The 288,358-nt window shown below is 40.9% G+C and overlaps 7 protein-coding genes and 1 long non-coding RNA gene across 14 annotated transcripts in view; 2 read left to right on the top strand and 6 right to left on the bottom strand.

Moving 5' to 3' along the window:
- Positions 1 to 95,039, bottom strand: part of OLA1 (Obg like ATPase 1) — a 103,635-nt gene extending 8,596 nt beyond the window's left edge. Inside the window, exons 1-7 of one of the 2 annotated variants that reach the window (XM_056349018.1) lie at positions 94,903 to 95,039; positions 94,525 to 94,625; positions 92,590 to 92,733; positions 82,724 to 82,851; positions 45,652 to 45,827; positions 32,520 to 32,600; positions 32,155 to 32,252 (exon numbers count right to left, since the gene is read on the bottom strand). In XM_056349018.1, the coding sequence (XP_056204993.1) occupies positions 32,155 to 32,252; positions 32,520 to 32,600; positions 45,652 to 45,827; positions 82,724 to 82,851; positions 92,590 to 92,733; positions 94,525 to 94,625 (728 nt within the window). In that variant the 5' untranslated portion in view covers positions 94,903 to 95,039. Of the gene's footprint in view, positions 1 to 32,154; positions 32,253 to 32,519; positions 32,601 to 45,651; positions 45,828 to 82,723; positions 82,852 to 92,589; positions 92,734 to 94,524; positions 94,626 to 94,902 lie in introns of those variants that run through there. The other variant, XM_056349019.1, reaches the window with a different exon arrangement.
- A 6,293-nt stretch (positions 95,040 to 101,332) lies between these two features.
- On the bottom strand, positions 101,333 to 107,923 carry LOC130154037 (uncharacterized). Its single transcript, XR_008823588.1, has 3 exons — positions 107,758 to 107,923; positions 102,401 to 102,847; positions 101,333 to 102,039 (listed from the first exon to the last, which is right to left on the bottom strand). It is a non-coding gene; the product is annotated as an uncharacterized LOC130154037 (long non-coding RNA).
- A 16,818-nt stretch (positions 107,924 to 124,741) lies between these two features.
- On the top strand, positions 124,742 to 126,884 carry SP9 (Sp9 transcription factor). Its single transcript, XM_056349943.1, has 2 exons — positions 124,742 to 124,762; positions 125,532 to 126,884. The coding sequence occupies exons 1-2, from the start codon at positions 124,742 to 124,744 to the stop codon at positions 126,882 to 126,884; spliced, it is 1,374 nt and encodes a 457-aa protein (XP_056205918.1).
- A 6,274-nt stretch (positions 126,885 to 133,158) lies between these two features.
- Positions 133,159 to 156,783, bottom strand: CIR1 (corepressor interacting with RBPJ, CIR1). 2 transcript variants are annotated; one of them, XM_056350043.1, is made up of 10 exons: positions 156,618 to 156,783; positions 155,664 to 155,758; positions 155,031 to 155,104; positions 153,864 to 153,877; positions 153,718 to 153,773; positions 153,309 to 153,357; positions 152,984 to 153,101; positions 138,056 to 138,162; positions 136,496 to 136,581; positions 133,159 to 134,733 (listed from the first exon to the last, which is right to left on the bottom strand). In XM_056350043.1, exons 1-10 carry the CDS (start codon positions 156,687 to 156,689, stop codon positions 134,004 to 134,006), a joined length of 1,401 nt encoding a protein of 466 aa, XP_056206018.1. In that variant the 5' UTR covers positions 156,690 to 156,783; the 3' UTR covers positions 133,159 to 134,003. The 2 variants fall into 2 exon arrangements, with proteins under 2 accessions (XP_056206018.1, XP_056206019.1); XM_056350044.1 differs by having other exon boundaries at positions 153,864 to 153,881; positions 155,034 to 155,104; positions 156,618 to 156,661.
- A 39-nt stretch (positions 156,784 to 156,822) lies between these two features.
- Positions 156,823 to 164,204, top strand: SCRN3 (secernin 3). Its single transcript, XM_056350042.1, has 7 exons — positions 156,823 to 157,042; positions 157,201 to 157,382; positions 158,174 to 158,373; positions 159,056 to 159,268; positions 161,827 to 161,989; positions 162,352 to 162,532; positions 163,314 to 164,204. Exons 1-7 carry the CDS (start codon positions 156,875 to 156,877, stop codon positions 163,467 to 163,469), a joined length of 1,263 nt encoding a protein of 420 aa, XP_056206017.1. The 5' UTR covers positions 156,823 to 156,874; the 3' UTR covers positions 163,470 to 164,204.
- Positions 164,205 to 167,062: 2,858 nt separating this feature from the next.
- GPR155 (G protein-coupled receptor 155) lies at positions 167,063 to 197,346 on the bottom strand. Of its 5 annotated transcripts, XM_056350039.1 has the most exons (18): positions 196,767 to 197,340; positions 195,440 to 195,550; positions 191,517 to 193,511; positions 190,212 to 190,717; positions 185,142 to 185,541; positions 183,667 to 183,832; positions 182,272 to 182,427; positions 181,664 to 181,747; positions 180,259 to 180,379; positions 178,866 to 178,950; positions 178,694 to 178,784; positions 177,315 to 177,573; positions 176,569 to 176,670; positions 174,714 to 174,847; positions 173,106 to 173,201; positions 172,084 to 172,148; positions 171,243 to 171,380; positions 167,063 to 169,083 (listed from the first exon to the last, which is right to left on the bottom strand). In XM_056350039.1, exons 4-18 carry the CDS (start codon positions 190,702 to 190,704, stop codon positions 168,861 to 168,863), a joined length of 2,613 nt encoding a protein of 870 aa, XP_056206014.1. In that variant the 5' UTR covers positions 190,705 to 190,717; positions 191,517 to 193,511; positions 195,440 to 195,550; positions 196,767 to 197,340; the 3' UTR covers positions 167,063 to 168,860. The 5 variants fall into 5 exon arrangements, with proteins under 5 accessions (XP_056206014.1, XP_056206013.1, XP_056206011.1 ...); XM_056350038.1 differs by lacking the exon at positions 191,517 to 193,511; XM_056350036.1 differs by lacking the exons at positions 191,517 to 193,511; positions 195,440 to 195,550 and having other exon boundaries at positions 196,767 to 197,338.
- Positions 197,347 to 209,686: 12,340 nt separating this feature from the next.
- WIPF1 (WAS/WASL interacting protein family member 1) lies at positions 209,687 to 264,433 on the bottom strand. Its single transcript, XM_056348514.1, is given in 9 exon segments — positions 209,687 to 214,641; positions 215,959 to 216,072; positions 217,766 to 217,978; positions 220,482 to 220,572; positions 220,574 to 221,247; positions 222,486 to 222,656; positions 224,952 to 225,081; positions 226,635 to 226,723; positions 264,273 to 264,433. Coding segments are annotated over 9 exon segments (1,548 nt in total). The 5' UTR covers positions 264,283 to 264,433; the 3' UTR covers positions 209,687 to 214,585.
- An 8,482-nt stretch (positions 264,434 to 272,915) lies between these two features.
- CHRNA1 (cholinergic receptor nicotinic alpha 1 subunit) lies at positions 272,916 to 283,724 on the bottom strand. The gene is made up of 10 exons (XM_056350407.1): positions 283,523 to 283,724; positions 283,074 to 283,249; positions 280,360 to 280,505; positions 280,171 to 280,215; positions 279,626 to 279,735; positions 279,253 to 279,448; positions 278,367 to 278,604; positions 277,008 to 277,231; positions 275,479 to 275,718; positions 272,916 to 273,524 (listed from the first exon to the last, which is right to left on the bottom strand). The coding sequence occupies exons 2-10, from the start codon at positions 283,111 to 283,113 to the stop codon at positions 273,393 to 273,395; spliced, it is 1,371 nt and encodes a 456-aa protein (XP_056206382.1). The 5' UTR covers positions 283,114 to 283,249; positions 283,523 to 283,724; the 3' UTR covers positions 272,916 to 273,392.
- Positions 283,725 to 288,358: the final 4,634 nt, after the last annotated feature.

The raw sequence follows: 288,358 nt of genomic DNA, 5'->3' as shown, positions 1-288,358 counted from the left end.
ATTATTTATAGGGCACTCTTTCTGAACAGGTATGAATGGTAAGAACGACAACTCTGTACACTCAGCAAGAAAACAAAAGAGGCATGGGAATACTTCCTGTATACTAAGAATCAAAGTACAAAATACAGTACGTTGGGTGCTGGATGTTTCAGACCTGAAGCACCCACCATACAGCACAGGGTTTTATGCTTGCTGAGTTCTTTTTCTTAGTCCTGCTAATCTCCAAGATTTAGACTAAGGTTTTAACTGCTATTATACTAAAGTGCTTTGAAACTGTGGCCTGCAAATCTTTAAATAATCAATGCAAATGTCACTTCAGAAAAAAATGAACTGAACCACAAGTTCATCAACACACATTTGTCAAAGAAAATAGCAGGGGATCAGAGCTATTATGAGATTAAGTGCATGGCCCACTGAGTAGGGTTTTAGATGGGACAAAGAATATAAAAGTTCACTCAACAGTTTTCACACGTTTGTTATATAAGGCTGGTCTTCTGTCATTTACTTATGTAAATACCCCATCAGTGGTTTTCAATCTTCATTATACTAATCTTTTTTTCCTTCAGCTATCCAATGAAAGTATAGTCTGGTATCCAGGACTGATATTGAAACAGTATTGCCTTCAGAAACATCTGAACTGAAAATCACAATTAAGGTGCATTTCTGAATATGACATGTGACATTTAACACCACTTCTAAAACTGACATTTGTAGTTAACTAATTTATTTTGGCTAACAAACTGGATATCGAAGTTCAGAGATTATAAATGCCAAACTTTTACAGAAAACATATCTAGAAATGGAATTGCTATTCGTAAGTGTACTTCCAACATCTGTGCATACATCTTTTTTATATTTTTTTAAAGAAAGTATCTAACACTGGTCTCTAGACTAATTAAATAACGTACCAGTGAAAGACAGAATGAAGCATGCAAACTTGAAAAAGTGAAACAAGCTAACGTCAAAAACTGGATTCAAATTCTGTTTGTAAATATGGTCATCATAACTAATAAACTAAGAACTATTGTGGAACAACAAGATAAGAAATAATTACTTTGGCTAAAACACCAATTCAGAATAATAATAGTCTTAGACTGTCATTTTAACAGCTTTTCTATTGAGTCCTTAGAGGGATTATTTGCATTCCTCAGGTATTCTATTGTACAATTCAGATGAATAAAGACTTACAAATCATTCCTCTACCGCCAGTGTGAGACTTTGATCCAGTGAATACACCATTGTACCTTAACTATAATTGGCAAAAAACCTGACAGTGTAGAGCATCACAAGCTTAATAACAAAGGAGAATATCTCAAAGTGTTGACAGATGATCTTCATAATGCAGGCGCAGAGCTGGTACATTTTAGCAATAAATGAGCACTGAGGTCTAAAGGTCTCTGAAGTGACTGACATCAGACCTGCTGCAGCCTCACTAAAAGAATAAGGTACTGCATCCCACTCTGTACAGACAGTCGGGTTCTCTGCCCGAGTCTTTCACTTTTGCGACTTTCAATGTCACAGGAATTACTAAAAAGTACCAAGGAATTCCCCTAATGTTGATCAAAATAGGGAAAACAAACAAAAAAAAGTAAATACTCTAATATAAATACTGATATATTTCTAAATGAAATTTTCCCCAAAGGAAAAATGCTTGACTAATAATAAAGTAATAGTTCAAGTCTGCTTTCCTGTTAGGGGTAACCAAGCATGCTAAACGGAACAAAATTCTCTTAACAAATGGCAACAATTAACACCAAAGTCTGGTTGATTTGAGCACATAATTTTTCCATGGAAATGTTGTACGTCTGTAAAAGGACAGCATTAGCACACTCATTTGGGCCTTTGTTAAGATAAGCAAATCCTGGAGTATGTCTCCATTATTTCATACTATACTTGGTGATGAATGATGAAGGGCATTGGGTGTTAGGCTGAGAGAAACAACTATTAATACTTAAGATGATCTCAATTAAAAAAACCCAACACACTAAAATGTAACAAAATTAAAAGTGAAAAAATCCCCAGTATTAGAACTGGAAGAACCAATGACCTTGATTAACAGCTGAAACTACTTTAAGAAACAAGAAAGTGCTCAAGATGAAAATCCTTCTTGACAATGTAAACTGGAAACTGTGTGAAAACAGTGTACACATTAAAAGCAATTCAAAATATCCTCCTTCCTAATCAGGTTTCTAAAAATGCCGTTATTAGTAGAATTAAAACTAAAAGCTGATTATAAAATGTAAAGCAGAAAGAAGACAGGTTTATTTTAGTACTGCTCAGTAATAACAGCGAGGGATGTCTCAGAGCACTTCTGGACATCCAACAGCCTTTTCCTATTGAGGTGGCTTGATTCTTCCCCCTGTGGAGAGGGGGGTGCCAACAGCAACTACAGAGGGTTCCTGAGCCGAAATTTGATTCTATTCGTCACAAATGGACAAAATATCCTTACTGGCAAAAAACGTAGACCCAAAGGACAGGAAGACAACTACTCATTCTGTGATGGCAAAAAGAAAATCTTAAGTAAAAACTGAATCAAAAACTCAATTAAAAAGTCAACTATGTAAAAACCTGACACAAGCCCAAACTCAAGACAAGAACAAAACCAGATCTGAACAATTTGTAAGTGAAGGCAGCACTCAAAAATCTGACCAGGGAAAACGGCCAAGAGGAATTAAGATGCTCACTTCCATCTAACACTTACTGTTGGCTTATAAGGAGATAATGAAGAACAACAGCATGTCAGCATATTTGCTACTAACTCCGAAAAAACCAAGATGTTTCCTTGCCATTAGCAGATTCCAAAATTTGACAAAGGTGTCATTTAAGAGCATTACAGTCTTTAACTCTGCATCAGCCTGGCAAGGAAAAAGTAAATGAAAGAAGCCAATGACTTCAAGTGCAGAAAGATCAGGACAACTCCTGATACTAAATCAGGATGCAGAACAGATCTTGGAGAAAGGTTTAAAAATGATGGCACTCACTGAGAAGGCCAACAAGCAAAGCGCACCAGAAAGGGGAGTTGTGCAGAAGGTACTGCCTTCACTTTGAAATGCTGATGTTTCCTGAGGCAGAAGAAACCAAAGCCTGCAGACAATCCAATAAAGAAGTACAAAAGCTGCAAAATGTACATTAACTACAAATCAATATTTGACAGTGTTTTACATGACAGATCCAGCTGGGAACAGAGAGAGTTCAGATGGAAATCACAAGTAGTGATGGAAGAGAGAAGCTGCAGAGAGAACTTAGGCTCCGTGAACAACTGCAAGGCAAGATGATCTTTAAAACTGACCCCTGAGAAGGAAAGGTGATTAGTGAAAGTATGCTTTTGTACAAGCAATACAAAAAAAAACCCAAACCATCTAACTCACGGAAAGGCAACAATTGTTTTTCTGTTCTACACCTGAAATACGAGTAGAAATCAGCAGAAACAGAACAGGATGGCAAAGCAGAAGAAAACACCAGGCAGCACCGCAAGAAGTAACAAATGTAGATGATCAAGCTAAGTGATCAAAACATACAAAATTCTGAAAAAAAATATCTACAGATAAGAGTGAGAACAAGAAGATCTAGCACTTCCAACAGGCTTTTCCTGTTGGCAGTTTTGAGCAATCCCAGGATTTTTAAAAACTTCCCTAAAACCAAACTTTGTTCCCAACTGTTGAAAAGTTTTTGGTATGTGTAGCCTAAGCCACTTTTATTTCAGTTTAAATGCATTAGTTTAACTGAGCCTATACGGACTGGGAATACACACTGCCTATTTGTTCACACTTAAAACCTGAGGTCTGTCTTTTTATTTTGAGTTTTCCTTGTAAGCCACATATTACTTCTAACTTTGAACCTTCTTCTGGACTATAACTGGTCTAAAAGTTCCTGGAAGCACACAGTACCTAATGCACTCCACGGAGCTTTCAATAATAATAATGTCTTATAAGCATTAAAAACAACTAGAGGATTAACTTACATATTTTTCAGATGATTCTCCTATTTATAAAACCCAGTATAGCATTTGCTTTTTGTGACAGCACTGCAACATTATCTCACGCTCAGTTTATAGCTTATTGTATGATCCTGCTTGACTAGCTATTCTTAATACTATATTTGCCTAGTGGATTATTTCTGCATAAAATCCTTCTCAGAAGTTGCACCCTAGCTCTTTTTTTCTTAATGATTTCTTCTATTTATTGAGATGCTCCTAAATTCTAATTTTGTTCTATATATACCTGGTCACTCCTAGTTTGGGGTCATCTAAAGATTTAACAAAAATGTTCATCATCCTGCTCATTAATGGAAATATTTAACAGTATTCAACCAGCAGCCGCTTCTGCAGATCTCATAATGAGATATTCTTCCAATCAGAAAGTGAACCACTGATAACTATGCTCTGTGTATTATCTTCCAACCAGTCTTGCACACTCAACTTCCAGTAGTTTCCATCTAGCTAATATTTCCTATCTCATTTATGAGAATGTTGAAAGGCATTGAAACCTCTAAAGGCTTAATAAAAGTCCCAATATGTAGTAAAGTATATTTTTCTACTATATGCAAGACCATTACATTTATCACAAAAAAAAATATTAATCTGACAACTTAGACAAGTAATAAATAGCTAACACGTATTTATGAAGACAACTGGGCTGCTTCTAGGTGATTAAAAACAATTGAATCTTTCCAACATTTTTCTTGAAATTAAAGGAAAATTCATTGACTTAAAAATTTTTTCTTCTTTATGGCTTCCTTTTGTCTTTTGAAGCATCACCCATTATCCACAAATTATCTAAAATGATGATGTTAGGCAACCTTTTTTTTTTTTTTTTTTTTTTAATTTTTTTTGGGCCAGGTCCCAAAACATTCTAAGAGTACCACTAGGTTTAGTTGATTTGATGGGATGGGAGACGAAAATCTAATTTACCTAAGCACCAGCACTATGTGACACAGTTCACAGGTGACGTCCTTCCTTCCCTGCTGTTCTGTTAGCATGCACAGACTCCACAAAGATCAGGTACCACTGTTCTCAGTGTGGCACATATATATAGATGAATATGAATATGTAATCTTATATAAATAAGAAACATTCACAGCCTCAGTAAGCTATCATTCCAGATTTATACAATTGACAAAGAATGGAATGGTGAAAATGATGAAACCAATGTATATAATAATTTTCTATCAAAAACCACATCTATGGAAGAAGTTAAGAATGGGAAGCAGAAAGCACAGGTACTCTGCTGTAACAGATTAACATGCTGTAACTCTTACTGCTACCTGCCTTTCTTAGGGTACCTCTTTCTTCTTGCGCTACATAAAGAGAAAGGAAGACTAAACAGGAAAACATTAAGGAATAAAGAGGTATTTTCTTCCCCACCATGACAGTTTGCATTTTATGAAGTCAGTAAATCTACAGAAGGTTTGGAACTACCTGTTACTGACCTAGTCAATCCAGTTTTAAATTGTCTGTGACATTTATGAATTGATTTCTTTATTCTCTGGTCCTGGATGGCCAGGAATAACACAGCGATCCTTAGATTTCAAAAAGCCCTCTCCCACCCCCTACCCCTCACCCCTCACCTGCAAGCACTTTCTAGTAACACTTCAGAACAAAAACACTCCCTCCACATGCTGGGCTGCTCCCTGGCCAGTAGCCTCCTCTCAGCCCCTCAGGAACTCAGAACTCCATTTATCCTGCGCATCCTGAATAAGTTCCTCGACAACCTTCCAATGTCCATATCCCCTCCAGTATTTAGTCACTGCATCCAGATGAAATCTTACAAGAGACCAACATGGAGAACCTATCTCACACATTAGATGTCACTCATCTCCCAACACAGATAGACTTGAGCCTTGAAACACACAGTGCAATAGTCCTCAACATTTTTTACCACAGTATTTTCAGGGGTTTGCAACATCTCAGGAATCTTATGACAAAATAAGTATATAAAGCATTTCACTCTACCAGATTTGGATTTCACACTTTTTAACTTCATTGTAAATTCAACTGATACTGTATCAAGAATAATAGAAGTTCCTGATCAACACTGTCATTTGCCATTTATTACAGATGAGTTTATAACTTTCCTCAACATTGTCCTTTGAAACGTAAGTAATCCCAGGCTCTCTGCCTTATGTGTGTCAAAACAAATTTTTGCAGGGCCTTGATCTTTACCACAGCCATCATCTTACATCCCCTATAATTCTGCAAAATCATCTACTAGATGGGGTGACCAGCATTGCACCTACTATTTTAGTTTACGTTGCCTCCCATATTCTAAAGGAACATTTTCATAATCTGGATGCGAGCTTCTCATCCCACTCCTCCATCTAGATGTTATGCTTGCTTTTCTGCTACCAGCTGCACATGGAGCAGGGACCCTTCCCACACCCCCCGCAGGCATTCTCAAGCTGTTCACCAACAAAAATAACCTGGCAAGAAAGCAGTTTTCAGAAGGAGGAAGTATTTTATTTCTTTCTTACCCTGCCTCCCCACCCCTTTTAAGCTGGACCAATTCACTTTTCTATGTATCCTTAAAACCACTTGTGCCACTATAACTGAAGGGTGGTGCAGGAACAGTTAAGACTGGTCAAGCCAGGAGTGCCTTAAGTTAGCCTCCCACCCAAACAAGAGCAATGCCATGAAGCCAAGTTCAATCAAGAATTTTGGTGTTTATCATTGGAGAATACTTCTATATGGCATGACTCCTGAGTAAAGATTATCCCATATGAGATCAGTTAAAAATAGATTCTTCAAGGTAGAAAACAGTATTAGTTGACGGGAGGGGAAAAGTCAAAGCAATATTCTGGAAATTCATAAGACTGCACTTATTATGCCCTCAAGACATAATTCTGTTAACAAATTGTCTAGCATAATATGGAAGTAGTATACAGTTCTCAGTTTATCTGGTCTAGAAAGCGAACGGCAGATATTTGTTGTTTAATGATATGTTAAAAATGTGTAAGGACATAACACTTCAATTACAACTTTATACTACTGACAATTTTTGAACATATTTCAAATAAAGGTTTGTCTTAACTGAAATGAAACTTGTTTAGCTGTTTTGGGTTTGCAAGATGTCAGAACTGTGAAAGAAATACTACTGGATAACATGATATTACCTGTAAATCAAGTACAGACAGTTAGTAGTTAATGGACAAAATACTTCCATAACTAGGAGAAATAAAGCATGCAAATAGAAAAATCAAGATGATGACCTACAACCAAGTTTGAATTAAAGAATATCAAGATGGTAGAAAGACAGAGAGAAAGAGGTAAAATAATCCAGAATTACATTTTCTGCTAATGTATACAGAGCTCTTAGTAAGAAAAGACTTTTTCAGTACCTCATACAGCAAATTCCATCCAACAAAAGGTCAGTCAAGGTAACCCTATTTTAAACATTTCTAAGAAGCATCATTCATGAAGAATAAAGATCTTAAAAATTGATTTCTACAATATTCATTTCTGATATAATTTTCAAGACTTCAGTAATATCTCTACGCAAATCATGGTCCCCCCATTAAAGTGGTCAAAACCAATTATGACTTAAAACAATAATGAAAATGGTACTACACTGCTGCTTGTAGCACCTGCGGGTATGTGAAAGGCTTACAGTTTCTAGTTCTCCTTGGTCTGCCAATTCTAAAAATTAATTCTGTCTTAACTAACAAAAAACCAAAAAATCAACCCCCCAAAAAAAACAAACCAAAAAAGACATGGCTGTTGCTGTCAGCAGGGATCAAGCACAGTCAAGACCAAAATACTGATGAAACTGCATAACAATGCAGACTGCAACAAATCATGGACATTACATTTCACAGTTACAGGCATAACAGGCTCCACTGGCAGCACATATACTTTGGACAGAAAAGATGCCTTCAGGAAGTCGTATCTTTTTTGGTCTTTCTGCTATCATTTATAAAATGTGGAGTTTTGAAAGGTTATCTTGAAAACTGTAACAAAATAATTTAGCAAATACTGGCTCATAAATTATAGCAGGAGCAAATCTCAGTCACAAGACTTGGGTACAAAATGATGATGACTGAGAGACTACTACAGATCAGTGGAAAGAATTCCTATGCCATAGTCAGGTTTACATTACGGCATGATAGTTTTGACTTTTGTCTCTTGACAGGGCTTCTTATGCCACATTGAAAACTTAAGGGTTCTGTACCAAAAAAAAGTAGGACAATTCATATTAACACTATTTAGCAAAGTCTCACATATGTAATCCCATAAAAAAGTATAAACCATGCATAACAGAATATGTCATTAAAAAAACGTGATGCCTTAACAAGAGAAACTTTACATGAAGTGTGTGACAGGCAAAAACCATTTTAAATTTCTATTCTTTGATTCTTCCATGTACTGTGTGCACACAAGCAAACACAAGGCCATACTTACCCCCCAAAAATATGATCTACATAAAACTCCTGTGTAATGAAGTAAAACACATCCTAACAACACTTGAAATAAGACACTATAAAAAGTAATAGGGAATATACTCCACTAGTACTAATTAAAAATCCTGCAATGAGTAACAGAAATGCAGACTACAACATGTGTTAGTTTAGGCTTTTGCTAATGTCATACTACTGAATGAAACCTAAACAAACTGGGTCAGAATATTCCACACACCCCCCGTTCTCTTAATGAAATATCCTCTCCGACTCACACATGACAGAGCGAGATGCTTTCCTCGCTCCTCCAGAATTAGCCTGTGTGATCTTAATCGCAGAGCCTCTCTAGACCACAGAATTCACATGAATGCTCTCTTCCTCCCTACATCAGTTGTTAAAAACTACGTTAAGTATTAAAATTGCAAGAGTCAAATATTACTACAAGGGCACTAGATTTAAAATAATAAACCCTGTTTATTCTCCCCACTCCCTTGGACCATTACCAAGTGCGAAGTGTTATGTGATCACATGACACTACAAGCAACATTTTAAGAAACAATTTTAATGAGACTAGCAATAAGAATCGTAGAAGCTGGTGACACTGCACTATGTTGGTGGGGGGGAGGGCTGTTGATGAAGAAAAGATCAAACTTGTTATTAGGCTGGAATATGCTACTCAATAAATCAGAAATTAACTTTGATGTTCATCCAGAGAAAGAACATCATCTAAGCTCTCAGTATAACAATGAAAGAGTTATTTAGCTGAATGGTTAATATTCAGACTATAGCATCTCAAAGAACGCAAGGCTTAATTTCAGATACCTGATATAGATACCTAATCTCACTCTGCTCCCTATATAGTTAATAAAGGAAGAGGCTTTTCTGAAGGCAATTCAGAGCACTTAAATTAGGGCTTCTGTTCTCACTTTTTTCTTAAAGCACCGTACCATAGGCTGCTTTAGAAACTAACCCTGACCTTAAGTGCCTAAGATGCTTACGTAAAATTATGTGGTGTGCCTCAGTCTTACCTCCTGCTGATACATTTCCCCAAAATAGTGTCTAATAAATACAACAGCATACACTGTACTGTCATATGAATGTGTTCATGTCCAAGTAAAGCACTAAATGAGTCACAGATCTTCACAGTGTGCAGAGATGCCTTGTATGAAACACACTTCACTAATTTGAAAAGCTGTCACAAAAACGTTCAATTCTACAGACACAGTCTGTTTACCTGTCTAAACTATGGTGAAATGAAAAAAATTAATATCTGAATCACCTACTAAAGCATATTTCTCCTAGGGGAACACTAACTTTGATTTATATTTTTTTTTCAGAAGCAGGTATAAGTATCTGGATCAGTGTCTGAAATTACGCTCCATTTATCTGATGGACTGTGAAGGATCTGTTAGACATGAAGATTTTGATGGCTGAAAATGGAATGACAGAAGTAAATTTCTGTCAGAAATAAATACTCGCATTCTGTGGGTGGGTGTGTACAAAACAGTTTTATTTGCAAACACAAAACTAAAATTTGATTTATTATAAAACTACTAGTTTACCTATCTTCATCTTCTTATGGATTATGGAATTAGGATGCACTCAATGCACCCAGCAATTTTAACAACAAAAAATTATTTGACTGAAAAGAAGTTCCACCTTGAAGTTACAGTGCTCTGTGCTTCATTTTACCCTTACAAACACTAGCACTAACAGCAATAGGATAAAAAAGCCAAACCTGAAATGCAAGCTACTGTAATTTCTATGACTTGGCCCAGAAACCATTTTTCAATAAAGTCGGAACATAAGCCCCAAAATATACTAATTCTTGTTCAGCCTCTTCTGAGTAAAGAAGAGGCTCCATGTGTGGTGGCATACCTGATAGTTGTCAACATAAATGAAAATGTTCATGAATAAAAAACAGGCTGTATAAAGAGCTAATTATAATATTACTATCAATTGCTAGCTTGCGCTTGCAAATCTTTCATATCATATAAATGCATTGTTTTTGACATTTCTCTGTAGCTAAACATCACATCATTTCACTTTTTTGAAGTAGTTCAAATATGCACAGGATATACTGTAAGGAATGTGGTCTGATCTACAGTTACGCTGAAAAAGGAAAAGCCTATGTCATAAACATGCATTGTCATTAAAAATTAATTTGAAACATTAATCAGCTCCCAAGTACAAAAAAACCCAAAACTAGACCTCTAACAGCCTCTATAAAATTATTTCTACTTTCTCTATATTCATCTGCACCATCCAAAGCCACAGTTGAACACGCTTCACCCAATCAAGCAAACGAAGACTAAAACAATACATATACCCAAAGCAAAGTGAAGTTGTGAATTACTCAACTTGCACCCAGATGCTTTCTCATCATTAGAAACACTGTTTATTTGCTTAACGCAATCACGCTCCTTTAGCACATGAGTTGTAAGAGACGTTTCAGTAACAAATTAAAAGCACCATTCCTATTTTAATGCTCAAAGGGATTCTTCACCTGTTTTAGACATGCCATAGAATTTAAGTTTGGAAAAGGCTGGCTCAACAGGCAAGAGCTCTAGTAAGTAATATATGGTTAAAAGCAGGCCTAACCAAAGGAAAAATACGAAAAAAATCATGTTATTCTGGGACATGACAGTCTATCCATGATTCCACCGAAAAGTCTCTTAATCAACACTTACAATGCTACTTTAGACTTAAGTTCGGTTGAGCAATGGCACCGTCAAAGAAATGATCACAGAAAATATCCTTGATAAACACAAACAATTTTGTTTAAAGGAAAACAATAAAGCATGCCCTGATAAATTTATTCTTTCATTGATACGACATAGGATTTTCTATGCAGGAGAAATACATCTATAAAGTGTTTGATAGTGTGCCGTGAAGACTGCTTGTTCAGCTGGAGAAGAGGGGGAAGTGGATTCATACAGACCATGTACTAAGTAATGCACTAGATCTGTTAACATGAGAATAAATTGATTTTTAAGGATATTGTTAATCAATTTTCATAAGAATCAAACATAGGACTGATCTTGTTTAAATACATTAATGACCTTGACATAAACATTGGTTGAACATAAAGTTTACATTCGATACAAGAGCAGGAGATGTTTTCCTCAAGGAAAGTCATCATCATCATCAATTGGATATGACACAGAAGGGGGGATGACGATTAGTCTTCTTGAAAGCAACCCTAAGCCACCAAGAAAATGCAACAGGGAAAAGGCAAATGTAGCCCACAGATGCTACTGGAAACGCTTTGCTTGTTTTAACAGGATGCACTACGTCTGCATATGTGGTGTTCATGAAAGCATGTGCAGTACTATGTGCAGCTCCGGTCAGCTAAATTCAGAACAGGTCTAAGATTACCAGAGGAATGGGAGCCTCATGTAAATGACCGAGACAGAGAGAAAATTGATAATGTCTGCTTTAAATAAGTACTAGAGGTAAACACCAATTAGATAAGATACTATATAATCTACAGGACAAAGCTGCAAGAAGCACCTGTGAAATAAATCAGACATGGAAAAATGTAGGCTGGGAAGTAGCAGAACATTTTCAACCCAAGGCAGCAGTGAGGGTCTGCGAACAGGCTCCCAATACCAAGCACAAAACAATCAGCTATGTTAAAAAAAAAAACACAACAAAATTAGTTTATGAAAGTCATTATACTATGTAGCTACCAATAACTGGTTCTGTACTGAACGCAGAGGAGGGATTAGAGTAATTTAGGGATTACCATATAGTTAACAAGGAAGCACTACATTTTGTGAATTCAGAAGTACATAAAGGCTATGCAGAAATGCAAAAGCAGGGCAAAAAGGTCTCAGTCTCATACAAATCAAGTCCCCACACATTTTGTAAAAACCCATGCCTCCACTGGGGAAAAGGCACAAAGTACTCAACCACCACATATTCGATTTGGCTGGAGCTAGCCAGCTGACCAGCAGAGGTAGGCTGGCAGGCTGATCACCATGCAAAAATTCCTCTTGTGCCACATAATATGATGCTGCCTGCTGTTCAGTGTACCATGTCACTGCTTTTTAAAGAATGAGCATAAATTAGGAATTGCTGTTGAAAGGAAACAAGAATCAAACTCTTGGAAAACTGACTTCATGAGTTCTGTTCTTCCAAAATGAAACGTAATAAAGTCAAAAGCAGCCCATAAATACCACACATGGTTAACAGCACCGTTCATGAAGACAGCACAGGCGAGGCAGAAGAGGTGGCTGCAGTACTTGCATCACAGCTTGGCAGCAAGTAATTTCAAAATTTGGGAAAGGTACACATTTTTAAAATAGCACTAATAAGAACCCTGGGCTTCATTATCCTAATGAAGATGTCAAATGAAGAAAATCAAGAACATGGTTATTCAAAAACATGTGAAGATTTTAATGGGATTTTCTTACTTGGCAACACAAACAGAAATCAAAGAGAGAAGTAAGATCCAGTCCTCCATCACCAAATCTCCAGGCATGTAAAATGCCTTTAAGATAAAGCCATCCCTTGACATCTTCCAGTTTGATATCAGTATCAAGTTTTGCTTCAGAGGATGGGAATCCCATCATCAGAAGTCTCCTGTCCTACCCAACCCAACCGCATCCTCAAGAGCAAGCTTGTCCTTTGCATGGAGCAAGACAAGCCTGACTGTAAAGGAAAGGGAGCCGTTTGGTGCAGCCATGAGCAGACCACCTTTCGGGGCAGGACACGGATTCTGAAATGCATTGGTAAGCTTCATTCCAACATTTTATGACTTCAAAGTGTTTCCCATTACAACATTAAGACACTTAACATAGCTGTACATGATTTCAATTTCTAAAAAGGCAACCAATAAACATTTTAAATTCTAAACTGAATGTACCTGTTACAAACCCATTACACAAACCAATCTTCGAGCTAATGGAGCTACAGTGAGTATTTGCCCCTCAACAGACTAGAAGCTAGGAAGCAGTAAGGCGTTCTGCTGTGAGAGCTCACAGACACTTGCCAAGAGCAGAGAAACAAAACCACACAGTACCTCTGAATCTCATGCTGTGCTTTGTAAGGAGAAAAATCTACCGAGTGCAGTCTCTACTGATCCTTCCTCCTAAAATATGGCCACTTTCCCCATCCCATCGGACAGTTCTTTGCATGCTGTTGCTCAGTCTGGTTTCTTTTCCCAGCGTCATCCTCCAGTCTTCAAAGCTTTCCATCCTGGTCCAAACAGCTCTTCAGTAAGAAGCTTCCAAATGCGACTCCCTCTTACCTTAAGAGAATTTATCACCTCTTCATTCAATCTGCACCACCCTTTCACCCTGGCTTTTGGTCACTCCCACACTCCTACTTCCTTTTATCTTATTTGTGGGTTTAACAGTTCTGGTCCTGGCCAGGGACCCACCTCCTACTTAGTCTTTGTTTTTCAACATACAGAGGTACATTTGGATCAGAGGCACTTCCAAACTCCTGTTAGGTCTGCTCAATTCTTCAGTTTAGTAAAACAGCTATTTCAAAGAAAGATCCTTAGCCGCTGTGTATCTCTCAGTATTTAGCATTAAGTATTTACCACTGTAATTTCTTACATTCTTTTTAAAAAATAAATCATACAAATACTGAAATTTTAAAATTTTTTCTGCATAAATCCAATGCCTTTTTAATGATTTTTCTCACCAGAGGACAAAGTAATGACATAATAGGCTGAAATAAACTAGACTCAGGAACAAAATACTAATTTAAAAAAAGAAAGAAACAAACCAACCCTAATCCACTTTATAGTTACTTGAGTGCCAGATACGCAAAACCAATTCAATAAAGGTATCGTACCTTACCAGATACATACAGTAATATTTTTTTAAAAGAAATATTCAATAAAAGTTCTTCGGTAGAGTCTAGAAAAGCACAGAACATACAGTTGTACTTCTAGTGCCTCCGCTTATCAGATGAAATCTCTTTACCCAGCCAAAGGACAAAAAATGGGAACTTAAACAGAGCAGACTGAAACATGGCAAAGCTAACAAACATTGCGTCTTTCCTAGAAAGAGAACTTTCTCTTAGAAAAAGAGTTACTGTGTATATGCTGTACTTTTGGTACTTATCTGTGGGGCACGTGGCAAGAAATGCCAAGAGCGCAGGGGGCTTAATATTACTTAATATTCTAGTCGTAGCTGCACATGTCCTCAATTTTGCTATTTACCACAAACAAACCACAACTATACATCACATATCAATCAGAAAAAGGATACCTTTTTTTAATGTTTTAATGAAAATAATCCAAAGTATGGAACTTGACAGTGATGAGATGCCTAAAACAGAAGTATTTCTCCAGCTCTGCAGCAGTTATAAAATACTATGTAATAGTCCTTTACAGAGAAAGCATTTACTGAATTTCTGCACAACTTATATGCTGCAATTTTCAGAAAAGCACCACACTACAAACGCATTCCATTCATTCAGAAGCAACCCAGACTCAGTACTATAGAAGCTGAAGGTACTGCTCAATGCAATGATTCATAGTTTCCCTAATAGAAAGATTCAGCAGTTTTCAGTCGAGACCTTTATTCCCTCTCTGAATAAATGATGCCTGAAATTTTTATTCTTGTTCTAATGGAATTTCAATGGCCTTCACTGCAAATCTACTGGAAATTTTCGCATATTAAGTGGAAAAAATTAAATGATGTTAACCACATTTTAATGTGATTAAGGCTGACAGGGTCATTATTTCTGCTAATCACTCAGTTTAAAAAGCTCAAACAAAACTTTGTAACAGCCAGCGTTTTTTCTGTTTTCCATACATCTACTGTAGTTGAGAATTAAAGCCACTACAGACTAGGAAGCACAGTATATATCATAAAAAGGGTATCTCAAGTGTTTTCGGCAATTTGTACATGGATTTAACTATAATTAATCTCAAGATTAAAAAAAGTGGGGGAAATCAATCTTAAATACATACCCCTTTACTTCTTTTGTCTTCCTCAATCAAAAGACAAAATAGAACAAGAGGACATGTATCTCTTTCTTTGTAGCTCCTCTTTGCTAGAGAAAAAGAGAAAATATTTCTGCATGTCTGTACCATGAACCAAAAGGTATGTGTAATCACTGAAAATAATTTCTTAGGAAGGACACGTTGGGCTCTGCAATACGGAGTTCTGCTTGTTACCATTTAGGTTGGCATAAGCTGGAAAACAGGCACAAAAAAGTGAAACAGAGGCAAGTAGCAATGATGAAGAGCAAACAGTACATCATCTTCAGTGCCTTGTGGTTTCCTCTCATGGAAGATCAATGATAAAACAGAAAATTACGGAGACTGCTGCTATGGTCACTGGCTCAGCTTGAGAGCACAGCCTTACAGCCAGCTCTGCCCGCTCTTGCTCAAAAGGTTTGCCACCACCAGCAGCACCGAAACCCAACGGAGCAACTCCCCAAGATCAGTAACAGAACACAGAAGCCTTGATGATCGAAGAGGGTGGAAGGACTGAAATTTTAAAAATAGACCTAAGTTTGTCTCATTTGCCCTACCAGAGGAAGGAAGATGTTGTTTCTGGGATTTATTTTTTTGTTTCTTTCTGGGTGGGAGGAGACTGCTCAGTTTTTATTTGGCTTCGATTTTAGGCTTTTTGCAGGATTAGCATTTTCTGTAAAGACCACTACTGTAATGCTTATTGCCTGCTTAATAATTAATAACACTCTCTGTGGATCCTAATTTTTGGAGGAGCTGTACCTCTCACACAATGTTACCTCCCCCTCCTCACAAACCCAAATCTTATAGATGATTAAAAACAAGAAGGGGGGAGGGGAAGTATTTCAGCATCCAAATTCATTTTTCTATGCAAGTAACTGTGTTTATACTTAAGTTACTTTAGAAGAGAATGAAAGTGCAGACAGACTGATTCACATTGATCATTCCCATCTGGTTTAACAGATACATTTCAACCTTACTGAATCACTAAAAATAAAAACTGTATTATAGCAGCCTCTTGAATTACAAAAAACATTTTAAAAAATAGTAAACTAGATCATGAACTTCTTAACCTTACGGTACACGAAATTTATCCAAAAAATATTTTACTTCCTTCCCATTTCTTGGCAAAGTATCCGACCACATACACAGAGATTTTTATATCTGCTTCATGATTACAACAAAAAATGCTGAGAAAAAGATGGTAATTAATCATACACAAGTCTTTTCATATAAGACTTGACTTCGACCTTCATATCTAGTATGTACTGCTAACTCTGTACTTCTACGGCCAGCAGCCTTTTTCCTAAAGAACATTTACTTCCCGCCTGAATACTTTCCTTAACAAGAAAAAAAAAGTTCAATGATATTACATCATTTACTATCAAGGAACAAAGTATGTTAACATCAATATCATATTACAGCTGCAGTTTGTGATGTTCTCAAAAAGAAACATTATTGGTATTGTTGGACTTTCTAGTTTTAGTGTGAAGCCATGCACTAGTGCATCAGCTAACAACCTCACTGAATTCTTGTGCTCATCTAAGAAGGGACCCTGCTGAATGTCCTAATGCATCTTATTGTGAATCTTCAGCAAATAAAACTTCATGTATGAGCTCATGATGTGCTTTGCTGCTGGAAAGTCACAGGCTCTGTGGGAAGCTTTTTATCTTCCCAGCAGTCAGTTCTCTGAGAACATCAGTGCAGCTACTGTAGTTACCTGTAGATTACTTGTATTTTCTCACATCTGTGTCCAGCAATCTAAACCATGATGATAAAGGGTCATTAGGTTTTGAGTGAGGAAGGGGATGGACTAGACAATTTGCTCTGATAAGCTCCTTGTTGTGAGCGCTGGTTTAGAATGTGAAATGCGAGGTTATGCACATTCTCAACCAAAAAACCAGTGCTCTCAGAGCACCAATTAAAAATCATACTCAGCCCATCTTAAACTACATGAACACGTCTTACCTGAAATTTTTACAATTAATAATATTGCAATAAAATAATTCTGTCATGGTAAGAAGGACATCAACTGTCTATTAGCTACAAAAGAATTCAGCTACAATTACTAAGATAACTGCTGTTTGGAGCACAGCAAAGCAATTTCCCACAGTGGGACTTACAGTTCAATTTACCAGTTGGGCAAATATTTTGTGCTCTGCAGTGGTCTACAGAGTTAACAGTTACCTGTAACATTTGAGCAGTGTTACACTTGGGAGAAAACTTTCTTCAACCTAAACAGGTGTTTCAGCTTTATGTATTCCCATGAATACACATTTTTTCCAACCCTGTTTGAAGAACTATTTTAGGGCTTTCCAATTAACATTAAATGCAAATTTATGAAAGAGCCAATGGCTCTATTTTCCCATTCCAAGCCATTCACAATGAGGTCTCATAAGTTATAGCCTACTTGGAAGAAGGATGAGAATAAGCACAATGTCACCTATAAAATCGTGTTAGTCCTTAAGTAACTTGATGAGGTGGTAACAGGCTATTTTTCCTTACAGGGTATTCTTAATCCAGTAAAATAATAAAAAAAGATCACATGAGTTAGACAATACTGACACAAATGGAGAGACATGTACCCACAATTGGAAGAAGGCTGCATTTTCATATGTAGCAAAACCAGATTATATCATGAATACAGTACAAACCAAGAATGTTCCACTGGCAAGGTCAGTGATAGAGCTGTAAAAATCCTTTAAAATATTTATAGTGAAATTTTGTATCAAACTCCAGAGAGTACCATGGTATTATGTTAGGCAATGGACAAATACATGGAAAGACAACGGAGCCACTGAATATTTCTTGGTCAACATACAAATTGTCACAAGAAATTTAGAGACTTAAAGAGTACAAGGAATGTAACTACTACACTTCCCTCTTCTCAAAATTAAAGATTAGAATAATTACATTCAAACACTAACTCATCAACTTAAGATAGTTGAAAATGGTTTTTCTCCATTGCCCTTGCAGAGATGATGATATCCTGCTATGTTGCTTTTGAGTCTTAATTTTAAGTCAGTGAACAAAAACAGAAGACTGGTATTTTACACAAAAATTAGGTCTATTTCCAAAGTAGAAAAATAGTTACAACGCGTGCTCATTATGGCTTTTCCACCAAGATTTAAAGACAGCATTTGAAAAAGAGCTTTTTCATTTTGTCAGTTACTTTTATTTTATACATACCCATCTCCTGGTTCTGACCTCTGCAAGAGGACTAGCTATATACACCACACTTGTATATATATATTTTTTTTTATTACTACATAGCCTTTAATGAAAATGCAACATTTTGAGAACTAACATTAACAGTCTGCATCATCAGAGAAAATGAATCCTTAATAATTATTCATACACCAAGTAACTGTAAACCTAAATCATTTCAGAAGACCTGAATGTGTCAAGAACTTTGACAATTATGACTGGAGCCAGGAAACTGTAGCACTGCAGAATTTCTTATGAATTTTTCTAGTTACTTTTTATAAATGCTGTCCCAGATGACAGCTTAATGTGTACCACATGCAATATTTATTCTTCTTCAGTGTCAGACTGTCTAGCCATCCAAGGGAATACAAAGAATGTCACTTATTAGGATAAAAGCACAAGGAAGGTAATCAAGGACATATGTAACATCAGCCAATCATGCCCTATTTCAACATCCTATTCCATTCATAACAGTTCAACAATTATTTGCTTACTGATCACTTGCTTTCAGGCTGTTTGTGTTCCCCGTAATGGTGGTTTGCATTTATTTTGCTCTTTAGAATTGGACACTTGCTGTGCCATGCATGTTTGTCAAAACTTTGTATCTTCTGTCAGAAACAGCTTTAGCGTATCTGTTTGTCAGAAATCACTAATAGAACAATCTAGTTACGTTCTATGTCAATACGATACTAATATAACTAGAAATCAGAAACAAAAGGCTATCACACAACCACACAATACTGCAAGACAGGCAACTAAAACCATGTTTCTGTTTAATATACTTCAAGCACGCTGCTGTATCTTTATGGAAAACCTCACACAGAAAACAGCCTTTGACCAGAATGGAAAAATATACTGTCTAAGCACAAAGTCATTAACCTTGTCTTTTAAGCTTGAATAACTGAATTCCTTACTAGTTCTCCATGTCTCTTCACCACATTTTTATTTATTTATTTACTTGCAGACATCTTATCTGCTGATTCCAACCTATCTGATGGACCAAGTTATAAAAAAGCATTAATTCATAAAGACAAGTAGAGACAGGCAGATAGAGGGAGCCAAAGACAAACATTTAGCCTCCATAAAGTTATTTTTAAATAATAATATTTTTTTAAATACTATGGGAAACTGAACATGCATGCACACATACGCACACTTCATTAATTTGAGTATCCCGGGACATAAAGATTTTATTAAATAAAAATAGGTATGGATTTAATGAGCCTCTGAAATAAAACAAGCTGGAAGAACCATCACATGTTTTAGATAGACCACATTGTGCAGGTTCTCGATGTATTAGGTGTAAGTTTTTTTTTTTTAAATAAAAACCATTTGTTTAGATTTAAATATATTTTCACTTCAGAAGTGTAATACTGTGCCAGTGCATGAGAAAAAGAGTGAAACTGATATACAGTGAAACTGATAAACGCATTTTCATTGTTCAATTCCATGAAGTACAAAACTAGCACATGTAATTACTCACTTTCAAATATTTATCTTCTAAACATCTCTTCAGGCTTTAGAAACTATTGCCAGAGCACCGGAAATCCAAAACATTATTTTACTTAACTTCTCCCCAAATTAACAATAATTAAAGTCAAACATTGTAATAAAGGATAATAAGATACCCATACCAAATGTCTTGTTTGACAGTTCTTCCATGAAACATACATAACCTATGAACTTTCCTCTGCAATTTAAACATGAAGAAGCATCTATTCCTTCTTTCAAAACAAAGACACATAGTTCTATTAATTGTAAAACTACTGACTATCAGCATTTGAACATCTGGCATTAATATTAGTCATTAGAAGAAACTCAAGTTGAAAAATAAAACACTCTGCCAAAACTTGAGAAGGTGAGTAATCTTTCTTGGGAAAAACAAGCAGTTAAATGAAAATAGATTTCCATATACTCAATACTTAAAATTGAGCTGTAAATAACCATAACATTAAAATAAATAAAATGCAACAGATTTTCAATATAATTATCAATGAAAAATTTGTCTGTAAATTGTGAAACAAAGAATTTACCTCAAAGCAAAAGTAAACTTGAAAAATGCCTGCCAAAGTCACACAATATTTCCAATTGTATAAAGGAATCTTAATTCTTAAACATCATTTTCCTATTTATAATAAATTATTTTTCATTGGCTGATATTCCCATTTAGCCCCTATTTGTAGGAAACGGAACAGTCCATACAATATTCCCTCAGAGAACACATGCTGCAGGACTATTCATGAAGAACAATTTTAAGATGAGTATTGTTCCCAGACTCCATAAATATCCCAAATATCAACTGCAGTGAAATAAAGAATAGTAGGTGAAATAAAATTAACTTCAACTACGAGAACTTAGATTAACAGAACTCTGTAGCATGTGATAGCAAGAAATGATTCAAGACATGGTCCGGACAGAGAAATTCAGTAAGTAGAACTTTAGAGGTAAGTACATGTACTTTTTTGTGAATCAGATTCCTTTCATAATCTGCCAGTCAGTATTAGCGTAAGTTACTTATTAATTTGGACATTGTTTAAGAGATACTATTATAGTGATACTGATTTCAATGCTCCATCAAAATTTCCCCATACAGATGTTTTTGAAAAAGTAACACAAGTAATTGTCTTGTATTTTCAGAAAATGAAGACAGATTTTTAGAAGGTTTTTTGGCTTAAAAAAAATTCTAAAATGAAAGCTCACCTGCCAGTTATTACAACTGTTGATGTGTCTACCATCAGAACAAAAACCTGTTTTTCCTCTCAAAAACCACAGGTTACATGCAGCAAGGAGGTACTAGATCCTAACACAGAGAAGGAGCTACCTGCAGCTCCCACCACACTAAGTGAGATCACAGCCACCCATCTCTACTGCCATTCAACAGCCTTCCTCTCCATCTTCCAGATTCTCAATAGGACCCACATAGTAACAGCTGCTGATTTTTAAACACCATGTCAGATACAATAATAATGACCCAACACACACTAAAAGCCGGGGACTCTACCCATAGCATCTATTTTCCCCTCGTTTTGAAAGAGTAATTTATTTGCTTTATGAACTATGCACTACTTCTGTTTCTGTGTTGTCTAGTTGACAAAGATAGGCTAACAATGCTCATTCATTCTGAAAGTCACAGGGCTCAACACATTAATAATAATAATTAATAACAACTAAATTAATATACAATAATTAAGACTAAACAACAAGAATCAAGAATAATAACCTCTTGCATAATTCTCTATTAGCTGATTTTAAAGCAAATAAGGGCAAAACCCTTCTTTATTTAAAAAAATATAAATCCTGCCTTCTAGGATAAAACCTGCTTGTTAATGGGAAATATTCAAGTTATTCTTTGAGCTCATTAACTAAACCATGGCATATGTAGAGCACTCTCTACCTGTCTTTCCCTGTCAAAATTCTTGTGAAGTTCAAGTAAGTAGAAAAAGTTAACTTGATTCAGCTACAGCATATTAGCAGATAGCATTTTAACTGCAACAAAAGAAGTGTAACTGGGCTTTTGTAACTTGCATCACAAAGGAGACATAAAATATTTTTATAAGTCAACAATAAACAGAAAAATGCAGCAGAACCAAGCTCATCTTCTCCAAGTAGGTTTGGACACTCACTTTCAATCAAAGAATAATCTTTACCCCTGAGAAATTTGAGTAGACTGTTTTACCTTCCTTCTCCTTCTCTCATCAATATTGCTACATGCAAAAATCACTGCAGCAAAGGTGGCTGTGCTTGTATGTGCATGACACAAAAGAATATGGAAACAAGAAGTGTTTTACTTCTACCTCAGTAATGATGTTTCTCATCAGGAACATGAAATGTGAAAGGGATTTTGACACAAACATCTACAGGCATATATGCACAGCCAAACTGCTTTACTCTAAAATTAGTAAGAGTGAAATCACTACCGAACTATTTACCATTGGAAGTCGGACTGCATCTGAGGTAACGATATTATTGAGAGATGACAGCACTGATAGAGTGGTTAGTACCCTGGTTGTCTCAAAAATCCTTGAAGACCTGTTGATGGGTTGCATTGAGGACGTGCAGACTAACAACCCTGGCCTGGAAGACACTGTAAATTACAGAATCTGGTCCTCAATATAAAAGCTGGGTTCTTAGGCTGCTTACCCTTCCCCTTTCTTCCATTCTGGTACAAAGGCAAGTGAGAAAAATACTGTTTCTCCTTTGCTTTTTCCATTTCAGCGTTTTAAGATTCCACTGGCTTGGAGTACTATGGAAGACAGATGTCTGTTCTCCTAAATAAAAGCTAGACTGAATCTAAAAACATTAGCCACAAAAAGCCAGATGAGACACTCTGAAGCTAAAAATCTCTCTTTAGAGTATCAAAAAAAGATATCAAGCTACTGAAAATTCCCAAACTCATTTAGCTGCCAGTAAAACTAATATTTTACACATTCTCAAAAGCTGTGCTCTAACCTACAATAAATAACAGGGAAGCGTTCTAAAGAAGAATTGATTCAAAAACCTAAAAATCTGCATTCAGGCAAGCAAGCAGGACATTGCTTACCCAGCTAAGTCTGTGACAGTAGCAGGCAGTGAAGGACCACAACTACATACAGTATACACATACATCACTCCAAGCACATTTGGAAAGCCTTTGAAAAAAAGGACTGACAGAACACATTATTTCTTTGCAGACATCATTCACGAGATAACCACTGATACAATTCCAGAAAAACATACAACTGCTAGACAGTATCAACATTTTTATTGGGTAACTTGATTTTAAAGTAGAGAATATTTCCCAAAAACATTTTGTCTATGATTTCACTAGCACCAACATTTTTAGGGAAGCGGTAAGGAAAACTGAAGCATAAAGCAAGCTTCCCAAACAGTGGAAACTAACTAGCAGAAAACTGGAGTAAGCTTTTACACACATACTGGAAACAAAGAGCAGTTAATTTATTAGTCTCTGCTCTTTCCATATCAACTCCACAGTAGCAAAATCTATTCTCAGACATATCACTGCATCTCAGGTTTGTTTCTGGGCAGTTTAAGCATTCTTCAGTTTTGAACAGACTGAAGTTGCATCCAGAGTCAGGAACATGTCACATTGCAATGATTTTGCAACAAAGTTTACATCACTGTCTTCGACAACATTTTTCTGTGCAAGTCCCTCTCTTCACTGCTTATGTTATTTATACACTGAATTAAGCAAAATAATAAATTTACTTGAAAACTAGTGCCCCATTATTTTCTCTCCGAGTCCTATCTTAAACAGCACGTGTTAATAAATGTAACAAAATCATTTTTTGAAAAGTCCCACTTCCAATGAAGATCAGGAAGAAACAGTTTCTAAAGTGTTCATACAGTATATCCTGAATAAAGAAACCCCTTCTTACCCTGCACAAGTTTGGATAACTTTCTAAGTTGTTAAGTTTTTGCTTGTTGAAAGCTAGCATCTATTGCTTCAGATTTTTGCCTATGAAAATCCAAGTGTTTGAATAAAATATCACACAAATTACTTGATTCTCCAAACTGTCACGGCAGATTTTTAAAAAAGTATTGTTAGCAGGTAGCAATTCCTAAGATTACACAACCCGACTACAAAATCAGTGAAGCATCCAAACTCAAAGCTGCGGTTGTTCAACATTTAACTGCACCCACAAAACTGTGTACAAACAGCTCAGAAATTATGGTGATGATGGGGGAAAAACAACAACAAACAAACCAAAAAACCAACACTCAGAAGAGCATCTGGAGAGAGAAGAAAAGAATGAACAGAAGACGGGAAGCAAAGCTGAATTGTTCAAAAGGAGGTTTGGTATGACATGCAGCTGGTAAGACAGGGATCATACACACAGCAATGAAGTTGAAAAGTTACCTATAGCTGCTTTCACTTAGCACAGCCTTAGTGATATGAAGCCTTAAAACACATAGCTCCTTGGCATTACTCTGATAGTATAATCAGCTTGATGCACACGGATGCTTTCAGAAAATACAAGAGGCTCACTGGAGTACAGCTGTGTTGGGCTGGTGTTTGGGTGTTGTGTGCTGGGCCATCATCATGTATCACTTATAACACTGCAGAAATTGGTCTGCATTACCCTGGTTACCCTGTTCTCTAAGCCTGCAGCCTTTCAGGAGTTGCAAGAACAGCTTGAAGCTACCTTTATCTGCCCAGGACAGGTTTCCCAACAACCAAGAGGTTGCCCTCCATCACCACCTCCTCTTATTACCAGTTTCAAGGCTCAATATAGCCTAAGTAAATTACTGAGGCTTTATTTCCTGACTTGGCAACCTACACTTTAGCTATAAGTGCCATGTTGTAACCAGGTGGACTGAAATTTTTTAAAATAGCTTCACCATACAGCATTGCTGTTGTGGCTCAACCCCAGCCAGCAACCAAGTACCATGCAGCCGCTCACTTACTCCCCCAGGCTCCCCCCAAGGGATAGGGAAGAGATTCGGGAAAAAGGTAAAACTCATGGGTTGAGGTAAGAACTTAATAATTAAAATAAAATATAATCTTGTATGATAACAGTAATAACAACAACAACAATTGTAATGAGAAGAAGAGAGAGAGGAATAAAATCTAAAGGAAAAAAGAAAAAACACCAAGTGATGCACAATACAATTGTTCACCACCTGCTGACCGATGCCCAGCCAGTCCCTGAGCAGGGATCAGCCGGCCCTGGCTGAACCCCCCACCCCTGTTTCTATCCTCAGCATCTCATTCCATGGTATGGAATATCACTTTGGCCAGTTCAGGTCACCTGTCCTGGTTGTGTCCCCTCCCAATTTCTTGTGCCACTCCAGCCCTCTTGCTGGCAGGGCCTGACAAACTGAAAGGTGCTTGATTTAGTATAAACACTATTTAGCAACAACTGAAAACATCAGTGTGTTACCAACATCATTCTCATGCTAAATCCAAAACACAGCACTGCACCAGCTACTAAGAAGAAAATCAACTCTATCCCAGCCGAGACCAGGACAACTGCTCATTTTTAAATCATCCCAGAAACATTTTATTTGAAGTTTTACTGTCCTAACGCTTAGGAGCCAAGAGTTTACGTTTGGCACAGAGCAAACTCGGTATCAGAGATAAACCATCGCACTTGTACGAAAGTACGTCTAAATCAGAAATTCATGTCCTCTGTAGAAAAACTGCTCAAATTTAACACTGAAGAGTCTCCGTGATTTAATCTCCTTCTATAATCCACAGCACCTGCATGTAGGCAGAGCACTGGAATGAAGCTAGACTTTTCCTGGAAGGTGTTTGTGTGTCTGGGGTGAGGTTACACACTGGAGCTGAGAGCAGGGACCCATCTTCCCCATGCTTAAGAGACATGTCCCTAACACCTGCTGTTACCCAGCATTCACATTCAAACAGACTGGGGACTCCAGAGGGGGAGGTAAAGGAAAGCAAAGCAAAGCAGGAAGTCTGATGAAAGAAATCATCCAGGCCAAAGGACTGGACTGGAACTAAGCCAGCAAGAATGGGATGAAATCAGGCAAGAGGGAGAGGCAACCTGGCAAAGCCCTATGGAGAATACATCAGCTAGGAAAAGGGTGAGTAAAAAAAGTTTGGGATAGAACAACTGAATGAAAAGTCACTGGAATTGGTAATCCAGAAGACTACAAGAAGTCAACTAGCAATGTCAGGCAAATGAGCTGGGAAGAAAAAAGACTGCCATTAGGTTGATGGGTGATAAATTAATTTGTATTCATTAATTTGTATAAGACGTAATAAAGAATAACTGTTTATTAAGCAAACAGCACTATCCCTTAATACAGTATGTAAGTGTTCTATGGAAAACATGCCATCCTCTAGTTAAAACGACCTGAGCTGTGAGGTACTCTCTCTCTCAAACAGGCAGTAAAGGTGCAATAGGAAGCACAAATTCTGGATCTTGTTACCTGTGAGTATCAAAGTTGAGCTGTATTCACAACTTGTGTATGCAAATCTCCATTTACACACAGAACATACAAATACTCTGTAATACTTTTTAAAAGCATTTCAGTTGTAAGGCAGGGATAAGAAGTGCAACATATTTTAAAATGTAATTTTGCAAATCTGTCAGCATAGAAAACAGCCTTAAAAATCATTGAGCAGCTATGTCAAGAAAACATCTCAACACCATGATGGCATTACAACTTACAATTATGACTGAAAGAATTCTATATCAAATACATTCTCAAATATATTTACAAGAATAAAATTCATCTGCCTAAACATTCATGACTGTATGACCTATAATGTATTTATTTGCTTAATGTAATTCAGAAAATAAATATCGTTCAGAAGCTGAAGATAGTGAAAACTGCATTCTGCTCTCACTCTGGTATCTTGCTATATGACTAATATCCTGGTATTTGCAAATAACTGTTTGCTTTAAGTGATGTAATTCTGTTTGCCTCTGCACTGCAGAGGTTCATTAACAGCAGCATCCCTCCTTTTGGAAGACAAACGACTTTTAGGTATTTGGTCCAAATGGGGTAATTTTTTTTTGGTTTTCAGCAAAATTTGTGAAGTTCACCTATTTCAGACAGCACTTGAAAATGGTTGGAAACTTGGGACAGTGAAAAGAGATGGTGTTTCTGTGGGATGCTACAGTTCCATTGAGTCACCATATTTCTAGCTGTAAGAGATGGAGCTGGCCCACAGCTGTTCTTTCACTTAACTTTACATCCTGTGCATTTATTTACTAAGATTCTTATATATAACTTTACACTACTTGTTAAATCACATTTTGCTTCAAGGTGTGTTACATTAATATTACCATTTCCATTAATCTTTGCTTCTTTTGGTTTTTAAGATGTCATTTTGAAAAATCTCAAAACCAAAATGCACGTAAAATGCCAAGGACGATCTTTCACTCTTTTTTTTTTTTTAACATAGAGATCAAATATTTATTACTAACCAATTTAAGAAGAGCCTGTACAAAAACAGTATCTCCAGGACTTCCCTAAAATCAGACATTATTTTATGGGTGGCAGGGGAGGTTTGGGAGTATAGGGGTTTTTTTGCTGTTGAGTTTCTTTTAAGTTTTGCTTTCTTTTCTTGATTTTAACAGATGTACTGAAGCCATGAAAACCTTCTGGATAGCATTTCTTCTGTCACCATCTTCTTGCTCTACCAGCACATGACACCACCTTGTTCTTTCGCTAAGAAAGTGAACACTTAACTTACTAGATCTATTCTGCCACTGGGCATGTACCCACAGAAATACAACCAAGAACATCAAGTCTCCTTTTCCAACCAGATAATAACTTTCTTTCCTAACTAGTATAAAGTGAAGACTGAGAGAATCAGATTAATTCATACTCAAGTCTATTGATTCTTCCTCGTACTTTACCCCAATATTTCTTTCTTCATGTCAGATTTCTCCACCCCTCTCCCTTTTTTTTTTTAAAAAAAAAAAATATTTGGAACATCTGAAACAATATGGAAAAGATGAATAGAAAAGGATTACTCACTCCCATACTACAAGACCTAAGGAGCATCAAATGAAATTACGACGTGGCAGATCCAAAACAAGCATAAGGAAGTATTTCTCCATATAGCACATAGTTAAACTGTGGAAGTCCCTGCTCCAGGATATTGGGATGCCAAAAGTATATATAGGTTCAAAAGGTCAATGGCTAAATTCACAGCATAAAAATCAGTCAAAAATTATTAACCACAAGTATATCATATCTGGCTTAGTCAGTTCTACAATAATAGATTGCAAGAAGCTGGACGCATACACTTTGTTCACTTAATGTGGTCCTGTAATCTTCCCTGGACATGTTAGTGGCCTGTCAGAAACATGATGCCAGAAAAGACAGACCTTTCATCTGACCTAATTATGCTTCTTCTAGCTTAAGAACATGAAAAATGCTAGAAAAACTAATGGGGAAAAGGTTATTTTTATGGCATATATGCCACCTTTCTAAATACACAGGAGTAAGATCAGTCAAGAGAGGTATCCTATCCAGGAACACCCAACTTATTTTTGTTAACAGAATATCTACCATAACATTTTGAGAGACAGCCCCTTGAAAATAACATTAACACACATTTGGACGCTCAACAAGTCTGGATTATATTAGAGAAAATGTTCAAATATCCCTATCAAGTCTCAGATGACTTAGTTATGATGCTATAGATAACAGAATTGTCAGCAGCGTAATCAACTCCTTAAATTAGTCTATGCACAGGATGAAAAATCACTTGGTTTAGACCTGAGAAGTCAAGTCAAAAGATCAGTCTACGCAGCTTTGACACATGAGTATTCCTGGTGCTCACTGCAAAGAGTTAAGTCCAAAATACTGAACTGTACAATATGATAAACATGGTCCACTACATCTGCTCATTAATTAGCTCAATATATTTCATAATTGGAATCCATATTATGACCCGCTAAATGCATCCTCTTTAGCAAGACTAAAATGTAAACCTTTAATTAGGTGAAGGGCTGATAAATCTCGTGTCCTGGATTTATGTGACATCCTGGGACTCAGAAAGCAGTTTTAACAGAAAATTATTAGGCTTATTTAGAATACTTTCACGATAAAACTTGAATACATGTATACCATGTTAAGGTACTACAGCCATGTAAAAACCATTAGGAATTATTAAAAGAAGGGCTTAAGTATTCATTTAGAGAACAGCAATATGTAGAGTAAGAATGGTTGCAGTGGATTCCCCCATACAGCATCATGATTACTGTCATCTGATCATAACACAAGTGCGACTAGCACAGCTGCCATGTCAGCTTCTCTTCAGGGGCTAGGTCTTAATCATAAATCAGCTGAATGACTAATTCAACATTGTTAAAACCAGCAAGTAACTGCTTGGAGCCATTCCAGTTTTTACATCTTTCAAAAGGTCAATACACCTACTCAAACACACAATAGTCCTATCTTTCACAGTGTTTTCTTCTTTTCTTGGATTGAAAAATAACATGTTAGCACTTAAATGTAAGTGTGTTTTAACTAACAATTAAAATGTTCATTAATTCTGAAAGAGTGACCCAGTAAAACAAAGACAATTTTAGTTTTCCTCTCTACCCACAATCAAAAAGCCTCTCCACTCCTTTGCTGTTTTAAACACTTTTATAGTTGCAAAAGTCTTATGAAAACATTTTACTGCTGAGCGTTTCCTGCATTAACCTTACTTTTGTTACAGTATTATTATGAATTAAGCTCAGAAATAAACTTTTTCAAGTTGAACGACTAGTCTAAATGTGGCTTGCATTTCAAATATGAACCTCTACCCCTCAAAATAATAACAAAAAAATTACAAAGTAAGTGGCATCTAACAGTAAAATATATTATAATCATTTACATCTGTTTACACTACATAAATGACAAAAGCCTACCGTTAGCATCCTTCATAGAAAACATTTATTCTGCTCTTAAATATAAAAGCTATGTCGCATAAACAGAGGATTTAAAGCTGTGGCAGAGTGTCTGAATGAAAGAAAATGGCAATCTTTCTGGTTCTACTAGATGCCTTTCCCTATCACACAATGTTTCCCACTCATAAATACATGACAAATACTTCCTCAATCATTTTTTACGAGCAGGGATGCACAGGGGGTAGTCAATGGCTAGCTTGAGGGAAAATAGGAACAGCAGGAGGCAGAAACTGTACTGAAAATGGCTATGTGGTAAATTCTCTTCTGGAACATCACTCAGCTACCCAGGCTTTGATCTTTCAGCTACAATTACACTCACATCCATGAGATCTGGATATAGTTTTTAAAAACTAAATCATTAATAGTAATAGAAACAGTTAAACCATTTCATTATATGACTCCTCAACTCAAACATCTGATTTTTTACAAATTAAAAATTGCAATTTATACAAAGATTTGCTTTCAATTGGGTTTAACTATGTCATCATCACAACTAGTCTCACAAAAAACATGGGGTGACTGGCGACAGCTAAATCACAGACTGGCGTCTCCTAAATAGTCTGCCTACCATTAGGGTCTGGGAAATGGTATTTACTGTACAATTAGAGCCAGTGAGCTCTACCTGTAATCATACAGGTGCGAGGATCCTTTTTTGGACAGGGCAACCAACTCATCCATTTTCACAAACTTCTATGCCTATACTATAAGGTTATAGCAAACCTCAGGAAACCCAAACATTTGTACTTAAAAGAAATAATCACCTGACAATAGCATAGCAAATACTACTATCCTGATTTTAAAGACTTCCTTGGGTAGAATCACTTTTAATATTTAAATTGTCATACCCAAAAAAACATTCAAAGAAGGAACAAATTAATTCACAGTCATAAAATCTGGCAAACATGAAAAGCTTACATTATTACACCGGTTATCAAGTTTATTCCAAAGTCTGTGTTTTTGGCCAAGAGGGTTTGCTATTAAACAGGTTAAATTTTATTCTTTAACATTAACACAAAATGTCTTGGACTATCAAAAGGACAGTTTTAGCTGCTGTAATTTCACAGAATTTATTCTAATGATTTATTGGAGTTAACCATCTGACATTAATTATTGTTTTGGCTTCCAGTCTATGAATGTTTATTTTTCAGTTTAAAGCCTTCTCACTCTTTGATATCATATGGAAATGAGAATTTTTAATGGAAAATTGAAACCATGTGCATCTAAGTACTTAATGAAGTACAGGGAGAAACAGAGGGTGTACTTTAGGAGAATTCAGATATTCCGCTTTAGATACTTTTGATTTGTTTGGTTGAGTTACATGTGTGTATTTGTTCACAAACATACATTTATAAATTTTCAAAGTATCTCACAAGTACAGTGTTTAAAGATCTGAATACTGAGAAAAGGTTTGTTGTTTGGTGGTTTGTGTTTTTTTTAAACTAAATATACTGCTATAAACTTTTCTTCATCATACACTACTTAATCTGTTGCCTCCTCCTCAAACCAAATATTTACCCCATCTAGAGCTTCCAATGACATGCTAAAAGCTGTACTTCTCAACAGCGGATTCCCGCCATATGTCTGCCATGTTAGGACTGGATCTTAATCCAGTTCATTGAATGCCTGATAGATTGATTTTGTAACCATCATGCACTTAAGTCGTAATATTGATGTCAGGAATACTTGACTAAAACCTGTGCTGTTCATGGCATTAAAACCCATCAAAACAGGCCTGTAAACCATAAGCATAGGGCAAGCAGCAGCGAGGAAGCCAGGCACCCAACTGCAAACAGAAAAGTAGTGTTAAAATGTGCAATTCTGTCACAGTTTGAAAGATTTCCGTGCAACTCGCATAGCTTTAGCCCTCTGGCATTCAATTCATTCCTTTGGAATGAAAAAGATCTTGTTCAATCAGCATTATGTAACATGATAAAATATATGTTTATTTAAATCAGTGCTTCTAAATCAAATCTATTTTGTTCACAGTTAATGGATTCATGTAAAAATGTAAGGAAGGAAAGCACAGTCTTTTCTGTTCTGCAGTTTCATTCAGGCTTTCGCCATATGTATTGCACTCAAGCAGCGTATCAATGCGGGCATAACAAGTAACAAAGTGCAACATTAGTTTTTGTTTCTACTTTAACTAATATCCTTGGTGATCTTAATGCACAAGGAATTATTCACCACTGAAAAATGTGAAATAGAAACATAAATCTAGATATTTAACCTGAAAACACTTACCACTTGTTTTTCTTTCTAATGTAGTCTTTTTCAGAGAGGTTAACCAAGTAGATCATCGGTTTTGAAGTAAAAAACAAATGTTTGTTCAAAACATCAATCTAGAAATGAAAATACAGGAGGAGAATTTTAAAAACAAGTTATACCAACTTGAGTTAATTCTATGACCATTCTCCTGATGGCATGTCTGAGAAGGCAACAGAATTAAAGTGTAATATATAGATCACTGATAAACACAGAATTAGCTGATAAATTTAACATTCAATACACTATGAATATGAAATCTTACAAAAAAACACCTTTAAAAAAAGACAGTAACAGGTAGCAAAATTAGGAGTCAATTCATGGGATAATAATTTATAGCCTACCTCTTTATCATTCCAATCATGATAGAAGCGGACAGCTTTCTTTTCATCTATTACCCATGTCTTGATTTTGCACATTACGTCCTACACAAGGATCAGGAAAAAACAAAGTCAAAAACTCAGCTGGATATCAGATCATTCTCTTCCATAAACAAGGCATGTATATATTAAGATTCAAAACATACAAACAAAAATTATATAATACCTTTTTTAAAAAAATTTTTACTCTCCCAGAAAAAGAAATTGCTTCCTTAAAAGTCACTAAGGAGCAATACTGATTATCAAAACAAAGCAAATCCCGTAATTAGGAAGTTAAATACACAATACTCAAGTATCATCTCTTGCCACCATGAAAATTAGCAGAGCTCATAAAATATATCTTAAGATCAGCACATTTTAGATTGCTTTTCAAACTCAGTAAGACACGACATTTCAGCATCCAGCAGGAGAGACCACGTACAATATAAACATGCCATTAAGAAAAGGGAATGGGTGGGAAAAAACACAGCAAATATCTTTTTTTTTTTTTAAATTGTGAGCAAAAGAAATTGAGCCTATTATTGATGATCCACCCTTCAAGAAATTAATTCAAATGGCCAAAGCCCTTTTTATTCCACATTAATTTTTCGCCAACACCTTCTCCCTCCCCCCCAAAATGAAACCTGCCAAAGCCTCCATTACACAATGGCAAGAGCCTTGCACTGGTGACCTCCAACCAGCTGCATTCACTTTCAGAACATCTCTCTCGGCAGGAAATCTAAAGGCCTTTTAGTTAGCAAGCTAGTGTGCATTCAGAAGGAGTAACTGCAGGAAGAGCCCAATGTGCTTTGTTTCTCTGGCCTTTCTTCACAGAAAGATTAATCATCTGTGAAATGGAAACGGCAAACAGCAAGTGACACAAACTGAACCCTTCAAGCCTTTCCTCATCAGTTTTGTGGTCGTGAATCCGAAAGCTGCGTGTGGCACGGTTCTCCTTACAGGCAGGTGTTAATAAAAGGCTCTTGGGTCTGAAAGGTCAAACTCTGCTCTTCTAGGAGTAGTACATTTTAGAGTCGCCTATTTTTTGTTGTAGATAATTTATCATCATGCTTTAAATAATGCATTTTTAGGCTATAATTGACACCACTGAGAATTAAGATCTTTAAAATACAAGGAAACATTCTGTAAACCGTCAAGCACACAACATTTTTTGCTCTTAATGCTATGCAGTTGAAGTACATTTATAAACAACCATAAATAACATCAGTATTTACTACAGCCTTTTCTAGTCTTGCAGTTGCTTTAGTGAAGAAAAAAAAAAAAAAAAAGAAAAAGCTCTTCTAAATCTTCAGATCCTGATTTGAAACCCTCCAGGAACAGGACTCCCCACAGATTTTAACAAGGAAGGGGCAAGCTAAAACTTTTAATGAAATCTAACATGTTCTGCCTAAGAATAATCACTTTTACTCTCCTCTAACTGAATTTCACTCATAAATGTTTAAAAGTGGCTAATATAACACCATTTCCTACAAGGAGAAGATCAAAGTGCTATATTACAAATGCATTATGATTAAAAAAGCACTGTGCAGCTTTGCTATTAACTGTTCTTTAAACCCTAAAAGGCTTCCCATAGATCTCACTTGGCACTGCATATACAACCTTTGACAAGTAATGTAGACCATTTTTATTCATTGCCTAAAATTGTAGGCAATTATGTGCGTCACACTGGCCACCTGCAAATTCTGAATGCCTGCTCCAGTTGTCAGAGCAAAAAACTAATGTCGGAGGGGATTAATCTAGGGGGAGAGAGTCCTCTTTAATGGCTCCAGCAGGTGAAATGGCCCAGCTGGTTACTATGATGAGTGGCCAGAACAGCTTATGTAGAGACATGCAACAAGATTACACATAAAGAAGAAAACAGTGGTACCATCTTATCTTTAACCCCATGTGCTTTTTATTTTTTAATTAAACAGTATAAACAAGATAAGGGAAGCAATTCTACCAATAGGTACTTTTCATTTAAGATCTTTATCCTCAGCTTTTGTTTAAATAGATATTTAAAAATCAACACAAACTCCCAAGATTCCTGTTCAGCAGTGAAGGAATTCCGATTACACACTATTTGGGGGTTTAAAATAATTCCATAGGCACCTCCCACATGGCTTTTGACATGACAGTTCCCCCTAACAGCAATGTGTTATTGCATATAAATTGGAGTCGATAAAAACCTGACAGAGAAAACATTATAGCACAAGTTATCAAAGCCAATCTTTTAGGCTTAAGCAGCAATGAAATGTTTTTTAATCACACTGTAAGGGTAGCTACATAATGCAGAACCTCCAGAAAATTTCAAGTATCAACACAGCAAATAAACTCTGTTCTTTCTAAAGCCCATCTAAGCACATAGTTGCCAATCAGAACTTCTCTTCCACATTCATCTGCTACCTACAGTGACACACCTAAACTCGTTTCGGCACAGACCTAATTTTTCAGAGTTCTCATTTAGGCACCTGATGATGCTGTTTGCAACTGTTGTTCTAAAAGAGTAATTACGTGGCTAACTTCCGCAGGGAAGGCTGACCAACAACTGAACATGCTGGCGAGAACTGACAGCTGTATACTTGCAATTTTATTTTGGTTTTACAGAGAAGCTGGCAAAGTATTGGAAAACTTTCTTTAGAAAGAAGGATGGAAACTTACAAGCAAATACAGCAATTATACCTGAAGCTGGTGAGGCAGTAAGACAAAGAATTTCTCTGAAGGACTATCTGGGCAGACACAGCACACAGAATGTAAGGCAGACAGTCCAGAAACAAAAACAAACAAAAAGATAGATGAACTCCTACTCCCCTGCATCAAGATGTTGTCCCATTTAAATGAGATTTAATATGACCCCCTCAAAAGAAATTATACTAATGACAATATGAAGAAAAGCAACTATTTCTGCATATTTCTTTTACACTCAGCTGCCCCAATACTCTAAGTACACACACAAAAAGCAAAAAGCACGTTTTTATGTTATATCTCATGTAGCACTGTTTTTAGTTTTATTAATCACTTCTGTTTAGGCCTGGTGAAAGAGTATGAACTGACCTTTTTATCTTCACTATCACTGTAACAGTCATTTAAACACATTTAATCACTCTTCGAGTTAACTGAGAGATGCTTAATAACAAAATACAGAGCAATGATCCACTTTACTTCATTAGATCTGGCCTCCCCAGTTGCACACTTCCAGGTCAATCTGTCACCTGCAGAATGATCCACTTCTCCTTGTTTGATGAAAGGGGTATTCCTGTTCTGTTTTTAAGCTAGCAACATTACAGCAAGCACCATTTAAAAAGCCGCCAAAACCCCCTCCAAAATCCAATTTACTTACAGTTGTCAAGGCATATGAAATACAGCAAACTTCATGAATATCAAATACTGCTGTTTTAAACATCAGTTAATTTCTGACTATATCCTTGGCAACGTATTTAGTGCATGTGAATACTTAGTATATTTAGCCATATGCAATACCTTTATTTTAATTTATGTCCTGCTCTCGTTTTCCAAAGGTGGCAAGTAGTCAACCCACAAAGGCTAAGCAGGACTTTTAACGGTAAGTCCCAACAGTATAAAACACTATAAAGGAATACATTTAAATCGCATTTAGGAGATTTATCATGACATGCTCATGAGACACTACTGTGTAGAAAAATGTGCATACATTAATAAACTCTCTGGATGGATGATAGTAATAATGTGTGCCAATGCCAAATTCTTCTTACAGCATGAGGGACTAAACTAAAGCTTGGAAAACTCACTTGCCTACTTGGCATCAGAGAATTGTGATTTTTTTGTTGTAAATTAGCAGGGCACGTAATTAACTTCCGCAAATTTAATAAAGAAGTAAGCAGTTGTAAGGATTATCACTTCACACTTCAAAGTGCAAGTGAATTCTCCGTGATCCTGCAGGCAGTGCAAAAGTCTTTGCTACTACAGGGAGTAACTGTGGTAGAGTAGGCTGGCTCCCCCCCACCCCAAGGGAGAAGTTTCTGGCAAGTATAGAGTGTTTCTCTGCACCTCAATCATTCCCTTCAAAACTTGCAAGATGTAATAATTGACAAGCCCCCATAAACACTTCAAAAGCAGCTAAATACTTTTTATTAAAATGTTCCAATTGTCCAGAATTCTATCATTTTCACTGCTCTGCTTCTCAGAAAAGCTCTAAGAGGTATCTAAAACATTACCCGCAGCTCTTAGTTAGCTCCTCTCATTTTCACAGAAGTCCAACAGCATAGCACATCAATAACAAAGGCAGTATTGGATAATTAATATAGTCAGAGCTCCCTAAGGAATCTGGTTCAGTGGCACAAGGTATTTAATTCAACAAACACTGCACACGCTAAATGGAGTCAACACCACCTAACCAGTAGGTCTCAGAATGTAACTGCAAATAGACAATCCAATGGCTGTGTTTCCAGTGGCACTCCAAACAAATTACTTGCATTTCACTAGTTATCATCTTTCATCAACAGCCTAAAAAAAGAGCACATTAATGACACGGATTCTGAGAATAGTAAATTACTAACAACATAAATCATGTGTGTAGTGACCAGAACTGCTAGACAGATTTAGTGAAAGCAAACAATGTTTTTCAAAACAATAAATTCAAATTCATACACTTGCTGGGTGGGGGATAATGGAGGGGGGATACAGTATTTACCATGTAGGGGACTTCCCCTCCTTGCAAGAATGACAGAAGACTTTGAGGGTCACAAGCAAATGAACTGTACTGTAACTAAAAGACTAAATAATCTTTGTATATATAAATAGACTAATGGCCAATGTGAGTAATGCTACATTTATCTCTGTCGAAATAATGAAAATCTGGAGCAAAATATGGTTTTTAAAGTGCTTAAATCTTACTCTTTTATTCTCATTGCATTTCACATATATGTATTTAATAAAAAAACCTCACATGGTACAGGGTTTTTCACAATAGCATACAGAATCAAATGGCTGAAAGTTGATGCTTGACAAATACAGACTAAAGCTGCATCTTACTGCTAAACAGTAAAGATAATTAATCCCTGGCGCAGCTTATGCAAGTTACAGTAATTTCTCTCTAGCTAGAAAATATTTAAACATTAGGGTTTTTCCTCTGGGAGATACATTCTGCTTTAACCACAATTTTGAGGATTAAACTGGAATATGCAAGAGATCAAATTAGGGAATAATTAGTATTCCACCTAGCCTTCAATATAGCTCTGATGGTTTTTCAGATACTGATAGAGAACTATGCTATTTGAGGTAAAGAGTGCTCATAACTAGTTAAGCTGTGCTGCACCAAAAACAATTCACTGTGTGCGCACTTATTTCCCTGTTAATGCAAGGTGTACGGTGTGCACCATGCCCACAGTCCTTCCGTTCACAGCTTTCCTTGGAAATCTTTTCCAGTTCTATTTAGCATAGCCTCAGCACTCTGCTTTTCCTGGAAGTTTTCTGGCAATTCAAAAGAGCGAGGCTGAAGTGACAAAGTAAGACTTTATTGTGAAAACAATGGTTAGAAACCATGGTATTTTTAAAGGACATTTAAGACAAATCTTGCCATTTTGAGGAAAAAAAACTTATATCATGTTTTTCAATTCTGTTAAAGTGCTTAAATAAGCTGTAGCAGCTGGGTGCAAGAAAGAGAACAAGTCAGGTACTGCATCAACTGGAGTCACAATGAACTCCTCTGTGGTACAAAACAATGTCTAATCTCTTACAATTCCCTTGCTCACTGACTTTAATAAAAATACAATGGAAGAAGTAATGGATTTAGGACAAGTGTATTATCTTTTCTTCTACTCAATACCTGCTAACAGAGCCAGTACAAGCTGCACATGATACAAGATCTACTCAGAGCTAGATGCCAATAATGTTTATGAGCCACAGCAAGTACTTTCACCCAAAACATCCTACAAGCATCAATAATCCCCAAATTCTCCTGTGTCGGTCATCTTTGTGGGTTCTAAGGCATTACACACAATTATATAGCCACTTGTAGCTTCTCAAAGAAAAAAGCAGGCAAGAATACAAAAAGCAGTCTATCTACAAATGATTTCTGGCAGTTCAAAAACTCAGAACAGGGAAATTGCACTGAAAAGTAAAATGAAACATCTTCTGCAGAGTTCCTCTAAACTTTTCTTACTGCATTAGTCTACCCACACATTTCCAAATATACCCAAGTGTGAATGCATTTGTTTTAGATGTGAATAAAAGCCAACTGAAGAAGTTGTCTTTTTCAGACTAGAACTATTCATATATGGAGTTATTGTGGTGTATGTATGTAGTATTTAAAAATTACACCATGGCTTGGATCTAGACATACCCAGAGATGTTATTTACAAAAGTAATCACTTTAAGCCACTGTTCAAATCTACATAGGAAAGATCAGCCTTGACAGAAAGTATGTAAGCATTGACTTCTCTTTGTCTACTGACAATACCAAAAGAAATCCAAATGTATATTTACACATTATGTACTTTTAAGTCAGGCTTTACTACTGATTAATTCACAAACATCTGCCATGAATATTTTCCTGTTACATTCAAAATGTTCTCCAGAATGAACTTTAATTTCCTCTAAATACCACATTAAACATAGTAAATGGTCCACTAAAGATTTTAGGCATAATTATATGCATTAAGAATATAAATATTTTCTCCATTCCCTATGATTTAACATTTAAGTTACTAATTATAACAGCCAAGGGCAGAAAGTATGTCAACAGCATACATGTACACTGCTGCTTTTCTCCAATCGCCAGTGGAACAAACTGGCTTCTCAAACTCTCCTCACGAAAGGAGACCAAAGAAACCGGGGGGAAGGGGGAGGACACAGACCCAAACAATTCATTGCTATATTTATCTTCAACTTGGAACAAAAGAAAGGTGAAAATTCCCAACTGACATCATCAGTTAGAGGAAATAAGAGTTCATCCATCCGTGAGAACTCTGGCAAGCACTTGCAGCACGAGGTCAGTGCATTCTGCTCAGCACCATCCCATTCATCAGAATATTGCAGGAAGAAAAGATTTTCACCGTTTTCACCTAGTATATATTGGTAATGAGAAGAACCTGAATCCACCAGCTTTCTGCTGTTTGCCAAGTATTTCCTACACCATTATCAGTAATTTTAAATGAACAAAAAGAATCTTTCAAACAGTTACTGCATCATTAGGACAGCAGCAAAATGTTAAATGGAAGGGAGGAAGAAGGAAGGGATTAAAGTTATTTAAAACATCATTAGGAAGATTTTGGTTTTTTCTTCAGAGTACATAAATGCCAACAGATACTTAAGACTCTATACCTATGGTCACTGTATCCATTTTTAGTACATCGCCCATGGCAGGAACAAAACAAAGCTTGATGCCTTTCATGTAAGTTATAAATGCACTAGATGGTTCTGGTACCATTACATTAAAAAGGAGCCTTTAAACTTTCTTTTCATAATTGCAATTACTTTTGCTCTTACAAAATTTTGAGCTGAAAAACTAGTCTTACTGTAAATTTGATGGATTTTAACAATGGAATTTAGATCTCTCACAGGACTTGTAAAAGCACCCCTTTCAGCTGAAAACTATAAGTTCAAATGCAGTGAACATTGATCCTGACCTACTGCAAATGATGACCTTCCAGTCTTCAATTGAAGCTCAAACACTGCGGACATTGAAGCTGACCCAAAGATTTTGTCTTTATATCACTAACATCAATAATCTGCGCGAACTCAACTATAAATAATATTCTTGTGTTCAGATATATAAATCACAATACCATTATCACTAAGATTTATTCTGTGCTGGAATTCAAGATTCGGTGCACTAACAAAGGGCTTAAGGAATAGCTATTTGCTGCAGAGGGTCAACCTCTAAGGACTAGAACTGAATCACACGGGAAGGATACTAGAAAAGAATTCTGCAATAATGTTCACTTAACTATATTATATTATATTAATTTGAAGACTTCTGTCTCCAGGACTGAAAAACACATAGATTAAGAAATATGTATCTTTAAAACAAATTTTAAAATATGTACATTCTCATCTAAAAATTTATGCATATTTTACTTCTACTTTGAAATCTATTGCTAGCCAAAATGACAGATGAATAATAAGCTAATAATAAAGTTTAACTCAGCATCTTTCTCATGTCTCTGCAGATACCAGCACCAGGCAGATTTAAAATATAAAATCAAAATTACTCTGATTACTTTCTGAAATTATATTTGCACTGGTTTAATACATGCAAATAGCAGGGGTATTTTTATTCTATAATATCTCTTTAGAAGGTTATAGCCAAAATAATATTTAAAGGTATACTGAGTCTGAAAGAATAATACCCTTAGGTAAAAGCAGACAGTCATTTCTAGGAAGGCAGTGAGAACACTTGCAAAACAGACAAAAATCACACATGTAAAGGAAGCTCTTCCAAGCCTATGTCAACATTACATGTTGCTCATCTTGGATTGAACCATATTGTGTCATTGATTTTTAAGTAGAACTTGAAAATTATTTCATTGATGGATCCTTAAGAGCAGTTGGCTATTTTATTTCTGCTGACAGGGGACTGGGAAATCAATTCTCTGAGAGACAGGACAAACAGTTAACACCGTATTCAACTGCAAAGCCAGGTCACTACACAAAGGTGAACTTACCAATTGAATGCAATGTGGGCTTACAGGAAGGAAAAATTGCAATTAACATGTTAGAACACAGGTGTGAGAAGGTGGGCAATCAAATACAAATCTCAGATTTAAGAACTGTTGACTGACGCAGACCAATCATTTTCTTCTCTTCTCCTAAACCTTTTGGAGATTTCAGGCTATCAAGTTACAGTTGTGGAGGCTTAGTGATATAGAGAATCCTCTAAAGATGACAATTCATATTTATAAATAAAAATGACTTCTACTTTCAATTATGTTCCATGAAATACACAGTGAAATCCCCTTTGATGGCAACAGTAAGTTTACACAGGTCACATGGTGATTACAACCCCTCTGAAATCAGTAACTTTTCCTTAGCTTTCATATTAAGGCTATTCATTATATTCAGCCAACTACCAAAGGAAAAACATACTTGACTAAGATCAATATTATTTCTTTTCTTTCCTCACCTTCTTCTTTCCCTAACCTTATATAGTGCTCTTCCTCAACGGATCTCAAAGTGCTCTCAAAAAAAGTACGAAGAAACGAAAAAATGCAATTCAAGTGCTAGATGTTTTTGTTCAGCAGGGGAAAGCAAGCCAGTGAAAGGTCTGAAAGCAATACAGGTAAGAAAGCTTGCAATATCTTTATCTGAATGAATGACAGAATTTTCATAATTCTCAACCAGTTAAAACTCCTAAGAAAGTCTCAAATGTCTTTACCTTAAATGACTCCCAAAAGGATGAGAAAGGGAAAACAATGAAAAAGAGAAACACTAAGATTTTAACATTGTGTCTTAAAAACGAAACAAAAACAAAACCCAAAATCCCTACAAATACCACATTTTTTTCCCTTGTAACCTCCTAGTTTTCCCCAAAGGGAAAATGACTGGGAACACTCAGAGCACAGACAAGAGATGTTTGTTGCACACCTCTGCTATGGCAAAGAACAGAATATTAGCATTATGATGACCCCCAGAGGTCCCTTCCAACCCTGACCATTCTGCTATTATGTATCCCACTGGTAAAGAGGCAAATTCTGGGTTCTCTCCCAGCCCCTCCCTCCTCTTGCCCTCCCCCTTTTTTTTTTCCAAGACAACCTGTTTGGAAAAAAAGTATAAATTCCAGTCTATACTGTCTCTAACTGCAAAATGCAACAGATTCAGGAAGTACAGCCTGTCCTGGTTTCAGCTGGGACAGAGTTAATTTTCTTCTTAGTAGCCGGTGCAGCACTGTGCTTTGAATTTGGTGTGAGAACAATGCCAGTAGCACGGTGATGGTTTTGGTTGTTGCTGGGTATACTCAGCCAAGGACACTTCAGCTTCTTGGGCCCTGCCAGCAAGAAAGCTATTGGGGCATAGGAAATTGGGAGGGGACACTGCCAGGACAGCTGACTCCAACTCACCAAAGGGACATTCCATACCATGGGACGTCATGCTCAGTATATAAGCTGGGGGAAGAAGGAGGAAGTGGGGGCCATCCAGTGTTACTGTTACGCATGATGGAGCCCAGCTTTCCTGGGGATGGCTGAACGCCTGCCTGCCCATGGGAAGCAGAGAACAAATTCCTTGTTGTGCTTTACTTGCATGTGTGGCTTTTGCTTTACTAATTGAATCGCTCTTATCTCAACCCTCAAGTTTTATATTCCTTTCCGATTCTCCTTCACGTCCCTCTGGGTGAGCAGGGAGTGAGCAAGTGGCTGTGTAGTACTTAGTTACCAGCCAGGGTTAAACCACAACACAGCCAAAATACACTCCTAACATTTGGTTACTGCTTTAGAGAGGCATAATCTTTAACTGGTTTTTTTTCACCAGTGCCATACGGTTTCTCTTCCAGACCAATAAATTGTTTACCACACAGCTAATCACAGAGTATATTACATAAACACAACCACAGGCCTTTTCTGCAACACAAAACGTTAAAGGAAAACTGGCAAAGCAAACCATACAGCAGTGCCTCACAACCTTCCAGCTGAACATCTAAATAAACCCATCTAGCGGCTAGAAAAGCCCAAGAATTCGTTACAATATTACAACTACACAAATTGCTTGTAGAAACTGTGGAACTAGACATAAGGATTGATTTACCAGGAAAAGTAATCAGGCAAAGCTTCCTCAGGCTTTTACCATTTAAAAAGTCCATTTACTAAAGGTCTACTGTCTACATTACAATTCAAGCATACAAGTCACAAAGGAAGACAAGCAAGAAGGTCCAATATCAGCTGGACTCACAGACGTGCCCCACAGCACTTCCCTGAAGAGATTCCCTAGTGACTGTAGTTCCTTCGTGCAGCCTTTGTCTCAAGGGGAACATTAATTTGTGCCTCTCCACTCTGTTCAGCCATCCCTTTCCGTGAGACAAAGGAATTTAATGCCTTTGAAACCTCTATTGTTGCTGACAAACTCAGCTGAGACTGGTCAAGTGTAACAGCTGTTACTGAGAACAGAACTGGCAGAGCAACACAACTTCAAGAATCTGGTGTTTTCTGTACCTTCCTTCAAAAAGAAAGGATAAAAAAACCCCAAGGAATCACAGCAAGTTACAAACACACTATGACAAAGTCATTTTGACAGGTGAACTACAGATGAAGTAACAGTTAAGAAACTGAAGGAAGAGACAAAGAAGGATGAGAAACTGAAGCTGGGTCACGACATTAAATAATACAGATTTTAAAGTTTTCTTTAATTAATTTAAATTGCTTTTCTAGATTTGAGGTTTTTATTTACTGTCTCCCTTGATTTAAGAATAAACTGACATTTTCTGTTTTCAAACACATACCAACTTCCTGTAGTTAAAAAATAAGAGCAGCTCTGTCATACAACAGTAACTGTACCTACCACCCATTAAGTTACATGATGACTATTCTGACTTTTATTTAAAACACACTTCAGTTATGTCTCATTGCAATCACAAAAGCGTTGACCTCTTCCTTAGCTCAGGAAGAACAGAGTATGATATGAAACCCTCAAAGGTTTCATACTTTGTATGAAGGCATACTCAAAAACTGGACAAGAATTTCTCCATCTAGAGTAGCCAAGCAAAGCTGTTTCCAAAGAGAGCTGCACAAGAAAGTAAGCAAGAGCAGCCAAGACTGGGGCATAACAGCATCACAACACTCTTCATTTTCATCACCTCATACCAAAGTTCAGCCTGAGGCTAAATTTTACTTCGGATTCACTACAGACAGGATTTTTCCTTGCCTCTTTCTTTAAGATGAATTAAAAGGTGAAAGATTGTGTGGATGCTATTTGAAACTGTAGGCATAAGCTGCACTGTTCCTCTAAGCGGGTGCAACCTTTTGTAAAAGATAAAAATCACTGCCCACATGTACCCAGGGCTGAGCTGACCCATGTCAGGTAAGACCTTAAATGAAGTATAGCTCCTTCTCTCTCTCTCTCTCTGGGCTTACATGAAAGCCTTCAAATCATCCAGCAATAGCTATTTTTTCTGGCTTAGACCAATCACAGAATAAAATACTTTTCAAGCCAGACAAAGACTAATTCTTCACCAACAAGTGCTTTTTAACACTGCATCACGAACATTTTGGAGAGGGATGTCCACTTTCAGTTCCTATTTACTTCCAAGCGCTAGGTAGGGCCAACAAAATTAATTGCACTTCAGTGCTGATAAACTAAAACACCAGCACTGATATAACAATGTTTTTCTTACTACTTGCCATCCAAAAAGCCATGGGAGAAAAGAGTATTTTTTAGTACTTAATCGTTAAGCATAAATAGTCTACTTCCACACCGATACACTGCTGTAATAGAGAATGTACTTTGTATACCACCTGAAATATTTATAGAAGATTAATGAAAGAAAGAAAAATTAGTAACTAGACTACTGGCAAAGTGTAGCAGACTCAAAAGTCAAGTGGCAGTAAAAAGATCATTTACAAAAATACACTTTGAAGTTTGTAATTATGGCACATTTCTAATTTACAAAGGAAGACCACTACTACCCTGGGATAACTGAGCTCATTTAAGCAGTTTTCCACAATATTCTAAAACTATTTCAACTAGCAGCCTTTACTTAACATGTGCTATAAGACACAAACTCCAATCATACCAAGAAAATATATTCACTTGGTGGCTACAGAAATACTAGTAGCAACATCAGACTAGAACTTAACAGCAAGAATAATTCCGAAGTGACTGCTGGACTTGGAACTACAACTAAACACTGATGTAAGTTTGATGAAGCACTGGCAATTATATAAAGCTGTGTCAACAAGAAAATAACAAGTTAAATTAAAAAATTAGTTAGCTTTATCAATGAAATCTTGCACTGTCAACACATCAAATAATTCATGCTAACAATTTTTCAACCCATAATAACAATTACTTTAAAAAATACATTAAAATAGTAGTAATGTTTCATATTATAGCTGTGGGAGATCAGTAACAAAACCCAACAATACAAGAACTTCAATTCAATACAGAGAGTAATTAATGACCAAACTTTTATAGATCATATACCTATACTTACATATTCAGGTTTCAATTTCTTGTCCCCTCCCCTTACAGCTACTTTTTCAAGCTTGTCTATACTCTGCAGGATCAGCTCCTCATCTTTAAGTCTAAGTTCCTCGTGTATTATTTCAATGTCACGAACAGGATCTACACTTCCTTCAACGTGAGTGATATCGTCGTCTTCAAATGCTCCTAAAACAGAAGAACATTTACATTACACATCAAGATAAAAGGACAAGAAATATATATTTACAAATACCATTAAGCATCACAAGAGTTTGAAATGAAAAAGTAAAGTCTGTCATACTACCCATTTACCAGTGTCAGCTGCAATATTTTATATCATACTGGTTTAGTCTGTTAATTTACCTATCAGTTCCAAATTCTAAAGCTTTACACAGATAAGTACAGAGCACAGCACCTTGCCATTTCAGGAGCACACTTCACACATCATTAAGAGTTTCTTCTAAATAGGAACAGGCTAGAGCACTTCCCTGAATATAGGTACCACTGTATCTAATCTAGCAGAAGCAAACATAGCTAAATTGAACTTCGCAGAATATTTTAATACATACAGTAATGACTAGAAGACTAATGGAAAGAAAACCTTACAAATCACCCTGGCAGCCCTCACTGGCTGACCAATTTTATGCATTAAGAAAAGAACAAGTACTAGACAAAGAATTGTGAAGTTCTGAACGACTCTTAGTGTTTCCAAGGGAAACAGGGCTTAGAAAAAAAGGCCTGAAATCATCTGGCAGACCTCGTCCCTGTTTCAATCTACTTTATCACTGTGGTTCTGACGGTGATTAGATAATGAACCACTCAGACACACAATTTACACAGCAGCTAATTTCATCGGCCTGATTTGAGGGTATGGTTTTTAGGGGGCCATCAAAGAAGCAGATGAAGGTGCATTTGTCATATATGAGTGACAACCATTCACACTATCTGAACAAAATGGTGCTGGCCCTTATTAGAAACACATGCTATTATCACATATTTAAAGTGCAGTTGAAGCCATAATTTCAAATTGCCAACTGGAAACATAAGGGTAAAACAACCAGATATTACTGAAGCATGTGTGCTGACTTCATGCCCTTCTGAAGACAATCTGGCAACATAATTCAGCTAGGATTTAAATTATCAGATAAGCAGCATCAGGGAAAGAAAAAAAAAAAACCCCACAAAAAAAGCCACCAAAAAAACCCCATCCACACACCCTCCCCAAATCAATAAATATTTTAAAAATTAAAATATTAACAATTAAAAAGTTTATTACTTATTCCTGGATCAATTTTTAGAGTATTTGCATGCTTACCCTGTAACATTAAAGATTTGCCTGAGAAATCAAGCATGAAAATAATTTTATTTTAGTATCATCAAAATAAAAATCAACTGATTTTTTACACAGAAGAAGAAAAAACCCAAGGCATTTCTTGTACTAAATATAAAATAGGAAACAAGGTAAACTACAAACAGTTCCTTAACAGACATACAGAATATCGGGAGTTTTTTGTTGTCATGAACGTCTTAAACTTCATCTTTTCTTTTAACTTACTGAAAACTGTGATTTTAGCAATAAAGATTTTGCATCAAAACACACGGTACACAGGTTTAAAATGTTGTTGACAGTTAAGTGTCAAAATAATTTTCATAAAAACCTATTTAATCTTTAAATTTTCTTCAAGTCTTTGAAACAGTGGTTACCAAACATTCCCCCCTCTCCCATCAGCTGTCTCTCTCCAAAGATCACCCATGAGCTCCCTTGGTACAAGGAAAATCACCCCAGCAACAGCCCCAACTCTGACGCCGGCTGTGCCGGGAGAATGGGCAGCTCTGTCAAATGGAAACTGACTACACTAAGCCACACCAATGCCAGGAAATTAAGGAAGAGATACCATAGCCTTTGCCTTCCATAAATCCGTGTCTGTGCACCTAAGCCAATCGGACATGGGCTGTTCAGACGAACGAATACTAGAAATAATGTAACAGTTCTGTTCTGATTCACATGGAAAATACTAAATTAAAAGGAGGAAAACAAAGTAGGAAGATGTCACCAGACAGACCAAATAAGTCTATCCACCCAGCATTCCCAATACATGATCAGTATTTATGCAACCAAAAAAGTTTATCTTTCCTTCTTGTCTGAAGAAAAAAAATGTCCATTACCATCCAAATAATACATCTGAAGTTGGTTTACATCTGCCTCCTGCATTTGGCGTCCATGAATTAAAAAACAACAAAACCCACACACACACTGTTCAAGACATGGAGAAGTCATGGAGAAAAGCTCCATGGCTACAAATATCTCACATTTACAATATACAAATAAAAAGTTGTAAGACCTTGTTTTGGTCTTTGGTAAGAATGAAGTTTTTCTGAAAAAGCAAGTGTAAGGTGAATTAATCAGTAATAACTAAACACAGCTCATATATATTTTGCCATTTGCTTGAACAACAGTAATACTTCTCCAGCAATTATCTTCACTTCTTCACATCTTCCCAATCCTTTTCACAAAAAAAAAAAAAAAGTTCTTTATTCATCCAAAAATCAATTAACTCAGTGTAATTTTCCACCCCTATAAAACCCAACCTCTGTTCTCTTCTCAGTCCACTAAACACTTCAACCCACAGACATGACACTTCAACATTCTGCCAGAGTCATCTTCAAGCCTCCTCCTCCCACCAGCTACCCTCATGCTGGCGTCAGCAGCCATCCTGCAGCTCATTTAGGTGACACTGAGGACGAGAGACCCATGTCTGGTAACAGGTGATGGTCAACTGGCCTGGTCAAGTAAGGAGTCCCTCTATTGAGCTGAAGACTCCTCATCTGAGGCAACCCCCTTCTCACTGGATTGCTTGACTCTTCCCATGGAAGAAATGAGCACTAGTTGTGTATTCCATTAAAACATTTGATTTTGAGCTTAAATTTTCAGTTCTACATTTAGAGGAAAAGTACGTTTTCCTAACTTGGAAAGGAGAAAACCTATCAACGGGTGTGCTGACATAGGTCATACAGTTCCCTCCTAAATAGACAGGAACTCCATTAAATCATGGCAAATTTTTTTTCCCCCTTATCAGGCACACTTAAGAGGAGATAAATTTTATTCTCTTCCCATTGAGACAGCCACAGTTCATAAGGAAGCAGTAGGTATAAGTTTTTGTATACGCAAAAGGCCAAACTGGCATTAATGTCTAGATTTTGGCATAAACTGAGAGACTCTTCTTGACAAGTAACAGGCATTGATTCAGCTTTATTTGTGAATCTCTTGCTCAGGGTTTGTCAATGCCAACTTCAGACATCAACCTAAAACAGATCAGCCTCTGACTGACAGCCTAGCCAGCAGTGAGACAAGGGGATACTCACAGAAGAAGAAAAGGAAAAGGGAGAGAGACTCCTTCTACGAGGAAAGAGCCTTAGTTATAACTTCATCTCAGTATCTGTGTGGGATGTATCTTGGGCAATCTGCTACACCAGCCTCAAGCCTACTTTGTAATGATGCTCTAGCACAAAATGCATTGTAGGGAATTCAGTTCTGGTCTGCAGAGCTGAACGCAGACTTAGCAAGCAAGAACTCTGTGCAAGAGATGAAATCTCTTGGAAAAAGTACAACTGTGAGAAATTAACAAAGTTAAACTATCAGAATAACATTTTGCCCAGTCCCTGGTTTAAACACCAGCTTACATAAAAATGTCAAGGAGTAATAAAAAAATAGAGTTGTAAAACTGATTCAAGAAATAGGACATACTAGCAATTGCATATATTATTTGCAGCTTACAAAGATTAAAACAATAACTATAATACTAATCTACAACTCTTACCTGATACAGATCGTTAACAGTATATTGCTATTTATTAATATGTCTCTCTGCCTTTGCTTTACTAGCAAGAGAAATTCCTGTCAAGCAAGGCCTTTAATTCTCTTTTCTTAGGAAGATATAACTCCTTCTGTCCAGCATACACAGCAACAAAATAGAAAGCTTAAAGGCTCTATCTTAAAATACAATGAATAGGTGACTAAGAATGATATCACTGTCCAAGTAAAGACAGTGTAACACCTGTATGACGAACAAGATGGACAAGGTGGACACAGGCCATGAACCCTGAATAAGCAGTAGTGTAAGTAGTTGGTATCGAGCACTATGTAGAAACACAGGCTGCTGAAAATAAGGAACACTCACCAAAATATGCTGAATTTGAAGCAGCAGCATAAGACTTCAAGAAACTCCCCAAAGAAGCTGCTTCTTGTCAATAAACTAAGCTAAGCATACAGCAATACAGGAAAGTCAACTGGGAACCCCTAATCGGTAATTTCATTGTTTTTTAAAAAATTAATAATTCTCTGGTGTCTCACACATCCCACCAGTGGTAAAGTATATTTTTATCAGAAGTTAGTCAAAAGAAAGTTGGATTGAATCCATTCAACAACGTAAGTTTATATTTTAAGCATTCTAGCTATAAGCCTTTTTTCAAATAATCTCACAGAAAATGCCAATGCATTTGCACTCTAGCTTGAATGATACACCACTGCCACTCTCTTTAGTGTAAAAGAACAAAGAACTACAGAGTTAGAAATATCAAGCTTGCTGTAAGTAGCAAATCTGCTGTGGTAAATTCCCATAATGTTTCAGTGGCATGCAGGTACTGTTATTAAAACGACAGGAAAATAGTAAAGTCTAACACAGCATCAGAATTCATTTTTCCATCTAACAGCACCTAAAGTAATGACTTAATCTGAAGGTACTAGAAATGAGGAGTTTCAAAATGATCACTGTCACATCCAGCTCCTCCTTCTGCTGCCAGGAGGGCCAAACCTAAAGGATTCCTCAGTTTCTGGGAAGAACTTGTCTTCAGCTGAGCACTTTATCTGGGCTGATTGGGTCCAAGTGTGGTGAGCCCAAAAATATTTTAGAAGTAGCATTAAAGTAGTAACATGATGATAGATGGTTCCACACTTTGCTTTCAAGTGATACTAGATAAAAAAGATCCAGAAAGCTGAATGACTTGGCTGGGAAGATGTGAAACCTGACTGTTTTTTCCCCAGAGGAAAAGCAGGGACCAACTGTCCATCTGTCAGGTCTTAATGGCAATCGGGACACATGGACTGCATCTTTTCTTCACAAGCAAAAGTAATAGCAGCTAAATATGTATACAGCACAGCAGTAACAAATGCCACGTTTTAAATGGTATCATCTAATGGCATGCACATTTCTTGCCATTTCTTTCAAGAATCAGCTTCAAAATTCTGACAAAATTTACCTCTCAGCCTCCAGAGATTTTTGCATTGCTTATGTTATACCTGTCAAGATCTGATGACTGTATGTTATGTATTCATCTGAACAGAACCACTACACTTAGTTACAGGCTATCATCAACCAATTCATTCTCTTGCTAAAATCAAGTCATCCAATTACTCCTTGACTAATCAAGGCTGTTTTGGCTTTTTCTTTTTTCAAAAGGTACTCAACAGCATAAACAGTTCACTTACAAGAAATGGAAAGGGGCTAATCAGCAGAATTATTGTTTTGCTGCCACAATTTGCAGTATTTAAATGTAGTTGCTGATTGGGCTGAAAGTTTTATGATATAGCATATAAAACTAGTTTGACACAAAACCGAAGCTGCCTATAGCCTAAACTTTATTGTTTCTCGCTGGTCCAAGCTCCCACCAAGATGATAAAAACCGAATCAAAATACTACTACTAGATTTATTTTATTCTGCTCATAATTGCAATTATGGAAATTAATTAGCACCTTCAATATTAATTTATATTTGATATATCAGTCACTTCATTTCTTTAATAATCTTTATCCTTAAAGCAAAACGGAACAAAATACTTGGCTAACATTAAGCTCCACATAACAGCATTCCAGCATCTTGTATTCATTTACAAAAGCTAAGCAACTGCATTGGTATATGTTATGCTGTAATTAAGAGGGATATTTAAAATTTGATCAGAATCTGAACCGCAACACAAGCTGAAACTCCCATTGGTATTTAGGGTAATGACCAGCCTTTTTTTGTCAATAAGCTATAAGAGAATGTTTAATAACACCACCAAAAACCAGACCTAGAGAATAATTGATGCTTGCACTTCCTCTCCAGCATACATTCAATGACTATTATCAAAAAGAGCTGCTCGTCACAGATTGATATGGCACATCGCAATACACATACGTACCCTGTTATAAGCCCTGATATAAATGAGCAATAATATCTATCTGTCCACTTACTGGGGTGGGAATGGGGGGGGAGAACAAAAAGAAATAAAATAGGGTAACTTGGGTAGGGGGGCTAGAAGCAGGGTATTTTTCTGAACTATCAAATGAAACAAGACCACAAGTGTCAAAAAACATTAAATCGTAAATAATATCTGTACTTAGACTGGCTTGACATGCTATCATCAGTATTATAAAGGTTTAAATGGTAAAAGATACCGCAATTTCTGACTGAAGTACAAGTACATTTAGCATTATATAGAATGTATTAAACTTTGATGATGGCACATTTTACTATGCATACTCATGATTAGAAGGGCAAAAATACTGTCAGAGTCAACATTTTACAGCTTCTTGAATGTAGCACGTGTTAACAAAGAACCAACAAATAAAGTAGGTTTAGCATGTTTTCCCTTGCAAGCTAATTTCAAGTGAAATTAATCACCTGTAACACAAACCTAATATTCTTTAAGCAGAGTAATTTTCAGTTGAAGAAGATGCACCTGCCTACATCTTCAACATAAGCAAAATCAAGTACAAAAAACATTAAATAAAATGCTGTAGTAAACCTTGACTTCAGAAGAAAGAATTTTTTCAGACATCTTTTGTGGCTTTGTTTTGTGCTACAGCCCTTTAAGTTTTGTCTTCATAAAGCCCTAACTAGTTGTAATCACTTGCAGTCTAATTGTGGACATTTATCTGCTTTTCTTATGCATAGAACATAGCTATTAAAGCTGAATGGTGATGGTGTGAAGTATAGGTTAAATTGGGTGAAATTAAAGCAAATTACTCTGGGATGTGGAACTCTGAAAATAGAAACCGCCAATGATTTGCAACCCTCTTGATGATCAGCTTCACAGAACCCTAAATGACAAGAAAACTTACATATTTTAAAGTTAACTAGATTTTTTTCTCAATAATATGTACAAATTTATTTAGAATGCAAGCAGTCACTGTGGCAATAATTATTTTTGTACCTGCATCGTAGAAATATAAGAAAAGGTTTTAATTCCCATTAAACACACTTGTTTTTATTCTCAAGTTTTGCTGATTTTTAGCAACAGAAAAACAGTTCAGAATATTAGTTGCAGCATTAATTACCTTGAACACAACGTTACAGTTTATGCGTACCATATGGCTGTACAGACGCAGGACGGTAATAGCAGCTGCTTCGGGCTCTCTTGACTGGTGCAGTATTAGGACTCACATTCATTACTTACCTATATAAAAGATAAGCAGCTACATTTACCCACTGAGCCCTAATACTGCACCAGTCAAGAGAGCACAAATCAAGCACCCCTCCCCAAAAGTCTGAACCAGCAGCTGAATGGCAGTCCTTTCAGTATCAAATCTATTGGGAGTATTTGACAAAAAAGGGCAAGTCTATTTCTGCACCAGCACACACAATGAGAGCATGGAGCAGCAATACAGGATTCTAAATGACTGTAGCATCAACTTCTTGAGCATACAAAGAATTTATATTTGCATAAAAGTACTCGTCAAGCAAGTACCGCACAAGGTCAGAGATGAGAATTATAACCTCCCCACGAAACACAGAGGCAAAGCAATTCACTTTAAGACAGTAAGTCAGCAGAAGAAACCGCGATTCTCTTCCTGGTGGAAGCAGGTTTAACAGAGAAAAGTTGTTACCAAGACAGTCACTCCAATGAGCTCATCTGTAAAATCCTGTTCCAGAGCCCTTACCCTTGAGTCTGTCTGGCAAATATTAGTGATTTCTTTCAGATGTAAAATGTGTTTACTTGCTATTGCTCTTTCATCCTAGCACCACTGGGATGTAGTCAACACTCCGCAGGCAAAACCTTCTACCTGCTGAGATTTGCTATCAAGTTGGTCACACTGGGTAAAGGACATTATTTGACAGCTGAAAGAATAAATCTTTGAGCCCTTCATGCCTCCATTTGCAGAGGGTTCACTCTGACTGCCCTTGATCATACATTTGAAATACTATCACAGCCCTGCCCACCAAATAGTGCTTGGGACAAACTCCTTGGTTACTCTTCTCGCAACACACCACCCAGGATCACAGCACATGGTAATTTGCACGGACTTGCTATTAGAAGACACTAGGAAGGGCAGCACTTTATGTAGTACTTTTTGAGATGGCTGACATACCACAGAAATGGTTTAAAATACAAATTCCCTAAGAAAAACTAGCCTCTCTGTTCAGAATTTTCCTAAATACAGCTGTGGTAATTGGAAGAAGGGGCATTTGGAACCTAGCCAGAACCACTGCAAAACATCCAAAAGCCAAAAACACTGAAGAATGCGAACATTTGCCCTCATCAACCTGAGCTCAGCCACACTCTGCTTTATGTCACTTTCTGTTCTAATGACTGAAAACCTTCCCTTGTGAGTTTCAGTCGTGAAAAGTGAAGCAAACAGGAACAAGGGAAAGTCTCCACAGTATCATCCTCCCTGGTGAGCAGCCCCAAGGCAGCACTGCCTGCATAAAGGATATGCACTCAGGAAGGTCTCGCCACAAAGATCAGCAGATAACTTCTAACAGGCACGTACCACATACCCAGACTGTTCACCAAAGACAATGTTCCTACTCAAACTCAGACTGGAACGCATGCATTTGCAATCTGATGGCATCTACACTGTACAGAAACATGGTTCCTAAGCAGAATTCATTTGGGAAGTAGAAATATACCTATATGTACAACTGTGTATTCATATTACTTCCAACATCACCATGATGCATTTCACCCTTTCTTTCTGAATGTCAGTCATCAAGGTCTTGTCTTCAGGAATACTCAGTGCCAAGCTCTATGGTGTCAGTCTTAACTGAACTCTCCAAAATTCACCATAACAAAATGTAATAACTAACAATAACTGTGTTTTTAAGACAATACATTTACACAGATCACTAATAGCAACTAGCAGCCATCAGCAGAAACCCAAAGGGCAATTCTACCTGGCCTTGACTGACCAGATATACAGGAAACATTTTAATTATTCACAAACCATTTATCTGGGTCACAGACTGACTACACCAAAGATGCAGAAATACAAAAAAACTCCAACATTTGAACCCTGAAGTTTTTGTCACATCTGGCTTAGCACTGCATAGCAGTTACCACAAATGTACTCCTACCGAACCACTTTGGATACCTAATGCTGCAACAAAGTTCAAGCCATTAAACTTCCTGAGCCCAACTTGGCTCCTGTGCAGAGCCAGCTCAACTCTCTGTTCTGCATTCTTCAACACTTTGGAGGGTTACTAGTCTTTGTAAAATAATGTACAAAGAATGAACAGTTCAGTTCAGCATAGAATGCAAAACCACAGCCCTCCTAGAACCCACAGTGAAGGGTGTAAAATTGTTTCAGTAAGGCAACTTCTCTTCAAAAACATTTAAAGCAATGTCTTAAGCTATATAAATACCTAGACAAAACTCAGTAATAACAAGTTTTCAGCTACAAGAAATCAGTAGGTATCTAAGCAGCTCCCAAATATTCTGAAACTCAAAATTACATTGTTGTTCCAATAAAACAAGAGTGCTACAAGACTGTCAAACTTCTTGCAGTGCCTGACAAAAGTGTTATAAAAAAGGATCATAGAACTTTGCGGGGGGGGGGGGGGGGGGGGGAAGTTATGTTTACAGATCAGTCACTGCTTACAAAAAGAGTAACCAAGTTTTTAGAAGAAGGTTATGTATAAGGACTTGTAAACTCGGCTCATCACATGTTAAGAACTTTATTCTCCATACCTGAATGTTTCTCCTTTAAGGACCTCTTTTACTGCACAATGGAGGTGAGGAGGAGTAAACATACTTGTAATGTTACTCAAGTAATATACTTCAGGAAAGACCAGTCAACATGTAACAAAAATGAGAGTTGATAAAGACTTTAATAAGAAAAAATTGTTTGATCTGTGCCCTTATGTATGCATATGCTCTACATAAGTTTGTAATGAATTGCTCTGTTGCTAAGTGAATAAAATATCCTTGAAAACAAAGGCAAAAAGCCTCTCAGTAAATACACCTTATAAAAAATATGCCTCATATACAACCTTCCTTTTGGACATTCTGGCCCACATTCATGACATAATACATGAAGTTAATGCAAAAGTAGCAATACAGTTCATCCAGATACATCATTTGCAAATCAATTCAAGATTTTTAAGTGCTGCCTATTGGTTACTATTAATAGAAATCCTGTTAATAATAATAATTAGCTGGTTAAGACACAGTTTGCTCTTCATACATGATTTTTCACATGCAAAGATTACTTTTCACCAAATTAAAGGTGATGTCACAGTTCTTCAGACTTCACATAACGGTACAGGCTTGGAATCACAGGAAGTATCAAATGACCTTTTTAGAACAGCACCTTAAATACTGAAAACAAAAGGTAATACATAATTTGCATCTTATTTGAGATGCTAGACATGATTATAAAAGTCTGCAATATTTCCTGTGCAAACCTTAATGTATCAATTAATCAGATAAAACTCAATACTAACATTTCACTTTGCATATCAGTCCCTTCCTCTTCCTTATAAATCTCAGAACAGCATCACAGCATCCCAAAAGAAAACTAACTATATTACTTGCTATAGATTGGCTGATCTTCACATGGGAAGTAAAGAACTCATTACTTCAGTAAAGTAATCCCTAACACTCAGGGATTTGCTTCCTTTCTACAAACGTTTTACTTCAATGGCAACTACATCATGGAACATGTCAGTTGTGTTCTGTAACTATCTGGCACCATCTAGTAGCCACTGCTGTCTTCTTTACTAAATCCCATTAACAGATTATGATGAGGGATTGTGACAAAGGTGATATACAAGATATGCAAGAAATAATAAAAAAAAACTTCTTTATCTGAATCTCATATGGTCAAGAAAATGTTTTATGTGGAATTAGGCACAAACTATAGACAGTAACTGCTTGCACGCTTAGCAAGTGCCTTCTGCCTTCCTTGAAAAAGTAAATAATCATATAAATTTTAATTAAATACTTGTATCTATGTTGAAGTTTCCAAGTAATTTAAGAATCTGCTGGCAAAATTTAGCAATAGTTGACAAAATACATTGCTTTATGCATGTATGCAAACATTTCCCATTTATTCCCTTTCCCCATCCTGAAAACATGCAAGTAAGTTAGAAACTAAGAAAGAAAACATCTGCTTTGATTAATTTGAATACTGAATATACAGAGTGGGGTTTTTCCATCACTGTCAAAGCAGTGTCTGGTAGGCCCTAAAACTGGGGAAGGGGGGCAGGGGCAGCAATATGAACATATTGAGGCTACTTCATTAAGTTCCCGAGGTGTGACTAGGTAGAAATCTTCATTTCCAAAAGTATTGTTCCTTTAGCCTGTGAGCAAATACAAATACACAGCCCCGCCATCCTGTTCCTTGCAAAATAAATATATAAATGTGATACTTTTGCAACATCTAACCACAGCTTTTTAAGCTGAAACAGTTCTTCTCCTTTTACTTTAGATGTCAAATCCATCACAGAAAAGAATTTTGTTTTTAAAAGACTTCCTCAATGAAGCAGTTCATTTCTCTGCCATTTAGCTCACTGTATTTTTACAAGCGCCAGGCTGAGCAAACTATGATTGAGAGAAGCCATCTTATGCACATTGCTGTTGTCCCACATCATTCAGAACAAACCTTTTTAGATCGTTAACTACCACAGGAGTGCTGATTACACAGGCACCAGCAATTTCCTAACCAATGACCACCTGAACAATGATGTGTTCAGCTTCTCAGACCCTGAAGCCTTTCAGAGGTGAATCATTTCACAGTTTGGAACTAGATCTCCATAGCAACTTCCCTTTGAGGGTTTTAGAATCACCATCCCGTAATTCTATGATCATCAAGCTCAACCATTCCCAATGGTTCTTTTCACAGCAGATGGAAAAGGAAGCCTTGAAATTTTACAGTCTATTTCAAGCAATTCATCTGGCAGCCTATTAGAATTCAAAATATTTCAACCTTCAATCACAAAGCATGTTATCTGAAGCTGTGGTGATCTCAAGTCAAGACAAGCAGACGTTTTAGTCTAATCATCCATGATGAGAAGAGACTGACAAAAACTCTTAATTCAACCACCATCAAAATGCTTATTTTAACTGCATGAAAGTCTTTCAACAGGCAATGAAAACACACCATGTACCATTTTATCACAACCTTCCATTCAAGGGAAATATGAATTCTGAATATTGGCATGGATCTTTGCACTCCCCGACTGCTTTTGAACAAATATCTGCTTCCTAAAAGTCAGTATAAATCCAATTCTACCACATTATTTTCAACAGCTGTCAAGAAAAATTATGTAAGCAAACTGCAATTAAACTTCTTGCGACTCAGTACAATAATGCTGTAAATGAGTTACTTATTGATGGATCCAGTTTGTTATAGGCATCTTCTAAGAAATCCAAATCAGTAATGTCTGAGAAAATAAACACTAATTAAACTATAAAAACATATCATTGGTTAAAATCTTGAAGCAAAACTCAGTTTCATGACAATCATAATCAGAGGGGGCTTAAACGTTTTTTTTCCCCTCTGTTGCCAATTCCCAACTCAACCTCCTCTGTTTAAAGAAACATTTTTCTTCTCTTAAATGTTTCAGTCAATCACTGAAATAATCCCGTCAGGGGCACAAAAAGCTTTAAATTTGAAAATCTTTTCACCTAAAGCACAGGTTGATTCATTAATATTTATCAACCTTAAATACAAGTTAAATTCAAATGTTTTTAAATTCTCAGTTATACACTGCCTACGCCTACGATACTAATAACTAATAGTGGTTCACCAAATTCCCACCCCTCAAAAAAAACCCAAAAAACAAAAAACCTCTTCCCCACCCCAAACAACTCTGTACAGTTAACTCTACAAATACTTTATTCTTGTTACTACATTTTCATCAAAGTACAAAGCATCAAAATGCAGTGATTAATCACAAACTACAAAAACACAAGTTACGTGGTGACTAAAGTATCCAGAAGACTTGTAGCTTTTGATATAAAATGCCACCAATTTTATTTAACAGAATCAGCAGCAAGTTCAGTAAAAAAAATAAATTACCATTTAGTGATACAACAGTAAGACTTTGCTACTTCAAACAACAAATGCTGTACAATGTATCAAGCTTAAAAGAAACAACAGAAGGACCCACCTGTATCAAAGACCAAGTATCTGCTAAGAATATGAAACAAGGGAAAATAACCAGTATGTTACATTTTATAATATTTGTAGAGGCAGGAACACTTAATTGTTTTATTTTCTTTGAATGAAAAAATGCATCTTCGGTGTCCCTAAGCAGTTATTTAACTGCAGGAGCAGCTACAATTGAGACCCTCTCTAAGCACTTAAAATGCCAGATTTTATTAGGCCACAGGAAAAAAACAGCCAGCCAACCCCCTCAGCTGACCTTATCTTTCTAGCTGTCAACAGTGTTGAGCCGTACTTTTACTCTACTTCAAAGAAAAACTCTTTAAAAAGAGAAACTTATTTTAAAAAAAATATAAAATATCATGAGTATACTGATTTATTGACTGGTGGCTTATTAAGAGTTAATATTTTTGGCAAAGTCATTTTGAGAACATTTCTGCAAAAGAAATTACAATGGAAATCTTGGGGTACAGGATTTATCTTTATATATTTTGCACCATTTGCAAAGTTAGGTCATGATCAGAGCTATACAGCTGCCTTACATTGAATTTCTCAAGGTTTTGAGGGGAAGTATGCGAACATAACCACAAAACTTAACTAGAGATGAAGGTAGAATTTAAGACATAGTAAAGCAAATGAAAAAGTTATGCATCAACTGAAAATGTAAACTGTTTATTTCTATGTACAATCGACCGAAACAAATACGGACTTTATACTAGCAATCTGAGAAAGAAACACCATGGAAAAAACCTCTTGAGTATTTAAAGCACCATCTCCTGCAAAGACCAGAGATTAAAGCAATTATATACGAACAATATTAAAATTCTTAGTGGTTTCCAGTGTTAGATCAGTTACATCAATAGCCAATAGAAAAACTACTGCAAATATCTTCCTAAAGGAGACAAAGAAGTTGCAGGATACATTTTAAAACACTTAATTTTGCTCAAAATTTTTTTCAACTTTTTTATTAGAATATGGAAGGTCATGAAATTATTTGTTATCAGAAGTTTTAAGTCATCTGTAAAGCTTAGCTTTTTTTTGTCTGTTGACCAAATATAACCATTAAGTACAATCTTTTATTTAGCACTGTTCTGTCTGAAACTGAATATGAAAGTGCCCATAAGCACCAAGTTATTTAAACATCTTGCTAATTAAAAAATACAATTGTCACTGCAGCAATACTTACCTACATGTGCAGACAGCACTATATATATGTAATTTATCTACTAGTAATGTAGCTATTACTAAATGTAATTTAACAGGAACATTTTTTTAATAAATTCTTAAGTGATAGTAAATAAGTATCTTACATTGTACAATTAGACTGTCAGCAAAAGATGCCTGTTAGTAACACATACACAAATCAAAAGTTACACCTTTACAATCTGTTTTATGATTATGCAGAGTTATGATTCAAAGTATTTTCATGTTATTTTACCAGATATTACTCATAAATAATAATTTTAAAATCTAGGAGGTCATTCTTAAATTTGTCTTCACATACTAAGAATGAGACTGCGTTTTTAGCTTCTCCTAATATTCCCACCATTGCATCTGAAAAACCTCATCTTAAGCACAGTAGTTATATATTAGCTCACCATTTAACAATCTAAAATAACCTTAAGTTTATTTCATAACATATAATCAAGCAACATACAGTAATTAAAGCACACTGAAAACAGCAGTTACTAGCTAATTAACATTACAGAAACACTGTTCTTAATGATAGAAAAAGACAAAGATGTTATAAAGTACCATACCATGAGGAACAGTTTGTTATAAACCTTTTTGTTTAAAACATAAAGAACCTCAACTTCTGAATTTGAAATTACAGTACTTCATGAATTAAAAACCTCAATGCAAGTTATGCACACTAAGGTAAGCTGTTTAGGGACTACCCCTTCACCATGTAGTTCATGTAGGGCAAGCACCATTAATACAAATTGTTGCACCCCTCAGGATGGCTCAGCATTTGCAAACACACCCAAACTCTGTATTATCCTCATTCGTGCAGACTTAAAGAACTAATACAGTTTCACTATTTTCATGGCAGTAAGATGCCTTGTGGCATGACCACAAGCACCTGAACTGCAGCTATGGACAAGAAGCAAAGAATGACTTGAGTTGTGACAATGGCACCCTGGGCTGGAGTTAGGGGACAGCTGCCAAGACAGCCGCTGTGTTCTTTTAAATGCACTGGTTTGCAAGATCAGTTCAGCAAAGTACTTTGTTAGATAATCGCTTTATGTTTTGCAATTAAACTACCACTTTAAAACAGTGGCAATATTTTACCTTGACATGCTATTTTTAAACTCATCTTCTACTTACTACATCATATTTTGTATTTCACATTTGTCTGTATTAACAGTAACACCTAAAAATGCTTGCTAGGTAAAACTGTGTGCACACACACAGTCCTAGCAAACAGTCTCTTTGGAGACCAACACTTTCATATGGAAGTATTCTGATATTTTTCCCCTACTATTTGTATCCCATCATTATTCACCAGCTTCTATATATGTTTATGTCTTATTACATTTTTCATTATCCAACATAATTTTTCAACATCAGGAATTATTTTGTGTCACACATCTTCCAAACACAGTTCATGTGAAGGTGAATTAGCTTTCCTCACAGTTTCTTGATTACTACATGGGCAAACCCAAGGATTACAGCTGCAAATTAGTTGTTCATTACTAATAAACAAGATCTGGCTTTTTGCAGTTTGGCACACAACCACAGTTAATTTTGTGCTCATATATAGCACAGGACAGTGCAGAAGTAAAAAACATGCAGCCAACACCACATGAATGGCAGACTGACCATCTCAGTGGTACTGCCTTAGTTTCCTAGTGACTTTAAACTGGCAATAATACGTATGCCTTTGCAGGGTTTTTTTAACTTCAAGATCCAGAAGAAGCGCTCACATAAAGGTATGCTCAAATTCTCAGAGTAAATATCCATACTTCTCTACACATTGAGTTGGTATGAACATTTGTGTCATGCAGCAAAAAAGTCAAGCAGGCCACCAGAAACTGCCTTCTTGCACAAGGAAACATGTATCTTAAAACATTCCCTCTCTGATTAAAAAAAAAAAAAAAAGTCTTTGAAATCCAAACATTTCAGAATGAAAAATAATCGAAACTAATGTTATCATATTTCACTTGACCACTACCATTTTAAATATCACTGCTACAACTTTTTTAATAAGTTGTGATATAAACTATCAAACTCACGAGTAGTCAGAAAGGACTCTGAAAAAAGACAAGGTCATTTGCTAATTCCAGCATGCAGTATCTTATGTTCAAGGTCTCATTTGACATCAGTCTTATCTTCCTGATAAAATAAGATTAAAATAAAAAAATTAAAACTCATTCTTAGACAGAATGAAGATCCTCTCAATCTCAAAACACTCTGCTTTCAAGGAAACTCTCCAGAAAAAAAGGACCACATTGGACATCATGCTTCTGGCAATTTTTGACATCCCTGAAGAAAGTCCTTGTTCATCAGCACTTAAGTCTACTAAAAAAAAAAAAAAAAAAAAAAAAATCATCTTCATCCAATTACTGTAGAAAGGTTCCTTGCAATTTTTTCCCCAAAAGCTATCATGTAGCATTTGTCCTGGACCTTGTCTATTCTGAAGAGGCTATCAGTTTTACAAAAATATATGGAATTATATCAGGGTTTCTAAAACCAGTAGATTCTCGGTAGATGCTGAACCACAATACTTTTTCACATTATATGAGAGATAGACGACAAAAAAAAAAAAAAAAAAACAAAATTTCAAAAGACATGAAAAAGGTATATACAATATTTAAGCATTTACATAGACACCTCTAACACTACTGCTATAGATGGCTCTCCAGAACAGCAAGCCAAGCACCACCATCACTTCATGAAGTTTCACTTAATTGCACCCTGTTCGCCATTTGCCCACAGGAAAGAGGGCTGAAGGAAGCAAGCCAGAGGCCAGAACTGTCCTAGCAGACTTCACACCATCTACTAGTTAAAAGACGAGAATCTGACAGAAACGATCTCTTAAGAGTTACATCCTATTTTTCAGTAACCTTATGATTTCAAACCGGTTCAACTTTGTTAGGAAGACACAGTTCACCGCTCAACTTTTCCCTTTTTGTAACAACTCTGAAAAAGAGTACCTTTTTACATAATGAAATATGCTAACTTAAATTGGATCAGGGATAAAAAAATTCTGCTATCACATGCCACAGAAAGAAAATGTTACCTATCAAAGATTCTTTCCCTTTCATATGTCAGGAAAACCTTGATGTTCAGAGCTTATGAAAACATCATGCAGAAACTTCAAAAAGGTTAGAAACACACCACAAATCAACAAAAGACTCTTCTGCCACAAAAAAAAATTTGAAGAAAGCATAGCTGCTGCAATAGTATGAAAACAGGCCACATTTCATTATCAGCAAGCCAGTGTTTACACAAGGCTGATTTTTCAAACAATTTGCTTCTATTAAATAATTTTCTGAAGTTTTCTGAGATGTTATTGCAGAAGAAAGGAACTTCCAAAAAGCTATAAAGCTGTTAAGTTTCTGTTCTGTCATTTATTTAACGGTACATAAGACACATAAAATCTTTTTCTTTAAGTAAATGGGTAAGCAGTATAGCTAAGAAAAAACATGTTAAGTGAACAGAAGATGGATTACCTTTGACTAGGCTCTCGATTTCGGTGAAAAATCAGACCACTGATCACAAGATAATTTTCTTTGAGGTTTGCTGATTACTAACCTTAAAAATGTTCTCCAAGTCATTAACATCATCTGTTTTTTTACAATGTGCTTTCAGTTACTGGTTTTCAATTTTCGACACAACGTTGCTGATAATATTACAATACCCCCTCCTACTAAAAGAGGCCTTTGGAGCCTGTTTGCATTCCACTGGAAGACGCTGCTTTGCTCTCAGATGTGGCTCCATCTGCCTCCCTCTCACATGCGGCCATGCACAAGCCCAGCTTACCCACCTCGTACCTCCATCAAGATATTAAAACTGGTGGCATACCATACATATGAGACTGATTTATGCAAACTGCATCATACATGTAATCTTTTCCCTTACCAAAGATTTCCAAAAGGCTCTTTCTTCTTAAACATGCTGAATATTTCATTCTAGTTATGTGGAAATATTTCTACGCAGTGCTTGTATAATACAAAGATAATGCACTTCTGCATAAGTATGCTTGTTCTGAAACAAAGAACAACTATTTGCTCACCAAGGCAAAATCTAAAACATAGGGTGGGGTTGGGGTGGGGGGTGGCAGGGGAGAAGTAACTTCACAGTAGTTTTATGGGTGAAATTTGAAATTTCTTTCTATTAACCTGGGGCTTAACCTACCAAATTCCACCAAATTAAACATTTAAATTTAAAATTATTTTTCTATAGCTGCAGCGGTCCCAAAGACATCTTTCTAGTCAAGAAGCTTTTAGCTCTCTGAGACTGCAAACAAATTATTGTTTCTCATATTTTCCCTGCTCTAGTACTATAAATTAACAACGTTCTAGTAAATAGCACTACTGACGTACAAAATCCTGTTAACCAATGTCACCCTGCTGTTACATAGCAAGAAAACAAAAAGCAGGAAAGCTAAAAAACCCCAAACCAGCAACTACCACGTGCAGAGTAATTCTGCAAAAAAAAAAAAAACATTCCATAAACAGAAAGAGATGACAGAAAAGCACAACTTGAGGTTTTTAGCTGACAAAGGCAGGGTTTCTCTCCAGCAGGGAGGGAATTTGGATGTTGCTTATGAGAACCAGATGAAGGGACATGAAGAAGTACGGAATCCTTGTGTGACTACAACACACAAGCTGAAAACTATGGTGGTCTGCAACAACCTGTTGGTATGCAGGTGGCTCGGGTAGTCTGAAAGCACTTTCCAGGCAGGTAGCACCTGCCACCCCTGTGGGCTCCTGACATCCGCCTTCCTGGGAATCCCACACTCCCTCTCCCGAATACAGCCTGGCATGCTCCTGACACGCAACAACGAAGCAGAAATCAAGTAAGCCATCCAGCCTGCAGTAGCAAGGACCAAGCGCAAGGCGGACAAGAACAGGCTTGTACCCCACAATCTAATCACCCTTACTAAAGGGGAAACGGACACATCTGCACAGCACAAGTATGAGAGCCACAATTTACATATCCAGACCCCACTAGTATACATACACTGTGCTCCTGGACTTAATTGGTTCCCTTAGTTTATTTAACAACAAGATTAGGAAAAGCTTGAAATATTTGTATGAAACAGCAGCTGATTAGGAAGATCAGAAGTATGAATGTATGTACCTTTTGAAGTGTCTAGTCCACCCTATTATTCAACAACATCCAAATGAGGTAGTCAAAGTATCTTAATATGACAACATTACACTGACAGCACCAGAGGAAAATGAAAACATACTAACACCTAAAAAATAAAAAGTATAGGGTTTCATTAAAAATAAATTATTAAATAATTCTGACTGTCTCTTTCCTCCGTTAATAACTGAAACCTTGCTGAGGTTTAGTGAGCAAGACATCTGAAAAGTTGAGTAGCCGATTCAGCTGGCAGGTACCTTTGCTCTGCTAGGCACACTCACGCTGCACTCTCCAGTTCTAACAATGGCTCAGGCAAGTCCTGCAGTGACACTGTAACGCTTCTGCATAAAGAAAAATACATGCATGTAACAAAACTCCCTGATTATTTACTCAATGAGTACAACTGTATCCATTAATACTCAAAACCATTCACAGTGAAAGCACACAGAGAAGGGGGGAAAATGAATTTAAACATGTATGGGACAAATCAGCTACAAGGAAACGGTCTCTCTCTTTCCACACAAGAAGAATGTTTATTCGTAAATGATCAATTAACTCATACACTAAATCATTCGTTCTATGTGGCACAGACACATTAAATGTCAGTCTGCAAATGTAATCAATACAGACAGGGGAGGGCGTTAATTTTTGGTTTTTATAAATATATACTGATTAGTGTAGGTTCAGACCAAGCCATCTTTATTCACACTGAGTGGAACTTGACTGCAATTCATGGAATTTAAATCACAAACACAGTATGACTAAATAAAAGAACTGCGCCCTTGGAAAGGATATAGAAGTACTTTTAAAGGTCACTTTTGTTCTCTCTTCCTACTTGCTTACATACACATTCCAAGAAAAACAACAGAAATACATGTGAAAAGATGAAAGCAACAATCAGTTAATTTGCCAGTTAGCAGCTTAGAATGGTGTTAGAATAATAAAATCAAAAAATATCATGTTTGTAAAGTGATTGTTGTTAATAGTTTATCGGTTTAAACATTACTCTGAAATGTGAGCATTAAGATAAATCATGTTCTTAGCAAAGAAACTGCATGATAAACTAAACTATATGGATACGGCTGCATTTTTTAATACTGTTCTGCATGGTCTTTAGCTTGCTTTTATATACTTTTCATATCCCATCACTACAGGATTATTGTTGGAACACTGCTGTAATCATTATTTGATTGTAAGCCACTTTTAACTTTATTTCAAGCAACATCGTGATACCTGGTTTTAAGAAATTCAGTATCAAGTTTCAGTAATTTCTGTCCCAGTTGTAACCAGTACGATAACCATTGTAACAGTACCAGTAACCAGGGCCATACAAAGTGGCTGGAACACATGAGCAAAGCGAGTGGATTTTGCTTCACGATCAGCAGAAGGGAGAGGAAGTTTGAGGGGAAAAAAAAGATAATATCATGCTGCTAGGGCAAGCGGTCCCTAATTTGCAGTATTCCTCAGAAGGCTAAGTTACTAGATCAACTTCATGTGAAAGAATACGAAAGTTGAGCTTATATGCTCCTGTCTCCGTTCTTCTGGCCCCGGCAGGAGGGGTGACCACTAAAGGCAGTCTTTAATGTTCCAGGACTAATACGTAGACACAAAGGTTTCATCACAGATTTTATTGCAGATTCAGCAGAGCCAGTAACTCCTGCATGCAAATTCCTATAGAATTACACAGTTGTCATGTATTCCCTACAAAAATAAAGCAATTTAGTATAAAAATTAGTTGTGATGTAGCTTTCTTACAGCCTAATTTCTTCAAATGAGAACTACGCCTCAGATAATTTTAAGTATATGGAAATTTTGAAGAGATGTTATTCCTTTCCTAAGGTTATGGGGAACAAGACAAGCTTACTGCATACTTAACACAACCAAGATACAAAAAAACTACACTAATTTTACCTAGTTTGTTGAAGTTTCCACAAATATCACCCCTTACTCAAGACTACAGAATTTGAGGAAGACACAGCAGTCTTTTCCATGAGTTTCTGTAGCACCGAGTATGTTTTAACAAAAGGAAAACAACTTAATACTAAGAAATCATAATCCAGACACATGTCAATTCTTCTCTTTCACTTTGAAGTGGAAAGACATGTAAATAAAAGAAAAATATAGCAATAACAAAGGAACAGAACATCACAGATTAGGTATTTCCAACAGAGAAAGCCATTCAGTACGTATCTGTACAGTCACTACTAGTTCAGTAGGGTCGTAATCAGAAAACCTGTGTGTGTTATCAAAACCAGGGTTTGCCTTTGGATTTTATTTTAAACCGTCCAAACTAAAACTATTCTGTTCATGTCAAAGTGTTCACATGGAACAAAACATCTCCTGCAGTCCAGCTCCCTTTACTGCAACGCCTTTTTCTCTGTTGCGATATCATCATGTGCCGTTAATTTGCTAGTTGAAAAAAAAATACTGAAGTCTTAACATGTATTTATATCTACTTGTTAAAAAAAGTACGAGAAAAGCCTTCCATAAAGGAGAAGGGAGGAGAAATGGAGGGGGTGGGAGACGAGAACAGGACACAAAAAAACACCTTTTCCAAAGACTGTTCAAGGCAAAAGGGACATGTCATGTTAAACAGTAGTCAATAGATGTATACAACCAGTAAACAAATTCAGCTCTATGAAAAAAGAACATCACCATTTAGTGGTTGCAATTTAGATTATTCTAGCGTGTAATACTTTAATTGTATAAAACAAAGCTGATGTCACAAACACAAAAGAACTTCTTGCAAAGCAAGCACCACAAGTAATTTTTATGCTGCCACTGATGTCTGACAAGTGATGAGCACTTTGTTCAAATTTATATACTTACGCATCTAAGGCAACAGGTGGCTTATAAAAAGAAAACACTGAGAGCTTTTTAACTCTTCGTTATCAAAATTTTTATAATATGTTTTCTCATAATGACTAAACAATCTCTACAAATAAAAGCTCAATACAGTAACTACAAAGATGAACTATGGCTCAGGGAAAATTACCTATTATTTTGATAAAAGCAGAAACTGAGGTACGGTTCTGGATCCCATTGACTTGAGCTCTGTCTACATTTACAATGTTTTGTAATCACACAAAGCACTCAATATTTTAACAATACCTTCTGATATATAAATTAAATCAACTGAAGACAAATTATATTTTCTTGCTGTCTTTTCTATATGCATATTAAACAACAGCTGAATATTGTACCACAGTTGGAAGGAAATTTTTACTTCCAGGTCTTTAAACCAACTGAGAGCGATGTGTTTCAGTTGTTGCTTGATGTAGTTTTGGGCCAAGAGTGGCATTATGAAAATGCATTGGATTTTTTTTAAATACTGCAGAGTCCAATGAACAGTTTCATACTCTTTAAGCATATGCAGTTATAAAAAAAAAACAACAACTAAAACATCTACACTACACAGAATACAGGATAATACTTCATACTTGCATTTAAGTGCAAAAGACTTCCAGGCAAAATAAAAGACACCATAAACACACAGATAATTCAGATCAAAATTTTTTTAAAAAGGAATTTAGAGTGGTATTGACTGATACAGTTACATTTAAAAAAAAAAACTGGAAAAGTAGTTAAGAAGGCAAAAATGCAATAAGCATACCAAAACAATCTTTATATTCTGCCTTGTAATTAAACTATGAAATAACCATCTGCTTATGATTAAAACATGATTTTAGTGTTTGCTGTTATGGATAGATTAAACACACATACCAGTATTAGACGTTTTTCCTCTGCATGGCAATTTTACAATACCACCTCTAACAATTAAAAAACATGACACATCAATATTTTTGTCCTGTATGCTACACATATATATATACACACATGCACACAATTTTTATGGTGATGTTCACTGCATTAATCTTTCTGCTTTATGACACATCAGAGCAGTGCAGAGCAGCTCAGCCCTGAGTCTTGGGCTCCCTATCTTTCCGATTCCCTCTGCTTCTTTCCATATTTTCTCTAAAAGCAAGCAATCCCTCTCAGGTAGCCTACATTCTCGTAGCTATACATTTCCTCCCTTTTGCAACTCTTTCACACACTTGACTTCCCATTCCTACTGCTATTTAGTTTTGAGACATCAATTTTCACATCAAATTACCAAAGCTTGGTGCATAAAAATATTCAATAAGCCTCAAGAAACTGTTATCTCAGTAACAGCTATCTCAGTAAGTACTGAAATGCAAACCTATGCTCAGACATATTTTAAAAGTTTAACTAGTAAAGTGAGCTCAAGGTATGGAAGCTTATCTGCCGTCATCATTATTGGGAGAAAAACCTGTATGACAGGGTGGAGGAGGGGGACAGAAGGAAGAAGGTAGAAAGGAGGAAGGAAGGAAGGTGTGTTGTTTGATTTTATAAAGAAAGCCTTTTAAACTAACTTTAACAGAAAAAATTAATCATGCAATACTTGAATACTCAGAAAATTAATTTGGTATCTAAGTATAAACACTGAGGTTCTGAAGAATCTTCTTGCTGTTGTATCCAACAACAGATGAAGCCACACTTTAACAGCAACACTCAAAACAAAAACTGAAAGTAGCATTTCTGAGGTATTCCACAAGAACAAATGGTTAGGTTGGAAATTAATGCATTTTGTTAATTGCCTCCAGGCATCGAGCCTTCAAGATGTCACTTGAGGCTAGAGACCTCTTGGCATCAATATTAAAACAACAGCTTTCAAAGCATCTCTAGTAACTACTGCTGACATAAACATCCAGCACTTAAATCCAGCCCAATGCTAATTCTTCCACACAAGATTTCGGGATGAAAATACATCCTGAAATACACTAAAAAATAGCTGGGAGAAACCTGAGAGTAGCAAATGCAAGACCGACAACCTCCAATCATTAAAAAAAACTCAAGACCATCAGAATTTCTGCTGAGAAGCTGTTGATAACCTGTAAATAAAAGCAGAAAAGTAAAACTTCATCCTTTAACCAGTGTGAAGCTGGGCTTGATCAGGATCGGAGAGAAGTTTTGGAAAGTATACTGGAAAAATACCGTCTGTCTTTGTTGAAGGCTCACCAAAAGAAATCAACAGATTTCCACATCAATTCCTTATCATTACAACAGCAGCATGACACATCTGCAACCAAACCCTGGCTCTCACTTACATGTCCAGCATATGTAACAGCCACCAAAAAGTCAGTTTTCCTCAGACTCCAGTGGACAACATGCAAAATTTAAAAGAAAACATCTCTTAAGCCTTGCAAACTTGGAAGACAAAAAGCAAATTAAAACACAGGATGCAATCTGCATTACGTATTTCCTATGGCTGCCTTTTTACCATTTTTTTTTTTAAAAACATTTTTCAGCTTACCCTATCAGCTTAACACTCCCTCAGCTACAACAGCACAACTGTTTGCTGGATTATATCTTAAATCTGATTAAATAAATGACCTATTTTTAAAATAACCCAGCAAGAAGAATATGGTTATTTTTAAAAACCAAAAGCCCTTTTACTACATGGTTCCACAATCAGTTCCAACAGCACAGGAGAAAGTGGCAGCATACAGATGACAAAAGGTGTTGGAGTACAAGGCTGCTTCAGCTACCAAAAGACATACTTATCCAGCGTACAAGTTAGGCACCAAGTATGACTTGGGAAGGGACAGGCACCTATAGTTCTAGAAGTGGTGTTTTTGTCATTGTGGAAACCAGGACTGCTCCAATAAATAGCAATTCTGAAAGAAAACTGAACCAAAGATTTTTCTGTCAGTTTACTAAATAGTCTGGATTGAAAAAGGTTGCATCTGAACTGGATTACTGAACAGAGCTTTTGCTTGGGTGTGACTCCTAAAGCAGTTCCTTTGCTACAGGTAGATACACTCTTAGCTTTTTAACATGCAGTAACTGCTGCCAGCAACTTCTAAGCACCTGTGGGACTATGGGCAAAAAAAAGGAAGCACTCTGACACTCCAAGGATCTCAGACAGATTTCCCTGACAAACAAAATATAATCCCGTGTTTTGTAAGTCTTACAATTACATACCTCACGTAAGCTAGGAGCCTTGTTTAGTTTGTCCAGGATAAGTAAGTTATAGTCAAAATAAGAAACACAAAGCCAGCTTCCTCCTGGTCTTCATTTGCATTATTTACTCCCCTGTTCAGTACATAGCTGTATCATATACGTACATCATGGGAATATCAATACAAGAAATCCAGATGAATAGGGTGAATTTAATTCATACATTTTGAGGGCCAGAAGACCTAGCAGAGCCTAAGGTATATTCAAAATAACTTGCAAGCATAAAGTTTATAGTAAACGTAAATGTAATGAACATAGACCAAATGATGTGCACCCATTGTATGAACTGAACACAAGCCCATGACATGGCAAAGTTATTTTTAATAAAATAAAGCCAGCACAAAAGGGCGCTCACAGTGCTCACCACTGCTCCTTTTCATGAGTGATTCAAACATATTTTATCCTTTCTTCAACTAGATTACTGTCATTCCAGGTTTTTTATTTAAATCTTAAGACTTTAGTTCCCGTTTAAAGAGAGGAAGAGAAATAGCCTCAGTGCAACTTGGTCTCTTGCCTCAAGGCACTTGTACTACTTGTACCTCTAGCAGAAACCAAAGTGTTGGTTCCCCTCATCTGGTGACCACCACTCCCACAGATGACACATCACAATCATTTTTGCAACTGCTCCTTGTCTATTTTAATATGAAGTCACTTTATTTCACATCAACCTCAGACATAATTACATCTGCTCATGTGATATTGACACACTTGCATGCTCGCCTGCCATACTCGACTCTGGAGCAATGAGGGACAGCAATCAAGAGCCCCTGAGACACAACAGTTAACTCCTACTGCTGTTTCCAAACCCAACACAAGTCTATGCCCTCAGCTGTTTTAGGTAGTATAGCCATTTATGTATAAATTAGGAAACAGAAGTGCTTCTATGAGCCTATTTCAAAGTTTTAATGAAAACTCTGCATTAAAAAAAAAAAACACCCACATCCAAAAAACCTAGCTCCCTCTTTTGAGGAAGCAACTTTCTAAAAGGGAAGCTATAATAGTCTCAGTTTACAGACCACTCACCTTTCTGATGCAAATACTACAGCTAATTAAAGTGATGCCGACAAAGTCAGCCACTTTCTTCTGTTCCCAAATTGTTGATTTTACCTTTTCTGCTGCAGCCTTCCTCCAACCAAAGTGAAACATGCTTTCATATTTCATGTTACCACCAGGACAAAAAAACCACAAAAACAAGCAACCCGAACTGCAGTATATTTCCCTTCAAGCTTTCAAGAAAGTCCATGGCACATAAAGAAGAAATTACTTACAAGGCATTAAACTACCCCTGTCTTAAAGCCAGGATACTCTACACCATGAGTAAAGACACCCACTCAAACAGGTAAACAAGTTTAAAAAACTGTCACCTGAACACCCTCTAACACTATCACATACTGAAAATTTCTTTAAAGTATCACAGAGAAAAACTTTAAGTCTCATCTGTATTGCCTAAATAGCAATTATACACTGCCATATGACACACAGAACTATAATAAAAGTAGTTGTAGGTCAAATAATAGCAACGACTCAGTAAAGATAACCTGCCTGGTCTTTATTCTCAGGGGAAGGGGGTTTACTGGTCAAGTACTTTATGACTCACAGTACAGTATATTAGAAATTTTCTATGTATTCTTTAGAATTGAGAGATTGCCCTTGTAGCTCAGTAGGTAGCTCTCCTGTTTCTGGCCTACGAGGTCATAGCTTTAAGTCCCTGCTGAGGAAACTTAACAAGTTCCATCTATAAATAGAATGGCATTAGATGCTGCTACTCTAGCAAGGGCGGTGGCCTTTAGACAAGAAATTTTTATGTTTTCATCTCTTCTGATAAGAAAAAGAAATTGAACATGGAGAGGCACAGGATATTAGGCTAAAGACGAATGACAAAGTGGGCTCCAAAATCCATTGTAACTTCAATTAGCATAAGACAATTCTAGCATTATCAAACTACAATAAAGGCTACAGTAGAATGCAAGAACAATAATCTTCCTTCTCAATAAGCCTAAGTAACTAACTAAATAAAATTACAGGATTTACATTTGAGACTGAAAAGAAACCTCCTAGCTAACTGTACAGTCAAAATTTGACTTGTGACATCAAGAGGCAACCTCAATGTAAAAAATACTTCGGAGTTTCTGATTAGTAACAAAAACTTTTGAACATCACAGCTCTCATCTACTCTTTCTGAAGAAGTATATCCTTGAGACACATCTATTTAATTATCAGGGATTAAAACAATACCATTCCACAACACATGAATTTTTGCTCCTCATACCCATATATTTGGGAAGATTTATTCAGCTCTCAGAATAACAATTACTTGAGACAAGCTGAAGAATAAAGCCTATTTAAACCCTTATCTGAGTTTATTTGTGCTTTAAACTGTAGTTACCTGGCCTTAGAGTAATATGGATTAAAGCTCAGGTATCACTTTCACTCAGCCTGGCGATGTAATTTACTGTTCAATAAAGACACAGGCTAACTCACTAGAGTGCTGACAATTTTGCAGCACCTTTGCACAATCTGCACCCACATACCCAGGAAAACAAATTTGCTCCTCTGTGGGAGGGAGACAAAGCTGCAAGCAGCTTACTGCGAACAGTTTTGAGGTACAAACCCGTGTGTTTTGTTCATATATGCACATCAAAAGGAAAGAAACACCGGCAATAAAACAGGAGATGAGGGTGACTACAACGTGACTTCCTGATCTCAGAGACACTAATATTATGCTCAAGTAAGAACAGTAACAGGTCTTGCAAAATTCTTCTGCAATAGTTTAGGAGGTCATTGTCCTTCCTGTATTCATCTTATCTGCCTAAGTGAAAAATCTGAGTAGTTAAGTTTTCCACAGCTGGCCAAATTAAGCTAACTGATCCTGCACTGGGGCTGACCTATTGAACAGGACATCTGTGTACAAAACGTCTCCCTTACAGGTTTAGGTTTAGTGGTAGCACTAGTTGAAGCTGCATGTCAGAAGATCACAAGAATCTCACCCTGGTCTTTTATGTTCACTGCCAACATTTTGGTCAATAATGTACTACTATCCAAAACACACACAAGGTTCTTTTCTGCTCAAGATACTTCTACAAAGTAGACTACATCAACAGACAACTGCTTTACAGCATCAGCCTTCATCCTAGAGCCTCTTGCTGTATCATGGTATTGAACAGTACACACATGAGTAAGGTAACAGCCATTGTACCAGACAACGGGATGCTGGTCTCACCCCTAGTTTACTCCCGATTTCACTTACATCCACTGTCTCCATTGCTGGATGTTGCACAAACACCTATACGAATCCTACATGGTTATTTCTCAGGAAAGTCTTCTCTGAGCAGATGTCTGTATGAAAAGTTTCTTCTCTTTACCATCACTCTTTCTGAGCAAAAAGACTGCTGTGCTTCCATGCTTGGATCCACAGAGAAAAATCCAGCAGCACTAGCTCTCCAAAATGGCTCAAGGCCAGTATATGACACTGACAACTGCATGTGTTTCCCTGCAACAAATCTTTTGTCAAGGCAGTACTTGTTGAAAAACCAGTCTTCCACGAGTCATTGCTTCTTCCAGTCTTTTTTATTGGGCACTTTGTGTTATTCTGGATTTATGGTTGTTTCTTGGTTTTGGTTGGGTTTTTGTTGTTTTGGGGGGGTTGGGTTTGGTTTTGGATGGGTTTTTTTGAGGGGGGGGCAGCAGGGGAGGCATTCAGTGTTTTTTGTCTCAAACTGACTTCTGTGACAAAAAAAAGCTTTATTCAAACATGCTTTTTGGCTGTTTCACATTATTTAAAAGGGGAAGGAAGACATGTACATACAGAATTCCTCTGTACCATCATCTCATCATCTACACAAATAAAAGGTTTGAAGTAAAATAAAGCTAAACAGCCTCTGAAAAATCCTCTCCTGAAACAAAAACATTTTATTTTTATATGATGAAAAAGTAATGATACGCAAATCTGTATGCAGCTTCAGGAATATCTTTGTTAGTCTCCCTTCCCTTTCAAGGTGGTAGGCTTAGTATCTGAATGATGAGAGGAACAATTCAAAGACAGATAACATGTGGCCTAAGATTAATTACCACTGGGTTTGGGGTTTTTTGAGACCCGATATTCTGAAATTGCAATATACAATGCAAAAATAGTCTTGCTAAAAAATTATTTCAGTTTTGGTGACAATTGTGCTAAAAGGGATAGAGGAATACTATTTGCACAACTTTGCAATCAAAAAAACCCCAATCTCCTATGCAAGGTCTTTTCCCAAAATCAAAACACTTTGCAGTATTTTACCAAAAAAAAAAAAAAACAACCCACACCCACACAAACAAAAAAACCCCAAAAACAACCACTAAAAAGTCAAAAAGACCCAAGCATTAGGTTAATACAATTAAATGTGTCACACAGACGCAACTGCCACAGTTTGAAAGTTTTCACAATTTCTGGTTTTAACACAGAAAAGTCACTGAAAACTAACTTAAAGTTTAGCTTCACTGTGAACTATTCCCAGTATTTTATTAAATATCAATTTACTCTAACAACAAATAAGGAAGATAAAACCTCAACAAGTACTATTATCTACTCAACAGCATACAGAAATACATCTTCATTGTGTAACACTAGCAAGTTTAATATATGCAAATACTTTTAAACTTTGGTAGCTTAGCAGTGGAAGGTTTGTATTTATAAACAAGGAATCCTAACTTTAACAGGTAGCACTTACGTTTACTAGCATAAAACAAAACCAAAGCATCTTCAAAAGACTGAACCAAAATATGTTGAAGACAATTTTGTAAGACAGCTACATTTTCATCATTTCAAGATGAATTTTGACACATTATAAAGATGAAAAATCAGCTTCAGATATTAGAAGTGACACAGCCAAGCTACAATTGCATAAACAGAGCCACTATGATGCCCAATACACAGCATAAAAACACTGAAGGAATCAGATGTGACCCATACTTTGTCCACCGAAATGTTAGTGGAGTGTGGCTAAGTGATATCATCATATGCCTCCTCCCTGTAGCATCAACTTCCAACAGCAGCAATCAGCAGGTATGATTTCTTAAAGAACACAGCGCGGGGGCGGGGGGAATGCATCATGTCTCAAGTATATAAAAGGTACAGAATGATTTGCATCTTTATACAGAAGATACACACATTTTCATAGAAAGTCAAAAAATGAAGTCAGAACAGAGGATACATCTTATTCAATTAAATAACTCTGTTATCACCACTTCGATTTTTACAAGCAAATCAAAACACTGGCAGTATTACTGTGAGTTCCCAATAAAACCTCATGATGATAAAAAATAAAGCTGAGTAAACTTGGTTGTAAATGCTGAGCACAAAAATCGGTACAAATATTGTCAAACTCAGTTTTGACTACTGCTTATCTCAAAAATACTTACACTCAGGTCACGTGATTCACCTCTAACCAATTTTTAAATGATGGCAAATTGGTTTAGAAGTTACCTAAAACCAGGCAGAACCAGTGGGTGTACTAAACTTCTCCAGTTGTAACAAGACATAAAAGTGGATTAAAAGCAATCAAAGCTTTTTAGGAACCAATTCACATTGGTCACACCAGTCACTTCTATAGGACCGCAGGGGATGTTTACCTAGCTTCATGGTTCTTTCACTCCTGTCACAAAGAATGATATTACACAGATTATCAGTTACCAAACTCCCCATCCTGCCCCTGAAAGGCAGCTAAAGCTCCTGTGCTGTGGAGTCAGAGCACTTCCAGGCAGAGGACCAAAGCAGGAGCACCCCACCCTACCTGCCCGTACTACCCTAGCACCATGTCACCGCAGGTGGCTCACCCATTCCTCTGCAGGACTGGAAGACCAGGTGATGGCATGCAGGTGAGCCCTCAAGGTCTTCCACAAAAGCCAATGTTGCCTGCCCTATTTCAAACATTGGGCATCGAACCCTAAGTTTTTTCAATTAAAAAGGCGCATCTGATAGCAAAGTACTTTTACAGACAAATTTCCTTTCAATTTCTGTAACTCTGAAAAGAAAGACTAGATTTCATTAAAGAAACTAAAAATAATAGAAAAATGTGCAACATATTCTCTGGAAAACTAGGACTGCAGGATATCAGTGGGAAAAACTCAAAAACATGAAGAGCTCTGGCTGTTTTAACATCCAGTACATTCAAGAACACAACAGAGCTGTAGCAGGGACTAAACATTGACATCTAGCATTTTCTTCACCCAAGCATTATTTAGGAGTAATCTGTAAGTTTACACTTGGAACAAGGTTGCCATTTTTAGTCCACCATACAAAGAAAGTAATTTTCAACAAGTGCTTGTGACTGAAAAGTTGAAAGGTAGTTAAAGCCCTGCAACATGAGAAGAAACACTATTGCAATCTTCAAACAGCCTGCCTTCTGCCACCAGGAAAACTTTGCTGCCTTAGTTAAAACCCTAATACACCTGAAACATGGAAAATAGAAAGGTCAGAAATGTTTCAAATTGAACAGTGAAACTCAGAAGATGAACAAGCATGTGTCAGGTTACTATGGTACTAATGGCGTAGATGCCGCTATCCAGGGTAGAAAATAGTTTTAAAATTAAATTCCCCACTCACTCTGCCAAATTTTTTTTTAAAGTGTATTAACATCAAATGGTTTATTATAGGTATCAGTAATTCATTTTCAGTTTGTGCACTTTAACAGAAAAAAATCTATAGGCAGTATCAAAACCCAAGAAGGTATTGCTCTATTCTGTACAGGAAAACTTATTCACCTTGTTTGCTGAGCCAAGAGAATCTACTTCATACTGTTACTAAACATGTACAAAAATACAGTGGTGCTGAACACAACCTTACATCTCTTTTTATTTGTCCTATTACCCTACCATGTGCTGTTACCACATATTTCTGTTTCTTTACATATATTCAAATACACCTTGGACATAAAAACAGTTTTTTCATTGGTTTAATGAACATTGCGTCTCCCAAGGAAAGTAACAGTTTATCTAGGATATGGAAACTTGAAAGCTGAAAATCCATAAGCATTTCAAGGTGGGGGTGGGAACTTCCCTTTTTTAAATAAAGTAAGGTAAGTAGAGAATTAGCCAGGCAGAAATATATCTCATTCCTCTTCAGCTTTATGCCATGCAAGAAACAGTGTAAGTAAACACCACACAGAGCTTCCACAGTCCCAACAGAAATGTAATTACATCGAGTGTACTACACCTGCAGCTCATCGATGTGCCCTATGGTGGTGTACTGGGTCTACGAGCCCTATAGCAGCCCTCACAGTGCTGTGCTTTCTACTGGTAGCTAGAAAGATGGTGATAACACACCAGTGTTTTGGCTCCTGCTGAGCAGTGCTCCAACAGCATCAAAGCTGTCTCTCCAACCTTCCCCCATATCACCATCACCAGTAGGCTGGAGGTGGGCAGGATCCTGGGAGGGGACATAGCCAGGACAGCTGACCCAAACTGACCAAAGGGCTATTCCATACTGTATGACATTTGCTGAGATATAAAAGCTAAGGAAGAGGAAGGAGGGACATTTGTTATTAGGACATTTGTCTTCTGGAGCAACTGCTACAAGTACTGAAGCCCTGCTTCCCAGGAAATGGCCAAACATCACTTACTGATGGCAAGTAGAGAATAACATCTTTTGTTTTCCTTCACTGCTCTGTGTACAACTTTTGCCATTGCTTCATTAAACTGTCTTTATCTTGACCCATAAGGTTTTTTAAAATCTTCTTTTCTCCCCCCATTCTGCTGAGGGATAATGGAGCAGCTTGCTGGACACCTGGCATCCAGCCAAATTCAACCAACAACAGGTGGATAAACCAACAGGCAACAACCTTCTTCAAAAAGCACTTCATAACACAAAGAGGTAACAACAGTGAGTTCTGTTATGGCAGCTAAAAAAAACCACACACAAATAAACCTTTTGTCCTAATGAAGACACAGTTCAACACTTTCTCAATGAATAAAGAAAACAGGATCAAAACCTTTAGCCTAGGACTATAAAATACCTTCAGTGAGATTCCCAAAGTTTGGCTCACAGTCCTCAACAAAAGCTCCCCATTCCTAGCTAGCCACTTCCTTGCCTATCCTTACCTTAACACAACTCGAGCGAGTTATGTCGAACTACTTTTTGCAAAAATACCAACAGAACCAAGCTAAGCCAAAGCCTAACAAGCCTTTCTTCAGTATACTCAGGCACGCAGACCTTGAAGTCTACAGCACAAACCGCACAGTGACCTTCTGCCTGGCATCAAGGAATAAGAAAAGACCAATTCTCTGAAGGGCTCCGCTTCACATGATTGCCATTAACATGGGCAGCAGTAGTGCATTACTACAACAGGATAAAGACAGGGAGCAACAGTTTCAGTGCTCAAAGGTGAACATTTGTTCCAGAGCAACTCAAAATCTTAGTCAAAACAAACACTGAATTTTTCATGCTTTGAAAAAGCATGGTCCCTGGATCACTTCCTAGTGCATCTCTTCTTAAGAAGATTTTATCATTCTCATCTTCTCTTCATCTTCAGCAACACCTCCTTTCCAGCTCGCTGGCATACAAAGCCTCACCTTCCAGCCCACTGCCTATTCCCCTTTAATAGCAGCAACCTGTCTGGGTTCCTTTTATGTCAGCTTCTACACAGCTGCAGAGATTCAGTGCCTACCCGCCAGGCTGAAAACCAACAGACTGTCTCGGGGCACTGGCTCCTAAAGACACACAGTCTATTAAGAACTTGGACTAAATCCTGATAAAGGGCAACAAAGAAGCTTCATACTCCCAGGATCCGGAAAGTTTAAGGATTTACAAAAACAGTTTCAGTAGTTTATATAATATGATAGAAATAGTGCAAACTCCAGGTATGCCACAGACTCTGAAAAAGGGATTTTTAGATTGGAAATAATTTTGACAGGTGGGTAGTTGTAAAGACATTACAGCATATCAGACATCACAGCATATCAAAAAGGTTTATACATTTTAATAATGTAAGTTGGAATGTTATTTTGAAAACTTCAGTGAGTTATAGTTTCTGCTGTATATATATATTATAGTAACCAACAGATTTTTTTTTGTTTTTTTAAATTTACTAGAGGGCTATTACTAGCTTTTAGTGCCAGATCTTCATTTTTATAGTACCGTGGGGAAAGTAGAACTAATATGCACTTCATGGGGAGGGGTGGGGAAGAGTACTTTTACATCTCTCAACCACAAAATTTTTCATTAGCTTTTTATTATTATCCCTAAGTAATATTTTTAAAGATCTTTGTGTTTATTGGGCTATCAACACACAGAATTTCTACCTCAGTTCATCACTAGTTTGCGTTCTAGATAAAACATCTAGCAAAAGCAGCATAAGAGGCAGGCTTAATAACTTTTTTCTTTTTAAAACCTATTTTTAAGTGATTCCATTATAATTTTGCTCCCAGAGAAAAACAGCAACAACCATTTCACAATCATTACATTTCAGAATCCTCAAAAGAAACCGAAACATATAACAAGTAAATGCAAGACCAGAACAGAAGAAATAGATGTTAATACAAAGTAAGTATCCAAATAGTTTACACACCCACAATAATAGCCTCATTTCTCTATCAGTCCCCAAAGAAAAATACACATGGTGTTAACATGGTTAACAGCCACCTCAAACAAATGCTTAGGATTATTAAACATACAGATTAAAAAGCATCTTCTTAACTGACTATTATATCAATCTGTTCCTTCACAAGCATTTATGATACAAGTATCAAAACAGACCAATAAAAAGTTTATCATATGCTCTCAATTCACTCCAGGCAATACAGTTATTATAATCACAGGATACCAATGGATTTGGGAAAACTGATCCCCGCTTTTTTCTAGGGATACTGTAGCAATGGTTCTTGGGTAGCTACAAATATTTAAAATATACTAGTATATTAGTATATATATATTAGTACTGCCTTCACATATTGAACTAGCTCCTAAGACGATGCACAACTTTAAAAGACTTGCTTCACTATACCCAGGAAGGATCTGGCCTCACCTTTTCAAAATGTCTTAGTTTTAAATACTACTAACAACAGCCCACAGTTTTCTATTCTACTGAAAGTATGCATCAAGTGACTTTAACAGAAAATAGTGGATAGAATACTAGATACAAAACACAAATAAGGCCAGAGAAGCAGCAAAGCTCAACACATGCACAGTTATAGATGGCTTCCTGGTACTAGAAAACATTTAAAAAAGGCCAATGCTCCCAAAAGCATGTCCTGTTTTTCAACACATAAGCCTAAGAACATAATACCTTTCCCCACAAAGTCTCTCTCTCTCGATTGAAAACATAATACCAGCACTCTGCACCATATCAGCGTCTAGGCATTCTTGATGCATAATAAGTTGCATTTGACTGAGGTAACAAACTTGCTAAGCATGCAGACTGTAGAGGCACATCAGTTCACTGCTCTGTATAAGTATGCTTCAAAAAACAAGCTAATGGCAACAAGGGTTCTAAGCATCTAAATCAGTACTGTAAGATAGTACTACTCCATGCCTTTGGGTTTTGTTTTAGAAACACCTTATCCACAAAAAGGATTTTGCTGATCCAATGATGACCACATAAAATACATTTCTTTTATTTTGTTCTATTGTTTCATCACTCACTGTATAATAATGACCAACCAAAAGACACCAACAAAGGCATCCAGTTCCCTTAAATCTGCATAAACACTATTAAGCTCAACCTTTTCAGACCAGAAGCCTTTTTCAACACTCAAAATGTACTGCAAGCCAACACACACTTTCAACAAGCTTCTAAGTGTTTGTAAGTGTTGTTAATAGGACTCTGAAGGCCAGTTCTGTATTGCAGTAATAGGTGATGAAACAGTAGAATCAAAGCCCTCTGTTTAACTGAGACATGTTCAGAATTCACAGGGATGCAGGGTGGGGGGATATGTTCAAGGCTCAATACAAGTGACAACAAAAATCAGGAAAAGGAAAGAAGTGAGGCTTGTCCTGTGAGGAACAGAATCCCAGAGTCTACTACTAACTCCACATTTTCATCTTCTACTTTCATTTCAGCCTTTTATTATCACATTCCATTCCTCCTCCTTTACAAAACTAAACAAATCAACTGCCATGCACTGCTGGCAAAAGAAAACAACAAACAATTACTGTAAACTTCCAAAAACCCAGCTCCTTTTTAAGTCTTCAGCGCAACACCAATGAATACGTACTCATTATAAACCAGAGGACAGGGATTTTCTTAGCTGCAAAACCCCAAAACCTGATGACTTTGAACTGAACAGTAGAAGTTTAAAATTGTAATAGATATTTGTTCCACAGCTCTTAGAGTACAGAATGCTGTCCTTAAGCTATAGAGAGAACAGATAAATAAATTTACATACGCATCAGATGAAAGATCCCATCACAGGCGTTAATATGAGACAAGAAGGAATTTCCTAAGCCTTGGCCAGTGTGGGCTCCTTTCACAAGGCCAGCAATATCCACCACATTCAGAAAAGCTGGAATTTTGCTGAAATATAAAAGTTAAAAGTTTAATTACTGAAGCCTATTAACCAAACCTTTTGTCACAGAAATAAGTTCAGAACATGAAAATCCAACATTTCCTTTTTCTAGAAAAAAGTCACACATGACAGTAGCTTTCTTACTTACTTAACAAGCAACGTGTAAGAGACAAGATTCTCCCCTCCCATGCAAAAGAACAAGAATTCTTTAATTTCTCTGTCATTATTCACATAAAATGGAGTAAACTATTTTTTTATGTGTGGAATCATACTGACAACTATATGAAAAATCAATTGGGCCTGGAACACTGAGGCATGAAGTCAGTCACCTGTAATGAGCAGTCTTCATAGTACCAAAAGGATAAGACACATAAATGGCCATTATACTCTGCTATCTCCCACCTCCAAGGTTACCATTTAGTTCAGTAAGTTAAGCAACTTTCTTAGAAGGGCATTTTTTTAATACAGCAGTCATTAAAACTAGCAGCGATCAGGGTTATGCAAACAATTTCAAAGCAATAAGAAAACAAGTGAAGATGAGGCTGGCATTATAATATAAACAGCTGTGGTGTTTTCCACCACAGTTAACAGCAACAGGTTAGCAGACATGTCCACAGAACATTTTATGTAGCAACAACAGAACAGTCATGAAGTTCAAATTAGCTTACAAAGAATGGAAAAAAGGCTTTTAGAGCTACAGGAAATGCATAAGGCAATTTATATACTGCAAGCCTTTTATCCTCTGCAGATTCTCAAATTGTTTTAAAATAAGCAAATAACTTAATGGGCATTAATATTTTCAGGTATATTCTAAACCAAATTACTTCTCAAAATTCAGCTGAGTCAGGGAAAAAATCAACCCCAAAACTAAAACTTTGTGGTAAGGTGTTGACTAAAAGCACTTTCACATGGTCTATGCAAATGACACCACCATCATAAACAGTGGCAGACAGAACCAGGATAAAATGCTGCAAATTCCTCACTTGCAGACCAGAAGCCACACACCATACCCATGAAGATCTCCAGTTTGATGGTTTCAACATAAATAAGTGGAACACTACTTGATTTCCATTAAACACTTCAAATTATCACCATTATAATTCATTAGCATTACACCAAGATTAACACAACAGTTCACTGTTTTACTGACAGTGAGTATAATAGAAAACAACCAAATCTATAGCTTTAATAACAATGATGAGAAGTGTATGACTTATGCTATGAAATCTGCATGAGCATACAGTGCAAATTTGTAAAGCAGTGCAAAGCTTTCTTTTATGGTGAGTGCTCTTCAACATGAGATTCAAATCTAAAAGATACAAATTCTGTGGTCTACCGTAAGATGTCTTTTCCAAAGACCTACCACTGCAGTGCTGCTCACAGATGGAGGCACCCACATAGGTGTGAATGAGTGCTAGGGATGACCTAGCCAGTGACCTCCTAACCAACTCTATACAGAAACCTTCTCTGCACAGCATTACACTTCTGAAGTCTTTATTGTTCACAGCCCAAACTAAGCTGCTTTTTTTTTTATTAGGTGTGACATGTTGCTGATAAATAAAATTGTTTTTTCAAATATTGAAATATTTGACAGCATGACTGCCATCAAATCTGTAACACGAGAAAACTCCACTACCATCAGGAAACCACCCTTCTGTCCTTACCCTGATGCCTGGCATGGCAGCTATGGCCCAGACAAAAAAATCTGTAGTTACGGAAATCTATGGATCACTGTCTCTTCTCAGAGCAATAGGCTCAAGTACAGCAAAACAAGTTTACAACTTTTGGGGGGTTTTTGTGCTATCCCGTTTCCATTTGACTGTAATACAACACAGTTTAGTATAAGCTGATGCACTGCCTCCCTTGAAATGAGCTCTCTAATTTGGGAAGAGATGAGCCATTAAAGTCTGTCTTAGCATGCAACATCAGTATTTCTGGAAGTGTGATGACCTAAAAGCAAACAATCTTATCCTGGTTTTCTTTTCAACTTTCTTCTAACACTTCCCAAGAAAAATTATTTATTTCACGAAAACTAACTTCACAATACAAGACCTAGACAAAATCTTTTTCTTCACCAAGGTGAAGTCCAAAGTATCACTAAACCTGTCAGGTGTAATAAGTTAAAATTTTGATATGTTTCATGTCATTAATACCTTAGTAATGCACTTAGAAATAAGCATGAATAGAACCGAATACCCAAAAGGGTAAATTTAAAAAAAAAAAAAGCGTAAGAAAATATTTACTACATAGCATGAGTTACTTAAATTCAGGTACGTATTACATTGACTTTTAGCTTTAAACTTCACTAGGCCCATGAGAAGAACGGCCCATCCTTGGGAAGACAGATGTGTACTGCAAGTCAATGCTGTTGAATGCAGTAGAAAGAACAAGAATGTAAGTACACTCTGAAGCAAGCAAACCTTGAAATTGTCACATTTTTGTCCCACTAGTTTTCTTTGCAAACTTTCTTTTTTTACCTACCAGTACACAAACTCAAAGGGAAATAGGAAGTCCTCAAGTTTAACACACTTCCAGGAGTAACGCACACCTGAAGACAGACACCATTAAGTCTATTAACACATTAACCCAGTAACTCCTTTTGTCTGACAGAATTGCAGAGCTATTAGGTACCTCAGAAGAAACAGCAGCAATCTCCCATCAGAATTGTTCTAATTCCTTGCTTTTTGACACATAACCAAGTCAACAGAAAGGTAGAAAAATGCCACTTGTTAAAGCACTTCTCTATTATCATTTTAAACGTGTTTTAAGAAAAACAAAGGTGGTGTTAGAAATGTTCTCCTCCTATGCTCCCCTCTCACCACTCTGGTAGGATTAACTTCCTGGCCAGCCATCAGAAGAATTCACACTTTCACTATAAAGATGCTACATTAAACCAAGACAGGTGCCTTCATATGCAGATGGACCACTCTATCAACTGAATCAATCTCATTTGCTAGACAATGGAAAGAAAACCCCAGCACATTTCTTTCACAATTGACTAATGCAGCAAGAGACCTTTGAAGATGAGTATCTGGGTTTCCAGGATGTTTTCTCTCCTTCACCGTGGGTACCACAAAGCTAACGTTCCAAGCAAAATAATACCATCCCCGTTCTTGGCAACCCCTTTCCTAAGCATAAATCTGTACTTCATCATAGCAAGCTGAATACAGAGAAAAGCAGAAGGCACAAACTAGTCACACATGCCTATGCTCTGAAGGACAGAGTAAACGTTATGAAACTAAATAAGCAGAAAACACTGCAAAGACTGGGGGAAAAGTACCATATATCTCGAGTGTGTTTTAGTTCTTTGAAATGTAGAAGACTTAAGTGGATTGTTGTTTTTTTTTCTCCTACTCTAAACAGATTAATTTCCATTTCTTAAGATTCGTTAGTCGGCATTAGCATAATGTCACTGAGCCTCAAATGATCATCAGGAACAGGTGGCATCAACTGATCATTTGTACAAATCAGTGCAACACCAACATACCATACAGCATGCCACAGGAATTTATAATATGAAACAGATTACCAAATCCAGAAGTATTTCTATATTTTACACACAGGTATAATCCTTGAGCAAGGATTTTTTTTATTTCACTTAGAAATACAGCAACAGCAGTTTTGTGTTAGCATGCTGACTTCGCTGTATGAGCTGCTGTGCAACAAAGAGCACAAGACTTACTGGGCCAAAGAAAGTACAGTTTTGTGGTTAGGGCATTTACTCAGGGAATGAGAGATTTATATATCCATCAGGTTATGCATTTTGCAGGGGAGGAGGCCTACTTCTCACCAACTTTGTTTCAAACTTCTGTCCAAAACAGTTATTTAAACAGGCAAAAGGAGTTTCTTTACCTGACCTGTTTGTTCAGGACAGCAGTACTGAACAGTACAATGCAACCAGTTACCATTTTTTCTTTTAAAATGCCCATATACGTGGTATCTGCAATTTGATGTGCATATTTTTTTCCCCAAAAAATTTGAGGGGAAGAGATATACATTCATTTCTCAAGTTTCCACAAGTATTTGTTTAGTTGAGAAAACTTGCAGGTAGTATACACCTGAAGCTTTGACTTATGATTGAGACCAAATAATCATAACCAGAATGCTGTTTCTCTCCCTGAGATTTTATTGTTCCAGGTTTCCACAACCTCTCCTCTCCAAAGAAAATACCCCAATAACTTCTCTGCAGCATTTACTACAGTTTACTGAAATCTCACAACCACGAGGAGACCCTGGAAAATCACGACAGCTTCAACTAAATTCAAAAACGCAGCAATTTTCCAGTAAGCCTGGCTGATAATTTTCATAACATGCTTGCTTTTTATTCATTTCCTGAATAATTCAAGAAATTTCTCCCAACTTAAATTCTACCTGGATCCTAGGTCCCACATACCAAAAAGGCCAGATTCTTCAGTATTATGGTAAAATGTCCAGTTCTCCTTTTCTCTCTGGTAAAGCCAAAAGTGCTACTCATCTGGTTCCAGCACAGGCTCTTCTGTCTTTAAAAGCTGTTATTTGAAATCTGTTAGAAATGGGAAACTCTTCTTCCTTCCTGAAAATTCACAGGACTTAAACAGGACTCATCTGTTAAAGAGTTCACAAATGAGCTGAAGTAGAAGCAGCAATAGCAGAACGTGTATATTTTTACAACCTCTTAGAAAGCCGTTCCACTCAGTCTGTCCTCACAGCTATTTTTGGCTCATTACCAAACAGAACAGTTCACAGACCTTCCCTCTTCCAGGAGATTGACTGCAAAAGCTGTAATAGGGAGTACAATCTTGCAAGCAGTTTTGACCAGTGTAAACAAAATACGTCAAAAGGTAATTAAAGGAATCTCTTTCTGAAGAACTAAGTACTGCAGATGAACCCTGGCCATTTCTAGGCAAGACCAATTTCACTAACAGCATTTTATCCATGGTGCTGACGAACAAGACTTGAACCTAACAGCACATGGAACCATAACTGAAAAATCTGCTAACAACGTGAATTAGAAAAAGGTCAAATATTCAGTGTGGACTGAAACATACTTGGTGCCTCACATCAAATGCCTGCATTCTCAAACTATTCAGCTACCTCAAACTATTCAGTTACTACACCAACAAAATACAACTAATTAAATTTTGCCTTCTCCCACCTGGCAGAAAAGATGGCTCAAGTCACCACTACTTAAGCTCTTTCATTCACTGCTGGGAAATCACTCATGTGCAATGCTAGAACAAGCATCACAGCCAATCTGATTTACACAGGCTCAGAACTAACTGCAGAGCCAGCAAACTCAGTAACACCAAAGACAGAGCACACTAACAACAGGACACACCAATTGAGTTGTTTTCTGTAAAAAAAATGGACTCTCTTACAGATGCTGGTATGCCAGAGTTACATCCAGCTAAATTATTTGTGTTTCACTGTGGAATTATACAGTGAATACAGGTGGTTTTCATTTACCTAAATGCTCTTTTTAAACCTAGAGTAAGTCCCACGTGATGTCATTCAAAAAGTCTCAGTGTTGACCTGTTTTCTAAATAGTACTTTCCACCAAATGATTACCTAATTTTCATTGCATAACTTTATAAAGTATCTGAGTATGCCATCCTACAGTAAGTTCAAGATAATTTTTGTTTCATATTGGACAGTGCTAGAGCTGAAGACTGTTACGTTACTTGACATATCCTCCTGTGGAATAACTGGACTGCTTTAAAATTTAAGTCTGAAAAGGCCACCCAAGATAGATAAAACGGTGTAAGTTAAATAGAAATATTTGTGGTTGCAATAACCATTGTGTTTTGTGAACATGTGTGCAAGGCAACACAATCACTTACAGGTGCAAACAAACAAGGAATTAAATGAATACTGATAACTTGAGAAAGGATCAACTAAACTACTTACATTTTACTCAGTCCTGCCTGTAATCTCATTTGATTTTAGCCAGAGGAGGAAACAGAAACATAAGACTTCAAAATCACTTTTTTAATTAATGTTTTCACAAAAGTTGATTACTATCAGCCAATACAGTCCTTCAGTTTTAACTATTTACAGTTAAAACACAGCTTAGGCTTACATTGCTTCTGCCTGAATTTTTTTTTTACTTTCGTTTAAAGTAAAGAAGAAAGAATGCAAACAATGGCAGTGAGGAGATTATCTGGGGCACAAAAGAGAAAATAGCAGTTTCCTCCACCCCCTCACTCAAAATCATTTTGAGGCTTGAATCAAATACCACCACTGAGACACATCTCCTGGTCAGGCACAGTACACTACACCTGTGGTAGTAGGTAGGACCATACAAGCTAAGTCTGGTAGGTATATATACTCAGATGCTTTCCAGATATTTGTGAGTTATGCCCCAAATCACTTGTCCAAATGACATCAGTAACATACACTAAAAAATATTTCTAGGCTTAAGGTGATTAAGCAGCATCTTAATGAAATTTAGAACAAAAAATGCATGAGAATACCTTTACTAAAGCTTTTATTAAGCTACTAACATTTATTCAGATGTGCTGCACACACAATTCTTGTGTAAGAAACCCATCACTTCCAAACACAAAATGTTCCATTAAAATATTAACTGCAGTGAACAGATCAACTGTTTCTGGCTTGCAAGTTCCAACTTTCAAGGCAGGAGCTACCTGCTGAGATGAAGAACATATCTTTTTCATTTTAGAATAAGCAGATCTCATCTTCTGCTACCTTCTTAAGATTCACAGATCAGGGAAGACAAAAAAAAATAAATATCTTTCTGCTCTAGTTCCTGCTGAAGTGAATCAGTCCAAAGAAAATACTCTTTCCAATTACTAAACTGGAACTAACTAAATCACTGGTCTGCCAAACCTTGCCTGAAAGTACTGGTGTTGGGGGAACAGGGGTAGGAAGACAACAAAATAAAAAGACAACAGGCTTTCCTTTCTGAAAAAGCTACATATGTTGGTACAATGTAACAAATACGAGCTTTCACTGAACATTATATATGATTTAAAATAAGTAGTTTAAACACATAAGTTAGTAACAGAACATAAATTAATACCTTAAAAATAAATCTGAATGCTTGTTATTTTAAGGTATTAAGGTCTCTTTTTAATATCCATCATTTCATTCACACCAGAAAGAGAGCAATAGGTAACATTAAAGCTCAAGGAAATTTGTTCATCTAATTCATTTGGCAGCAACATAGCAGTTTTTACTGGAAGTTCCTGGAGCCCACCTTCTGATCACTGAATTTATTGTAAACAGTCATATACATCTGCAGAAAGAAAAAAGCACAGTTTTTATGTTACGGCAGCGTACCTTAATCTATTAAGTACAGATTTGCCTTTATGTAATAAGTCTCTAAATTGTTGTCTATGTGCTTGCATTTACAAACGTTTACATTTCCAATTAACTAACACCAGTCAGCTTTCAGCATAGGCTAGCAAGTCCCATTCAAGCTGGTGCTTTCTTCTTTTGGAGACAGGAATGGATCTTCAAGCAACAAATGGTACCTTAACAGCCTAACTCTTCCTCCAACGGCAGAATGGCCGCAAACTCACACTAGCAATATTCTTCAGCAATAAAGTCCACCTCTCCATAGCAGCAGCAACTATCTCAGCCAAGTGTGACAGATAGCAACTGCCAGCCCAGCAGCCCCACTCTTTTCCCACCCACAGCAGGCATCAAGGCAAGATCACTTTGGCCTGCCATAGACTATTTTAGTTAAGACAAAGTCCCCTTTTCCCCTCCCCCCCCCCCTCCCAATAATGACTGCAGATATGTGATGACCAAGTGTAATATATGGGAAATAAAAACCTGAATACTTTAGATTGAAGATTTTGAGATCCTGAGGCTAGACAAAAGTCTAATTTAAAGAGAACTCACTGTTTATAAAACATGCTGCATGCATAGATTGACTACATCTACCAATCCAAACAAGTAGAAAAATAACACACAGAACATATTACATAAAGATGAAGAACAAAATCAAGACTATACAAGAGAAATCAAGGAATTGAAATTACAATTCAGTTGTAGATCTTCATGAGCATAGCCTTCCTTTCCTGAGTTAGTCTCAGGCCGACAAGCGCAAATGGCCCAAGAAGAGTTACCTCAGTCGACTGTGCTACTGATTTACCACTGCTTTATTACTGTTATACTGAAATATTAAAATCATATAAGCAGCATATGTGAACTCAGGAGCTATAACTACATACTAATTCCCACAGACATTGATTTTAAGTAACAAATACTCTTAAAAATTCAAGAGGCTATTCATATGAAAGCTGATTATCTGGCTTATTATCCTATTCAGTATATTTACTGAATCTGTATTCAGTAAATATACTATTTTCATTAATATTTAAGGGTCATTTTTTATTTTCCCAGAGACAGACAGAGTTTGCAAGTCAGAGAACACACATCCAGGCATTTACAATCTTAGCACTCTTTGTGAGGGTAGATGGCCAAAGGCAGGATGAGGGGAGAGGTAATAATCTCTTTGTCACTACTAATTATTAATTTAGAAGTAGCAAGTCATAGCTAAGTGAGAAGAAAAAGAGATTATTGAAGTGGCAAAAGCAGCAATAACACTACAATTTAGAACAAATTTGTCAACAAAACTTAAAAGCCACACCATTCCATTATCCCTGCACAGCCAACGGCCAGAAAGTTCTATCTCAAATTCAGCAGAGTTTTGTTTTATGATCCATACAGTAACAAGTATGCTTAATACTCACTTGAGCAGGAAAAACAAGATAACGTTATAACCATCCACTTAAACAAACAACTCCATATTAACGCATTTTTCAGTATTTAAAAAGTGCACAGGAATTACAGGCAGAAGCAATGTGTTTGGACCTGAAAATTAAGTTAGCAAATGGATTTTTTGATCAACGACTAATAAATCTTTAATTGTGAGTGTGATCTGGCTCTAAAACTGAGACCCAAGCACTGAACAAAAGCACAGGCATGCATGGTGATTTGCCCTATGATTTATGTACACTCACTTCATTAAAGATACCTCTGCAAGTAACTGCAAACTGAGTTTCACAAGTTACAAGTGTCTCTTTTCTGAAAGCCCCTTTAGTTTTCCTGTTCAAGCAAAAAACTATTTCCCACACTGAACATAGAGCAGATTATGGAAATGGTCAACTGCAACAGCCATTGACATGATTAAATTAGTACACTCCTAGAGTAAGGGAACAAGTAGAAGAGACATATTGTAGGAATATCCCTGAATATACCAGGTAACAAGTAGCAGAGCCCATAAAAAGGAGGGAAAGAGTCAGGAGAAAAAAGGCGGCATGCCCATAAAGCTTACTGTCAGAAGACTGAGGATACAACTATGTTGACAGATATTTGTTTGGCCACCTACAGCATATACAATATTCTGGACGATACAAAACACAGGGTGGAAATTTTACAAATGAGCGGCCTCGTGACACATTAGGTATGTCCACTACTGTTTTCGAAATCTCTTCAGAAGATCCTCCAAGTCACCTGGGAGCCACTACCTTCAAAAGACAGGAACACCAAGCATCAGACAGTGCTGAGCAATGACTAGCAAGCAGCTCCCAGATTTCTCATTCTCGTAGCACAAAGGTCATACTGGGGGCAGGGAGAAAGGTATAATCCAGGTACATATATAATTTCACATGCTGAAACAGATGTCAGTAAAAATTTAAAGACATAGTGGCACATTGAACTTCTATGAAAACATTGGGTTCAGTCATACTATTTCAGCTGCTTAACTGAAGAAAAATATTAAGAATTTGAGTTACCTTGGAGGTTTGTGATACTGGCATAGGAAGTCAAATCTGTCATCTGGTACAGGTACTCGACTCTCATTTGGATCAATGGTACAGAAAGGAAAATTTTCTGCTGCTGCTTGACTCTTTGTTAGTACATTGAAAAATGTTGATTTCCTATAAACAAAATACACACTTTCTTAAAGAAGTTCAAATTAGAAGCATTTAAAAGGGCTGGATAGAAACACATCTTATTCCAACCCAAAAGCAAAACTGAACTTAACCTTTACTTCAGTAACAGTGACCATTGCCCTGATTCTTCTAGTACAAGACACTTTTCAAATACACATACAGAGTGTCCCATTGAAACCCAATGTTCACCTCTCTTCCCTGTCCTTTAAAATTCCTTAAGTGACTATATTGCACATGTCAGTTCGCAAAGAAATTTTAAGCCAAAAGCAAAGCACAGCTCTACTGGCCACCACTTTCCAAAGTGAGGAACCAATAAGGATGCTCGAAACTTATTCTGAGTGAACTAATTTTGCCAAGACTCACCAGCTCTTTCCACAACTGTATTGTTTCCTCAGCTCTATTTCTGCATTAACAAAATTTCAGTGTCTAAGCAATAAAAGTCAACAATCAAAAGAGAAAGAGGGGCACAGAAAGCAAACCACATTGATTAATCAATTACAAGTAATCTTTTGTCATATAAAGATACAGTTCTACCCTACCAAAGATTTTTCATCCTTGTTAAATAGCAATAGAAAAAAACCTGCAAGTGGTATCAGGGCGGGGGGGGGGGGGGGGGGGTAGGGTGGGAAAGAACATTTTCACTTGCCAAGTAGCAGATCATTTTGTTAGTTGGCATTTATTAAACCAAAAAAGAGCAATTCATGAGTTATTGCTGAGAGAAAGTTCTTAACCCTTGAACCTTCTGCCATAAATATTCTGGAGGTTTTGGTGTTTGGGGTTTTTTTTTCCGTTTGTTTTGGGTAACTTCTCAGCCACTAGAAAAAAAAATCTGAAAGTTGCCCTGCATACAGCCAACATGCTCAAAAGTCAGCCAGTTTTCCTTGAAAGTTACATCATAAGGAAACTGCCATTTTCCCCACTGACACATTATACAATGTTACTGCTAATAATTTCCTTTCTGCTGTGCAATTTACCTACACACTGAAAAATAAATTTTAATAAAAAGTACTTATGGCTCTGAGACATGCTCAAACTTTTCCTCTCATTTGTTAAGTATTTAAAGTTTGAGAATGCTGAGAACTTCTTTTAGCAAATGCGATACACAAATTAACACCAATAGTTTCACACGGTTATTCTCCAGGTAATTCACTGTCCTTTTTAAGTGCTTTAAGTATAGCTCCTTTGAGAAGCTATAACTACTACCGATGAGAAGCGTGACAGAGAGCAATTCATCTTCCATTAACTCCCCAAACTGTAACTCACATAACTTTTTTCATCACAAACCCTGAAGTTTCAAGAACGGAACTCCTAATGCTACTAATGACACGGTACCATTAACTGCTTCCTGTGCATATCATCCTCCCCCAAAAAATAAAATATAAAAGGAATCTGTATGCACATATGTATTTGTATAAAAACATGTATTACACACACACAACAGTGGAAGTAAGGAAATGCAAATTACAAACCTCGGCAATCGCTAAGACTTTTGTTTAATTCTTTACTATTACCTTGTCCAGACTTGTACACACCAGCCTCACGCTACCCGAGTGTTTTAGATCGTTCCACCTATCGGTAGTTCAAGCTAAAGATTCGCCACTGAGCAAAACGATTCTAATCGTGTCTCTCTGCCCGTATACAGATAGGTGTAGGCACCTATCTTCACCCAGAAACCGTGTCAGCTCACTCTACCCACAGCAAAGGCAAACCGGGGAGCCCCCGGCCTGCCCCTCGCCCCACCGCCGCCCCCAGCCCCGCGCTCCCCTGACCACCTACCCAACGTTTGGCAGCCCGACGATCCCGATCTTCAGGGACGTCCCAAACCTTCCGATGATCGGGTGCGCTTTAACCCCGTCGCCTCCCTTTTTCGGGGGCATCTGAAAGCACAGAGCAGCGCACACTCAAGGCCCCGCGACAGCCGCGGCTCCGCCGCGCACCCCCAACCCCGTCCCCTCCCGGCGAGGCACGCTCCGGCCGAGCCGCCGCCTCCGCCTCAGGAAGGCCGAGGAGAAACCCCCGCCCCCGCCCCGCGCGGCGGCTCCCAGGCCCCGGCGGCTCCTCCACCGCACTCCCCCCAGCCCGGCCCGGCCCGGCGGTACGACGCGAGGCCTGCGGCGAGGAGAGGGCGGGCGGGCTCGGCGCGGCCCGGCTCACCTCACCTCAGCTGCCGGAGCCGGGCTGCGCGGCCCCCGCCTGAGAGGAAGAGGCGCGAGCGGCCCCTCGCACGCGGCCACGCCGGCGGAACAGGCGGGGACGAGGCCGCCCATTGGCGGGGAGCGGCGCGAGGGGAAAGGTCGCTGCGGAGGGCGGGGCTCCACGCGCCGCCGCGTCCCGCCAGCGCCGCCCGCGCGCCCCCGCCCCGGCACCCGCAGGCTGCGCGCGGCGTCCGGCGCCGTCGGAGACCGTCATCAGAAGAAGTGGACAAACGTGATTCAGATGAGTTACGCTCCGACGCCTTTGCGTTTACTTCATAAATGGCAACGCGCGTAGGAGAGCAGCCCGCCTGCTACAGAAGCAACCTGCGGAAGTGCGGATACCAGTAAAACCTGTAAAACTGGGTAATAGCGTGCATGGATAGACAACAGACTGCTGCACGCTAGAAGATCTACACGTATCCTACTATTTAATTTCAACATTAATGTTCCCTTCATCAATAATAGATTACTGGTTTACCTTTCTGGCAAACATCCAAAAGCCCAGCTACAAAGGCCGGAGCAGGGTGGCGGGGGCTGACGCTGGTGGCTGCGGCTGTGACCGGAGACCCGAAGCCTTGGCCCTGCCGGCTCCTGCCCTGGCTCCCCGCCAGTGGCCGTGTGGTGCTGGGCTCGGGGCAAGACGAGCTCTGGCGACAGTGGGGCTGCTATCCCCTGCAGCCGCTGGGATGGCTGGTGGCTGCGGGCTGGTGGCTGCAACAGTGCACCCGAGGAGAGCACTGGCCACCCAGGGCGCCGTTTGCCTCAGAGAACGAGTGCAACTCCTCCGGGAAAGGCGATGGGGCAAAACCCCACCAAACTGGGGCTGCATGACGGCAACACCAGTGTGAGTAGCCCAGGTGGAGAGGAGGCGCCCGCCCGGGGCCCCAGGCCCTCCCCTGCCCTAGCAGCATGACCAGGCCTTCCCTGGCCACCTCAGCTCCAGACTAGGGTAGCAAAACTCACCCAGGGCTGCTGCTGCGCGTAACCCTTTCTCCAGGGGAGGGATCCCTGCCATTCCCCGGCAGGCACACAGCTTGGGAGTAAGCCACAAACAGGACAGGCAGAACTCTGCAGCCCTGAGCGTGGGGCACAGTGAGCTGTCGGGGGGGGTGGGGGGTGTTCCATAACTTGTACGGTATTTCTATTACAGCTTTCCCATAACCTTGTCAGATGTCCCTAGTTACCTGCTGTCAGGACTCCCAGCTGCTTCACAAAAGTGAATACTTGCATGCTTTGTATACAGAGAATTGGAATGCGAGATAAAGTCATTTAATTTCTCAGGCCCGGTTACTCAGAGCCAGAGTCGAGAGCAGAGCCCCAGGGACAGCTGCGGCAGATGGGGGCTCCAACCTCTTCCCCCAGACGAGGAGCGCTGAACCCTGCCGTGATTCCTCTGCCCAGCAGAACCCACCAAAACGGGCAGGAGGAAGTAAAAGGAGTCTGCAAGGGTTTACAATTATACTAGAAAAATTATCTCCACACAGGGGTTCCATTTAAACCTGTAAATAGGAATCTACCGTAATGAGCGATCATTATTATAATAGCCTGCATTTTTGCTGTTGCAGGAATGGCTCTACAAAATCAGTTTTGTTGTCCCTAAGAACAACACCACAGGAATGCAAAGCCCATTTATTCAGTCTTCAGATGCAAGGCTGGATTTGACCCTTGGGTCAGTTCTGGGAAGAACCGACCAGTTTCAGAAGTCAGTATTTCTAGGAGGTATTAGGTAACACAGCATGTAAATTTAGGGCTGCACTGAAAGTTCTCAGAATAAGGCTTTTTCTTCCATTTGCTGTTTCAAACAAACAAGTATATAATTTTAATCCATAAACAGAATGAAGAGAGTTAACCAGCTGTAAGGGTCATTAAGATCAACAATTCCTCTGCGTAGCATTGTTTGGGTTATATAATTTGTACAGGAAAAAAAATTAATGAGTAATTATTACAACTTGTCTGCATTCTGTGTCTAGATCAACTTTTTTGTTCTGCCGTAAATCTGTGCTAATGTTATCTTCAGAAATTACCAGGAATATAAACACTTACCTTAGTTGTATGTGCAGTTTCCTTTTGTGAGTCTTTTAAAATATTTTGACCAGAAAAAGAATTCCTTTTTCATCTAACTTCATCTAAGTTCTGTTAAAAGAATTTACCAAAAGTAAATAAGTCTTCAGCAATAAAAACAACAGTTCTCTCAACCTAAATTGGCCCTGTCAATATATGTGATACTATTATTTAGGATGTCTTTCTCTGTAGGCTTTTTTGGTGAATGTGAACTCCAAAAGCTTTCTGAGATGATTATGGCTTGCAAGGAAACTGTGAACAAGAACCTGGACCCTTGTGGAAATAATAACATAAATAAAAGGGAAGCATCAAGACACAAAGGGTAACTGTTCACTGCAAGTAGAGATGTGGGCTCAGACTTCCTGGTTTTCTGTTTCCTGACCCAACAAATCCTACACCAGGGCAGGAAGCACTGGAAAGGTGAAATACCCAGCACCCAGAGACGTACCCTGAGCATCTGTATGCTTTTTGCATTCAAAGGATCGCTGGTGGTGGTTGGGCACATCACTAGATTTTTGTTCATGCATATCTAGCCATTTATAAAGATACCGTATGGTCAAGGGGAGCCCGTTGTAAACACATTGGGGCTTACTTATAACAATCCACATGGCAATTTAATAAATAATACAGTAATAATCCTCTTGAGAGGATGATCTGGGAATAATAGATTTCAAGAAGGAAAGATGAAATCTCTATGAATCTATGAAAAATGAATTGTGGAATGTTATAGAAGCCAGACCAGAACTCTTCAAAAAATTAAGGAAATTTTCTTTAACCTAGGCTCTGCTTCTCTGAACCATTAAAGACAGACACCATCAGTGTTTGCCTGCTAAGAAAATTGAAGGAGAGAAGGCAGTAAAAACTGTTCTTATAGCATGCCCTATTTTAAGTCCATAAGACAAAATTCTTAAAACTTGAAAAACACCAGAGTGAAGGAGTCAAGGTGAGAGTATCATCAGATTATATATCATCTCTGTCACAATAAAAGGAATATAATCTTGAACATTTTTTAAAAATATTTTTTTCCTTTTTTTTCTAAGAAAGGATACTTTAACTAAGCCTAATTTGGAATTACACATAAAAAATGGCTGTTTCAACTTTTTTTTCCAGTGATGAGATTTTTGCAACAATATATATATACATAGTTGACAAAAAGAATGCCTTATCCAGAGATTTTCTACTAGTATAGTGACAATCAATGATAGTCAGTTCATGCTGGTAATATGCTTACATGGTCTTTCTGCTGTCTGAAAATCTAACACTATACATTCAAAAGGAAAAAAAAAAATCAACCAACTAATTCAGATTAAAGTATAGTTAGCTGTTGAATGACGCTAATGGATTACTACACCAAACATCCAGAAATACTGACATTAACCAAAAATATTTAAAGCAGAGCAGCCCCTGCATCTTTCACATACCTAAACTACAAACTTCAGTAACCAAAATTGGTTTCCTTTTCAGCAATAGCATATACACTCCTTAGTTTTCCACCCTTCTAAAGCTCAAGACAGCCCACTTCTATCCATACTTGCCCTAAAAGTAGGGTTACGCAATTGGAAGGGATGGATTTGCCTAGCTCAATTAGTAAGACCACAAACTTTCTGAAAGGCTACTTCTGGAGAGCTCTTCCTTTTATTAAACATTCTCACCATCCTAAGATTTTGTCAGACATTTTTGTTGTCCTTGCAGGCGTAATAGCTCTCAGAAGATAAACTTGTTGACTGTCTCCATAAACCAGAGATATTTAACTCTGCTGAATATTTGTCTGTGACCAGAAAGTTGGTATTTGGCTAGCAGCCAGTTAAGTCTAACTTTTTTTTTTCCTCGCCAGTTCATAAGCACAATGCAGGCATAAGCAGTTTGCTACATGAAATAAAGGAGAGAGCATATATGTGTGTGTGTGTGTATATATATATATACACACACATATATAAAATAATAGGGCCTACAATAGGTATAATTCTGATTGTAGCTATCTGGGAAAACAGCTGAACTCTATAAGAGGAAAATAAATTGTTAAGATCCTGACTACGTTTGTTGCTGTACTTCAGTTGGTCTACATATGGTTCAAAAGTTAGTGCTGTGTGCAAAAATTTGCAAGTTTGAAAATAATTTTTTGATTTATGCTTTTCATACAACTATCTCTATACAACTTTTCATACATGCTATAATTGCCCCCTCCCCCCATTAACCCCTATATCTAATTTACTGTACACATGGCCACTTCACTAAATACAGACACGGGACTTTAAAGCATTTGATTCTTTCAGCTAGAAATCATCTCTTGGCAATGTAACACTTCATCTTACATGCTTTTGATTTCAAGTTGCTTTTAAGAGTCATGGTTTGCCTTATTTGCTTGAACGTTTCTACCCAAATCTGTCACAACAGTGAAAAACTCATTTTAAACTGGCATACATAGTTTAAACCATAATAATCTTAACCGCATTACATTCAAAATGTGTTTTATAAGTTTAATGGGGGAAAAACCTCTAGAGAGCAGTCATTTCAATGTCAACTCTCAACACAGAAGTACTGCACAAATACAGCGTATTGTACAGCTGGAACACGTGCAGAAGTCAAACAGCCCTGGAGCAACTCTACCTGATTAAAAACAATGTTTAACAGAGAGTAATAAAACAAACACTTTGTGGTTAGTGCCACCAACATACTCTGCTTTTTGCTGCCCAGAACATATATTTACTGCAAAGTCACCATTAACTGCAAAAATAAGTGGGTTTGTAGCACTGAAAGAATAGACAGAGCCCCTGATCCTTGCTGTGACCAGGCAATGTTCAGTGCAACCCAGGGGGTGAGAAGAACACAGCTGCTTTTGCACAGCAACACTCACGAATTGCCTGGGTCCGTGCTACTTGGAGGGAACTGGATGGCTCCCAGTAATAAATACTCTCGGCACTGAAAGGAAACACTACTCAAAGGCACAGGCTAAACTAAATGGCGTTCACTGAGTTCTGTGAAGTTTAAAGGTAGTCATCACCCAGCTGAATTGTGCTTTAATACAATATTTTTAAACATCATGTTTGGTAGGGTTCAATAGGGTTTGTTCTTTTAACTGTGGGTCCAGCCAGTTTCACAAAGAATCTAACCTTGTACCATTCTTTATACACTTAAATTCATACTATACTTTGAGGTTTATACTTACTTGTTTAGATGCTTTTGTATTGTGCTAACTATCCTTGTCTGAAGAACGGTAACAGGTTGTTAATGATGTTAGTGCTGCTCCAGAGTCAGTCAGGGTTGCTGTGGTGGCGTAAAGCATCTCTCACCCCTTTCTGCAATATCCCAGACTTTGGGAGTCTAGAAGCACATAATGCAGAACAGTCCAGTCTGCCACATATTAATATTTCTGGATCACAAGGCTGGAAACTTCAGCTGAATTTCATAACTTTAACACAGATAGTGTCACTAGCAGGCATAATGACTACGGAGATGCTCATAGCAAGAATAGTGAAAGACAGGGTCTCTCACAGAGAGAGAGAGAAAGCCAAGCAGAGAGAGGTACTATAGTAGGAGAAATTACCTGAAAATTAATTACATTTTAGTTAAAAAATGACAGGTCTACTTTGAACTTTTCAGTAGCCTAGCAAAATGACAGCATAAAAGCAAGTACCAATCTAAAATACAAATACCTCCATGATTTCTACTAACAAAAAGAGAGAAAAAAAATCTTAATTTGGGATTGATCCTGGAGTGAGCAATACTAGGCTTTTTCTGGGCTTCAAAGATGTTAGGACCATTCCAGCATGACCAGAATATTTTTCTTTTCTACAAATGAAAAAGACATAAAAGGACTGTTAGAAGAAAAGAAATGGTACTGGTCTAAGAAAAAAGTTCCAATTTCATTTTAGTTAGTGCTGGGGAAGGTAGCATTGAAGACTGGATTAATCAAGACCCTTGATAGTTGAACAACCAAGTATAAGAAATGAACGCAAGTTAAATACTTCTTACGCCTTGAAGGCTAGTATTGAACAATGGAACAAGATGCTCTAACCTACAAGTAAGGAGACTTCTGTCTCTGAATTTGGGCTGTACCTGTATACTTATTAAAATCAAACACCAAAAAACTGCAAGAATACTGACTAGGAATAAGCCCACAGAAGGACTTATTCTGGAATCCGTTTTCTACAAATCTTTGGGCATATTCAGCAGACTGGGAGATGCCTGCAAGGAAGAAACTTTAGGGAAAATTATACTTTTTTTCTATAACTTGTCTCTAACCCTTAGATTTTGTGGGAGCACAAGTCTGAAGTTACAGCACAGAAAGCTAAAATAATATAATATTTTACATTCAGTCTAGGTTTTTTAACTGTGTGCAGTTAAATGTCCATGCAAGAATAGTAGACTTGCCAGCTTTCAAAGACATTTCATGTTTCTCTTCTAGGGCACAAAAATATTTGTGATGTAGTGTTTTTATGATAGATTCAATGACTTAATTTTGTTTCATATACTGAACATAGTACAAAAATGTAGTGAGAGATCTGTATAATTGAACTCAAAAAAGTGTTCTCAGAGAAAAAGCCACAAACCTCATTCTGGGCTGGCTTAACGTACATTAAGCTAGTTACTTTCTAGCCTGGTGAGATACAGTCTATTTTGAGGGAAGAACAAGATGAGTTATCTAATAAGCTACATAAGTAAAATGAAAACTATACTATAATTTTTATACACTATATATAGTTTGCAAAATGACTGTAAAATGAGAACTAAACAAAATTTTGAAGTACATCATGCAGAAATTCTTGTTTAAAATTTTAGTTATTTTATTTTACAACCTGAAGAGTTCAGATAAAACCAATTAATGCTATGATTCATCTACATTTCTAGAGGCTGGAAAAAACAGTTACCCATGTACTTCATGAGGAAAAACTGTGTTTTGCCTCATGAAGGTACATTGTTAGGATGATCAGATGGGTGTATACCTCAGTCCAATTCAGAAATACTGTGGTAGCACTGCACCCCCTTGAGAAGGTGGGATGATACTTTGTGTTCTACATTAGGATTACAGTGACCTCTGTAAAAACAGTGGAGATCTGTCATGTAGAATGCTTCAGCTTACATGTAAATACTATCAGCAAACTGCTGGCATTGTATTCTTGTGGTTACGATAAGAATTCTGTTACTACTTCCTACTAATTCAGCTCCTGTATTATTAAAAAAAAACAATTTTAAAAGCAATTTAAACCTTCCATCATACAGGTATTATTTTTCTTTAGATTCATGGTAGTGTTCTTATTTATAAGAAAAAGTCAAATACAATTATGCCTCATTTAAGCGTTCAGGAGAGGACCTCTTTCATAATTCTTTACTTGGAAAAGCTTAACAGCACAGCAACACTTCACTCAGCACCAATGTTTTTCCCATCATTTACTTACAAAGTCGTTTTCCTAACTTTGTTCCAAACTGTGAAGTACTCTGATCTGTAAATGTAGGATTTGTTGTGTTGTAGCTTAGGAAACAGCTTGTATATGTGCACTGTTGGTGCTGCCAGCATAAACCGAGAGTCCACAGCAACTGCAGAGGTCCCAACAGTCCTCATCATCACGGACCAGTAACAGTCACAGCTCCTTGCAGGCGCCATCATCTGTAACGACTGTTAAGGTGCCAGCGCAGCTGAACACAAACCTGTGTTTAGCAGTCACCTTCCCATTGCACCCCAAGCCCTGTTTCCCCAAAATGAGAATTAGATGCACATCAGTAGTAGGAAGATATCACAGTCCTGCCTGGCTAGCTGCTGGGATGGAGGATGCACACAGCAGGACAGAACAGGCCACACCAGAAAGGCTCACCGATCAACCTGAGAACACCTCTGCAGAGGAGCTCTGGAAAGACAATGAAGTCCTGTCACCAAACACCGAGAAATTATTTATCAAGTGGTAAAGTTTAATATCACCGTGTTAAGAAATAAAGCATGATCACAGAAATCCTGTGGCCTCACAATCCTAATATTTTTGTGGATACAACCATAGCATGACGTAAGACCAGGGAAGCTTAGATACAGATTTTGCTGATAGGGATTTCAGAACCCAAAGAAGTTCTGCACAGGGATTTTCAGCCAGAGTTGAACTATGGGCTGCCACTATGTAATTCCTGCTTCCCTGAAGAGACATGAGACCATGGCCCATCAAAAATAACTGTTCTTCTGGCAAATCTAATCTACATCTTTATATATATTTATGCCAATATTTTATATCCCCGTGTCCCTTTTAAGCCAAAACTTTGCCTTATGAAGTATTTTTATTCCTCTCAACAGCTTTACTTAGATCATTATGTCTTGACTACCACGTACAAGAAAGGTGAGCATGTTTACAGCCAGCGCAATGAGAGCCCTGAAGTGGAGAAGGCTGGTGAGCTGCGGGGAGGCACTGAAATAACGTCAGTGACCTGCCATGAGAAGGAAAAACGTGCACTCTTGTGTCAGATGCAAAACTTTTAATAGTTTAATTTGTTACGTAAGAGGAACAGATCGACTGATTGTATCTCTGCAACACTGAAATTTTGCCTGTCATGAGAAATTTTCATAGGGAAGAATGATCTTTGTCGGGAAAGGTACTCACTCTGCTTCCTCGCTATGGGAGGTCTTACGACGTTTGACACGCCGGTTACAATTTACAGGACTCCTGACAACATCATCTGAGAAATTACACATTTGTGTTGGTCTTTTTTAGAAATCAGGTTCTTAAAGAGTGACCCCTTGTCTCTAACCATAGGCTATCTGACGAGAAGTGAATGCAGTTGTCAGCTGGTGGGGCAGAAATTTTTAATGTCAAGAATTCGAGAATGTCTGAAAGCTCCACAGCCTGTAGTCATGGCTGTCTGACATGAGTGGGCAGCTTAAGTAATTTGAGAAGAAAAGTTTATCTCCCGCCTGCACAGAGCTCTGACTGCCAACCTATAGATAAGACATATTTACTCTTTCTTCATCTCAAGGTGGGCAATAATATTTGCTTGCACGTTATATGAACTTAAAGTGGAATATATTACTAAAGATTTGAGGTGCCTAGCTGCCTGGGGGAAAAAAGTATATATCAAAGACTGGTATCTGAAGACGTACAAGATCCCTTTAAGACATTTATAGATCACTGGATATCAGAAAATATTCTTCTCTTACTTTCCTGAATATCTCATCTATAAACCATTGTTTTAAAGTAAATGTTATGTGCTGGTAATTAATTTTTCTGTAGTTCTTTTTTAAGATTTAGGTTGTGATTGTTTATCACATTTCCCATAATAACATCTGTTGTAAATTCTGTTCATTTTTGTGAAGGTCTCATGATCCAATCTCCAACCTATTTAAAAGAAAATGCTTTGTGTGCCATTTTGTACTCGTGGCCATTTGGAGTTCTATTTCAGCTTCATTAATATTGATGCAACTTGTCTCTCCACTCATTCTCAGCAGATTCTTTGAAATTAATCTTCAGCATTTGCTGTGATTTGTTTCTGTTTTGTGCTTCATCCCCGAGTCCAGCTCTTCTCTAGTTAATTTTGTTTTCTTTATTTTTATCCACTTGCTATGACTGTTCTACTACTTGTGCCGCTGTGGTGTGTCAGTCCTTTATGGGATCCCTGTTTCGTCTCTGCCTTTCACTGTGATTTTCCGTCATTATGGGCCTCTTGAATAAAAATGTAGCCCTTGTTTCTGACAAAGTCCATGTTCCTTTTCTTTTCTTTCTGTGTGATTTTCCATCATTACAGTTCTTAAATTTCTTGAATAATGATATATACTATGAACAAATGGATGGAGCAGTAATGGCTTCATCAGTGTTTTCTAAAATATATCTGCAGCTTTTAGAGCATACAGTGCTACAGCAGAGTCTGTGCCATGTTTGTAAAAGCATGATTTTAAAAGTGTATTTTGTAGCCTATTGACTATGCCACTCTGCATTAATAATTCGCCTTCTTTCTAACATTATCTACTTCTCAGGATAGTGGTTCCAAAATGATATTGAAGTTGAGGAATAAGTATTAGCACCATGCATCTTTGAATGAAATGGTGAAAACATAATCACTTTGTGATGTTTACAGCAATACTACTATGTTGTGGGAATAACAGGATTCTTGTTAGGCCTTTTACATGTAGGATGTATTAATAGATTTCAGGATCCTTATTAAAAGAAGTCAGGGTTCTAATCTGAAGCAGTGTATCCTAATAAACGAGTAATCAGAATAAATGCCTAAAAATCTATCTGTAAAAATGTGATAAACGAAAAGTTGTACTTCAGTACTAATTAGTTACATTTCAGTTATATCAAATACATGATGGAAACCAAAAGTGTGAAAACATTTAGATTTAAAATCTCAATGAATAATGTCAGTTCACTGATTTGAACAGTGGAAATCTTTAACATGCCATAATGTAAATTGGGGTAAAAATAGGAATCAAAATATGATAAAATATTTTCTGCCTTATTTGATATAGTGGCATAGAAACGTAGTCCAAAGTCCTTTAGTGATGGTAAAGGGGAAAAAGTTAATTATAAAACATTAACCAAAGTATGTCAATGACATTAACTTTTTTTTTTTCTTTTTTACATCCTCTGTTAAATTATATCCATTAGTGTTACATATTGGATGACAGATGGAAAGCTCAAACATCTCAAAGATCTGGAACAGCTTGCAGAAGTAAACCATTGTTTCCAAAAACATTTGTAATAGTACTTATAATTGGCTACAGTCTTCCCACCAAAATAAAAGGGTCTTTTGTTTTTGCTAGAGAAAACCTGGTTCCTATGTGCAGTCTTCCCTTCCATTTGAATTACAAGTCTCCAACATCCCTGAAGTTCTCTAAGGGAGCGAGATGTGCCATTTGGTGACTCTGGCTCATAGCCCAGGGGATGGAGACATTGTCCCCTTCCCACCAGGGCAGCTGGTGGCCTGAAGCAGGCAAGCTACACACAGAACCCCAGCCAGACACTCAGGGTGACACCAAGGCCAGCAGGAACAGAATTCCCACAATACCTGAGCAAGAAGAGGAAAGCAGGTTTGGTAACACTAACCAGAATCAGCCAGAAGTCCAGTTACATGCCAGGAAAGCCAGCAGTGGCAAAGCAGGTCTTTGGCCAAGTCAGGTAAAAATGGGATGGAGGTTGGATCATGAGACTTCCACAAAAGGTCACAGAAGCAGGGGCAGGCACGCCTGCAGCCTCATACCCCAGCACTACCTCTGCCCGAGAGCTACGCCTACAAGCCCGCAGCAAGACCCTCCTTCCACAGCCGCGTTGGGGCAGCCGGAGCCCAGGGCACAGCCGCACACCCCACCAGAGCGGCACCGGGCGCAGGCAGCCAAGCCCCCGGGTGGGTGGGAAGGGGCCGCAGTGCCCTCGTGCTTCACCCAGGGTCCCAACTCAGGCAGCTTTTGGTAGCTGGTGCTCCTTACTTTGGTGCCCTGATTTAGCCTGAAACACACAGCTGAGAACGTTTATGTATCCTGTTCTGTTTATCTTCCAAAGAATCAGTGACTGTTAATAATGTCTGTATTAGTGATTCCTTCTTGCTACATTCCCTTACAACGTGAGCTTGGTGCCCCAATGGCAGCTATTCAGCTGCACTGCAGGTTCAGTGAAAACCCTTGAGAAGATTGCTAATATATGATATGTATCTGCCAAATGATGTCCCCACTCCAGCTTTCTTCCCTGGTGGTGTTTTGTGGGTTGGAATGTGTAGGTAGGTGGCCAGGTTTGAATAGGTGCATTATGTTAAGTTCAGTAACAATGAAGTGTTGTTATTTTTGGCTAATGCTAAAGTGTAACTAGTGTATGGCCTGACAAACACATCTGAAACATTTACAGCCTCTGGAACAGAAATCTGCACCATCATTTACAAGGCTGTGTCCAACCATTCTAGTGAGAAGACAGAGATTGTTTTGCAGCACAAAGTGGGAAAAGACTTAATAGAATCAGTCACGCTTTTAGTGGTACCTGTGCTTCAATACCCAATTTATGTCAATTTGTACCCAATTTTCCTAAGTAGGTGGTTGAGAACAACATTACTATTTTTTTATCTTCCAGGTAAAGATATTTCTCTTTTCATTTTAACCGAGATAAGTTACAAAGTCGCTTCTCAAATGCAAGTTTCAGTCCATCACTGAATAGCATGAATGATTGCGTCTTTTCTTAACCCTTAGATTGGAAGCATACTCGCACAGTCTGAATCTGCAAGTTTCAGTCCTAACAATTCTTTGTTTCAGAGAAGTACTGGCGAAACTAGTATTTGATCACAATCTCAATACATATTTCAGCTAAAAATGTATAAAAGGTTTCAAACATATCTAAATCGTTTTCTCCAACTCAGCAGACTTGAGGATGCACCTTTGTGATGAAGGTCTTGGTTTTGTTATGCAAAGAGCCAAGCAAAGCCATGTCTTGCTTTCAAAGCAAAACGATAATTAAAATACACAGAAAAGAAAAAGGCTCGCAGTAAAAAAACTGCGGTTAAAAGTGAAGAAAATAAGTCATTTAGAGTTTTGCCTCAACAGCATCTATATTTAGAACAAAAACAGGAGCTCACACATTCATTGCTTGTTTCACTGGATAAAGCCGGAAATCCAGATGAAGTCAGGGACAAACCCTAGATATAGTTAACCATTTTCACAGCAATTATGCATGATAGTTTTCATGTTGCCTAAGGCTCTCTGCATGATCCAGCAAAAACAGAGGCTACTTTTATAGGCATTTAACAAGAAAGATTTTGAGTCATTGAAAGTCCACCCCAATGCAAATCTCAGCACACTCACCAACTCATCTTTTCTTGTAGGAAACTGGCGATGAAGGTCTGCCTATATCTTCTGCATATTCTTGAGCCGTTAGCATGTGGCAACACAGGAGATCTCCTGTCAGCTCACTTTCAATCTCATGGGTCATGCATTCAAGGGAATTAGCAGCAGCAGCATTTGCAAACTCATCTATCTGCAAGGCAGAGTAAGAACGCCTCTTGATTCAGGACAAAAGCAATCTCGAGTTTCTCCTGTCATTTCTGGGGTTTTTTGTTCAGCACTTGGTGTATCACTGGAATTAGATGAAACTGAAATACCATTTGCCTCAGGATTCTGTTGAGCTTAAGATGCCCACTTCTCTGAAGAGGCGCACCATCAAGCACAAAATGCCCAAGAACAGCATTCAGCCAGGAAGGAGATGATGGTCACTATTGCCAGTATTCATCTCTCTGCTGTGATAACACAAGGCTAGATGACCTCCACAGCACTGAGACTGAAGTTACATCTGCTGTCAGATCATCAAGTGTGCTAGCCACAGAAATACCTTTCATGCCCAGATTTGCTAAAGCACTTGGTGAAAAACTCACGTTGTTTGTATAGATCATATACCAATCCCAACCACCTCCCCAGTCTGTACCTGAAAGCATGAATGAACAACAAAGCAGTGATGATGCAGCATTCACTTCTCAAAGCCAGAAGAGAAATAAGGCGGTTAAAAACCTGAACTGGCCTCTTACCTCTCCTTGCACTCGGTACTTGCTTAAATGCCCTCTGCCCAGCTGAAAAGCATCAAGCTGTTTTAGAAACACCCAAGCAAGGACTTTTGGGAAACAGTCAAAGCTCAAGGACTCTTTGGTACCCTCAGGGCTTACAAAAGAAAATCCAAAAAGCTCCTATAGCATTTCAGGAAAGTGCAAGACAAGTTAAAACCATTAATTGCACAATTACAGGTGATGTCCCATAAATTAACTTCATTTCTCAGCCATTTTTCACAGGTTCCTTTAGAAATAATCCAAAGGTCCCAGCAGTCTGTGAATCACAAATGCTGTCTGAGAGATGCTGTCTAAGAATATGCTATGAATAAATGTAATCGTTACATTTACAAAATAAATATTTTCTCATTTGTTTGTTTTACTTCAGAGATCAATTTCAAATCAATATTATCTAGGACACAGTATAGTATTATATGCTACACACTGAGATTGTTTAGAAAATAGTTCCAAAACTAGTTCTACGTCTTTTATTTTCTCTACTTAAGGTCAAAAAAATATGTATGCACTCAATGTTCAACCATCACAGAACTCTAAAATCCCCCAAAGTTGTGACTTTGACTTGAAAATAATAAGGACACGTAGCATTTTGAAGGTGGGAAAAAAGGTAAACTAATGACTTAATTTTTGATTTTTGCATCTATAAGGAGAGTTGATAACTCCTCTTTAAAATTTCAGCCTTCAATAAATTTATAAATATGCCTGGCTGCAGCTACAAGTGGGACGCAGAAGCTGCAGGATACTGAAGCCACTCCCATAACATTTAAGAGAGGGTGTACATCAAACCCGAGATTTATAGTAATGCCCTGCTATTAGACACACTTTCCCTGAAAGTGAGCCCCCCTGTTAGCCACTCGTCAGGGGACTCTGTTTACCCTGCTAGCTTCCTGAGGTGGTCTGAGGCATGCAAAACGTTTAAATTTTGGGACAACCACAAACAGCAATATCTCCAGAGTACGAAACATGATGTATTTTTTTAATTGCTCACAAAACAAGATGCATCCAAAGTGACATGGATACAAACAGCTTTACTTGAACTTGCCTAGAACTAGCTCTGTAAATCACAGACAGTAAGAAGGGTTTGGTTGTGAAGCTGCATCAGTAAAGTCAACAATCCATCAGGTGAAAAACTCATGCTCCAGTATCTCAGAGAACAGCCTTCTTGGAAAGAAGAAATTATAACAACAATGAGGCGCCTCAGGCTTTGATTAGTCTTCCCGCAGCTGACAAAGAGCGCAGCAGTAAAAAGCATTTTGTCAGCAACTTCAGTGCTGCAGTTTTATATTCCTGTAATTCCTGGAGACTGCAAGAGTTAAGCATTTTCAAAACACTCGATACCTTAAGGCTTTAAGGTCTTTCTCCCTTTTTCAGCATGTACCTTTCAGCACTATTGACTGGAGAAATATCAGCCTACTTAATTTTGAAATCAGAAATTGTGATAGATTGTGAGCTGCAGTAGGTGTGTGCATCTACAGACTGGGAATTCACCAGGGGAAGCACCTGGGGGGTGGGGGGTGGGGTGGAAATCTCCTGATTTAAAAAGACCTGAATACTGATTCTTGTGGATAGTCACTAAACTGTGTTTGTGCTTAAGAAGTCTGAGCAGCTGCCTTTTGTTTAGCTGAGATTAAAGATGGTAATATAAAGTCTCAAACCCTGAATCAGAAAAATTTGTCACATTCCTGCTTATAAAAATGTTCTATTAAAACGTTTATTATATTATCTCTGTGATGGGGTAAATGAACACTATGAAAGAAGTTCTGTAGTTGATTCCGAAGTTAGATTCCAGCCATTAGATAATAATTCATTTAGGTATAAAGACATTTGATTATAAGGCTTTTATTTAATATTTACAATTTGTTTTCACAACATCTAGCTTCAACTCTTCTCAAAGAGATTAAATGGAGACTATTTTTAATTTTGATACCAACAACTGCAAAATAACCCTTGAGATTTAGTAATACCAATCCACAATTAAACAATTTGCGAATGTTGGCTAGATATAATTAGTACGGCTTGCTGAATGAGCTCTTTTCTTCGCATTTTTAACAGCCTTAGCTATGTTGATCCAAAGACAGAATCACTTCAGTGTCAAAGTCCATTTTAGATACCAGTGCACTGCTGAAAGCATATTCATATTGTAACCACTACCCATCACTAACAGAACTGCCTGTGGAAGGATTTTCTTCAGACTGCTGTCTCAAATGTGAAACTGCTCACAAATGCAGGTTATGAGTCTTTTCCATTGTACATATCTCTGTGGCTATGTACTACTCCCAGCCATTATAAATGAAAAAAAAAAAATAATGCTGAAATCAATGAGAATTACAGGTACACTTCACCTTCTGACAGTGTTATATCTGGACAGTTGCAGCATGGCATTGGCATGTTAAATGGCAATGTGCATATTCACAATGTTAATGTATTCACAGCAAATAGCTAATTAGATTGCATTTTGCTTCCATCATAGAAAATTTGATTTTTAAAAAAATTACGCTTTTGGCTTTTTTTTTTTTTTTTCCCCTTTGGCTTGTCACGAAATAGAAATTAAAGTTACAAGTTTTTTCTGTTTTGGAATTTAAAAGGTATATATGCAAATGAGGCACAGCCATATGATGCCAGAGTTAGGCAGGTCTTTTCTCCTTTTCATTTAATAAAATAAATACTTGTGTGCAAACATCAGATCTCATCCTAGCGCTAATATATACAGCTAATATATAATTACTATGAGACTGGATGTAATCCTGATCTAGTAGTAATTAGGCTATAAATGAGGTGGGATTTATAAATGAACCCTTCAGTGTAGACCAGTTCAGTATCTCTTAACATCAGTTCAAGTCCTTCCATTGGAAAGACTCCAAATACAGTAGTATTTTGCCTCCTTAGACACAGTAAAACTCCTTTTGGCAGAGTAAAGCTCCTTTTATCAGTAAAGTTTCAACATTTAAGAAGATTGTGAAACCATATAGGAATCAAACTACAGTCAAAGGTTCTGAGGCCCTGTGACTGATTTCGGTGTGAGCATTGCTCTTCAAGGTAGTTAGGCACAACAGCTTCCCTGTGTTTACTTAGTATTATTCATATATTACTGTATTAATAAATTTGGCTGATATCCCCAAAGTGTTGTCTGCTGGGACATCAATGTTAACCAAACCCAGGGTTCTGTGGACTCGCACACGATGCAGGCATGTGAAGAACAAAGCAATGGTAACCAGAGCTCCCTGTACTGCTGAAGGAGCATCCTTTCTAACCACAGAGTTAGCGGGAAAGCTCTGGCACAAGTAGAGACAACAGTATAATATATTCCTAAAGAATAGTTTAATTGGCTTTGTATAACTATTTCCCTCCTGCTCAGATATTGGTATGCCTCCATCCCTAGCCTCCTAACCATGTGGAACACATACTCTTCTGCCACATGCTAGATTTTGTACTTCATAGTATTTAAATACCATGGCACTGTGTGTTATTAATCAAAATCTAAATATTTGGAAGCTGTTTGTTAAACAATTTTCTAGCATCAAAACCTTACAAAATCACAATCTGAGACACTCAACTGCCTTGAAGCTCTCTTCAGAGAACACTTCAAAGAGGAAGCCTTTTGTAGAGGTCACCTAACTATACTCAACCCTATAAAAGCAATGAAACATTTTTTGTTTTAAAAGTTAGAAAGAAAAAATGTTATGTAATTGTTTTAAATTGTTAGGTTATTTAAAAAGTCATGTTAAAATAGTTAAGTTCCATGATGAAACTTGTCTTATAACTTTTGACATGCATAAGCTGTAAAGCATGCTTATTATTAATTTCAGAAATAGTTTTGGATACCTACACTGAATTAAACTGTCACAGTTGATGTAATTATTAAGCAAGATTATAGACCATGCTCAGGAGTTCAAATAGTGCCCGTTTCAGAAGTCCCCTCGGTAGTTATGAGTCCTGAAGCAACCCACAATGACTGGTCACACCGGAGCAGGGTATGAAAGCTCTTTTTGTTTAAAGCTTGTCTTCTCAATCCTAGCTACAGCAGAGTGGTGTGAATGCAAGAGATTTTAGTTGTTAATAAATTTAATGCATCTTATTAGCATTTTTTATGTGCACATTCAATCAATATGGAGCATAAAAAGGGCACATGTATTACTTGTCACTTGATTTCAAAACGGAGGATTTGTTGCCTGTATGAAGTGATCCCAGATGAGTAACCTCACTGTAGCAAATAAAATCTAGCAGGCAGTTGTGTGGGTGAACATTCTTAACATTATAAATCAAATTGCAGGCCTCTGTGGTACCACTTTCACCTCTTGATATCAAGTGATGTGTGTGATCAAGGAGGGTTAGATTAACCCCGACACAGCCCTGTTGCTAAATCAGAAGGAGATATTCCAGCAGACAGTCTAATGCTGGACCTGCTGCATCCTTAAAAGTGGGATTAACGTTCTTTAAAAGCAGAAATACCTCACTATGTGTAAGCTTTTAAATACTCCGAAATGTGGGGGAAATGAATTTACCTGCAGAAATATTTTCAGCTACACATCAGGAAAAATATCTGAACTACACAGGAAAAAGTTGCTGTCTATTCTGAATTTTAAATAGAGCGACAGGATTTGTGATGCTGTTTTCAACACTGCTGTTTCCAGGTTCACTGAAATGTTCAATACCTTCACAAATGGAACAGAAGACGCACTCTTATGGCAGTAGTCGCACCAAAGCCTTATGACCAGACAACCACTTCATTTTACAATGTCATTTACCCTTGTGCAAATCTGGAATACCCTCTCCGGAATTAATTTAAACTACTCTTGTGAATGCAGGTTTATGGAAAAGAGTATGGAAAGTAAAGCACATTGGTAAGCAACACTTTTTACTTTTAAAGGTATAAAAATATTCTTTTTAGCTAGTAAAAAGAAAACATGGGCACACCTGCATACAGACGGATGTACACACTTGCACCCCTCCCCTAGAAAAGCAGCACGCCAGTATTGGCTGACTAGCTGCTAGTCATTTTGATGCAGGTAATCAACATAGAAATAACATACAGTTAAATTTTCTTCACCTCTGAGAAATTTTAGATAACAACATTGAAGTAATTCATGGAACCTTTCCTTATTCTGTGTTAACTGCTTAAAAAAAATCAAACAACTTACACTAAAACATGGTTCTAGCTGATTATAAAATTATGAAAAGCTGATTATATAATAAGCCCTGCAAAAATAGTTTTGTCCTTGTTCTCAGAAACAAGATGGTATTAGCAGACAAATTAATAAATACAGTAATCTGGACATGTTTGCCACAGTCAAGTGTGTGGAAGGCCTGGAAAAGTGATTATTTCTTAGTCATGCAAATTGCTTGAATCCAAAATAAAATTGCCAGTGTTTCTGGGGCAGCATCAGTATTTAAAGTGGATTCCTTTTCTTTTGCTTTTTCTAATTGTTTGTATAGTAACTTTTGTTTGATTGTGATAAACCACTCTCATCTACAGTGTTTACCTTGAGTTTAGCAAAATCTGTACTATGGAATAGGGAAAAAAATACTGGCCTCCCAAAGGATTTGTTCCTCCTTTCTTCCTCCTTCTCCTCTTTTTTTTTTTCTGTTTTCGTCGTTGTTGTTATATATACATATATATATGTCTCTAAGGTCTATCTCTTGATATTTGGTATACTGTCACTGTGTTAAAGGAGAATCTTTACAGTTTGGTCTGATCCAGTTTTTCAAGTGTGGAACACATTCTGCTGACAGGGGTCAAGTGCGTTGTCTCCTGGCAAACGGTCAGTTCCGAATCCCACCCTAACTGATATTTGCTCTTTGGGGATGGAAAAAACCCACAACGTGTTTTATAAAGCTCAAATTGGCCTTATCAAACAAAACATCTGCTAGGTTTGTGAGTGACTTGTGACAGCAGGAGACATCAGCACTGGCCTCCCCAATAGAAGTCACTGCAGTTAATGGAAGCTATTATGGAAGAATTCTGGCAAGAATATATTTTTTTCCAAACAGCTAAACAAAATTAAAAGAAAAATATGTTATGTTGTTATGGTAACAGCTATTTGAAAAATACTGTAACAAAAGGCAATTGAATATCCAACTACCACGCTGCTAGTTTGACTATTTGGGTTTCTTTTTAAGCAGTTTATTTACAGAGATCCCCTCCCTCTTCCTTATGCAGCCACAAGTGTGAGTGTGCACACTCAGGTAAGACACCACCTGCAAATAGTTTGTGTTTGCAGAGCTTCAGTCTTGGAGCTTCAAAACTCCAGATACTGCAGATTTTTACATGACACTCGAACATCCAGTGTTATATGGGCTGAGTCCCTCCCTCACGTGGCAATAAACTCACATTTAGTAGCATTTCCAGCCTGCACTTTTGGAACAAAGAGGTGGTCCTGCACTCCTGTTGCCTCATGGGCTATGGCCAGTCTCTTTGCGGGTACCACAGCTACTCTCTGGAAAAGCGCAGAATCTCATCTCTGCACTTTGGGAATCAGCACCTTCCCAACTGCTGGGAAAGCAGAGTTCGAAAAAAGTCTCAGGAGATAAAGCAGAATGCAGCAACATATCTTTTCAAGGCCTACAATTGTATTTTGCACTTTACAGTTTTTCAGAAAATTTTCTCTGAACAAGCAGAAGTTTCTACATGCATTAACTTTAGCATCTGACTTTGAACAGAAGCATGTAGCCCTCATTCGGACAAAGCTGAAGTTAGCGCATAATGGACTTTGGGTAACAACTGAAGGGTCTGGCCACTTGATTTTACAAGCTGATGCATGTACAAGCTGATAATACAAAAGAGCTGGAGGACACAGCCAGCTCTTCCTCTTAGACCTGTGCTTTCAGCCATCATGTTTACAAAAAACCAGACAAACAGCACACATTTCTGTGGTACTCGTCTCAGGCTGAACAAACCTAGGAGCTTTGCTAAATTTCCTCCAAACCGCATAACGGAGGCTCAAGTTACACTGTATAAGTACTGCACAGGAATTGTGAACGTCCTATTTCTCAGTACAGAGATAAGATTTTAGAAATGTGAAGCTTGCATTTTCATTCTAATGACAGTAACCAATGTGGTTTATCTAACAGGATTACAAAAGGGGTGGCAGGGCGATATAGATGTTGGCTTCTAGTTATTTTGCTGTAACTGGGAATTTTGCAGTCTTGTTGTTTTCTAAATAGTCAAATGTTTGTTAGTGTCAACATTAAAATTTGCTTGTGACTAATATTAAACAGCAAAAATCCACAACAGCTTCTTTTGCAGCTCTTTACAAAAGGGAAAGCAAGCTATCTCTTCTCTGCAACCATGCAAGTTCAGCAACAACGCCCTATGGACACTCATACGTATATATGGGACTGTGTCTGGAAACTGAATGCAAACGGTGCTGTTTTCTAACCCACCCAAAAATCCCTTGAGCACTTCAGGCATTCCAGTCAAAGTGATTCTTTAATGCGGGACCTACTTACCACATTTGTTTTATATTAGAAAATGCTGTAGAGGTTGTTTACATTTGGGAAAGTCAGTGGAGAGAGATTTCTGTAAATGTTCTGGAAGAAAGATTGCACCGTTACTGTAACAAGGACAATTATGGACAGACACACGTAATAACTGTTTAGAAAATGTCAGGAGCATTATTGTGGATAACAGACATTCTTTTCTTAGCATTGGCCTTGCCCGAGTTTCATTTTCTATTGGTGTTGTCTGCCTAGATTGCTTAAGACAGCTGTAGTCTTCTCATTTACATTACGGTAACAAAAAGTTGACTGCTGGGTTGTCCCAGACGGAGTTCATCTGTACAAAGGTCTGAAACTGCGAGGGAATACCTGAAGTGTCAGACATGTCCAGCATCTAGTGCTGCTGCAAATTATTACCTCTTCCAGGTCAGAAAGGCCAAAATAATTTCCAGCTCTATTTTTCTAAAAGCCATTTTCATTTAATCTGTCCTTTACAAATGGTAAATTTAATGAGAACTTCAGGAATAATTCAAACTAAAATTAAGAAAAAAACCTTGATATATATACATATTCAATTCAAATATATTTTAGTAAGCAACAACCTGGCCGCTATTGAAATAGTTCTCAAGTACTATTGAAATAATAGATACGTTCACAAAGGAAACCTGCTTTCTTTTAAAGTGACTGTATGCATTATTTCAGCTTCTGATAATAGCACATTTAATACCAAGGCCAAGATGCAATCAATCTTTTTTGTTGGAAGAAGGTGTTAGATTGTACCCATATGCTTATATTCACCTGGCAGCTTCAACCCACTGAGCATCCTGAAGTTCCAGCAGGGCTGCTGCTTGCTTGGCCGCCGCTGTACTCCTCTGGCCTGCTTTGCGGGGTCGGGGGGAGCAAAGGAGGAGAGAGCGGGACCAGGGAAGAGGAAGAGGTCTGTCTCTGAAGAGACACTGAATTAGACTGGAGTGAATAGTTGACGTCCTCTGTAATTATACACACATTGAACTCTTTACAGCTGACTTAAGTTACTTCGAACTGCATTGGTGTGGCCCTCCATATTGATTAAAAGCAGCATCTATTTACTTTAACAATAAATGTGGAGATTAGTAAAAGTTCACTTGATCACAATAAGAAGACCGATAATTAAAGGGCAATGCAACCCAGATGGAGTGTAAGTGCCTGAAGCAGCATGTTAGGATGCATAGGCTGCTTTTGTACAAGAGGGTATACACGTGTAGGTTAAGGCTTGCAGAAAACCCTTCAAGTAGACACTTTTTGCAGAGATGCTTAGAGCAGAGGAAGGCCAGAACCTGTCCCGAGAAGGCTGACCCAGCAACACTCCTGGGAACAACGACAAATGCAAAGCTCTGGAAAAAGAAAAAAGACTTTAAAGCACAACGTCACTAAATGGACGATCCCTACAGAACCTTTGAAAGAGGCCTCCATATCTTTTATTCTTCTTTCATATCTCCTCTCTGAGAAAGAACTAGTTTAAGGTAAGCGTGACACACTGCTGATTCTATGGGTTAAGCTCTTAATGGCATAGGGTCCATAAGAAAAGGAAGAACTGGGTTTACTATGTGACAGCGTCAATAGAAACACTCCTCCTCTCCTTGTGGGATCTCCTATAGGGACAGGGGAGGACAGCTTTTATTGCTATTGCATCTGTCCTTCGGTTTACATGGTAGACATTGCGTTTTACTAATCCCTTTTTATCAAGAAAGCAAGCAGCTGATAACTAGAGAAGGAAGTGAATAGTCTCAATCCCATACGGACAACTTGGAAAATCAGATTCTGAAGTGGCTGCATCCACGCTTTGTACTAAAAGGGTCATATCTCTTGATAGAACTTGACACCCATCCCTTGTTTCTTTTCTTTGTACCGATACTGATGTGCTGTGTGCTTACCTCCTCGCAGAAAATGACATGATAAAATGGTGACTTCTGACGAGCATTGCAGCAATTTCCAGAGACCAGAATGTAGGAAATAGTAGACCAGATTGTTACTGAAACACAAATGATAATTGGGATCTTAAATTAATAACACTCTCCCTCATGTGATATCTCAACATAAATTTCCAGCTGAAGTAAGACTCACAAATTTTGGGGATTTTTTCCTGACAAACACTGTCACCAGTTACACTGGTCCTACCAAAGCCCCATTTTAAAGAACAGCTTAGGTAGTTCACACGTGGTGGGGGGTTTTCCTCAGTAGTTTTAATCGGGCACATGTCAGAACTGTTTAACACCAAGCCAAAGATTCACTCAGTTACTTTGTAGCTATAGAGAAGACAGTAATTTTGCAGTGCTAAGCAGCAAGGTGGATAAGCACAAAGTCAGGGGCCTCCCCCAGCCCCTCACTCCGGGGCTGCCAGGAGCTGGGAGGAATTTCCCAGGCATCAGAGGCTCCCTGGGTCTTCTGAAAGAAGGTGAACACAGACAGACCCAAGGCCTACAGGGTGGCTGCTCTGGCTTTCACAGCAGCTGGTATTTTGAGATTTCTTCGTTGCAGAACGGTTAGAATAGTTACCCGTGGTGAAGAAGGCTGCGTGTACCGTGTACCCCCTTCTTCCATCGCCCGGTGTGTCCCAGGCTGCCCTCCGCTCCGTAGCTGCCTTGGAACTTCCAGGGCTCCTGGTTCTGTGTCCAGGATGTCACTAAAAGGCTACAAAAAACTACCCAAACACTTTGTGGAACACACGTGTCAGGCACCGCTTTCCTCCTTGTGTTGCATATGCACAGCAGATTAGGGGCTTGTTTAGGAAGCAGTCAGGAATCTCTTTGTTTCCTCCTTTCAGGTACAAGGTGAATTAATCCGTTTGGAAACCAGCAAATCCACCCCTCCCCTCCTCCCTCCCCATACGCCTGAATTCTTCCAGCCTACATCTCTTGACAATAAAGACAGATAAAGCTCGGATACCCTTCCAGACGAAGGAATTGAGCCTGTTTTCTAAATAAATCGCTTTTGTTGTTTAAAGCTCTGATGAATGGAGACACAGGGCCAGGTTGGTCGCTGGAACAGTACAATGGATGTAAGAAGGGGTTTTTTTGCCATATAAATCATTCACATTGTTTAAGGTACATTGATCAATCTAATGGCTTGTAATAGGCTCCTAATTGCCACTAGGAAAGTATTGCAAGCTTGCATTTGAACGTGAAATGGTTCATGATCCGAGCTGAAATTCACCTTAAGCCTGAGCTCCAGTAATTACAGAACACAGGAGGAGCACAATGAACGGTTCCCCGTCTTCCCTCGCCCTAATCCCAGGACAGAGGGAGGAGGGAGAGGGGAACATATGAACGGGGGTCCAGCGTATTTTCCTCTTCCAAACCAGCAATTCATTAGCGGGCGAAACCCGCAGGAGGATTTATTGGTCATTGTGGACCGGAGAGAACTTCGTAACGTCAATCACCCTGCCCCTCGCGCTCCCACGTACCGGTACCCGCAGGCAGGCTGCCTGCTTCATCACAGCCACGGCTCCGTCACGCCTGGCCGAAGGGAGATGCCCGGTGCCGGGCCGGTGCGGGGAGCGGGGCAGCGGGAGCGGTGCGGGGCCAGGCGGCCGCCCCCCGCCGGCACGGGGGCACCGGCGGGGGCGGCCGGGGGCTGCCAGCTAGCGGCTGCGGCCACCGCTCCGCTGCTCGAAATACAGACCTCATTACCAAGTCATCAGAGCTTCTTTAATAGACTTGCGTGGAAAGGCGGTTTTACGCTCTATAAACGTGGCTCCAGCCGTTCACTAATTAAACTCCTTCTATTTAGAAACACCTTCATTTTCAGCGAGCTTTGCGAGCGCCAGGCACCGGCTGAATTCCGAACCTGCTGCAGCCTGAGCCTGTGGTGCCTAACCTATGCATCACAGCAGCGCTGGGAGCATGTGAACCAGGAGATAAAACCCTCGCACAGTGTTCCTCGTACGACGTTCCTCAGACTTCCCTACCAAGGCAGAAAATAAACCTATGATGCTGTTGAATAATCTCCCAATAATTGTAGTAATTAAAATCATCATACAGTCTGCAGTCACCTTCCTTCCTTTGACACTAGTCTTCCCTTGAATTGTTAACGTGTCTTCGGCTGACACAAACAGAACAAGGGAGGTTTAAAATACACGGTCCACAAATTTAGCGGAGACAATTAGTTCCACAGACACGTTTTTGACTGCGTTCAGCAGACAAGAGGATTTCTAAAACTATCGTGCAGGTGTTTTGGTTTTGTTTTTGTTTTTGTTTTTTTTTTTTCTACCGCAGGGTAATGTGGGTCGCTCTGTTACTCCTGAACAGTGTCACCTTAAAGATGGAGCAAAAGATGAAAGCCCAGTCTGATGCTCCACCCCGGGGCTCTGTGTGCAGGGGGCAGGAGGAGAGGGGAGTGCATTCTGTAACAAACATCACATGAAAGCTCAAGCAGAAATTGTTGGAGAGTGCCATAATTTTCATTTAATTTCCATGATCTATTTGATCCCAGTGCTCATTCCCTTTTTATTAACTGTAAAAGATCTCCCTCTAATCAAAAGCTGCACTTCATCTTTACCCACAAATGAAAAACTATAGCGGAAAGAATTCAGTGGACTCAACAGGCACCAAGGTCTGTATTTTAGTACTGCCTCTACATAGCCTTCCCCCTTTAATATCTGGTCTTGGGCAGAATAGTGGGGAAGCCTTTTCTTAACTGAAGTTCTTAATTTATCACCAGGTCCCCCTCTGCGCTGCTCTGATAATCAAAGGTGGTTTCTAGATCACGTAAATGAAAAGTGTAATTGAGAGAGAGGGGGGAGGGGGCTCGTACGGAAGTCCTGTTGCTAAAAAAAAAAAAAAAAAAAAAAAAATCTGGCAGGACGCAATTATTTATCTCGGCGATGAGAGCAGTTTGCCTGGTTCCTGCCCACGTCCCTTCTGTTTGGCAGAAAATGAGGCTGCTTCTCTTGAACTTGGAAGGGTTTGCCCCTTTCCCACCCGTAACACCCACGTGTAAAACTCCCGTGCCCCTCCTAGGATCCAGGGGAAACTGTACAGCAACCTTACATTTAACTGCTGTTAAATCGATTGATTTGGAAAATATTTGGCAGCCCTTTCCCAGAGCTCTGTCTGCATAGAAGAGCCATTTCATCTGAGGCTCTTGAATATGAACCCGCGAGCCTCCCAATCAGCTTTAATGAACGAATTGTTTCCCAGCTTTACCTCCCGAAGACAGCAACTTTAGTAGTTGCACAGATCAAAAGACACGGGTAAAGGGAAGATGGGAAACAATATTGTTCAAAGGAAGTGAACTGTTGCATTTAATTAGGCTATTCTTTATTAGTATTCATATTGAGATTTATTATTTTTTTTTTAAATCTATGTTGATTTAACGGTACTGTATTTATGATGTAAATATATTCCGAGGAGAAAACGTCACGGATCAATTGTAAAGGACCCGGATACATAATTTTAAAAAATCAGTTTCAGTTTATATGAGGTTCTCACCCCACTTTCGCTTCTTAGTCAGATTTGTTTATGCAGAATCGACATTTAATAGTGCTAATTGCACTCCAGTTAAATTGCCCTGATTGCAGAAAGGGAAGCAATTTTCGTGCTCTCTGTCTGGGTTTGGAAGAAATTGTTTTATATTCACCTCTTTATAAAGAAGTGGAGATAAGGCACCGAGCCTTTGCACAAATTGCACTTATGGGCTGACTGGCAGCATTCAGGCGCTATAATAGAGCATTATTTGGCCGTTTTGAATAATGTAAAGCATTTGCTGAAAGCTATTCTCCTGAAAATTGCTTTAACTTTTAAAAGGGTGATGATTCACTCCAAACCAGGCCTTTGTTACATTGTCATTATCCCCCCAAATGTTTTAACAGTCAGCTCAACACTTTAGCATAACACATTGATCTTTGTTTAAAAACTCGATTTTTGGAGTATGAAAAAATATGTCAGAAAATACTTGACCCCCCGAAAGATTTTAGCAGCCTTCACCCTTCCGCCGCCATTCGCTCAGCCTTTCCGCCGCCCGCCTCGCCTCTGCGGATTTTAGGTACTTTTTCCCACTACAAAGGGGGCGCGGAGGGAGATGGAGGCAGATGCGCGGCGGGCAGAGCCAGCGCCCGCCTCCGGCACAGCGAGTCCCCTCGGCCGCGGCCGCGCAGGCGGCGGATGCCTTCAGTGGCGGCCGCGGGGCAGCACCGCCGCACGTCCCGCCGCGGCACGGCCCGGGGCTCCCCCGCAGGGGGGCAGGACCCGCCGCCCCCGGGCTGGCCGGGGCGCCGCGCTGCCACTGGGCCGCCACCTCGGCGGGCTGCTGGGAAGGAGCGGCGTCCCCCCGGAGGGAGCAGGGAGGGAGGGAGGAAGTAGGGAGGGAAGGGAGGGAGGGAGGGAAGGAAGGAGGGAGGGAGGGAAGGAAGGAAGGAGGAAGGGAGGGAAGGAAGGAAGGAAGGAGGAAGGGAAGGGAGGAGGGGAGGGAGGGAAGGAGGAAGGGAAGGAGGGGGGGGAGGGAGGAGGGAGGGAGGGAAGGAAGGAGGGAGGGAAGGAGGGAGGGAGAGAGGGAAGGAGGGAAGGGAGGGAAGGAGGGAGGGAGGGAAGGAGGGAGGGAGAGAGGGAAGGAGGGAAGGGAGGGAAGGAGGGAGGGAGGGAAGGAAGGAGGGAGGGAAGGAAGGAAGGAGGGAGGGAAGGAAGGAAGGAGGGAGGGAAGGAGGGAGGGAGAGAGGGAAGGGAGGGAAGGAAGGAGGGAGGGAAGGAGGGAGGGAGGGAAGGAGGGAGGAAGGGAAGGAGGGAGGGAAGGAGGGAGGGAAGGAAGGAGTCACCTGTTGGGCGATTGCTCCCGGGTGCCCCTGTCGGACTCCTCGCCTGGCCCGCGGGGGCTGTGTCGCTCCCCCCGCCACCGCCTTTCAATCGCCTCCACCCGTCGAGGGCTACAGGCCCCCTGGGTAAAGCCGCAGCTTATGATCTGCTGCAGGCAGAGCTTTCGGAGGCAGGGTTTGCAGCGCACTCCCCGGACCCCTGCGCTCGCTGCGAGTCAATGTGGAAAGAATTAAGCGCAGAACAGTATTTCCTCCTACTGGCCCGACTCTGTTTAATACGTGGCGACAAAAAGGCGAGCGCCCTTTGAAAATAGCCTTAGACGTTCAAATAAAAGATAATCTCCAGGGACATCCTTTCCTAGCGTGGCAGGCGTCCCGCAGATTGCATAACACAATGTACAACAAGACGCAATGCCCGCCTTATTTAAGCACGAAAAAAAAATTAATATCAAAATGAGTAAAGAACAGCGAAATCCTCTCAAATTCGCAGTTTCTCCATCTTGCTCCTTAGCGATGCCTATTCTGCATCTGCTAGGAGGTTTTGCACCGGATGGCTGAGGCGGCACCGAGGAGAAGGAAATACTGACTCAAATGCAGAGCAAGCACCCGGCGTTGCTTGAACGCACTCGTATTTCTGGCTCAGAACTGTACCCAGCTGCGCTGGGGACGGCAGAAGCGGAGGGGAAAGCTCCTGTTCCCAGCCTCACAGAGACGATCGCAATGATGAAAAGTTGCACGCCTATTGATCTTCCGAGGACCCAGTGCGGGCAAGTTCTGGCCAATTACTTAAGAAGCCTCGAATAATTACAAATCAAAGGGACTAGCTTGCAAGACACTGAGGAGTCGAGGTTTGGACTTACATTTCGCACATGCAGAGAGCAGGTAAAGTCTCTGTCGCTCACTGGGCGTGTGGAGTGTGCACAGTGCAGAGGCCACAGGCAAGTGCTGGGGAGGCTCGTTCCAGCAGCGCCCGAGCCCTGCTCGGAGGGAGCAAAGCCTTCTGCCGTTAGCAGCACTGTTTCCGCGCGGGTACATGAGGCTTGGAAAACGTGCTGCCGGCCGCGAATGTGACTTTCAAACTGTTTTGCTGGGGGATTGCTCTGCAAAATAAACCCCTCTGTCTTAAGCGACAGGGTGTCATAAGCCCCTCGTCCCCCCTCCCGTCCCGGTACGAGAGCAAAGGGATGTCTGACAGTTCCCTGCCTTCGGATATTTTTTTTTTTTTTGACGCTTTGTATGTAACTAAAAAACCTCTTCCGTTCCTTTAGCAAAGAACGTAAGGAATGCGTTGTGCGCGCGACCACATCTAGCATTTAGCAAAGCAGAACCAAAAAAAATCAACGTGTTTTCATAAAATGTCACGAGGCGCGGTTAGGTTATTTGTATCCAGAACGGGGAGCCGCTGCCCGAGGGCCTGTGAAGGAAGAAGGGCCTGTTGAACAGGCAGGCGCGGCGCAGGTACCCGGTAGGGAGGCTGGCGGGTGCCCGTAGGGCAGCAGGGCTCTGACACCGCCCGCACCATTCGCAGGCGGCGGCGGGCGTGACACCGGCCCTCCGCCCACGCTGGCCCCGCTCCCGGCTCCTGCCCTCTGCGGCTCTCCCCGGTCCTCCCGCGGCCGGCCGGTGCCGGGGCAAGTGTCACCCGGGCCGCACGTCCCCCGCCTTCTGCCGGCGGGAGTCGCAACCCGGCGGGCAGCCGGGGCTTGTAGTTAATTGCGGCGCGGTCGCCGCAGTCCGGAGCGGGGAGTTTTCTCCCCGCGCGCTGACTGGCACGCGCCCCGAGTCCCGGCGCCGGCACCTCCGCGCAGCCTGATTGGCTGCCGGGCCGCTCCGGCCCGCTCCGCCCGCGCCCTCATTGGGCGAGCGCCGCCGCCAGCGGTACTTCAAAGCGGGCGCTGCCCGCACTTAGGCAGAGTTTAGCCCCGCCGCGCCGGAGTGTCCTTAGTGCCGCCGGGCAGCGCGGGGCGCACACCGAGCGCCGTCCCCTCCGCCCCTCCGCCCAGCCCAGGGACGTGCTATGGCTACGTCTATCCTCGGGGTAAGTCGGCACCGCGCGCTGCCCGCGGCTTCCCGGCGGCGGCTTCGCTGCCCGCTGGAGGAACTGTTGCTGCTGTCTGTCGCTGCCGCCACCGCCGCGTCGCGGCTGCCCCTCGTGCAAATCGCGCTGACCCGCGGGCGGGAGGTAACCCCGGCCCGCCTCGGGGACCCACCGCGGGTTTCCCATCGGGGCGTTTGCAAAGAGTTTTAGCCCGAGAAGTCGCTCGGACGGAGAGGAGTCGGGCCCTCGTGCTCGCTTTTGTTTTCCGATTTTTATTTACGTTGTCGTTTGTTTCCAAACCCTTAAGTGCCGCGCTAAATTTCCGAAGGTTGTTGCTGGCTCGGCTCGGCGAGTGGCGCCGGTCGGGAGGCTCCGCGCCCCGCTTGCCTTTCTGCCACCTCCCTTCGCCGCCGCGCCCGCTCGGTGGCTCGAGGAGACGCCGCGTCTCGCTCCCAGGGGACCGCCGGTGGCCGGCGGCGGGCTCCGGCAGCCCGGCGCTGCGCGGGGCGTCCCGGGCCGCCCCCTCGGAACACGCGTGTCTGCCCGTGCCCGCCGGGATCCGCTTCCCACGTAAGTCCCTCGGGGGTCGAAACCGGTCCCCGGCGGAGAACGAGACGCGCCGACCGGCAGGGCTGGAGCCTTCCTCCAGAATAAGGGGGAAACTTTTCCGCGGTGCCGCTCGTCTCGCCGCCGTTCCGGCCGCGTCCCCGCGGGAGCCCGGCGAGGCGGCAGGGGTGAGGCTGACGGGCCGGCTTTGTCTCTCCCGCAGGAAGAGCCGAGATTTGGAACGACTCCGCTGGCCATGCTGGCCGCCACCTGCAACAAGATCGGCAACACCAGCCCGCTGACCACCCTGCCCGAGTCCAGCGCCTTCGCCAAGGGGGGCTTCCACCCCTGGAAACGCTCCACCTCCAGCTGCAACCTGGGCTCCAGCCTCTCGGGCTTCACGGTGGCCACGAGCAGGGGCTCTAGCGGACTGGCCAGCGGCACGGGCACCGCCAACAGCGCCTTCTGCCTGGCCTCCACCTCGCCCACCTCGTCGGCCTTCAGCAGCGACTACGGCGGCCTCTTCTCCAACTCGGCGGCGGCGGGCGTATCCCCGCAGGAGCCCGGCGGGCAGTCGGCCTTCATCTCCAAAGTGCACAGCTCGGCGGCCGAGAGCCTCTACCCGCGGGTGGGCATGGCGCACCCCTACGAGTCCTGGTACAAGTCGGGCTTCCACTCCACGCTCTCGGCGGGCGAGGTGGCCAACGGTGCGGCCTCCTCCTGGTGGGACGTGCACACCAACCCGGGCTCCTGGCTGGAGGTGCAGAACCCGGCGGGGGGGCTGCAGAGCTCGCTGCACTCGGGCGCCCCCCAGGCCTCGCTGCACTCCCAGCTGGGCACCTACAACCCCGACTTCAGCTCCCTCACCCACTCCGCCTTCAGCTCCACCGGCCTGGGCTCCACGGCCGCCTCGCACCTGCTCTCCACCAGCCAGCACCTGCTCACCCAGGAGGGCTTCAAGCCCGTGTTGCCCTCCTACACGGACTCCAGCGCGGCGGTGGCGGCGGCCAGCGCCATGATCTCGGGCGCCGCCGCCGCCGCCGCCGGGGGCGGCTCGGCCCGCTCCGCCCGCCGCTACTCGGGCCGCGCCACCTGCGACTGCCCCAACTGCCAGGAGGCCGAGCGGCTGGGGCCGGCGGGGGCCAGCCTGCGGCGCAAGGGGCTGCACAGCTGCCACATCCCCGGCTGCGGCAAGGTGTACGGCAAGACCTCGCACCTGAAGGCGCACCTGCGCTGGCACACGGGCGAGCGGCCCTTCGTCTGCAACTGGCTCTTCTGCGGCAAGCGCTTCACCCGCTCCGACGAGCTGCAGCGGCACCTGCGGACTCACACGGGCGAGAAGCGCTTCGCCTGCCCCGTCTGCAACAAGCGCTTCATGCGCAGCGACCACCTGAGCAAACACATCAAAACGCACAACGGGGGCGGCGGGGGCAAAAAGGGCAGCGACAGCGACACGGACGCCAGCAACCTGGAGACGCCGCGCTCCGAGTCCCCCGACCTCATCCTGCACGAGGGGGTGGGCGCCGCCGCCCGCGGACCGGGCAAGGAACCTACCGCGGGGCCCGGCGACTCCTAGGGGCAGCGCCGGGCAGCCCCCGCGGAGCCGCCGGGGGAGCCCCCGGGGAGCCGCCCGGACTCTGCCCCGCGCCGGCCGGAGGGACGCCAGCCGCCCTGCCGGGGCCCGGGGCCTGGGGCAGCGGGCGGGCGGCGGGGCCGGAGAGGCGCGCCCCCCCCCACCCCCCACCCCCGCTCCGTCCCGCCCGGCGGCCAGTAGGTACCGAGTGACACTTTCTTCCGTTTCCTTTTTCTCTTCTCTTTCTGTTGGAAGGAAAGCATCCTAAGAGAGGCTGAAGGTGAGAAATCAAACTGCAAGTCCGAGGCGGTTCCTCTGTATCTCATAAACATCTGTATAAATAGGGTTCAAAAAAGAAAAAAGAAAAAAAAACAGATCGTGTTCGCTTATTTTTTCTGTAAATGTTGATCTGATAGGGGGTTTGGGGATTTACTTTACTTTTTTTTTATTGGTGAATTCCTGAAATTCAGGGAGACTTTGGGGGTTTGGTTTTGGTTTTTTGTTTTTGGGGTTTTTTAAATTTTATTTTAAATTTCTGATGCACTTTGTGGAAGTCAGTATATATGTAAAAGATATTTAAAATGTTGAGTTAACATTTCACTCAAACACACGTAAGTTAAGGTCTCTTAAAGAAATTAAATGCGTTTATCTGTATGGAAAAAAAATCTTGACATATTTTCATTTTGGTATTATTAAAGGACTCTGAACAATATACTCACGGGTTTGTTCTTCTTCGTGCCCCCTCCTTATCCCCCACCCAGCCCTCGCAGGGGTCAGGGTTTAGTGGGAGCTCTCGCACCCCCTCCCTGTCCCCCTTACAGTGACCGTCATTAAAAATACGGCCGGGAGGGAAGGAACCGGCCCTGGGCCAGGAACGCTTGAAGTGCTCTGGCCGCTCTTTTCAAACGCCTTAGTTTTGATTTTGGGTTTCTTTTTTTTGTTGTGGTTTTCTGTTGTTTGTTTGAGGTTTTGTTTGGTGGGGTTTTTTTTGTTGTTGTTGGGTTTTTTTTAATTTTTTTTTAAGGAATATAAACAGAGTCGGAACCCTGCGACAGCAGCTGGGAACCACACCGAGCCCTAAGAGCCTTTGGCGAAACCAGCACCGAACTGTGCTGAGAAACTATTTATTTAATTTAAAAAGCCTTTAGTGCCACAAGGCTGCCTAGGTTGGGAGGTGATCTCGGGGGAATAAATCGCTAGAGTCAATACTCCGGAAAAGACATTTCATGCCTAAATGAAAATCTTGTTAAATGTTATTAATTTTGACTTAGAGCACACAGCAGCCCCCTGTGCCTTGTATTCCCTTATTAGGGATTCATGTCTTATCAAATATCTAATTAATCTCCTAGACATCATTTGTTCTGGCCAACTTTATCTCAGCTGGTCCACGGGGAAAACTCCGAATATTCTCGGTGACAAAGCTCCCTTGAAGATCCTTTTAATTGTCCAAATTAACTGCACCAAATTTGCATGTCAAACGGTAAAGGGCAACCTGAGATAAAATGTAAACGTTTTAAAAGCCCCAAACTAAGCACTTGATTTGATAACTAGGCTTTTTAATGTTATGGAAGACAACTGCTCCTTTCCTTTTCAAAGACAGTTGATCTATGCAAATAGTGAATTGGAAATGCTTATGTCCCCATGCAGTCAAATGGTCCTTGCATGTTATTTGAATATCAGTGGCTCTGCTATTGAAAAGGTTCAAGGATGCTCTCTGACTTCTTTGTGATTACTCAGTGCAGCGTCTTATTCTGAAGAAAAAAACCTCAGGAATAATTAAAGGCTGGGCTAAGGCCTGGGAACACATTTGGGACAGGAATCTCATTTAGACAGGCTCTTTCAAAATAAGGCACAGTTAAATTGACCAGAAGGCAATTATTGAAATGAAAATTATTTTCACTCCCTTTGTCTCCTGACCACCAACCTAACAGCCACAGTATTTTTTTAAAGGCAAATTGTTAAATGAGATAATTGTGTTATTAAAAAAAAAAGGGGGGGGGGGAAGGGGTGAGAAGGAGGGAAAAAAAAAAAAAAAGTTAATTTAATCTGCCCGGTACAGATTGGAGGAATACAAATATTTTAATCCTCCGTAAAACAGGGAATGCAAATAGCATCGGGAAACGGATTCTGCTGTCGGCCACCAACTGGAATAAAGACGTTGCGTTAAAGAAAATACATCTGCCGTGAATACTAATAACCGCGTCCCACCTCCTCCGCGCCACTGTTGCACAAAAGCGACCGGGGCAGCGCCGGCACCGCCTCTGCCCCGGGGCTCCCGGCGGGTCGGGGGCGGCGGGCATCCGGGAGCTGCCCCTCGCATCTGCCCGCTGGCGGCACCCTCCCCGAGAGCCGCTCCGGAATTTTTCTGGCCGAAAGCATCCCGGCCAGGTCCCTTTCCTGCCGCCCCCGTCCCGCGGCCGCCGGGTGCCGGCGGGTTTCCCGGCGGGCCGGGCAGGGGGCTGCTCGGGCAGAGCGGCCGGGCGGCAGCGGGCAGCGCGGCTCTCCCCTCCCTGCGGGCGGCGGTGGGGCGGCGGAGGAATGCACCCGCGCGGGGTGCTGGGCAGGAGTCAGCTTTGTTTTCGATTTATAATAAAACACATCAAAGGACGCCATCCAGGTCCAGTTTCTGCCAGGCCGGGGTTACAATTCTCAGCTCACTGATCAAGGACCTCTTTGCATTGCCTTTGCCCCTTCGGGTCAGAAAACGTCCATCACTTGCAGACTCCCCAGAAACGAAGAAGGGAGCAGCTCCGGGCCGCAGCGCCGGTTCGTTTAACCGGGAAAATAGAAAGCATGTCACCTTTTTAAAAATAAACGACACCATTCTTTCGTACATGTTGGCGATAATTATGTGGTCTGGTGAAACTTCTACACAAAGAGAAACTAAAGACCAGACGGCATGAGTACCGAAAACTAAACCTGATTTCTCTCATTGAGCCCGTAGTTCAGCAGCACCCCCTTAGCGGGAAGGCGCTAACCCGAGGGGGCTGGGCAGCCGGGCCCCCGCCGCCCCGGCCCCGCTCGCCCGGCCCCAGCCGCACACACCGCGCTCCGCCGCTGTCCTGGCCCCGCTCCGCCGGCCCGGTGCGGCGCGGCGGAAAACCAGCCGAAGGCGGCAGCCGCCGGCCGCCGGGAAAAGGTAAAAACGCCGGGAGGAATTATCTATTAAATGCCACTCGATCGGCGAGCCCGGCTGGCAGGCAGCGCGTCCCCTGCCCCCCGCGGCGAACCACAGCCCCAGCGGCTCGTTCTACACTTAAAAGGTAACGTTAATGCTTTTGTTCTAACGGGATGAGACAGAAACGCCCGCTCCCGTGCCCGGATAGTTTCTTAATTGCGTCTTTCAATTCAAACGGAAACTTTATCTGCTGGAGCCGCGATTTATTTGCAGCCGTTGCCCGTTCGCCGAGAGCCTCTCCCACCCTCCCGAGCGGCAGATGAAGGGGAATCCAGCAGACAGCCCGCCCCTCCGGGTAATCGGTGCGCTAAGTGTTTATTTTAAGTGAGAATAATTTAGCTGCAAATTTCCTCAAGGAATAACATTCTCAGCACATTATTAAAAAAAAAAACCAAAACCAAAAAAAACCGACAAGCGCGCCCGCGGGCCGGGGCTGGCGGTGGCGCCCGGCGGGGCCCTCCCCGGCCGCACGGCGGCTCCGCGGCGCCACCTAGAGGCCGGCGCCGCCCCGATGCCGCGGCAGGCGGGCCCGCGGGCGCGGCCGGGGCCCGCCGCGGGGGTGGCGGCGCTGCGCGGGCCGGGCCGCGGCGGGGGCGCGGAGAGGCCGCGGCGGCCGGAGGGAGGCGGCGGGGGGCGGGAGCGGCGGGGCCGGGCCCCCGGGAGCGGGCGGGCGGGCCTGGCGCGAACTTCTGCGGCAGACGGCGGGGGTGGGGCAGGACAGGCCCACGGCGGCAGCGCGCGCACCCACCGGAGGGTCGCTGGCTGCCGCGCGGCCCCGTCACCTGGCGGGGCGGGGGGGGACGGGCACCCCGCCGGAGGTGGATAACCGCTCTCCGCCCTCCGCCGCTCCCGGGGGCCGGCCCCGCACCTGCGGCCGTCCGGGGGGGGCCGGGCGGGGCTCCCGGCGGGCACCCACCAGCGGGCACCGGGCGAGGCCCCGCCGCCGCCTTCGCGCCGCTGTTTTAACACAAACCCCCTGCAGCGCCGCGCTCCGAGATGTGCTAATTGCTACCTGGCTGGCAGGGCGCGAAGTCCTTGTCCGTTCCCTGGTACAAAGTAGGTTGCTAGAAAATTTGAAATTGCCTTTCAGCCTAAAGCTGCCTTACCTGAATGTCATAATTACAGTAATTATGTACATCCAAATTACACGCTAATTAAATTAGAATCAAATCGTTCTAAATCGAAATCAAATGAGGTAGCGAGAATTAATCAATGACAACATAAATAGAGAGCTTCCTTCAGGGATATTTATTGTAACGATCCGAGCAGGAACCCGATCCCCAAGTCACCTGCTCATTTGCTTTGGGAACGGGCGGAATCACGGCTCTGAGTTAATTTCAGACGCCCGGTTCGGCGGGGCGGCGGAGCGAAGGGCGGGCGGCCCGGCGGCCCCCCTCGCCCCAGGACAGCGGTTCCCTGCCAGGCCCCGGCCGCCCCGAGGGCCACTCGACACGCGGGGCCGCCCCGTCCCGCCGCCGCCCTCAGCGCGGGCCCCGACCCGGGCCCTGCCCCACGCGGCGCCGGGCGGCGGGAGAGCGGCCGCTGGGGCCGCCCGCCCGCGGGGAGCCGCCGGCCCTCCCCCGGCCCCTGCCTCCTCCGCTCCGGGCCAGGTAGGCCCGGCCTCGCCGCCGGGGCCCGTCCCCCCTCGCCGGGCGGAGGGAGCCACCGCCCGGCGCCGCGGCCCCGGCCGCCCGGCGGAGGGTGAACCCCGTGCCGCCGCTTGAAGGAAAAAGCGGAGAGAAGAGCGCGCTTACCGTCATCTGCGAACCGACAGCACCTCCTACAGGGCCCGGCCGCGCTCTGCCGAGCCGCCGCGCCGAGCGCCGGCGTCCCGAGGGCCCTCACCGGGGTCCCGCGGCGTGTGCCGGGAGAGCCGCGCCCGCCGCCCCTTCCCCCGCTGCTCTTAACCGGGCTTTGAACCCGGCGGCGCGGCGGGCCCGGCCCTCCCACCGCCCGCCGCCGGGGCCGCTGCCCGCGCCGGTGAGGGCACAGCGGGCCCAGGCGGCACCGAGCCCCCCCGGCGGCCACTCCCGGGCTGCCAGCGCCGCGCCCAAGGCGGGACAGGTGTCGCAAGGCCGACTGCTCTGTTTCACAGCCCTTCAACAGGTGGTCTTGAGCCAGACCCATCCAAAATGTCACCATTGCTCTTCTGGTCTAGTTCTCATTCGCCGCGGCCATCCATCATGGTGAACCCGTGCCATTTGTCAGTCCCTTCCAGTGCGAAGCAGCAGGATGCGCATAGCACACGGTGTAACGACATGCGAACAATAAAATGCAGAGCCCACAAAAACGCCTGCAACTGTCGGTGCTGAGCTGCCCTTCCTTCCGCAGGGGGAAGTCAGCTGCGCTGCGGTCAGCTGGCTCCTGTGCCACGCACACAACAGAGACAGACCTGTAAGCAAGGGACCTTTCTTTGGAGCAGAGGCACCTTCCAGCACTTACTAGTTATTCCTTGTATCCTTCACACTGCACTTCACATGAAAATGTTCTACCAGAATATGCCTCTTCCCCTGTCACACAACTCCGTTCTCTTACACGGACGGATAGTAAGATGTTTTGTTTAGATCGTTCATACGAGTGTTTCACCAGCCTCCTGTTCCTTCCAAATCAGAGATTCCACACACACAGTAGTACAGGGCCTGACTCTGCTGAATTGTGCGTGCCCTTTCACTCCCAGCTACTTCAGCAAGAACGCCTGGAGCAACCTAATGCAAAAGCATTTAAAAGAAGACCGTGACATTCCTTAATGGCTCACCCTTTCAAACTCATTCACATGCACTTGAGAGATGAGCTAGGTCACCTCCACCATATATTACAGTCTGCATGATACTGGAAAACTTCTGAGTGACCGTTTTAAGAAGCAGAAGTGGGCTGGTAATAAAAGATAGTTACATTTGTCCTGTCACTGAGGAGGGGAAGAAAGCTGCTTGCCAGAATACTGGGTATGGTGACACCTTCTCACGTGTCCGCTAACTAATGCACTTCCATCTGCCATCCTGAAATGGCAGAAGCACTTCCTTTGCAATAAAAACCTCGTGAAGTGTTGCCCTATGCATTTGTACTGGTTCAGAACTCTGAAGAAGGCAGCAGTTCTCACTGTTTCTAAAGAATAAAGTATTTTATTACGCAAGTCCATCTTCATAACAACATGCGCAGAAAATGACTGACAATCATTAAAAACCCAGAAAGTGTTTCATGAAAACAAAAAGATGACTATTTACATTAACCTTCTACCACAAACAATGAAATACCTGAAACAGTTGAGGCAGTAAATATTCTTTTCATGTCTTGAGAGATTATTGAACAGTAACTTGACATTGTACTGACACATACCAACAGGGGTTCAAGATGTTTAGATAGCCCTGACCAAGTTGTACACTGCAGGAGGTCAAAAAATGTTGGCTACACACTTATGTGAACTATGTGTCTCTGTTGTTTTCACTCGTGAAATTGATCTCTTACAGGGAAATTTAGGAAAAATGCTTCAGCATGAAAAAAAAACCCTCTACAATACAATGTTTTGATATCTGAAGCAGTGGTTTTATCCAGAACGATCTCAAACATTTGTTAGCATTTAGCATGTCCCAGGACTCTTCACAAATTACTCTCCGCTTCCCCTCTCAGTTGCATCTAAACAGAAATGATCATTGACAAAACCAAGAACATCACATACTGCTCTGAAATACTTTAAAACGCTAAAATCAGGTCTATGAATTACTGCATGTATACAAGAGGTATTTGCCAACAAGTATATTTATACAGTAAGAAAAATATCATCACATTTATACCTAATTTACAAATATTCCGACATTATAGAAATGATGCTGTTGGCTTTATGTAGGAAATGCTAGTTGCAGAGGTTGGAAAAGGAACAGCAGTATGTAACTGAGCCCTTGTTAAAGGTATTCATCAAAAAAAGGAGATGTTTGCACCTGCCCCCTATACTACCTAGTTTTTTTCCTCTCTCTGCTTCTGCTTCTACTGCGTCTGCTCCTTTCTCCACGTTCCACTTTACTGCACTTGTCCCCATAGCGCTCTCTAATTTTTTTCTTCTCTCTGTGCACATCTGTGCTGGGGCTCCTGGCTTCATTTTTCCTGTGCCGCTCCTCACCAGGGCTTTGACTTGGACTTTTTCTTACTTGCCTTTGCCTGGAACTGCTGTGACTTGTGCAAGGGCTTGTCCTGCTCCCCTCATCCATGCTTTGGCTTCTACTATCCCTCTCCTTTCTTTCAGCCTCTCTCTTGTCGGTGCTATGGTATCTGCTTTTGGACTTCCTTTCCCCCTCACAGAGGCTCCATTTGTTGTTCTCCGCAGAACTATCTTGCTTTAAAAGTCTGTACTTCTCCCTATCTTTGTCCTTGTTACCGTGACTACTGGGGAGATCTTCACAAAGTTTTTCTTTCCTCATCTTTGCCTTTCCTTCTGAATCGCTGCTGCTGCTGCTAGCTTCTGAAAACTTGTCTTTTTTTCTTTTCTTAGAATACATCTTCTTTTGTGCCGCTTTATCTCTGTTGTCAGTCTCGCTATCACTGCTGCTTACTGAAGTCTCACTGGAGGATGAGGAAGAGGATCTCATCTTACGTTTCTTGTGTTTACTTTTGCTTTTTTTCTTTTGCTGCTTTTTCTTCTTTCTGTCTTTCTTTCTCTTTTTCTTCTCCAGACGATCCAACTTCCTTTCATTTTCAAAACAGAAGAGTAGCACAATCAGATGTGTTAAAATATTCTAAATTACAAAGTCATTGTCTTTTAAAGTTCACTACTTCTGATGACCTACACCGTAAATGTGCTATTTTCCACAAAAACATGTTCAATTCCTCTCTCAACAAAGCATTATTTTTAAACTTCTAACCTGACGTTAACCATAGTAAGAATCCTCCTGTACTCCACAGCTGCTCTCAAACAGGAGGAATATGATTTTTTAGTTCTTTAATTTTAAAAAAGATAAGTAAGGTATGTCAATTTTGTCCTTGTAATTAGGAATAAATACATTCACTAGTGCTTTTTTTTCCTTGCCAGCCTGCTCTGGAGACTTTGGGAAATCATTGCTGCTTTTGTTTGTGCATTTTCATAAAAGGTTTTGAAAATGAAAAAAAAAGCAATTAGCGTTCACTTTCTATTAATGATGGAAACTGAGACTCTAAAGCCTACGCCTCTGAGTTCTCCATGCAAACAATACAATATTTTCAATAACATTTTCTGTCACAACTAGAAATGTACAGTTTCTAGCTATAAGTACAATATTCCATCGTGCACAGGCATTTGCTGCTATTTGCCTGCTTTCACCTAGCTTTCATTTTGCTTTCTTTGTTTATTCTTTTCAAAAAAATCAGTGCTGAATAGTGAAACTACCTTCAGTATATTAAAAAGAATCCTTTCAGGCTAGTAAAATCTAAAGGACTCAAATATTTACTGAACTTCAACTTTCAAAGATAAAGTATTATAATTTCATTGTGTTGGGCCAGCAGCTCAAACAAAGTACTGTTTTAAATGACTCAAACTACATACGTATTCCTTACTTAAAAGGAATGTAAAATATGCCACCTCTTTTCAGATAATTATTTATTATATAGGTGAATAACATACGTACCTACCTACCCACGTATCTCCTTAGCCATTTACCTTTCACCCCCCTCCCACTCTCTCTATACAAAACTTCTCTTAACTTAAAAGGACGTAGTGATACCTGTATGGGATCTACCAGGCAATAGTTAATATTTTCAATTTTAAACATTTTCAGTTATTTCAAGATAACGTTGCAAATTAATAGAGAAAAAAAAGAAGTCAGTCACCTGCCATATGAAATCAGCAGGATAGAAGCAAAGACTTGAAAACCTCATTAACATTTTATTAGAACCACAAAGTGGGTTAGCTCCCTCCGCTGGAGCAGTAAACTGTAAACCCTGATCCCAGAGCCACCGGGCTAGGCCAGCCGCGGCCTGGGGTGCAATGTCAGGTTCAGTTTAGCCGCACGGGAGAAGATAACAAACTCTGCCAAGTTGTAAACCAGTAAACAAGAACATAGAATTTTTAATCCCAGAGGAAGATGTTGTAAACAGTGGAATGTAAAATAATATTTTAAAATAGCAACTGACAGCATCTTCAGCCAGCCTATTATTATTATTATTATTATTATTATTATTAATTATTATTATTATTATTATTATTATTCTTCCTTCAGTATCCCAGTTAAATTGGAAATGAGCCCTGGTGCAAAGGCATCACAACTAGACTGGAAGAGCCAGATTAAAATGAAACAACTAGATTAAAAACCCATGCTGCATAATGCCACTTGCGGCCAAGTGTATGTTAAAGCAAGCTGATTTTCCTCTGCACTGATGGTGCTAAATTCTTCAACGGCATAGAAGAGTTACAGGGACAATCACAGAGTCAGATCTACTGGCAATACAGATCTCCTCCACTAGCTACCACACTTACCTTAGAAGTTTCTGTTTTTGTTTGGTTGATAGTGATTTTAAAAATTCAACTTCTGGATCATCATCTCCTTCACTTGCAACAAATTCCTAGGAAAATGTGGCAAGACATTAAGTTGTTACTGATAAAAATAATAATCTCTTCATTCAGATGTCTGTATTAAAAGTGATGCCTCTATGTACCTTGTTTTTGTACAGGCACAAATGTATTTGTATTACTAAGTCAGCTTAAGAGTCTTTCCAAAAAGAGCAGCATACTCGTTACAAAGTGACCCCCCTCCCCTCCCCATTCTGTCTCAAAGCTGAGTAGGTGTTATAATGTGGGGGTTATACAACAGGAGTTATTAGTAACATATGAAAAAATCACTGCTAGGGAAAGAAATATTTCTGAAATAGTTAATAAAAATGAGCCAGTTTTGGAACCCACATGACTTCTCAGGATTCGTCACTCCATTGTTACCATGCTTGGATGAATAGGTAAGATGCTAGTCCTGCTAAAACCCAGAGTAATTTAAGCAAATTACTTTTCTGTCTCGGTTTAGTCATCAGGAAAATGGGTATTAAGACATCTACCTCACTGTTGTGTTATTAGTCTTTAAATGTTCATAAAGTGTTCTAGCAATGCAAAATACTGTAATCATATAATCTACATACAGTAACGCAATCAGCAAAGCATAGCTGCTTTGAAGACCCTGAATTCTTCAAATTATGTGCATCTGGTACACTACAGTTCTCCACTGTGATGTTTTTAATTTTAAGCACATTCAGGAGGGGAAAGAAGAAATAAAGATTAAAAAGCTCTTCCAAAAAACCCCCAACATACCTAACATAAACCAAACATACTGATATCACCATGACTCATTTAACGGTGCCCATATGCTACGTTTTTCTGGGGTACATAGCTTTTTTAAATGCAAAGGTACATCCATCTGTGGAGACACAATGAATTGTTGATTTACTCAAGATTTCAAGACCAGCTTGAGGTCTTCCCCTCTTTATTAGTGGTTTGACTATCCTGCTGCATGAACAAAGGTTATTTCATAGTGGCTCACTCAAGGAGTATACATGATTTTTTTACTTTACAGTTTTATTAAAGCACCTCAATTAGAAATGTACTCTGTGCAGTTTAAGTAAAGACAATTTAATATTTTCACTCCCAGAAATAATAAATGTAACAATAGTGAATCAAGTAAAAACATCTTTAGATATAGCATTACTGGCATTAATTATTTGTGCATGCCTCCTCAAACTTCATTCACAGGCTAGCATTGCATCAGAAGTACGCAGCAAAACCCGTAACCATCCCCTTTATGAAAAACTGAATTTCTAGTCACCCAGAGGAGGGATTTATCTTATTATGCGTGGTTTTAAAAGAAGCAATTTATGATTCACCATTCTGACTGAAACAAGTCTGGAAAACAGTAAGTTTCTGGACATTTTTCTACTGGTATAGCTATTCAGTTTTCCTATGGATATGCATATTTGAAAACATTAAGTAACAATTCACAAGCAATCACATTTAGATTTATAGACATTTTCAGCTTACTGGTAAAAAGATCATTACCTGTGATGGATCATTTGCGGTCAAGTTTCTCCCCAGTACATTTTGTTTCAGTGCAAACCCACTGTTTCTCATCTCCGCTATTAGCTCCGAGGGGTGCATTGATGGCCCTGTTCACAAAAATCACAGTTTGAATGTATCATTTATATCTCTCTACCTTTTTTGGACTCCACAGTAGGAATTCAGTTGAAGCTTTGTTAAGTAAAATCACAGCTAAATCAACTCAATAATCTTCTGCTGAGCAAATAATCAGATATGATTTTCTAAAACAGCAGTCTGGAGATTCAGAATAGAAAATAATTGCATTTTTCTTTAAGTACAAGGGGATTCTCTTATGTAACTTTGTCATGTTGAAAACAATATATATTTAGGTAAGTCTAGTAATATATTTTTATTACAGTAAAAAAGCACAGGAAACCCAAAGAAAGCACATTAAATAAGACTTTTAGGTGCCCCCTCTTCCTTAAAACAAAGGGAAAATGGACTTCTAATATGTCACTAATAAGGCATTTCTCAAAATGACTCAAAGTTTTGAACTTAAATGTAAAAAGTAACCATTGTTAGAAACTCAGTATACATATGAAATATAAATAAATACGTGAAAAAATAATCTGTGTCCTTAGCTATTCTAGGGACCCCCAAATATGCTGGTTCTCTAGGCTGTTATCTCCTCAGATATTTCTGTTTTATCAGCTTAAAACCCACACTATATATTGTGTTAGAGTAGGTGTTGGGGATTAGGCACATCATCTTTCTTTGCAAACATCTAACAAGGAGTAAAATATGGGATGTATTTTGGATCATTCAGACTTGACTGTGTAGTTCATAAACCCTGTTTACTCACTCTTTTGCTTTAATGATCATCAAAGCCTCATGTACTTGTCTGATTAGGTACTTTTTCTTCACCCTACACATGCACTCTTTTGTTAGGCCACTTTCAGTAAATTTCCTTACCAGTTCATTCACCAACTTTACTGTCAATGAATTAGTACTACTGTATAAGGTAAATCTAAATTAGAAGGAATGTAAAATAGAGCATGGAGCACATGGTGACTACTTTTCAGTAAACTAACTGTAAATTATATGATTAATTAGTTTTACGAAACATACCGATCCTGCATTGTGGTTTTAAGAGTTCCTTAGTTGTGGAGATGGACAAAACCCATATATTTTTAGCTCAGAAAAGCATGGAAAGGGAGATTTTTAGTATGGAAAATATATGGAAAGTCAAATAGCACTTTCTCAAAAAAATGTCATCTTCAACTTTTTCTTCATCTTCCCGTATAATACATTGCTTACAGAAACAGGCCTATAAGTAAAGCAGGAAGGAAGAAGATAAAACTTTGAAAACGGTTTAAGAAGCCCTTACATTACTGACTTTCTTTTCACAAGTTCCTTATTTTGCCAGGCAAAAGAATTTCCTAATAAGATACCTTTTAGCCTTTCCTCAAGTTTACATTTTTATTAAGTAGGGGGTTATACCCCACGCTCCCAATATATGTTACCAGAAGCGCTTTTTCTTTTTACATTTTACAGTGTAACTGTAAGCTCACTGATAAGTTAATGAACGTATATGGGCTCCAGTGTCTACATTTTTGCTTATTTCAAACTTAAAACCTTGCTCTGCTTGCCCAAATCTACTCTGGCTGGAAGAGAGAGACATTAGACAGAAACCTAACAACAGAATTTGGTACCAGCAAGCATCTTGCTTTGAAAAGGCCACACAAACCAGCCACACCGTTCAGTCAAATACCCTCTACAAGGAAGCTGAATGGAGACAAAGTTTAGAGTTGTGAAAGAAGATTTCATCATACCAAAGAAACCAAAGCATTCGACAGGATGGCCTGCAATACTATTATTCAAAGGCAGCAAGAGCCACTACTAACAAAGTAACCTAACTAATTTACCAGCTATTCCTCCTCCTTCAGGGTCTCAGACTTGTCTGCATTTTGATGTGTATTGGATACCTAATTATTCTCATCAGTGTGAAAGGTAAGTAGAGGAATTCAACTCGTTCAAATCTATAAAGATTTGCAAAATAACGAAGACAGAACCTAACTTTGTGGTTCCATACAAGGACTACGGGCAGAACTGAGGCCAGAGAGGTGTAAAGGCATATCAGCCTCCAAAAGCACAGTTCAAAATTATTTTCTAGAAATAAACTTTTCAGGCATTTTTTGTGCATAACACTAGAAAGCGGTAAGCAAAATAATTTCCTCTTTTATGTAAAAGGTTTATAATTAATGCACTCTACTACTGATTTTTGTGTATTTATGCTGAATGGTATCAGTTGTGCTGTAACGCACAGTCCATACAGAAGAACAAGAGACCTGTCAAGGTGGCTGCTCACGCTGGGATCCAACACACAATGGCATGCAAACTTTTGAGTTAGCTTCCCTATGCTTTTTAGAGGTGAAATCAGCAACAGATGTAAAAACCAAAAATACAGGTAAGCTTAGGAGGAAAGCAAGACAGGCTAAAAATAATTTAAATGCCTTCTGTTTCCCTGTTTATTAATGATACCAAAGAGACACTCATAGCTCAATCTACAATATTTCAGTTGCAACATGGTATTACCATGATGACGACAGTTACCAAATGACTGTTATTCCTGCTTTGTGGATGTATGCAAGCGGCACCAGATGCACCTTCAAAACCTTGAGACTAAAGTGGTTTATGGAATAAATTATTCCTGTTTGGGTCTCCCTTTAATTGTGAGGGAAACAGTAATTTAGGTTCAGACTAGCTTGTCAGGAGAAGCAAGATCTCCGTAAAGCTTTATGATGTATGCTATTTTTACTGTAACTAAAGGTTTTACAAAACGCTAGGAAATGAAATTCAGGAAATAAACCAACCCCACAAATGGAAGTGGTGTCAAAACACAGCTCTGTTTCACAACCCTTCTGCGTGCAGACCCCAGCCAGGCAGGCATGATACAAGCACGCTGTCCACTACGGATGATTACAGAGGGCTCTCTCCCACTGTATGACCTTTGCAGTTTAACAAACGTTAACATTTTTGAGAGGACAACACAGGTGAACCTGCTCACACTTTTTTCCTGAACAGCTGATGCCACTGAACTTCCCAGAAGTTCTGCTGCCCAATGACAGCAAGACTGCATCGCTACCTCTGTGCAGGTAGCAATGCTAGGCCACAGCAGAGAGAAAACAATATCTGATCTGGGAAACCTAAAGAGACTGTTTTCTACCTGGTTACAAGTCCAGGCTGAGTTCTATTAAAACATTCTATTTGACAACAGCTGCACAGCTTAATAACAAATCTTTATTACTACCTAATTTCTGCAACACAACAATGAGAATCAAGATTTTAATCTTATAATTAAACTCCTTTGCTTGGAATCAAAGGAATCAAATACTTGGTAACTTTCCTTTCCCATCCACGCCTCATCAGACTGCTTTTGGTTTACACTTTGACAATTCTGATAAGCAGATCTGATTTTCTTTGAAATATCAGTACAATTTGAGGTCTCCCAGGATTCCTGGGCACAGCTAATTTATGTGACAGCACTGAGATTTGTAACACACTGTGGGCAGCTTCTTTGCAGAGTTTTAAAAGATGTAGGTGCCTAATTGTGTGAGCAAACAATCGCTTTCCCATTTCCACACTATAAAATTAAACAGGGCATTTCTCCTGGCTAACACAAACGAGGGACACAAAATCTGTAGAAGAAACACCAAACACTGAACCTCACTTAACAGAGGTTTGAAAAACTCAACTTCTCAGAAATGTCTTTGACTTCCTTATTTAGGAGCTAAAGCTTAAATCTTGGAGCCAGCAGTATATTGGCTGGTAGAGGGCCTCTTCCTTTGTTTGCTGCGAACCGATTGTGGAGTCCTACTTGCTGGACATGCAACTATGCTTGGAGTGACAAAACTTGGTTTGCCTGGTGAGCCAAAGAGGTAAATCTTTTCAGCCTGTCTTTGGCTTATGACTACACTTACGTCATTACCCTCCAAGATCTTCAGAGCAAACAGTACAAAGTATACCTAATAGCCATATATCTTGACCTAGGTAAGTTCTAATTAAGCCATAAACTGTAAAACACACAGTAAAATTGAGCTGAGAGGCTCCCAGCTGGCTAAAACTTTGGGAACTGATGTTAACTAAGTATTCTTGAACAGCATCCATCAACTTGCAAAAAATTACTCCTACATTAGGCATAGAAAAATACTTTGTCTACTATGAATTCTGATGTCCTCATATTTTCATTCCTTATGGACTTATGAGACAGTGTGAAGAAGCTACCTGCAGGATGTCATCCCGGTCAAAACATCTGGAGATGACATTATACTGTGAGTTGACGGAACGTTAGATGTAAGAATCCTGTCAAAATAGCTGAATGCTACAACTTCTGACAATTAGTCTCTCTGCATTCTTCTACCAGCAAACTAAAAATAAGTCCAAAGTTACAATGTTTCATCATCTGTTTCTTATTCTTTCTGAAACAAGTCAAATACAGTACCTTGCTATTTCTGAATATGACTGTCAGGCTTATTTTCTGGAATTTACATTTTGAGAGGGAAAAAAAAAGAAGAAAAAAAGAGAGAAGAAAAAAACCTGTAAAACTTTTCCAGATGACATTCCTTTAAAGCTAAAACATTTATCTGCTTTAAAATTAATTTATAGTCTCAGAAAAGCTTTTTACCATATAGTAGAATTAATTGCTTGCTGATATACTTATTTTTATGCATTAAGACAACTGACAACTTGTTCAGTTTTCTACAGCTACAGGTACTTGAAATTATATTACGGGCTTGCACAAAAGAGGCTCCATATTTAAAGACCCACCAAAGAATTTTTAAAGTATTTTTTCATGGCCTTTGTAATTCTCAAGAAGTAGTCTTGTCAAGCAAATAGGCTACAGTTTCTTCCTGCTTCTTACTTCCCACAGAAGTTCTTGCTGGATTAATTCTCTCTGTTTTCTTCTGTTTAAGATGCTATTTAAGGAAAAAATCAAGATAGCTCAGTTGACTCAAAGAGCTGGGGCACAAAATCAGGAAACTCAACCATTCAATGAAGAAAAGGATTTTTAGTCTTTCCAAAGTACAAGCTGAGTGCAACCTTAGCTTGACAGCTGTTGGTACATCTTTGTAATACTTGTACAACTAAATAAACAAAGAGCTATAAAAAGATTTTTTCTGAAGCCTATATGAGCATCAATTATACTGGATTGGAGAAGGATATCCTACTAGGATTTCTACAACATATTGTAAATTTGCTCCTTTATAACAAAAAGCATGCCAATTTCTTATCACGCTTAACAGAGATCAATTCTGTTTCTATTCAGCATCTGGTGGGGGGGTGTGTGTGTGTGCAATATAATTTTGGATTTCAATTACTTAAATGCCTAGCTTATAGCAAGCTCTCCCACTCCGCATAACTACCCCCTCTCCTGTCCCAGAAACGAGAAACCTATAGCTGCAATTAATTTTCAATTCTTTCTGTACTGCTCCTGAAGCTACAGATGCAAAGTATATGTAACACCCTCTCCTTGCCACAATGTTTCCTACAGGAGGCATGGGCACAGGCTTCCTCATAGGAGAACAATGCTAGCTGTAACATACCATCTAGCAGGCCTCCATTAAAATGTCTAAAGCACATTATTCAAATTATCCAATATTAGAGAATAGTACACTAAAACCTCTTTTCATAACGACTGTGATTAAATACCACTTTTTCTGCAACAGTTTCAGTGGCAGTAAGGACAGACCATAATGTTATGATTGCCAGTATCACCAAAAATAGCAGTTTTACTTCTATCTACTCATGATGCATAGTCTTGACAGTATCCGCTCAATTTATTGATAACAGCTTTCACTGCTGTCCCCAGTGCAGATGAGCAAACTGAATTACTCTTTGCAGTCAATTAAGTTTTAAATGGATTTTTATTAGGGAATACATATGGAAAGCAAAGAGATAAGGAACAGCAATAGTGTAACCACTATCCCCACCTGTGGCAGGGGAAATTAAGGTAACCAACTGTACTTAGATAGCGGCTGCAGTTCTATATTGTTATGAAATGGACTACTCAATATAAAAGTTACCGAAAAAGGCTGAAGGTTCTTCATGGTGTTATTTTAATTACAACTTTTTAACCTTTATTTTAACTAATGCTCATTTTGTGTATCAGCAAAACAGAGTATTTAGAACGGGGCTTTTCTAGAGCTTCCCCTTCCTGAAAACATGCTCTGGTGTAGGACATCTTTTAGTTTACAGAGTGATCATTTAAATCTAAAACCACCACAATCAACACATCACACTTCTAACTTGGAACTAGAGAGATAATTTACATAAACATAAATGTAAACAAAGCACACCTGTATATCTGCTATCAATTCACCAGTACACATCACACCCAGTATACTCCACTCTACAGTGTTTAAAAATTAATTTATGAATCAAGGACAAGATACTTTCAAGGCTTACCCTTTATTACTACATAATTTTTGTTAACAGTAGGCCTAAAGCATGTTGTCCAAGATGCATATAAGAAAGAGCGAAGACAACATAACTCTTCCTAGTTGTAATTTGAGTTTCTACATAACAGTGATACTGAAGCCACACTCTGCTGTGGAAAAATAAATAAATACATACTCCAGGGAGTATGCAAACAGCTCTTTCACATTCACCAGGTTTTATAAGACCATTCTGCTGGTGGATTTTGGTTCAGCACAATCACATGAAGGATGAACATACTCTGAATTCAGAATGCTGCCTTCTCTGGGTGGCAGCAAAGGAGTAACATATGATACAAGGCTTTTTAGGTTTTTATTTAAAACAGAAACTAAATTTAAAATCAGTAGACAGCTATGTCAATACATCCATATACTTTTTTTTGTGCTCTCCACAGAGTTTCGTAGTTTTTTCATATGGCTTGAAAGGAAACTGAACAAAACCAGAAAAAATTTACAGACTGAACCTAATCACACTGCATCATCTGTGAAGTTTTACTGTGGTTGTAACAGACATAGGAGTGGACACTTGCTTATCTGAAGTACAAAGAGCCATTATCAAAATTATGTGATCAGGATCCTGGACATGAAGAACACTGCAAATTTATGCTGCCTCCACTAATACAGAATTGATCATTTTTTACTAATAATTTTTCCATCTATTTCAGAGTTGACTGCATTTTGACCATATTTACACTTCAAAGCAAGTGCTGCAGTTGGCATTAAGATAAATCAATGAATAAAAAAAAAAAATCTGGCTTTTAATTAGCTCTTCTTAAGATGGTCTGCACTTTAACTGAATTTAACATTTTAGCACAGAATTTCAGTATGATCTGTCATGCTTTTGTCCTAGGGTATTTCAGAGAAACCTGTTCCCTTTTTACTTTTTTTAAGTACTAAACCCCATTTAACAGTATCAAACTGCTATAGGAATCCATATTTATTGCTTAAACACTAAGCACAAGACTTCTAAGAAATCTGTATTTTATGCATTCACACCAAATACAGAGGCTTCTGAAACATAAATGGAGGATTATTCTAAAATGTGACAGTTTTGAAACTATGTGAAGATTTAGTTAAGGTTCCTACTGTTCACAATCAAAGGTCTCAGCTGCAGATCATAAAGGAAGGTTTTACACACTGTGTTTCTACAGATGACCATTTATACAAATATTCACAGTTACCATATTCAAATACCTTCTCTTTGTTATTACAGATTCAAGAGAACACTTAAATAAATTCCTGCATTCCTGATACAATGCAGATTTTTATCTGCTGGGAAACAAAAAAGCACTGTATTTGTCACTGAAAAAATGCAGTGAGATATAGACATAATACAACATAGACAGAGATTTCCTTTTTTGCTGACTCCGTATGACTAGTAATTTCAATGATTACTATGGAAAGGAACTTCACCCAAAAGCTAAAGATCAGTTGAACACACTAAGTGACAGACTGATGGAAGCTACAGCCACAATTAGCTGAGGGGCACTCAGGCGATGACTTTTCCACAGCATGCTAATCACTTTACAGTAGCCTCTTTCTGGTCAGTAATTTCACTGGACGGATCACACAAGGAGCCAGTCAGCTGTAAAACAAGCAAAGTAGTCCATAGCAGAGAAGGACATCCAGCACCCCCCAGGCTTCAGTTTCAGAGGCCAAGAGCGTAAGAATCATTTTTAATCTTGCTGTGCCACCTCTAACTATGCCATTCAAACAACTACCTCCCCGTCTGAGAAATGAGCCTTACTTCCCAGATAACAATAACCTTTCTTCGTAAGACAGTAAGTTTCCCAGCAGGTTATTTGTTCTAAAAAACATATGATAAAAGTTGTAAGCATTTAAGCTTTCATAGGTTTTTAGCAATGTCCCCCAACCCTCATTAAACAGGATAGAGAAAAAAAGAGAAAAAAGTTTATCCTAACTTTACCTGACTAAAAAAATTGCAGGCAATTTTGAAGTGAAGTAACAGTATTACTTCAAAACAGTCTGCAGAGAAAACCTACTAGTCTCTACTCTAATGAAATCAAAGGCTTTTCAGACTTCACAAAAAAAAAGCAGTGAAAATCACAAAAAAAATTAAAAATCAACAGAGGCTGCTGGTTAATGACAAAAAAGGATTGTAAAAACAGGCAAACTTTTAGATGCTAGTGACCTGGGTTTTTTGCTGGTATATATTACATATTTTATGCTTGCATATATACACAGTGGCACATAAAGTCAGAACCACAACTGATACTTTCATCTTGTCTGGACTTTGAAAGTTAGAATTTTATCAGTAAAAAACCCTGTAAATCAGTTTAGCCCAAAGAAGCATTTTGATTGCCTAATTTAGCTTTGTAAAGGAGAAGTAAATCTTGTAAGTTGGTCTCTGTAAGCCTCACAGCTGGAACATTCTAACACTACTTTGCAGTTTCCAGTGATCAAAGTAAGTTACTTTATATCTAAAACTAAGAATTTCATAATGGAAATAATGCAACACCAGGGGATGCAGTTATCATGAATAATTACAATCCTGGGAGATTACAGACAAGGCTGTACCCCAGGGGTGTGATTATCCCATGATAACCACATCCACTGAAATTGCCTTATTGCAAAAATAATCTCTATTCACTGGTGAGATATTATTCAATAGGCGCTTTTTTAATGGTAAGATTATTATTTTTTTTATAGGAATTACCAGCTAGATTAATAAAATGGTCCCAGAAGCAAAATAACCAAGCCACCATGCCCAAGTTAAGGTACTGACTGTACTTATTTTTGTTTGCCAGAGTACTGCAGTGTATGTCAGGTCTTGAAAGACAGCAGTCTCACCAAACACCGTTATGTGCCACAGACGTGCTTTTGCCCTGCAGTGGTTCCACCAGAGTAAACTGAAGTCCATGACTGGTCTTTGCTACAAGATACTCAACACTGAATCCAAAACAGCTATTGCCAATCAGTTTATGTGCAAAGAGAAAGATTACAATGCACTTCACATAAGATTCAAAGACAAGTATCCTGCTGCTGGAATAAGACAATCACAGCTTATAGAAGTTATGGGAAAGAAAAAGCCCGTTTTGGTGGTTATTTTATAACGTGAAGAAAAATGTCTGTAGGCAATCGATAACTTTTTTCCCTCACAGAAAACCAGAGCAGGAACTTTTGATAATGCAACTAAAACAGACATGAGTTTAATTTGCATTCATTCGAACTCAAACATTTTGTCTGAGGCTAAAAAGCCCAGTCTGAGTCTAAATAAGACCTTTTGTTTTGCTCTCTTTTGGAAGCAGGAAAAAAAGAAAGAACAAAATACAAACTGAACTTGTAACAAGTGCTCTTGAATTCTGCTTCTATATTACTTAAACTTTTTCTCATTCAAATAAGGAGTCTACATCCTATTGAAACTCACTGATTTGGGCATTTGGGAAAAAAAAAATTACATTGCTCCCTGGGCTTGTAGTAAACTGAAGTCACCACTTTGACCTTTGAAGGTCCAGGTTTGGAGGAAGAAAGGGAAGGATGGGGAAAAGCTGCTCTTGCTCTTCTAGCTCAGTAACTTGGTTATCCTAATGAAATTATTTTTTACTCTCATTTTCTGTCAAAAGCTCTTGCTTTTGACCAAGGAGGAAGATGAAAATGCCCCTCCAATTAGGTAAGTGCCAATCTTTCGTACATACATAAAGATACATTGGCACTATTGTGGCCACCACTGTTTGTACTGGGTTTGGCCGGGATAATTTTCTTCATAGTAGCTTGTACAGGGCTGTGTTTTGGGTTTGTGAGCAAACCAGTGCTGATAGCAAGGAACATGTTGCCCAGCATCAAGGCCTTTTCAGTTTCTCAGGCTGTCCCACCAGCAAGCAGGCTGGAGGTGCACAAGAAGTTGGGAGGGGACACAGCTGGGACAGCTGACCCCAGCCATATTCCATACCATACAACACTGTGCTCAGCAATAAAAGCTGCAGTAAGAAGGAGGAAGAAGGGACATTTGGACTTACGGCATTTGACCTCCCAAGTCACCATTACCCATGATGAACACCTGCCTGCCATGGAAAGTGGTGAATGAATTCCTGATTTTGCTTTGCTTGTGTGTGCAGCTTTTGCTTTACCTATTGAACTGTCTTGTCCCAGCCCACGAGTTTTCTCACTTTCACTGTTCCAATTCTCCTCCCCATTCTGTGGGGGAGAATGAGCGAGTGCCGAGTAGCGCTGAGCTACACCACCCTGTTTCCCTTCCAGGTTAATTAACTCTGTCCAGTAATGTTCCTGACGGCAGTTACACTTCTACACCAGAGATTTTTAGACTTCAAAGTTATTACATGATGGAATTCAGTCATGAGTCTAATTAGTATATAATAAGCTTCTCCTGTGGTTCCTAAACTTGTATGGGTAAGATGTTTCAGTCCTCCTTTACAGCAGAGCATCTGAAGAAGTTCTGCCATTACTGTTCTGTGGATAGAAATCCATTTGGGTAAATGCATGAAGACAGCAGTGAACAAGACAGTCCTCTATTTTCCTGTGTGCTAAGTGTACTTCTCCAAAACAAGGTTGAGAAGAAAGAGGCCTGCTAAACATCTCCTACAGGGAAGCCAGACCATTTCTTAAATCTGCTTCTGCAGAAATTAGTGATGCCAATGTCCTCAGAATACTAGATTTAGAACCACGAGGCTGAGGGTTCCCAAGCACTGATGGCTTACAGATTCATTACCAGCCAGGATGCTTTGCCATACATGGACTAGCATCTTCCAACACTATGCTGACGCACTGTGTGCTCTAACAAGGGAGAGGATTTTTCAAGTTTGAAGAATCTTAACCTAAATTTTGGTAGTGCAACTACCACACACTGCCCAGAAAAAATTATTCAGTTAGGTTTGCAAGAAAAGGATGCCAGATCATCTTTTACTAGGATGAAAAGACTACAGATGGGAGGAAATAATGTGCTACCAAGTAAATCCCTTGAAAGCAAGTGCTCTTTTCAAAGACTTTATAGAAAAATTCCAAAGATTAGCTCTTTAAAAAAGAAAAAAAATATTCAATGTTCTATAGCTTAAATTTGGTTCTTCCAATACAATTAATTCCATAAACTAGCTGGAGTCCTGGAATATTGACTACTGCACTAAAATTTTCTTCTGGTTTCACCTTCATTCCTTACTATATGTATATTTCTCAGATGTACCCTTTTATTTGAGAGACAATATTTATATTTCAATTTCCTGACACACAAGCTAGGAACAAGTTTTCAAAGATGGTTTTCTACATATGGAATTACTTCCTGACCTTTAAAAGTCTTATCTGCTCTAATAACTTAGCCCAGCATTTTTCAAGACTTTCTTGAGAGCTGGTTGCAATTTTACACATTTATTTATTAAAACTCCCATACAAATAAATTAAATAAACATTCCAGACTTCTTGTGTATTATAAACAATCATTCCCTATGCTTGAAATCCCTATTCATTGTTCTCTTCAGGGTGTTTATTTTCTTCTACACTGTAGAAACGAACAAACAGCTTCTGAAAATTCTTTGGAGTTCAGAACTTAGAAGCCAAGTGGTTTTGTACTTTTTTGTGTGTGTGCTGACAATCGTGATACATGAAAACTCTGGACTATTTACATGTCTTTGACAAGTTTTCTAAGCATGAGGAGACACTTATTTGTGACACACGGCAGGGGAAGTGTGTGGGTGGATGGGAAGCAATTCAAGCCCTTTTTTTTTTTTTTTAAGCCTAATCATCAATTCGTCAAACACAGAAAGGTTTCATAAAAAGATGATATCATAAAAAGTCTCTGTCCCTTACAAAGCAGCATTTTCTGCAGTTCTAGCCAACCTGAATAAGAACAATGTGGCAATGGACATTTTTTCAGTACTATAAAATAATGAGAAATAATCAGGAATTTAGTCTAGAGACATAAAAGCAGCCTAGGAGTGCATGGAATTACTGATTGAGACGTGGGAAGCAGCAGAGCATGAGGACATATGTTGTACAGAGGAACAGAAGAAGGTTCTTGGAGGTGGATACTGATCCAGCATTAGGGCTAGTAAAGAATTACGTAGAAGTAATGAGACAAAACAGAGCAATAAAGAGAAATGGTCAAGACAAGATTATATTGTTGGGGGGTGTTGATCGGCACATGGAAGAATTTGGATTTTTAATGTTGCAGTGTCTTGTTAGGAAATGTAAACACAGTGTTTTACCCTCAGCGTAGGTTAATTTTACAGAGCTAACTGCAGATTTCCTGCACTGTAACAACTCTCAGCAGTGCAAAGATAACTACTTACTCCCATCCCAGACAACGTAAGACTAGTGTCAGGGTTTAGTTGAAAAAAAATCCCATTTTTTAGAAAATGTGTGATGTAAGCTTTAATATGCCTCATAGATGAGTTATGAGTCTTAAGAGAATCAGTGAATTCAGTAACTTGTGTTCTCACTTAACTATAGTGCTTCATTTACATACATAGAATTTTCTAAAGTCATCAAAGGAGTGTAATTTAGCTTGTTATTAAGTCAGGTGAAGTTTTAGAAAAGTTGATAAAAGGATTGTATTCCTGAGGTTAGAAAAAGCAGACAACCTTTTATCTGATGATCTAATTAATGATCTTACCACTCCCCATAGGCCTTATATCTGCTATTAAATGGAGAACTTAAAATTGTTTTAATTTTACCTATACTGTTTTTACATAGTGTCCCTGAAAGAAAGAAAAGGAAGTAGCAGTATCATTACAGCTGACTATTCACATCCAAGAACAGCGTCTTACAAATTATATATACAAACCCTGATCTGTCACCCACCCCTACTCCCTGAAATCCTTCCTCAATCTATAAAAAAAGTCCATGCTCAGCATAGCACACTAAGTTCCAGAGCTAAAACCGAGAGGGCACTGGCACAGTCTGAGAACATCCAAGTAGTTCTACAGCACTTTTCTTCATGCAAAATACATCATATGTGCTAAATCTCTCTCTTCAGGCTCAGAAAGGCAGTTTGGAAAGCTACCCAGAGAACATCTCCCTGACTGGGAAACACCCACAGCAGTCAAACGTTGTCTACACGTACATAATCAGTTCAGTTAGGTTTGAAACAAGCAGTTAGTCTTGTATTGACACTACAAAGTGTCCATATTACACTGTTATGAATAATAAGGAGTCCATTTTCAAGTTTGTGCAAGCACATGTAAATACTTTCCACTTTCCCAGCCAAACACTCCTAAAATTTACCCACGTAATTTGAAGTGTGGGGTGGGAGGTGGGGGAAGTGAGTTCTGCAGCACAAAAGCATATCTGACACCTAAGAGCTGCACAATATAATTCTACCAGCACCAAACACAAGCACAATTTCTTCCAAGGTAAGAAAGAAAGAAGAAAATTATTTAATGTTATAATCTACTGAACAGAAAGGCTGATAATGTCAACTACAGGTTGGCTAAACAATGGTATAATCATCAGACAGTGCCTAAAAGCAGGGGAACGTAAGAGGTACTATTTCCTTTAAATTAAGTCTCCCAGGCCTCATCTCAAAGAAATGACACATCTAGGTGATCTAATTCTGAAAAGCAAGATTGTTGGTAGGCTAAGTATGTAGTAAAACCAAGAGCTACTACATCAAACAGGTAACACCTGGAGGTTTTCTGTCCTTCCTCAGGTTATCAAGTGTGCAATTGTAATGCTATCCCTGCAAAGCTGAATACACAATGCTGCACGTGATCTTAAAGCACAGTACAGCAAGGCTGAAGACTCACCCGTGTTATCAGGTGTTTCTTTAATGTGTCACAAATTTAAGAATCTTTAAAGTTTTACAAACTTGGGTCAACTTACAGAAAACAAGAGTATTGTAGGCAAAGAAGTATTCAATTTGAATGTTTATATCCACTTTAAACCTCATCTAACACTAAACGCTGTGTGACCTCAAGTAACAGGAAAGCTAATAAAGGAAAAAAATGGTAGTTCAGGAAGCAATGAGAAGGCAGCTGAAAGAAAACCAGGCATCTGGAAATCTAGGTTTCAACTGCTTGCCCACTTACAGAAGCACAATTACGATATAAAAAAAACAAACCACCCAAGCCTCTCCTTTTTTCCAAGTGATTAACAAAGCTATACTGATACATCCCAGCTTTTCCAAGCAGTGTGCCTGAATCTGAACCAGGGCAGTCTCTGACAACCCATTACACTGACAATATGTGTCAACAACAACAAAAAATTATTCTGGTAAACAATCTTGTTGCAGCTTCTTAATTTTTGCCACAGATAGAATTGAACCAACAGTCATTATGGAATATTTTTTAAATGTGTCATTAACTAGGAAATTAGGTCCCTGCCATTTGAAATAACAACTTGAAATTGTAGAATACATTTGGAATAAAGAAGCATTTTCCCCATTTCATCAATTCTTTAAATTATGATAAACTTAAACCTTCTAAAATTAAATGTTATTAGCTCCTCCAAAATTTCTAACCAGCATCTTTAAAAGACATTCGCTGCCTACCTGAACCATCACTGGAGACTGAGCTTGCATTAATTCCAGAAAGGCCAAATAACGGACATTCGCGATCAGTGTTTACATGACCCCACTTGTGGCATTTAATACATCTCACATTCCGCACCTAAAAAGCAAAAAAAAATAGACATAATTTAGTTAACTATAGAGCTTAATATTTACAGAAATATCTATATTATTAGGCGTAAGAGAAGCTTTTAAACTCACTGAGAAACAGATGATAAAATTAAGAGAGTCCATGTAAATGTTCTGTAGTTAGATAATATTTGAAATATACCCAAGACATCCACAGAGTGAAATTTATGGAACTTGCCTGGATACCAAACGGCTGATCTCTGATATTCATATCATCCTTAGCATATCTGTTACACAAACACAGAAGAAAATGAATACTCAAATTACTATTTTGTTTAAAACCATCCTACCCCAAACTACCTTTTATTGTTAAGTGTATATCCATTTCAGAGATACACTTCCAGTAAACATTAGTTTTAATGTGTTTTCAAATATAGATGTAAAATTAAAACAAAAACTAAGCTGATCAAGGAAACAGTACTAGGTTTGCAGGTTTTACTAATTAACTGCTAGGACATGACAAGATTACACAAGTGACCTGCTCAAAAATAAAACAGGAAGGGAAGGGGCGGGGGGGGGGGGGGGTGGCGGCGGGAAGAGATATGAAAGGTAAGTAAAAAGAAAAAAAAATTATTCAGATATCTTACTTTTCTCGAGGGGCGACTTTTTGCCATTCAAATTTGTATTCAGTTTCTCCTTCTTGCTATAAAACAGAAAACATGGTAAGTTTGAAATATTTTCTTTTAATACATCTTAAGTAGGAAGAAAACAACAAAATGATGTAATGAAATACCTCCTTAGTTTCCTCTTTGAATGTTCAGAAGTCATGAAAAGAAAAGAAAAAGTACGTTAATTAGACACCAGCTGCATTTTACATGCATAAGTTATACACAAAATATTCTATGGTTTATACTAATACAATGGTGCAAATACTCAGAAAGTAACTTTATTTAAATAGAGTGCACATAAATAATCAGCCTCTAGTATATGGTTACAAATGTATAAAACCAGAATAATCTTTTCAAACCATACTGATTTGATATATAAATACAAAGAACTGTATAGACTTGTTTTCCAAAAGCAGCAACAATACTTAGGTCTAAAATCTTCTAGCACAAAAAATCACTAGTTTAAAATTGCAGAATATGCTCTAAGCTTAAGGGATTACTTTAAGAGCTTTTAAAGTTAAATAATTGCAAAATTTGCTCTACAAGAATGAGCCCATCCAAGCACTTCCAAGGGGTTTTGTGCAAATGGGAAAGATGCATTTTAAAGGGGACGTGTCTTCTTTTAAAGGGAATATGCTTTCTTAGTTCTGCACTTATATTCAGATTTTGCTAAATTTAAGTGACCAATATGAGTACCCCCCAGGTACTAAGTAACTTCAGTTTATGAATCTACTAAATAAAGTCATAGTCACCCACCACAGTCAGGTCAGCCAGCACTTTTGACTACAGAATCTCAGTATTTATTATTTCTAAAACTTCCACTTATTAACTTCTTGCTTTGGTATTTCCTATGTCTTACATGCATCAAGCTGAATTATGGACAGAGTTTTTAAGTAAAAGTGACCCTGCTATTTCTAAAAAGGTGAGTAAGCACCTTGGTAAGGTCTAGTGCTCCTCCAATGCCTTTATAATTGGCTAAAAAAAACACCTTTGGCCAACGACAGAATTTCTGTTGTTGGCAGGAAAGATATTTTATCCATTTTTTTCCTTTCACGCTGAATTGCTGCTTTAAAAACTCCCAACTAGTCTCAATTTGAAATAAATTAAAGCGTTGTGAGATCAAAATTATTATATGCTATGTATTTCTGCATATTACCATAGAAAGAACTAAAAATCATACCTTCGAGCATTACCTCAGTATGAATAAATTATTTTAAAATAAAAGACATTGTGCTCATTTCTTCAGAAGGTACTGTCAGTACTGCCTGCTCAAGAGTAGGAAACCACAGTACCTTTTTTTGCTCCAGGTGGGGCCTCATACATGAAATTAAGCCCATTCTTCACACGCTCATCACCCATAAGCAACCTAAATAAAAAGGACAGAGTTTGGGATGTTACACACAAAACAGTCATATTACTTATATATATTTAAAAAACCCAAACCAACAAAAAAACCATGCAAATATGCAGCAGGAAATCGTTATAACAACTGGGAATTTTTCATTTGTTAATTTGAGCAACAGAAGTTGAGCATCAAAAAAACCTGAGAGACCAGTCAATGCTTTTGTGTGCTCCCTTGAAAAGCGTGATTTTTGGTACACAATCTCAACTGAAATGTAACTCTGTGTCCACAGAATTATGACAGACATTTTTGTGTGACCCAAATATATTGTTATACAAGGTTACCTACTGTTCCATGCAATGTAACACATTTTGAAAAGAATCAGAAGATGCACAGAAGCCACTTTAAAGAAGTTTTTGTGACCTCTGCTTAATCAAACACCAATTTATGAGTCATTGTCCTCTCCTACTACTATGGTCAATGGCAGACAATTTTTCAAATAACTCACAACGATATGCCCTTTACTATGACAAAAACAAGAGACATTAGGAAGAAGTGTGTGTGATCTTACGCTAATTCTCACCTGTTATCATAAGATTCCTGTTCTTTCAGATACTGCTGCATTAATTCTTCTTGTTTCTTCTTATCGTAAGATATTTTCTGTTCCGCCATCCATACCTAGTTAAAACAAGTAAGTTCCTACTTTAAACAAATAAAAAAAAATACCACAAAATACAATCATGTATAAATACTTAACTGGCTTCATGTATTGAAAATACTTAACACGGGAAAATTCCCATTCCAATCACATAAAGCATACTATTTTTGTCCAGCATTTCAACAAATGAATTTCACACAGGCAGTAACGTTGATAAGCTACAACTTCAACAACGTTTAGGAACTGAAGTGACGTGGGAAAGCTGAGTACGTGGGAGGAGGGGGCTCAGAGAACACCCAGGGGTGCCACCACCTTCCCCGCACCCCGGTTCCCTCGGCAGCTCCCGCACCGGCCCACTCCTGGGGACGGGATCCCTGGCACCGGGCCCAGGCGGGTGTGAAACACCGGCAGGCCTCACAGGCGGGGGCGGCCCGGACGGTGCGTGGGGCCTGTTTATCCAGAGAGCCAGGTGCTGGGAACGCGTATAAGCATACACATTTTTATTATAAATTTAAGGGCCCAGGAGAAGGCGACAGTCGCACACACCTATGAGGAAGCAAACCTGTAGCTTCAAATATTTCCTAACTTTTCTTACTGCCCCTTCCTTCCCCCTTGCCACAGCGCCGGTCCCGCCGCAGGAAGGCCGACCTGCCCCGCTGATGCCACTGCGGTGCCGGGAGCCCGGCAGCCCCCGGGACGGCTCCCCGCTCCCGCCCCCAGACAGCACCCCCGCCCCGGGAAGGCTCCTCCCGCCCCGGAGGCCGCGGTGCGCGGCTGAGGCGGCCTGGCTGGCCCGGCCGGCTGAGGGGCCACCGCGCCTCACCCCAGCCCAGCCCAGCCGCCCGGCAAGGCCCGCGGTAGCTGCCGACCCTCCCTCACCTTTTTGATGTTGGACTTGGAGGCGGGGTGAAAATCCTTCTTGCACATGAAGTTGGCGAATGACTTCCCCATGGCGGCGGCGGGGAAAGTGCGACCGGCTGCCCGCGCTGACACGGGCCCTCAGCGGCTGCCTCCGCCGGGCCTTCCGGGTCGGCGGGCGGCCCTTCCTGCGGGGCGCGGCAACGCCGCCGCCCGGACCCGCCCCGCCCCGCCCCGCCGCCGCTGAGCCCCGCGGAGCGCCCGCCGCCGCCGCCAGCATGTCCGCCCGCCCGCCGCCCCGCTCCTGCGACACCTTCGTGGCGCTGCCGCCCGCCGCGGCGGGGGGCCGCGTCATCTTCGGGAAGAACTCGGACCGGCCGGCGGACGAGGTGCAGGAGGTCGTGCACTTCCCGGCCGCCGCGCACCCGCCCGGCGCCGCGCTGGAGGTGAGGGCGCGGGGCGGCCCGCGGTGGGGCACGGCCGGGCCGGCGGCAGGAGCCCCCCCGCCCCGCGGCCGTGCGTTCGCAGCCCGTGAATCTCGGGGCGACGCTCGCCAAAGTGCTGTCGTGACAGGTAATTCGTGTCGTGCTCCGGCTTCTTGCAGTGCACCTACGTGACGATCGAGCAGGTGGCGAAGACCCACGCCGTGGTGCTGAGCCGGCCCGCCTGGCTCTGGGGCGCCGAGATGGGGGCCAACGAGCACGGCGTCTGCATCGGCAACGAGGCGGTGTGGGGGCGGGAGGAGGTCGGCGACGACGAAGCCCTCCTCGGCATGGACCTGGTCAGGTTGGCACAGGCTCTTTTGGTAAACGGTGCTGAACTCGGAATTTAATTTGGAAACGTTTGGTGTGAGTTACACGGGGAAATACGTGCTTTCGCTTTCAGAGGACACGCCCACCTCTTCTGCTGTTCCAGCCGTGGTTAAAAATAAGTGTGCCTTGGCACAGCCTTGCAGCCCTGCCAGGCGCCGGGAGCCCCGAGAGCTCTCAGGTGCAAGAACAGAATCCATCGAGGAAATCAAACGTTTTTCTCTCCACAAGATTTATATTAAACTGAAACAAGACTTAACAGGAGCGCAGCTGGGCTTCAGGAACCAGTGTTTGGGCCTTCTTCTAGCATCTGCACTCATTTCCTGTTTCCCCCAGCTTTCACACACGTATTTTTAAATTCCAGTCTTAGCCGGGCACCTCCAGGTGAATAATGACAGCTGCTGGTGCCTGCCTCACTGGGTGCCAGTGTAACGCCCATTAACCCACAGCGGGCAGGCGGTTCTTGGTACTGTCTGCCCCTGGTTCCGTACCCACCCAGCACTGGAGGCGTTCCCTAGGAGCCCTTTCCCTGCCTTTCTGTATTGCCCGTTGGTTGGTTTTCCCCACGTCAAGCACGTAGAGGACCCACTTCAAACAAGCCCTTTGAGTGACTTGCTCCTTTCTCTTACCAGATTGTACAAAGCATCAGGTACATACAAAACTAGTATGCTAAGTCAATTTGTATATTCAGGCTGAATACTTATATGTAAAGTTTATAGTTCCAAAGATTACATCTTCCTTTTTGTTTTGGGGTTTTGTTTTTTTTAGGCTTGGACTCGAGAGAGCAGACACAGCTGAAAAGGCTCTAACTGTCATAGTTGATTTGCTAGAAAAACATGGACAGGGAGGAAACTGTATGGAGAGCCACATGGCATTCACATACCATAACAGTTTTCTGATAGCCGACAGAAAGGAAGCATGGGTGCTGGAGACATCAGGAAAATACTGGGCAGCAGAAAAAGTAGAAGGTATGGATGACACTCTTCATTTTAAACATTTCAAATACAATGACAATTAGCAGTTCTCCACTTCTCAATTATCATTTCATTAAGGCATCGGTCTAGCCTCCAGATGTGTACGTGTGCCTGTAAGCAACAGCATTGCTTCCTAGGGCATCAGTGTGGAGTGGCTAGCAGTTTCACAGAGGAGCTGAGTCACAGGGGGCTTTTCAGAGTCAGAAATGACCATATCTGCACTTGGAAAATGGAGGACAGCAAGAAGGTCAGCATGAGAATGACAGCAGTATGTATGGTGTTAAGGATGGTGGCAACTGATGACAGTTCCATTTGGTGACAGGGTAACACTGACAGGATTGGTGCATTAGGCCCTGAAGTGGCTTTTTTTTCCAGTGGACAAGCTACATCTTTGGAGGTCTAAGAAGAAGAATGTAAAGATGGGAATAATCAGAACAGAACCTGAAATATGATGCTGGCAATAGAAGTAAATGAGTCAGGACTGAGTGGCAGTGGAATTTCAATCAGAAGGATGCATAATAGCCAGGGAGAGAGGGCCAAAAATAAACCACAGGATTCATAGATCTTGTAGGAAACTCTTCAGGGCATAATTTGCTTTAGTAAGGTAATTGTAAACAAAGTATCAAGAAAAAGCATTCAGTGTATTAAAATGATTCTTTCCTCACTTTACAAACAGGCGGTGTACGGAATATTTCCAACCAGCTCTCTATCACAACCAAGATTGACAGAGAACACCCAGAATTGAAGGAATATGCCAAAAGCAAGGGCTGGTGGGATGGCGAAAAGGAATTTGACTTTGCTGCCACATATTCTTATGTAAATACTGCCAGAATGACCACATCCAGAGGCCGATATTGTGAAGGCTATAAACTTCTGAACAAGCACAAAGGTATCATATTTTTATATATATATTTTTAAGATATGCAAAGCATTTAGTGAGATACATTAATTTAAATCATGTTATTAGACATCTGATGTGGGCAATCATTGACATGATCTGGTGAACCAGGACCTACTTGAATAACTTTTCGCCCAAAGGAGAAATGCTGAACTTTAAGTCTTCTATCCATTTCTGCCTATTTGTTGATGAGGGGAAATTAAAACAAGGGTCAATTATCAAACACACAGAGTAACAGTGTCAGTAACAACACTGAGAGGTCACATTATGATCATACCGCTTAAATACTCTGTAAGACCTGCTCTGAAACATTTTGATAGGCTTTATGTTATACTGTACCTCTTAAGAAAAAGAAATATGCAGGCCAAAACAGACTCCCAGTGGTTTTCAGCCACAAACAGAACCTTATGAACAATGTCAGTCTGGTACCATTCATACAGGCGTAAGACAACAGCACAGCATTCAGATACATATCTTGCATTTATTTTTTGAGACTGGTTTTTAAATCTTTGTAGTTCCAGTATAACTGCTACTCTAACCTTGTGTAGTCTAATAACACACTGAGAGCAGAACAAAATAATCTTCTGTACTCTAAGCAGGTGCTCCTAATCACTAACTTAATCACTTATTTTTCAGACCTCTATAGAAAGAAGCTATTACTTCTCTTCTAACTGCATCCACCTGGCAGGTTTTTGCTGCATCTGTATTCACTTGCTCATTTAAAGTAATTAATCTGAACCAAAATTACATTGCACCCCTGTGTTTTTTTATTTGGCTGAGCTCTGCCAGACCAGGTTTAGCATTTAGTTAATGCATCAGCATGAATTACCTTTTACTGTCCTGCGCTAGTGATCGTGTAAATCCTGCATTCATTTTGGGAATTGCAGGTTCAGAATACTGAAAAGCATTTTCATAATACCTGTATTTACTTGTATTATAACAATGCTGAGATTCTATCAGTGTTTTCATTCTAAATCCCCATTTTCAGGCATTTACCTGAACCATTTTAAAAATAAACACCAGGTGTCCAGGTTATCAGCCTCATATGGTTTCGGTTTGTTTAGATTTATTTTAAATAGGTGCCCTAACTAAAAGCTATTTGGTTTACAGCATCAGTAAAATCACTGGTTTCTTAATCTACCTATCCCAGCTTTTCCACTCAGTGGCATTACAGTTTTTTTCTAGGCAGCCTATCATGCAAAGACCATTTTTAGATAAATGTTATAAATATTTCAAAAAATAAGGAATGTATTTCAGGAATACAAAATAATAAAAACATATAGCGCAATACCTTCTTTCCTCCTGGACAAGCTGCCAGCTTGCAGTTGGCAAACTGTTGCTTCTTTTAATTTCTTTGATTCTTCTAGCTTGCCGATTTGTTGAATTCTTCAACTTTCCCAGGCAACTGTGGGAATACTTAAGAGTGTTTCCTTGCTGAAATGTCTACAGGCATGCAGAATTGTGTATTAAAAAAAAAGAAAAACCTGGACACATCTGACTTAGCAGCAGAGTGATTATTTTAAGAGGAAACAGCAAGGCAGTTAAAAAAAAAAGAATCTTTATGCAGCTAGAACTTCACTGAGGGAAACGTTAAAAGATTAAATGGTGGATGATACCTTCAAATAAAAAAAAAAGTGAATGAACTAACGCTTTTCTACCATATGCACACATTCAACTGGTACACCAGATTTGAAAAATAAACTACTGCAAGTGCTGCCTGTTGGATTGCTTGGTGATACTATGCCAGTATTTAAGCTTCAGTGCACGCTATACCTGAACAGCAGTATCATCTGAACACTGGATGCAGAAGCATACGTGGAAAGGGTTTTGTTTCATCTAACTGAGAATTATTATTTTCCATACCTCACATAGATAATTGATTAAGACTTATTTACAAATGGATGTACTATTGTAGTTTTGTAGTTGATTCTGTAGCACAGAACATGTTACTAGTGCAGTGCATCTGTTCAGTTGTCAACTTGAAGCCTAAGAGCTTTGGAAGGTCAGATGATTAAAATAATAAAAGTGAGTCTTGGTGTTTCATTTTCAAAGTTACACACAAAATTCACGCACAATTGTTACTGTTTTTACATTTCCAAAGCAACAAAGTGGTATAACTGTGTACAAATACCAATAACTATTACAGTCACTTAACTTCCACACAGTGCTCAGAAAATTCAGCCTTTAATCCAGGCTACTAATTTTCATCTGCAGTGTTACTGTGTGAACAAACATTTGCTAGTCATATGTATTTTACCTTTCTGGGAAACATCGTGTGTCATCATCCTCCCCCTTTTCTAAGTCATAAATGTTATAGCTCGTTATCACCTACTCTCTGAAATAAATACTTTGGGGAAAATGATAGTATTTTTAAGTGTGTTACATATATTAAGGTATGCTGTTAAGATGATTTTTTTTTCTGCCAACATGGACAAACTAAAATTGGCATTGCCTATTAAAGGAAAAAGCAGCCAGTTGTCGAGAACATGCCATTTAGTTGGCATTGTCAGTAGCGCTGTGTGCAAGTAATTGTATTGTATCTTAAATAGGATCCATCACTTCTGAAATAATGATGGAAATTCTTCGTGACAAAGAGAGCGGCATTAATATGGAAGGTGGATTTATGACAACTGGAAGCATGGTGTCTGTATTGCCTCAGCAGCCTGATTTGCCATGTATTCACTTCTTTACTGGAACACCAGATCCTGCAAGGTGATATAGCAGCAAATAATGAGGATAAAAAGTTGCAAGTATCTAAATGAAAAAGTGTTGCAATTTGTCTAATTATATTCCTTTTTGTTTTGGGTTGGTTTTTTTTTCTCTCCCTTCTCCCAGCATAATCCAGAAGGAGGAGGAACATAACGTCCATTAAGGCTATCTACCAACCTACCTAGTGAAACACTGCTATGACACTGACTTAAATATCAGTTAGGAGTTGGTTTGGTGGTTTTTTTTCTAGACTTCTTAAATGAAAGAATTAGAAGAATGGTAAAAAAAATACAGCAATCTACTGACTCAACAATTTTAGCAAAACTGTATTAGTAAAGGATTTCTGTTCTATTTTCTCTTTCTAGGTCTGTATTCAAGCCTTTCATTTTTGTTCCCAATATTACTCAGTTATTAAAAACTAGCTCCCCTACATTTGGTCATGATGATCCAGTTAAGAAGCAACCACGTTTTCAGCATAAGCCAGATCGAAGACATGAGCTCTATAAAAAACATGAAAGCGCTGCTGTAGTTATGGAAACTATCAAGGTATGTTGATTAAATTAGATTTCAACGCAAGCAGCTGGTTTATATAAGCTCCTTGCTCACGTTTTGTTAATGTGAGACCATTTAATGCCCTTTGATGGATTGCAAAGAGCATTGTAGTGCACCAGAAGCCCATTGTCCTGGCATCTGGCAGGCATATGTTTCAGACACTAAAAATTGCAACTAGCACATGCTGTACTCCCAGGCCTAGCCCCAGACAAGTGTGTACTGCTCATCTTGCAAAGCAGCAGGCCACGCATACTCCTGCACCAGTCAGATAGTGGGGAAATGCTTGAGCAGCCACAGGCAATATACAAGTCCTAATAAGAGTACTTAGGGCTCTTCAGGACCCTGGTCTCAGGCAGCAAGGAGGGCATGCCTTTTACCATTGCTTGGTGTGAACTGGAAAGAAAACAAGATCACGAAGATAGCAGGACACAGGTGAAGCAGGGAGGTAGCTGCTCACTTTTAACAGTAGCACCTCTCCTATTTACATGTTCTAAAAAGTAAGGTGTGCCTGCTTAAGTGTTGGTAGCCAAATAGCTAAAGCAGCTTTAATTTTATTTTCAGTCCATCAGACAAGGATGTAGGAGATGAAGTGAGTGCTAGGTATTAAGAAAGATTCCTAAGAAGACCTGTCATGGTGCTATCTTCTAGCAACACTAACTTGTACCCTAGAAACTATTAAGAGGTTAAAACAAGGACATAAGAACAGAATTTTGTTAGGGTGAACACTACATACTCTGTATAGGTTTTACTGAAATACAGACGTTTCTTTTTGCAGGGCAAAGGTAAAGAGATGCTGAAAGAGATACAGGAGTTGGAGAAACGGAAGATAAGTGAAATGGAATCAATCCTGCAAAACAGATGTCTTGATGTTAACCAAATGGTTAACCTTTTTTCACAGTGTGTAGAAGAAGAACTCAAAATATATAGCTAAAACTACTATTTGAATGTGGTAAAATTCAGTTTTGTGATTTAACTTTTTTAATGAAGTGGCTATATAGATTACATCCTATTTTCAATATACCATTTAATATGGACAGTTTTAAAAATGCAGTTTCATATTCAGGCCAAACAGCTTCTGGTTGTATGAAGCAATGTTGAAAAGGCTCTTAAGAGCTAGGCAGTGGCTTTGTCTCTAGGTGACATAAAGCTGTCAGCAGAGACTGATTTTGCCTACAAACAGGTGCAACGAGAATGTAATAACTTGACTGAATTGTGGAACAACCCCATCTCTGGATGAAGAACTCTAACTCAGAACCCAGTTCCAATGTACACACATGTAGCTTTTATAGTCCAGATAATCATAGCAGAATTTCACACTGCCTAAATTAAAATGGCCATACTGAAGGACTTTGTAAAATGTAGAAGCTATTATGTGCACTGAATAAAAAGTGCTATGCAAGTCAATTAAAATTGATATTCAGCTGTTTGATAAAACAGAACATTTTAAGATACTTTTCATCTATGAACCTTCTACTCCTTCAATGTAAAATGAGGGTAAGAGTTCAATGTATATTAAAACCAAATCACAGTTACAATTTTACCGTGAGTTGTTAAATCTGATAACATGGAATTCAACAATGCAAGCATCCTGCAAGCTACCACACAATCTTTACTTCCCTATTTTCCCCACCCTGACAACAAAAAATAAACTTATTTGCACACAGTATGATTTTTGTCAAATTAATTCTTCAATACGCTTTATAACATTGTGTGGGATTTTTTTAATGTTTCTTGAATTGTTACTTTTTTAAATTGGACAGCTAGAAAGGAAGAGGTAGGAGTACACAAGTATATACATGTACTCAAGTGGGACACTTAGAAGGACTTTCAAAAATTTTTCACTTCATATAAAGCCTTTTAACCATGACTTGTCTTGCCAAAATTACGATCTTTTTGCCCTGTTATGAACTCTTCCTCCCTGTATAATCAAGCTTTTTGCCCTGCTATGAACTCTTCCTCCCTGCCCTGATCCTGTTTAAAAGTAATGATCAATATGTGACACTACTTTTATTATCTGTGGCAAGGGACAAACTAAGCAAACAAGAAAAAGCAGATTCTGGCTTTACTACACAATCAAGCAGGGTATGACTGGAAGAAAAAAAAAACCAAACCAGCCAAGCACTTCTGCAGACCTTCAGAAGAGAACACATAACATGAAACAGAGCATTAGAGCTGCGGTAGCAGTATGTGACATGACACAGCACCCCCACAGAAACACAGAGCAGACCACAGAAAGACCATTTTCTGATGATTTTTCTATATTTAGTCTATAGAATCATTTCAGATGCTAGAGATGGGGCTACACGCGTGCAGTTTGCTCATTTTGTGAGCTGTTCTATCCCCCCACTGGTAAAAAAAGAAGTAAGTATAAGCAAAGAAAAGAATACACATACAATGAAGTTTGCAGAATGAATAAGAAAATTAAGAGCTTAGCAGAATTTGTTCTTCCTGATCTTACAATGAAAGTAGAAGCTAATTTGGAATACCGTGTTCATATCCACAGCAAGAAATTAAGGGGTCAGGAAAGGTTCTTGAACATTCAAGTGACAGTAGCAAGTAAGACCCAGTAGCAGGTAAGACTGAAAGTAAGTTTGAGTTGACTGTTAACCTTTTGTGTCTGTGTTGCCAACAAAACTTAGAAGTTCAATAGTGTAGTGCATGGTTGTGAACTGGAAGCTATAATCAATAAAATTTTGCTGTATTTACCTGTTTGCATCATGGATGTCTTTATCTGACAATTCTGTGTATCTTTGTCCTATTTTTGGTCATCAGCTGTTCCACACTAGCTCTTTGATAACTTCAAAGCATTAATAAATGCTAGGTAAAACTGTGCTGGAAACAGAGTCAAGTTTACAGGTAGCATAGCAAAATAAGAGAAACAATTTTGTGCTGCAGTGGTGCCTTCCAACCCAAACCATCCTATGATTTTATGAAGTTACACAGGAATGAAAGTACTGAAGGTGGTGGAGTAGGCCTTTAAGTGAATGTCTTGGCCACTTAATCACGGGGTGGCAATTAAACATATTGGTCTGGTTGTAATATAGGCAGATATAGTCTAACTGTTCCTCTAGTTTCTGTGCTGTTTTTTATTTGGTGGTCTACAGGATACAAAGTAAAAACGACGTGACGTGTGGAGATAGATCAAGTGCTGGCCAACAGAGTAAAGGATATTTTGGTATCTTTTTTTTTCCTGGGATTTCATCCTTCTAGAACATACGCAGTGTCAAAACAGAAAACGAAGATGAGGTCAGGAAAAATAAAGAACCCTCCCTCCCACAGTCATAAATTTTAAAAAAATTAAATAAGAATGTCCTCTAGAGGGCAATCTTTGCATGTATTTAATCTGGGAATATATGTTGCAGCTTATTTTAAAAGGTCTAGAGTTTGATAATGATCAGTATTAAAAAAACAAACTCAAAAAGTACTAAAATTGCTACCTAGAAAACAAAGTTTTATATCCACCCCTGTCTATTATCACAATTATTTTGAGATATATATTGAGATCACAAATATTTGAGATCAGTGAGTGTTTCACTGGAGACTCCTCTGGACTTACTTGGTCAGTGGATGTTTTCATGGGACTATAACTTCCAAGTTAACTGTGATTTATCCCAAACTAATCCACCTTCAAAAATAAAAGAACTCATTGCACCACTGATCACATCTTTAAAGCAAAGCTATTTCTAAACATCAAAAATGCACACTTCAGTAGATCAACTACTGGCATACATCAAATTGTCAACTACTTAGAATTTCCTAATGCTCCTCGGTGAAAGCAAATATTTTTCAGATAAAAGAGTTATGTAACTTTCTAAAGCTATTCAAAGTATTTGTAGCTTCCAGAAGTACCCAGTGATTTAGAAATAGATTATCATATCCCATATTTCATTCCTAGTTTCTTTAGTTCTTAGACTTATTAACCATTACAGACTCTCATCAGACTAATGGGTATGATTCTCAGCAGTCACAGTATTGTAACAGTTAAATCTAACAGATTTTGGTGTCAGTTGTTCATTAAAGGTGTTAGATTTGTAACAGGGAGCCTTCTCTAAGCAGATACTTTGAGCAATTTCTTACTTAAAACAGATATATTGTGTTCAAACCTAGGGAGCCATTATAAAAAGGGAGGCAAGGGCAGGACTTTCTGGTGAAAATGAGAAAGACAAGTGTAAGAACAATGACTATGCATAGACCCATAAAACTGACCTAAGACCAACTTCTTGAACATCTGAAGAATAAAAACAAAAAATAAAAAAATACTATTTGCTAAGTAGATGATAATATGGAATGTTCTTAAAAGATCTGTTTATGCTGTTGGATGAAAACTGGTATCCTTGTGTGAACACCCATTAACAAGTCCTCTGTCTACTTAAAAAGCATCAAGGGTGGATTAAAGAAATACCAAATTTGAAACCCAAGAGCCACTTTACCAAATCTCTCAGAAAAACACATTTATCATAAATCTTGACACGCACACATAACCCTCTCACACCTCGCATCACATCAAACCTCAGAACTCTGAAATCAAGTAACAGATTTATTGACAAGTTACAGTACTTAGAAGCCAGACATACTCACGGCTTCTGCTCTTAAGTCGCATATATCTAATTATTCCAAAATATTTGATGTAATAATCTTCAGCAGTTGCAGGGGAAATATACTATTGTTTTCCTTTGTGGCCACAGCCTGATACAAATGTCAATTTTTTTGTTGCTGGAAAACATTAAAACACGTCAGTTTGTATAGCATACATATGCAGTAGCATGCAGTTATGTTTCTGTGCACACTACAGAAGTGCACTAAGACTGACAGTAAAAGGAATTACTTTTCCCATATAAGCCTTGCATGGAGTTGTAGCTACTGTGACACAACTGTTTCTTGAATGGTAGCTCATGTTGCTAAAATCACTTTTAATTCTTAATACAAACTAGATGCACAAGTAGCTATAATAAAAACCTGTGTACCCAAAAAAAAGAAAAAAAGGAAAAAGAAGGGAAAGACTTTAAAAAAAAGGATGAGAAGAGTTATTCATATACTTGAGCAAATAACATTTTTTTTTTAATACCCAGGTTCCTTTCCTTCACTATATAAAATTTTTATGTAGACATATAAATGCTGTTCTTGCAGTTGTAAAAGGGCAGCATAACGGCTATCAAATACTACAGTTTGTCTTTAAACTTTTCAAAACACTGTAGAAGACACACAGATTCGCAGATTCTGCTTTCAGTGCACAGAAATCTGAATGACACTAGAGTAACTAAACATCATAGGAGGATACCTGAGGCTTATTAGAAATCATTGTTAGGCCACCAATACTAAAATTTCAGGATCTTTAGCTACTCTAAATCCTAACTTGGATGTTCAATTAGGATACTTTATATAATAGATTTAAAAGTCATTGTATTCCATTTAAAAGATATTATGATCTGATAAAATTTTTCATCCTGACTTGCACAGGTATCCAAGGCTTCCATAACATCTTTCTTTGAGGTTGGCACTTCTGAATTAAAACTGGAAAGGCTAATTTCAGAAATTAAAAATCTACTCATGACAAAGCTGTTACTACCACCATAAGGCAAAACTTCACAACTAATTTTTTATACAAAATTCTATTATATCATTTTCCTGATTTGGGGGAGAAGTGGGTATTTTTATATGTTTTCAAGATTTGGTAATTTTGTAGAGAACCATTATTTATTCCACTCAATATTTCCTCAGCTTTAATCCTCCGACATCGGAATCATCTTCACAACAATTCTACTTTTACAAATGGAGGATTTTATCTTTAAGGGGGAAACAAACTACCTGATTTGAGGTGTAAACAGCTAGAAAAATTTCCTGGTGTTAGACAAGAGTAGAGTAGTAAAAACCGTGTATGATAGAAGAAATTCTACTTCTGTGAAGTCACAGGGAGGCCACACTAAAATATGGAAAACACACGGCAACATAAAAAATACCTCTAATTCATGGGTGTTTTTTTTCATTTGGCACCAGTCACTAAAGCTGCTGTTACAATGCCTCTATAATATGACAGTGACATATACCATTTTACTATTTGTTTTGCTCAAAATGGAAAAAATGCTCTAAATCCAGAGCATCTTGTTTTGTTCTAGTTGCATTAACTGGAACACTCACTAAAAATCCTTTGCTGACATTTCCTTCAGAACAGACATAAGTAAAACCACATCTCTTAACTTTACAAGAGGGAATAACTCAATTCTCCGAGAGCCATGAGAAAGAAATACTTCCAATTTCACTGGTGAAGGCAGAGGAGGTGGTCACACTCACCCCTAACTGCCTGTCCTCTGCCTACATTCTCAGGTCAATGGCTCTCAACTGCAACTGATCTCTTAGGAACAAAACGGTAATACAAATATTCATCGCGAAATTCAAATTCATTTGTAATATGCTGGACGACGCCTCCTCTCATCAGTCTGTCTCCATACATCACAGCTTCACCACGGTCAGAGGCAAGGCCAACTTGCATGAGCCAGTTCACCAGGTCACAGCCAAAGAAGATGCCAGTGGAGATCTTTGCACCACACCTGTATGTCAAAGGAATGATTCACCCACATGTTCTGTAAATCTGGTATCACCACTGCACGATGGGGAAAGGCAAGGAAAAATAGCAGGAAACAAGGAAAGACATCATGATAGTTAAAAGCATGTTAGAAGAGAATTTGCAAGTTTTGTATATTAGGGACTTGCCAATGTTCACTACCTTTTCCTACAGACACTTCAATGAGAAGCAAAATGAACATACAAAGTTATTTTAGGCTTGTGCAAATAAACTTCAGTGAACATAAGTAGCAATGTTTCTAAAAACATACACAATGTAATTTATTTCTTGAGTACTTAGTTCCCACGTACTCATTATCATGACCATTTCTGCAACAAAATATCTGAGTTGAGTGCAGCATGTCTGCAGCAACAAGGACTCAATCCGCACTTCAATTCCATTTTATAATTTCTTTACAGATTTAAGCAGACACTAACTGCTTACATACATTGTAAACAAAAACCATTTAACTTGCATATCCGGTTAAATATTTACCACACAGGCAGTACTAAGAATAAACAAAACGTTTACAACAAGACTAAACTAATTTTCTGTTACATATTTATGAGGCAATGCCACTAACATTTACTTAGTGGCCGTAAAAATACCATTCAGAAATTTACCTGCAGCAATGAATGTTTCTGGTTATCTAAAATCTGCTCTACGGAACCCAAGCGCAGGGTTTCTGAAGATGATTAACAGCTACACAAGACAGCAAAACACAAACTTCTTTCTCTATTTTTAAGTTAAAAGCAGCAGTAACACAGAGCAAGTGTTAACATCTATTAGCAGAGAAGCAAAAATTAAAATAAATAAAAATCCATGATTACAAGGTCTCAGTTACAGTATGTTCAAATCAAAGATGATAGGATCAAGTTAGATGAATATTTAAAATGAGAAGAGAAAAGCTTTCTTTTAACTCACAAGGAGAAATAAGACATGAAACTAGTTCCACACAAACATAACATTAAAACAATGAAGCAACAAATGTCAGATTTTGATGTGTTCTCAGGTGGATATATGATTAATAAAAAATCACAACACTCAACCAAATCAACAGCTCAAAGCCCAAGAAACCACAACAGCAATAGAGACACAGGAAACATAGCTGTAAAACTTGTCCCATTTCAGAACAAACATTTTCTGATATATCTTTTCTGTCTAGCATGAAAGAAGCAAGTCCTTGAACTGCCACAGTTCATTTTTCCTAAATGGATAACTTCATCACTTTATTTCTTATGGAATATTGCTGACTTCTGAGGAGACTGAATGAAATCATGATGCTGTTAAACCCAGCTCTGGAATCTGGTTTTGGACCATCTGATCATTAAAAGACCACCCCACCCCGTCAAACTAGTCCTACTTAAAAGCCCACATGACAAGACGAGTAGAAGTGTCCTGTTAGAACAATTCTTCATGTCTCCATTTCACACACTAAATATTTAAATAAAGGCAGAATCTTTTTCTTGCTCCTGCTACTTTGTCTGCATTTCCCTCCTCATCCACCTAAACATACCTGAATACATAATCCTTGATTTGGGCATCATAATTTGCCTCTGGAGGCTTTGCTCATCTCATAAAGTAAGGTTTAGACCTCACAAGAGGCATGAGCAAAGAAAATTGTATGAACTTAAAAGGTGTAAAGGTCCTAAAAACACTATTATCTCACAGACTGAGTAGCCTCTGAGTACACATGACACCAGTTGCCTCCTGTAAAAGCTATTTATCAGTAAACACATAGTCACATAAACAGCGACACCTTCTTAATCTCAAAACGAAGGGTCTCAAGTCTGACAAAACTCACAGGCACATGGACTCTACTACAGGCATTATTATACACATTTCTTCAGAAAGATTTTCTCTCCTGAACTCCAGCTAAATGCAAAAACTGGGGCAATGCCTTAATGGTATAAAACTTTTTGTAATTTATATAAAATCTAGATGAGATAATGTGACAATTTGCACCTCAGTGTTCCAGTGTGAGACTAGAAACAGTTACTGCTAAATTCTTAATCCTCACCTTGAGGTTTGAATAAATATGCCACAACAGGAATCACCCACAGACAGATAAAACTGCATTTCATGATTTCCAAAAGGTGAGCTATGACCTCTGTAACAGGTTATATGTGCAGGGAGGAACCTTACCTTCTGCCTTTGACAATACTTTTGACACAGTGATCTCTATGATAATGAACAAACTGTTGACAAGTCATCCTGATTTCCTCAGGTACAGAGGGATCTGTATGCCCTGCTGCTTCTCTTCCTCCCCAGAAAAATTCAAGTCTTAATAATAAAAAAAAATAATAAATTACAACCAGCAAATCAACCAGAGGCATTTTTAGGGAATCTGAAAAAAATGGAATGCAACTCATAGGAAGCTTATCACAACTGTTTTACTGGTTTGGTGCCCAGCACTTTATATACAATTTTCTGAATATACTTGTATGGCCTTTGAACACCGAGAGTTTTTATTCTAGGCTCAGGTGGAAGGGAAGACAGAGAGTAGTTGCAAGCCAGCTTTAGCTGCTGGATTCACACCACAGCCAGCTAGCTCTAAGTTAAAGATTGCTTTGTACAACTTGCACCTCCACAGTGAAAGTGTCCACTTGCATGAGGTTATGAAAACAGGACTTCAAACCAGTGATGACAGATCCTGGTTCAGCATTCACATCTAAGTTTTAATTTATCAGTTGCAATTGTTTCTGAACATTCACCATCTTGCTGATCCAACCCCATATGTCACCATCATTTGCCAAAGGTTTTGTCTATAGGGAGCCTGTGGGATCTTTGCCTTTGGGAGTGTCATTAGGACAGCAGCAAAAACTCATGCACAGTGAACTGCAATTAATTCTCCACAACTGGGAGAGAAAAGAAATTTGGAAGATCAAACAAATAGGAAATGAAATGCAATGGCACTGAACACTTAATACCCTTTAAAAATTATCATTAGTAAGTTTATAGGTGTAAGTACAAAGATTTTATTTACCTTCGCTTGAATGGTAGAATAATTAAATGCTTATCTAAGCCAAAAATACCAAAGCAAATAAAGCCCTGGAGGAAGAAAGACAGAAAAAGCAACATTAAGCAAAAACTTCGGTTTCTAAAGAACAGAAATAAAATGTTAAAAACTTATTGCCAAAACACACATGAAAAGCATCCCTGTTCTCTGGATATCATGCAGAATGCATTTTGTTTATGCTTTGGTACTTCATTTGGGCCTTAAAAAGAGATTAATACATAACAGTCATCAAAGAAACTCTTTAAGAAATTGTTCAATAAACCTAATGCTGTGACATGCCACCTGACACTTCAGAATAATTGGCTGTCCTTACATAGCCAGTTATTCAAATCTGTCTTTGTTAATGTCAAAAAAATAACTGACTTACTGCAATCTGAATGCTAGAATGCTCTCTAGCTGATTCATTTTTCTGTACTGCTTTTGTATCAAAACTACTATTGTTACTCAATACTGCAGTGCATCGGTATTGACACTGCCTGGCTTTCACCTCCATAGATAACAAAGCTACCGTGTGTCAGTTTGCACTGAAATAGGCTCTGTGCAGCTGGGACAATTATACCCCTAACCATCAGCTATTAGTTAATGGTGCCATAACTGAAACTGGAGTGATAATAAGTTAAAGCCTTACAGTGCAAGTATCCATGTCGCCATCTTACACTTACTTATTTATACTGGTGTAACTCCACAGAAGCGACACCAGTGAAGCTTTTTGGTACAAACAAGGCTAAAATCCTACTGTCAATTTCCACAGACATTTGGCATTCAGTTATCATTTGTACCTTTGGAAGTGTTCATGCACATAAAAGACATGCATTATGATAAGAAAGCTATCAAATTACAAAAAAAAAAAAAGCTGGACAAAAAGAGGCAAAACAACATAAGGAACTGGTGACTTAGGCATTGTTTGAGGACTTCAGCTTAAGAGTGTAACAGCATCTGCTGCAACAGCCACTAACAAAGTAATTTTCAGAACAAACATTGGTAAGTACCTGACCAAAATTAAACACAGCACAGAAGAACTGCAATTCCACATATAGCCTTCCAGGCTCTTGGTTGAACAGCCACCACAAGCAACTGGAAAGATTCTGTTAAGAAAAAAAACACAACAAAAAACAAAACCCACAAACCTGACTGTTAAAAATCAAAAGCACTTTCTTACCCTTCACATGCTAATAGATTCTTGCACGATTTTCACTGTTTTTATTTAACAAATTATTCAGATAAAGACAAACAAAAGGGAATAAATACCTTAAAGCACTATTTTAGTCAGGCTTAATGGTGGTGGTGGGGAGCATTTTTGTAAACAAAATAATACAAAACATACCAGTGTAGAGGTCCTGCCCCTTTACATGTTTACAAAAAGAACTTGCTTTAAGCATACTCAGGTATTCAGCCAGATATGCAGTATTTGTCTTTAGGCTTGTTTAGCTGAGACCAGTGCTTTCTATGTATTTTCTGCATAGTTAAGATTGCATGAAGCTGAAGCACATACCACTTCAGCTATTTAAGATGCCTGACAGAGGAAAAAACCTCCAAAGTTAACCCCTTTGGGTGTAAATGTTAATTCTTTAATGTAACTGGTCTCATTTCATAGCATCCATGTAATCATTCAGATACAACTAAAATAGAGGTTAACGTTTGGGACACCTCTTAAATATAGAGGATGTGAAAAAAAACCCCCATATTAGCATGGAATATTTGATACAGTAAATTTGAGAGAGGGAAACTTCCATGTTGTAATTTCAGAGAACCTGAAAAGCAACAGTAGTAGCTATTACACTACATAGTTCTGCCACACTGTCCTCCTTTGCAATATTACATATTTGTGCCCTAGTATTTCCCATTTCAAACAAAAATACTTCCTCCCAATTGTCATCCATTAGAAGCTCAACTTTGAGCATTACATTCAAACAGAGAGTGTTGTTTCTCATCTTTGTCACAGTTAAAAATTCAAATTATACCTCTAGTGCATTACATTCTGATACCTCACACTGTTACACTGGAGCAGCCACCTTCACAGCTAGGATCTCAATAACGATGCTTGGCAACACCAGCTTAGCTATGTTGCCTCCAAACCACCACTAAAAGTAACAAAACGGCATTTTGCCATTTCAAATAAAGTCTTACATTATTCTTCATTACTAAAGCACCTCAGAGAAATCCAAGATCCAAATATAAGCACGATCAAATGGAACAATTTTTGTACAGTCTCCTTCAGAAGTAGAATTCACTTTATATTTTTAATTGATTATTGTCTAGGGAAGGAGAAAAGCTCTTGAGAAAAATGAGAAGAGGGTCAGTAGTGATGAATTGATTACCAAATGATATAATTAATTTTTTTTCCCCCCTTCAGGGTTCTCCAGTGTGGCTTGCTTACTAAAGTCATCAATCTTAACTTGCCTTTTATTTATGATGTGACACAGAAAAATAAATTTTATGATATCCCTCTTTCAGTAAGGGACCAAAATAAAGCCTCTAATTTATTTAATGAATTGTTAATGAGTAACTGGAAGACTTTTACCGGACTGTCTATATAGCTTTCCTAAAAACCATTCCACCTCAATGAGTTAAATGACACAGGGAGAAAAAATATTTACAGCAAACAAGCCAACAATAAGTAGTAAGCACAGCAGCACATGTCTGGCCAGCTGTTTGTCTCCAGTCTGTAGAAGCTGTTCTTCCTGAGCCAACACACAGGTTTGAGCACTGCAATGACTCACACACTGATCAGCTGAAAAACAAACCACAATTTTTCATTAGGCTTCTGACTTACAACTCCATGAGCAAACTTGTTAATGTAACTTGCTGAGTTAAATTACCTTGTAAGTATCTGTACTGAAGTCACACGCACAAAATTTAATTATTAACTTTGACAATAACCTGCTCAGACATCTATTCTCAAATGAAACAGTTTGCATGTGCTCCTAAAATGAAGACATTTTTTGCAACAGAACTCTTCTTTCCAAGGTTTAATGCAAACTTCAGTTGCGGATAACATTTAGAAAACACTACTACAAGTATTGAAAAAGTAGCCATTTCGTACAATAGTTTTTAAACTAAGAATTGATTTCCACAATAAATATTTCAAATATACCATCAGCTCTAATGTTTTCACTCTATCTCTGTTGTTGAGCTCTAGATCAGACAATCAACCATATTTATTTCAGTTCTGTGACTGTATTTTTAACGTGGTGTATCAGAATACATTATAATCCTATCAATCAAAAGACCCAAACACACAGAGAATGGATGCTTCTCTTCCAGCTACAGAGTACTAAGGAATTATGAGTGTATCCTCCAGATGGCAGTGAAAAACTTCCTGTCAAAGACATACCTAAGAATTTGCACCAGATACCCTTCACAGCAGTTCAGTGGGGATAGTAGAAGGATTAGTAGTTACTGCAGCCAAAGTTACACAAGTACATCCATTACAACTTGCTTTTATGGATTTATAGTTTCAAAGTGTTCACTCAGCAGGTCAAAAAATTTTCCACTCAATCATAAGATATTTCCTACCTTATCTTTTGGGATAAGAAAATTAAACTGGCCTTCCTCTGTCATTGGAAGACATTCTTATGCTACTTGTCTGAATTACTTAATAGATACAATAGCAATAGGTGGAAAGCTAGGTTTTTGTGAGAGGAGACATAACTAAGTATGTTTCGGTGTGAAATATTTAGATTTGTTGAAAGTTATGCTGCATCCAAACAAAGCATAAGGATATGAACTCTTGTTAAGGATGCAAAAAACCAAGAAAAAGGTAATAGGAAAAAGAGAAAGGTTGCACTGCAGCTACTTTGATTATTGAAAGCAGTGTACGATGAGAATGGGCTAAGCATGCAGTTTTCCATCAGGTGCTTAACAGTCACTTTGATCCATTTTTTTTTCCTATTTCAGTGACTCCTCAGGCCCCCTTAGTCAATTTTCTCCATCTGTCTGCCCTAGACATGAATAGTACAGCACCATGGGCATTTAATCTGAAGTACTTGCTCCTCTAGTCTCATTCAGGTTTCTATCCAAAACCTGTGCATGATTACAACAAAGGCTTCAAAGGCCTTTTTAGAAGACACAAGATGTAAATATGAGAATGTAAAAAAGTGTGTTTAAGTTGAAAACTTCAGGCTAAGTAGGGCTATGCATCCGACTTCCCAGCACCCAAACAAGGCAATGATGAAGAGGTAAAGTCTGAATGCTCAGGACATGTTAAAGTAGTTTAGTGGTAAAAAAAACCAACCCAAAATGACTGTCCATCTTGAGTGCTGAAAGATTACTAATAATATCAGGCAGAAGAGAACAAACACCTAACATATTGCCTAATACTTTAATATAATATGAAATATAAGCTATCCAGGTAGAGCTGAGAGAACAGCCCAAACAGTTTCTTTATGAGAACACATATGAATGTTGTGGAAGAGTTTGTCGCATTAAAACAAGGAGACGCTACTGCTTTACCTGTTTCAATTGGAGGAACCTTGCTTTCAACAGCATTTGACACTGCTTTGCTCTCTCTAGCACAGGCCAATTCACCATTTGTCATTTGACAAGAACAGCAACCTATTAAGCGTATACAGTAACAGGTTAGCTTCCTACACTACCATAATTTATTTTCCAAGTATAACAATATATTCTATACAGTTTTAACTATTATGCTCAAAAATAACCCGAAAGGAGAAAGCAGGCTTAATTTTTCCAATTTCTGAGAGGGTAAATGTGTTACACTAATAATATATAGAAATATTTAACATAGCACTACCACCATGGAAGCAACACAAGTACTTCTAGCTAGAGGGAAAACATAGGAGAAGTGATCAAAAAGGCTACATACAAACAAGGGAGATTAGAAACACATTGAGTACCAATGCTAATGGCATATAATTCATTCTCAGAGAATGTGGGTAAACAATCAAAGATGCCTAACAGACTGCATTTATCACATCCTTATCAAGATACCACTACTTACATAAAACCCATACACATGCTTTTTTTCCTGTCCACTTCCCCCACACTTACAGTGATAACCACCAAACTTCTTAGAAACATAAACCTAAACCCTTGGTCAGTTATATCTAGGTTTTCTTCTGTCCTAGTGTAACACTTCAAGGTCTAAACAACTGTTCTTCCTAGGTCAGAATTAAATTTTGAATATTGTTTTATTGTATCCTGAGGCATTTATTCTTTTACATATCTGCTTTCTCCACCTCTTTCTGCAGATGGCTGTGCAGAGGATCCTGGAGATGGCTGTGCAGAGGATCCTGGAGATGGCTGTGCAGAGGATCCTGGAGATGGCTGGGGCATAGTGGCTGACACTCGATCCCCCTCACTCCCTTCCACTTCGGTACGTGGTGAATATGGGTTCAGTACCTCATAGTTTGACTCTTGCCTATTTCTGTTCATGCACATAAGTGAGATACCTGACATCAATATACTGATGAACAGGATCACTGCTGTGGTAATTATCTGTCAAGAGAGCAAAGAAAACACACTTAAATACAAAATAAAGGAAAATAGTTTGCATATATCTAACTTCTGTACTTTCCTAAATGTACTAACAAATGCACCTGAACAAGCAGAGTTTTCTGCATTTACTGCTGTTGCATCTTGTGGCCCTGAAACAGCAATCAGTACATGAGACTAACTAATTTTTCTTGCCTGAGTAACTCGGCTTTTTTGGGGGAGGGTTTTTTTTTTTTGGGGTGGTGTTTGTTATTTTTTTTAAGTGTGGACCCTTATCTCCCATGCAATTCAAAAACACCCCCTCATCACCATCTTTCCCCTCATGATAATTAGCGTTTCAGTTTAAGTTCTGTTCAGGTGCCTTTTAATTTCAAAGAGGAATGTGTTCTTGTTACCTTCTGGCACAGCTCTAATTCCCATGCTTTTGCCAAAGGGGAGCATCCTATTAATTAACTTCTCCTTCTAATCATCTGCCACCAATATCCAGAGTCCACTGAGGCTATTTAATACTTGTGAAAGCACCACATGAATAATCCTGAGAGACTCATTGCCTCTCTACCCATAAGAAAGACAGAGGGAAAACATGACAAATATCTACGCTTGTGCACTTTACATCCTCTGATAAGAGGAACTGTTTATTGGTAAAAAGAGTATTTCTTAAGGCACAGGGACTTTCAACCCATGAATGTGCAGGGAAGTCTCCCACATGGCAAGCAGTTACTGCTACACAGCTAATGTACATCCTATCCAAAAGCCATTAATTAACTATTGGATAGTAATAATGTTAGATAATTATTGAGTGAGACTACAAATTAGTCACCAGGAAAAGGGTTCTGAAATTCATTACCACTCCTAAGCCTCTTCTCTGAGAAGCTTACTCCATCTTTTTCTTAGTCATAGTTGCCTAAATGTGAAGGTCCTTGTTCAAACAAATCTTCCTAATGGTTCATTACAGAAATACATTTTTGTATCAATCTATAAGCATTCTATAATGATACTGTTATTATGGTAGTCTACTTCGGCTGAAAGCTACTTACATATGAAGCAAACAGAACACAAGTTTCTCAGTAATGTATTGGACATGGCAGAAGTCTGAAGTGACGAGGACAGAACATGTTCATACCTGGTATTTTCCATAGAAAAAGGCAGAGTCAATACTCCTGTTGTTGCATTCACCAACAATTAGTAAGATTCCCACCAAAAGCGTTGGGACTCTGAAAGAGCAAAATAGGAACAAAGTAATGTATTTAGCATGCTCCCACTAATTCTACAGGGAAACATCTGAATTAACTTACCCCCATCCAGCTATGATAATAAACCCAATGGGAATTTTTACTGTTTCTCTCTTCCTCAACAAAAACAAAGAGAAAGATAGAAAACCTAAAAAAAAAAAAAGAAAAAAAAAGCACCTTGTTTATTATTAAAAAAGGAACTGATATATAGTCTAGAAACTCTATGACGTGACCTGCTCAATAACTTATTCTTCTCAGACCTTCAGATAGTCCAAAATTTTATCTAGCTGTTTTCTGAGAAAGCAAAGTAGAAATACCTATTCTGTTAAAAAAATCATATTAATAAAAAAAACCTGAAGAAATTCCAGAACAGTTTATATTAAATTTCCACTTCTAAATGCTTAGAAAGGTTCACAAGCGTGTAAAAGATGTCATAAGAACACTTAAGACACAAGTAACTAATCTCTTAAAGTATCAACAGCAGTTGTTCTAGATTGATGCTTGTAAGTAACCAACACATAATGTTGTATTCCGTTATAACATTTCTTTAAAAACTGACTAGTCCTTTACAAAGTCAATGATACATTTAACAAAAAAGTTTTATGAATCTTTACATATCTAACTATATATAGGAGTATCTTCTGGATCTGCCTATTCTATTCACAACTCAGAAGTTCAGCAACATTCCCCATGCTGGAGCAAAGCTAGTATTTATGTTAGGGTGTACTAATCATAAGCTACCTATTTCAGCTAAACACAAATACAACTTACTTCACAAAACCACCACAGGAATGAAACCCTTAGACTTCTGGACTCAAGAACAGTACAAAAAGTCTCCTGAATACCCAAAGTCTCTTTTTTAATCATGTATGGTTCTCCAGGATTCTTGATGCATCTTTCAATTCTAACTACTTCAAGTAATCCCTTCATTAAACACCTATACCTGCAGAATACAGACAATGTTTTTAGAAATTACAATTGCCAGGGGAAAGAAATATTAAAGCTACTTTGGTATTTCCTTTTATTCCGTATCTCCTATTTCTTTAAGGCATAAAGTATCAACAACTACTTAATGTGGAATAATTAAAACCTCAAATTCTGCATTAATTACAAATCAATAAAATTTTGACTAGCTGAAGGGCAACCCACTATATTCATTCTACTTGTAATTGCTTCTGCCTTGAGAGCAAGTTCCTGTCTTCTGTTACAGGCTAGGAATGCTACTGTACCTAGCAAAGACAAACAAGACCTGCCCTAGGTATAAGCTTCCACTAGCAGAAGTACCTGACAGTGAGCCCTGTGTTGCTAGTGCTGCAGCTTGGCACAGCTTACAAGTATGCATATTTGTAGAACCACAAACAAGCAAAAGGAAAATTACTCTGAAGGATATAATAAAATTATTTCAGTGCATTAATCTTTTATTACAGTACCTAGGTTCTGCCTAGAAAAATCATACCTGTCCACAGGTAGGTGCTATAAAGCGAGCTGTAGAGGAATATGAATACTAGGATCTGCATGGTGATGTCTTTCTCTTTAACAATGAAATTCCATGCCACCATTCCAATGCAAGCAATAAACTGGAAAGAAAGGTAAAATGCCATCATTTAAACTAGGAAAGCAGGATGACAAGAAAAAACTGCACACAGTGTAATATAGCTACAATAAGCTTTGAAACCTCACCCCCAGATTCAGTGGAGTATGGTTTTATGAATTTGATAGTTCTCACACAGTAAAGCAGTGCAGCAGTAAATTCAGTATTACAGTTATGTCACCGACTGTGGTACCCTATTGTCAGGAAGGGGTTTTCAGACAGCAGTTATATAGCACAGATAAATGGCAGTAAGGAGAGTCAGAAAAAAATATGAATATCCATATACCTTATAATAAATAAATGTAAAGCTTTTGTTAAGTACAAAACATTTATCTGAAATTATCTGGACATGAAGCTGAGGTCAACAGATGTTTGTTCACCCAGTGATACTGTGTATCTGACAGTTTTAGTACGGAAGGAATCTGAAGGTAGGCTCAAATATTATGGGAACAGTAATATGGTAGTTCAAAAATTTTTTAAGATGGAAGCTAACTTTGCTGTTACAGACAAGAAACACCTGCAACTCTCATATGTGACTTTTTTCAAATATAACTCCACGATCAGACCTCAGAAGTTTACTTTTTTTGTTGTTTTTAAACTACAGAACACTTCAGAAAGCACTGCCACACAGATGCATTACAAGCACAGGCTGCTCTCACTGAATTTAACAGCAGTCATGCAGTTGACTTCAAGGGAAGGAGGAACATGTACTCTGTAGCTTTCTTTCAGTTTAAGTAACAACTAAATTTAATCCAGAGCTATTTGGCTTTGCCCTTCCCTAGCCACCAGCAACGTATTCCCACACCCCTTCCCTGCATCAGCACTGGCACCTGTCAAATGCCTTACCAAGCCACTTCACTGAGCTAAACCAGCACGGGGATTAATTTTCTATTTAGCTCCTTGAATCAGGTCACCATAGAGTCAAGCACACGCTACTGCTGATCCTGGCATTGCTGACTTCAGATTTGCATAAATTGATACAGAAGTGCGCTCAACAGTATTAAGCAGTACCTAAAAATGTATTTCAGAGGCCACCCTCCGTTCTGATTGCTTATAGTTCTGTTTGAGAACCATACTACCAGCATCAACTATCATTTTCTTCAGGGGTATATTTTAAGGCACAGAAATTGTTCAGACAAGTTGCACATTAGATTCCCCTGCCCTTCATAGATGGCTACAAAGATTCCACTGTAGAAACCAAACCTGTAAAAACATTAAGAATAAAAAAAACCAAACAAAAACCTCACACATCATTCTTCTTACTACTGACCTGAGCAACAAGTAGATTTGTTGTAATCATATGAGGAAGCTGTTTGTATTTCTTACTCAGAAGAACAACAATAAGAGACCAAGTCTGCAACATACAAAAAAGTTGAATTTAAGAGTAAAACAAAACCCGAAAAAACAAGGTGAGTATTCTGGTAGACTATGGTGAAATGAAATATGCAACAAATCTTGAAAAGATTTTCATTAACACTCATTGATACTTCATTAAATATTCACTGACATTTATGGACCTGAAGTTTGTACACAGTCTTCACTACTGTGATATCCAAGCACCTCACATGGCTTGATGTAATTATCCCCTGTGGTGCAAGCTAGTACTGTTATTCCCCCACACCCTGTTACTTAAAAAAAACCCAACAGTGAAAAGGACAAATTCTTAAGCCCTGCACTAGTGCTCTAATTCACTTACTATCTTTCTCTACAGTGCAGCTTCCCAGCTGACCCACTGCTAAATAAAGATTTTTAACTCCTTCCTCATCTTCCTGCAACAGGAAATGAGTCTCATCTTCTCATGGCTCAATGTGCTGCTTATGTACTTACACTACCTTGACACGAAAGCGTGCTTTTGTATTTCACTTCATCAACACCTACCAGAGAAATGAGGCTGACAATACTTATGTCAAAGCTAACATTTTGGAGTGCAGATGCCAGTGGGTTGGGGTCCATAGATGGAATGGTCAACAGCCATGCAGAAACATACATAATAGGCGCAGACACAAAAGTGCTTATCACCATGCCTGAGGTAATCTGCAGAACGTCAAACAGAAACAAGAACGGAGTTAATCAGCTCCGACGCTAAACTGCTTTCAGAAATACAACTGCTGGCAAAATTGTACCATTGAATTAAACATACCTAGACCTTTAACAAATCACTGACTTGTTTCTGTAACAATGTTACTTAGAATTTGAACCAGAAAGTATCCATTTTAAACATTCAAACTGAAAATCTTAACAAGCTTCTGAAATAATAGCATTAAAGAGTTCCCTACTGCAAATTCTAGAGCTTTTTCATGGGCGTCAAATACAAATACATGGGCGACACAAATATTCACACTGTAAATAAATAAGATGCAAATACTAATATGCACCAATTCATATTTGGTCAATATGAGAAGAAGTCATATATATTTACATTTAAGCGATTTCTGTTTTGGCTTCTCCTCATATTTCTGCTTTCTCGAATTTGCACAGTGATGCAAGTGTGAATTGTTACTAATACTACAGATCTCTGTTTTAAAGAGATTTCCTGAGTTTGTTGGGCACAAAATTCTATCTTGTAAGGTTTACTTTTAGTATCCTTTTTTTTCCTCTCTTTCTTTAAAAAAAAACAACTAAACAAACCAAAAATAGGTAACATTAAAAGCACTGGAAGTCAATAGAATGTTTGAATGTCATTTCAAATGGAAGAAAGGAAACATTTATAAAATACGTATTTTAAGTTGAAAAGATAAATGATACCCTCTACTACTAAAAAATGTAAAATATATTTCTATAGCACAATTTAACTGAAGGACAACATGACATCATCAGTTAAAGCCTATATTCTTCCATAAATTTTCAGCATTAAGCTAACACTGTTCTTACTAAAGCCAGTAAGATTATCTCTGTTTTTAATTACAAAAACAGTAGCTCAAAGGTCCTTGAAAAAAAACACCTAAACAAACCAACAAAACCAGAAAACTACAAATCCACAACAAAGATAAAATTCTTTAAAGTTATCCTAGTTCTTTCTACTAGAGTCATGAATAAGAAAAGTATGAGGACTTCTTTATGAACATGTACTATCAAGACATTCAAGACATTGGAAACAGTACTTTGCTTAATTTGTAATCTGAAATATAGTTTATATTTGAGACCTAGGGAGTACAAGTAAACTTAAGGAGTCTATACTACAGAAAAGCAAATTCATTAAGCCTACTTATTTAAGTATTTCATCAACACAGTTAAGCTCAAAGTTAGTACGTTTGGGAAAAACTAGCTACATACAATTCCTACTTCCATATTAAATTGACTTGCAAATATTGCGACACCAGGTGCTGCTGGAAAAACTCCATAAAGAAATGCATAGTTTGATAAACTGGTGTGGTTGACTACGCTGTCACTCTTGTCCAAGAGTTCCACCATTTCTCTACAGAGAAATGGCATCATAAGTCTGAAAAGAGAGGGGGAAAAAGTAATTAAAAAAAATAAATTACTCAAGCTATAGCAATAGACTATTCTTTACTCAGAAAATGATCCAAAAGGAAATGTAAGGCTTGTTTGAATATTACTTATGAAAAGCAAAATACTGACATCACTTTGAATGATTGCTTTTACTGTTACCATGACATTTACTAGTTGCCTAAAAATGTTATGCAGCTAGTTAAACCAAAACCCCATACACACACACACAGAAAAGGTAAAAATTACAACAAACTCCGGGATATAAGCACATTCTCTGATAGTACAGACATGTTCTTTGTATAAATCTCAGATTTAGAAAGGTAAAATATTAAAAAATATGCTCATTTTTCAACTGTTAAAGTAACAATAGGTATAAGCAGTCAGCAGCTTTGAAACTTAGACCACCTTTCTGCAAGCTGCCTGAAATATAACAAGGACTTGAGCTTAAGTATCCCATTCTGAAGGTTTTTGCTAGCAAAAAAACCCTGCATCAAAGCTATTTTGTTTGCCTTTAGCAATACCCCAGATCTCACATAGACTCACTATGTAAGCCTTACCCAGGCTGATTACACAAACCCACCAGTAAAGCAAAGTGGTAATACTAAAAAAGATTTTTCATGTTCTTACAAAATTTGTTATTGAGCTGGTTTACAAACTAGGTCTTTAAGTTTACTAGTTAGTTGTACCGATATTCAAATGCACCTTCAAATTTTACAGTATAAACTTAATCACCAAACAATTGTTCTATTATGTTAATTGTAGCTCTGTAGCAAATAAAATATATAGTGTAGCAGTAAGGGAAGATAATGATGGTATAAGTTCTAAATACAACTTGTCATCTATTCATGGTTAAAAGTCTGACAGTTCAAGAGTGTAAAGCAATCATTTTTAAGTTCTTCCAATATAGCAGTTTCAAAGATTTATAGACAAAGAAAACCAACTAATTTAGAGATGTATTGTGTAATCCTAAGAAAATACAAATACTATTCAAATAATGCTTAAACTCACCTTGTCTAACTACTTCACTAGGAATTTTAATTTAAGCTAGTAATTCCCCAAACACCCAATTTGTGACAGATGGCCTGCAGGGAGTCCATGAAGCCGTAACACTGTGGTCTGCTAAACTTCCTTTAAAAGTTAACAGTTGTATACTATCAAAGAGCTTAGGAAGCACTCACCCAAAATACTGGAAGTGAAACATACTATAATGACCATGATAGAAAAGCCACCTGACCAGTACAATCAGAGCTTAAAATGTCTAGAGAAAAAAATTATAAAAGTACATAAATTATACTTACAGTTTAGCTGTGATGAGAAGGATCAGTGCAACAAACATACCCTTTGTCAGTCTTTTTGTTTGTCCCACCATAGTTAGTCCAAGGTAAAAAAGTGCAGAGCCAGAAAATGAACTGCCCAGACCATCAAGGAAGTTTTCAAGGTATTCGGGAATTTTCTGGCCAAGAATAAAGTTTGAGGCAATTCCTATGAAGACCATGAATACAATTGGGTTCTGCAAAACTCGAAGGAGTGCTAGGCCCACTATTTTGATTTTGCTCTGTGACACAATGCGATTATCCCTCCACTTCTGGATTTCACAGAAGATAAACCCCAGAGGGTTTAGCATCATAAGAGATATTGGAGCCACTAGGTAAATGTACTGGAGATATTCTGGGTAAGTGGTTTGATATAAAGCTTCAACTAGAAGACAGGAAATGAAAAGTGATGAGTGAACATTTCAGTACAAAAATACATTAATATTGAAATTAAATGTTGTTGTCTGAAAATTAGAGAAAAATTATTTCATTAACCTTCAGAAATAACTGCATTTACAATCAACATAAGATGATGTAGTAAGAGAAGTATGCCAATCACCATCAGGCCACAGTCATCTAACAAACACACTAAAGACCAAAGGTTAACTATCCAACACTATTTAATGATTCTATGAATATTCAACATTTATATTAAAAGAAAAGGAAAGAAAACAACATAACAATCCCATGTGCCCTTTGAGTCATCCCAAATGCTGAAAAAAATGCGGTTTTTTTTCTGAATTGCTTTTCCTCCACAGAAACACAAGAGTTGTGGAGAATTAAATGCACCTTTGCAGGACACAAGTGAGACTAAGATGAGGAGCAACATTCCAGAATTTAACCAGTTTTCAGCAGGTAAGTAGCCTGTGAACCTTCTACACAGATTCAACACAACACAGCAAAGCACCAAGCAAATTAAAAAAATATATTATCACATAATTATTACTTGATTCTCTGGGACTACTCAGGACAAGTCATCACTGTAGTTCTGGTCCCTCAAGGAATTTTAAACCATCAGTGTTTGTTTTCATTGCTACTACCATACTCTGAGTTAAAGTAGAAGTGCTGCTTCTTTCAAGTTTGGGCTAACAACACTTCAAAAACCATGAAAAAGAATCTGGAAAGATACAAAAGATTCCATTCTAAGGTCAACTGAAAAAACCCTAATACTTTTAAAGTAGGGTGTTAGCTTTTACCTGCCTTATAATGTTATTTCAAATAATTTTCAAAGATATACAAAGTGATGCTTTCCATTTTAGCTTCTCCTACCCTAGTTAGAACGAAACACATTCTTCCCCAGGCAGAAGCATCTTAACATGCAGGTGCAATTCTACTTGCATTACAAGGAATACTACAAAAAGGAAGCACTATTGCATAAATAGACCTTTCTATGGGATAAGAGCGCTCCAAGTACCAAATGAAATTTAAGATCACTAAGCTGCCAACTGTTGGAGGTATTTCCATTTCCCCATGTACTAAACCTGTTCTTTTCTGAAAAAGTTTTCCCTCATGTCTATGTTTTTCAAAATCCAAAAGATTTATACCTTCAAATTATTTAAGCATCTGGAATGACAGGATCTACTAAGTGCTGAATCAGCACTTACTATAAACAGTCTCCTCTTTAGATTGAATAAACTATCTCAATTAGTTTAGTTCCTTTTCTTATATATTGGAAATTATGGTGCTTTCCCTCTTACAGGACATGATTAAAGTATGTATACATGGGCCACCTGTTCTAAAATCCTGAATAAACCACTGAACAGAACTAACAAGTTTATGGTTAGTTACTGCAGTTAACATGCCAGTTTTAAACAAATATATTCTGATAAATAAATCCACTTTAAACATGCTGGACACTTTATGTAAGTAAATTTTTTTCTAAACCCTAAAACCTTAGTGTGATGGTTTTATGCTGCTTTATACAAAATGCCCATTTTAATGAAACACAACTCAAGTCACATGTAAAAAATGCCTGAGTAAAAAAATGTAATAAATCAATATTTTTTGGCAAGTTGAAACGGTATACTTATCAATATATCAAGATCTGTTAGTACTTCAACTGATGTATGAAGTCACAATGGTTTTTTTTGGGTAGTGAAAAGTGGAACCATTGTAGATTACTGAGTGAAAAAAAAAAGAAATCACTCTTAAGGAATTATTAAAACAGTGAAAATAATCCACAACTTCCACCTCTGATGAAAATTTTTATTTAAATCAGGGTCTCTGCTTGCTGATCATAACAAAAAGTTGAAATCAAAGATATCTTAATATTTTTTTTAAAAAATCAATTCTTCACATCCCAGCTGCCCAAAATTACATATACATCACACACCAGTTTTTCATGCTTAATACAATTAGCACCATTAAAGTCGTGGTAACTGAGCCATCACCACACCACACTTCTGCTACACCTATGCTTTAACAATACAGCACCAGGGAGTAGATGAAGCTGTTCTGTCAGAGTTCTCTCATCTCATCCACTAATAAAACCAAACAGACAAAGCTTTCTATCATAGTAATTCTATCTACATCAGGGTGCCAGCAAGCCTCTACAGCAGTTGTTTTTCACTCTAATATGTAGTGTAGAACTGTCATAAGTGATTAGAGAAAAACAGAGTAGTGATCTTTGAAAATGTAGCCTGCATTTTGATTTTCCTATGTGCAAATCTTTGTTAAACAGCAAAAAAATAGCATAGTGGTTACTAAAGAAATTACATGGGATGAAAACTCAGGGCGGTTTTTTATTTACTTAGGAGTTCAACCTACTTTTTAAAATACTGTTATTAGAATTCACAGATTTGTCGATAGTGATTTTTTTTCCTTTACAAATGTCAAGTGAGGCAGCCTTTAAAAATATATTTCCATTAAAAGATCAAGTTTTGCTCAAAACACTACCTATCACCATACATGAAAGTTGTAAGCAAGGTGTTCTTTGTTGCCTAGTCCTGCAAACACTTCACAGAAGCCACTAACAGTAAAAAGATTGCACACATGACAGCATGAACCAAACACTGGTGGAAGTTTGGGGATGGGAGAAGGGAAAGGACAGAAAAGAAAACAAAAAGCTCTAAGAAAAAAACAACCCTTAAGCGCCTACAGTGTTACTGTTGGGTTAAGTATTCCAGTAAAGCTCTTAATGAACTAAGTGTTGCAAATTTGGCCAAAATGTACACTGAAAAAATAAGATTCATATCTTACAAATCACAAAATACTTGAAGAAAAATGTAATCTGACAAGAAAATAATTCAAAGTAGAAAGAATGTTTTAAGGATACAATGGAAATATGTTGAGACAACCTTAAAATGGAAAAAAAAGAAAACCTCTAACTGCCATTTTAATCCAGTACCAAGAAACAAAGACATAATTCTCACAGCCCTATTTATGCTATGCTTCTGGTTTCTCTCAAAAACTAAATCTCAGGAGATTCAACTGAGGGAAACAGGGTATTTTCATCTGAGGAAGAGAAAGTTTACAATTGCTTTTGTCTACAGTTTACATGTATCCAGCAAATTTGAAGTAAGAAAGAAAAAGTCAAGATTCTCTTGAACATGCTGCCCTGGAATAGGGAGAAAGAAACTGCCAACTCCTCAAGCAGTCTAAAATACAGAGCTACTTTATACATATAATCTGGAATTGCATGTTTAAGCTTCTCTTTTGTAATTTTATGCTCGATTCTGTCATCAAATATCTTGCTTTTGGCTTTGCTAGCACAAAAATGCTTTTTTTTTTTGTTATTAACCTTGTCTAGATGATAAGGGTGATCTGAAGAGAATTTGAGAGTCACAGAGTATGTTCTCTTCAGGGAGTAGCAAACAAACAAAACAGTTCAAGCATCCTCTTCAAATGCTTCCACTCGAGGTGTGTTTTGAAGATCCTGATACCTGCAGTGTTCTTTCCCACACCAGCCACATGGGTCAGCCTGGGAAGAGGCACCACTGAAAGCTACGCTGGCACAGAAAAGCCTCCCAGGACAGGTAAAAAGCACCACAATTCAGACAGTAGCAGGTAGGAGAAGCCTGCTACAACTCCAGATCACTTTCAAAGTATCACAGTACACATGGCTAAAAACATTTAACATATCATTAAGAAAACCTATATAAAGGAAAAAAAAAATCTTGCTTATCAAAAGGGAAGAAAATAACAGTCTTGCAGATTGGGATAAAATTAAGTTTAATAACTGATGTTGCTTGGAATTCAGAATATAGGCTTACAAGAACAAGAGTACACAGTTATACAAGTTATACTCTGAATGCCTCTTTATGCTTTGTTTCTTTTTTAGCTCCACTAGATCAGCGGTTAGTTACACGTCCTGAGAATGGCACCATAGCCGCATAAAATTCCGATTTGATACAAACAAATGCAAGTTACCACAAATCACGCAGCAATCTTGCTTTTAAAAGACTGACTTGTTTGAAGACTATATTCTAAAGCATGTCTGCTGGTCACAATAGAACAAAGATAATGGGATAAAACACAATTGACTATATAAATTATGTAAAGTAGCACAAAAATCAGAAGTTTCTTCAGAACAGATTCAAAGTTTGTCATACACACTTCACAACCAGTAGGCACCAACGTTATGGCTAGAAGTTTTCTTTGACCTAAACCAAGAAGTAATGCCAAATCAGTAAAAAACCCACTACAGCTATTTCAGAGGCCACAGGTACAGGCTCATACTTTGCAAAGCAAGAAATTTTGGTCTTAATGGCAACTCTGGCAACTTCCCATAAGGAAAAGTGCCTGCAGTAAGTGTAAGGTGATTTACAACAATTTTGAATTTTTATTCCTTTTTTTTTTTAAATCTAGTTTACTTAAATATACCAAGATGTACAGACAATGGTAGCTGGATTGTTTACAATTCTGTTTCGTTCATACCAGCTGACAGTTTTCTTCCCTTACTAAAAAGTACAAGGTCTGAGGTCAAGAAATGTGACTTGGGAAATAACTTCAATAGCTTATAACTTCAGTTCAGAAGTCAATTTCAAAGTATGGAAAAAAAAAAGCAAACATGTCTAGGACACTGAAAAATAATTTTAAAGAAGAAAGCATACTTACCGATTGGATATCCCAGTGCAAAGTCATTGCTTTGTGTAGCAAAAATAGGGAACAAACCTGCTTTGCTAAATCGATTCTCAGGATTGGCTACCAATAATGTTAAAACACAGACTAAGAAAAACACAGCAGCTTTCGCAACTAAAATACTGTACAGGAAGGACCAATTCACATCAGAAAAGTTAAGTACCACCATGTTTTTGAACAGTAGAGCTGGGAGTGCAAAACGGGACACAAAATTTCCGAGTCCTTTGGCCTGAGTTGATGTGATAATGTTGGCTCTTCCAGCTATGTAGCCACAAAGAATTATTCCAAAGCACTCTAACAGGGCTGGGAAAAGCCTGCTTATTGACATAGAAGGAGTACCGCTGGTGTTATTGAGTCCAACTTGTCCAGGCAAAGAAACAGACATATTGGCTGAAGATGAGAGGTTCTTTGCATTGAAGTCTGAATAGCTATCCATTTCCTTTGACCACCTCTTCCAAAAAAGGAACATGAAATGATCTCATCTGTCAAAGAAACATAAAGTATTTATTTATTAACTTCCAAAACTGTGTTTGTAAATGTTTATGGTATTAGGCTTGCTGACAGAAGAGTTTACAAGTGCATTACATATAAATAATGAGACAAATAGCAAGTAGCTAAAGAGAAACAACTCTGAGAAAGAAGAATGCTGAAAAATCATTCCATACATCTTTTTCTCACTAGTCCACACATGCAACAAGACAACTGATAAGAGGCTAAAAATCCACAAAGAAATTTGAGGGTAACACTGAAATATTAAAACTAAACATAGATTGAGCATCCAAAAAGCAAAAAATCTGTTGGAAGGAAAGGAAATACAACAAGGATTATTTTGTTATTATTCTAAATATTAATTATTAAACATTAATTAATTAAATTAATAATTATTAAACAGCATTTAAAATAAATTACAACCCTTCAGCACTTTCCAGTCATTGTTTCAGAAAACAGCAATTACTAAATTCTCAGCATATATTCCCCGGTTTCCTGGACTATCATTACAAGCCTATTTATTTCTAACAGAAAAGCACAAGACTCTTTACAGACTCACCAGCAGCTTGAAACCTTCCTCAACTCCTCAGCTCACTGTCAATTCCCAACTACAATTCTCACATACTCTTTGTTTTCAATGCTCAAATTTTTAGTTTTCTTTTCTAAGTCCTTTTGTTCACCCCAGGATATCTTGTCTCAGTCCTCCCTAAATCATGTCCTACTTGGTTCTTTTTCCTTCACAATAAAAATACACTTTAAACCCTCAATATTAAAATCCCATCTTTGACTTACCTTTAACTACTGCTGTTCACCTCAGCTTCCACATGCTCAGTTTTATGCATGCTCAGGAGTCTCCCTTTACCTGCATATTTAGATCTTATTTAATCCAGGTTCTTCTCCTGAAACAACTCTTACCAAAATCCCGAGAGGCCAAAACCTCCTTAAACTCTAAGAACTGGTGTTTCATCTTCACCCCTTGTGACCATCACACACCTTTATCATAATCATCCTCTTCTTGAAATTTTGCCTTTCCCATATCTGTAATTCCAGCACCTCCTAATTGTCCTCCCACCTCTACTTGTTCCTATAACATTTACATGGGAGGATCTCTCTAAATTTCTGTGGGTGCTAATAGGGCTCCTTCCTTATTCTGCTATTGTCTCCCTACGTGCTCTGCCTGTGTATTTTCATAAGCACTTATTCAATTATAAACAGATGACTCACAGATCTCTCTTTCTAATCCACACTTAGCATCTGTTAAAACTATTATTTCAGCCTGTCTCCAAGATCTCTTTTGTGAATATCCTGCTGTCAATTCAAGTCAAATGAGCCTGAAACTGTCCTCTTATTCTCCCAAAAAAGATGTTCCTCAGTTATGCTGTGCCATGTAACTATTTTGCTAAAGGCAAGCCACAAAGGTTACAAAATCCTCTAATTTTGTGGGAAATGCAAACCTACTGAACTCGCATTCATTGATAACTGTTGAAAGGAAAATCTTCATAGTCTATCAGTATCAGTTCTTTTTTTGTACATTCTTCTACAGACTCATTCTACACACATCAAAATCCCCTTGCTTTCATATTCTTTTACAGTATAAATTTATACCTTCTTAATCTATTACAGAATAACAAGAAGAACAGCCTTTATAAGAACTGAGCACCAGGCAAGGAAGATAAATTTGACCAAGAATCATAGCTTGTCCACTCTGGCACAAAAACACTTGGCAGGGCCCTCTCTACCTTCAAGAAAGATTTAGAGATCAAATCATCAGATCACCCTTCAAGCCTGTACCTTGCTTTGTGCAACTTTGACCTCTCCCAATGTTTCAGTATCACATGCTAATGATGCACTTTCCAGTTAGCAAGGGATCGACATATGACACAGTGGCCAATGATCTAATTCATTATGCAACTGCTTACCCATATTCCTACATACAATTCTTCAGGCCCGTAACAGTATACATTTGATTAAGTATTTATGTCTAACAGATACATCCTGTGACTCCTGATCTTCGCTTGTTACCAGTGATGCCCTTTGAAAGGGCTGACTATAACATAGCAGGTTCTATCTGCAAGTAGACATGTAAAGTCTGCAAATCAGAGAATAGAGTGGACATCAAACACAAATATTAATTGGTCAACAGCAAGGTCTTGCCAAACAAACACAGCTTTGGTAATACAGCTCCAAAATATGTGCAGCCCATTAGCTAACTCTATACATAAAATTTTGACATGAGTAAATCCTAAAGTACTCTGGATTTAAAGGAAATCAAGGCAACTTACCCACTTTCTAGAGACAGAAACTAAGTCAAGACCAACCTGATTTGCCTTAAGCCATTTAACATATCAGTGGCAAAGCTGAGATTTTCAATTCCCAAACCAGTGCTTTGTACAGCACACCTGTGCAAATCAATTGGTTTAAGAATCTTCCTATCCTCTTTGTATCCTATCCGTAGGGAATCGAGAACTCCTAACACTCAGGTAAATAAGCAAGTAAACCAAGTCAGAACAAGGGTGAGAACTTGTATGCTCTATTTCACATCCTTGCATCCAGCATACACTTATTCACATGTAGCATAAACTCTTTGACTCATGACATTTATTTATGCCTGAGGCTTTTAGTAAGCACTCCTACAATGCTGGTGTTACAATTTATCTGGACTGAGCAGCTGCATCACCCAAATCTGTCAAGTAGCTTTGGCTCTCTCTTCTCCCAAGTAAAATGAGACTCACTCCAGTAGGACTTATTTTAAACGTATTTTTCTTATGTTATAGATGATATGATCACCTAGATGTATTTGAACAAGGAGCTCAAAGCATTATCTACTACAGAACGATGGAAAAACTTGCAATAAATAAAGCAAACAATAAACCATTTCTTCCAGCAGCAAACCTTAAGGAAGTTGTTGGGATTTGCAAAATGCCCAAAAGAGGATCAGAGACATTTCCAACATTGAATTCTTGAAAGAAGCCAGCTACATTCTACACTAGCTGCAAGGTGAAAAGCAGGTTTCTGGCATAGCTCCACCTCAAATTTTTCAAGCTTGCAGCACTGCAGACAGGTAAGGCTCTTGGCAATGCAACATGTTCAACCTACTCAGTGCTCTGCTGAAGTATATTTTTTTTTTCAGCAATAAGATAAACATGAAGCTTTTTAAACCAAACGCAACATTTGTTCTGTAGCGGAAATCTATTCTGGCTGTATCTATCCCTAGGTTCTACCATTTCTTCTCATCCCCTGTACCTTCCTATCCAAGGTATCTTTTTTACCATGTCAATACTAATGACAAAATTTATTTTCTGATATTCTTACTCACAAAAGCTATACTCTACATAGAGTTATATAGTGGGAAGGACTGTATCACTATAACATCTCCTTCCTCTCTTTCTCTCCTGAAGAGTGGTTTAAGCTATCCAGGCTTTTTGCTTGCACAGACTAAGCCTGCACTGGCAAGTCTATCATAATAGGTACACAAGCCCATACTTTTAAACCAAAATTATGCCTAAATTAAACACTTCTCTTCCCTCTGTAGTAAAATTATTTCTCCTCATAAAATCACTACAAAATACAGAAATGCCCTTGTCCCCAGTTTATAATTCAGGAGTTAAATAAATATGCAGAAGACTGACTCTTTAGTTGTAGCAGTCAGTAGCATGTGCGAAATCCTGTATCTTCCTTACTAGATCAAAACCAACATGGATATACACCCACACATCCTTCAGTCATCTTTTGTAAAGTGCCACAAATACTCCTGCAGCCTTCCTTTAGGCTATCTTCACCTTAAACTTCATTACAAGGGACACTGTAAAGTCAGTCTGGTCTGATTTTGGTGAACCACCTGAGTTTCAAAGAGAGAAACTACATCACAGTAAAAGCTGCTACTGGCACTCCTCAGGTGGCTTTGAGTGTGGATCATCTCTTCAGCTCCAGGGATGCACACATCCCAAAACATTCACATTTAACACAGATTACCTATTGCATAGCAGTAGGTATTTTCCAGAAGTGCAAGCTCTTGCACAGCATGCTGCTTAACACAGTGAATACATCTCTCAGTCCCTTTTGCTCTATAGGATACATGCATTTACGTTACTGTTATGAGATTATGTAATGACTAATCTCACATTTAACATTCAGCCTTATCACACCTGGGGCTTCACTCACACTAACATCTCACAGGAGCAAAAATGTCTTCGATTCACAGTTCTTAATGAAATCAAAGACACTGATCTGATGCAAAAACAAAATCTTACATATTCTACACAGAAACTCATCTCTTCTTACAGTAGATGTAACAAATCAGCTACTGAAATGACACTAAAATAAGGAAATATAACCGCTCCAAAGGAAAGCACTTAGCTTTGACTCCATAGGACATAGTCCCTTCAGGGACTGAGGATTGAGATTGAATCCTTCAAAACTCAGCCGCAGCTGCATTGTTGGGAACTGCAGGCCAATAAAGACAAAGCTTTTAGGAATAACACTGTTTTATCTGCTGACGATTGTGTCAAGCATAGCTGCTTGCAGCCAGACTGTCAGTTTCCATTTGTAAGGAAGGACAGTACAGCTAGCCCAAGAGGAAGCCTGGTATGAAGACCAACATTAGACAAAGAGCAAGGAACAACTGCTGTTTACAAATCCCTTGAAACAAACTGGAGCACTGATATTTGCCCACTTCTCTTGTAGGTTGTCAATATTTGTAAAGTGTTAAAACTTACCAGACCAGAAACTCAATTCTCCAGCAGCTGTGATTTAAGCAACATCAGGTTCTTCTCTGAGTACTGAAATAGAGCAGTTGCCTCTTTTTCCAGCAGGAAAATCCCTTTCATCTTTTTTAATGAAAGTCAAAGACAATATGACAGAATAGAAGAGACGAGCTCAATGTGAATCCTCTCTGGTCTCTCACTCTCAAGCTTTCAGTGGATAATCACTCTCAGGACAGTCCTGGTGACACTGGCAAGGCTGTGCACATTGTTTGTAAATTATATCCCACAACATGACCTCATTTACTACTTTAATGCAATGCAGAAACATCTGAAGGATGACACATTATTTTACTTAGAAGGCTGAAAGTGGAATCAGGGCAGTAAGAGTTACTACTTGTGGCAGCTACAGCACCTTATCCTCAGCTCAGATAAGAATACACCATACGCGTTTTCATGTAAAAGTTTGTACAGTAAGTCAAACAGGAAGCAATTTTAGAGAGTTACAATGATAAAATGAAGTGAGAAGAAGTGATTACCGCAGTTCCTATTCTTGCAAGTTAACCGCAATTTTTATTTTTCTCTTCACTGGGCTAAGCAGAGAGAGGACAACATTCTAACAGCAATTAACTCAAGAAGTGGGAGACCCCTAGCTTGAAATCTGGGCAATGCCACAAGAAATATCAGACCTTAAGCCTCTCTAAGCAGTTGTTTTTCAAAACCACATTTCCTTTTTCTTTTTTTTTTCCTGTTCTGTCATTACAAGAAAGCACCTGGACAGCGCAGAGGCAGGGGAAGCTGGGCAAAGCCCAGGCCTGCCCTGAGCACATGCGGGCAGAGCTCATAACAGCAGCACTTACAGCTATGTAAAAATTTGTCAGTGTGGGTGTTCAGACAAGACCAAACGAAGCAACAGTTGCCAATACAAAAATGGCAAGTCAGAAAAAGAAAAGGAAAACACACCTCGCCTTAATTTTCAATTAGGCTCACCTTAGGGCCTGTCAACAGATAGGTATGTACTTTTGAAGCACAAAACAAAGCATTTTTCAAAAGACAGGTTATATTTTATTGTCAGCACCCCTTAAAAAGCACCCCACTTGCCCAATAGGGATGAAATATCCTTCGAATTACAGGGAGAAAGCCACGACAAAACAAACGCCTCCTGCCTGCCCCTTTCTTGCCCATCACTGCGCTGCTCTCCGCTGTCACCTCAGCCGCGAGCACACAGCATTGTCACTCAGAAACAGGCGCGCGAGAGAAAAATACCAGCCCTGTCCTGCGTGACAGCTGTGTCATCAGAAAATAAAGACAAGTCGGGGGAAGGAGCGGGCAGATTACTTACTTAGCTTTTTTGGTAGGCGCCTCCGCACAAGGGTACGTATAGAGGGTTTGTACTCAGCCAAGGTGAGAACCTCTCTAGGCCGAGGCCGCCGGTACCGGGCCCCAGAAAGGGTGGGCTGGCTCGGCCTGGCCCGCCCCGGCCCGCCCCGCCAGCGGCCGCAGCCTGCTCAGCACCCGGCGGGGCCTCCGCCCTGGGGGCCGCCCCCGCCGCCGCAGGCCAGGTCCGGGCCGCCGCCCGGCCACGCCGTGCAGGGCCCGCGGGCGGGCAGGGGCGCGGGGCTGCGGCGGACGGCGGCGGGGGGGAGGGATCAGCCGCAAGATGGCGGCGGCGCGCGGCGGGGCCGCTCTGCCGCCGGGCGAGGCCCTCCGCCGGCGGGCGGGCAGCGCGGAGCGGCGTGCCGCCGCCGCGTCCTTCACCCCGCGGGCTTCTCCCGCCCTCGGGAGCCGCCTTCCCTGGCGGGAGCGGAACAAGCCCCTGCCGCCCCCGGCTTCTCCCCGGGGCAGACCGAGCTGCCGCCGCCTGCCCTCGGCCGGGCCCAGCCCCCGGTGTGATGGCGGGGCGCTGAGGGGGCGTGGGGCAGAGGGCAGCCCCGACTGCAGCGGAGGCCAGCGGGGGGCCGGCCGGCACCTATCTGCCCGGGGCAGGGCTGCCGGCCCAGCTCGGCGTGGCCGATAGCGGGGCTGGCTTCCAGCCCACTTGCAGCCCTGCTCCCCCACCTTTCTACACGAATTTCAACTTTCTCAGCTGTTAAGAGCGCTTAGAAACAAAACCTGAAACAAAAAGCCACGTTTTCCACAGGGCATCGGTTCCTCAAGGCTGGTCTGACAGCCATTTCCCCAGTAAAAACTAAAAGCTGGTAACGGCCAAAGATTTTCTTGCCAAAAAGAAGAATGCAGCTTTCTCACAGCTTCCCGTTCCTAATATGATTGAGGACACAGCAGTTCGAGCTGCCCATTTGCTAGGAACAAAGCCAGATATTGCTTGCCACAAAGACGGCAAGTGTGAAATTCTGTCTGTTGTATACTTTCTTCCACAACAAAGACACAAACCAGCTTATCCTACTTGTGAAGCGAGGCAGACTCAGGCAGTAGGCCTCCTGACTGGAGTAAGTGAGCTTTCCTGGCAGACGCGCCATCCAGAGTCGGCATGCTTTGTACTTTCCCCCTCCAAACTGGGAACTTCAAGCCAAAAAAGCACCTTTCCTCTTCCCCTCTCATGTAACGTCCGGAGGAGACCTAAACAGAGGGGAAGGGAGAACTATCTCAAAAAAAAAAAAAAAGTATGTGATTGACAATTTATGAAGTGCTGTCTCAGATATGATCTAATAAATTCACCCTTAGTCAGTTCAGTTTATAATCTACTGTCAAAATACTTAACAGAAACACATGAGGTAATATATAGTAAGAAAAGTAGTATCAGTAGTAACAACAAAAATAACGCTTAAGGGAATTACATGAGAGGCCAGGAAAGGGTTAAGAAAATCCCACAAATAATGCAGATGGAGATAGTAACTTGTGGGGATAAAAATGACTGTTGGAAACTTTTAGAAGGTACTATATTGTTGATACTGTATGTCTGCTTTTATTGTAATTTAAATGTACTGACGCTTAATGAGTTAATTTTTATGTTGCTGCATTAAAAATGTATTCACGTAACAGAAACCCCAACAGATATTTAGTGGCCACGCTGATGCAGAAGGCAGTGCCTGCCTCCTCTCTGCCTCTCATTCCAGTCCCCATCTTGTCCTTACGCTGAGCCAACACAGCCCAACCAACAGATCAGCAAGGGGTTGCACCCTTGCCAACAAATGGACCTTTACGGCTGGAAGGTGGTACAGCCTGTTGGGTAATGCTCACTTGCCATAACATTAGGGTGAGACTTTTTTTGATGCAAGTACTAATAAAGACAACTCTTTTGTCAATTTATTCAATATTAAAGTTTCTCTGTTTGGCACCTGACAAAGGCTGCTTTTAAACTGTTTTGGATTAGGTTTTGGAAGTACAGTATAATGGGATCTTTCAGATTTTTTGGCTTTCTGCCTTGCACTCTTCCCTATAGAAGTGATGTGCCTCAGAGGGACACGCTCTGGGGAGTAGCAAGGGAGGCATACTAGACTGTACTAAGAAATCTTGGCAAGAATTTATGCCTTCCCTTCTCTCAAACTCCTTTCTTCCTCTTATAAAGATCACTAGTGATTCAGCATTTAATAAAGTATTTAAAATATGATCATCCTTCAGTGCATAGATTTGGCTGGATAGGCTGCTCATTGATTGCTATTGATATCCGCCGAGCAACAGCGCGATTTTCCAGGGGATGAGCAGTTACAGCAGAGGGCTGTATTTCCATTTCAGCTCTAGCATGTACACACTTCTAGATCAGGAAAGTGCACTTGGCCCAAGTCTTGTGTTTTCTTTTGGGGAACGCCGAGGAATGGAAATACTCAAAAGTATGAAACTGTAGTACCAAAGGCACATGATTAGATAAAAAGTAGTAAAAATATAGTAAAATTATATTTAGATTGATTATTTTTAAAAAGTTGTGTGAATTATAGCTGCTATGAAAAGACAAGGGAAAATGATATGCAAGGAAATAAATAATTAGAACTTCATATGGCATATTTCCTCCTGAAGATTTTAAGTTTTTAAAACATATTACAAGCAGCCTAGCAACTATCTGTCACTGAGATGCAGCCATATTGGAGATGAACAGAGAAGAGCACTAGGGTCTGACCCCGTACCCTGTTAAGAAACATGAAATCTTTATTAACCAGACTCCACCACAAAAACAGCACCATGAGTAACTAAAACACTGGATTACAGGACCAGTTCTCCACTTGGTTGGGAACTGTTAGAAACACACTTTGTTAGCATCTTTTGACCTGGATGATTAGCAATGATAATGTAACGTTGGAATCAAGAATCCTTTCTAATACAGTACTGAATACTCAGGATAGGATACTCCTGCATATTCCCAATGACTGTACAAAGTCCTGCTTTCCAGGAAGAGCAAAGGACAGTATCTCCTCAGTGTTTGACACCTCCTCTTTGCTCCCCCAGTACTTAATCAAAGCTCTGTACACTGTTTCTTTGAGCCACGTGTTCTTCTCTGGCCTTGAGTGGACCTTTGTTTTGGGTGGAGCCCCTTTGTGTTGCAGCACCTGGATTTATAACAGAATTAACTCTTTTTTTTTTTTTTTTTTTTTTTTTTTCAAGATCTTTGTAAACTAAGGGTGACAGTCATGGACTCCAGTTCACCAGTTTCATCCAACCCACAGAAATGTCGAAAAGCCACTCTGCATTAATAAACCCCCCAACATTTGAACTACCAATGGCCATAGCTATAACAGTATGACTAATATATGGGAGAGGCAAGTTTTTTGTCTACAGACTACTGAGGACAGATTTATACAGTCCATCAGCTCTTGATCACAGCTACCCACTGCCACTGACAACTCAACTTCGGCAGTTTAACTGTTGATCACAGAAAACACCATTACCAGTGTTCCAAAGCCAAGCTTTCCAATAGCTAGTAAATAAACTTAAAATTGGAAGTTTTTTCCCAAAAATCTTACTTTGATCCTCTTGAACATTCCTGTACCACCCATTACATAATCATGAACTACTTTCCCCCTTGATTTTTCTTCTGCTTTCATTCAGATAGGATGTTTCCATTCACTTATGTGCCAACTGAGCGTATGGGAAAGACAGTTCCTGCTTTTTGATCTGGGCAACAGCTCAACCAGTAAAAAGCAGCTGGAGCAACAATTACATGAGCCATCCTGCTGACCCATGGCTTTCATCATACTCATTTACCTACGACAATTACACACACACACACAGACTGGCCCCACACAGGAGCTACAAGAGGATTAACTCTCTCAATGAGAACAGGCTTCAGATAATTTAGCTTTTAAAACCTAGCGGTGACCACATACAAACATTTTTTTCAAAAGCATACAACTGAGCCAACTTGGACTTATTTTCAGGGGATCACAAACATATCTTTGTACTTGATGTGAAGGGTACCTTACCAGTAAACTGCAAGTGCTTGTTGCAAAGCCTGAAACGCTGGAGTATTCCGAAGAAAAGCCCTCAATAATTTACTGTAAGCCAGTACATTTCTCCAGTTGGTTTCTGAAAATACTAAAAGTAATGGTGTTGGGGTTTTTTTGGGGGGTGTTTTTTTGTTGTTGTTGGTTTTTTTGTTTTCTGTTTGTTTGTTCCCCCCCCCCCCCCCCCCCGAAAGAGTCAGAGAGCTAGCATGGAAGTTGTAGCCAAATCCTTAGGGTATGGTAACTGAAAAACAATGCTGCCTTACAATAGGAAGTGTCAGGTGAGCTTCAAGGCAGGACTATCAATTGAAAATGTAGCACCAACATCTCTAAAGAACTCTCAGGAGGATATTACAAAAAAGTGACTTTTCCAAGAACGGTCAGAAATAAGAATACAGAGGATGAGCGGACAGCAAGAATGTTGGCAAATACATCAGGAGGAAATCTGTCTGGAAATCTACACGTACAACCTCAGTGCAATTTCCAGACAGCTGTGCACCTAGTTTTCAACAGCATGGCAAAGTCTAAATATCTTACTAACACAGTAATTACAACAATGGGTGGAGAGACTAGCGCTTCTTAGGTAATCTTATATTCAGCCACAGGAAAAATACTTACTCAATGCTCCTCGGTTATTGACAACAAGCCAAATTTTATGAGAACTGGAGTTACACCTACAGACAACATGGCCCTGTAACTCTAGTACTGGAAAAAGTACTATTCTCGTGCTGTTCATTGCTTAAAAAGTAAATGGACAATATAATGCACCTGTGCTCATCCTCTGTTAAATTTTCTTAGCTGACTCCATTTGAAAATGCATGTTTAACTTTGGTTATATAAAAATGTAGTGCAGGATGTGGAAATCTTGTTGGTTTCTAATATCTATTCTCTTGCAGTTGTGTGTAGGATGTATAGGAAGAATATGAAGTGCTTATCTGTATCTAGATGTGTCCGATCACTTACACTGACTTACATGCTTACTGGAAAATAAACTACAGCTTACAATATACCTATGTTTGATGAGGCAGTTAAGCAACAAGGGAAACCCGAGAAAAATTAATCTGTAGACAAGCAATAGGCCCCTGGATTTCTTCTCTGAAGAGAATCAAAAGGAAAGAACTTAATGGTCCCATGAAAGAATTTCCCAAAGTTTTGCAGCTTAAACACCATGAAAAATCCATCATCTGTGTCCTTTAAGAGCAATCTAACCCAGAGGCTGCGAGAATACCTAGCCAGATGCTGTTACCCATAAGCTTGAAACCTGTTAATGCAGAAATTATGAGAGATTCACTGGATGTTTACGTTCACTTTGATTACCTTGGAACACTTTTGTAAAACATCTTCCTTCTCAAGAAAGCCATTTATCTGCTCATCTAGAATTTCACAGTGGTACCTCTCATTATCCATGTTGGCTATGAGAACTTAATTGGTATTTTTGGGATAGTATCTTTTGTAAGACAATGTGTACATTCGAGCTGGTTTTGCAAAGTCCACATTTACTGTACCATACTCACTCCCACATTGTTCTGTGGCCAAGACAAGGGCACGTGTTACTCTTATGGCACAGAGCTGTAGGTGCAATTATAGTCTTCAAAATACTGTATCTGCCAAAAGAAAACACACGAAGCCAATATGAGCAGCTTGCAGAAAGTCAGACTAAAACTTCAGCAATGGTTACGTATGTTCTGGTCTGTTGAAATGGACTGCTCTTATAAGCAAGTGCAGTAAACATCATGCATGGTGAAGTTCACTTCCCTAAGGCAAAAAGTAAAGAAAAAAGTTCAAATTAGATTGCACTGAACATATGATTTCAATACTATGAGCTTTTTCTGAAACTGCTTTCGGCGGAGGCAAAGCAACATTGCAGAGACCTCCTAAATGTATAAATTCAGTCATTGGTGTGTGATGGTATCAATTTGTTACTTGGCTCAGCAAAAAAGGTAAATTTTCTGAAATCAAATACAAGTACTCAAAGACGAGTTAACAAGTCTGACTGGGGAAGAAAATCCTGTGAAAGTCACACAAAGAAATTGCTGTTTTAGCATAGCTGTTTCAAATGCTTTATCTGGAAAGCAATTATCAAGTCTTGTCCCACTTACCTCATATTATGGTTAGAAAAGTATCTACTGTATGTAGAAATTTAAAATATTTTTTTACATTTCATATACCCACATGACTAACAGCATATGGTGAAATTATTAAGAACAGGGCATAAAAGTTACAGCTTTTTCTTGATCTAAGAAAACTCATTCATTCATTTTGATTAGGCAGCTTGTTACTTACAGGTTCTCAGTACTCTTACTGCTCATTTGCTGTAAGACTACTCATACTCAGCCCAGTTCCTCCAGAGCAACAACAAAAAGTTAGCAGTGTTGCACACAAGAAGGTAAATGCTGCTTTGCTCAGGAAAACTGTAGGAAAGCAAGCTGCACTGATTAAATAAACTGTTTCTGATGTGATCTGCTGCACCTGTTGCTTATTCAGCAAGCAGCTGATTAGTAAAGAAACACAAACACACACACACAAAACAAACAACCAAACCACAAAAAAACAATTTTAGCATCAAAAATTAAAAGCTGGGGAAACATTTTCAGAATATGACCCAAATCTCTGCAAGTTCTCTTCACTTACTAAGTTTCCATTACTTCATATCCCACCATCTTTCAAACCACCATTTATTACTTACACGAACACAGTTTAAACATTAAACATACCAAATGTATTGATTGCAGTGTATTGTCTCCTTTAGCAGAAATCCAGTAGTTTTTGTTCATTTAATTCTTCATTTCACCACTGCTATAGCATTCAATCATTTCTATTACTTTGTCACAGGACCATATTAATACACCCCCTTGTTCCTGAATTCTGCATAAAGCTACTGTACCTATACTTTTTTCATATTTCTCCCTCTGTAACCTACAGATTCTTCCTTGACATTGTTTGTTCCTCATACCTTTTCCTGGTTATGTTCAGCAGTTTGCCATTTCAATTAATTCATAGCCAATATTTTAATTTCCTATAGATTCCCAGACTGATTGTGTTTTCTGTTTCTTTGACTCACAATACAAAGGAATTTATTTCTTCTGTTAAATATTTGAGTAAATACTGGTTTTAAGACTGCAACACTGTCAGTGTGGCTTTCTTACAACTATCTGTTACTTCCACCTGACATCTTCAATAAAAAAGGTATTTTGCTTTAATTTTTACTTCTTCACCAGCTGCAGTTAAACTTTATTTGTTGAAGACTTTATTTGTTTAGGTCTAATAGCACGCTGCTTTTGGTTGAACTGAAGCAGAGTCAGACATGTGATTCTGTTCCATCATTTTTATGCCAATACTGGAATTTTACTTACCCTAGAGTTGTAACTGCATGGAAGATCAGGCTGGATACATCTGGAGCGAACACGCCGCTGTGCCGACAGTGAAACAGTGTGTAGTGTTCCTAAAATGATGAACTATACGTTGCCATATGCTCGTAGCTGAAACCATGCAATCAAAATAGTCAATAGCTAATACTAGGACTGCAGCTGATCAATTGCTTATCATACAAGCAATGAAGTAGTAGTGAAACATTTCTAGTTGGCATAATCCCCAAGTTTTGACAGTGACATCGAAGATGCTGTCCTGGCTGGGCAGCGCAGAATGACTGGATGGAGCCAGGGGTGCCCCCCTGGGCACGCTGCCCCGTGGGGCTCATTGTAACCGGCTGCTACCCAGAGGCATTCGGGCAACTCCCCAAGGAGCCCGGGATTCAAAGCCAACAGTGAGCGGGATGAGGAAGAACAGGTGATTCGTGGGCAAGCTGGTTAGCTCACAGCGCTTACTGAGCAAAGGTGGTTTTGAAATGAGCTGCTGCAACTGAGTCAGTGCTTGCAGCCCTGTGCCCACACCTGCTGCTCAGGGCTGATGCCTTTATCCGGCTGAAGCTGGTGAGCAATGCCCCTGGCATCAGGGAAGCCCTCATACCACCCATGTGCTTCAGCAGGGCTTGGCAAACTATGCCATTTGGACTCATAATTGTTATCTGCTGTGGAAACTAGAGCCTTTCATAAAAATAAATAATTTTTATACGACAATGGGGGAGGAATAATAGCTGGTTAAATAATAAAACAAGAGATCCCCAGAATTAAGTGTTTAGAATAAAATTTCCCAGTGATGATTACAGGGAAGGTCCTTGCTGTTAATTGACTGTCTAACATGCTCTTCTATAATGTATCAAGCCTCTCCTTCCCTCAAACGCAAAGTTTAGATAGCTTACAGGATACAAGGCTTCTCTTACATCAGAGGCAGAGTATTTCTCAGCACAAAGTGGAATTCCTAGGCTGGAGGTGCATCATAACTATTCCCACCTGTTTAGTTAAAACCAACCACAAATACACAAGGTTCCTCATTTTCTGATGCATGCTTGTACTTGTGTTTATATTAGAAAAGTTTGCAGCTAAAAAATGGATTTACAATTTCCTACCCTGCTAGACAAGTTGCCAGTAGGTGTACGAGAGGGAGGAATTAAGGTCCTGGCATAAAGGGTATGTAGTAATTCTCTTAAAGCACACAGTGGGATTTTTATTTTTACATCAGTAATAATCTGGAGCAAACACACCAACCCCGTGGTTAATAGGCATTTGGATAAAGGTGCAGCAGCAGTCCTGCAGGCACAGTTGAGGAGAATAAACTATATATTTAGAGGAAATGAACAGGGTATCTGTATGTTTTCAAACAAAGCTTCCTGGGTTTCATAAGTAACCCAAGCTCCTGGCCAAATAGCAGAAATGAAAGTTTCTGTTTTCAATAGGGAGGGAAAAAGCCCTCAGTGGGAGGATTTGAGCGGTCTGCAGCAAGGGCTGGCGTTCAGGCAGCACAGAAAGTACCAGCAGGCTCTGCAGTCTGACAAACAGCGCAATGGACATTATTTACAAGGTATGCTAGTTCCAGCATCAACACACATATGACAGAGACTGGGTTTTAAGCCTAGACTTTCACCCATAGCCTTCACCTTGATCTCTTCAGAAGCGCTCTGAGCACTTCAGCTGTCTTTTGCTCTCTTGGGAGTGCTCAGCCTTCAGTTGCATGGGCTCTGCTGCTCAACGGGGCCCATGAGGGCTCGCCACTAACTCTGGATTTACTAAAATTTCTGCTAGAATGAAGAAGGACAGGAAAGAACAATTTTCACAGCCCTGTGTACGTGAATGCTTGCTTCAAGTTGCGTAGAATACGAGATAAAGAACTGGCTAAACAGCTGTCTTTGCATGAACATAAGAACATTTTCAGAAGGGAATTGGTTATGCACCTTATCACATATAGTGTTCACACAGGCTTGGAGCCAAACAATTTTGCACACAGGTAAATGCAAAAGGTAGCCAAAGTGGTCATTGTTGGGAAGGGAATGGTTTTGAAAAGGGAGATACACAGTGATAAAGCCCTGCCCTGGCTTTAGGGAGAGATCAGCGGTTCCTGTTTGAGCAAGAGGAAGGTTGAAGAGCAACCAGCAGCCCCTCTGTCCTCAGCCTCTCTGCCTGCCTTCACCTTAGAGGTGCTTAGGCAGAGTTTTCTGCTGTATTCTAGCAAAAAATTAAGTAATGAGAGCAGTCCCATACTCAAAATGAGAAAGGTATTTATGTAGGTTAAACCCCAGGATTCTTTTTTTATTTGAGGCAGAAAAAAAGAATGGTAAAAACAGAGAGGAAAAATTATGGAAATTAGAAGTGCCCTATTATGGTGGAGTAGAAAACTTGGCAATATTGCAGAGAACATTCATGATAGATTTCAATTTTACATTTTGAATGTAGCTTCTGCAGAAGTCATATATATCTTAAGCCATAAATATGTGTTTTAAGATTGAAGAAGTGATTATCTGAACTGATGTTTTTGTTCAGTAGACAGATTGATGTCAGACACAGGTAGTGTTAGCAGCAGCTATCCAATTTATTCTCTGTGTTTTCATCAAAGTATTTTTGTGTCAGTCATCTTTTCCTCAGGATTATTTCTGTATTTGGACTGCTGTTGAAATTTTTAGATGGGCTAAGAGCCTGATTGCCAATGCAGGAAATAGCAAAAGTGTGCAGGATCATTATGGTTTCAAATGACTGTGTCCTACCTAATTCTGTTGAAATGAAGATCTGTAAGTATAAAAATTTTAACATTTAATTGCCTGTTTCCATCAGCTGTGAAAGAACAGAATAGACCCGTAGCTTTCTTTTTCTTTCCCCCTTTTTTTTTCTTGATCTAAACAGTTGAAAAATTCAGATGGATTTTCCCATCCATTATGGAAGGAATCCATTGTGCAGTCTTTCCCAGAGTTTTGACCATTGAAGCTGAAAGTTTAACACGATTGAGGTGTTTTCTTCTACATTGAGATGCCACCTTACAGCCTTTGGGGGCTGTAAGACACATAGCAAGCAGTTTTGCTTCATTTTGGGAAGTGATAGCAGACCTGCTTACTATGGGTTTGATACATAAGAAGGGTGCACTTACATTGCTAGGATGCAGATGACTGGACTAACGAAGCTTGTATCAGGAGACTTCCTAGGCACAAGAAAGGCAATAGGAGGGAGACATCAGATGAGCATATTCTGCAACTTATGGCAGCACTTATAAATTCTTGGAGGAATGCTTTCAGGAGTTACAGAAAGACAAGTTATTATTGATGAATTCAAGTACCAAAGAACTACAATGTGAAACAATCATTCAGCTCAGAAGTGTCTTTCTAAGACCTGTACATTAGTCAGTGGATGTAATCTGTGTATTCAGAGACTTTTACTAGCTCACATTACTAACAGTAACTATTCATATTACTTTTTATTCCCAGTGCTGCTGCAATATCTACAGTGTGGAGGCGAAGTGCCATCCTGTTTACTTTTAGGCTTCACCAAAGATTTTGATTAGCAGTCCGTATTTGTGCAAACACATGTAGACCGAGCAGCACGGATACCCCAAAGGCATAATACCAGTAGGGTACAAAAAAGGTTACCGAGGCCCCCATGTGGTCTGTAAAATTTTTATTGTGATATATTTGAAAGAGGGTGGGGAGCCCAGGCACAGCTCTGTTTGTAGGTAAAAGTTAATGTCTATGGGGAGAAACATTCTTGCTTATGAAAAACAATTCCTTGATTTTAAAGATGGCATGCCACTGTATGCACCAGACCCTCACAGCTTGGCAGAGTAAGTATGAACTTTTAAGGAGGATTATAGAGGATTTTATTCAACAAAGTGAACAGGATGAGCTCTTTTTAAAGGGTAAACCACACAGTTTCATTATGTTTAAATAAAACGTATAGGACCTCTAACAGCGTAACAGAAAATGAAACTTTGACTCAAGCTTACGTCATGTTACGTATCAGGGTAACTCTTAAGACAGCAGGAACAGCTGTTAAGAATTGCTCGTTATACTTGCTATTAGCCAGACAAAAACAAATCCTGAAGGCTCTTGATCTATTTTATTAGTTAAACAAAATAATACATTAATCATTGTACAGAGATGTATGGGCCAGTATTTAGCCCCCAAATCGGTAACTGGGTAGGACCAAATTTACTATTTTCAATGTGAAACAGTGTCAAACTAGGTGAGAGGGCAGGAGGGAACAGCCTGTGCATACAGGGCAGGAAAGTCACTGGAAACTGTTGAACCATGATCAAAGGAGTTGGGTATTTTTGTGTGTGCTGTGTGCAACACGTGAGCCTTCCTGCAACTGCAGGGAGCAGTCAGAACTGTTTTACAGTGTAGTCTGTGGGTTTGTTTTAAAGCAACAGCATTTTTTTTGAGTTAAACGGAGGAAGGACTATGTTGTGGTTATGACTAGGTCACAGCACGCTCAGTTCAGTTCCCTCTTTGCAGTCAAACAAGTCATTTAACCTCTTGAAAACCAGCAAGAACTGTGTTTCCTTTGGTAAAATGTGAGATAGACAGTCCTAACCAGCTGATAATTAGATTCATACCTCTGAGTTCTTGTTCAAGGCTACGGCCACTAAGATCTGCAAACAAAGGTGTCTCAGCCTGCTGAACCAGCTCCTTCATGGCTCACGAACTCCTAGCCTCTGCCCTCCGTCATGGCTCTTCTATTTATACAGCCCAGGCACCAGGACTGGTGGGCTTCAAGGCTACATCTGAGCCATGAGTGTCTGTGGCCTTTTAAGAAAGTCAAGATCTCTGTCCCAGTCAATTAATGTATCAACAAGCAGTTCCCATAGATAGTTACCATCTCTGTAAGAGCAAACCTGCTGCTTAAGTCTTTGCAAGATTGAAGAGTTACAGCATAGAGCTTTTTAGCTCAGGTTGTAAATGACCTTTCTAATTTCTGAGGAGAAGCTGGAAGTTTAGCCTGAATCTGGACTTTTATCAAAGGGCTTTCTGTGATGAACCTGGTCCAAATTACCTAAAAAGGTTAACCTCCAAGATCAAGAACAGGCCTTCAAAGTCAAAAGGAGGGTTTCATTTGTCTGATATTCTCTGGCAGCCTTCTGCCTAGTGAGTGGAGATAAGACGAACAAAAATCTGTGCTTAGCTAGCGATGTTCCATGTCATCTCCCTGTGGCAAGTGCCTAGCTTGCCTTGCCAACAGCCAATGCCCATTGCTCACACAAAAGCCATCTACAAGTACAGCATCACTGACCACAGACTTTCAATCATTCTTTATCCGAAACTAAAGCCATTATTTCTCCTTATCTGCAGGTGTCTAAAGTTCACCGTATCGAGGCCCAAAGTCCTCTGAGCATTCCTGCTGTGCTGCTGTGCAATGGCAGGTGGGAGGGGAGGAGAACAACCTGCCCCAGCTCCTGCCAGGCTCAACTGTTAACGCTCCTGCTAAAGCTAATGTGTGTTTCTGTCAAGGAAGCAACCACAGTTGTTCTCAATCTAACAGTCTGCACCCACCAATTAAATAAAAGTAAAATTTATTTGGCATAGGACAGAAAAATAAGGAGAACAAAATCACACACAAAATAAATGTTAAGCAAAAAAATATTCACAGAACTAGATTAACATTTTATAAAAAGCTCAGACTTTAAGCATCTGATAAAAACATGTCACTTTCTGCTCTGCCTATGTTTTAAGTTATGTTTATCTCTTTCATAGTTTCGTGTGGCTTTGGAAGTCCAAATTTTGATGTCTTCCTTTGCATGCATTAGTTTACACTAACGAACATTTATCACGGAGAAACTGTATTTCAAAAATGGCAACATACTGAAGGGTTACTCCCTTTTTTAAGACATGCAGTTTCCATTTTTTTCTTTTAGCCTGTCTACCTACCTGCTGCATATGCACTTACTGAGAACATACACACGTGCCCTGCTTCTGCTAACTGCAATGCTCCTCTTTTTGCCAGTGCTCCAGGTTTACATTTCAACTGAATGGTCCAGACACTGCCACGTAACAGGCTACAAGATCCTCGTTTTCTCCCAATGTACATGAAGAACCATTCCATGAATTAGCTACATTTAATGTGTTATCTTAGGTAAGAGATTCTCCTTATTTTCCAGTGAATACCATTTGAAATATTAAAGTTCATACAGTATGTTATAGAGTCAATGTACCGCCATAACAGGTTGTTCGCACCTGACTGTGAGACACTATTGCGACATGATGGTACATACATGCACATTTTATATTGTAATTTGTACTCTAGTATTGATAGCAACATTCAGCCAATTGGTTTTTATTTCCTTGAGCCATCTTCTCCTTTCTGGTGTCCTGTGGCTGAGGGGCCCTCTCTAGGTCTCCTGACATTTGACATTCTGCTTGAAATAATCCCAGTTTGATCATTCAACTCCATTCTTTGCTTCCAAGGAAAAAAGTACCCTTTCCATCTCCATACTTCTGCACAGAAAATTGTTGTGTTACAATATACGTGAAGCACAATCAGTTCCCTCATCCTCTGCTCCAACAGAGACCTACTTCTACAAGTGACATGTAAACAGTTGTTGCTGCAAGTAGAAACTACCGTCCAGTTTTTAAAGTGACAATTTAAGGAACTTCTTGGATAGTTCAGCCTTACAGGAAAAAAAATAAAATAATTTTTATGATTCTTTTAGCGTTGGGAAATGCTGGCTTCTAAACAAGAACTTTACAACCTTATTTAAGATGCAATTCATTTACAGAAATACATTCTTCCTGAATCACAAGCTGAGTTCCCTTTAACAATTATGAACACTAATCACCGTGATCCCTTCTCCCAATGGCTGGTGTAGAAAGTCATAACAGACATAACATGTGCTTCCAAAAATATTGAGCAGAAATTATTTTCATGTGGTACAAGTTATTCCCATTTACTGACTTGAATTAAACAGAAATGAACAGCTGTGGCCATTGTCACGCAACACGAGTCTTAGTGATGACATAAAAAGATAGTTTGAGGTGTGTAGGTTTATAATACAATGCCATTGAAACAAACCCAGTAAATCTTACATGCAAGCAGTGAATCATAATTTAGTCCTCTAATAAGCTATGCAACCACACCAAAGTCAGCTGGGCTGTATGGACAGCAGTGTGAGACACTGGTTTTGGGAAAGGGTTAAATTTTCCAGAGCAATACCAACAATTGATTGTGAGGCTAACCAGTGCTCACTTACACCTCGCCTAAAGACTGATTCAACAGTCTCGTCATACGCTGAGCTCACTCTGACGTTAGCAGACTGAGCACATTACAACAGCAGGACTTGCCTCAAACACTGTGTAAAGCTACTGTCGACACTATTTACACTAGGGTTTGGAAGAGCAATGCCTATTAATTATTTTAGTGAGACACAGAAAAGTTGACTAAAGAAGTCATAAGGCACCATTGATTAGATCTGCTTTGTATTCTTCGTTTTTAACAGTTCATAGTGAAATAAATACTTTAATACTGATCATATTGTAAATAGCTACTGATACATGAAGCAATGTATTGAATGATAAAATGCTGCATTGTTCTGGAATATACCTAGGGACTTTTATGGCAAAAGATATAAATAGTAAAGTTGTTAGGTGAAAAAAACCCTCTTTCTGCATTGTTAAGCTATTTTACATATATGCCAAACATCCATTCTGAAGAGGTTTCTGTAGTACAAAAAAGTGCTAAAATCCAAATAGCTCAGGTTTCCTAGCTTGTTGACGAAGGGCCTTCACACAGCACATTTTAAAGTGAGACTGAAGCTGGTTTGCTAAGTCTTTGGTAGTGGTCCGGAATTTCCAGTCAGAAAACCTTGCTCAAAAGATCAAATATAGGATATTTTCAATGATGCAGGGAGCTGGCAGAACAATGTGCAGCATTTTTATTGACTTACTCAAAGTAAGAGAGTCATACTAGAAGCAGGTAAGTTACAAAAAGGTGTAGTTTCTAGAGATTTTGGGTTTTGGGGTTTTTTTTTGGCTGCATAGCTATTTGGATATTAATAAGGATTTGGCAGGTCAAGGTACTGGAAAATATTGTATTCTGAAATTCAAAATTTCTTTAGAAAGTTTTTAAGTGCTTCAGTTTAAAAACATGAATACAATAATTTATCCTTTAAGTTATTATCCTAAAAATTTTATTTGGACTTCTATTCACATAATAATATCCCAAAGAGATAGGCACTTTAAGTGACATCCACAAAATACATATAAAAATTCAGTATTGCGCTAGGTTTGATCCCAAGGTGCACCTGTCACATGGAGGTCCCACTACTATCTTAAGAAACTCTTACAGCCATGATCCTGCAATTAGATGTAGATACATCCCTGCGCCTGCGCATTTAATTGCAGGTTCAAGACCATAAATAGTAACTTAAAATAGGTCATTAGATATAAAAATGTAAAAACCAGGTATATAATCAAATCCTATCACAGCTAACAAGACTTTGTAAACAAACGTCAAAAAGGCCAAATTAAATTGGATCTGGCCAAATCCAACTCTGTCTCAACCCTGTGACTGTCCAGGCTGCCAGGCAGAAAGGGGGTCTGCCCCCCCCCACCCACTGACAGCAGAAAGCCCTAAGCACACACACTTCAGTGCGGTCCAGACTCCCTTCACCTAAATTCCCTACATTTTCAAGACTGACCTCATTCTAGCTGCAGAGCATACTTAGGATCATGTCTTCCATGCTAGAGAAACATTTTCTCAACCTACATGACTAGTTTTTTGGGGTTTGTGGGTTTTTTTTGTTTTGGTTTGTTTTTTGTTTTGTTTTGGGTTTTTTTTGGGGGGGCGGGGTGGTGGGGTGGGTGGCAGGGGGAAGGGTTTTGAGCAACACCCTGCGAAGCACGACTGCTCATACAGGTTGACAGGGATCCCAAGGAGTCTGGCGAAGAAACAGAAACCGTTGGGGAGACAGAGCAGAAATTTTTCAGAGCTAGCTTTCAAAAGTCCAATTAACAAAGAACTGTCATTCAGCAATATTTCCAATCCATAATTACAATCTTCCTCTGATTTCCAAAGGCATTTTATATGCATTTAGACCTATTTTTAAAATGCACTCATACAATGAACTCTTTTCTCATATACAAAATTAAAGAGCTATTAAACGTATTAACCAATTGTCACAATGTTAGAAGACTTCACTCTCTCTTCTATCAGCGTAAGCCTTGCAGCTCTCTGTGGCGTCTCCTCTCAGCAAGGTTTGAAAGGACAGGCTTTGTGGTAAACTCGGAAGGCCAAATCTTCCCATTTCTCTTGAACCAGTGCGGAGAGCAAATTTTGGAGCTGATGCTCCAAATCTATGGTATTGCTCCCATTTGAACACACAAACCCCAGACCTCATTCACTACACCAAAGGGCTTTCACTTACCCACATTTTTGACCTCAGCTGCTCTACCGTAACGCAAGTCAATCTCTCTGAGACTTGTGACCGAAGCCCCAGAAAGCTTTTTAAGTCAAACCCCATCATTTAACGGGTTCAACCAAAGAAACAACTGGAAAGCAGTCTGTGGAGCACTGGTGTTAGCGATACTTTACAGAAGGAGCCTGCAACTACAATAATGGCTGCATTTGCACCCAGACGGCTTTCTGAGGACTCTTTGCATATAGTCCCAGGTAGAGGGATAATCCAGGACATGGATGACAGGGTTGGTCCACATCAGAGTAGGAAAGAATTAGGTGACTAAAAACATAACACTATTAAAGAAACAAGGAGAGAGGGATAAAAATAAAAGATATTTTTATGCTGCTGAATTCTTCACTTGCGCTTTTCTTTGGAAGATTCTCCGCAGATAAAAACAAGGCCAGACACACTTTATCCTCGGGGACAAGATGTGATAACTATTGTTTAAAATAAGATTTGCTGAAGTGAAAAGGTTTAAGATGAACTCTTGGTCACCATGTAGTAGGCCTATGTCCTGCAGAAGCAGATGGGCCAAGTTAGGCATGCAAAGAAGGACCCAGGGGACTCCTGGCTACACAGTTTTCCCTGTTTTTTAAACAAAAAATAGATTGTACTTTATCATTCAAATAATACAGCCACTGCACCCAAAGTGAATGAAACAGTTTTGTTCCAGCTCTCATTAAATTCAAAGCTAGACCTCTCGTGGACCTCTCAGCGGGACAGGGCTGGACACGGTAAGCGTGATGCACGTATGTTGTGTATGGTCCACAACATGCCTTTCATGACAGCCTGCAGCATAAGCAAATAAAATTTATAGCTTTGAGCAACTATAGTTCGTAAGCTGAATCTATTACTTCTGTAATAGAGACTGAAGTTTGTTCCAGCTGACAAGCCAAAAGTGGAAATAAAGCAAAACAGACAACTTTCCAATGATGTGGACAGGAAAGCTGAGTTGAAGGAAACTTGAAAACAGACGTCGTCCAAGGATGGGCCAGAACCCATTTCACCTCGGTATAGGCGGAAGCGGGGGGGCACCTCTTTCTTTTCGGCCAGAGCCACCTAAAAAAGAACAAAATTTTTTGTGTTATTCCTCCTGGTGTCTTTTAAAGTGGGAGTTTACATCCAAGCCATTAACTCAGTAATTGGTGAAGATCCACTCATTTTCTTGCCTAGCCATTTTACTAAAAAATCCTTGTAGAGTTTCCAGTTAGTTTATTAAACAACATCAAAACGTCAAATGGTGTAAAATAAAGTTTTTAGCTAATGCTATCCCCAAATGTCTGGAAGGCATATGTATTTCAGTCCTTTGTCTCCTTCTCAAAACAGATCGATAGCTCTCGTTAGCCTTACTATTTTGTGTGAACACACACCTCAGCATTACTTGCAACACATGCAAATTTCAATGAAAGTGGCAAGCTCTGAATACAGTAGCATTTCAAAGCTCTTCATGTTTTTCCCTATATGAAGATTTTCACTGCAAACTCAAGAAAGGAAACATAAAAAATGCACATATTACTACTCTGCCTTTCTTTGTGGAGTAATACAAACAGGATGAAAGCTAACAGGGCAAATGAAGGGTCAGAGACTAACAGGAATTTCTGCTCCAAACCAAAACCTCATCATTTGGAAACGGGAAAGAGAGAGAAACATCTGAGTGTACAGATGATGACAGGATAACTGTGAGCCACCAATATCACTGGTTGTGAAAGAAGTAAAATGATTCTTGGGCGTATCAGGCAAAATACCACTAATGACGACAGGAAACATTTATGTTGCTGTAGAAGACACAGTTGAGACCTAAACTGGAACAGCACGTAACACTGATTGGAAAAGACAAAATCAAACTGAAATGTATACAGAAGCAACCCTGATGATCAGAGAACACTGCTTGGAAGCAGAGTGTAGTACATCCTGATTTAATCAGCCCAGCAGAACAAAAGCTGAGGGGAGGATATGACTGTTGTCTTAAAAAATACTAGGGGTTTAATACAGCAAGGAGGGAGGATAACTAAAGTCAAGGATGATGTTGGCACAAGAATAAATGAGTTGTGCGTTAATTTAGATGGAACTGAGGAGGAAGTCCTGGGGGATTCTGTGGTTCTGGCTGCCTGTAGCAGACGGGATGACTATAATGGCAGAGGTGGGCTCTTACAATACATGTTCTAACTTCAAAACCAAACAATTCTCCCCTCAAATACAAGTTTAAGAAGGCTTGTGCCCACAAACCTGCATTTAGCTTTTTCTGTCTGGTGGGGAAAGGTGATCAGGCTGTTAGTCTGAGCTGCTTCAAAACTTCAGCATCCAGTCTCTTCCCTATCCACACTGTTTTTAGGATGATACGCTGAAATTCCAACAGCAGAAGTGGAACAAACTTACCTCTACTTTCATTTCTTGCTAGTTTACTGGGATAACTTCTGTTCATGGGTACATATGGCTCTGGAGGTGGCAAATCAGATATAGGATGAAAAGAAAATCTGCTTTCCCACTCATCTGAAAGAAATCCCATGCAATTTACTCGTTAGTTTTGTGACATAGCTTCAGGAAAGTAAATTGACATTAAATCGTGTTTAATACAAGTTTTATACTGCAAAATGCTTACATAGCTGAGTATTAAACCTACATCCTATTGAGAAGTTAGGGAAGAAGATGCTTTAAGTTAGTTTGAGAATGAAAATTCTTACTAAGTGATCACTTTAGCCAATTTAATGCACAATCACAGATCAGGAAAATAGCTGTAATTCCACTGAAATAAGTGATATGTTTCCTTCCGTGTATAACAGAACTGCTTTTTTAACACAAACACACATATACATATATAATCATTACCAGAAATGCCTAGCGTCTCCTATTTCAGAACAGTATTTTGTTCCTGGGTATAGAATTTTCTTAATATTCATACTTTGTTGATATATGGAGCTCAAATGCATCATTAAAAGCACGCTGACCTATAAGTGGTGGGTTTTCTCTCTTAGTTTTTATACAGAAAAAAGAAAATTTGGGACCATTATGAAAAAAGTTATGACGACAGAGAAACTTGTATGTAGCTAGTATAAAAAAATGGAAAAATACATCAGTTGAAATTGTATCTCTTGAGACTACAGTGCCCTATCGATGTACTTACTGAGTCTAAAGAATAAAGCAAGCTGGTAAGTTTCTTACTGAAGTAACAGGAAATGTTTATGGAGCTCTGTTCTGCACATGAACTTGAACAAAGGCCCAAGGAAGAAAGTGTGGGCTATCTTAAACTTTGTCATTTCTTCACTTGGTTGCTTCAAGACTTTGCAACCATAACTTTCTTGCAATATTGTTATATTTTATTGCATAATGTAATGAACAGCTGAGTAAGTTTTGCCTGGCTGTTGTACACATGGTTATTTACTGGGATCCAGTTTTTCTACATTTACTCGCAATGGCTGCAATTAGAAACCCGTGTGTAAAGGAGCTGCAGGTTCTGAACCCTGCAAATGACTTGTGTAGGAAAAAACGTGCCTGAGACCCACCTGCCTTATCTGATGTGTGAAAGTGCTTCAAAAGTATGAGTTACTGTTTTACTTTCTGCTTGCTTTTTCTAACCTTATAAACGTCAGAAATACCAATTTTGGCCTCCCATAATTAACCGAAAGATTCATCTGCCCTTTGTAAATAGAAAACAATTAAAACAAAAAGCACAATAAATCTTTAAGACACAGTGGTCTTGGACCTCACCTCTCCCATAAACACTAGCAGAAAAGGAGATACTTGACATTTTCAGCAGTGTTCTGATAACCTCTTCCCTCACCTGTTTTTCAGCTTTTGAGTCACCATCTAACTTGTTCTGACCTCCAAAAAGTCTTAGGATAGCTATGCTTTGAATTCGTATTAAGAGTCAAACAATCTCCTTAGGCCTATTTCTGTATTGTAGCAAAGAAGAGCACAGTGAATACTTTTCCTCTTTTCAGGCTGTTTTTCAAAGGGTTATTTTGGAGACTGTATTCACAGCTTTGCAGTTCTGTTCTATGTATGGCATATTTACTCTGTTCTTACTTGGCAGGGTTAACCAAGACCCAAATGACACCTCTGCTGGTCAGAAATCAAAGGTCCGCACTAGAACCGAAGCCTCTATCCCAAACCTTTTTTGATGTATCGAGGCTAAAAGCTGCTATATGGTCTCTATGAAAGACAAACAACTGGGAGGACGGCTTACCATCACCTGGATCCTGGAAGCCGTTTCTGAGAGCTGATGAAGGCGGTGGTGGTGGCGGTGGTGCTGCTGAGCCTGGCCGGTCAGGGGGAAGCGGCGGTCGTGGTCCACCCCTCTGGCTGTCCAGCCCTGCCCGGGAGGGCAGCTGGGGAGCAGCAGGCAAAGCCCTCGAAGTGCTTCCATTCCTGCTTATGGGAGGAGGTGGTGGGAGGGGGCCTGGAGCAAGACAAGAGGCAAACACACAAATGACATTTGCACTGATAAGCTGCTGCCTGCATCCCACAGCCTCCCACTAACAAACCAGAGAGGGTGCGTCAGCTTTGGACCCTCCACCCTGAGGGGGAATTGCCCTCAGCACCCACCTCCCTGCTCTCCAGGGCTCAGTTGGTGATTTGAAGAGTAGAGAACAGGGGAGTGTGGTATATCTAAGTATAAATACACCTCAATGCCCACATTTCCATTTCCCTCAGATACAGAAGCCTCTGTAGAGGTGCTGGTCCTTGAAGCCACTTTTAAACCACTCTGAATTATGCTGGCCACAATAAGCAGAAGTTACAGCTGGAATTCAGGGTACTGTGGCGGTCCAAACCATAGCCTATTTCCTTTCCATGTACCGTTGCAAGGCAAGAGGACATGTAGCAGAAGAGCTCTGCTACCCTCAGAGGCTCTTTCCCCATGGGAGTGCTTCTCTCTGGGTGTCACAGCTGAGGTCTGCAGTGCTGCACGGGAGAATTCAACCCAAGAGTGGTAGCGTTAAGCAGCACGGCATCAGCTCACTCATTTATAAACATGTGTGCTCTATGCCAGGTTTTTCAGTAGTTGGAGCATACCCACCTCCAGCTAAACTGGAAACAGACCTCACATGTAGACTGGCATTCCCACTGTCTATCTGAGTAACTGCTGCAGTGACCCAACAGGTCAAATATGAGGGCACTGCCCATGTAACACAGGACCAGGGCTGTCCCGAGGGCAGGGGAAGGGTGCTTCTCTGTGAGAAGTCAGTAAATAAAGGCAAGAAAGCTGCTGCTGCTAGGAAGAGAGGTACCCATGGTTAGGACATGATGAGAAGCAAAGGGTGTGGAGGGCTATGCATGTTCAAAGGTCTCACCAGCTCAGTTCGGCACACTTGGGCAACTGACAGTTATGATCGTTTTTATTACATGCTTCCTCATCCTGATGAAATCTAGCTACAGACATGCATTTTGAACAAAGGAGCAGCAGATATTGTGTCTCCAGCAACGTGCACCGAAACATGCTTCAAGAAACATGCTGTACTTTTTGTGGTCTTCTCCCCCTCTTTTTCTTACAAATCACTGAAGTTTGCCTTCAGGGAATGGTTTCTAAGAATGAGAAGCATTTAGCAACTTTCAGAACAGTTTTGCTTGCTCTCACTCTCTAAACCTACCTAACCACCATCATCTATATTGAACCGCTGCAGAATACGAGTACTTATGTTTGTAATTTATTGCTACAACTTCCTTCTACTTATTAAGCCAGCAGAAAGGTGGTGCAGAGTTCCTAAAACCATCTGCCTCTGAAAAGAGCCAACCAGGGATGCACTGGTGGAAGCAGAGACCATCATGGAAAAAGTTCTTGGAAGTGTCTGAATAATTGCACATGCTCTCTGCAACTTAGATCCATGCTTCCAGTCAATTGTGACAAGATTTCTCTGATTTATTTACTACAGGCTGCACTGGCATTGTACTATCCTTTGGGCTGGCGACCAGCTCCACAAAGCATGGTTTCGGGGCCAGGTATTTTCTGTAGCCTCATGGCTGCTGCAGGTGCTGTGCTATAGGAGATCCAGGAGCTGGAAAGCAACGTGGATGGCTGTTGCCTGTGGGAGCTCCCACGACATCCATCCATCTTTATTGTCCAGGACATCATTGTCTGAGATGTTTCCATATTTTTATTCCAAAGGATGAAGTGAAAGGCAACTCTGTGGAGCTTCCCAGCATTGCCTTCTGTGCAATGCTTCTCTCTTCCCGACGTTACAGAGCCTGGCTTCTTGTGCCTAAATTCTCTCATCTCCAAAGGGAAAACCATCAGGTAGTAAGACAGCGAAGTTATGATGCGCAGCTCTTAAAAGTTACGAACAGTAGCTGTTACAGGGGACAATCCATATTTTGAAATAACTCAAAGCAGACAATTCTATTTTTAGCCTTATTTGAAATCTGCATATGGCAAGTAACAACAGTTAGTCACACTGCAAGGACTGCCATTATGTTTAACAGCTGCTGGCTAGGTTTTTTATTAAAATAATTTGCGCTTGGCTGTAAGCGTTCGTGCCTCCCAACACGCGGAAGGTCGGATCCTGCAAACCCCCGCTCAGGAGCGGGCTGCCGGTGACTCGGGAAGGCGAGTGCTGTCACCTGCCAGAACCCCATAAACCTGCTCCTTCCACCAGAGCCTGCGACCTCTGCGGCCGCGCCGCTCGTGGGGAACGTGGCCGCGACCCGCGGGCAGGAGTGGGGCCGCGCTGCGCCTCCGGCCACCGGGGCGCCCGCAGACCCCCCCTCCCGGCTGCAGCTGGGGGCTGCTGGGGCAGGACGGCCGCGGGGCGGCACTCCCCACGGGGCACGGCCGCACTCCGAGAGCTCCCCCTTCCCGTCGGGAACCGCCGCCCCGTCCGACCGCGCCTCCTGCCCCGCGCCCGCCCAGCCCAGGACCCTCGCCCACCCCCTCCCCACACCTTCCAGCGCCGCCCCGGCTTCCCTACCTGACCGGCTGGGGGGGTCTCTGACGGGCGGCGGGGGCCTCTCGCTGGGCGGGGGGGGCAGGGGCCCGGAGCGGCCCCCCCCCGCCGCCGGGCGCCGAGGAGGACCCCAGCGAGAGGTTCCGCTGGGGCAGCCGCGGCATCTCGTCGCTGCCGCCGGGGACGGGCGGGACGGGGGGCGGCCCCGGCCTGCTGGGGGGCGGCGGGGGCGCCGGGGCGCCGAGGCCGGGCCGGGGGACGGCGGGCACGGGCGGCTTGCTGTTCTGCGGCGGCGGCGGGGGCAGAGCCGCCTCCCGGGCGGCGGGCGGCCTGTGCCCGGCGGGGGGCGGCGGGGGCGGCGGCTTGTCCTCCGCCGGCCGGCCCGGGGTGGGCGGCAGCGGCGGCCGGCCGGCGAAGGGCGGCGCGGCGCCGGGGCCGGGCTGCCGGAGGGACCCGGCCGGCCCCGCGCTCCGGCTGCCCGGGAACGGCGGGGGCGAGGGCCCCAGGCTGGGCTGCCGGCTCACGGCCGGCACCGGCGGCGACCCCCTGTTGTGCAGGCTGGAGGCGATGGGCCGGGGGGTGCTGGGCACCGGCGGCGGCACGGCCTCGGGCTTGGAGCCGACGTCGGGCCTCGGCGGCGGCATGCGGCTCCTCTGCGGCTCGGGCGCGGCGGTCCGCGGCCCCGCGGGCGGCCCCGGGAAGCGCGGCGGGCCGCTCGGCGGGGAGAAGGGCTTGGCGGCTGCGGAGCGGCCTCCGGGCGGCAGGGCGGGCGGGCGGCCTCCCCCGGCATCTGCGGGCACAGGAGCGGGCATCAGCATCCAGCGGGCAGGGGCTTCGCCCGGCGCCATCCCAACGGGCTGCGTCCCGGGGTGCCGCCAACGCCAAGGGGGTCGGCCCCGCAGGGCCACGCCAGCCTTGGGGACTTGGCACCCAGGAACAGCCAGCGGCGACTTTGACAGCACCGGGGAGCCACTCCAGAGAGGCAGGCTACCTCCCCGCAGCGCTCGTCAGGGACAACTTGAGCGAGGCCAGAGTGGCCGAAAGGGAACGCAACTGGTGCAGCCACCGCGCAGCAAGCGGTAACGCAGGGGGGGAACAGTGAGGAGCAAGCATGTGATACCATCAACCTGAAAGCAAAGAAGTCTTGGCTTTCAAATGGTATCCAACAGTCTGGCAAAAGGCTCTTTCCAGCCCTTTCTAGTAGCTGTTACCTAGGGATGGGCTGGTGCAGGTGAGGAAGAAGGCAGCCAGTTGAGGAAGTGCTGTTCTGCGATGCCAGGAACTTTTGTATTAACACAAGTTCCCAAAGTAGACTGTGACACAGTATAAAATACAGCTCTGAGGACTGTTTTGCACAGATGAGCTGAAAAATTAGGTTGCTCTACAAAATATCTAAGGTTCATAACACCTTACAACCCCCACTGCCCAGTCCTACTTCACAAGCGTGACACCATACATCCTTAACCTTACAAAACTCATTGGCCCCCAGTCTTCATTTCAAGGGACACGACGAGGCTTTGGGTAGCTGTTTTGCCAGCCAGAATAGTGCCTTCCCCAGACAAGCCTCCAACTGCAGTGTGTACACCAGTCAGCTGGGATGCCTCACACACTCCCTAAGTGGTAAATCACGCTGCTGTGGAGCTGACGCAGGTGTGCTTTCCATTTGGAAAGTAGATCCTCTTCCCTGGTGCACAAGGGAAAATTAACCTGGAATCCTTTTATGTTCTCCTCTGGTCCTGCACACTCACAGCTAAGGCAGGACCTAGTCTGCCTGCCTGCCTGTACTTTGCAGGTAGCAATTCAACACTGCTGAGATCTTTAGTTTTCATCAATAACTAGGAGGATGGGTAGGAAGAACAGTCTCACTTTTCCCTCATAAAATGAGATTCAAACTGAAAATTACATTTCCTAAGAGCCTAAGAAATCTCAAGACTTTTTCAAACCCAGTAGGTAATTTATTGCAGTGCTATGAACGTTTTAAGCAATGTCATTTACTTTTTCTTACTGGAACTGCCAAGTCTTTCTTACCGGCATCTCGACTCGCAGCAGATCTGAGCTTTGGCATTCCTGCTTGAAAAAGGCCTCCAAGGCCAGGTGGCCCACCACCACCGAAGCTTCCACCACTGCCACCACCAAAACCGCTGCCGCTGCCACCTCCTCCAAAGCTACCACCACTACCTCCACCAGGTCCTTTGGGTTCTGTTGGGAAAAAAATCCCCCATGTTAGGCGAAGAAGCAAGACTGCTCCTGCAAAGTCATCTCACTAGAGCAATGCTTGCAGCTGGGGAAGCATGGACAAGCTTTCAAAACACACAAGTCCTTTTTCAGGCTGGATCATCACAGCTACCATTACCGCCACTATTGCACCATGGAAGAGGTGGTGCAATAAATACAGCCACTGTGTTTTATTAAGCCACCGCTTTCCTTTAGCCTGCTCCGGACTGGAAAGCAGAGCAACAGTCACTATGGAGAATTTGGAACTTAGCATGGATGGGACCTCTGAGGATATCACATTGTCTTTGTTAGCATCGTTGTAGCTGCTTCCCGTTTCTTCATACCTTTGCTCTCTTATCCTTCCCTTCCACTTTTCCGTAAGCAAACTGAGAGACAGGGTAATCTCATGGAAAACGAGGAAGGAAGAAGGAAGACAGGTGTCCTTCCTCATGGAGGTGTCTCTGGTGGTCACTTTTGGGATTGAATTCTGTCACTATTGATGACGTTGCAACATATCTACTTACTTAAAGCCTAGTGGGGAAAGAGATTCCATTTCTGATGGCTTCCCTGTAGGTCCAGAAATGCAGTGACAGGATCATTAGCTGCCGATTTTTCCAACAGGCAGGAATTATGTTATCAGCTGCTCCCCCCTTTCCTCTCCCATTTCTCTCTAATGTCAATGTTTCTGCTGTGAGAACACCAAGATGATGCTAAAAGTAAAATTAAAGTGTTTCGACAACTACAAATAAAAGGAAAAGCCCTGTTCAGAGCATCACTGAAAAATGAGCGGGCCCACAGGTTGGGATACCTGTGGACATCAGTTCTCAGATGACGGGCTACATGGCTGAGGACCAATTGCTTAATTTCTTGGAGGCTGAGGATCAATTGCTTAATTTCTTGGCATCTCGATTTCCACAACTTTGGGTGGATAAAAATTTCACTGACTTTAAAGTAATTACAACCTGTGGATGAAAAAAACTTCTAATAATCTCACCCAGAAAAAAGGAGGAAGAATGTATTCATGGGTGAATGTTTCATATCATCCTTCTCTTTTCTTAAGCATGTTAGCTCAGTTCAGCTCTGACTCACACAGGGCGTGAACCTCTGGAGAAATGCTGCTACTATGGTTTAGTCTTTCATCATGATTTGTTAATTCGTGCAAGCAAGATAATAGGCTGCATCATTTTTATCTTACTGTTTACCCCTCCTTTAATCTCCTCAATGCTTTTGTCCAGCTCATTACAATACCTAGAACATGTAACTTCGCTTTCGGAGATAATACTCGAGTGTTTAAAAACTAAGTACCTGGCTGACTTGTAGAACTGTATCTGTTTTTTTAATTACTCTTATTTGGTCACACTCCTTTGGGCATTTCCTTCTTTCCTCATCGCGTTCCTATCACAGTCCAGCCTTTAATTGCATGGCCAGACCTGGACTGTGTTGTGTCACATTTGCTAATCAGTCTGGAGAAGTGTCTTCTCTCCTGAGGCAATAATCGCTGTTCCTCTGACACCGCAGGCCCTCCATCCTTGCTCCTCTGCTGTTTCTGTTCTGTCTTCCCAATACTTTTGCTACACAGGCTTTTCCAGCCCTCTCTTGCACCTGCCAAGATGCACAGTGTGACACAGCAGCAGCACAGCTGGACAGAGACCTTGTCTCCATTCAGGTAAGTGGAGCCGCTGCCTCGTGCCACAGCATCTCCAGATGAGCTGAGCGACAGGGCTTAGCCAAGAAGGTAGCACCCGAGTCACTCCAGGAGTGGCAACGCGGCATGCAGCAGTGACACACAGGTGGGGCTGTGGGTCCTGGCTCTGGTTTTGCTTTAGGCCGTACTGGGGCCATTAATAAGCCAATGGTGTCATGCCAGGGGTGTCTTTATTTTTATACTGTTTATGCAAAAGTAGAGTCTGAAATTCCACTTTATGCTCTGTGCTCTCCTCAGTCCTGATGGGGGTTTTGTTTGCCTTGTCTGCTGCAGCTCCTCAGCAGAGCTCCTAGTAGGGTTTGCACAGTTTTCTGATTTAAGCAAATGAGAAAATGAACTGCTTTATGAGAGTAAGCAAACAAATTAACACTCACATTTCATAAGCAGTACTTGATTTCTCAGCTGACTTAATCCATGATGAACAATTTATTTTTATGCATGCCAACTTCTGGCTTTTGATTTTACCTGCTTCTCTCATGACAGTTCATCTTATGATACATAAAATCATTTTTTACATTTAGATACGTAGAACCATTCACACATACAGAAACTCCAACATGCACAATCATACTTACTGTCTAGAATTGGAGCGCTTCTGTCATTAGTAACCGTCTTCTTCAGCTTTTTTCCTTTGGTAATATCAGATAGTAGAGCATTTCGCCCTGCTTGTTCTGACCTGCTTAGTGATGGCTTTTCAGTATTTGCCTGCAAAATAAAATCAAATAGGAGGAGGCAACATATACAAAGTTTTGCTCCAATATGGTAGTTACTTGAGACTTCAGTTTCTGTTTTAACAACACTGGAGTGTGTAGCATGCCGTGTCTGGTTTTGTGAATGATGTTACAGGTAGACGGTCTTGTCAATGACTTGAGGCCCCAAACACTGCTGCTATTCTAACCCGTGCTGTTCACTGGAAACAGAACACCTATGTGAATTCACATTTTTTTAACTCAAGATTTAGAGTCTCTGATTTTTTAAAGCCAAGGCACATCTGTGGCAAATTGCCATTTTTGAGAACAAACAAAACCAGACTAGATGCGTAACTTGATTACACAAAAAGGTGGACATTCTTGAAAGTTCTAGTGAAAACGCCTAATATGCAAATTCTGGATAAATCAGAAGAAAGATGGAGCTTTATCTACCGTTTTAGTTTCGATAGAAAAACTTCAAAATGGCAATCACCACTTAAATAATATAGACCTCTTAAAATAGGACCCAGTAAAACCTTTAGATGCGTGAGTTTGTCTCAATGGTTCTCTTTTCAGATTATGTTTTGGTGACAGTTTTTCAAGGAAAAACCCAAAAAAATCCAAACCAAAAAAAGACTGCATACACATATATGCGTGTGCACACACACACATACACACATATAATTATGTCTTCTAAGAAATGGTGATTTCTGAAAAACTTTCTAACTTATCAGATCAGTGTTATGGAAATTTCCTGAAAGGCGGTGAGAGTTGGCATGGAGGGACCAAGCACAGAGTCTTTTTTCTCACCTGGGGTGGACAATGAGGGAAAGATTCTTCAGCAGCACAGCCCACCCTACCTGTGTACCAGGTAGGTTGTAATCACCTAGAGTTTTGCTATGAAAATACTGAGTACTTTACAACAGCATTTCAAGAAGCCTTTTCTTTCTTGTTAGTGAGGTGACGGACTGCTGGGGGGCAAACACAGCACAAGCTCTATTCCAGTTTAGCCTGACTTAAAGTCAGGTTTGATGTAGTCTCCCCCACCATGCTGTGCCAGCAGGGCATCCTGTGCTCTGACACCACAGGCTGGCTGAGGGAGCTGTGCTGGCTAAGAACTACTTGTACCAAACTGAAACAACAGGACTGATTTTTTTCCAGCTCAGGTCATGTATGTACTAGAGTAGAATGAGGGAGAAGGTGGGAGTGTGTGGCTGGAGAAAGCCAAGTGGAGGGCAAGACTTCAATTGCCCTGACTTAGACAAGCTGTTGAGGAGCTGTGCCTCTCCACCCAGGATCCCTACACCAGATCAAACCACCAGTGTGGGATGAAGAGGAGGATGGAGAGTCAATGTGACTAGTGAAATCTGTACGCGCACTGCAAGGGAGTGGAAGTGATGGTCCCTCTTGCAGGATCAATCATCAACCGTAAACAAAATGTCAGAGAGTTTTTCCCAAATACCATGCATACCCTCATCCACACCTCAATGCCTCTGGACATCGTGTTCCACACGACAAGCAGTGACAGAGGACAGTGTATATGGTGCATTTACCTCCTGTAAAACTTACCAAGGCCAGTGTCGGGGGTGGAGGGGGAGCTGGAGGGGGAGGCACAGGCATGGTGGAAGGCTGAGCTCTGTCTGATCTTGCTAAGAAACCTGCACAGCAAAACACAGAAACACATAAGGCCCAGAAATTAATAAATCTTAATAAATCTCTACTCTAACTCAGTTAAAAAACAACCTTGCAGGTAACAGGTGTATCTGCTACATTTTCTAAGTCTAACCTGTAAAAAGTGCTTCATGTTTCATCATATGGAAACCAGCTGCATCCTTAAATGGGGGCTTCCTACATGATCTTCATTGCCATACAAACTCACAGACATACACATCCAGTTTTGCACACATACATAATCCATGCATTGCTATGGCAATGCACAAAAATGCCGTAACAAAACTGAACTCTAATCCAAAGATTTTGTTCCTGTGGAGGTACTTCAGGATAATCCTGCAGCTATACACATCAATCCTTTCTTAAAGAAAGCATCATCTCTTTAAGATCATACTCAGAAAAACAAGTTGACCTTTTAAAGCCCTTAAATTGCTGGAGGATTCCCCCCTGCCCCTCTACACACACTGTTATGGGTAGGGCAGAACAGTAGGGCTCTCGGAAAAACTCATGCTTCTTCCTTTCTCCCTGCTTGCTCTGAAGGCTCCAGGCTCCAACATCACCTCTGAACGCACCTTCCTCCTCCTCAGGAGCAGCACACAGAGTCATCCTCTGTGCAGTTTCCCAGAAGAGGAAGAGCAAACAGGCAGCCTGGCAGAGGAAAAGCCTGGCTGCCACAGCTCAGCCTTCCCGAGCTTCCCTGCCGGGGACCAGGCTCCCGCTTTTCCCTACCCCAAACAGAACTTCCAACTTAGGGCAAGCCTAAGAGGCTCCCACCTGAGATGCAGAACTTCTTCGCAATGAAAATATTAAATAAAAAAACAAACTAGAAAGGACAAGCACCGAGGAATTCTTTTCAAGTCAAAAGGGCTTTTTGCGGCATTTTGGCACACCGCGCGCTGGCTGGTGCCTATCAGAGGCTCCAGGGCTTTTCTAATGGTGCTATGGCATTTTGGCATGTGCTTTGCTCTTGCCCATCCACCTGAGCCAGCTTTAGTAACAGTGATTTGCCACCATTCATATAATGCTTGCACAAGACTGGTGAACACGGTGGGAGCAGGAACCAGGGTTATTCTCCAGACAACCCCAGGCTGATGGCTGAGGTCCCCAGGGCAGTTATTTACAAGAATACACGGCTCTCGCTTTGTGAAGCCACTTCACTGTTTTTGATGAAACCAAAGATAACGAAGAGCACAGTATCTACTAGATCAACTTCATGCTAGGTACTGTACCCTTTACAGTTTAAATAAGCATTAGGAAAATGTTCTGAATGGAACAAAATGGCATTTGCAGTGAGTCACCACCGACAAAGTCTGTAATGGCTCTGAGATGACCCACGATACGTGTGTGAGAAAAAAACACATTAGAAGTACAGATTTATCTCATCAGATGCTCATGCTTCAAAAGAATTACAGCTATAACCACCACCCTCCCCCACAGAAAATAAAAATTGCTGATCTGCCTTTCACAGAAGAAAGCTTTTCTGAAATAAGACTTTAATGGATTTATCTAAAATCTTTAGGGGAGAAAAGGGCTTGGAAAGGAGCCTGACGTATCACCCCTGCCTCTGGCTGTCTATCTAGAAAAAACCACGGAGTTCAAAGTGTCATGAGGCACCACCACAGCCTCTGGTGTTTGTAGGTTTTCTTCTTCTGTGCTGCAGAAACTGTTTCTCTTTCCGGTTGCTGCAAAAGAGCAAGCAGAGCAGGGGGGAAGCTGGCGGACGGACAGACTTACTGACAAAGAGGAAACTGCGAAGCCAAGCCTACGCAGTGCTGTGCAAACACACACATTCTTGAAGTCCTGCAAACAGGCAGGCGTGCTCTCATTGGCCCTGCGGTGCGTTACTGCGCATCTTACGGTGTCTCCAGAGAAGCACCAGCTTCTGCCTGAATTGTTATATTCCTGTCCTCCATATTTCTAGCCTTCAGTCGTTACACAAAATGCTGCCTTATCCTTTCCTGATCTGCTTATCCTAAATGCAATATTTGAAATCTGAAGCCTATTAAAAGCACCAAGACTAATGCTGCTTTGTTCTTCAGCTTCCTGTTTAAAAAATACAGTCAACAGGAAAATTATTTCTTACAGCAGACCACAACCATCCTGTTTCTTAACACAGTCTTTTCACAGCTGCAGTTGTCTCTAGCATAACTGTGCCATTAAGCTGTTTCACCAAGATTTTAACTCTTTCAACTGATTAAAAACAGAAAGAGAAATTCTGCTCCCTGCACTGCTTTGATAAGAGGCCAAAGCAAACTGGATAATGCGCCATGAGTCTCCTCAGCGCTCCATGTGCCACAGGAAAGTTTCTGGAGCAGGCAGAATAAAGTTTGGTTTGATATCAGACTTTTAAATTAATTCCTTAAGGCAGCTCAGATCTGAATGCAGGGAGACAGCTGGTCTATGAAGCGTTTTCTCCAAAAAGCAGTATTTTTGCAAATGCTGTAACTTGTCTACCTCCCTCCTGTCAGTTAAGTGATTGCCTTCTGCATGCTTGTGCTAGTCTGTTCTACTTTTTTTTTTTTTTTTTTCTTTTTCATTTTAACTGGGTTGGTTTAGATCAGCTTCTTAAAGAATTGGTGGGAACAGAGAGGAAGCAAGGTAATACTCAAAACTTGAGTTTTCCAACGGGAAGCCGCAACCCACGGACACATTCAGCCTCTCCAAATCCTCCCTGCACACACTATCTGCAAGGAGGTAAGGGAGAGAAAGGCACTGGGTGCCCCCTCTTTCCCTATCCCATCTTCCAGAAGGATGGCATCCTCTGATGTACTTGTAGTCACCAGCTGCACACTAGCTAGTCACCTCTTCTGGTGCTGAAGGGCTTTCTCAGCAGGACAGGAGTGGAAATTAGGTACACAGCTGCACACTGGTGAGCTCAGCATTTAGCTACTGTTGAACAAGCCCTAGAGCCCCCAGGGCAGTTACCAGGATGGTCTAGAAAATGGCGTTGGAAGCCACACAGAACCTCAGGACAAGCTTCTGGAATAGGCCAAACTCAGTCAGAACTGGCTTGAAGCTTAATGCAAGCATCTTGTAGTTGTCTACTCATGATGTTGTAGAGCACACACATCCTTTAGGAGCCATCAGAAAAGGGATCATAGAGCACGACCCAGAAACTGCATGACCACACACAAAAGTATAATGTATACATTTATAGAGCCCATAAAACACCCCAGTTTGTCAAATTTTAGCTTAAAAACTAAGTTATGACACTGCTTCGCTCTCAGTTTTTTCACACTGACTCTGCTCCTGCTGCTGAGAAATAGAATTGCAGAAAGTCAAGCTGAAACTTCGCAGCAAGAAACAGCACCTCTGTTTTGAAGCTCTAACTCACCCTTGCTCTTTGGTTCTTAGATTTTGTACAATTTATTCCTGTGAGTTTTTGTAAGCAAAAAAACTGGTGGTCTCTGGATTTTTAAAATTTGATCACTATAAGCCTGTAAGAAGAATATTAACGTATTAAAGAGATGCAGTGACCTGAGGCTCGCCCACGCAGCACAGCGCAGTGCTGGGACTGACCCTTAGGATGAGCAGCACCTCTTGGGCTACAGAAGCAAAGCAGCTGAGTCAGCACAACACTAAACTTGAATTCTGCAGTTGCTTTGTTTATTACTAATTCACAGGACCGCTGTTTTGCACAGAGCATAAAAATGTCCTAAGATGTTAAGCATAACTCTGCAATTAGAGGAGAGCTTTGGTTACTGTCCTACACTCCAGCAACACACTCAGTTCATTATTTGCTCTTAGTTAATGGGAAAGAGCTGGATTTAAGAAATGGACATTTTGTTTGATTGCTAACAGCTGACACTATAAAATACCTGAAATAGTAACCGATCCACCCAGTAATAAATTTTACCTACCAAACCTGTTAACAACCAGGTCGCTTATTACACTTGATGCTGCAAGGTGCTGAAAAGGAACCAGTTCTGAAAGACCAAGGCTGAAGGCATAGTGGTTACTTTGAAACCAAGGACACATGTCCTTGGTGCATTTTCTAGGCAGTAGTGTAAATTACCTCAGCTTTTAAGCAGCTATATGGAAATGTTATACCTAGATGAGCACTGGTGGTGCTGCAGAAAGGATTACAGTAACCAACCCTCACACGTACACCACAGCATTGGCCCCTGAGCCGCACGCACAAAGGTCTGTATTGTCAGCACGAGAGAAGGATTTCCACAGCTGGCAGCAGCAGCTGCTCTCCCACTGCGAGGCAGGCGCCAGCAGCACCATGCACTCTGCCGTTCCCCCCAGGGGTCCAGCCCTGATCGGGGCTGCCATCCCTATGAGTAGACACCCCACTGCAGCCCCCCTCGCACTCGCTCTGCTCTGCCTCAGCTACAACCCCGGTGCCAGACCGCGGCAATCTTCTCAAGAGGGGTGTGTGCACAGCCTGCATCTGCTGCCTTTTAAGAAAGCCACCCCAGCCGTGAGCAAACGAGATGCCCCAGAGCCGCCTGCCTAATCCCAGGTAAATCGTACGATCAGAGCTGCAGAAGGAAGCTCTGATTTCTGCAAGCTACCAGGCACACCTGGCAGTCACTATCTGAAATGGTATTAAAATATTAGGATATGCAATACATCCTGATATAAACTAATTTCATTTAACAACCAAAACAGAGGAGAGAGAAAGTGTATGTTGCATTCTGCAGAGAGCCCTTTGCTCCGGGAAGTAATCCATGAAGAGCAGCAAGCAAAAGTGGCACCAAACTGAATTCCCTGAAACACAAATTCTGAGCATTTCAGATTTAGTTTGGTACTTCAGAAATAATTTCAGGAACATTACAAATGCTAAAAAGAAATGTGACATTTAATGTGGGATGGACAGTGTGAACAACTTGTATCTAGTCAGCCATTTTGAGAGGCTTCAAGGCAGCCCCTCTTAAACGTTTTGAGTCAGAGGCAGACAGACAGCTCACTGTGGTTAATCATTTCCTGCATGATTAATTTCCAAGCAAAAAAAGCGGAAGGAACAAACAACTGTAGAAATAAAATAGAATTGATAGAACTTCAGGGGAAAAAAAACCCCCAAAATAATCAATTAAAATGCTGATTGGCCCTCTACGCAAAAGGACCCAACTTCCAACCCAGTATTGATTTGGATCTTTCATTACCAGAAAGGAATGCATTTGAAAGAAGGGAAAATATTTAAAAATCTGAATTTGAAGAAATTGGGCTAGGTTACCAAGCACTGTACTAAAGTAGCTCTCAAAACAAAAAGGACAACTAAGAGTAAACACATTACAAAGCAGTTGGAAAATTGTTTAAAATCAGTTTCGTACAGACCACAGTTTTTTTTCATGAGCCATTTTTTAACAGAGTATAGGACTATTAAGCTATTTTGATAAAAAATGTTACCGTGATGTCATGAAATTTGTTCAAGTCCCCTTGCTCCCACTTCCCTTGGTGGACCCGAGTCATTAGTAACTCTACACATCCCACATTCCACCACCATATCCTCCAAAGGCCAGAGGGGCTGCCTGCGTTAGAGTCAGTGCAGGAGTGCGGCAAGGTGTGGATGAGAGCTTTAGAGCATGTGAAGACGCTCCTCCCATGCAACACCATGTCAATAAATCCCATCTGAAAAAATAATGTATTTTTCTTCTTCTCTTTTTATTGAGGTTTCTAAATATGTAGAAACCTATAAATAAACAGATAGATAGATAGATGATTTTAAGCCCCTAAAGAATTCAACAAGGGCACCAAAACAAGCACAGTACAGCATGAAGCTACCTGTATACATATATATATATATATATATGCCTCAGTCATTCACACATAGAGGAGTGAAAAGCCTGACAGGTGCTGAATTGCCCTGGTACAAGTTTTAATGGAGACACAGTGGGGCCACTGTATAATCACCGGAAAGCCTGGACTCTCCTCCTTCTAACTGGGATAAACCTTTCAAAGCTGACAAGCTCTGGAGGAAGAAAGTGACACCTAAAATGTTACTCTCAGTATTTTTGAGTCCTTTCACACCAGTGACTGGTCTTTTAAGGATGGTTTCTGGCTGAAACGACACTCCTTTAGTGCACAGTTACAAGATTCCGTGGCCTGAGAAAGGACATCACAAGGGTGTGGGAATGCAAATTGTCCTGTCCTGTCCAGAGGAAGCTGTGGTAGCAAAAGGAGGCACTAACATTTCACTGAAAACACAAGCTTAAAACCACTTGCAGAGAACCAGACAGCCCAAAGAGAGACCAACAGAGAAGTTACTTTGGATGCATGAAACCCAGGGAAATTCTGGGGAGCTGCTGATGCCAGAGAGAGGAAGCCAACTTTATTTGGGACTTTACGCATTTCAGAAAAACTCTCCCCAGTACTTGAAATGAGTGGTACAAGTACGACACTCCATCCAGACCAAGAAGTACCATCCCCTATGCAAAATGCCAGGGCAGAGAACGTGGCCAGTACCAGCAGTGCCATAGAGCTCTTGCCCTGACACTTCTCTTTCCACAGAGGGCCCTCAGAGGGGTGGTGGATGATAGGCTTCACTCACGGGCACATGTGTAAAGTGGATGAGGTCTGCACGGCCCCAGGACAGGACAGCCCAACCTGAATGACACACAGGAGCTGGCAATAACAGGAAGATCTGCCACTGGGAACTGCACCTTTACAAACCCAGCAGTGACTGACTTATGGGCTGTAACGCCATCCTGCTGCAGTCGGGGGCCAAAAAGGAGAGAAGAGGGAAGCAAGAGCCTGGAGGCCTCTGGTAGGACTGCATGGGGCATTTCTTGGGGAAGAAACACATCAAGCCAGTATCACAGTGAGCACTTTTTCAGCCCTACTTAGGCTGCAGAGAGATGATACATTTTTTGGTTTGTTTTAGACATACCCTTTTCAATCAATAGCAGAGTTCTAATCTTTTAGCTCAGTTACGCTGTTGTAAGAGGTATGTGAAAGGTGCAGGTTCTGGGAGGCTAGTGAGGAGCAGTAAGATAAATAACCACAATAGCAAACAAAGCTCAAGACTAGTTAGAAATATATATGAGAGGATGCTGTGAAGTGATTTCATGTCTCTGCACGTTATCCCAGGCACCTGTGCCCTGCCAACCCTACGGCATCCCCATCTTCCTCCATCCCTCACCCCCACCTCTCTCATCCCCAAGCACCCAGCCAAGTGCAGTGACCCCGCAGGCAGCACTGCCTGCAGTTCACACTGGGCAATTCCCCAGAGTCTTAGGACCCCCTAAACACTTTCCATCTACTTCTTACCATCACAGGAAAACAGTAACAAAGCAGGTTACTGTGGGGTGTCAGTGACAAGCGAACTATCAGATCACTGAGCCAGCACACAGCCACGGGCTGCCAAGAGCAGTAAACAGTCAGGTGCACTCATGGGCCACGGCAAGCTGCATCCAGCAAACCTCATCTGTCAAGGGCAACCAGGAGTTATATGGTGAAAATCCAGTGGTGTTGCATCCATGGAAAATTACAGCTAAGAAATAGGCCACTGTGGTGTCAGAATGTTGTTTTAATCCAAGTATTTAAAGAAGTTTTTCTCTTTTCAGTGACATATTTTTCAAGATATGTAGAGGATCATAGGCAACAGCTAGCTTCAGAGGACTGCCTCCACCCGCCAGTACAGTCACTATTTGGAAGCAGCAGCAAAGCTTTGGATCAGTTTAAGTGTTTGAATATTGACTTTGAGAAAAGCTGATAATATGAGAGCAAATGCACTGTCGCAGAAAGTATCGCTCTGACTCCCTGAAAACAGCTTCCATCCAATCCATGCTCCTGTAATTTCTTTCAGAGGAGATGTACAAAAATTTTCCTGTCTGCTCAGACTGAGAGTCTCCTCAGCCCCCGCCACAGCATCCCTGCCCTGGGAGCGGGACCTCAGCCCTGCAAATGGCACCTGGAGCAAAGCCCCTGCACCAGCCACCGCGGGAGGGAGTCTCGCCGGTGTTTTAAACCCAGCACGTGTGTGTCATTCATCAGCAGGAGGTCAGGGCCAAAGGCAGAAGAGAAATCTACAGTTACTGGGCTGTATCCCAGCCCTCAGGACAGGAGAACTCAACTGGAGACATTGCAACCTCCTGCAGCTCCTTCCCAGCTCCTGCCTCCCTGCCAGAAAAGGACAAATCCTTCCCCCAACCCCTCCACAAATAAAAGCCCCACAGCAAAGAGCTTTGCTGGCTCTCTGGCAGGCAGAAGTGATGGTTAAGGACTGAGCTGTTTGTGCCTGAGCTCTTACTTCAGCTGTCCGGAGCACAGCTGCCTGCAATATTCAATCACCTACCATCTAAGGCAGCCTTTAGTCAACCCAAGTATTTGAAACAACACACAAGGCTGTGTTATCCCAGGCATGCTGCCCAACGCAGCCAACACGGGATTCACCCAGGCTGGAGGCAACCTCAGCATGCAGCCCTAAAGAAAGGGACCCTTGTGGTGGTGCTCTGGAGAGGCTGTAGGGACGACATCTCCACACAGGGACAATATACCCAGGGCAATGAGGACCTGATGTCTCTCTCCATCTTCTTGCCTTGCCTATTCCTCCTTGTGAACATGCTGTGCCCACAGAATACTGCTGCTAGTACATAGCCCAAGAGCTTCTCGCCATGGGGCTGCTTTTTCCAGTGCCTCATTACTGCAGAGGTGGTCACTCGGAGTCAAGTGGCTGTTCAGCAGCATGCGCTTCACCACACAGCTTTCTTCCCAAAACCTGAGCCGCCTGAAGTTCTAGGAGCTGCTAGTAGGGTGAACAGGCTAGTTCAGAAGTTAAGGATTTCTAAGTATTGCCTCCATCAGTCCTAAATCAGAACAAAAAGCGTTCGTTAACTTGGAAGAAGTCCCCAAGAACAGGACTTCTCCCACCAGCTTGTCTTCACCACACAGCATGGCTCCGCTCTCCGACTGGACCGGGTCACTCCTGGCAGGCAGGCAGCCCAGGGAGCCAGGCGGAGGGCAGCAAGGGATGCTTCCTGCACCTGGTCACCCACAGGCGGAAAGGCACGGGCTGGCCCTCAGAGCCCCTAGCTTGTTACCATGGGAAAAAAACTGTTGCCCATATTAGTGTCCCCTGCCTGTCGCCTTTCCACCTATTGCTCCATATTTTTTGTTCTGTTTTTAGGATGTTACAGGTCTGACCACTTGTTTGCTTTGTGTAGTAAGAAAGCAATCCTGCCACTTGGATCAAATTGACAGAAGTCTGGAGATTTTTTTTCCTCTTCTGTTCACTGTTTTATGGCATAACAGGCCAAAAAGTATCAGAAATTAGTCTGAATAGCCTTTTTTGGTCACTTGAGCAGTTACAACTTTCAGCCAGTGTGGAAAGAAGTCATAGGAACCAAATCTGGTGAGCAAGCCCTGGGATTTTGCTAGTGGACTTCTGCTGACCACAGTTGCTAACTGGCGTGCTGTGCATCCCCTTCACAGCAGAGGGGCTTCTCTCTGCAAACCCTGAGGCTGGGATGAAAAGAGCCTGTTTGGAGCCACAGGTTACACTGTGGGAGCTCTGGGACACCCCACACTACATCCTCTCCATGCCCAGGGCACTAAATTAATAATGTTACGGCCTGTGTAACACCATTGCTGAAGCTGTCTTCATTCACCTTTCTCTTCTGACCAACAGGATGACATGAAGCTGCAGTTGAAAGCATTTTACTATAATGAAGGCATACAGCAAAGGATCAAGGATGTCACACACTGCCAGATGATTTTACTTCTCAGTAGGCATAGGTTTAGAATTCAATTGGCTTCAGCATTCAAATAGACTTTTTTAACGTAAAATTGTTTTCTTCATCACAATCAACTAAGTCTTACTAAACCCGCAGTGAACCATGACTGGTCTACTAAAGCCAGCATCTATAAAATAATATTGAAATAGCGACTACCTCTAAAGGGGAAATCTGAGGCATGTAAGGGCCAGACATGTGGAATGAATTTAAAGCACCATTTTCCAATCCCTCTCTCTTGTAAATATTGCAATATTCCTATAAGAATGTTGAAAAACTACAGTGCACAGAGATTAGTTCAGATTTCACATCAAAAGCCCAAACAAAAAGTTAAGTGGCCTGGGTAGCCAGCAGGGAAAGCAACTACACAAGCAAGAGTGCATTAGAGTTTTTACAGCCCAGGTGTCGACATGAATTAGAGAGTAACTTGAATACCTGTCATTAAAGTAGCAATCAAAGACTGATCTGCCCAGAGTGTGGGAAAAACAAAACAAAACCCAGCCCTAGATCTGCATAATGTAAGGCAGCCTGCTCCACCAAAGACAGTCCAGAAAAAATGAATACCACCTCGGAGCCAGGTTACTGTCAATAAAAATCTCCGTTCAGTGTGGCAAGTCCCATAAATCAGTTTTGTGAGAAACAGGCAACCAGGTCTGGTAGAGATTTTAATTAAAAGGAAAAAAAAGATCTTATTTTCCATTCCCAAAGTTAATTTTGGATGATTTGAGGCTGCAAAGGGCCGAGACTCCAAACCACCACTAAAATGGGTGGAGATGGAGAGTCTGATTTTACTCTCGTTAGAGTTTGGGGAAAGGCTCAGGCTGGTTTTCAGATGGGGCTGGATGAGACCCATTGTACCTTATGAATTTGCTGAAAGTGTTGGAATTATTTAGGATGATCAGACAAAGATTCAGAAGAGCACATCCTGCAAAGTCCCTTGATGTTCTTTGCTGTGCAGGGATTTGCACTGTAGCTCGGGGCTGGTCATTAAACCCAACCATTTGTGAGGCAATGAATCATATCTGCACATAAGTAATGAATTTGAGGAGCCTCACAATCAGCACTCAAAGTTGGCACTGGCTCCCACACCACCTTCCCTTGGATGCAGAAGGCTGGTGGAGCAAGGACCACAGCCACAGTCTGCACAGAGGTGCCATCACTTGCGCTCAGCACTGCTGGCATCTGACTTCATGAACTAGGGGAGAGCAGCCAGCAAGATATATTGTCATCTGTCTCAAAGCACTACGACCTATTGATAAACTCCTCGTAACTCTCCCTCTGTGCCCTGCTCACAGACAACAAACTGAATAGAAACTCATGTCAGACCTTACAACCTGACTAGAAACTAAATGAGGACTCATTCTGCATACGAGTCGTATCCTCTGTGTTCAAAAACCTCTGACCTCTGATGCAAAAAGCTATAAAACAGCATTTGATCTGCCCTTTAAATGCTTATTTCAGTAACGTGGCCATGGAAAGTTAAGTCCTTTGTAGACTCTGCTGGACTGTTACAAAACAATTACTTTTTGTATAATTCACATTCCCGAAGGAATTAGTGCAAGTCTGCAAATAAAGCAATGGAAAATTTTCAGCTTACTGAGGTATAAATGAATATACACAAAATATACCATTACTTTGCATACTGAAGAGTTTTTAGCATTTACCATGAATGGTATTGTATCATAGCTCCTCCTCTGGGAATAGCTACAAAATGAAACTCTCTCTTGGATAATTTACATATTAACTAGCTTACAGTAATTAAAATTAGTATTACTTTCAAAGCCTGAAGACCCTGACGTACATGAGGCTGGGCAAGGTACGCTGGGTATCTGCACATGCAGGCAGCTGGGTGACAAAGTGCCCATTTGCACAAGCCATCAAAGGCACTCACAGCATCCGCTCTGGCTAGCTTGGAAGAGAGCCTCTGCCCTCTGAGGTCTGGCCTGCTGTGTAGCTCATACTGCGCCTCAGAAAGCTTTCCGACGGGCTGCTATCGTTTCAGTAATGATTTTTAAAGGTTCTCAGCAATATAAAAACAAATCTGCTGAAGAGGTTTTAAAATCAGGATGGAAATAATAAAGGGGAGGGAAAAGAGGAGGCAAAAAATAATCTGAAACAAACAGAAGGTCTGCTTCAGCAAACAGACCCTCCCCCCCCCCCCCCCGCCTCCAGGACTTTAATCACCCCTTCTTCACGTCAAAGCCAACCTTAGGTCAGCCCAAACTACTCGGGTACTGTGGCCAAAAGGTGATCATCTTCTCAAAAGGGTCTACAAAACTTGAGAAACTGCATCCAAAGCAATACAAAAAACACCCCCAAACCCAAACTGAATTAAGGATAACAGATTAATTTTAATCTTAAATATCTATCATACATGTTTTGGTTTGAAATTGTTTCACTTAAAAACAACAAAGAAAAGCAACAGCGTTACTGAAAACACAGTATTTCACATGTGAATTTACAGGATCACCTAATATCCTGGCAGTACTGGCAAATGATGTCTTGTTCTTACCCATGTTAAAAACAAGTCCAGCTGCACCACCAGATTATTTGCCTGGTTGGAATCCAGCAAGAAACTTCTCCTGCAACTTACTTCAGAGAAATAGAGGAAGCAATACATTACTGCTATTTAAAATTGTTCAATAAGACAACTCAAAAACTGTCTTTAGGTGGCTTGTACAAAACTAACAGACCAGATAACCATTAATTGAAGCTTGCCATTATCTCTATATTGTTTGGTTCTTTGTATCATATATAAACTCTACTAGCTCAGACCATCTTTTCCACAGTTTTAAAAAGCATAGCTTCCATAACATACCCATATCAACTGTGTTGTTCCACCACCTCTATTGCTATAGCAAGAAAAGCTTACTTCTAAGAGGTTTTTTTTTTTTTAATAAAAGTTAAAAAAAAAAAAAGGTATTAGCTGTCTTTAACTGACAGGAACTGCTCTGGTTTCACTCCAGAGCTATGGTCCAGAAGTAGTAATGTGAATCTGGTAAGTGACGAGGCTGCCAGTTGAAGCTCTAGGGCTAAAGCAGGCTACCAGCAGGGAAGACAAAGAACTGTCTTTTCCTCCTGTGATACTGAACCACTGAATCCATCACATACCTTATTCTGAGCTGACCAGCACTTTGCCACCTTCAAGACCAGTTACTGGGTGAAGTGAACTATTACCTAATGGAAACTTGTATAGAAACCCTGCAGGAGGTCTCCTGCTCTAGACTTGCTCCTTGGGAAGAGCAGCTCCAGAGCAAATTAGTGGTTTGGTGACTGCCCTGCAGAAGGTCACCTTCAAGCCAGGGACCAACCAGAGGGATGGGTGGAGGAGCAAATACAGGAGAGAGCTTGGAGACACCCTCACTCTTTGGCCACCCTGGAGATGAGCTCCAAATCATCCTCCTGAATCGAAACCACATGAGGGAGGTGGAACTCGTGGACTGGTGTTAAAGAGATCCCCAGGCAAGGAGCCTGACACCCTGGTGGCTGCTCTCTCAGACTCCCATTCACAGCCGGAGTGGTGGAAGGACAGACCTGGAATTCTGCCTCTTCTGTCTGGATTTAGTTTGGCTTTTTGTGAAACAGTACAAATCTAACCTACAGTGCATTGGATACCTCTCCATGTGTAACAGGAGAGACCTTAGCCTTCAGCATCTGAGTTTGCATGTGTGCAAGTTACCCACGATGCTCATGCACTGTTCCTATCACTGTCAATTTCCATTTGGTCCAATCTGGAAAACATCCTGAGTAATACAAGGATGAATTTTTCTGTTAAGTATTTCCAACATTGCCTTTTGGCAAGAAAAAAAATGTCAAAAGTCAATTGGAAAAGAAAGGTACAGCTAAGAGATGTTTAAGTTATTTCATAAATAAGCTGCCAAAATGCAAAGAGTAAAATCCAGGCAATACTAATATTCTTCATATTTATACCATTATAAGCCAACGGGAGATCAGAGTACTGACCAACCGCAATTACATTTTATTTCATTTACTACAGGTGGAGCTACAACAAAAATTCAACTCAAAATAGCTTTGTAAAGCCATTTTTACATTAATCTTAGCAATTCATCTACTTTTGCAGGAGTTGATATTTATGAAATACAGATATTTACGAAACATAGGTGAGAACACTGAAACAGAGGGTTCAGATTTTACATCTGGCACTTTAGCTGAAGACTCAGCGTTGATATTGGGACTATGAAATTTGCACATACACATCTGAGCATGCAGTACACATCTGCAGCAGATGATGCCAGTTCAAACACCTACAGTAGGGGCACACAGTTAAACTGTCCATACCTAATCTAAGGTTTTCATTGTCCAGATGGAAGCCCTATAAGTAAAGAGAGCTTCTGAAGATTTCATTCATGAAATATACTTTTCTACTTGTTTTGGCAGTTATCTAATAGATGGTAAGGTACAAGTTCTGTTTTGCATCAGTCTGTGGTTCTTTTAAACTCAAAGCAATTCTAATGTTATATGAAAGACTAAGTCTAGGAATTCACATTCCCTGTTCTACCTGGAGAGGCACTAAAATTTGTGTATGCTGGTATCCTACAGGATTAAACAATGTGGGGTTTTTGGGGAAAAAAACCCCCAGGAGTAGGAAACTAATTTTATAACCTGTCAAAGTTTGAGACATGAAGAGATTTCTGCCTTAATCAGGAATTTAAAAAAACAAACAGTTTTGTTCTTCGAAGCACAAATTTCACCAGAGCCTACATTTGCTTTAAGTATTTTAAATTTCTTTTAAAAGCTAATTTTAGAATTCTCCAATTTCTGAAAGTTAAACTTTGTGCCAAATTCATCTTTGCTCTTGGGGAGGGGAAGGGTTTTGAAAAACTGATGGTTTTAATTGGAAAAGCTTTTCAATAAAAATATCCTGGAAAACTGTAACTGTGATCAACTTTGATATCCAAACAGAAATTTTCTAGCTTAGGCATCTAAATCCTATTGCTAGGGGCTTATGTTTTCATACCTTTGTGCTGCGGACCCGGCACAGGGCTATCCTACTGACTCTTAACTGCCTTGATCACCCCCTGGTCCCCGGAGGGACATGGGGCAAGTCTGTACCCCTAGAGCTTAAGACTGGGGGGACACAGATGCAGACAAGCAAGGGGAGGGGGGGGCAAAGTCCTGTAGAGGGGACTAGTTTATAGCACGGCACAAATCAAAACAAAAGCAACCAAGGACAACAAAGTGAAAACGCCCTTCTGCTTAGTCTCCAATTACAGAGGTCTTTGCTCCAATTTGTTCTCTTTGGAAACAACTTTTTACAGCTGCACATGGCAAGCACTTAGCTAGTGAGCAAAGAAGAGAAGCTGGAAAGAATGATTATTAATGGATTCTGCCAAAAAAATAGGCAGGGCAAAGTCTTTCGTGGCTTAGCACAAGAACCAGTCAATCTTCCCTTACGCAAAGAGGAGGCATATCTTGTGTTGCCTTCCTGCGAAGGAAAGCAGCGCAGCCACACTGCCTACTGCTGCAGCCCAGGCTGGCCCCCCAGGAAACGCGCAGCACCCTGCACTTTCTGCTTGTGAAGCTAGTCGAGTCCACACATGTTGAAAGACAGCGTTTGCCCAAGTCATTTTTAGTTAAAACCAAGCAATTCCATTCAGCTATCTGCATTTTAATTTGATTATTTATACCTCCAACCGTTTTCCAAGACCTTCCATAACCGAGTGTTTCTACACAGCAAGTGTAGTCAAAGGCAATGTGCCACATGGGTGCCTGCCCTGGAGGGCACAGGTTTACCAGGGGGCTCTGGGGACTGTAGTGACATCACACATGTGGTCCCATCTAGCTGACTCTGTAGATCAGACCCGGGTGGACATGCTAGGTAGGTGAATATGCTAAGAATGACAAATCCACACCTTGCCTGAACTTGGTGGGAACCATGGCTCAAGGAGTGACAAGGTCTCCTGGACACCTGCTCAAGGTTCTTGCCAGTTTTTTGGAAGCAGTGCCCAGCTAGCATTGCACCTTGGTGTTAGCCGGCAGCTCCGAGACCAGCTCCACAAGCCATGCAAGAGCTCAGGGGGAGCCCAGGCAGCAGCTGGTTTGGGAGGTTATTTGCCTCTGTGGAGGTCTAGCTGAGCTCCTGATGGTATACCAAACGCAGGTTTTTGCATAAAAAGTAGTAGTTCTGTGCCATTTAATCTAAAAAAAAAAAAAAAGTATGTACAGTATACCACTGCCACGAAAAAACCATACCCACAAAACCAAAAGCAGCCACATACCATCATTCAACACTTGCGGTTCCTCTTCAGGACATTCTTCAGTAAGTCCTCTTACTCCACAGGACTACTCAAATTTGTCCTAATGCCAATCTACCAAAAGCTCAGGGGAGAAAACCAATCAGTCACTGCAGGCTGGACCACTCAGTGCAGGTGCCCTGAAACAGCAGGCATTGGAAGATGGCAGCCAATTTCCCCGTTACTTTCTTTGTGGCTGTCACAGTTGTTAAACCTTAGCTAAAGTGAGCGTCACATCTGCTGAATCCTGTAAATATGGCTGAAACCCTGATCAAACTGGCTGAACTGTTTGGCTAGCTTGCGTGGCCAAACCCAAACTGGGTTCATTGTAAGTAAATTTGAAGACTAAGTTTAGCATATGGCAGACTGAAATACAACTCCTAACATCTCTGCTTTCAAAACCAGAATCAGTAATTAAACAGAGTTAAGATCCACTTCAAATCTGAGGCCACAAGCTTCCAGATAAAAAAAACCCCACCAACTTTTTCTGAACTCACAAAGCTGGAGTTGTATCTGGATCAAATTCCCAACTGAAAGGAAGCTTTGCGCTGTTTTTATCAGGTTGTAAGACATTATTACTCTCATGAAGTCTGTTTTCTCTCTTAAACTGCAGTCCCGATGACTGGCAGTCCTCAAGCAAACAATCGTGCAAGGATCACCGTTTTCTTCGTTATCTGCCAGGGCCCTTCAAAGCAGCCTGGGTCACGGGGGGCTGGGTCACACGTGCAAAGAAAAAGCCCCCCTTCTGCACAGAAGGGTCACTCAGCAGCAGGGCTGCTGTGTCAACAAAGCCTGAACTCTGCAGCCAAACGCTGCTTCAGGCGAGCCCTGATCCATCAAAACTGGCTACTAGGAAACCTTGTTCAACGCAGACCAAACTGGTTTTGCACAGCCAGTATCAATTTGAAGTTTGCTGTTAGTACCAGGGTTTTGAGATCCATGGTAAAAATGAGCAGTTTTCTGGCTTCCCATAACTGCTCGCCCGAGAAAGCAGCACAGCCTGCCTTTTCAGGTCTCCTTACACCGGGAGCAGACTTTGCCAGCTGCTAATGATAATAACTCAGTGCTTTCCCACCGTGCACACTATAATGCACTCATTTTATCTGCTGACTCCAAAGGTAGAAAAGCAAAATCTCCTCAGGAAACTCAGAAGCAGCATGTCATCTTCCCTCCCTGAAAAGTGGAGTATGGGATATTCTGTACCATACATCTGGAAGTGTTTATTGCTTTTAAAATAACTATTCAGCTCTCATCAATAACCAGAAAAAAATAAAGTCACTGTCAACAAGGAGACTGAAATACAGAATGACAGACAGCAGGGCTGGAAGAGGGCATCTACCTTTCCCCTGAGTCAACATTGATAATGTCATTCCTGGCAGGTATTTATTTATCTCTTCTCCCTAAAAATCTCCAATGATGGAAATTCTGCAATATCCCTCTGCCACCTACTTTGTTAGCATTACAGCTAATGAAGCTTTTGCCACTACCTAATCTAAACCTCCTTTGATGTGATTTAATTTGCTATTTCTCATCCAATGTACAACTGATGTGCAAAATAATTTATTCCTTTCCTCTTCATGGCTTTTTGAAAACTTTCTACATGCCTCTTTGATCTTCTCTTCTTTAGGTTAAGCAATCATATTTCTTCCACTCCTTCCTCATGGGCTGTTTTTGGTCTGTCTCTCATCATTACTGTTGTTCCTAGGATGTTCCATAATCCCCTAGCATATTTTAAATGGGTGAAGGTGATGTGATTTACCGTCTTTATCTTAGTATTGCACTGAATGTTCTTTTGCAGCATCCAGTTTTCTAATCTGAAATAAAATATAAATGTCAATTTAAAAAATACTCCTATTTTCCCTATCTGCATGTCTCCCTCCCTCAAACAAGCCATCCTTTCTCACCTGCTGTGTCCAAACAGGTGTGTTTGGCTACTGATCACACAGCAGTACCATCTTTTTTGGTCCTCTGATGTGGAATAGCCCTCCAAGTATTAGGCTTTGCACCAGTCCTCATCCTGACAGCAGTTCATCATGCTTGGTATGGGTTGTGGACCCATGAATAAAGCAAAATGTTTGCCTGCTCCTAGGGCTAACGCTTCCCCTCTCATATCTCCCAAGCCAAGCACCCAGATTTCTCCAGATTGTGGTTTCCAAAGCAAGCACACTGCTGAAACTGCACCAAAACATCAACCCACGTGCACAAGCAATAGACCATATCAAGAAGCCGCCCAGAATGGTTTTGTGCTCATGTCTACAGAGAACCAAAATCCCAAGCACCTCTAGGACCCTCCCAGCATCAGATTCTACCTGGCCACAGTCAGGTCTTACAACACAGTGCATCTGAGATAATAAATAATACTTGATCTGCTGGGCTGCACCAGCTCTAGGTCAGCATGTTGCAGCCTATCTACAGCACACGCTTTCTACTTAGCCTCTGTTGCAATGAAAAAAAATACTAAAAAGTAAATTCACTCTTATTTCTTCCTTTCTGATTCACTGTGTGTGTCAGTGGACCTTTTCATACAATTTCTGTTCATGAACGCCAAACTCTGAACATTGCAGCCCTCACTGTGCAGTTTTCTAAGTCAGGATAACTACAGATTCACAATGCCTGGTCAAATCATATCTTAGGTCTCCTGACCTACTTGTGAAGTCTTAAATCCCTCCACTGTTAGCACCATGCTACTGGAATGAAAAAAACAAACCCCACCCTCACTGCATGTGTTAAAAGCTTGTGGATTTGGCAGAAAATCTGATGTAACCTAAGGCACCTAAATCTGATATTAGGAAAGATGTGCCACATCAGAGCATGTCAGTGAAGTGGCATTACCATTAACCAGGCCTTGGAGAAGAGTGACTCCTGTACCATTACACTGCAAATCAAGACATCAGGTGGCTCCATGCCTTCTGACTGTTACAGGCCAGGAGGACACGTATCAGAGATGTTTTTCCCTGTGCTGCTGCTCACATGGTGACTCCTCCCCCCTCCCATCCCTCTCCCAGTGCAAACCCCACAGGCTCTGCACCTTGTCACCAGCAGAAGAGGTGCTTACACAGAACAGCAGGACTGGTAAATTCAGTCCAGAACACACTTGCTGAAGTTAATTACATCACAGTAACATTTCCTGGGTTGCACATTCCTTCAAGGAAGAAAAAAACCCCAAACAAACCAAAGCCCAAACCCAACTATTAATTGTGAAACCAAAATGCTGGGGTCCACAGAGCTTGGGTACATCTGTCATGCATTTCTTTGCATAAGCAGAAATTCTGCACGAGAAACTGGCAGTGTAAAGAGAAGCACAGCTCCATCTGAAGAGGCATCAGAACAGCAAAACACACTGATGCTGCTCTCCATAGCATGTTCGCATGGGAACAAAGGGCCCAATTTGTTCTCCAACAAATTTAAGGTAATTCCCCCAACTTCAGCATAGCATAGTAAAGGCCAATATAAATGGTGGAATGAAAGCAGAAAAGCCTACAGACGTGTATGAATGTAGCAGTAAGACTGCACAGAGTTCCCCACTGCTACAGTTGTTCCTCTTAAAAAAGCCATGGCTCACCAACCAGCTTTGTAATAAGGAGGTTTCTATAATTTAGGCTAGAGAAAAATGTATGTACAAGCTGAAACAACTCAACTAAACAAAAGTAAAACCAAACTCCTTCAACCTCTAGATGCTTTTAACAGCTGACTACAGAAACTGAACTTGCAGTGTTTGGAGGGAAGGGAAGGGGGAGGGAATGGCCAGCAAGATGTGACAAAGATGTGCTGCAAATAATGTCCCAGCGAAAGATACCTTGTCCATTTGATGTATTTAATATTAAAACAAGAAAATGTCTCTAACAATCCAGTCAAAATAAAAGAACAGTAACCATTCAGCATTCTATGGACTTCTATTTAGAGAACAAAGTCTCGAGACTCCTGTCCCTCACTGGGATGAAGCCTTTGCATATGCTATGTGGTGAAATGAAACCCAACGAGGATCCTGTTATGAATGCTCTGAAGCTGGTCCATGCAGTTCACATTTGCATTAGCTGGTGTTGCACATCTTAACGCCTATTTTGCCCTTGCAGAGAGGAGGACAACCCTGTGCCATGGATCCAAGTGCACAGTGGACACAAAGTCAACTGAACAACGCAGCTAAGTAGTTTTTGGGGACCAAAACTGGCCAGTGATTAAAGTGGCATTCTGAGTGGTTTATTCTGTTTGTTTGATGACTTAAGAGTACTTTAAAGTTGCTTTCATCTAACTTTGAAGCTCTCTCAAACTTACGAACTTTTATACTAATACTGCCCAAGGGAAAGAAACCAAAATAATTAAAAAAAATCATACAGAAAAATGAATTATTCTTCTATAGATGTTATGAATATGTGAAAAAACATACACACAGTCTCCCTTCCTTCTGAAGTTCAGCAAAAGAGGAGGATTTCTTTCCTGAGCACAGAATTTGTCCCCATCTGGTTCCATTTTTTACTATTTTCTTTTTTTGGTTTCCTTCTCTCTTCATTCCAATCCATATTTATTTCCTTTTGTTTAGTCTGTACTCTTTATTCCCTTTCCTCTTTTTGCAGATTTCCTTTTTAATTTGTTAGGGAAAGAAACATTCTTTCCCTGGTTTTCATAATGCAAGCTGGTGGAACAGGCCCATTCAGAAATTTCCCCTCTCCTGCTCCTTCCCTCCTCTTTCAGTCCTGGTTGCCTGTGCTCACTCCTGCTAGCAGAGTAAAAGTGTTAGGCTTTATTTATTTAGGAAAGTGTCTCAGTATATTTTTTAATTCAGTTTCAAATACCTGGCGCAAACCACTGTGTGGAGACTCAAATATATTATTTACAAGCCATTATACTTAGCTTAAAACAACTCCTAATCTATTTGAGATGAGCAGCTATAAGGCAGGATTAGGCTGAAATGAAAATGTCTGCAGTGGGATTTTACTAAATTGCTTTTAAATCACATTCTTAGTTAAACAGAGTTGAGTTTCACAGTGCTCTAGTGGGGCTATAAACCCTAATAAAGCAGAAAGGCTGATTTTGGGCAGAACTTTGGTTTTTTCTGCAAAACTTGCCAGTTTTACAGAAGCAGAGAAGCCCAGCTAAGGTGAGAGCCTTCTGCATGAAAAACTCCAAAGCCCAAAATGTGAGAGCAAGCTCGAGAGCCGCAGAGCAGTGACCTGCCCAGACACAGGGTCCTGCTACGCCCCAGCCGCCGAGACCCTCCGTGCCCCGCAGCTCAGCTGGCCCCAGCAGCTGCCTCCCCAGGCAGAAGGCAGTCAGGACTTCCCCGCTCGTGCGCCTGGCCTTCCTGAGCTGCTGCATTCATTTTGTGTAGATGTTTTTACGCTGCGATCAGGGTAAATGCACTAGGTGGTACGAGGAGGGTAAAACAACAGTGCAACTTGGTCTGTTTTTCAACAGAATCAAGGAGATATTTTAAAAAAGATTCGGGAAGAAGTATGGACAGTTTTAGAAATACTTGCCTGACACTCAAAATCTCTGATTTTAATGTCTGCCATGCCCTTGGTACAGCATCTGTCATCCCCAGCAGCAGCATTTCGTGCTAGACCACTGCCACTACCACTGTCCCAGCCCCTCTACCTCGCAGACTGTGACTTTGCCTAGTGAGCAAGGGAGTCTTTGCACAAAGCAAGTACCTTTGCCTTCAGCTGCCACCACCTGAGCAGGCTGCGTGGCCGTCACCTCTTCTTTCCCCTGTGGTCTCCCAGCACCACGTGCACCCCATGCTGGGTTTTCATTTTAGTTCAGATTCCATGTAGTACTACTACTATATTCTATATTTTATCATCCTGAAGCTTATTTTCTTTGTAATTTCCACTCCTGCTTTGCATTCAAAGTTTTTAATCAATTACAATTGCCTAGTAATATTTAAAAGTAACGAATATATTTTTGCACAGGAATACAAAACGTACATCCCATTAAACAGCCTCCCTCTAAGAGCTTCCACATTTTCCAGAACCTAACTGGTGCTGTTTCATTCCTGATACAGTGAGCTCTCAAGTCAAAACCCTCCAGCACAGAAAAGCTGGGATGGAATTCCTCAACAGAAATCACCAGGAATGAGAGAAAACCTTAACAAGAGACTACACCAGTAAAATTAAGAGAACAGCTATACACTTGGTACAGCCAAAACAAACAAAGTGAAGCTCTCGCTATAGTCAATAGCTTTAACCTGCACTTGGAAAAGCACTTTCTGGTATTTATTAACACTGAACACTTTATTAAAAATCCAGACCTTTTGCTCATTAGATGAAAATCTTAACAAGACAGAAAAGATTTCATTTGCACTTCCAACGTGACTCAGGTCCACATTGCTGTTCTACAGCAAGGCAGGCTCCAAGCTCCCCACAAACCAACCTAACTCACAGATGAGCTTCCTATTTTTGCCCCATTCAGTCGTGCTTCAAAAGCCCACATCCCTCACTGCCAGCTAACACAGGTAGTGTTACCCTGCCGCATGGACCAGTTCTCATCCACCCCACCAAAATTCCATGAAAACACATATCACAGAACTCCCACAGGACACTGAAGAGGCATTTTAAGAGAACTAACCTGCGCTATTTGAATCTGCTGGAGATCACCCGGTTCTGAACTTCCTCCAGCAGCTTCAATCTCGTTTCCTGTAGAGCAGCATGTGACACGACACTTCCTCACCGCACCTTGCTAGACTCGCTTCACTTTTTACAACAAGATGAAGAAACTCACTGTCCCTTACAGCACATTTAAAGGCTTTCTGCTTTCGTGTTGAACCACTGCCATTTTTGCATAGCCAAAAAGCCCTCCTCTATTGCCTTCTGAGTCACTCCATGATTCAATGGACCTTTTTGTACTATTTCTTTGTATTAAAACCAAATGCTGAATGTGATTCTGTTATAGTATGCTCAGTGCCCCCCTCCCCCATCTTTTAAAGAGGAAACATGTAGTAGTGGAGAACGTAATTACATTGCAGAGGTGGGAAAATTAAGTTCAAGGATATCTGTTTATCAGCTTTTCAGAGTGGTAATAAATTGACGTATTTGAATAGATGCAGTCATCAGCAACTTTCAGAAATATTTTTCATTTGAACATGGCAAACAGCTTTCATAGGAGTTTGAAAGTCCTGTGAAAAATAGTTTATGACTTCAGAAGAGTAGAGGTTCTAGAAGTGTGCATCCATATATTGTCATCTAGTGATGGGACAAACAGGCCTGAATATGCATCACAAATCTAAAACCAGTAAAGTCCTGGATTAGAAGAATATGTTTACAGGATTAGTCAACAGGTGGTGCTTTAGCAGAATTTTATTTTAAAGATACATGAATTTTGGAAAGGCAATCTAATCCCAAGTGGTACCATCACCAGAACTATCATGTCAGAGGAGAGGCAGAATGGTCTCACCAGAGTAAGTAAGGAGATACTGCTGTGCTGGAAGATGCTCCTTGTGGGACATGTTAAACACCCTTCAGTTAGGCTAAGGAAGGGGATAGAGATCAACTCAATGCCCCTTTATTTAGCAAGAGCTGAAATAACAATGGCCAGTGCCTGGGGCACTGATCAGCCTGGCAAGGACTAAGTGAAGGGATGGGTTACACAGCTAGAGGGGCCCCCTTGGAGACTGATGGCAAACTTCTGTACTGGGGCACTGGTTGGATTTAGCTGCACCTAAGTGCGGGTGTGAAGCACCGAAGGCAGGAAGAGAGTGAACAGACAGTGATGCTGCACATTTGGGATACAAAGCTTTCAGCAGCAACACTCATTTATGGCTGTCCTCCCACTGCCATTCATTTTCCCCACCTTGTCTCAGGTGTGTTGGCACAGTGGTTCCACAGCCTGTGCCATGGACCATACTGAAGAACTTATCTAGTGTTCAAAAGTAGATCAGGTGGTTGGTTTTTTTTTCCTTCTTTTTCTTTTTCTAACTCAGGTAGCAGGGGACAACTGCTAGCATGAAGCTGGCTCTGCTGCGACCCAGGCTGTAACACAAAGCCACAACTTACAGTGAGAGGCCCAGAGCAAACCAATGGGAGCCTCTTCTTGTCCATTGGTTGATGCATTCTATGTAATTTCTATGCAAATTTAAGAGGTTTCCACTAAAAATACCGTATTTTAAATTAAACCACGCCAGGTGAAGGTATCAATGTTGTGAGCAGCCTCCCAATGACCACCAGCCAGGGATTACCTCCCCATCTGCTGCCTCAGGGCTTGCGACCACTGCTCACTAGTTCACTATTATCAAGTGAGCCAAAGTAGCTCCAATAATTTTTATTGGTGAGTTAGAAGTAATCTAACTGATCCTGCCGGAAATAAGAGTGGCAAGGTTTTGAGGATCCCTCCTACCACACAGATGCAGTAGTGACCTCTGGCAAAGAGGCAGCGACAAAATACAGGATTTCACAGAGCAGCAACTAAGCATTGGCCACATCACACCCATCTCATAAAAACAGGCAAGTACTTTTTGTGTAAACACACAGAGAAAACCCACACAAAAAAAGACTAGTCCACAAAATGAATGGTTTTGCACCAGCCTTTTTGGGCGCAGATGTCGGAGCTCCTGCTGTTGCAGCAGGAGTGCATGCACACACACACGGCCACAGATGCACCTGCTCTGCCCCCGTTTAAAACCTTGGGCCAAATGGCCAAGATATTATTTACACTGGAAGACACTTGAGAGCACTGTGAGAGGCATGCAGCTTAAGCCTTTTCCCCGCAGCGAGTGTGCAGAGACACTCTACGCCGGACCCCGAGCTTCAGAGGCACGGAGGGGAAGTTGAAGAGTTCAGGAGGCGGCCATGCTTGCCCTCAGCACACTGCCTCTTTGTCCTCCCCCAGCTGCTCGCCCCGCGCCTTTCAGGCAGCTCGAACCCCTCACAACAGACGGGTTATTTCTCTCAATTTTTAAGAAGGGGCTACGTTTACAAAGTCACTTTTAATGTGTCAGTCCCTGCGTGATGATCTGGCCACATGTACTGGAGCGTGCCAGAGCTGCGCTGGGAGTCGCTGGCGGGGCAAGCGTGCTTTGCTATCCCGCTGCAACATCTGGGGTGGCTCCAGATGGGAGGAATTTGTTTGCCCAGCAGGTGACTCGCAGCGGTCTCCCAGCCACTTCTGAGCTACGCCCAAGGAAAACAGCCTCCCAGGGTGTTGCTGAGAGTGCGGCGGCGCCTCGGCGTGCCCTTCAGCAGGGCCACGGGGAAGGCACTGCAGGGACAGCAGAGGCAGCTGTGTGACAACGGGGGGATGCGCCGTGTCCACAGAGCTCTCACGCAGTGGGGTTTGCTGAGCCACCACTGACACTGGAGGATCTGTCAGCTCTGACCACTGGCCATTAAGACATGAAGGGAAACTATCTGAAGCCTGATAAATTCCGTCCTCTGTAAAAAACCACTTTCTGCTCCATCCTTGTCACAGATCTGTTGACTGGCACCTTCCAGAGGTCCAAAGCCTCAGCAGGATTGTCAGCAGCAATCTCACACAATAAGCCAACTGCTTCTAACTAATGCTGTCTCTCACCTTGTATATACACAAGACAAAACCATCTCCTTATCTTCTGAGTGGAAGGCATACCTGAAGCTCTTCCTTATGCACACCTGGGTACCTAATGGAGACGTGTGCTAGCAACCCTGCAGATGGCACAAGTTGTTTTAAGACTGCAAACTGACTTCCCCATGAGATCAAACAGCATTTGATTTATGGATAAAGGACCACCCCAGCAGCAATAACAAGTTGCACAGTGGCCTGACAGATAAGCTACACAGGGATGTTTGACACAGCTGTAAAGCCATTTACACAAATAATCTGCTGCCTTTTTATTGCTTTAGCACAGGACAATCACGGGCTCTGAGGTTTTTGGTTTAGGTTAGAAATGTGCACTACCCTACACCCACACATTTGAGTATACTGGACATGGTGATCCAGGCTAACAGAGCATGCTGAATCCCAGCATTCACAACCCACACACACCACTTGCCTTATAAACATGGGTCCTATTTATTCATTATATGGAAACTCACCCCCTTGACCAACATGGCTAAGACTAACATACACATGCAGAATAGTGCATGTGTCGGGGACTGTTTTCTATCTGGTACCTGTCACCAGAAAATATGAGCAATTAACATCTCAGTGATTGAGCAAAACTATCTGTACTGCTCCTGACCTTCAGCAGGCACAACACATGCGAGGAGTGCAAGAGCAAGCCATCGTGTGAAGCTGCTAATATGCAACTACAAAAAAAACCCAAACCAACCCAAATCTGTTTGCCAAATCACCAGAGCCAAGCACTAATACAGAGGTGTTCAAACTTCAAAGCAGGAGCACAGTCGGCAAGAGTTTGTTGAAAGAATTACAACCAGGCATGGAAACTGGGACTTCTCAGTAGCATATAATCCCTGCTGTTTCCATTTCCTCTTGCTCATTATCGGCACAGACGGGGGCTGAAGATTAGTAAACAGTGGGTGTTTGGGGTGAATTAGAGCATGTATGATGTAGAGCTAGGTATCCTGGTGGCATCTGTGTGACTTCGGAGAGAGATGTAAATATTTAATGTTGCCCACTACGTTTCTTCAGAACAATGAAATATTTAACACATTCCTTGGGGGTGGGAGGATCATACCACACAGATTCTCTGTTTTATCTTGTCCTTCATCCAGAATGTGAATAAAACCTGATGGTCAAAAATTTTCTGCCCCCCCCCATGGTCACGTGTGTGGAAGATGAAGAGTTCACACACTGCTCCTGTCCTGTCTCAAACCAGGAGAAAAAAACAAACCAAACCAAACAAACTCTGGGATAAACCCCTTTACACAGCTACGTAAGTATGAGACATTACATTCTCAGCTATCACCCTTGGTTTTAGCCACAGGTTACCCTTTCAGGGGACAGCCACGCAAACAAAAGCCATTACTAATGAAGTGTAATACGCCTAGAAACACCTACGTATTTCTTGACTTGAGTGAAAACTGCTAAACTGACAAATCTTGCTCTCGCAGTTACTTATCTTCCCTGCCCCAATAATACAGACATCAACAGACTTCTGAAGAAAAGTTCTGCACTGCACATATATCTTATGATATAAATCATAAGATATATTTCTAAAAGGAAAATTTTATCTTTGTGGAAGTCTCTTCATATCATTATAGATATTTCCAATAACCTTAACACGTTCTCAGGAACAAAAAAGGAAGTTTTAATAAAAGGAATGGCACTGGTTGTTGCTTACAAAACTTAATTTCACATAAGACCTAATTTCTTAGTTTATAGCTTTTTTTATACAGCAAGCTTGAGACACAGTTTCTCTTTGACCTGATCAAAGAATATGGGATTACTCAACAGGTCCACCAGCAGAAGAAACAGTGTATGCTGTTTCCAAGGAGTATTTTCAATACTTTTTGCCTAGTAAAAACTGCCTAGCTGTTTTTCCTGGAGCAGCGTCTGTTACACTTTGCCAATGGCATGCCTAATCTTCAAGTAACTTTTTCAATATATAAGCATTGCTATGATGGCAATATTAAAAGCTATTTATTATTGAGCAATTTGTCTTTAGCTGCTAGCATGAGTCTTAAAAGTTTACAGCATGAGTCTTAAAAGTTTACAAAGTTTCAGATATGAAATGTTTGATGAACGATTTTCATATACTTGGTTATTTCTACTATTTATTAGTAGAAAACATCAACCGTTTTAGAAGATCACGCTTAAACCTGAGTAACACTTCATATTCAAACTTCCCAACAGCATGTGTACATATATACATGCACATATACTATGTACATGCAAACAAAGTTAATAAATCTACACTTCAGAGATCATGACCTACCACAACATCCACACATTTTAAATCCACAAAACCAGTATTAATTGACAAAGGCAATTTTTTTTATCTGACACAGGCCATACAGTTCAAAGCTGTTACTTCTGCTTGGTTTATTTTACCTTTACATTCTGAATCATCATACTGGAAGGACTGAAAACTTGTGATTATACAGAAAATAGAAAGGAAGCTAGCTACAAGCAGGAGTATATATTGGCATGATTTCACTGATGACAAAAGAGGGAGCTGTGCACTGTTTTATAGTAGGGGTATCCTATCCAAAGCTCATCCCTTTCAGTTTTTTCTTTTTTAAAAGGGAAAGACAGTCCCAATCAGTGGCAACTTTAGTCCATTTCTTCCATTCTTCCCATGGGTGGTATATTCCGCATCAGGAATATCTGGATGCCAAATATAGCCACAGAGCAGAGTCTGTACATACTTACTGGGTGATTATAAAATAGAAGCAGCTTCTCTGCTCTGTGGGGGTTGAGATCTTTTATTCCTTGCTTAGGTATAAGTGCCAGCAATCCCGCACTGATTGGAACTATGCCCAAGTAAGGCAAGCAAAATCAGATCATGTGTTTTTCTTTCATTAGTATTTATTGAAAACAATATTATCTCGAGAACAAATGGGAGAAAGGAAGGCTCAATATATGAATATGTATATCCACTGCATGCCACATTTTCATTTAATTATTTATGCAATTACTATGAATTAGGAGAGTTTATTACTATGAATTAGGAGAGCAGTGGTTAGAGTAGTAACAGGGAATTGCAGGGTCCATGAAAAGCATCCAGATAACAGCCCTAGAGACTAAAGGTCTCTGTTTCCTTGGATGGTGAAAAATTCAGCCCTGTTGAGAGATCCTACATCTCATTCACACATAAGGGGTAGCTACAGGGACACATCCAAGCAAGACTGCTCACACCACTGTGCCCAGTGTTGGCCTGGGTCTGAAAGGATCACTCATGGAATCAGCGAACAGTTTCAAACCTTGTTCACAATTCCAACCACTTCATGATGGCTTTCAGTGTGGAAGTCATTCAATGCCATTTTGAACACAAACTTCTGTCTTGCAGGCCTGGGATGACCAAATCCTTGCACTTAGGCTTTGCTAAACCTGGTAGAAAGACATGTTTAGTCACAGCTCAACTGGCTTAAACTGCCCTATATTGCCAGTCATCAAAACCTGGTTTCATCAACTGCTGAAACAGAGTCAGTTATTAGGAAACCACACTCAAGACGACAAAGCAACACCTCTACCTCAAAAGGGTATGCGAACAGCGGGGTGTCCCTACAGCCCGACAAATAAAAGCAGGTGGGGTTCTGATGCCTTGGCTGTGCAAGTCCCCATAACACACTTGGGAACTGGTGATCAGGACAAGCCCTGCAATGCGCAGGTTGAGATTGAGAGTGGTGGCAATAGTATGGTATTCTGGCTTGAAACAGCTTGGCACCAGGTCTCCCTCATTAGCAGAAGTTCCACACAAGAATATAACCTTGTAATAGTCTATACCCCACTCTGTATGAGTTTTGTTTCGTCTTGCCTCTCCCAATAGCACAAGACCAGGTATTCAGTAGAGAACAGAACAATTACAGCTAAGTATGTGGCTTATGGCTCTGAGGGTGTTACAGCTAAGTATATGGCTTATGGCTCTGAGGGTGTTACCTATGCACAACAGAAAACCCCAGCTTTTGAAGTGTGTCCTAGCATTTTGAAGAATGTGTCTGAAAAGTTGTTGATGACAGAGCAGAAATGCCTTACAGTCCAATTTCTAAAGTATTCAGCAGAGCTGGCTGGCTCCCCTGCAAGGCTGTGCTGCGGCAGCGACCTAAGAGAACAGCGCCGAGGAAAGCAGCAGGGGCCTCCTAAAACCCTCCCGCTCAGCCTGGAAAATTACAGCTGCCCCAGAGTAAGGGGGAGGCTATAGCACAGGTCCCTGGGGGGGAGGTGAGAAGATTAGTCACGGGCACTTTGGTAGAGCCCAATGCTTCCAGTCGGTCTGTGGGCCACATCCCTGCAGAGCCAGCACATCCCGGCACGACCCCTCATGGAGGATGAATTGCGAGCCGATACTCCCCGGCTCTCATCGGCAATGCCTCGAAGCATCCCCACACACTGCGGGGGTCTGAAGGTGTTTCTTCACCCGCTTCCCTGCCACTATGCACTGCCAGCAGGGGCTCAGCTACACCAGCTGTGATACAGGCTGTTTATACCTACTTGAGGTTTCATGATGTTAATAGTTTGGATTTAAGTAAACTTTGTGACATATTTAACTTTGGGCTTTTTGCTGCTAAATGGGACAAGGCCTGTTCTCTCAACTTCTAATGCCAAAGCCAGCGCCCAGCATCGCTCTTGGGAATTCTGGTTCTGAAGACCTTCGGTTGTCCACAAGGCTATTTTTGTAAGTATATCCTTGAGAACTATTTAAAAAAAATAATCCCTTATTTTGCACTTGCCCTTATACCAGACAGGATTCCTTAGTGACAGGGTCTGAGATCCTGCACTGATGTGTGCTACAGAAAATGATAGTGGTACTAGGGGTCACATGCTCTGTCGAGAAATGAAGAAATCAAGATCTAAATGTGCCAGAGTTAAATACAGAGAAGTGAGACTGCAATTTGTGACAATTTCACTAGACAAAACTGAGGTTTATTGCATCAAACATGCCTGCAGATACTCAGGGTGTTTTCCTCCCCATACAGTCACATCACAGTGATGCTCCAAAACTAGAAGAAAGACATCAAGGGCACTGGAGCATTAAAGCAGAAGAGTGACCCTGCCTTCAGGATGCTGATTTCCAAAAATAACCAGCAGTGCCTACCAGAGAACAGAAGAAGCACCTCCAGAAGCATAATGGAAGACATCCCAGAGGAAAGCCTGGGGAAATGCTGTCCTGACCTTGCCTGAAACATCCCTGCTCCACCACTCTCTTCTCAGCACTGATCCCCACAGCAACCTTACATCAAGTGCAGGACCAGGGTTGCACCTACCAGCCATGTGCGTCTCTCTGATGCCTAGCTAAGCAGTGGCAGAGGGACACCTCCTTACCTCTATAGAAAGGGAAGAAAATTATATATATATATAAAACTATATAACCTTCCTTCTTGTAGGGTTTTTCCATTCTATTTTCATTTGCTTCTGTCCATACCTCACAATGGATGGCTTGGAGCAAAGGTCTTGGAAGCTGTAAATGCTGTGGCATTACCTACCACGTGCTACCATTACTATGGTTTAATGCCTCAGTCTCATTCATTAGTGAGCAGACAGTAAACAAACATATCTGTGAGAAGAATAAAAGCTTTCAGTCTAAGCAAAAAAGAGCGTATACCAATCTTACTGTAAACAACTACAAACTCCATTATTCCTCTTAAGAGGAAACTTTCTTTGGGAACTTTTAAAGTAACACAAACCAGAAGACAACAATGACAGTTCTTTCCCTTGGAAGCACAAAACCCCTCAGTGTTCTCATTTAAGTACTGCACATGATGACATCCAACTGGGTTTTACCCTGCAATTCACTCGCATTATCAGGGACATTCTGCTAAACAACTGGCACATTTTAAGATGAATAAAGAAGGAACTTGTCCAGTCATCTCAAGCTGTTTGTCAGTTATGGAACACTTAATTTTCTAGTTCCCTATAGCAGCTCAAGTTAATTTGTCTTCCTCTTGACTCCAGTCAGCATGCACACTTCTTTTAAGGACGCACAAATGAAAAAAAGAAAAAGCTGTAATAAAACTTGGAGACACTCATCCTGCAGAGAGCTGCTAGGAAGAGGATAACCAGTAAATGAGGAAATAAATATTGCTGTGGTTCCACTTATGGGGACAAGTAAGTATAAGTACACAGCAACTCTTCAGAGTAAGATGCTTCAATGCAAAAAACATCATCTCATCTGAAAATGAAACTAAACAAGACAAGAACATGAGTTGTTCATTTGCACCCAAGGGACACTAGTCAATTCAATTAAGAATAATGTACTTAAAGCTGTGCCATGAAGCAAGTTTTATGTCCCTCCCTAAGCCACCTATTCAGATCAAATGCAGAACTTCTATTTGAAAGTACAGTAGGAAGGTCCAAGGGAAAATTATTTCCTTGTGGTTTGTTGCTGCCTAGTATTAAAACAAAGTTTTAGTGCCGTCTGCTGCTATTTGAGACTTTTGGTTCAAGATATCACCAGAACTACTGACTGGAAAATTTGTCTGTTGAAGTAATTATCTTTCTCTTAGTTTCAGAGTGGTATTAGTCTGGGATGGCTTGAAAATGCGACCTGCAGACAGGAACAATTATATACTGGTAAGTGTTGCCTCTGTGGCCTCAGATGAATAGCACAGCACTCTCTGTAAAACCGAAAGAGACATACTTGTGTATGCTCCCTTACCACTGCACAGCTATCATTTCATTTTTCATTTCATCCCACTGGAATAGAAAATGCATTCTACTGGGCATTGGTCAAATGCATTCCCTATCTCAAAGGTCTCAAAATGAAAGACAAGATATACGACCATATGAAAAGTGGTCACATGAACCAAATGGTTCATGAAGGAGCATCTGACCAAACAGAGATACACAGACAGATATCGATAGATTGAGTCACGCAAACTCACTTGTTATATGCATGAACATGTAGTTTGTTTACTTACAACACATGCAACACACACCATCCTTTATGGCTTACATTTAATACTTCCTTTAAAAACTCTTTTCAGTAGCTTTGAACATGAAAGTAAGAGTGGAAAATTGTCTGTTTTGCATTTCTGTGCCAGAACCGTGCCCTGCCCTGCTCCCCTCCTTTTGAAAATATATTAGGCAAAGTGGGTCAGTCAATGTTGGGTAAATCAGGATATGAAGAGAACAGTAACTAACATGATGGCCATGGAAAAATGGATGAGTTGGGGTACATTGAAGAGAGGACTGTCAAGCTTAGTACTGCATAGCTGATGCATGTTTACCAAACAGAAATCCAAACTGATCCAAAAGAGCGCCAAAATTGTATCACTGAACTACTAGCCAAGGGACATTTCATCAGGTAGGAGTTGGGGGGAAGAATAAATAGTCCTTCCCTGCCTTCCCCCCAGATATTCATCATCACCCACATCTTTCTATTAAAGTGCTACCTAGCTGATGCTAGTTACAAAACCTGTTACCATCCTGTTTAGGCTACTCAGAAAAGGAAGGTTCCTGATTATGCCTCTCTTACAGCTCTGGAGTGCTACATCAGCGGCTGGAGCCTGCAAGCTGCCTCTAAGCATCTCCATCTTTCCTCAGGGACCAGGGTAATTTGAGGGCTGTGATAAGGTCCCACCATTTTCAGAGCCTGCTGGTGAGGTGAGCTAATGAGGCACAGTCTGCTGTTCCCAGCAGAAATAGCAGAGACACCACTGATCTAGGGCAGCAGCTCTCAAACTTAACTGTTCACATAATTCCTTTTTAAAAATAAAAAGGAAGAAAAAAGGAAAGAAAACAGAGTTGGGGTGGGGTGGGGAATTGAAGTTCAGGCAAACTCCTCTTTCACTTCTTGAAAAAGGGGCCACGGCACAGCTCTAAGCCACTGGATGCACAGACTGGTCTGAAGGGTCACTGTTACCAGCTGGAACTCATTTTACCTTAATTCCCAAGAACACATATTTCAAGGATTGTATTTTGCAGATTTGGTAGCACTGCATTTACTCCTTCAGTCTCTCTGGCCTATAGGTATCTTTAAACCAGCAGAAGAAAAACAAGACCAAAAAAATATTTGAAAAAGCAGAGTCTGGACCAGAAAATTCATTACATAGATTATGACTGAATACTCAGAACTACAGGAGATTTAAGTTTTATATAACCTCAAGGTTCAGTGGGAAGAAACTCATGTCACCAGCCAAACCCAGCAGTGTGCTGAGCCAGTGTTATGAACCTGGGGGCAGGGTCTGGACCTGCCAGCCTTGGGCTGCCCACACCAACACACTCATGTGTGCTGCAGGCTACTGCCCTTGCCAAGAAACCCCAAGCTCCCAGCTGTACACGTGCCCCATTGTAAAGATGCCTTTTTTAATGTTCAAGACAGTTTGTTTCAGCCAGCCAGATCATGGAGCATGGCTGATCTGGGACACATTCACAAGTACTCACACTTGTCTTGCTTCCACTGCAGCCAGGCATAGCACCCATACCTATCTTCCAGGCAAAGCTGCCCAGACAATTCAGCTTTATGTAGCTGGCAGGCTCAGCTGTTACAGGGCATTACTCCAACGTGAGCTCTATTGCAATGCACATGTGCAATCGGACAACTGGTCATGGTGACAATAAAATAACATCATTCTATCCAATTTCTATGACTTAAAGGATTTCCCAACTTTCCATGCCTGCTGATGCCCTCTTAGTATTTAGATACCCGTGTCAAGTGAGTTACAAAACTGATCTGTTATTGTGGTGAATAAGTGATGGACAGATCTGCTGAATGATGCAAGGCTCCAATGACTTTTAGTTATGCTTATGTAACTCCATAGTTTCACAGCTGCTAATAATTAGCAGATGACCTGCATAAGTGGTAGACAAAAAAAAAAAAGGGAAAGAAGAATCCTGCTTCATCACTTCAAAAACAAGCTACCAAAACAAGAGTAATGATTTTTTTTTTTTAATCTGCCATGATTTTTTCTCCTCTCAACAGAATTCAAACAAACACAGCATAACGAATTCAGCATAACTTATAACTGAAGAGCTGAATGGTGCCTTGTTCGTAGCATTTGGATTTGAAACACAGATGTAGTTAACTCACAGCTTAACTCCTTCCATGGTACTCTTTTAAAATGCTGATCTGTGTTCTTCTCAGCTTCCAGATTTTAAAAAGTTTTCTTCAAGTGATTTTTTTTTTTCTTTTTTAAACAAAGAGAGATTCAAACTTGGATTCAGTGTAGAGCTTCCTCTGCTCTTTTCCTTGCTTAAAAATAAGCGATTAATTGTTATGCAGCAAACTGGGAATAACATCACTTTCTAAAAATTTCCTTTGCAGCTCTTGTCTATTTCACCAAATTCTTTTCCAGATCTGATGTTCTCAGTGCTTCCTGAAAAAGTCAATGTAATAAACTGGTCTTTAGTACTAAAAAACCTATGAATATGACAGATAAAGCAAAAAAAAAACGAAAATTATCTTTCAGAAGGTAAAAGCAGTCTCTGTTGCTGAGTGATCTGAAAGTAGTTCAAGTAGGAAGAGGAGATGATTTTACATTTGAAGACAACATCTTTTAACTACTAAGGCACTAGTCTGTCAGTCAGGAGATTTATGATCCTCTGCAGTACTATTACTGACCTGCTGCTGTGAAACTTCAAGGCAAAGCCACTTCCCTACACTATGCTCCTCTCTGTGCTCCAATGTTTGAAGTCTTTATTCAGACTTCTCAAGGCCATTTTTGGATGATTTGAGACCACTGTTATTCCCAGATGTTCTGGGGACAGACAAAAGCAACCATGCTTATCTAGTAATGCAAAAACACAGCACACAGCCAGCTGGAAGGAACCGCTGGATCTCATCTAGTTCAGAGCAGGGCTAATCTGACTTAAGGCAGGTTGTTTGGGCCTTATTCAGTCCAGTTTTTAGACCATCTGCAAGGACAGAGACTCCACAATCTCGCTGGACAACCAGTTTCAGTGGTTAGGCACCCTCACCACCAAGGGCCTTACTGGCAATTTTCATAGGAAGCAGTGCAAGGAGCTGAGGAATGAGATTTCTTCTTAGGGCTCACTTCTCCTCCTGTTAAGTCAGGGTCCAGGAAAATTCAGAACAAACCCTGCTCTACGCCACCTGGTCTTCATGGCCTGAGGATTTCAGCACTCAAGCACAGCATTCACCAAAAATATTGGAGAGGGAGGAAGAGGGAATCACCCCACTTCCTGAAGTTATCACAAGAGAAACATGCACAAGCTATTTTGGGCTCGCTGAATTGAAGCTGCTAAGAGCATTTACTTTAACCTCTGTATTACTTCCCTTTAAAGAATATGCTGTAGTTTTTTTCAGCAGGAGATATGTACTCAAGTTTATCTCAGACAAGAAGGAGAGCCCTCACATGAAGACATGCACTGGATGATAGGAGGGCCCTTCACGTGGACTTTGTCCCGGTTAGGAAATGGCAGGAGCTACACACATACACACACTGAAGAAAATAAAGACGAAGGGTGCCACATGAACAGCTGAAATCTTAAGAACTTTTGCTTCTGCAACGTTAGTAGTTAAAGTTACAGAACTATACGTTTTAGCTTCAAAGTGTACTTACGTGTAATTGGAACCAAATGTAGAACACCACCACCGAGGTTACAGCAGAGTTAAGTGTTACAAAACAGACTCTCAAACTACTCCTTGCGCCTCCCGTTTATCTCCTTCCAGGAACAAGAAAAAACTTTCTATTCTGAACTCTTTTGATCTTTCAGATTTAGATGAAACTGCTCCCTTGCCACTTGCATCTCCAGCCTTAGAGACACTCACCACTGATCTTTGTGAACAGAGTTGGACGAGGCCCAAGGACAGCTGCACTTTCAGACTTGTGTGCCTGCAAAGCTGAAGAGTGGCGGCAGTATCTTTCAGAGCCTTAGTATTCAGGGTTATTTCCACTGAAAAAAATTATCTTTTCACAATTCAGATTTCACAACTCGGCAGCGGTGGCGTAGTGCCTGCAGCGAATCGCCACAGAGCACTAATGTAGTAAACAGTTCATAGATTTTCTTCCCCTTCAGATACACATACATGTAGCTGGCGTTACATGAGAGCACTACACTGCCATCACATTGGTCACCACAAGTATCCAAAATATTTTAAACAAAACCTATTAAAGCATGATTCTAGACATCTTTAATACATTTAGGTTTTAGTAATCCCTTTCTGGGCTATTTGCCAACTAACAGTTCAACAGTTGTTATTGAATAACAGGCAGATTTTTCACATACATCTTTGAATTAAGGAGCTAAACAAGTAGGTGTCAACTGCACGCCCAACAGCACGCAGAACAAACAGCTGCCTGGAGGATTTGTGGCCACATCCAGTATTCTCATCTTTGGTACTACCAAGATCTCTTCTACCAACCCAAAACTTAACTACCTCCCCACATAAAGAACGCTTTGACCACCCTTACTCAAGCACAGCTAGCACCATGGATTTTGAATAGAGATACTCGGAGCCCCTTTTTGTAACGGATCCAACAGACCAAGTGTTAGAGTGCACCGCATGAAGAAAAGGAGAAAGTGTCCGCATTAGAGCCAAGAATAAGAGAAGTCAGTAGAAAACACAAAAGCATTTAATTAGATTTTCATTTTGATAACACTTCATTGTTGTGAAGAAGCCACAATTAAGACATGTTCACCTTGGCAAAAGCATAAACTTTAAGGAAATCCTCCCCTCTCCATTGCATCGCTGTATCTTAAGGTTTCTACACGTAAGTCCATTATGCAGATGGACATTCAGTACAGATAAAAGTACAGAACATTTCTAAAGACTGCTGCATAACAACTTTTTACTAAACTGTATATATACACCAAGAATAATATATGTGCCTCCAAAGGAAACCTGTGAATTCCTGCCCTCCTGTCACACTTACCAGACACCACCAACATACACTCTTTTCTCCCTCCAAAAAAGCTTCATGTTTATACAAGCAAGGCAGAACACTAACAGCTATTAGAACTTTGTGCACTGTAGGTAATACATCTATACTGCAAAACTGCAGTGTGTTCTCTTCACTCTGGGTTTCTCAAAAAAACACCTCCAAATCCCCACAAAACAAATTCAGAATGGTCTAATAGTCTTGTAGCAATGCAGCCACCAAAGACAGCCTTCCTACCTGATGCCATTCAGAGAGTAAAGTCATGCTGTATAAAGTTTAAAAGTGTAGTTTCAATACTAAGGCAGCAGCAGAAGTTGGGACACAGCTAGAGCTTCAACTGTTTAATTCCCATTTGCTGAGGTGTGTGATCTCAAAGCAGGAGGCAGGGGAGAGGCAGCACAGGGCTTATAGAGGACTTTTGTACAGACGGAGGGAGTAGCTGCTGCTCCTCCTCCTCACTCTCCTTTTCCAGGGATTTTAAACCCAGATTGCTGAACCTTTCAGCGATTCAGTTTACAGCACAATCCCAAGGATAACTGGGAGAGGCTGAATGAGCTGCAGCACAGGGGCAGGAACAGGTGAGCAGCCATAAGAGGGGTGGGAGGGAGAGGGCTGGAAACAGAAACCCCAAAAGCTGCCAAGGGCAATGTGTAGAGTAACCGCAGCCCCCACGGCACAGCCCCTGCCCCAAAGAGCTCGCACTCCAGTCAAGGCCAACCACAGGAACTGGCATGCCTCTCCTTTCACATTCCTCTGAAATTTAAGCAACTATGGCAATAATAATTTCACATACTACAGTGAGAACTACATATTTGACAGGCAGATGCTAAGGACAATGTCCCGCTCAGCTTGAGGTCAGAGGGTGCTGAAGAGCCTAGAAGAGTGAGGCAGAAAGACACACATAATAGTGGATGAATGAAAAGCAATGCTTTCTGGAAGAACAGTAACAGGGACTCAAGAGATACAATTTCATATTTTTTAGATTTTTGCCCTTGTCCTAGCTAAACAGATCTTTAACAACACTGCTGTGTACATACAAAATGGTTTTCCTCTCCATTTGTAGCCTTCCTCTGTCCCCCTTGATTCTTTCTCGTACTCTCTTCCCAAATCTCCCTTTCCGCGCCTGTCCTCCCCTCACGTGCTCCGGCTGCACGGCGGGCAGAACTGCTCTCAAACAGCTGCGCTTCCTCCTGGCACGCTCCTTCCCCTCACCCACTCCAGCAGGGGGGAACGTACGTGCCAGCTCAGCCCACCTGGTGCCCACAGCACCCTGAAAGGTGCACTGCCAGAGCGGGGCCCTCTGCAGCAGCACTGCCACCCCCGCCTGCCTTCACCGAGGGCAGGAGGGCTCCTGAGCGGGGCACGCCACAGGTACCCTGCGGAGGCCAGGCAGGCTGAGAGGACCTCTTCTTTTTCACGTGGCCTCTCGGGCCTCTGCGCTGCGCTCCCAGGTTGGGCCTGGAGGAACTAACAGAGAGCAGAAACAGAGGGAGCAAGACATGCTGCCCATCCTCTGGAGGTCAAGACAACTAAGAACAGCTGCTTGTCACAGCCCCCTCCTTGAGGAAGCATTTCAAAAAATAAAAGAGCAACTTGAAAGTTCCTCATGGTGGGTTCCGGAACAAGCACACCCTAGTGCCATAGACAAGTGCTGTTATCACTTTTGTTTTGCATACGAGGCTGGAGCAGGGCACATGGTAGCAGACGAAGAACACCTACTCTCAGAGAAGGGCTGTGGACCTGCACTGCAGAAAGTGTTTATTAAAAGACAAAGCACAGCCATTGGAGTAGCAGAGGCAAACACGGGGGAAAGTAAGCTAAAACTTTAAGACTGTTTACTCGAGGTTACCAAACTCGACTCCTGCAAAAAACCTGTAAGAGCCAGCTCTGAGGGGACAGACCTGCTTCGGTTGCCCCCACCACAGAGCCTAACTACAAGGTTCACCTCAACATTTGCTGCAGGTGAAAGCAACTGAGGGAGGAAGGGTGTGACACAGACACCTGCGTGAGCAAGTGGCCGCAAGGGCACCCCTCCCGGGTGCCACACGCGTGGGCGGCGGCGTGTGCCACGGCCCCAGCGCGGCCCTCCCCGCCCTGCCACGCCGGCCGGGGTGTCACAGCCGCAGCAGCGACGGGCACGGGTGCCATCAGCCACCTCCTCGGAGGCGCGGGAGAGGCACGGTCGGAGCTGCCAAGAGGGACCGGCGGCGGCGTCCGGAGGCCAGCGCCGTCCTCCGTCCCGGGCACACACCCGGCCCCAGCGAAAGCGAGGGGGAAGCAGGGAGGGATCCCGGCCCCGCCAGCGCGGCTTCGGCAGGCAGGAGGAGCGCGTCCCAGCCCGGGACAGAGCGTCTGGAAGAAAAGACAGAAAGAGAAGAGAGGCGCGAAGCGAGACGGCTCCCGGGGCGGGGGCTGCCGCCGCCCCGCCGCCCGCCCGACCCGTGCCGGCAGGGCGCTCGCCCGCGGGGCCGGGGGTGCCGAGCCGCCCCAGCGCGGCCGCCGGGGCCCTGCCCGCCCCGCACAGCCCCCTCCGCCCCGAGCGGGCCGCGAAGCCCAGTCCGCGCCCCATCCCCCCCCCCCCGGGCGCTGGAGCCCCGCGCCCCCTTACCGCGCTCCGGGCGGGCTACGCGGCGGGAGGGGACGGCAGCTCCCCCCGGCGCTCCAGCCGCTGCGGCGGCCGGGACATGTTGGGCCGGGCGGCTATTTATAGCGGCAGGAAGCGGCGCGGCGCGGCTCTGGGGCGCCGCTCCCCCCGCCGCCCGCGCCGCCGCACATGCCCCGGGCCCGCAGCGCGGGGGGCGGCCGGCCCGGGGGGGTCCCGGTGGGCGTTCGCCCGCCCCGCCGCCGTTGCCCCCGGCTGGCAGGCTTGGCTCGGCCCGAGCGGGGCTTTTCCGCCGGGTGATCCTTCCCAGGCGGCCGGGGGGTGCGGGTGAGGGCCGTGCCCCCCGCCCCGACCTGCGGCCCTTCTGTCCCGGGTGTGCGCTGGCAGCTAAACCCAGTTGGAGTTAGCGGGATAACTGCGTTACAGGGAAGGGGCTTCAGGTCCCCGAGTGCTACCACCTGAACCGCCTGAGCTGCCAATGTTGGCAGCGCTTCCAGGGATTCACCCCGCCGAAACCCCACGGGTCGCCCGGCAGTGCCCGTTGCCCGTGCAGCCAGCCCTGCTGTCCGCAGCCTCTCGGCCGCAGGGAGCGTCGGGGCAGGGAGGTGCCGGGTGCTCACTGCGCCTGCTGGGCCCTTGCCTCGGCCTTCTGGGGCGGCCGCAGCCCCCACAGGCCATGCAGCAGGGTCCCCTCGCACCCCAGCTCCCGGAGCCCTGCTTGTCCGCAAAGCTCTCGTCGTTTTCCCTACCTGCCTCCCATGGCCTCGATAGCAGCCGGCAGGGGAGGGGTAGTGGAGCTTGGGGAATGGCAAGGCAGCAGGCAGACACACGCGGTAGAGTACAAACGTAATTAAACAGTGGGAAAGAGGTACTTGCTTTTTCCCTTTTAAGGTTTGCAGTATGCCGAGGTGTGGGAAGGTCAATTACCCCTCTCCACATGATGCCCCAAAAGGCATTTGTGCTTCTTACCTCAATTAGCTCACGCAGAGATTGCCTTGCCAGACAAGCAATAGACTCTGCTTCCTTTTCCCTCTCAGCTTGTCTAAGTTTTCTAGAAACTTATGTTAATGTTTTTGGGTCCAGCACTGAGGTCTTGAATGAGAAAATGCCCAAAGCATCACTAATAGAGTAGCTTAGGCAGGTAGGAGCAAAGTGTGGAGGGCAAGAGCCGTGCCCCAAGTGCCCGTTTGAGCCAACACATGGATCCCACACGCTTTTGTCTCTGTAGAATTTCACAAGCTGGAGGTATTTGAATGTTTTTTGTTTACTCGGTGCATGAATACAGTCCAGCCCAGCAGCTACATAACACTGTCATTTAAAATATATGAAGGTTAGGGACAGGTGTCCTGAAGAACTTAAATGTATCCTTGATTCACTTGTAGCAACATGTCCCAGCAAGGTTACTCAGTCTTGAGCTAACCTGCTACAACTTAACTTTCATGTTAAGACACAGCATTATGGTGAGACACGCTGTCCTAAGAGCAATGGCATTGCCGATTTGCCTTCAGTGTGAGGTTTCAAACCTCGCCAGGCTTTTATGTAGGTCATTTCTCTGTTTCTGTGTCATTGCATGCTTGGAGCAGTAGAAGATGGACACAAAAACAGGGACAATTTTTTTTCTCTCTCTACCCACTTCTGACCCATGCACACAACATAGATTAGCTTGCAAGCAAAAATTATGGAGCTCACAAATGGAAAAACTGCAGGTACCCTGTGTTTACTGTCTTTACAGACTTAAAGCTCCCTAAAGAGGGTCACAAATCTACATGAGGTTCCTAAGCACGGCATACTGCATTTGGGTCATCGGTTAGCTGAAAAGTCACGTAGAGGGAAACAGCTTCCGCTTGCCTCCGTACTGGGGGAATACCATATGATGTATTTATTCCAGGCTCCATATGGAATAAATAGCAAACACTGATACAGATCTGCTTGGCTGTTAGAAGTTGGGAAGACATGCTGTGATGGGAGATGTGTGCTGGGATGATGGGAAATGGTGACAGCCCTTGCTAGGAAAGAGTTCTCCCTTTATGGGGAATCCACCAAGTGACCCATGATCACTGTGCTGCGGTAGCCTACAAACTCCTTTGGAGTTGCCCGCTGGTCAGTCTGGGCTGTCACATGGTAACAAGTGAAGTTGTCCTGCCCTTGTTGTAGATAACCCACCTATCGCCAACAGAACTCAGCAGGGCTCTTGCAATGCGTGTGGAAAAGTTTGCTTGCAGGTAGGCTGTTTTCCATAGCTCTGCCAGTCTTAGATACTTTATCAAGGGGCTGAAGTATGGTTGCTTTAGAGAATCTTTTGCAAAGCAGTGCGTGGTTACACCCTCTGCAGTTTGGATCTGATTTCCAGAAAGGGAGAAGGTATTCCAGAGCATTGTTAGAAGTCAGCATCTGTGCAACATTCATCTGAGAGAATCTTGGGGACTGTACTAATTTCAGTTTTTCAGGAAAAGAAAGAGAGAGAGAGGGAATTTGCACCCAGGATCATGCCTGGGAACCTGGAGGCTGTGCTAGACTTCATCTACCACTAGTAAACATATGAAAACGAGACGCCTTGCAACTGGATCCAAGCACAGCAACCTTCTAAAAGCATCCAAAGTTAAAAGCATTTCTGATGTGCTAAACTATCGGTGACTTTAAAGGCAACATCTTGCATGCTGCCATACCAGAAAACAAACTTTTCAGGGAGGTAATGTGCTTCCTTTCTCCAACAGCAGCACAGTGTTTATGCACTTTGCGGGTCCTGTGTTACACAGACTCTTTTGCCCTGCTGTCCCTACCCGCTGTGGTCTGCTTCAGCTGTGGAAACAGGAACTGCTGAGTCAGCATGCTGATGAAACTCACACTGCTTTCACACATCTCTGGGGAGTTGGCCACAGCAAAGAGGTTGGCAGCAACTTTATCCTGGAGAAAAAATGAGTACTTAAATTGTCTTACAATTGCCTGAAGCAATAATCTGATTTCTTAAAAACTCCCAGACTGAAGAACTGAGCTCCCAGGACCTGAGCGTGAGTTGCAGGTGAATGATCACACCTGGCATACACAATGTCATGATCAAGCATTTAGAGTTCAGGGAATGTCATTTTTCTGCGTGCTCTGTTGATCAGCTCAACTGTTTTACGAAGCCGAGATCCAACTGTCTGAATAGACAGAATAAGGCCATCAAGTTTAGCTCATCTGCCTAGTGAGGATGGAGAGCAGCAGCCTGTTCTGATTACAGACTCATGCAGAGGTGAAATTGCTCCCTTGGAGCTGGTACAAGGTAATGGACTTTAAAAATTCAAATAACCTCCTCAGAAGGGTCAGGTCTCCTGAACAGCACAAGTGCCAAAGGGGAAAGAGATTTTGGGGGTGACTGCATCTCTGAGAGCAAAATATCCGTGGCACAGTGGAAAGTAGCTGAAGGTCAGCTGAAGGGAGGGGAAAGGGAAAGTTCATTGCCAAATTGTTTGAAAACTGGAAAAAGAATCAGACTGAAAAAGATGGAGAAGTTCCAGAGAGCTATTCTATTAAGGACATAAACAGAGTGTTATCAACAAGCTCAAAGTGAACAAATGCAGCTTTAGTAGCAAGAAGATGGCAGTTAAAAGAGGGACAAGGTGACTACTCAGGGTACTATCACTATAAAAGCAATGCCGCCTCACCCAGAAGCCTCTGGTCTGCCTTCATTTAAATGAGGGCTGCTTACTTCAGCACTACAGTATTTGCATTTCATTAGTGTTTACACTTATTTGAGAAGTTTAACAACGACCGTGTGAGGCCTGTTTCTTGTTTTGCTTATCATGAGAGTTGTTAGTCAAAGCTCATTTTCATTTCATGATTGTTAGTCAAATTTGCCTGTTGAAGGCGATGAGGCAGCAGAGACACACTGTGGGTCGCACAAGTATCATCCAGGACCATCTCCCTGGGGCCGCTGGCGCTACTACCCCTGTACAAGAGGAAAGTTTAGTGTTAAGATCGCAGGGAGAGACTACAGTTCTGTAAATGAGAAATCATTAGACAATATGTACTTATACATTGACAGCAAATTATCTTTGACAGTGACAGCACATTTACAACCTCCAAAGCTACTATTTTAGCAGGTGTACAGATGTACTATATTAAAAGGACAGTAACACATAAGAAAAGTAGTCTGTATGTAGGTAAGGGTACTTTCTTTCAGTAGATGGATACTGGTAACAGAGGATGTTAGTGGTACGCAAGAAAAATATCACAAAGGTGAGCTGGGAACAGATAATAAAGAAGACTGAGACAGTCTGAGTATTCAAAGCAAACAAAAAAAAAAGATGCAGATGAGCTGTCTTCTAAAGTGTGCTTATTGATGTTTGGAGGACCACTTGTTCGGAGGGTCAGAGTACAGTGCCCGGATTCTGCAGCCTGGGAAGGGAAGTTGTTAGCATTTATTTTTGCCTGGTGTCACATCTTTAGAGATGCGAGTAGTTCATCAAGACTCAGAGCAATAGGAAGGCAGAAGGTTTGCTGTGCCCATAAGACAGATCAAACTACCACAAATAAAAATTTTCAAATAAATAATTCCAAAACTTTTTCTGAGGAAGTGGAAGGAAAACACTGCGATGTGGTGGTTAGCTGTGTATGAGGAGAGCTGGAGCAGCAAGCAGGCAGGCACACATGTGTGCACGCGTGCACCCTGGCACACAAATAGGTGGAATTTGGAGGCCAAGATCCAGATCTGCCTTGAGGAAGCTGAACAAAGATAGTGTGGATGTTCACCATGAATCTTGTTACTTGATGTTTATTTTTAATGCTAAGATGCAACCACACGCTGCTCTAAGAGGATTGTTCTGTCCATTTCAGTGCCAGTCGCAGTCTCCCAAATTAAGTCCCAGGCACTGTTACATCGCAGCTTAGTTCATCATGAGCCAGGGAGCTGTGTGACTCCCTCCAGGGGCTGAGAGCTGAGAAGTCACACTGGAGATCAACAGAGCTGAGCAAGCACTCCATGTGTCAGCAGAGGTTTCACCCAGCATACATCCTTGGCAATCATTTACAGGGTTAATGATCATCTAGGGAGGCAAAGATTACCATCAACTAAACCCTAAGAGCTGAGCAGAGCATTAGGAGTGATCGATTGCCCCCGACAAACTGTTTGCTCTGCTTAGGACTGCAGCTCACCAAAACGTTGTCCAGCAAACACTAGCAATAGTGGAAGTATTGCACAAGTGCCTAATTTTCCCTGCAGAGCGCTTCAAATCCCAGTCATCTGCAGGCATGACACATTCCTGCAGAGCATTAACATAATACAATTTATTCTATTAAACTCACAGCAAATTATTTACAGCTGTTAGCAAAGTAGTCGTATTGGCTTGGACAACCAGCTGGGAGAGATGAGTGAGTAACTTGTATCAGTTGCCCCACCTCTCCTTATTTTTGAGAAAAATAGGCAGCACTGCTGTATTATTGAAACACACATAGGCTTGTTGCTTATGCTGAGCGGACTAAAATCCAAAGGTCTTTGGCCAAAAGCAGCACTACTTCGTTTTAGCCACTAGAGCGCGCTGCTGCTCAACATTTGAATAAAGTTTGGGTCATGGGTGTCGCTCGGAGGAGGTGTCCTGGCGTTTTGTCGTGCGTAAGTAGCACGGAGATCCACGCATTCCCTAGGAATGATCTTTGTGATGCTGTCTCCGACTGTAATGCTCAAGATCTATTTCAGCAGGGCAGGAAACAGTTTTCAGGGAACAGAGAGAATTGTATTAAGATGTCATACTGAGCATCCCCAGATTTGAAGCTGCCCCCAGATTAGTCATCACTCAAAACGGAGAGTGGAAACCAACCTTCCCGAAGCAGAACAGAACAAGTACAGAGATTATCCTATGGGTATCGTCCTTTCCCCTCTGGCCTAAACTTTTCCCTTAGGATGCAATTGCAGAACATCTCTGTTGACAACTGAAAATCCTGAGAATTAATACATAATGAGTGTGGGGCTTCATATAATCAGTAATGTACTAAGTAAAGCTAATGCAGGCAAAAATAAGAGGGCAGTGACTGCAACAGTCACTGGGATGCCTGATGGTCACAGAGCAAGGATCAGTGACAAAACAGGGAAAAAAGATCCTTCTCTACAAGTCCTTTACCATGGAACTAGGTAGCAGAAAATACCCGTGGGTATTTTTTACCCACTGGCTGAGGCTGGATCCTTCCCACAGTAAGGAACAGTCCCTCCTCTTTGCTGCATCAAGAGTTTCTACAGGTAGAGTTGCATATGACAGTCAGTCATTTCAGATTTATACACGAAAATCAAGTGCTTAAGCATGGAGTTTGAGATATTTCTGTCGGTTACATCTAGTGTTACAAGAGGAGTCATTTGTGACTCTGCCAACACAAAAACCACAGAGCAGATATTGAAACCAGCTTGAATGCTAGAGTTGGATACAGATTTACAGCTCAGCTGAAGCTCATTACAGTGCTATTGATTTCACTAGAATTGTATCTGTGGGTTACAAAGTCAGACAGTCTTATTAATACATTAACATTTTTAATAAATGGCGAAATGGATCAAAACCTGGCTGACAGACTTTCAGTCTACCAGCAATGCAAGCATTTCTTTTTGGCAATGAAATGCCACTGAGCAGCAGCTCAGAAGTGCTAAGCATGAAGCCTTACGTTTTATTATCCCTATTCTTTCCCAGCAGGGACCAATTCCTGTCCGTGAAACTTTCGGAGGCTGGCCAGGTTTTGATGGTTAAGATGCTTTCAGATGCTGACCAGGGTAGCAAATAGTTTCCAGTTGATGTTCATCCTTGCTGGTTTAATTCAATAAGGCGACCAGCAAACACAGCTAATGTTCCTATAATACAAACTAGCATAAATATGCCAAGAAGAAGATGATCAACCACCATCGCAACAAACTTCCATTCTTCTGCAGCCTGGGAAAGAAACAAAGGAGATGGTAAAATCTTCAGATCCATGTTTGTTATGGGCATTCTTGTAATTTACTGTCTGGAGCAATAGAAATGCTCTTCCTCAAGTTCCACTATTATTATGCAAAAAAATACGAATTTCCTTCTCAAAAGCAGGTCAGTGAGTGGTTCAGCGAGCCTGAGCAACCTAAAAATGCAAGTCTCAAGACTAAACTGCTTAGAAACCTGGCAATTTGGTGAACAATTTCATCCAAAAGAAATGCTGAAAAGCTTAATTTTTACGCAAATCCTTGCTTTTGAAAGAGAGTTTAAAACACTGAAAGTAGCACACTTAGTTTGACACAACTGGCTTTTGTTTTTCCATTGTTTTTTTATTCCTATGGGATATCTAAGCAATTTCCATTAATTTAGCTCTAGTCCCCGCTTTCCATGCCTAGTATACACTCTAAGGTCTGGGAAAACCTTCTTGGTAGCTCCCTCAGTCTTTTTTCCAGTTGTGGGACACCGTGAACCACTTGCTCTGCAACTGTCTTTTCACTGGATGCTTTCGGTGGGAACCCAGCACTGTAAAAGTGAGCAGAATGCAAGGTGCTAAGTGCAGCAGGGCTCAGGATTTCCACCCTGTAACTCTGCTGTCCAAGGTGACACGTACTGGCCCAAGGCACCCTCTACTTTTAGCCTTAGTTGCCCCACAAGCAAAGGCTGTTGTCATTTATCTAAAGGACACTAGTATCTGTACTGTTTTGAGGTGGCTCATAAGTGAACACAATGAAGCGGCAGCTTTCGGAAGCCACAGCCTTCAGTTTATTTGGGAACGTGAATTTTGAACCCCGCTGGAAGTGATATCAACAGTGCCCAGATGACACAAGCGGCTGGGCTCCACTTCCGAAGGGAGGACTTGCCAGCAACCAGACACTCCTTGTAAGTCTAGGAGGAAGTGAAGCTCAGAGATGCTGAAGCCATGCCAGTCCTGCTGAGGGTAACGCTTTATCTGCAGAGAGGCATAGGAGTCACGGGGAACATGACACTACAGTCAGAGCCATTCCACATGCTCCAGGAATTTGGTCACAGGAACAAACACCGCGGTGTAAATCCTGCCCATGGGAAGGAGACACCTCCTTCTCAAGAGCATGGGCCAAATTATTGTCCCAGAGAACTCTCTCCCTGTCTTCAGGCTAGCCTGCAGCTCAACAGAAAAAGTCTCTGATCATTTAAAGGTGAAGTACCGACACTGATTCACCAGTGCAAAAGCTGTGTGAACTGTGATAACTGAAATAAAAGAGGGGGTTAATTGCACTGAATGTGCTAGAAGGAGGCAGAGCTAGGTTTTCCCGGGGAACACTGCCATATGGGACTCTACACGCATTTATCCTTCCTTTGGCTTGCAATGTGGAAAAAGTCAGTAATCAGAGCCGTGCATGACGCGTTTCACTTGCAGGGACTACTTGTAGCATTCAGGAATAAACCAAAACCTTATCAAAATTGGAATTATCGTTTGTAAGTCACATTTAACACTTCTCCAATAAAACTACTAGCCTTTTGGAATTCTCCTTGCTTCCCAGCTTTTCAAAAGTGATGAGAACTTGCTTGCTTGCAGGGGGGAGATGCCCAAGTGGGAGGCTGGAGGAATGTGTTTTGGAACTTGCTTACAGATCCTGAAACTGGTTTGCTACTCACAGACACTCCATCTCTATAGCTTTGCATACTACATTTAGAAAACCATAGCATTGACACTTCCCCCCCCCCCCGCTTTTTGGGGGGCCAAGATCCAGTTGCCACCTATGACAATTATCTGTTGCTCCTTGTTGACTGCATCAAGGGGAGAAGACTGCTCCCTGCTAAGCAAGCTAAACGAGGGCTTGGAGTGGTTTAGTGAGGCAGGGGTATTTTGCAAAAAAAAAAAAAAAAAGATGTAGCAATTTGAAAGCAAGCAGCAAATCATGCACAAAAAATGCCTTACATTACTGGCTTCTTGGTCCGATTTCATCGTTTCTGCAATGTATTTGATTCCCTCTATAGCATTTCTCACATCTGGATTTTTGGTAAGTGGGGAGTAGAAGTTGACAGGTACAGAACCTGGCTTCCCAGAAATTTCAGAAATATCAATATCTTCTGCAAAAATATTTTTGTCTTGTTTATCCCTGGATGGTCGTTTCATTGTAGAGAAAAACATGATGTTTGGGATTGTGTCAATAAAGATCTGAAAACAAAGAGGGAGAAGACAACAGTTGCTGGTCTGCAGGGCTGTGCTACAGATGCAGCTGTGTACGGAACAAAGGCAAGCCTCTCCCGTCCCAGGCTGCTTCCCGCTGGATCAGCTACAGATTCCCTCTCAGAGTATGTCACAGTCCATGCCTCAGGCACACTGGGGCTTTTGTGAGACTCGTGTCCTGGGGCAGATGGAGTCACCCACAGGCCTGTCACATGTTTTCTGCAACCCATTTCCCCCTGCCATATAGCCAACATCTACACTTGAAGGGGGGCGCGACGTCCCAGAGCATACCCCAGCTAGCGTGAGCTGATGGAGCTCTATCAGTGTAATTTGGAACATATTGCTTATGAATCTGGCTTGGGGAATGGACTACAAAGGATCTCTTTTGCCTACTTACATTTGACTTTACTATTACAAATGTTTGTTATACATGTGTATAAGGTTTACAGTATTTTCCTTTGGAATAACAGAGGTTTGCTGCCAGAGCAATTTTAGACACTGTTTGCCTGTTGAAATCTCCTTTCTGCAGGGATTGTTTGTGCTGCTGAGCGAATCTGATGTAAGCTGTAGCCTTAAAAGTATAATTAGAAATACACAGAACAATCTCCTATTCATGCCATGGTTTAATATGAACCCAGGCAGGCTTAAAAAAGGAAGAATAACTGAATGGATCCTCTTTGGTACCGTCTCCCTAGCAAGGAACTTTGACGACAGGCATCCTATTTTTTGTACATTTTGCGGTTACGGTTTAGACCAGGATCTAGCAAGGATCTCCCTGCTTCTGAATGTCTGCAGAACAACTATATTTCCTGGAAAAGTAGAGAGTTTGTATCTTTTGCTAATCTGCGTTTTGCAAAATGGGACGCTGAACACGGGTACCCCCAACGGCCTCGGTGCTCTGCACTCAGGCAGGCTGGTGAACTCGGCCACTGGCAGGCAGCAGTGCTCTGCAGTCGGGTGGAGAATTAGACCAGGAAATACGATCTGAGCTGAGCTGGACATTTTCTTCTCCCTGTACCTTGAGCTGCCCGTGTTTTGCCTCATCTGTCCCCTGCAAGACTCTACCCCAGTGGTCAATTTTGTGACTTAAAGGAGTGCTTTAGCAGTCTTGCTGACTTTATGCGCAGCTAAGTAGTAAACACTGGCTCTTGCGGCTAGAGAGATTTAACATGATGCATTTACTTCCTCTATTCCTGTTGACTTTTATTAGAAAACCTGTCAATAAAATATGGAGTACTCAGTGAAAACCAGGAAACATGCAAAGCCATAGAGCTTACCTTCCTGACCCAGGGCGGCATGGTGTGAGTGCTTGGGGAGCGGTGGTGGGTGTTGATGACGATGACCGTGATGATGATTGAAGCAATGACAAACACCATTGTAAACAACATGTATTTGCCTATCAGAGGCACTGCACTGGAGGTGGAGGGAATCAGCTCCACAATGACCAGAAGGAACACAGTCAAAGACAGCAGGACAGAGATGCTGAGTGTCATTTTCTCACCTGTCATGCAAAAAAAAACCAACCACCAAACCAAACTAAAACTGAACAAAAAAATCATCGTTGCTCTTATCATTCAGTACAGAGCATATTTATTTGAGAAGATAGGATGTGGACAATGACTATACACATAAACATGTGTGTGTGCATCTGGAGTGCTGTCATCTCTCCCTGCATTCATAGCAGTAACTAGGCTGGCCAAACCTGAGCACCTAACATAGCATCAGCTCCAGCATTAAGGTGGGAATCACCAGATGTGACTGGGCTGAGGTACGGGTGATGGATACGGAAAGCTCCCTTGCCAGGAGCACTGTATCGGCTGTGCATTTTGAATGATGAAGTACGGGCACCTGATTAATGATTGCTCCACAGGCTCCTGAGGGTTTGCTCGCCTTACTTTCTGGCCGGCTCATGCTGGGCTGAGTGGGCAGACAGAAATCACATCTGACACCAGAGGTCAGCCGCTATTTGAGATTTTCTGTATGTAGGATGTCAAAAATGAATGATAAACCATGATTCACACATCTTTTTTCTACCCAGTTCAAATTTATAGAAAGTTTTCCATTGAAAAAAACAAATACAACATAGAAGGGACTTCATGAAACGAAGCAGTAAAAGAAGCTGACACAGGGTGAAATGAATGAAGCAGGAGAAATGGTTGCAAGGAGCAAGAGCTGCTCAGCAGGGACAAAGGAGGCCAGAGTAGGCCAGGATTACTCTTCGTGTCACACAATGTAATTAATGTGCATTAACAGATAAAAAGCTCTCTGCTCGAACACAGGGCAGAAGGGCCTCAGTCACCCCTGTGTGCTCACTTACTACGTGTTGTACTAACACACTAACTACCTATGGCAAAACTTAAAAATCAGCCAGCTAAATCTTTGTTTTGAAGAAGTTAACTGGATAGTTGATCAGTGATTTCTGTGGCAAATCAGCCCAATTTATTTATACCAATAGTTCCAGCTTTCAGCGCTTTCCCTTTATTTGTGGAATTTTTTGAGCCATTATTTTGAGCTGAAATGTCCAGTTTTAGTAAGCGCTGCCCTTCAGGTTGGCTGGTGGTTTCAAATACTGAGAATTTCTCAGAAACTTGTTAAGAAGCAATTTCTATGGCAGTAGAATGAATAAATTTACATACCTGAATCTGTGGGTAGGTAAAAAACTAACCCAGTTAAAAAGGAGAAGAGCAGGCAGGGAATGATGACATTCACGATGAAGTAGAGAGGCAGGCGCTGCATGAGGAAGTGGTAGGTGATATCCAGGTATGGGGTGTCAGGGCAGCAGGCGTAGTAGACCCAGTGCTTCCAGCCGCGGTAGTCCTTCATCACCCACTCCCCACTCTCCATGAAGTTACTCAGATCTGGCCGATCACTCTCCTGACAGCAAAAAAAATGCGACTTCTTAATTTGAGATGTTCTGAACAACTTCAAAACTTGGCAGTCGCTCGGGAACAGGATTCAAAATAACTTAGGCACTTCATGTATTTTTGTGAGCAAACCACTCTTGTTTATGTTATTTTGCCTTAGAATCTCATCCTCTACATGGCATTCAACTAAACATTTTTTTTATACTATCAGTCAGGGATAGTCAAATAAAGAGGAAGACTGACTAAATATTTACAGACAAAAGACATACCTGAGGGGACAGGGAAAGAGTCCTTGGAAACAGAAAGTCATGAGCAGAGAAAAAGTACACACACACATACGAAAAAAAAAAAAAAAAAAAGCAAACAAAAAAACCCCAACCGAAAGCAGAACAGGCAGCACCATAAGGAGTGATGTGAAGCTGTCAGGGGATAGGCAGGTAGGAGGCTGCTAGGGCACAGCAATTACACGTATGTAGAATTTTAGAAGCCAAACCAGGAAATTTTGTGCTAGATCTACCAATAAGGCTTTTATACTTCACAGGTAGGGCCTGCTTGATTTTCAGTCACAACAAGGTTATATTCCACTCTAAATCCGAGATTTCCCTGAAAACATATCCAGGTCTTTACTGCTTTTCTCAATTACAAACTCTTTGCTTACCGGGTTAATAACAACCATTGTACCGTCATACGTCCAAGTTCCCAACTTCATACTGCAGTTCTGCTGGTCAAAGGGGAAGTGCGTGACTATAATTTCACAGTAACTTTTAAAAATAGCTGGTGGTGTCCAGGTGATCAGGCCCGTGTGCTCCAGAAGGACTTTGGTGTATTTAACAATGGCAAAATCACCATCTGCGCTGCAGAAGGAATGAGGACATTAACAGCAATATGGATTTCTCTGGCTGCGGATCAGCTGGTCCCCCCAGTGCCATCATACCTGCTCCTGGAGAAGCTTGCTCTGAGGCACGCTACCCACCAGCATGGTGCCCAGGGCAGAGCCATCCCCCCCTCCCCAGGCAACCGGCACCCCTTACTTGTTGTAAAGAACAAGGTCTGGCCGCCAGATATCATCTGAGGGAATGCGGATTTTTTTCACGCCACCATAGTCATCTGGATTCCACTTGAGGTTGACGTCTGTCCATTGCTAAAGAGGGAGGATTTCAGCCACTGAGAGCCTCTTCCCGTGTTTCTGGGGGTAGTTTTGGTACTTCCTAGAAACATGCACCTCCCTTGCTTTGGGACATACAGGTAAGCATAAACATACACTAGTGGGACCCCCAGCCAATTTTTTTTACATTGACCTAAACTTTGGTTTAAGAAGATTGTTTTAAAAAAAAAAAGAAATACATATAGAAAATAAGTATACCAGAAGTCTACTATCTGAAATACAATGCATAATGCTTTTTCTAAGACTCTTAGAGTTTAGCGCATTTTGTTCTTGAGACTCCAAAAAGAAGAAAGGCTCTGCTAGCTGATCTGCCTGTCCAAGCTGCCCCTGAAAGTATGACAGAGTAATTAATTCCTGTGTCCAATGCATTTATTTGACTTGGATGAAACGGTTGGCAATATTTAGAATTACCTGTTTGAGGCGTACGTTGGTTGTCACAATCTGATTTACTTCATCCTTTAAAAAAAAAGAAAAAAGAAAAGGCAGTAGCAGTAAAAATCAGGATTAAAGGAAAAAAAATCCTTTCCTTAGAAAAGTGACACCATTTGACATTATCACGTGAGTCAGAGGTTCAACATGTACCACATGTTCATACCGTACCACACTAATAAGCTGAATGAGCTGCAGCCCGACAGTGACGACGACAGCGTCACGATGGTCCTCCACTGGGCGCACCACCTTGTTGTAGTCCCTGAACAAGTCCTCGACGAGGCGAGTCTCGTGTTCATAGCACAGGGCCAGCCCAGCTGTAGAACAGCAGGGTGGGATCAGTGAGACGGGACAGGGAACAGGCTACAGCACCCTCAGCCCGCGGTGGGCCTGAGGGAGATACTGTCAACAGCAGCTGCTGGTGGTGGGCTGACGCAGAGTCCTCTGTGACTCCTCATTTCAGGCGTGCACCCTGTGCATTGCAAACACCGTCAGCAGGGATAACTACCTATCTGATCTGGAGGTCAGCTTAGGAGTAAGGCAAAACAGCCTCCAACCAGGAGATGAATGAAAAAAAATCACCATGATTGTGGACATCAGTCTGAGCATTAAGAATCTCCTCCAGGCTTTCCTGACCCGCGACTGTGCTTACATGCAATACTTGTGGACAGTTAAGCGCAGAGAATACCCATAATCAGGGATTTCAAATGTCTTCTCCACCTTCAGTTCCATGGACTTGCCTGTAACAGCAACATTAAAGGACAGGGCGAGGCACAACCGTCACTCAGGTGAAGGCACTGTCCAGACTCCTTGCATCTCAAGTCTAAGCAGAGCAAGAGCTCCTCTCCACAACGAGAGTTGCTCAGGTTGTGCTTGTGATGAGAGAGAAAGAAACCATTCACAATGTGGTCTGTCGGGGCGTAACCCCAGCCAGCAACACAGCCGCTTGCTCGCTCACCCTGCCAGTGGGATGGGGAGGAGAATCGAAAAAGGTAAAACCCATGGGTTGAGACAAGAACAGTTTAATAATTGAAGTAAAATATAGTCCTACTACTATTACTACTGATAATAAATGTAATGAAAAGTGAGACAGCAAAAAGAGAAAGAGAAATAAAACTCAAGGAAAAAAACCTAAAAGAAGTGGTGTACCACACTGTTGCTCACCACCTGCTGACTGATGCCCAGCCAGTACCCGAGCAGTGATCTACCCCACCCTGGCCAACTGCTCCCCCACCCCCCATTTATATACTCAGCATGACGTCCCATGGTATGGAATATCCCTTTGGCCGGTTCAGGTCAGCTGTCCTGGTTGTGTGTGTCGTTGTCGTCGTCCGTCCCCCCCCCCCCCCACCCCCCCCAATTTCTTGTGCCCCTCCAGCCCTCTCGCTGGCAGGCCCTGAGAAACTGAAAAGTGCTTTGACTTGGTATGAACATCACTTAGCAACAACTAAAACATCAGCGTGTTATCAACATTATTTCCATACTAAATCCAAACCACAGCACTGCACTTGCTACTAGGAAGAAAATTAACTCTATCCCAGCTGAAACCAGGACAGGTCTCCTATTTCCCTCTCCTCAGGGAAGGTCTTAACCTGTCCCTGGAGAGCTCTGCCCACAGGCCGCTCAGGGTGACACACCAGTGGTCTGCAGAAGAGCCCCTGTAAGAACATCACGAGTGAAAATGGCAGGTGGCAGCTTTGTTTCGGTGCAGCTTTAGCAGCATGTATGTGTGGCATTGTGCTCCCAAGGGGCGAGGGCTCAGATTCCCATCTCACAGAAAAAACACGTTTCCAGATAGCCTGTTGCAGAATAAGCAGGCACATGTGTGCTCAGACTGTAGCCGCTTCACTGTTACAGGGGAGTAAAGCAAATGGAAGGGGGACTTGCGGATGTTTTTGTACATACCCCCCCTTAAAGGTAGTGAAAGGGAACAGAACAGCTGAGCCTCGCTGCAAGCATTTTTGGCAGATCCCATCCTTGCCTTCCCCTCTCTCAATTTGGACCCTGGGCCATTGAAGTCAACAAGAGTTTTGCTGCCGACTCCAACCTAAGCCAGCATTTCCCCTTGTTTCCTAATTGACTTTTCATCAGCTCCTTTTATATAGTTAAGCTTCTTGAGTTGCCAAGGGTTCTGTCTTGGCCTTCTCCTGCCATGAGATGACACTGAAAGACTGGGTTGCCATTGAGGAAAGCTGCCACAGGCAAGCACTACTTACTGCCCCTGCCAGGAGGCTGGGCTGTGGTGGGCAGGAGTTGTCTTTCAATTTTTAGGTTATGATCACAGCATCATGTCTAAGTCAAGCTCTTTGCCATGCTTTATTAATGCAATTAAAATCTTTCACATTGCTGCCTTCTGGAGTGGCTTGGTAGGAATTTAGTATACTGCTTGAATTTTGTGGAAAGTTTTTAGGATCACAGAATACTTATTCTTTTAAGAGACACTTTAAAAAAAAATTATCCTGGTACAACACATACAGTTGCAAATCAATTCTGCTTCCCTGTCAGTAGTACTACAACCTAATGACATTTCTGGTAATGAATTTTGACATTTCAAGTCATCTTCACTAGATTCTTCCGCACATTCTGAAATACATGTAGCACTAGAGTAAATGGGACCATAGCAAAACAATGACACAAAGAAAAAACATTTAAACACAAAACCTTCTCACTTCAGAGTATCTGGTGTCTGAAAATACAAACATCTGAGCTGTTACCAACACACTCCAAAGCTCTCATTTAAATGATGTGTTCATAAAACCTTACCAGTAGGACAGGCTTCTCCCAGAACACACATTTGCACATACCAATGTACACGCAAAGCCCTGGTCCTGCACACTCAGGAAGGAGCCGAACCCCGTTCAAGGCAACAGCTGGAACACCTTTACCTGTGGAGACGAGGAGGAGTACGCAATGGACCTTCGCCATCCCGGCTCCCTCTTGCTGCAGTCATACAGACAGAGGCACACGCAAAGCGCCTTTAAGGTCTCTTCAGAGGAGGGCTGTCCTGCCTCCTGCCAGGGTGCTGGCACAATATAACCTCCGAGGTATTGGCTTACAGCACCTGTTTTTGGGAAGGACAGCTGAGGGCCGCCGCACCACCCGCTCGGAAAGAGGAGCACAATGTGTTTCACCAGTCAAGTATCTTCTGCAGTTTACAGAAGGTCATTTTTTCTAAGTGGCAATGTGATCTGTGACTTAATAAACAAATGAATATATAAATAAAGATAAGAAAGAATTATCTGTAGAGTAACAGAATATCTTGGTGATGTCTTAGAAAATTCCCGAGCTGGAGACCCAAAGCTGCACATCACCTTTTGCGATCACAGTAACTTACCAGATCTGGGATTTGGTTTCTCCAAGGGAAAACAGATTGCAGTCATTTATTTCTGATGCACCCTCATCAGCGTACAGGCTGTGTGCTGGGATGAGACCAGTTCCTCTGCTCCACAGAGAGATGACAAATCTTTGAAGAATTGAACAAATACATTCAAGAGACATCCATCTCCTTGAATCTACTGGGATTTTCAGAAGGTACTCTGTAGAGTCCCCCTCTTGAAAGCTGTTAACTAACCTAAGTAACCTGAAGTAAGAGGGCAAACCCTCCCATGGATACCTATAGACTTATTGAACTGTGAAAGGCAAATATGACTGGTTTCTATAGTAGGGCAGATCCAGTGGATTCCTTCAGGGCATGCTAGTGCTTGCTCATTATTGTCAGAAATCACCTGGAAGAGGGGTAAGAAGTGAGGTATCTGGTAATAGGTCAGCTCTTCAGGCTAGAAGAATTATATATATATATAATATATGTATGATGACCTCCTCTGAGCTTACCAGTATCACTCAGGAACAAAATCTTGAGATAGTTCCATGAAGTGCTCCACAGCATAAGAAAAGCAAGTCCATCAGTTCCTAGGGAAGGAGATGAAGTAAACAGGAAAGATGCCACTATAAACCCACGGTGCCCTGAGTGCTCTTTGCAGTTCTGGTACTCTGGTTTCATAAGGAGACTTGGAAAAGGCCCAGGAGAAAGAGAACAATGACATCCACGGTACAAACTGGCTTCCATACCTGGAACAGATAGATAGTACGAACCCTCAGTCTAGAAGAGAAGCCAGAGAGAGAAAGAGCTTTGGTAGGGTCTGTAAAATCCAAATGGTTTGCAGAAGGTAGATTTGGATTCACTCTCTGTCCCAGTGCAATAAAGGAGAGGGCACTGAGGGAAATCTACAGTTGGCAACCTTAACCAAGACACTCCTTCCCACAGTATGGCTGCAGTGGAACTCAGTGCCATGGGACTGTCTGGTTGCTAGAAGTTTATGTGTATTCAGAAAAAAATAGTTTGATAAATTAATTTTATGCTGTTAAATACATTTAAAAAAAAACCAAACCAAGAAGTCTGTCATAGAAGTCCCAGAGTCACAAGTCACAGGAGGCTGGGCAGTGTCCTGGGGAAATATTGCCTAATGCTTGAGCTGTTCTTGCGCTTTTCCCTAGGCACCTGCTGTGTAGAGACAGGACATTGCGTTAGGTGCCACAACCATTCTTACACGCTGTTCCAAATTTCCTTTTCCAGAAAACATTCCCCACAAAAATCTTTCTCAGCTTTGCCTCTGGGTGACACAAGATGTGCTTTCAGTTTCTTCTGGATACCCTTTGTGCTGTCTGCCAGCTGGTTTGGTGTTTCATGCTGGATGCCTTTACTATTATTTTAATTTATTTTTTTATTAAATGACTCCCCCTCACCCACCCCCCTCCACTAACTCAGCATTCAGGCTCTGCATTTACATTTATCCTCCAGTAAAAACCGTCCACCTACATAGTCCTGGCCTTGTTCCTGACCTGTGCCTGGGCCAGCAGCTCCCATTGTCACAGCTATCTTATTTCAAACAGGCGGCTGGCTGCTTCCAACCTTCATCCCCGGCTGGGCAGCTGCTGTCACCAGCAGAGATACAATTGCACGGAGGCACTGCAGGAATGCTGGCGATGCCCCTCCGGATCCTCTCGGGGTCTCTCAAAGCATTCCTGCCTACCCAAGGCAGGGCTGCCAGGTCTGCTCCAAAACAGATGGAGGAGAGTGTTACCATGCTTTTTGGCAGATTATAGTTTTTGGCTAACGTAAATTTCTGTTCCTCCCCCCCCCCTCCCCCCCCCCCCCCCCCCAAAAAAAAAAAAGGTGTAGCTGCTTGGAATTGGCAGTATGCAGACTCTGTAGGAGCCCCAGCAAGCATGCAGCCTCAGAAACACGTTCCTCCTCCTGCAGCTGAGCTGACCGGAGAACAGCCCCCCGGAGCGGGAGCAGCCCCCCGCGCCGGCTGGAAGCCAGAGCCCATGCCGGAGGAGGCAGCGGCAGGTATTTGGAGAAGGCCTTTGGGAACTGACGGCCTGGCTGCAAGGAATGTTCGCTGGCAGAGACACAAGACTGTTTCCCTTCCCCAAAAATCAAGGCAACCTGAGCTCCTGCGGTTAAAAATGGACAGAGAAGTGAATGCTGCTTGTTGTTAGCAGGGGAACGTGACCTGTCGTGACCGAGGTGAAAAAGCAAGCGGAGGGGACGAGCTATAGCGAGTGCCTGAATTTGATCCCTTGCTAAGAAGGTTGGCTGTTTTTTTTTTTTTGACAAATTTTTTATTCCCACACAGAAAAACCCTTGTCATGTCTTTCTCAACTACAAGCTTTCTGGCTTGGTCTGTGAGGCCCCTCCCAGACCTCAGACAAACCCCCTGCCCACTGTGCTCATGGCAGACCAGTCTCATTCATATCGATTGGGAAGAAGCAGAACTCACTGCCTGCTGAATTTCAGGCATCGTTCCTTCCATTCACACACGTACTGGGAACGAGCGCTGCGTGGGCTTCTGCCTGCTCCAGCCTGAAAGGAGTCAGCCGTGAACAAGTACTGCTGCAGGTAAGTCTCTTTGGCAGGGTGATATCATACAGACACGTTACAAGCGAGCAGAATACCTAATGCTTTTGGCAGAGCAAGGAATACTAGATTTGCACCGAAATCTTTGTCGCAGAGTTGCATGCATCGATGCCAATGCTTGACTCCAAAAAGGGGGAGGCTCCAGCGGCTGCAGGGCCTGCAGGGGGGAAGCAGAAGGGAAATAAAAAAAAAAAAAAAAAAAAAAAAAAAAAAAAAAAAAAAAAAAAGAGGGGAAAGGAAGATTTTTCGTCGGTGAAATTAAGGGCTTAAAAGCTGAAAAGCGGTATCAGCTTTCACGTGGGGTTTTCAGCGGGCGGCTGGCGGCGCGTTGTGGCCGGCCGGCCGGCCGACGGGAAGCGCGGGGGCCAGCGCAGCTCCACTCGCCGCCACCAGGTGGCGCCCGGCGGCCACCGGCGCCAGGGCGGAACGGGGCAGTCGGTGCTCCCGAGCACTCCGGGAACCGGCGGCAGCCTTGAGGGGCGAACGGGCTGCGCCTGCCCTGCGTATTCCGGTGCTCGACGGAACGTGCTGAACACCGACACACACGCCAGCGCGCACTGGCAGGTGGGGTTTAATTCCACAAACCAAGAAATTCAGAGCTGCGGTGTTCCACGCCGAGACACACCTCAGCCATCCTGCAGATGTGTTTTATCCCCATGGATGTTTGTAGCAGATTTATTTGCTGCATATCTTTCCTTTGGTTTCTGTTACACAGGCCAAAGGAATTAAAAATGACAAAACCTCATTCAAAAGCGGTGAGCTTAACCTCTGCGGTTACAGAGCTCACACCGCGGCACAGAGGTGGTGCACATTTATCTAACCAGGAGGATGCTTCCGAAAAAAAGGACCTGAGTCTGGAAAGGAAGAGAAGGGCAATGAAAAAGGCCCACAGTCAAATAGAGAAACCACAAGCCAAAATACACAGATCAGTGGCACAAGCTATTGCAGGTGAGGGAAAACATGGCTCCTCTTTAAACCAGCATCAGCCCCCACAGCCACGCTGCTCAGACGAAAATAACACTGGCAAGGGAGACTCATTTACCCAGCTCGAGCAAGGCAGGCACAGCAGTGAGAACAGGGACTGTCAGTAACTGCAGACACAGTCGGGTGCAATGACAGGCACAAGCTGACTGGTTGCAAAGTGTCAGAGGAACTGGTAAGAAAGCTGCAGCTTCACATTGCCTTTCTGTTACAGAAACTCTGGGAAACCGGTCCTGGAGCTGGACAAAGCTGCTAAATAAAGCAGTGGTAAATCCCAGCTATCATCCCTGACAGGGTTGCTCCTAGGGCTCCTATCTGGGTGCTTCGGCGTAGCTCTGGGACCTGGGTGAGTCATGCTGGAGAGCCAAACAAGACAACGAGAGGACAAGTCCATTAGATGTGAGGTTTGCTCTGCCCTGCTCCTGTGGGCTGCTCAGTCAGCACAGCATTTGCGTGAGCCGTGCTAGAGTGGCAAGGACAGCAAAGGAACAGCTCTGCTCATCCACCCTCTCACAAAGACTTCCTTGCACAGCAGGACTCCTCAGATACTCTGCATCTGTGGTCAGGAAAATCTCACTCATACCCCACAGAAAAACACAAAGCACAAAAGTCTGGCAGCTGACAGTAAAACTGGGCAGGGAGGGCAGCCCAGGTGTCAAAGCCACATCCTGACAGTGGAGAGACATCCAAGGCAAAGTTTAAACAAGCATTGGGCACCTGAATGCTCTCCTGGAATTGTGTGTCTCTGGAAATGGCATTATACCACCATATTATATTTTGGGTACATATTCTGATGCCGATTTGCTTTTGTAAGTATATAGCCAAGTTACTATCAGTGCAGAAAGTAGAGCCTGGCATTGCCTGACTTCTGGAAATGCATGCGTATTGTATCATAGCCCTACTCCATTTCATACAGTGGCTTTCATGAGTAGGACCACAGACAGCATTTAGCCTGAAGCTTATCTCTGGAAGTTCACATTTACATGTTTAGATATACATATCAGTTTTTAAATGCAGATGGTTCTCCATTGGAGTAACTGCAGTGCAGACTATTCAAATTCAGCTTTACAGAAAAGCAAGCTGCTTGTTCAGCTTCTATGAGGTCTGACACATTTTGGCCAGTATTCTGTAATTCAAAGGTTTCCTGAAGACATTTTGAGGGGAGCTCTACTACATAGCCAGTTGAAAGAAGAACTGGCAATGTGGGAAGTATGTTTTATTGCCTAAAAGCTGCTGCATTGGTTAGCTGCTTCTCTTATCCAGTTCACA

The sequence above is a fragment of the Falco biarmicus genome, chromosome 8 (assembly GCF_023638135.1).
Source record: "Falco biarmicus isolate bFalBia1 chromosome 8, bFalBia1.pri, whole genome shotgun sequence".
Taxonomy (NCBI): domain Eukaryota; kingdom Metazoa; phylum Chordata; class Aves; order Falconiformes; family Falconidae; genus Falco; species Falco biarmicus.
This window is presented reverse-complemented; position numbering and strand designations above follow the sequence as displayed.

Bases quoted from the DNA above. Each gene is read 5' to 3' on its own strand.
- SP9 (XM_056349943.1), top strand. From the start codon at position 124,742: ATGGCTACGTCTATCCTCGGG. The intron at 124,763-125,531 runs GTAAGTCGGCAC...TCTCTCCCGCAG, and splicing joins TGGCTACGTCTATCCTCGGG to GAAGAGCCGAGATTTGGAAC.
- CIR1 (XM_056350043.1), bottom strand. From the start codon at position 156,689: ATGGGGAAGTCATTCGCCAACTTCATGTGCAAGAAGGATTTTCACCCC. The intron at 155,759-156,617 runs GTGAGGGAGGGT...TGTTTTAACTAG, and splicing joins CCAAGTCCAACATCAAAAAG to GTATGGATGGCGGAACAGAA. The intron at 136,582-138,055 runs GTAATGATCTTT...ACATTTTCCTAG, and splicing joins CCGCAAATGATCCATCACAG to GAATTTGTTGCAAGTGAAGG.
- SCRN3 (XM_056350042.1), top strand. From the start codon at position 156,875: ATGTCCGCCCGCCCGCCGCCCCGCTCCTGCGACACCTTCGTGGCGCTG. The intron at 157,043-157,200 runs GTGAGGGCGCGG...GGCTTCTTGCAG, and splicing joins CGCCCGGCGCCGCGCTGGAG to TGCACCTACGTGACGATCGA. The intron at 161,990-162,351 runs GTGATATAGCAG...TTCTCTTTCTAG, and splicing joins GGAACACCAGATCCTGCAAG to GTCTGTATTCAAGCCTTTCA.
- GPR155 (XM_056350039.1), bottom strand. From the start codon at position 190,704: ATGTTCCTTTTTTGGAAGAGGTGGTCAAAGGAAATGGATAGCTATTCA. The intron at 183,833-185,141 runs GTAAGTATAATT...CTCTCTTTTCAG, and splicing joins CTTCTCATCACAGCTAAACT to ACTTATGATGCCATTTCTCT. The intron at 169,084-171,242 runs GTAAGGTTCCTC...TTTGACATACAG, and splicing joins AGTATTGTCAAAGGCAGAAG to GTGTGGTGCAAAGATCTCCA.
- CHRNA1 (XM_056350407.1), bottom strand. From the start codon at position 283,113: ATGGCGAAGGTCCATTGCGTACTCCTCCTCGTCTCCACAG. The intron at 280,216-280,359 runs GTACGGTATGAA...TTTTTTTTAAAG, and splicing joins TCATTCAGCTTATTAGTGTG to GATGAAGTAAATCAGATTGT. The intron at 279,736-280,170 runs GTAATTCTAAAT...CTCCCTCTTTAG, and splicing joins CCAACGTACGCCTCAAACAG to CAATGGACAGACGTCAACCT.